Source organism: Brienomyrus brachyistius, chromosome 23 (assembly GCF_023856365.1).
Source record: "Brienomyrus brachyistius isolate T26 chromosome 23, BBRACH_0.4, whole genome shotgun sequence".
Taxonomy (NCBI): domain Eukaryota; kingdom Metazoa; phylum Chordata; class Actinopteri; order Osteoglossiformes; family Mormyridae; genus Brienomyrus; species Brienomyrus brachyistius.
Window position 1 is genome coordinate 6,680,812 of NC_064555.1, and position 246,544 is coordinate 6,927,355.

General features: G+C 45.0%; 4 protein-coding genes, 1 long non-coding RNA gene and 1 other non-coding gene across 16 annotated transcripts; 5 read left to right on the forward strand and 1 right to left on the reverse strand.

Annotated features, from left to right (window-relative positions):
* Nucleotides 1-23,325: 23,325 nt before the first annotated feature.
* trnav-uac (transfer RNA valine (anticodon UAC)) lies at nucleotides 23,326-23,398 on the reverse strand. The gene has a single exon. It is a non-coding gene; the product is annotated as a tRNA-Val (tRNA).
* A 19,142-nt stretch (nucleotides 23,399-42,540) lies between these two features.
* LOC125718612 (sal-like protein 3) lies at nucleotides 42,541-58,515 on the forward strand. 2 transcript variants are annotated; one of them, XM_048992516.1, is made up of 5 exons: nucleotides 42,541-43,664; nucleotides 43,810-43,959; nucleotides 51,414-54,353; nucleotides 54,542-54,882; nucleotides 55,827-58,515. In XM_048992516.1, exons 2-5 carry the CDS (start codon nucleotides 43,884-43,886, stop codon nucleotides 56,256-56,258), a joined length of 3,789 nt encoding a protein of 1,262 aa, XP_048848473.1. In that variant the 5' UTR covers nucleotides 42,541-43,664; nucleotides 43,810-43,883; the 3' UTR covers nucleotides 56,259-58,515. The 2 variants fall into 2 exon arrangements, with proteins under 2 accessions (XP_048848473.1, XP_048848472.1); XM_048992515.1 differs by having other exon boundaries at nucleotides 42,541-43,959.
* Nucleotides 58,516-60,832: 2,317 nt separating this feature from the next.
* On the forward strand, nucleotides 60,833-125,247 carry atp9b (ATPase phospholipid transporting 9B). 4 transcript variants are annotated; one of them, XM_048992517.1, is made up of 30 exons: nucleotides 60,833-60,933; nucleotides 65,899-66,072; nucleotides 68,719-68,869; nucleotides 71,365-71,478; nucleotides 73,046-73,154; nucleotides 74,369-74,427; nucleotides 75,065-75,116; nucleotides 79,548-79,642; nucleotides 83,297-83,377; nucleotides 86,528-86,603; nucleotides 89,132-89,208; nucleotides 96,384-96,544; nucleotides 96,919-97,061; nucleotides 99,738-99,850; nucleotides 101,263-101,496; nucleotides 106,795-106,956; nucleotides 107,512-107,604; nucleotides 109,289-109,372; nucleotides 109,468-109,638; nucleotides 109,961-110,059; nucleotides 110,907-110,996; nucleotides 111,502-111,646; nucleotides 112,004-112,068; nucleotides 113,066-113,221; nucleotides 113,707-113,771; nucleotides 113,872-113,980; nucleotides 114,066-114,123; nucleotides 114,739-114,942; nucleotides 124,151-124,183; nucleotides 124,579-125,247. In XM_048992517.1, exons 1-30 carry the CDS (start codon nucleotides 60,854-60,856, stop codon nucleotides 124,713-124,715), a joined length of 3,390 nt encoding a protein of 1,129 aa, XP_048848474.1. In that variant the 5' UTR covers nucleotides 60,833-60,853; the 3' UTR covers nucleotides 124,716-125,247. The 4 variants fall into 4 exon arrangements, with proteins under 4 accessions (XP_048848474.1, XP_048848476.1, XP_048848475.1 ...); XM_048992519.1 differs by having other exon boundaries at nucleotides 68,752-68,869; XM_048992520.1 differs by lacking the exon at nucleotides 60,833-60,933 and adding an exon at nucleotides 65,684-65,774.
* A 12,832-nt stretch (nucleotides 125,248-138,079) lies between these two features.
* Nucleotides 138,080-191,669, forward strand: nfatc1 (nuclear factor of activated T cells 1). Its single transcript, XM_048993838.1, has 9 exons — nucleotides 138,080-138,548; nucleotides 141,795-142,827; nucleotides 144,046-144,205; nucleotides 152,473-152,675; nucleotides 155,888-156,060; nucleotides 156,403-156,543; nucleotides 164,382-164,437; nucleotides 166,716-166,848; nucleotides 188,354-191,669. Exons 1-9 carry the CDS (start codon nucleotides 138,425-138,427, stop codon nucleotides 188,407-188,409), a joined length of 2,079 nt encoding a protein of 692 aa, XP_048849795.1. The 5' UTR covers nucleotides 138,080-138,424; the 3' UTR covers nucleotides 188,410-191,669.
* A 3,276-nt stretch (nucleotides 191,670-194,945) lies between these two features.
* On the forward strand, nucleotides 194,946-200,109 carry LOC125719220 (uncharacterized). Its single transcript, XR_007385040.1, has 4 exons — nucleotides 194,946-195,377; nucleotides 195,716-195,815; nucleotides 198,754-198,887; nucleotides 199,712-200,109. It is a non-coding gene; the product is annotated as an uncharacterized LOC125719220 (long non-coding RNA).
* Nucleotides 200,110-205,974: 5,865 nt separating this feature from the next.
* On the forward strand, nucleotides 205,975-224,475 carry LOC125719477 (chondroitin sulfate proteoglycan 5-like). 7 transcript variants are annotated; one of them, XM_048994280.1, is made up of 7 exons: nucleotides 205,975-206,420; nucleotides 213,415-214,186; nucleotides 218,338-218,526; nucleotides 219,350-219,425; nucleotides 221,200-221,256; nucleotides 223,106-223,162; nucleotides 223,888-224,475. In XM_048994280.1, exons 1-7 carry the CDS (start codon nucleotides 206,330-206,332, stop codon nucleotides 224,056-224,058), a joined length of 1,413 nt encoding a protein of 470 aa, XP_048850237.1. In that variant the 5' UTR covers nucleotides 205,975-206,329; the 3' UTR covers nucleotides 224,059-224,475. The 7 variants fall into 7 exon arrangements, with proteins under 7 accessions (XP_048850237.1, XP_048850241.1, XP_048850235.1 ...); XM_048994278.1 differs by having other exon boundaries at nucleotides 205,977-206,420; nucleotides 219,347-219,425; XM_048994282.1 differs by lacking the exon at nucleotides 221,200-221,256 and having other exon boundaries at nucleotides 205,977-206,420.
* Nucleotides 224,476-246,544: the final 22,069 nt, after the last annotated feature.

Consider the following 246,544-nt stretch of genomic DNA (forward strand, 5'->3'; position numbering starts at 1 on the left):
GATTTTCACGTTTTGTAGCTGATACTCTTCCCTGATTCTTCAATGACAAACAAACTATATAAACAAAGGCAAGCAAAAGAAAATACACATAAAACCAGCCACTGGGGGTGTCCTTATGACCTCAGTCCTCCGCCACACAGGGTAAGGAAGTGTTGAGTCCCTTGCTTTTGGCTGTTAGCAGCCAGGCTAAGTTACCTGCTGAATCCCAGTGTTCAGTCGAAAGAGGTTAAGGCTGCTGCTCAGTGCTGCACTCATGCTGGATCTTTCATTTCAGTGACTCTCTGTTGCTGTTTCACTTTTAAACTGTCTGCTCATTATTACAGTTTGCAAAGAAAATCTACGATCCAAGGACAGTCTCTTGGTATTCCACCAATCACCCCCATGTGCTTTCGCAATTCATCTGGTCCGGGGTGTAAGATATCCACCCTCCATACAGTAATGATGGTGAGGCTCACTGGGCCAGTCTGACATCAGTGACATTCTGTGTGAGAGTCGCCGTGGAGGAAAACCGTCCCAGCATTCGAGTACTATCCCAGCACACCATCCCAGCACACCATCCCAGCATACCATCCCAGTATGCAACAGGGGCTCATCGGGATTAAGTTACAGACGAGCTCAAGGTGTTTTGTGGCCTTTTTGTTTAAGGACGGAATCTTTACCTCCCTCTCCGGAGACTATACTCGATGAAAGATTTAGGGCAAACTTTCTGGCAGGTGCCACCTTATTTTTTTATTCTAACGTGGCCCTTTTCCCCTCTCCACTCAAGGCAATAAACCCTGCTACTGCCATTAATAATAATAATAATAATAATAATAATAATAATAATAATAATAATAACAATAATAATAATAATAATAACAACAAATAATAATAATAATAATAATAATAATAATAATAATAATAATAATAATAGGGGTGGCATGGTGGTGCAGTGGTTAGCACTGTTGCCTCACACCTCTGGGACCCGGGTTCGAGTCTCCGCGAGTTGGAGTTACTAAACTGGCCGTAGGAGTGCATGTGTGCGTGAATGGCGTGTGAGTGTGCCCTGCGATGGGCTGGCCCCCCATCCTGGGTTGTTCCCTGCCTCGTGCCCATTGCTTCCAGGATAGGCTCCGGACCCCCCGTGACACAGTAGGATAAGCGGTTTGGAAAATGGATGGATGGATGGATGGATAATAATAATAAGCATGTATATGTACCTCACAATGAGGACTGTCATTTCAGCTGTCATTTTATGGCCAAATCAGTACAGCGTCGTTAAAAATGGCAAAGTGACACAGCCAAGATGATGTGTTATTAGCTAAAGCTGACATAGAAGCCACTGAGTTACGTTCTGATTCATGTTTTTAATCATTTATGATGCAGTGAGAGCAGTTACATTCATCCATAATTGCCTACACAATCATACCTATAATTTTCTTTATAATATCTGAGGGTTGATACACGATTAAATGCAGTTAATTTATGGTTTAATGGCTTGCTAAAAAGACCCGCATATTACTGCGTATCCTCTGGGCATACCAGCGTCAAGATTCTGATCTGAATTCCCATCCCACACGTTACAGCAGCTCTGAGAGGTGACGCTATTTCAAAAGCTTTGGTTCCTCTTGTACCGCTAACAGTGTGCACTTCCTGTATGCAAACAGAGAGGGCAATTGAAGGCCCGCAACATAATGGAAACTTATCCATCCATCTCTTTACTGTAACCGCTTGTCCTATTCAGGGTCGCGGGGGGTCCTGAGCCCATCCCGGAGGCTACGGGCATAAGGCAAGGAACAACCCAGGATGGGGCACCAACCCATCGCAGGGCGCGCTCACACACCATTCACTCACACACCACAAAAAAAGGAATCAGATAAAAAGCGAGATGTTGGGGACAGACCCAACATGTTTGTACAGATCTAAAGGCCAAAGTGAACAACCCTGGCATCTGGAACTTGCTGCTTGAACAAAGACAATGATCGACACACGTGCGCGGAAGCTAAGCGGTTTACAATCCAAACCGAGCTCCTTCCCTGACGCCATTCTCAGCTTTGTAGCAAGAGGTTCCTCCAGTCACACGACCAAATACGGCATAAGCAAACCGATATTAAAATGCAACATTTTGCCATAGATATTCCCATTTTTGCATAGACTTGGCTCTAAAAAAAATACTAGAGGAGAAGAGGCTGTGAGCTACGAGGAGATCTTTAAGAATGTTCTGCAAAACAATTAAATAGTCTGGTCAGCCGATAAAACATTTCTCACAAGTGCCGGCAGAGATATTAAACTGGATTCCATTCCTGCCTCTTGCTGGGCCTGTGGGAAGGCTGTGAGACATAAAGACTTTTATTAAACGCCAGCCATTGCAAACGTATTTATTAACGGAAACACAGATCACCTTTGTGCGGTTTCACTCATGTATGTATTACAGATGATCCCTTAACGAGTATCGGCGTAGCGACTGAGGTATTGCTGCTTTTTTCCGGTTGCCGGAGTAACCATCTGAACATAGGAAAGCTATCAATGGATGGGAGCCATGTGGTCCGAACGGGAGGTCGCACTGTAATTAAAGTGTGATATGCATTTCTTGAACTTTCTTTTGGTACTTTGGGAGGAAAAATATCTTCTTCTTGGGGGGATGGTCCCCCTATTCTTTATTTCTTTTCTGCGTTTTACTTTCTGAAGGAAGATTAAATATTTCTGCTTGAGATCCCCCTTTAAAGTCTGAAACCGATTGCTGTCACAGGTCCTGCAGTCATTAATCGTGCACACAGAACCCCCCCCCCCCGCCTCTGCCCCCTCCCTCTCCGTCCTCATCTCCTTTTTAGTCATTGGAAAAACGTGGTGGAAAAAAAAGCCATATAATCCTGTGAAAAGAATTGGAGGGGGGGGCATTCTAGAGGGGATTTTCTGTATGTGGTCCTTTTCCTGGAAGGCACAGAGGAAGCAGCTTCTACTCGGGCACTTCGCACTGTAACCTGACTCGTCGGGGTTCCACTCCGTCACGTAATTAGGCGACGCGGGAGGGGTGGGGGACAAAGGTTCCGTCCGCAGGAATTCCAAACGCACAGGACACAATAACGCATGGCGGCGGACCGTGCTGGGTCACAGGAGCCGCGACCGCCGTAAAATAACAAAGGCTGCGTATCGTTAGGCCTCTTTTTTTATTAGGAATTATGACTTTAGAATTATAAGGACTTTAAAATTCACATCATTTATTCAGGGGTCTTACTTGAGGGCAATGCTTAAATGATTTACAGAACCACATAGTGTGTAAACTTAGATGGTAAACATGTTACCTGAAAATACGTTAAATCATATAAAATCAAAGTAAATGGTACTAAGCATGCCCTGGTTTTTTTTACACAAGACACACTTTAAATTCAGCTTTTGACCAATTTTACTTAACTAGTCAGTCATAAATCCTTGAGTTGAGGTTTAAGAGAGGTTTAACGTCCCCTTACAAAAGAAAGTTAAAACACTGATGCTAGCTTCATTATCAGCCTTAATAAAGAGAAATCAGATTAAGTGACTGTGTCAGAGTGAACTTCAGGAGGTCAGGCCAGGTAAGAGTGTCCAAGACCTCATCATCTTGGCTGCGGGGAGTACACGCCCCAGGATGGCTCCTTTGTACTGTGTCAGGCGGCAGGAGCCACAGGGCCCCCGCAGGCCCCCGCAGGCCCCCGCAGGCCCCATCGGGCTGCCCAGATTACTGCCCGAGCCGCCCCCCGACCCTGAGAAAGGCAGCAGTGTTTCATGCATAATGTATGCTAAGCGCTTCATGAATATTTTTGTTTTCAGGCTCTTCTGCATAAAAATACCGCTGGTGATGCAGGAATTCATATCGTCTTAATTTTGTGACTTTTGTGTATTATAATCATTGACAAATAGCAGAGATGCATAAATTAATATTATGAGAAGCATGATGCGGGTATATATTTTCATAGCATATGGAGACAGCCTTTGGCTTAGGACCCTCAGGTACATTTACGTGAATCGTAATTATATGTGTGGAGATACAGTCCGAAAATGGACATATGATTTGGCCAGAAGGTTACATGTTCAAGTCCTAAAAAAAAAGTCTATAAAAATCGCTACGATAGTGTACATATCGTTTTATAGATGAGCAGTTGCTAAATGCGTAAGTTGCTAAAAAAAATAACTTATTATAACAGGAAGAATACTATGAAGAAGTACTTTAAACTGGCTTAAGAACAGAACATAAAACTAAACATTATAGACCATTTTAAGGTCAGGAGTGTGATATAATCAGGAGTCTGGTAAAATGAAGGTTAATGTTTAAGACATCGTGTAATTATTAATGTCCTATACAAAGACACTCATGGTGGCGAGTTAGCTAAAAAGACATTCTGCTGAATGTAATTTCATATATCATCACTTAATTAAAGTGCGATTAAAGAGTGCCATTAAAGTCTAATATTAGTATGCTGTCTGCAGATCAAAACATTGTATGTAGATTACATGAACAGCTGTCATAATAATGGCAATAATCAAAGTAATTTTTCTCACATAAAATTTTTTTTAGATGTGCATACGCATCACAATTAGACTTTTCCTTCATTGGCTCTTTGGTCTTTTTGTCTCGCTATGTGTCAATCGAGCAGACGAGAGGAATGTCACAGACTGGCAGATCTGTGAAGTGTGTGATTCACACTGACTCTTACAGAGACTTTCCATTATATTAGCACTTTTGTTTTTTCCTGAGGAGTTTGCTCACGAGGAGCCATCCGTAATAACCTCTTTTATTAGGGGAGATTTACAGGTACTGCCCTCAGCAGGGGGGAGGGGGGTCCTCTCTTTCACTTTGATGCAAATCAGGGGGGGTCTACTCCATGGGAACGACGGGGGAGGCGTCTTGGCGATGCTCATTCAGGGGGGAGAACGGCCTGCTGTAAAGCTGTCTGGTCCTTTGTCCCGTGCCTCGGACAGCCGCCGCGAGTCCGTCTCCGGGACGAGGTCGGGGAGGGTGGGAGGGAGCGGCCCACCCCCATGCCTGGCGCTCGGGCTGTCTGCCGCGTCCACGGAAGCCGCACCTTTTCCCTGGTCATGTGACGGGAGCAGGTCCGCCCACTCACAAGAAAAACATCACCCTAATAGATTTATTAAAATTAAATACGCAAAAATATATTCCAGTTTCACAGAGCTTTAATGAAACAAACCGCAAAACAATTCACCAAGACCAGCAAACCTAAATCCAAATTTAATTACAATTAACAATTAACAATGAAGCAGCGTAAATTTCTGCAAGTCATAAGAATTCTCTAACAAAAACTTAAGACAATTACGTGGTCAAAACATGAAACACGGCATCGAAAAGCCTTTGATTCAGAAAGTGGAATGTTTTCCAAATAACAAATTTTAATTTAAAAAATACATAGCTGTCAGAATCCATACATTCTTAAATGACAGCAAATGGGTGCTTCGAGAAACAAACAAACAAAAAATAGCCACATACAAATCAACCAGGAGGATGTGATCTGGGTTGGTGCAGCCTGTGATCCTGTTCTGTTACTTCCACTGTGAACATTGGAGTATTGAAAGTGTGAGAGATGTGGGAAAAAAAAGTGTGTGAATGAAACACACACTGACTCCAGTCCTGACAGGAGAGGGCGTGGCCTCAGCAGGACAAGGGAGACGCTGTACAAAGTATGTGATGCCTGTGAGGGAGAGAGAGAGAGAGAGAGAGAGAGGGAGAGAGAGAGCATGTGTTTTAGTGTTTGGAGGGGTGTGTGTAGAATTAGCCACGTGTTGGGTGGCATGCCCCTTGAAATTGTTCTGACAGCATTCAGTGTTTGTACAACTAAGGCTGGAGAGCAGGACTACCGGCAGGGCAATTAGCCGCTAATCTGCTAAAACGTGTTTGAGTGCGTGGCCTGTTTGCCCCAGCAATTTTCATTCCTACCCCTGACTCCTGGGCATTACAGTGTTCCATCTTTGACTCAAAGGCTGCTGAGAGGGCTTCATGGCCTGGGTTCGGCGCTTAACATCATCTGTGGTGAGCGATGAATAAAGATCAAAAAGATATGTTTACATTCCAGTTTTTTGCCATCCTGTTGATTCAGCTGAGGGGTCCTTAGGGACGGAAATGCAACCTATAGTGTTTCACTTTTCCAAAACTCTGAGGAAAAGAAACGCCAAATATCTTAATTAGTCAGTGCTCTGCTTACAAACTCTGATCTTTGGCCCCGGACCTCTCATGCTTTGGGTCTAATTTAACGTCCAGTTGTATGTCTCTGTTGCACAACTCTGGTAAATTCTTTACACATAAATTTGTCAGATTTTATTTTTCATAAGTAACTATTGTGTCACTCATTAGTAATTAAGCAAAAAAAAATATTAAAGAAAATGGTTTTAGTTAAACAGTGATAAAATTGGAAACTGCTCTCTACCATTATGTTTAATAAAATATTAACGATGCAAGGAAAATGAACAGTTCACAAAGCTATTAATATCTCTTTGCTGTTTTCTTGCTGTAGATTTGATACTGACCGAAAGGCAGGGATCACCGTACTGCGGCGTTGGCGGGACTTGGTGATCACCCATTCGTTCCATCTGTGAATCAATCAGTTTTTGGTTTTACAATGACAGTATGTTGCTTCCCAGACATTTGTATGGAGCTTTGTATGGACTGATTCATGAGAATTCATTAGAAATGTGGCTTTCACTAAATCTGAAGGATTATTTGTTTCACAATTTATTATTATTTTTTATTACCCAAGCAAATATTTTTTTTGGGAAAATAACTCACATCTCTAAAGGCTTCAGTTCTTTTCTAAGTGTTACAATTTGTTTTGGAGTGTGGATGTCTTGTATCAGCATTTAATCAAACCGCTGTTGTGTGCTGAGCAAAACAGGTCGAACTACGGCGACAGTTATTATTAAGTCTAAACAGTATTATTAAGACTAATCATTTTGGCAGTGAAATATTATAATGTGAAATGACAGAATTGTGCAGAATTCAGCGTGGGCAGTCCTTCAGATCTGTGCAACTACGGCAATGTTCTATAATCCATATGCTGTTTTTTCACAAGCATGACAACACAACTGTTTCATTCTCAAGGTGAAATAGCGGCACATTCATCTCCTGGGCTCCGTTGTTTCTCCGGTCATGTTTCGCTCACATAAATGTCACGTATCCCTAATGGCATGTGACAGCAACTGGATCTCTGTCCTTTTCACAGACGTGACTAACACACTGTAGGTAACAAAGCTCAGACACACGCACACACATGCACGCAGACACACACACACACACACACACACACACATCCTAACGCACTTGGGCAAAAAAAAAAAGAAAAAACCTGAGAGGAACTGAAAGTAAGTGATGGAGAAAAGATGGATTACCTGAATTTTCCCCTCCAATCACAGAACAACGCATCGTCTCCAGCGTTGATTGATGAAGTATTTAAGTCGTCAATCCCCCATCACCTGCTTTTTTAAAACACAAGCAGTTGCAAAAAGACCCATGACTGCAGTACTGATGCGAGTCGACTTTATTGCGAAACACAGCAGCTCTCCTCACCAGGCGTTCAGTCATCGCTCTGCTAGATGTTTGTATGTGTGTGACTCAATCAATCAATCAATCAGACTTTATTCATACAGCACTTTCCCTACAAACACAATGAAATACAATAAAAACAATATCAACCCACCCAAACAATGTATAATACAGGGACAATAGACATGAAAGACAATTAAAAATAAACAAGTAAGTAAATAAAAAGATGAATAGGTAAATAATAGGTAAAGAATTTTTCAATTGACATTTACAGCAGAACGGGCATCGTGGTGAATGTCGGATTCTGTGCATTTCCACTAGTCAGGGTTAACATGCAGTACTGCTGGTATTATCAGCAGTGGTATTATGATCTCACAATGGTTGCCCATCATTGTGGGGACAGCACTACAAATGGAGTCAAGATGATCCAGTTATGTAAATGTCAGGGCAGAATGAGCCACTTCCTAACACAATAGCGGAGGCAGTTTTACGGCGAGTCTACTGGAAATCCACGTGGTCAGATGAGTCCTCGGTCATTACGAGGCTTGCTTCTCCTGGGACCGTTGACGGTCCTCCTCAGAACGTCTTTAAGGTACACCACCAGCCAAACGTTTTTGCACACACTGAGATTTCCTACATTTGCATGTCACTCACTTAACGTTTACTTAAAAATACATTCAATATTCTTCGCTCACAAATACATTTACAGTAAGTTCACCATTTGAGTACCTTAATTAACAAGAGAATGTTGTATCTTTGATTCATCAAAGTAAGTTATAATAGAGGGGAAAATTTGAGGCATTCCTTCTGCAAGTGACATTAAATACTGCTGTGTTTTATGGGATGAAACAGTTAACTAATGCATTTAAAGTTAAAGGACAGCCTAGAATCTGACTATGCCATCACCACACGACCAATAGGATGTCAGACATGCTACATACTATTTCCATGTTATAAAGGAGACTTGTTTTATTTGACTTGTGTTTTCATTTATATGTTCAATCTTTCCAGTGCTTAAAAACATACAAGTGATAAAAACCTTCAGGACCATGAGCATAATGCAAGCTGAAAATGGTATAAGAAACGTCAAGGGTGGTGACCAGCCACGAGCAGCTGGTTAGGGCAGTTTGGACAGCAATGTACCGAAGGCCGGCTTTCAAGATATTTTATGAAATAAGCACCTAATTGGGAGGCAGGTCATGATGGAAAAAAGCCACTTATCACCACCTGCATTTGACACAGACTATTAAGAGAGAAGGTGCCGAATAAAGTGAGTTAAAACAACAGATATTATATGAAAAACACACAGAGTCCATGACAGGTGGGTGGAGCTATTAAAACATCTTTTGTGAGATTGCATGGTGTGAGTTTTAAGAAGTGTGTCAAATTAGGCATTCAAATGAGATGCTGTAAGACTGTGGATGATTTGGGGGAGGGGTGAGGTCGGCGGACAAGAGCGTCGCTGCATAAACCTACTTACTGTTTGCTGTTTCTGTGCTGCGGAGAGGGGTGGGGGTGAGGAGGGGGTCTTGGTGTTTCTGCATGGTCCTTAGTCCACATCTGAAAAAAGAATCATCTTCATACTTTGAACTTTAACACACTGTAAGCATTAGGCAGACATGGAGCTGAGGTCACTAACCCTTTTACTTTTCAAGCACTGCTCGGAGTGATGAGCCACGCACAGCTGCTTGGTGTTGGCAGTCTGCTCTGCCGACAACTGAGGTGTGAGCCGACACGTGTAACGAATAATGAAGTGCACTCGCATCCGAACGTACACCCCCCCCTCCCCCCCCGGCCACAGCTGGATACTCAAAGTTATACCATGTTAAATATTTCCCTCAGATCAACTGCTGACTGCCACATCTGGAAGCTCATTAATAACAGAGGACAAAATATTTTCGGAAAATGTATGCAGACATGTTCGAGGGCCGTGAAACATCTGGTCAGCTTTGTAACAACACCGACAAACCTCACGGACAGACAGACTGAGGACTGTCGGCCATCTTGTGCTCAAGATTTTGGGAAATGTAGTTTGATGTTGGGTGACATAATGATACTTGTTCCTAAGACTTTGGTTTGTTACTGGTTCAAGAATGTATGCTAATGCTGTTTTGCGATGCCTTTTTGTTAACTAATACTGCATTCAGTGGCCAAAAAGAATCAGGCAGGATCAGCAGTGGAACAGCTAAGATTTTAACTATGTCATGATTTGGCCAAGCAGGCCAAAACCAGCCACCTTCCTGGGATGTTCCCATGCTACAGTCCTTTAAGGTTACAGAGATGTGATGAAGAAGAAACACCCAGTCAATGGCACTTTTGCAGCCGAACACGAAAACAGAAAATGCTTTGTTAATGAGAGAGGTTAGAGAAGAACTACCCGACTCGTTAAAGTTAACAGAAAGGCCACAAGTGCAAAAATAACAGGCCAGCCCTGCAGTGGTGTGGAGAAAGGCTTCTCTGAACACGCAACTAGTCCACAACTGAGGCAGTTCTGGAGGCAAAAGTCAGTTATTCCTGGTACTAGCTAGGTGTCCCTAATAAATTGAGTCCTACCTGGTACTAGCTAGGTGTCCCTAATAAATTGAGTCCTACCCGGTACTAGCTAGGTGTCTGTAATAAAGTGGGTCCTACCCGGTACTAGCTAGGTGTCCGTAATAAAGTGGGTCCTACCCGGTACTAGCTAGGTGTCCGTAATAAAGTGGGTCCTACCCGGTACTAGCTAGGTGTACCTAATAAAGTGGCCATGGAGTATATCTCACCAGTCATGCCCTTACTTTAGCTTATACTACGGGACCGTTGAATGCTTGAATATGATTGGCTGACGAACGTTCTGAGGTGTGCAATTATTTTCAGATAACCGCACGGCGAACGTAGTTCCAGGTAGCTCTCTTGACCGCATTACAGTTCCATATCACTTCGCATAGTTAACTGTAATAACGGAAATTAGCATACAGTACCTATACAGCATACAGGACTAACAAAAACAACAACATGACAGACGATTTTCCGAAAGTAAATTTTAATAATTACGGTGAATATGAAACTTTCAACAACTGGGCTGCAGCAGTATTAGTTTAGCCTAGTGTACCAACTTAAAGGCTACACATGACATTTCTCACTAGCGAGGTAATAACAGCGCTGCATCTTAAAGCAGACTTACAGTTTAGAGACGGTGCTTCAGAACACTGTTGAGGGACACACAGAGGTAGCCTAATTCATACAAGCTCTCTCTCTCTGTTTCTCTTTCTCTGTCTCTCTCGCTCTCTTTCTAATAACTTCATTATTAACTGCATTAGTCTGCTATCAACGGCTCAAGCCTCCATTGCCAGCTTTAAAATGACGTTTTGGAACTAGCAAAAGAGTCGTTGGATAAGACGCGGAAGAAATAATCCTACTCACAATAGCGATTTAAGTAGAAAAACCGGACGAATCCCTTGAAATATATCATCTGATCGATGTCTTGAGGTGTGGCAACCGTAGTATAAGCGGAATAATTGACTCCGGACCGTTGAATTATTAGAAAATAATGCACACCCGAGGTGTAACGGCCACTCCGCTTCGCGTCGTGGCCGCATTACCACCTCGGGTGTGCATTATTTTCTAATAATTCAACGGCCCGTCGTCAATTATTCCTTACATATACACCCTGAAAATGTATAATAAGTCTTGTAGGAACCGTTTTCAGATTAATGCATAAACAAGGAGTGTTGCTCTTAATACAAGCACAGTGCTGGCGTTCTGTGCCCCCTGACGGTGCAGGCGGCAGGGGGATGGCCACTGTATTCTGCATGCCCCGGGAAATACAGTGACCCTCCCCCCCCCCCCACTCCCCCCCACATTGCTCAGCTAATGCACGACACGGCACTCAGTGAGGGAGGGGCTTGCCCCTTTGTGGCCAGCAGTGCGTTTGACTTGGACATTAATTGGCTATTTTTTTTTTTTGCTGTCGTGCTGCTTCTAAGTAAATGGTTCCTCTTGGGCCCTTGTGGTCGCTTCCTGCCCTTTCATGTGCCTTCGCTCGCGGGCGGCTCTCATGGCTGCTTCAGCAGGGAATGGAATGCTATTGGGTAATTGACTGTCCATTTAGGATGAAGACAACACACAAGTCTTTTCCGTTTCATATCATATCTGCTATTTCTTCCTGCCCCCCCCCCCCCACACACACACGTTAGCTCCTATTTTTCCCCAAGTCCTCTCTCTCTCATTAGCAGACAAGAGAGGTATGGACCAGAAACACTTTCTCATCTATTCATTCATGCTCCTCATATTCTTATACGAAACGCTAGACGATCAGCATATCTAAACAAACTAAACTAGACAAAAAAAAACTAAATATTATCTCGTGAAATAACTATAATCATAATAATTCTGTGTGATTAATATCACCCTTTTATTTACAGTATCTGTATAGCATTTTTGCGCACTCTTTGACAGGATTATATTCCAGCACAGACACAAATAGTTTATTTTCTTATTTAGGCAGATCCAGCAAACTTGTGACATTCATGTCCCAAAATCTAAAAACATATTTTTATTTTCATATCATTTCTATCACGTTTTAACTGCAGGTCGTAGATTGTACAGCTCTCCTTCACGGTGTTTTTCAGGGGCCCATTGTGCGTTGTGTGCTTAAATGCATCATCTCTCCGTAACGACGTCCTTCAGCAGGCACCGGCGGGCAGAGGTGAAACGGAGAAGCCCACAACTCGCAGCGGTCGCGGCGAAAAGCGCAGCCGTTAACGGCGAGCGTCGAGCGGCTTGTGGCGAAACACCGCAGCCCCCGCAAATACTAACATCCCTGCTCTACCATCTGGAAATAACGAAAAAAGAAAATACTGCCATTAATGATGGCACAAAAGAAGCAAACTGCATCAAAGAGAAAGCACACCGCGAAACGTACCCCCACTGTGGAATTTCAATTTCATATATCTAATTATATCTGTCAGGTGGATGAACTAACAGATAGCAGTCTTTGTTCTTTCAATATGCTGCTCGCATCTCTCAATTAATCCTCAGGGAAGCTGTGGATTGCACAAACTCCCTGACCAGAGCTCGGGCTCTGAGAGAACGTTAATTTAGGGCCACAAAAATTTTCGGAGCCGCTCAGGCAAAAATGATACTTGAACACAATAGACCCATAATGCCCTCATTTAAGGACCCAATTAACTGGACCGGTGACGACTCACCATAGATGCTGCAGAGAATCCGTTTAAGGGAGAGAGACGCTATGGTGTGGAGCTCTATGTTATGGCTGCCTTTTCTGAGAAAGCATTATAATTCTTGCATACCTCAGGATGACAGGGCTGATCTTGGTAGGGAAATAATAGCATCGCGTTGGTAACAAATTGCAGAGATTTGCCCATCGTTACTGGCTGCTGAAAATGTCCAGTGGCTCTCTATCTAATTACCGTGACATCAAGCTTCTCCCAGAGCACAGGGCAGAAGGTATGTCAGGTTAATGCAGGGCTCTCCCAGACAGGAGCACATTCAGGGGCACAGACCCCCAGTTCAGTCACATCGTCACACGCTCCAGGCGGGTCAGGGGTAGCCGCTCATCTGCATCAGACCTGAGGGTGGAGGCCGGGGCATTTGCAGGTGAGTCACACTGACAAGCGGAGGTTGCGGGGAGCACAGATGGGGCAGATTTGGACCTGCGACCTGAGAGAAGAGGGGCAACAAGTAGCTTACTGACCCGACACCAGAGCAAGGGCCAAAAGTTTGCTATGAAATTTGTGGCCTGAACTTAAATTCTAGACAAGGCCCATTGTCTGAGCATTTTGTGGGCCATGAAACTTAAGTGGAACGACGGGTACCACACATGCAGGGAGAGACACACAACAGTGACAGACAGACACACACAGACAGGCAGACAGACACACACAGACACACACACCAACAGACAGGGCACAGCAATGCAACCACAAAACAAGAATGATGCATATTTTAATCATACAAGAAAACTAACACCAATAAATTAAACATGACCAAATGAATGCAACAAAAAAATGTTTTAATGCTTTTATTAGCTATTTTAATACTTTATGCAAAGCATATATTTGGGTTGGGTGGGCCAATATTGTGTCGGAATTCCCAAAATATGGGAACGTCATCACCACACCTTAAACTGTAAACTGTGAACTGATGTGCCTTTCTGAGGAGCAGTGACGGGGGGAGGGGGGCAGCGTGGTTACGGAAGGAGACTGAAACATCCCCCGCCCCCCACCCCATCTACGGGCCAGTCTCAGCGTGCATGAGATGCCCCCCAGTCCACAGCCAACTTGGGCCCCATGAATCAGACAGATAAAAGTGTCAAGTGCAAGAAAACAAAGAAAAATACTGTGCATTCCTGTTACTGACATTCTTTCCCAGGAGCCGCTTGTCCGGTTGCCATGGCAGGCGCTGATGAGTTTTCATAATTTTCTCTCCCGCTCTGCCATGTGTTGGTGCGAGAATGGGGATGGAATCGGCGCGCGCTCTGTTCCGGTGCCCCTCTAGCCGGCTGAGCAAACAGAGTGCGCCCAAAAGCCATCAATAATGGGCAGCCTCTATAAACGCAGCACCTGCTCCGTTCACAAGCAGACAGAGGACCGCCGCAATTATAATATCTGGGCAAATCCCCCATTTTATTCACTATTTTGTTCGTTTATTCCCAAGAACCTGGACCAATTAGGCTACAGTAGCCGCCAGCGTTAGCGTGCGTGACTCTGCTGTCTCTCTGTTTCATATGGACAGTTTCCAACGCGGCATGAAACTAATTCATAGGACCTGTTGACATCACTGTCAGAGTTTTTGTTCATGGTTTTGTTAATTTATTTGGACACTCTGGGTGTCTTGGACAGGGACGTAGGAACTAGGGCGATGGAGGGGCCTGGTACCGCCCAGTATTTAATTTGGCTTCATCTCCTCCCCCCAGCCCCCCTTTGCCTTTGAATTATTAAGTTGTGTCCCCCCCATATCAAACGCTCTCCCATACCGTTGACCTTGGCTTAAAGAGGAAATCTCCATAGCTGTAATTTCACTTCAAAAAATAAAAAAAAAAAAACATTTTGAAAGTTTTCAAAGTCGTGAATTATTTGAAATAATACCAGCATTTCAATTAACAAAAATCGATAAACAGCCTTTATTAATTGTCCACTGAAGATAGGAAATGGATACGATTGCTGTATATTTAATGTCTTCTTCTATGTAACACAACGTTGTATCTGTTGTGTATTGTTTGGAAATTCCCCATCCGTTTATAATATATATATATATATATATATATATATATATATATATATATATATATATATATATATATAGTTTATTTCCAGAGACGTTTTCCTGAATGCCAAACACGAACTGAAACAAAGGGGAACCGGGGCTCATGTCCGCGAATCCAGCGGAGTGCTGAGCGCTGACAGGGCTGACTTGCAGGCAGACGCTAAGCATTAGCATAACTACAGTCAGGGCGCAAGACAATGCAGATAATAAAACAAGCTCCACGCCTCTCTGTAGGATAGTTTCAAGACAGAGGCTATAAAGTTTTCAATTAACATGTAAACAGTTGGGTTTTTTTTTCTCTGCTCTGTCTCTCTCTTTACAAAAAAAAAAACACTCGATAAATATACATAATGTCTGGCACAAAGGTGCTCTTGTTTGCCTAATGGGCAACTTTTAATGGAGACTTATATTTCCAGGATTATATCTGTATCAATTGCAAATGATTTTTTTTTTTTCGTGTGTGGGGGGGGGGGGGGGGGGGGGCTTTTAATACTCTGCTTCAGCCTATGAATAATGGTATCATTTGAATGCGGTAGACACCTGGTGCAGCAGGCTGGGCGGGGGGGGGGCCGCAGGGCCACGGGGGCCACACTGCCGACCCGGTAGCCTCGCCAGCTCCGCAGTTTCCCAGCCTGCCCCTATCAGATCCGCTCGGCATCCAGTTTCACTCTCCCAAGGCCAGAACCGGCACACTTGAAACTTTATTCTCCCCTCGGTAAAATTTTTCTCTCTTTTCACAAAAAATAAATAATAAAATAATGAAGAGGGCTAAAAAAAAAAAAAAAAAAAAAAAAAAAAAAAGCATATCGGCCCCTTCTTAGATTCGGTCTGAGTAATTTGGAAGTTGGGTTTAGTGTTTCAGGGAAAACTTCCCATTAAATACTGTAAAAAGATAAAATGACAGTGGACCAGAGGCTGCCTGGGGGCTGCATTGAAACACCCTATTGTTGATTTATATACATTAGCCAGTGGGCCATGCTAGAAGGAGGGTCTCAAAGGTCTATTCGTATGCGGCGGGCATCCCCCGCGCGCACAATCGCGCTCCTGTATGGCGTTTCCCAAATTTATCCAGGATGTTGATTAGAGGGGTTTCCCTGAAAAACTTTTCCAGGCGAGTGTCCTGCTTTCATGAGCGGCAGCGAGTGCGGAGCACAAACAAACCTTTGTTTCGAAAGCACAGATGTACGGCTCAAGCCCCCCACCCCCCACCCCCCATCCCGCTTCCCCAAAGGACTCTGCATTCTTGTTTTGAAGACAACACCGGATTCCGCTAAATACCTCACAAATTAAGTACAATTAGCGCACTTGTCAGGATCCTTGCTCTTATATTCTCTGCCTTTTTCTTTATTTTTTTAAATCATGGCATTCAGATGCAGGATGAATGGGAGACATTTTAGGTTTCCATAGCTTTTCCCCTTGTTGTTTCCCTTCAAGAGACTTAAAGAAAACAGGGGCAGTTTTATTTATTAACGAATCGATAGTGATGAGAAAACAGCTGACGCATGAATACCGACAGCAAAGGTGTATGAAAATACGAGTGACAGGCACACACACCTTGATTCCATCTGAAAGACGCCTTAATATATGAGCAACAGTCGGACGAGGATGCAGGCACATTATTACAATAAACTGAAAACAAAAACAGAGCTGGAGCCATTTTGAAAAAGTGTGATTATAACTTAGAAGATGAGAGGGTGTCTGTCCATCGGAGGCTTCGTAGCCTCGCATATCATGGGGGCTGCCTGTCCATCCAACTGCAGTCAGTCAGAGGACACAGGGAGGGCGTGTAAACTGTACAGACAGAACAGCAGTGGGATTTAAGGGATTTGAAGCCCCCTAATAGCTACCCACTGAGCCACAGTATCACCCCCCCCAAAAAAAAAAAAAAAAAAAAAAAAGTAGATGAAGTAGAAGTAAGAAGCATCTAGACAGAAGCAAAACGCGTGTTGATGTTTGGAGGGGTTGTGTAGTGTGTTCAGTTTAGTGATGTTTTCAATAAGTGACACGTGGGCAAGAGGAGTAAGAATGGCAAGCCAGTGTGTTAATACTTTGACACATTAAGCAGGACCGTCATGCAAACCAGAGCTTCGTGTCACCTGCGGCAGCTGTGTGTTCATTTGGGGGGGGGGGGGGGGGGGGTGTATGTTAAGCAGAATAACTGGTGACCCTTATGATGCAGGCAGTGTAATGAGGTGCAAACAGCCTCATTGACATCGGAAGGCAAGAATTAGCCAGAAATGCTAGTAAATGTGCCTTGGTATCTCCTACAGTATGTAGGACAGAAAGGTGCATATGCAAAGCAGAGGAAAGATCATCGGGGCTGATTATACGTACAGCCTTCGTCTTGCAGCTGCTTAGATCGTTAAATGTTTCCCCGAAAAATTTCGTGCCAGGATAAAGCATGCTTTTTGATACTGGTATATATTTATAAGATGGACAGACATTTGGGTTTTGGAAAACGGAGCCCAACCCAACCAGCTACTCCCGAGAGAGGGACCAGGCCTTCAGATAAGACCAGCAAGGTCTGGGTGTGTCATCCACAGTTCCCCGAAGAGGGAACGCGTTTTCTATTACCAGCGAAATGCTCGTCGCATGAAGGGCACAGTCTTTCTTCTTCGCATGTGAGCTGCGGCCACTCAACATCCCAGAGGGCCGAGCTCTTGACTCTGCTCGTGTACCTGTTTGGTATCCCATTCCATAGCTGCAATACAGTCCCAATACTCACTCTCTGGATGTCGTTGTGACCCAGCCCCAAATATCAAGCATGCATCTCTTCCTGCCTAGAACAATCCCATTATTCATTGAGTCCCAAGTTTGTTCTTAGGAGGCAAGTTAGCAAGACCGCTCTTGCCAAAAATACAAGTGCATTCTTTGGGTTCATGGTATTGATAAACACCCACTGTCTGAGGCAATATGTTGTGTGTAAGTTATTTAAATGACAACATTGAAGACCATTTACGGACTCAACCTGTGTGTAGGCCCTTCTGTTGGGGGGGGAGGGCTTATTTTTTTAGAAGCCCCTCTCATATTTCTGGGACACATTTAGTTTGGCACTTTAAATAAAACCTAGAGAAGAACTGTTATTTCTGTTGCTGTTGGCATTACTGTCCTTAGCATTAGCTGATGATGCAAAGCGGTTAGTATGTTAATGTTTTGTTTCAGATGCAATTTAATTTAATGAAGGAATTTATCATTATGTATGTATGTGATGGACTGGCATCATATTCTGGGGGCTTCCCCCACCCCTGAGCATTAAATAAAGCCTGGGGTGAGGCGGAAACACCTTTCATTTTCCACAGAAACAATCCCGTCACATCTGGACAGGAGCACCGGCATCCATAAATAACATGGGGTACCACATTGTACCATGGGGCAGTGACCACAGACAGAGGCCATTGATCCCGCTTCTGCCGCTGCTCCCATTAGATAAGCGTCTGAAGATCGGCAGGATGACTGTTGCATCTCTATTGCGGGCCGAAGAGGCCGCGATGCAGTGGCCTTTGGCGCAATTGATTATATGCATGGCTCCTGATAGATAGTGTCCAGGATATGACAGGGAACGGCCTCTGTAATCACCCAGCCCACGGAGTTATGTTTTACCAACGTTTGACTCTTATCGCTGATTGATAACACTTTACCAAAATAAAAGAGCATATTTAAGTGTTAGGAATGTCAATATTTTGCCCGCGATTCAAGGTGACCCTGCGGCCTCCTTGTTTGCTAAGTGCGCGCAGCGGTTTGTTGCTAAATTTGTTTGGCTGGTTATGGGGGAAGGCTGTTATGGATTTGCTATCTTAGCCTGGAGTGTTTGCTGCTGATTATGTGATTAAATCAATAAGAGTTTCTGTTTGGCTCCTTTGTTCCCTGATTCATCTTCTTGTAGCTGAGTGCAGCGCCTGGGCAAACGTCAAAGCCGAGGAAGAAAAGAAGCCAGATGATCAAAATGGGCACATTCAAGGTGACATGGTGACAAGGGAGCAGAAGCGTCACCAGCCTGTCACAGCATCTTTTATGCTTTGCTTTTTTTCTTAGTATTAAGTGAATATTTTGGTAACCACTATACTTAAAGGAGTCATCATAATACATTTATAGATACCCTCCATAATGCATTACAATGCATTCATAAAGCATTATAAACACCCGCTATAACTATTTTAAAAAGGCGCCAATACATTATAGACATGTGTGTTATGCATTATGAATGCATTATGAATCTCTCATCTATAATGCACTATAGATATGGTAACACTTTACATTCAGTATACCTTCATAGTGCATTTATAATGCATTCATAGAACATTCATAAGCAGCATGCAAGTACACCTTATCCTGATATCCCTTAAAAGTTTTAATATAGTTAAATAACAAACATTACATGGTTATATAATTATAACGTTCGTTATTATTATATAACGTTTGTTATTAATGTATATTACAGCTGTTAAGGGATGTTAGTATGTTAAGGCATCCATACATGATTTATGAATGCTTTATGAATACTTAATGAATACATTATGATGGTGTACTGAACGTTTTATGACTGCAATATAAAAGTATTATGAAGGTGCAGTTAATGTAAAGCTTTACCATAAATTCATAATGCATTATAATGGTCGGTATAAGAATTAAGGATATTTTGTCCTGCATTATGAAGGCATCTATAGTGTATTATAGATGAGTCTTTTAAGTCGTGTCACCAACATTTTTTCAGCATGTCCAGTTCTTCTAGAAGGACTATACAACTGCCTGCTTCGGTGTCATTTTAGCTTTTGTTTTTTGAAGAGCAGCCTACATGTTGTGGGGTTGCAGAGAGCTTGTGGCTTCTCTTAAACACTGCAGACGTCTATTTTTGCTTAACTTTGCATTCATTTCAACCAGTTTACTTCCATTACTACTCCAAAGCATGCACATGCGAATTCCCACCCACTTCGCATGCAAAACTCTTTTTAAACATAGAGGGAGACACGCCCTCCAGAGAAAAAGAGACAGAGAGTGCACAAGAGAGTCGTGATCTTCTGACATTAGGATGTACGGTATCTTAACTATTTCAAGCGGAACATGCCTGAAATATGCAAGTTAATTAACTTAACAACGTTACAGCACAAATTGAGACAATATTTTAGCATTTACAGAAGATACGACCCCTTTCCTCATATGTCACAGCTGAACAGGCAGTTTGAATGACAGAGAGGCAAAGGGAACATTTGGAGATGTTTAGAGACGGCAGAAACACTTCACACTTCACACACTTTACTTTATCCCCCTTTTCCTGCGGTAATGAGGTTTTTTTGAAACGTGCTAGTCAGCGTTCGGGGACTATTGGCATGTTTCATCGTGCCAAATTTTGTCGTTGCGTCTAGACTACAGGAAATGCAAAACTACGTTTTTCTGGCAGTAATTAATAAGGCAAGGAGGTTTGTGGGCAAAGAGTGGCCCCCAGCGAAGGTTGATCTGTTGGGATGTACTGTGTGATTCCTGCCTGCTATATATGTATATATATATATATATATATATATATATATATATATATATATATATATACCCTTTAATTTGCCTCTCTTGTGTGTTCCAAATCTCCACCTGTCATTGGAGAGGTTCTCTAAGTGGGATTTTTGGTGCATTCAGTGCAGGGTGACCACCTACTCCACGTCAGGAGGGAAACTATGAGCTACTTTAGGTTATTCAAACGACTTAAAAGCCAAAAGGCCTCTTGTCCTGTTTCTCATTAACATTAGTGACACATGTATGATTACAGGAGACTGACGAGTCTGCACACAGCAAGAACTCGGTGCTTAAGTGAAATCTGAGTCCTTTTAATTTAAATTGTTGAAATGGTAGTTTATAAAGCCTGTCGTAGCTCATAGTGTCCCTCCTGACACAGATTCGGTGGTCACGCTAATTCAGTGCCTTGCTCACGAGTAAGGCCTTTGTCACAGTGGACTTCAGTTCCCATAAGCCCACTATCACCAAGTTGAAACTGCAGTACACTGATGCTGGATTGATCAGGTACTTGCATTTATTCTTAACACTATCATAAGGCTGTTTGCCACAAGATCCATCTATTATTATTAATTTTTACTATCAATAAAATGTGGCAATATAATAATTAAAAAAATATACAAATTAGCTTGAGACTCAGCTGTTTATGCCCATGCATCAAAAATATGTGAAAAAAACTATTAAAGTATTAAAGGGTTTAGTTTATGTTAACAGTAGCTGCACATGAACAGAGCAGATGTAACGGATTTTAACCGCAGAAACTACCCGCATGTCTTTACAACATTTCCGTGCATCCAGTTTACATTCAAGTATTTCTTTTAAAATTGATTTTAATTAATAGTTTTTATGTCATTTTCTGTGAGATAAATGAAGAAAGTCCTAAAACAACAAATACATTTAACAAAATGAGAGATTTCTTTAGTAATCATTCTAAAACCTATATCAAAGGCTGGAGTTGTTTTTTTTACCGCCTTTCTGCCCACACGAGATTATAGGTGAATGTTTTTCTGTAATTCTGCAGGATGTTCTCTCAATGACATGCCCTAAACTGCTTTCATCCTGTTCACCATGCGAAATTCTGTGTCTCATTTTTGAATCTGAACACTTCCCCAGTATTCAGGTATAGCGTATGAACTTATCCGGAAATATGCCAAGAGATTATTATATATTTTTCTGTTACATGTGGGCTGATAAACGCACACATGTAAGGCTGTACATAATAGGACAATAGTGGCTAATTGTCACAATATTGTCCGTCTTGCTTTCATCTCCACAAACAGACATGGCTACTATGAAATCATTGTTTCTGGAGACAAATGAAGGTGCCAACATGAAAATAAATGATTTAATAAACAAACAGCCAAGCAACAGTTGCTGGATGCATAAAGTCTTATCTTTATGAGTTTCAGTCCTGATATCAATATGCCAGTGTTTTAGGTGTAACAAAGGGGGGTGCCTGTCTTTATTTACAAAGCAAAGTGTCTTAAAAACACCCCCCCTTTGATTAATGCTGCTTATGAATCAGCCATTCCCATGACAACCGGGCTCTGTGTCGTGCCTTTAAAAGGTTGAACTGGGGGGGGGGGCCGCGAAGGGGCAGCACCCGCCGTCCTCATCGCGACATTTCATCATGTCATACTCACTTTATCTCCTTCGAAACACCGTGCTGTTTAATCAGAAGGTTCGAGTCGCCACGTTTTCGCATGTAAGACGTATGGAGCGCAGCCCCTCCTTGCTACTCATTTGCCAGGCCCTGCTGGGAAATGTACGAGCGGCACACGGGCCGTACGGGAAAAGATGAGTGACTCAGTGTGGCCGGGACTGCAACCAGTTGGAAATTCAGTGACGATTTGCTTTGCATGCATACGACGTGCTACAAAGTGTCACCACAGCACACAATTAAAAATATTATATTATAAAAATATTATATCATACAGAGTCAGAGTCTGTTATCCACATTAACATCCACAGCATATGGATATGACATTCAATGGAAGATATTTTTAAGAAATACGTGTCTGTTATATGTTTTACTTTTACACATAAATATAACGTACATATGATCAGACGTGCAGGCTACATACTAGGTGTGTTTTACATATGAATATCCATCCATCCATTTTCCAAACCACTTATCCTACTGGGTTATGGGTGGTCCAGAGCCTATCCCGGAAGCAATGGGCACGAGGCAGGGAACCACCCAGGATTGGGGGCCAGCCCATCACAGGACACAGTCACACATGCACACACGTGACCCAGGCGGAGACTCGAACCCGGGTCCCAGAGGTGTGAGGCAACACTGCTAACCACTGCACCACCATGCCGCCCCAAATACGAGTATATGATTTTCAATATATCTTATATATATTTTTTGCATTTGCATTCAGGGGTGTATTTCTGTGTTTATGTTGTGCTCTTTGCTGCTAGATAGAACAGTTCAGAGATGGATGGATGGATGGATGGATGGATGGATGGATGGATGGATGGATGGATGGATGGATGGATGGATAAATTTTTTAACATAGACCAGCATGGATGGAGGTCTATGTTGCTGCTCTTGTAAACGCAGAACACCACACTTCTTCTGATCTTTTAACCACATTCATTTCCTGCTCAGCCTGCTTACACATCAAACGTGTCACAGTTCTCCTGTGGTCCATTTCACCAAGTAGCACACAAGCCTACATTATAAAAAATGTTTATTAAATTCACCATAATCAGTCCACTGTAATTATCTCTCATGAACCAGGATATAAGTAGATTTTCCCATTAGATGCTCCACAGTAACGTACCTTCAGACGCTGAGTAACAAACAAGTTTAGGTGCTGCCGCTTCTCCAAAAATCTTCTAGAAAGCTGCAGTTATGACTGCTTAAAAGTAACCAGAAATGCATATTGATTGAAGTCTGTGTGGGGCACTTGTGTCACATGACCTGAGGGGGTACAGGCTGCCCATTGGCTGAGGCTAATAGAGCCACTGTCACCAATCTCAATTATATTTAGCAGAAGCTTTTGTCCAATGCGACGTACAAGGTGAGCTAAATAGAACATCAAAAAAAGTGGTTCCACTGGGGCTTGAACCCAGGACCTTCTGCGTGTAAAGCAGACATGATAACCACTACACTATGGAACCACATTCTACCTACATGACGCCATTACCCCAGGCTGCATAGCATAACTTGGCTGAAAGAAAAACACAATGCAGGCATGCTTGACCAAAGCAGAAGTGGGGAGGATGGAGATCCCACCGCTGATGTTCTTGTCTCGTTCCAAATATCAAGGATACAATGGCAACATCCTCGCTGAACAAGACCAATCCCATGATTCATGGCACCTCAAGTTCGTTCCTTGGAGACAAGTTAGCAGAAAAATGCTCTTACCAAGAAGTACAATCATTATGTTCTTAGTACTGAGGAACATCCAAAGTAACATCAGGAAAAGTAGATGCTTAAAATTCAAACTAGCTCATACCATGAGAAGGCTGTCATGGTGTCATGGAGGTAAAATTAAAGGCAACCACAGTTTCAGTGGTTAAAAGCAGTTAAAAACCTTTGACACATCGCATCTCAAAGGTCACCTTGTCTCATCATCCACAGACACGATCCCAAAACGAGGGTGCAGGGCGGAATACCGGTGCTTTTGGCCTAATCCCATATACGTTCTTACTTTACATCTCTCAGACGGCTCCTATCATCTTTATGGACCCATAAACGCCCCCCCCCCCGCACCCACCCTTTTATGTAGCTTTTCATTTGCTTATTTCGTTTCTTTAACATATTGATTTGCTTAAAAACACACGAATCGTTCCTATTCTTCTCTCCTCTTCTCTTCTTCCTTGCTAACTCTGAAGTCACCCTTTTCCCCGACTCACGATTGGCGCATATTCTTGCTGTCTTACGTGGTGATTCAGCCTCTGAATGCAAATCCCGGAAGCCAGGGCTTCCATGAAAGATTCAAGTACCTGCTGATATATGCAATTTTTTTTTTCAAAAGTAATAAAGGGCGAGTCAAAGTTTTTTGTTGCCGTTCTTTATTGAATTATATAAAGGCAACTGTGATTTTATTTCAGAGAATGCGCAATTTTGGACCTGAGACAGTTAGTAATGGCTATGACGGTGAGCCGTCCCCCTTGCACTTAGGACTAATACAATTGTGACACATATGCCAGTCATACAATCCTTAGTTATAACAGCCTGTTTGACTGCAAGTTGCTATGAGATCCTGCTCACGGCCCCTTTCAAGTCCTGAGGGGTGAAGTAACCGAGGAGCTTGGAGAGTGATGGAGAACCAGGGGCTCCACAGCGGTGTGTGTGTGTGTGTGTGTGTGTGTGTGTGTGTGGACTAGGGTTATATGATGATGTGGGGACCAAATGTCCCCCACAATGTAATAGAAACCTGTCTTTTGACGCTGTGGGGACCATTTTTCAGGTCCCCACAAAGATCTGTGAATGCAATCAAGAAAGTAAAAATGCCAAAAGTCTTGTATTTTGTTTGGTTACTTATGGTTAAGGTTAGGGCTGGGTAAAGGTGAAGATTGTAGTGTTGAAATTCGAGTTTTCCCCATGTAAATCAATGGAGAGTCCCCACAAAGATATAATTACAAACCTGAGTGTGTGTGTGTGTGTGATCACACTATTCACAAGTCATACTACCTGGGAACATACCTACCAACACTGAGCTATGAGGCAATCAGTTACTGTTCTTTAATTCACCCAGTTTTATTACTATGTTTCTGTATTTCTGATCTGAATTCATAAACTATGCTCCTTACTTCTCATAAACCATATAACCTTTATCATAAATTCATAATTTATGAATAATGGTTTGCTGCCTTTTTTTCTTGCACATAAATTACACTAAACGGTTTGTTTATTTCACTTAAAATGAGTGAGGAGAGTGTTGTGTCAGCTTCCATCTGTTCCCATCTGTTTTGAGAGTTTTCAAGAGCTTCTCTGAATAGACTGTTGTCTGGCATATATACTATTTAAAGAGCCAGAAAATACCACTGTAACTGCAGTCTTGGCTTATTCAGAAAATGAGCACAATCTACTATACAGCCGCGTTAAATACATCCTTCAGATTTTTGGCTATAAAATGGTATTTACTGCAACATACAAACAAACAGAAAGTCTTGGTGTGCAGGCACACTTTTAAGTGTATTTTAAAGGGCATTGCGTCTGGCATGGAGACCATCTTAGCGAAGCCTGTTCACATGAGCACAAAGGGCTTGAAAATCAGTTTGGTGTTCTAATGTATTCGAATGCGATATATTTGACGAGATAGGTTTTTTTTTTCAATAAGAACTATACAAATACATTCATGTGAGCATGAATCATATTCGAAAGAGTTTTCTTTAAAGTCTGCTGGAGTAAAAAAAAATTAAAGCTGTTGCCCTTTTTAACATGAAGATCAATCTGACAAAGGCGGTAACTGAAACTGAAACTCACTACATCTATCATGTCCTGGGGTGTCGTTAGAGATTTTGGGCCCTATGAAAGCATATCAAACTGGCCCCCCAATTCAGGCCAATCAAATTACAGGTATTTTCTAAATAACTTAGGGCTCCTGGAATCATCCTAACTACCCGCCCCCCCCCCCCCCCCCCCCCCCACACACACACACACACACGCTTTACAGCACCCCTGATTGTATCAGTTCATAACTGAATTCTTAGTTATTTAATCATACTCAATTATGCAAATGTATTATTGTGTTTTATGAACAATTAAGAGATAATTAGCTGTACCCCCCTTTGTGTCTCTTTATTTGTTTCAGAGATGCCAGACTGTCACAGTTCCGCATATACGGATAACTGCCCTCACTGACGATATCAAATTAAATGCCTCACCTCAGTTAAGTGTTCAGTGAAAGCCGACCCTGTCCCATCCCAGGCTAATGAACCTGAAGACTTTTATTTTGTCGAGTCCAAATCCACAACCATGGCAGCACCAATCAGAAGCAGCAGCTATTACAATATTACGGTAAGTTGATTAAAAGAGTGCATTCAAGCCTAGAGGTGTAATTTTATATATTGACTGTCAGGACCTCTGCTGATGTTGATTTACCATCTTCGGTCTCTGTTGAAGTATTTCAGAAGGTCATTGGTTAATGTCAGGACCAAATGTATTGGGATGAACATTTAGACTTTACAAATTTCCGTGTGTTTTTTGTGCCGTGCCTGGTTCACTGGTCATCTTATTTATGACTTTGCGTATGAGATGAGTATCTCATGCAGACCTTAATGGCTAAGCACACAAGGCCTGAGTTCCTGCCCTCTGACTCTAACTATAACAGCTGCGATTCACTGTAGATGATTTGAATCACGAGAAGCATGACTGAATCACCTGCTGGAGACATTAGGTAGGGACTATTATAATGACCTACCACTGTGACCCTGTCCTTGTGTCATTTTAGTGCGTAATTACAGCTCATTTTCTCAGCTTGATATGAAGCTCTAAGTGGATTATCTGCAAATTATAATTATTGTCCTCATACTTTGGTTTAATGGATATCCCCACTGAGATAAAGAAGACACCGTTCTATTCAAAAATGTGTTGCCAGCGGAAAATGATTAAGTGATTTCATAAGGAGGTATGGCAGTATCAAAACAACATCCCAACATTTTTAAAGAAAGTCGTTCAGACAGCCCCCGTGTCCCGGAACGCGCCGGTCCTCTCTCAGGCTGGGGTGATTGTGAATGATTACCACACACCATCAGTAGGAGTGCGGGAATGTGCTGCAGGAGTTTTTTGACATTACACGTGGTGAACAGAGGCGCCAGATGTTGCAGGCAAGTCTGCACGCTGTGACAAATTGCTGCGCGGTGGATGAGGAACACGCACCATCGCAAGGAGAAGATTAGCATGAAGCCGGGTACTGCTCCTGGAAGTCGTGCATCCCCTAATCTGCGTGAGGCACACCTCTGCTGGTCATTCTCATGGTGATTATTCGTAGTCACCAATGGGGGGGGGGGGGTGGGGGGGGGGGGGGGCAAAACTTAATTTCTTAATGAAGCAAGTTTGCAAGACAGAAGTCAGTAAGATGACATGAGCAGTAAGGAGAGAATAGCTACCCCACAATGTGAGTGATTCTGCGTTGTAGAGGTTAACTCTTAAATTCATATTACCTGTCCCTCACTGCTCACAGCTGATAATCAACAAGCCATATTACATAAAGATCAGTGTTTATCAGCAGCAGTGGTTGAATTAGCAGTGGTGGTTTTATCTTTTCAGTTTATATATACAAAGATGGCGAATTAAACTGTTGAAAGTAACACACTAGATAGAGGATCACTGCATGGTGTGGTGGGGGATAGTCTTGACCCCAACCCAGCGCGGTAGGAGGTTCAAACCCATAATTTTACTACGTGGCTACATGCCAGGGTGACTCCTTGCTGCAATATGCAGTGTTAAGGTTACACGCCTCAGCAATTTGCAGCGTTAGGTTTACACACCTCAGCAATATGTAGTGTTAAGGTTTCACGCCTCAGCAATATGCAGTGTTAAGGTTCCAAAGCTCAGCAATGTGCAATGTGTTTAGGTTACATGCTTCACCAATGTGCACTGTTAGGGTTACACACCTCATTACATGCTTCAGCAATATGTAGCGTTAGGGTTACACACTTCAGCAATATGTAGTGTTAGGGTTACACACTTCAGGAATATGTAGTGTTAGGGTTACATGCTTCAGCAATATGTAGCGTTAGGGTTACACACTTCAGCAATATGTAGTGTTAGGGTTACACGCCTCAGCAATATGTAGTGTTAGGATTAGGGCAGCGCATGGACCATTTCAATTTTTTTTTTTTTAATGTACCAAAGGGGATCCCCCCCCCCTGTCTGCAGTTTACCCAGAGGGATCCCCCCCAAATCAATGGAGATGCTCCACCCTGCACAGCAAAATCGACTGAGAAACCGCTGGACCCCCACCAAAATTTATTTATAGCTAGAGGCCTGGAGTGCCCCCAACCCTAACCACTGAATAATACAGCTGGGAGTACTTTACCAAAAAGGGCAATGTCCAATTAACAAATTAAATCAATTAAATTCATTTCTCTGTAGTGGTGGAGAAGCAAGCTGAAGCTAAAGATAACAGACGCAGATAGCAGAAGGTAACGTTACACTGTATTAAAATTGAGCATTAAGGAAGGCTGCAGCATATGTAATTATTTTTTTTCCGGACGATTTGGATTTTTCATGGCTTTGTGGGTTCGCTAAGTTGCTTTGACCGTGGTCTTAATAATACCAAGCTGGTGGGTTCCATCTCTGCACAGGAGAGCACCCTCACCCTGCCACAATCTGCATAATCAGTGTGCAAGATCCGCTCTTTCGAAATCTTTTTTGTCTATCTGTACATCTATTTTTTACTGTCTTGTTTAGATCAAGTTTAATGTTAAACTGTGTCATCTAAACAAAGGCAGCTTAGTACGGGGCTGTTTCCAGTAAGGGTCACCGACAGATCTGTCAAAACGGGCTTCTTCAGTCTACGCTGTATTTGCATCTAGCAGGACCTCCTCCAACCTCCTGACACTGCTGACATCCACGGTCCGCCCCAGGGAGAGATTGGCACTGCGGTCCCAATGTCCCGGAGCTCGCTGAGCGTAAATATCCCCCCAGGTGCCGCCGTGAGAGCCTGATTAGTGCGCCGCGTTGGGGGGCCGGGTACTCAGCGCGGCCCGATAATCGTGAGGCCTGTTGGAGTGCCGTGGTGCGTGTGAACACTGGGCGCTCCATCCCCGCCTGGTCAACATCAGCTGCATCAGGACCAAAAGCCTGCTTGTTTTACGGGTGACACAGTAAATGAGGGAAACCTAAAGGGATTATATTTTTTAATCAAACTCTGAAGGGAACTTCATAATGTAATAGATGTATAGTTGACGTGAAAAAATGTTTTGAAAAATATGTAGAATTATTTACTTTTCCAAGCAGCCACTGAGTCTACAGAAGCATCTGATGCTTGGTTTTCTGTGGCTGAGGTGACTTTGATTAATTCGTTGCGACTGCGTCATACGCGAGGTGCGAATGTGGAAATTGCAGCTGCTTTATTAATTTACTGGGCAGACCCAAGCTGCGTACTCTCATGCATGAATGTCTCTTAAACAAGGTCTGTCCAGGCGTCAGAATAAGCAGCGCAGATCATCAATCATCCAGCATTTAAGTGTGTTGTCAGACGCACAAAATGATGTGGGTCACGGACTTCCATGTAAGCGCTTATTGCAGGCAATGAAGGCGCGTTGGGTTGGTCTTTCTTTGGAGAGCACAGAGCGTGTTCTGCTATTGTTTTTACCAAGTGTTCATGGGAGAGTAGTACCTGGGGATACTGACCAATCATGACCGCTTCAGCAGGGAGATTAAGGCTGGCATTTGAGCTGGCTTTATCAGGAAACAATTCTTTACACTGACTCTCCACTTGGCAATTACCACAGTTCAAGCAATAAAGCAGCCACTAATTGCAGTCTTTACTTGCATGCAACCCGAAAAGGAGAGAAATGAGAATAAAGGTAAAATTTCATTTGGTAAACAGCAAGACTTAAAAAAACACAATAACCCTACTATTTAGAGAAAGAGTGACAGGAGCCGCACATATTCCTTCCATCCATCTTCGTTCCAGTCCATCGCAAAACAGTAGGGGTTTAAATCCCAACCCTGCTCTTTGTATGGCATGTTCCATCCATGTTTCTGACTGTATATCCAGCTCAGAGTTATGGTCCTGTAAACATACTGTATGCACATACTCCACACATAGCTGACGATTGATTCACTTCGCATACAGAATTCAGGATTTAAGATTTTCGTCTGTCCCATGCATGGATGCACAGGTACAGCAGCAGAGAAATTAAATGGATTGTCACCCTCATACAGAAATTTTATTTCTGAGGAAAGTTACCCCATGAGTTTTATCCAGTCACATCAAAGGACTTGAATACGTTTTGACTTCTTTCTTCTTAGGACATATTAAGTGTTTCCCAAACCGGTCCTCAGGGACCCCCAGACGATCCACGTTGATGCTCCCTCTCAGTTCCTGGTAGGGAGCTGGGAAGGAGCAAAAATGTGGACCAGGTTAATTAAGAAACTCTGATATAGAGTAAGCAGAATTTTTTATATCACTCATACTATATATTTTTCTCTACCCCATGTGACCATGAGGCCTAATGGATAAGGCGTCTGACTTTGGCTCAGATGATTGGGGGTTTGAGTCCATTCATGGTCAGCTTTTGAGCAGATAGTGAAGTTCTGGTTTTTAGCAGAATATCATGTGATTATTTGCATTATTTTGTGTGCGAGCCTAATGATGCTCATTATGTTTGATCAGAAGCAATTTCTCCATTGGGCCCCTAAGCAAGGCTTTTCTCCGCTGGTTGCCACGGGGACTGTCTGTCCCTACCTTCTCTGAAACAGGGGAGTTTCTAGCTGGGCTAAGTCGAGGTCACCTGCAGCTTGACTTCTTTCTTTTTGAAGGAAGATTGGCATCGGAGTTAAAATATTTGAGGCTATAGCCCTGATTGATGGGACACCCACGCTGTCAAAAATGTATGTCGCGTTGGATAAAATCTTCAGCAAAAATAAATAAAAATTAAAAGCAAAATCAGAAATAGCATTTAGTTTACTCCACCTTACCTACGTCACTTGCTTTCTGTGGGTTTTGAGATTTGAGAGGTACTACATTACATGATTCACTTGGCAGCAGTACCAACATGACAACACTTCTCCGTACCACTTTGACAGCTGGGTTCCCTAGAGAACATAAAAGAGAGAACAGGAAAACAAAAGATTAGCAACACATTAAATGGATTTCAAAGGAAGTCTGCTTGCAACAGCTTGAGAAATACACACACACACACATAATCCTAGGGTCCAATGGCAGCGATGCATATGTAAGACAACATGAGGCACAGATCATGTGACCTGGACATGCATTGCGAATCATAAACACTGCCTATATGTCAGCTACAACTGAAGACATGAAATATATAAAGTGATCCATCTCTTTAAGGAGAAAACCTGGCCCTTGGCTTTTTTTATTGAAAGCACAAGCATACCAGCCACTGGCAATTCAATTCAATATTCCTGTGTTTCTTCACCGGGATGAGGATCTGTCGACAAGCGGACACAAAATGCTTTTCTGCTTTCTTCGGAAATGCAGTTTTTACACAGGTCAACAGACCACTAATAGTCTGTCAAAGGATGATACATTGATTGTCAGCAAAAATGAGGAGACCGTTTTTTTTCCCCTCCGCTTTTCCTGTAAGCGCAGAGTTTACGGCCCACTCTAGCAAATGACGCTTCTGGTCTCGCGGGCCACAAACCCTCAAACCCTTCATGTCCCTCCTCATCCTTGCCTAACTTCACAGCCTGCTATATCCCCATAGGTCAGCCAGGGAAACATATTCTCCATAATGTGCTGCAGGAGAAGCGCTATTGCTGGCAGATTTGACAACGCTGGCTTGGAGAGCTCGCGATGCTTGAGATTAGACAGGTGCGCAGAACAGTGTTAATGTGATATGGCACGATGCTATTCAACGGGACAATGTTACTGCCAAAAGCCCTGCTTCTTTACCACATATCTCATCTTTAACTCTGCAGACAAAGAAGCATTTGACCTGAGATCCCCACTGAGATCTTACATCAGTCTCTTGCCCTGAAATGCGTCTTAAGGTGATGTTTGTGCTGAGCATTTACCTGAGCTGTGGCATCCGCAGAGATAACTTCTCACAAGTAAAATATCAGGAATATGAATGAATGCAGCTCATTCTTCACGTTGTAATGAAGCCGATTCTTCCCAAAAGCACGTCCAGTCAGAGTCATGTGGGGCCTGGATCCCGGCCCAGATAGCAAAGGGTACCGGGCTAGATAGGATGCCAACCCATTGCAGAGCACATACACTCACACACACAATCGTACACTATGGGTTAGTTATTGGTAGTAAGTAAGCAAAATTATTTATAAAGCACATTTAAGCACAGTTCTCACTGTACAGAGTGCAGAAACAAATCATAAAATACATAGATGCCGGTTATCCTATATATGTGTCATTGGACTGGGGAAGGAAATTGGATCACTAAGAGGGAACCTTTGTGAATGGGCAGAGAGTGTGCAAAAATCCACACAAACAGAGCTGGGGGTGGCATTTGAACCCCCTCAAGCACTGGAGGTGTGAGGCTCTTTGTTTGTGATCAACAGCAGGACAGAAATGTCCAAGTGCAAGAACTTACATAACAAGCACGTGGTCAATACAGTGCTGGATCAGGACAAAGACCTGAAAGCACCTGAAAGTGAAGCACCTGAAAGTTAAGCACCTGAAAGTGAAGAGTCTGAAAATGAAGGACCAGAAATTGAAACACCTGAAAGTGAAGCTTCTGAAAATAGTCTTACAGTGAAGCATCTGAAAGACAATCATCTGAAAGCTAGCCACCTGAAAATGACACACCTGAAAGTAAATCGTTTGAAAGTGAAACACCTGAAAGTGAAGCTTCTGAAAATAGTCTTACAGTGAAGCATCTGAAAGACAATCATCTGAAAATGACACACCTGAAATAAAATCATGTCTAAGAGTAGCATTTGAAAATGAAGGAGCAGGAATTGAAGCATCTGAAAGTGAAGCATCAGAAAGTGGAGCATATGAAGTCCAAGCATGTGAAAGAGAACCGTCTGAAAGTGAAGCATCATAAATTGAAGTATCTGAAAGTGAAGTATCTGAAAGTGAAGGGTCTGAAATTGAATCGTCTGAAAATGAAGAACCTGCAAGAGATGCGTCACAAAGCGCATAGATGGTTGCTATTGCCTTTAAACCTGCATAGCTACCAGACACATCTTTCCTATACGCAGCAGTTCCTCTGTTTCAACTAAACCTCATTGTGTAAAAAAGGCCTAAATATATTTAACATTTTAAAATCTTAACCACATTTTTGTTTAATCTTATTTGGTCATTCTTTATTCAGAATCTGACATCATAAAGGTCTAATGGAATAATATTTTTCTTCTTAAATATTCATGGGGCTGTTAATCAATTATTAATAAATTTGATGAGTCATGGAGAATGTTACTTTCCTTGCTAAATCTAGTAGTGCTTCTTAGAAATCAGTCCTCGAAATAATTTGCTCTAGAACGTGAAACCTGAATTTAGTCACACTTTCGTGCTTCAGCAATTCAAGGCATTTTCTGTTGCATTTGTTAAAGAAAAAAAACTCATAAGAAAGGAAGTTTTTCCTCACATTTAAATCCAAATGTGATAAAAAAAAAAAACTATGTGTTTATAGCCATCATTAATGACAAGATATTTAGAAACATGTAAATACAGAATGCTGAAATTCCTGTTTCTGTGTCTGCCTCATTACCACTTGACTTCCAGTATATCCACACATACTTTGGTCTTGCAGTATAATGTTTTGTGATAACGAGGGGAGCATAAATCCAATTTTTCTGGATGCCATTAACATGCTGCAATTGTATTAAAGGTTTAGGGATGAACTGCTGTAAATCAGTCCGTTGCGCATCATATACATTAACGGTTTGTTGTAATGCACCTTACTTTGGTCGGAAGATTTGCAGGTGATTTGAATGCTTTTTAAGAGGGAAACTGTATTTTAATGAGGACATTCAATGTAGTAACTGTTCTGTATCCATGATAAGAGCACAATCTTAAAAAGATAATAGTTGGATTTTTAAACTGTTTTTAACAAATACATTTTGAATTATCCGTCATTATGTTTTGTATCATGTACTGTAAGATAAAGCAACATAGAAAGTATCACGTTATACTGCACATGTGCTTTGTTATTCGCAGCTCTTTTTAACTTGTTTCCATCGAGCCTCGCTTCCTGACTTCATGCCTGATGTTATTCACTTTGTTTATTGCCCCAGGCAGACCTGACACACTGGACATCATCTGAAACCACAAACGACAGGATGCAATAAGCCAGAGAATAGCAGCAATCTGAGGAAAGGTCTTCACTCGCTTCTCTGCCTAACTCTTTGTCTTCTTATCCAACATAGAAAATAAAAAATCAATACCAGCTCACAGACCTTGATAAAAGCACCGGACAAAAGAGGCAGGCACGCTGGATATAGCAAATTAAAGTGATCAAAATTTTCCAGTCCAGGCAGCCTACACCCTACATGAACTAGAGCAGCCTATCTAGTGGCTGTCTGTCATTCCGCCCAGAGACCCTCTTAACTCTCTCATTCTACACTTTTTTTTCCCTTCCCAAATTGTCTTGCTATAGTTCAGCTTTATTGTCATTTATAAATGACTGGCTCAGGAAGGTATTTATAAACGGACGTATCGCTAACGCAAGCTAATGCAGACACGCACACACGCCCACGTACACACACACACCCTTTTCTATTTCCCGCAAGTCCCACCTGTTAAATCCCCCAGCCCAGGAATGAATAGCAACAGCCATCTATCTTGTAAATATCCTAATCTTCGGATTATTTTTAGTCCATTGTTCACACCGGCCAGTTGATATGGTTTTTTTTAAGGGAAACCTTGAGGGATGTAGACTAATGCATGTGAGTAATTCCTCCTTCCATCCTTAACAATAAGATGACTAACATCAAGCAAGGCTCAGGAGCCTAATTTACAGACACATTCCCTCTGCAAAAGGACCGATTGTCCAAGTAACTGAAAACAATCATGCTGAATCATCATAACACTCCTAAAAAAACACATCTGACAATTTTCTCACTCGGCAGGTTCTCCTGCCTTCCCATAACCTCCGACAGGCATATTTAAAGCAACACGGCAATCCCCACGCCACGGGACAGTGGCATTGCTATATTCGATCTTGGGAAAGCCTGCAGCCATGTTCCACCCCCATACACATTTGTGTGGCCGCTTACGGTATTTTACACAAACCGCAACGAGCCAGCGGAATGATTCACTGTGGCTGGCTTTTGTTTATCAGGTTTAGTCATTTCCTGGATGTATTCCTCGACGCCAGCCTGCGCCCATTCAGACTGCAGGGGCATACAGTCGCATGTACACACACACGCAGACGCATAAACGCGACTTTCCCATAATAACGTTCAGTCAGATTTTAATTGTCAGCTTCTAGTAATACCCATGTGTACAAATATCGTACTCAAGCAAAATTCAAGTTAGCATCTTATTCTAGGGAAGGAATGGGAAGCTGCCAGTGGACCTGCTTCGCATTTTTGAAGCATTTTCGAGTTTTGACATAACTGGACCAGTTCTTTTGATGAACATTTTTTTCCTGAACTCTAATCAAAGGCATTGATTGCAGAAAGGACCTGAGGCATCTTTTGATAATGCCAAAAATACCGGACTCATCTTAAGTGAGTTACAGCTGGTGTATGGGGGGGGGGGGTGGGGGGGTATGCAGCCAGTTTGAAAAGGAGAGGGCTGCCATCCACTCCATTTTACATCACACATCACAGAGTGAGCTGGGGGTGCTTTAATGTACCTAACCTGGGTTTTTGTCACTCTTACATACAGCTGAGCCTCCGGTAAATGAACTCATTTTCTGATTATGTCTTACCACAGTGCGGAAGTAAATATTTGGATTGTAACTCGAAGCCACTTATTTAGGGCCGATCCCCCACAGTCTCGACTAGCATCATGTCCAAGATGTTCTGTGTCCTCTGCTGCCTGAGCCAGCCTCTGTGTTCACTGTGGTCCCATCCTTGATAAGCAGTGTGGATGGATGGAGACGGGGCACGCCACATTGTTCCAAGAGGGCCAGCATGCCTGTATGTCTGTTAAACAGTCAGAACGAGTGCGGATAGCCTGCCACATGCACTGTCTGTGACCTAATGACCTGTCAAAGGTCAAAGGGCAAACGACATCAACAGCCCAATAAGAAATTATACATACCAGCTACAAAACACACCATGCACATTTATATGGATATTGGTACATAAAGATATATGTATATATTTTTTCTGATTTTGTATTATTTCTTAAATTGCAGCGTAACACTCAATAACAATCCCCTTCTCAGCATTCGCACTGTAGACGTCCCAGCATGCCTAGCAGCAGCAGATGGGACAGCTGGAAACACAGACCCCTCCGCACACATTGTCTCAGCCCTGGGTCTCACAGTGCCTGTGAAAACTCCCCGGCTTTTAAATCACCGCCAAGACTGACAGGTTGATGAGCGACACCGGGAACAACTTTTGTAGGCGAACCTGCAGGATCTTTTATCTGGAATAATATTTCTTTCTTAAGAGGCTTCCAATCTGCCGTGTAGTAATTTAAATCTAAATACTAAATATTGATTGATGCGTTATCGGACCAGAACAGTTGTGCACTGCTGAATTGATTTTTGCCATGATTTATTATGATATTTAAGAAAAATAATGTCGCACAATTATACAAGGAACTGGGCTTTGTTGAGGGTATAATTCATGATTATCCCTTTTTGCTGTGTAGAGCAGTAGGCAGCTTTTCACTTGTACCCCCTTACATCTCTCCCTGTGGCTTTTATAGGATCATTCTTTAAGGGGATATGATCAAAAGGTTTCCGCCAAAAGAGCAGAGGTAGTGTTGCATTCGACCCTTTTAAATGGGCAAAGGACTGCAGTCCGTGGTTAGCTTGCAACAGCAGACATTGATTCCATAAATGAAAAGGTCTGCTTGTGTTAACCAGCGTTTATATTTGAAAAACGGTGCAGAGTTCAAGGAGTGAGGGAATTATTCATCTTATAGTAATAAATGCATTATTCTAAGAATGACAACGCAGGAATCATATCAGTGATATGTGCTGTAATGGTGATATGACTATTATAAAAGTCAAATGGAATTTGAAGGAACCTATTTTCAGCAGCATTAAAAATGAGTGCTTCCATTTATTAAGACACTGTCGAATAACAACACAATACAGTGAAAATGCTGCGATGGGCTGGTCCCCCATCCTGGGTTGTTTCCTGTCTCGTGCCCATTGCCTCTGGGATAGGCTCCGGACCCCCTGCGACCCAGTAGGATAAGCGATTTGGAAAATGGATGGATGGATGGATGGATGGATGGATATAGTTAAAATGATGTCACCAGCGAAACAATTAGAACATGCATCTTAAAATCCCTAAAAGCTCATTCATCTAGGAAGGGCTATCAGGTCTGTGTGTGTTTTTACTTATATGAATATTAACATTGCCTAAAGATGTAATGCCTTAAAAATCTTAACTCAATGTCTCTGGTAAAGTGAGACGATGACAACCTGTTCCTCTGGTCACTAAAACACTGATCCCAGGACGGCATGCGGTGCCAGGTCGTGATGATACCACGAATATGACTTAGTTTGATCTTTAATGGTCACTTTCAAAATCTGCTTCTTAAAGCCTCTGTCACTATTAGTGACACATGCTAACCACACAGTCCACGCTGGGGAGGATTTATGTTTCATGCTCTTTGGTTTCCTTCCCCTGCATCCCCCCCCCCCCCCCCCCAATTTCTAATCGATGCTGCCTTGGCTGATCGACTTTTGCAGATTTGGCAGAGAGGATGCGACGTGTCTGCCTCCGTGTTTATCATTGCCAAATAATTGCTCGGTGACTGAGTGATGTCATGCACTGTGCAGGAACAATCAGATCTTTTTTCTCCTTCCGTTTTTACACGGTGGCATGGGTGACGGATGAGGTCATGCACTTTAGAAAACGAGCAATGGAGAAGAAAAAAAAAAAACGTATCTCATTAAGATATTTAAATGTGCCTTTAGTTTAACTTGATGATGTAATCGTGGCGCCCACTCCTGATAAATCCAATCCATCATCTGTTTCTTCTGCTGGTACCCAATCAGCAGACAGGACGGGAAAGGCAGGCAATTTCCTGGGGCCCCCAAGCTGGGCCAATTACATAATATACTGCAACTACGAAATATTTATTTGTGCATTCAGCTTTTTTCCAATGAAGTGCAAATAAAAGAATTGTGTTTAATAAATTCTCTTTCTTGAATTCTTAATTTAGAATTCACGCTAAAATAATAGTCATAAATTTTACCATGTTACCAGCGTTAAAGGGCCCCATGGAGTTTTCCGCCAGGGGCCCCCCAGTCTCCATAGAATGGCCCCTGCCTCTCAGTTTCCTGTGTAGTAGCTTTGATGTTTCTCAGAAGATGCAGCCCTGTGATTCATATGCATACGGACAGTACCAACATGCCACACGTTTTGTGTCTTCGTGTTCTTCTTGGTATAAATGACGTGGAGGCTCTCGGCCAGCAGAGGTGGTTCAGAGGGGTAGACAGATAATCCTTGTCCTGGCCACTATCGTTCGGCGTCTGGAGAGCAGGTTGCTGTGGCAGGGAGACCCAAGCACTTTCATCTTCTGTGTCACTCTACATTTTCCACCTTGGGAGACACTCTGCGTTTCTCCGTACTCCGTCATCACTTCCTCACGTTTGTTTCTCTTAGGAAGGAACCCCAGCAACACACAGAAAAATGTTCCCATTTTATATGAGAACTCGACATCCCAAGAAACACCTTAAATCGCCAAACTTCAAGATCTGACATTATGCAATTTCCACAGAAAAAAAGAAATTTATGCGGTAAATGTGTTAAAATGATAAACAAGATTTCATAAGCAAAGTAATGATGACTTATTATAATGGCCCCTGATTTATAGTTATCAAATATCTGTAACTGCTAAGTGTCGAAATCACTCAGATCCATTCACAACTAATTCGGCTGCTTGAGTGCGCCTCTTGTATTTTCACTGAGGCCCAGATGATCATGAAACCTGCATGTAGTTAATCAATCTTCAAGGAGACTGAGACAGTTTCTGAGGATCTGTCGAATCTGACGATTATTTTTTGCCAATAAGTGCAGTGACACAAGGTAGCCTCTTTAATTACGCTGCCTTAAAAACAGACTTCCTGATCGATATATTTTACTGCTCGTAGGTCGAATGAATTTATTCCTACATACTGTCAGCATTACATAAGTCCGTTGTTCAGTAACCTTATATTCAATTAGATTGAGGATAATTGCATAAAGATTTTTGAACGTTTGAATCCTCTGCATCTCACACCGTGCGTGAATTTAAAATCCTTTTAACGGTGTTTCACTTTAATTTAATTAGAGCTGTATTCCAGACTCTGTTTTTTAGGTGCAGACCTAAAAGCACGTAACAGACAGTCAGCGAAATCCCTGGAAATGACTCTATTTATACACACGGGCCACCGGTAGCAGGTGCCGAAGTCTGCGCGCACCGGACGGCTGTAAGAGGTTCTGCGCTCCGGTCCAACATCCACGTAAGCGTGGCCTCTCTCGGCGCGTATGGCGCTCCATCTGCCCACACCGGCCCGCTCTCTGCGATCCTGCCCAGCTGCTTAAATCTGCTTGGATCGGGTTACAGCAATGGCTTTCCACCTCGTCGTAATTCAAACATAAAAAAATATCAAACCTAGTTAATATATAATACTAATATCAATCAAAACATTTGTTCGTATTTTAACATTTTATATTTAACTCAGCTTTTAGTTTATAAAGGTATCCATCTGTTTAACGTTAATGCCATATTTAATTTATAAACACAAACATTCCATCGTGTTCAAGCTCCTATCTTGCATTATATTGCTAAAATAAAATGAGGAAGCATTTCCCAAGTCTTAAGTGTATTAATGTGTGATTTCCTGTACCCCCACCCGCTACGGGTCGCTTGTCGCATTTTCAAACTGACCAGAAGGACAAGTCACAGCCCAGATGATGTCGTCATCATCGGCTCGGACACCGCGGTACCGGCGCAAGATCTCCAGGGTCTGCTAGCGTTAGTATTGGGGCGTATTTCTAATTGCGGGATATGATTGCGACACATTAAAAATAAATAAACAAATAAACAAACAAATAAATGAATACCTGTTACATATTTACATAGAAGATCGTTGAATAATCAATACTAAGAGTTTAACCATAATTATAATCACTATCCAGATAAATTCGATCACAACCCTTATATTTTGTAACTCAGGTGTATTGCATTCATTTGCACAAAAACTACTGTTTTACTGCTACACCTTTGTGGCGTTATGAAGGAATATTTCAGCAATATTTCACGAAAAACAGAATTTAGGAACCGACAGTTTTATTCAAGACTCCGAACTGTTACCGAGCAACTTGACAAATTATTTGGTATTTTTGTGAAGTTCACGTCGTTATGGTTACTAAACAGTCAAGACGCAATCGAAAATTGCAGCCTTTATGATGAATAAAAGAGTGAAATAATATGTTTTAATTTTGTTTTATACATATGTGTGTGTGTATTTTCTACGTACTATATAGTAAGTACTATATATATATAACACACACACAACATATCTTTTGTGCATCTTTTAAAGAGAATCAGATGAATAAGTAATAAAGCAATTGGAGCATTTCGTGAGATCTTTTTTCAGCGTTTTTGTGATGATATTGATGATGATGACGGCCAACAAGACAGTTTGATTTCTGTGTGCCGAGCTAGTTATAAAGAATCAATATTATATCAAGGGGCGAGTTTCCTGATAAAAGACTTCAGCCACTCTGGCTATTCATCATAAGTCTGTAGCGAGCAGATAGGTCAAAAGAAATTATATTGCACTAAAGAGTGTCTCCTCTTATCTCTGTATACCAGGGGAATAAAGGACATGCCGATCGATACAGTAGCCCCTGCATACTTCTCGCAATTATCAATAGCTGATTTTGTCTTGAATGGGCTGAATCTATTAATACCAAGTAATAACGACCTTTTAGTCTTCGTCCTGTAATGATGAGGGAGGGAAAGTTTTCTTTCAAATACGACGGCTTTTCTTCGTCACGAGCAACAAATAATGACGCAGAAATCTATGCTACTGAAACACGTCAGCTGAGGTTAAAAATAATTCCGTTTTTCAGGAAGGCTTTTACATTGTTTCATTCCATTTTGTAACTCAAATTAACTTTCTCCCTTAAAGGATTGCTTTAAAATATTTGAAGTTGGTATAATCCGCCCAAGGTCTAATCGTCACCAAGTGCTTGAGAATGTTATAATTATGCCGGACCTTTAATTAACCTCAAATTACATCAGTATGTTGATAGTAACAAAAATATCACATAACGCAGGAAAATTAAAAGGACCCAATTTCGGTCTGTTGCATCCAAATAACTGATCGTCTTTGTTAAATGTACCTCGTGGCTAAAAGAAATGCTCATTCATTTTAAGTATATATGAACAACTTTTTGTTGAAGTGGTCACATAAAATGTAGTGACTCTTCCCGAAAAACTGAGCTGAGAAGTAAATGTAAAATGGCAAAAATAGCTGAGTATTTGAATATCTTACCCTTTCAATGACAGCCACGCACTATTATAGACGCAGAGACGCCGCTGGGGGAGGGGTTTAACACTAAGAAAGCCAGGAGCTGATTAAATGAAGGAATCAATTGACTAATGATTGAATGGACGAACAAATAAAGGAATTAACACACACCCAAATTATTTTGCTATTTTTTGTCGAAATTGTGCTGTATTTCTTTGTTTGTTCACTTTTAGATCAATTAATTTGTTGTATATATGTGTGAATATAATACGTGAATACAGCCTTAAACATTCCCCTTCCATCAACATTCATCACAGCAGAAATTAATTTAGTAATACGTTTACCTGTCTTTGTTAGTCTGTACATGAACTTAGAGGACGAGAAAAATCCTGCCCTAATGTTTAGTTTGAAAATTAAGCAAAGTAACAGGTGGCACTATTTCTAAACGAAATGTAATGTAACCTATATCTCAATGTGAACCGAGGCACTGGAAATCGTGGCCTTAAATGTCATTTTGGTGGACTGTCACTGTATAATCTTTTTAAATATAAGTGTGCGTATTTTTAGCTATTGCTATGTTTACATTGTCTGGTATCGTTACGTTTACGCGGCAGTTACTTAAATTACTGCATTGCTTTTCACGTCTGTGGGTAAGTGTTTAAAACTTTGTTGCTTGAGTTCCTTGCGTTTCTGAAACCTGTGAAAAATAAAGCGATTTATTATACTTACAAGACAATGTTATATTTTTAATAGAACAACATTTAGGCAAAACACCAAAATCTCTCTTTTAAAGAAATCGTCTCCTTTTTCTACTCGATTTTATCTATTTATTTATCTTAGTACTATGGTGATTGCTGTACAAATAATAATAATAATAATATCCCAACTATTTTATTCATTTTCCAGGTTTAATTCCATTATGTATGATTCAAATACATACTAGTACGTCTGGGTCAACATGTATGCATAAGTTTCTTGTATGGTATTAAATTCAGAATGATGCGCTGTCATACACAGGCCAGTTCAAATAGTAACGGTGTAGTACATCCTAGCGGTCACACACCGCAACGTGTCCTGCTAAAAGTTGTAGTGCAGAGACTGAGTTTCACACGCTGAGCCGCCTTTCCGCGCACTGGAGCTACAAAGCAGGACATCAGCAACACGAAATGTTTTTTTACAGAACAGTCATCACCTAATGATTAATCATAGCCAACAGTCAAGCGTGTATTGTCGCCCTGCTATTTCTGTGTCTTTGTAAAAGGAATGAAAATACGCAAAAGGACGGCAGCGCATTGTAACTTAAAGATGGTCTTGTTCCGAGTAGACGGAGCAGAAAATTTCAGCGGGGGCTCCAGGTTACTATCCAACGTGGTATTATGCGCTACGCGGATTTAAGGCGTTTTAAACGGTTTCCCGTATAAAAGCAAGACTGGAAAATTTTTTCTTCTTCTTTTTTTTCGTAAATGGTACTTTGAATGAATGATGGCCTCAAGGACGAGTAAGGCTTCGACTCCATAGCAAACTTCCAGTTACAGTTACGATTACTGATTTCTCCAGAGGCTCTGGATTAATAAACCCTAAACATTGTATGACTGCATGGCAAAGAACTGGTGTCTGCGTATATAGTAAAATAATAATACTGATAATAATAATAATAATAACAATAAAAGATAATAACCTACCCCCCACAAATGAACTTATCTAAAGTTATGTCTTAGTGAAAGGAAAAATGTCTTACAAATACTTAAAACGAATCGAATTAATAAACCAACGGAAAACTGTGTCTAGACCTAAGACGCCACAACGTGTAAAAAAGGAATGAAAGTTGACATTTTCACAGCATTAGAAAGAGGGAGTTTTTCAATAAAGCCTTAAAATCGACAAGGAAAAAAAAGTGCTAAGTTCCACGCTTCATTTTCAATAAGTATTAAAGCCAGTGGCAGCGAAGCAGAGAGAGATGGAGTGAAAAAAGAGCTCCGCGAAGGCTGGGCATCGGGTTTCCACAAGCCAGAAGAAGGCAAGACCCGCAAAAAATACCTGACCTTCTCCAAGCGGGACCCCGTGCGGGGCGCAGTGGGCGCAGCCCGGTGCGCAGTTCCAGCAGGAGGACAGTGAACCCGGACAGTCGGAGAGTGAGGCGGCTAATTGCTGAGTCCATCCCTCATTTCCATAGCCAGTGTGTGTCGGCTGGAGTTCAGCCAATCCTTCTCACACAGCACCATTAATCGCGATGCATTATTCACTATCATAATTATATACCGACATGCGCAATCCGCGCAACTGCAACACCGGCTAATTTCTGTACTTTTGCAACTCGGCAGCCCCGGACATTTTCCCTCCGCTCGCCGCTAATGTCTCTGCTAAAGGCAGGAAGAGCAGGCAGTGAAGCAGCAGCATGTCCCGCCGCAAGCAAGCGAACCCCCAGCACCTCAAGTCGGACGAGGAGCCAGCTGATGTAATTTCTGCAAACGGTGAGTCTCCTTAACATATAATTTATCGGTCGCACGGAATAATTTAAAGACGGCACAATACTTTCAGTTATTTTCACAAAGTTTGCTCACTAATAATTATAACTTCCATTCTTGGGTAGTTTTAACGGCAAATATTCCCTTGACTGTTTTTACCTGTGTTGGCTTTATATGGTTAGAAAGGTTTACCTTAATTTGACTGTAGCCAATATTTATCTGGGATCGTTCGAAGAAAGTGTAAACAATATTATCCGAATTATTAAAATGATTATACCAAGATATCGCTATTATTTTGATTATAATCATTATCATTTTTTTTATTTACAAAGCAAAGGGTGAAACTGCGTCTGGGGCGAATCTCATAAAGACTTTTTTTAATAGGCTATACTGCTTTTCCCGTATTCTGAGTAGCGTCCAGAAAAACTGGAAGGCGCCCCCTTTTCCTTTTTATTTCGCCTTATGCTGGGCCCGAATTAAGTGACAGCGTCGCTTTATCCGTGTTTTTGTCCGCTTTCAAAACGAGCAGAAAAACTGAATGGTGGCTATAAAGTTGACTGTGCGGGTCACACGGTCCATCTCGGTGTAAGTGAGAGATGGACGGCAGCAGCAACATTTTCCATTTGATCTCAGTGTGCCGTTATGTGATACTTAATACATCTTTATGTTCCATACAAAGGCAGATGAGCTCACTGTAAAGAACATTTGGCAGAAACGTGGTGGCCTTTTTCATGCACACATCCTTAAGACTCAAATGAATCTTTAATTGTTAAAGCCAGATAAAGCTGCACAAATATCGCTGTCATTTTTAGCTGAATTAAATAGCACCGTTAAGCGGTCTCACAAAATGTATATCTTCTGAAAATAGTGGTGGATAAGGCGTTTCAGTCTGCATGATTACAACCTATTTCTTGTACATCGTGTAAATAAGTGGCTATATCTGGGGGTCTTATGATTTGTCGCTCAGGATTTTCATTCCAGTGTATCATAGGGAATGTTGCTATGGATTTTCTTACTTTAAATCGGAAAAATTTAAATGAGCCATACACGCTTTATGGTATAACGACAGAAAAGAACAAAACAGCACAGTTACTGTTTTTCTAATGATATTGTATTAAACGTGACCGAGATCCAATCACAGTTTTGTACAAATACGTATAATATGAACGATAGTCGTGTGTTCTGCGTGAAATTTCTTTACAGATTTAACTGTGTACATTTTCTCAGACAAAATTATGATTTAAGCATATTTATTTTGACATACAATCTAGACTATTTTCGAGAAGCCTAAGTGAAATAGAAAGTTTTGGCAGTGCTGTTTTTCACTCATTTTTTCCCCCTCCTGCTTTTTCTCACCATTTCAATTGACGAAGTTAAAGAAACGCTTGCATATGCCTGGGTAAATGAAGTTCATCCCATTGTTATGGAAATTTTTTTGTTTACTTCATCACGTAGAATTTCTCACACTTGGTTCGTTTTGTATCGCCTCCAGTGACTGACTACATGATCAGCTGAAAGGGTGTATTTTAATAGCGTGAAAGAGACTTTCTGTGGGAGAACTACATTCAATATCAGTGAATAATTCTGAATAAAACCGTATTTATATAGCATGCAAAAGCTTAGAAGCTGCACCGTGCCTAGAATCACCATAAATACCACAAAGTGATTAAGGATTTTTTTTTCTTCTAAAGAGACAAAACTGAGGATGAGTCACGTTAGAAAATGCCACAGCGATTAATTTAGGTTTAGATAGTTGCATTACACATAAAATCAATGAGCTTTTATTAATAAACAGTGTAGTAAGAATGTGTGTTTATTTCCATTTTCTAGTCCCTGAAGGCCAGAATATCAGTCAACTTTTCAAACTGAAAGTCTATGCACTTTGTGTAAATGGAAAACTTTGATGTATTCAGTATCCAGGAATCATCAGAGTATATATAAATATGAAATTCACTAATAATACAAAATATATAGAGAAACCCTGATAATCCCTTATATTTTATCTGTCAAATAAGAACGCAGAAATCACGCACACCTTGTGCATTTTCTTTTGCGAAACTTGAAATTCCCTGTAGAGTTGGTTAGTTTAATGATAAAAATGATGCTCTTATAAGAGCATAAGCATGAGCTATATAAGAGCTTATGGTGTGTTTCATGCATAACCTTCACTGACAAAATGCACGTTTAAAATCCGTATTCGTTAAGGGTGATATTTATCAGACTTGGTATGTTCAAAGTGACGGTTCTGCTTAGATCCTAAGTCCTCGTCACAGCATCTGTTTGTCTCTGGAGCTGCTTAGTTTTTCATATTTTATTTGCCTGGTACCTGTCAGTGGTTCACAGTCAGTTACACCATTTAATCAGAGTCATGCAGTTCTACAGAATCACTAGGGTTCGGTACATTTCACAGCCTTGGTATACGCTGTTTTATCAGACACCCGGAGAGCTGGAAAGTGTGCAGATTAAGGCCTGTGACAAAATGGCATCCAATCAGGGGAGCATCTCACAAGGGGTGCAACTGCAGAGGGTCGGACTCTCCTGCGCGGGCCCTGTTCAACTTACTGTCATGCAAAGTCGAGAAGCAAGGCAGGCAGCTCCTACTGCTTTGAGAACGATTAAGTTAGAAAAGCAACGCCACAGTCAGGTGATTGGACAGGCGCGCTCGTGAGCAGGTACGAAAATGATTGCTTTCTTCAAAGGTATCGAATGCAGAGTCTTGCCTATTGACATACGCATGTATACAGAGAGAAAATGCACAAAGAATGGGAAGTAGGCGGGGCTTATCTCGTGCACAGGGAAGGGTCACACTCTGCATTTCACCTAGCTACTTTAACAGCTCTCAGGAAGTGCACTCACTCAAACACTCATGAATTAATGTAACACAACGACAGAAGGGAAAACAACAGTGTGTGTTATGCGGGACTCATGTCATCTGTACATGCTGCTGGCTATCAGAATGTTGTGTGTGTGTGTTTATATCGTGTTTCATTGAAAAACAACACAAGCCTCAACGTCACAAATAGTTCTGTTTTGGAAGTTTTTGCATAGTGGCCTACAGTGTTTTTTTTTCCTTCCTTGTAACCATTACATTCCATTATGAAAATGAGCCTTTTTTAACTTTTAATGACGTAACACACTTTTGATACATTTCCATGTAGTGGGATTCCAGAGAGCGCTTCGGTCACGAATGAGTAATTAGTTAATTATTGCATGGTACCTACTCGTGCTGAGTAGGTTTTCAGACCTGTATTAGTCATTTAAAATCAGTCTCTCGATTAAGAGAATCGTAATGACAAGCAGTTTTTAGTTGGGTACAGTTGCCTGCACAACTGAATGTATTCACCCGCAGTAATGTGCTCGTGTTGACCTCTGGTAATTCCTTGCTACAAATCAGGAATTAGCTGAACCAATTTCACAAATGGGTACATTGTATAAATATTTAAAAAAAAGCCACATGTTTGGTACATAGGCAAGTTTACAAATCTGCCTCAGTGGAGTCCGTCATGCTGTGTTTGAACCTGGTTTATTTTTGTAATTTAATGCCCTGGACTAGTAGCATCTTAAGCAAATTAAGATTTGACTTTTTTTCGCCTCTCCTGGGTTGTTTTTAGCTCACAGCATTTTTTTTTTTAAGTTCCTTAACAAAGCTGTGATTACAATGTCTTATTTAAGCTCCTTTGCCCATCTCCTGTCCTAACAGGTGTAGCTTATTATAGTCTTTGCATGTGACATCCCTGAATTTTTGTTGCCCTCCCCCCACGCCCATCCCCTCTAAGAACGGGTGTTTAAGAGTCACTTCCCTACAGCAGCCCGATAGCTCCCATCTTTGCCTGCCTTTTGGGGATCAAACAGTCAGTCCGTCAAACACGTCGGCCCCCCCAGCCACGGCCTCCACCCCCATAAAGCTCTGATTCAGGCTTTTCCTGTCTCTTTCCATTGAACAACATCCCTGCCGCAATCGCTCCCATTCGACTCCTTCCCGTGTACATAACTAGTCGCCTGCCACCATCAAAGTTCACTTCCTACTCTGCGGCAAATTAGCACTTAACGCTGGCGTAGCAAGTAGTTACTAGAATAAACAACAGCAGATATATATTGCACTATTTATGTTGCGGTGAGCATTAATGTTGTATATTAATAACAGATTCGCTCTCCCAGCATTTGATCAGCTCTGGGATTTTTTGCACTCCTCCTTGGATCTTTTCTGCATCCCTGAAAGGCTGGGATAGCACGGCTACTTTGGACGTCTTTCCTGGTGCAGTCTGTGTGCCTGTTGAATTCAGCATTGCCATGTGCAGCTGACATCCAGACCACCTACTTACATCTGCCATGGATGCCCTGGAGAGAAGTTAGGCCTTTTGCACGTCGCAGTCTTTTAATTATGGTTTAACGAATCACAAACACACGAGTACGATTTTAATGCGTGACTGCTACCTTTGGATCTTTACGGTTACGTCGGATAAGGTCTGATTGAGGTTCTGTTTTTAGGGAGATCTTGATGTGTGCGGTAGAGAGTCAGTAAGGATCCGCAGAGACTTCAGCACATCAGTGCCCCCCCCTGACCACAAGCCCCATCAGCAGCTCCTGTGACCACACTGGCCTGGAGAATTCCGGAAAAAGAATAAAATGTAGCCCTGCTTGAAGGGATTGTTCAAGACACACTCTTTTGCAGTTCTGTGCCCTCCGGTACCTGAATAGTCACTGCATTAAGTCAGTGGGGAAAATAGGAATTTTATCAAACTGTCAGTCACAGCTACATTGTTTAAGAGTTTTAAGAGAATTTCTCTTTCCACTTATCAGATTTTACTATCATTTTCTTCAACATTGTAGCCATATTCGCACACATGATGAATGTTCCAAGGTTACATAAGTTAGACAAGTTTGTCTTCGTAAGTATAGTGTTTAATCCAAAATGTGTACCCATGATGTCATGAAATGGCTTTCATGAAAAGAATGCTTTGATTGATGTCGTGCAGTTTTGTAATTCTCCTTGGAGATCTAGTTAACCTTCTCGTAGTACCTCACGCTTGGACCATTCTCACGAGAAAAGAAAGTGTGTCATGGAAATAAGTGTTTGTTCTTGATTTTAATGTGAGAACGATGGTGCGAAAAGTTACTCACTGTTACTCTGTCCTTAAGGCTCAGGTATGAAAAATACATCGGTACAGGATTATTATTTTTTTTATTTTCTGTTCAGTTTGATATGGTAATAGAGCAGAAATCAGTCTAATAACTTGCTTTAAAACAGCTATATATTTTATCCGTATAGTAACATTTGTGTATTTTATTTGACATTACCGTTTTCTTATAAATAAAGTCTCTCAAATTTGGCACATTGTCAGTTAGCTTTTAGAAAGACTTTCTAAAGCATAATATAAGCATTCAGTTTCATGTAAGACGTACCACATACACAATCAAATAACATCAGCTTAAAAGTAAAATTAAATAAAACATCCTCCTAAATAAAAGTGTCCAGTATAGTGTTTGTTTTTATTTTTTCTGCATTAAACGCGCATGTCAATGGCACTTAAATGATTCAGCCAAGGACGTGCTGCCGATGATTAGGAGTGTATCCGTATGGGCACAGAGTGCCGTCTTTTGTAGATGCATTCTGTACAATTTTAAAGGATGTCAAACTTTTACTCTGAAAAGCTCTGACTGAATAACTGATTCCATGGTCTTCATCTTAAATCCCATTAGACAAAATAACATTCTTAAATATAATTCTCGTGCTGTGACACCTTTTTAAATGCAGTATCTAGATTATAAAAAAAATGTTTCATGCACTCACTAACAGTCAGTATGTCCCTGAATATCTGATATATTTGATGTGCATTTCACCTAAAAGTCAACGAAAATAATGTTGCTGTGATTTTAAATATCTTATCGGTATGTAAAATTATATTTAAAAAAAAATAATATAATGCTAGGCTTTGCCTTTTCAATCATTTTAGTAATATTTTGGATGAGGTTTACTGACAGATAGTATTGGTCATCGAAATTAATTATAAAATTGGAAACTTAAAATTGAGGGGCAAACTTAACATAGGTTAGGACAGGTGTTCTCTTAATTAATAATATGGTAAAGAAGATCTGAAGAAGTTCTGTGGTCAGTCCCCCTTTTTGGCAGGAAATCGTAAGATACATTTTCTCACGGATGAATCACTACCAGCCCACAGCTGGGTCTGTTTTTCTCTGAAACGTCAGCGGTACAGCAAGAATATCCCCATCAGAAAAGTGTAGATTAATGACGCTGGAACAGCATTTATTTGCATTCTTAGTTACACATTTGTGTTTCTTTTCAGAAATAATGAATGTCTGCTTGATTTTTCTTCTATTCTATGATTTTTACCTCATATTTTGATTTATATTTCGCATTTAAAATTGATATAAACATTTATTTACATTTAATCAATCTCGATTTCTCATGCAAAGTAACAAATTAAACATCTATTTTTAATGCTTTATGTAAAATGTAGATCCCACCCCCCCCCGACCCAGAAGGATAAGCGGTTTGGAAAAAGAATGGATAGATGGATGGATGGATGTAAAATGTTATATCTTATTAATTTGTATATAAGTTCTTATGCCACTGCTTCATGTACACATATGTTATGTGACACGCATGTGGCTGGTGTCCCATGTTTTTCTCATGCAGTTAGACGTTTGATCCAGTGTGAAGTACAACCATGTTCATTATTTGGCATATGAAGGCGACCCATGGAGAGGAAGCAATTTCCGACAACAGGAAATAAACATGTGGGACTAATTAGTGGCTTTTTGGCTTTGGGCACCAGCATGTCATTTGTTAAATATACTTTTTAATAAGAAAAAGGAAGAAGTAAGTAGGATAGTAACCGACTGCAGTTTTCAAATTTTATTTTTAGAAGAGTTAAAAAAAAACATTGATACTGATGTAGGCAACATACCAAATATTGTTCAGAATAGAAAATAATGTTTGAATAATTATAAGTATCAAAAACTTTGGCATTTAAAGTGGCCAGGTTTTAGTCTGTCGAACACAACTACCGCATATTATTTTCAAAACATTAAGTGCCAAATGATATTTTATATTCTTGTGGAAGTGAGCTTGTCTGATATTGGCAAAGGAGAATCCAGATGAATCAATCACAGCCTTAATTTGTACCACAGTAGATGAGGCAGCTGTGAATTGTATGAATGTATTGGAAATCAATAGCTACTATGGAATTTCATTAAGCAACAGTAGCCACAATTGATAATCCCTCATAATGTGATGGATTGTGCAAAGAAACGGATTAGATGGGAATTAGGAGAGTGAATTCAAAAACTGGGTCTTGATAATTGGTGAAGTAGGGCGATTAGTACAATGAGGCCAATTGATTTTACTGATGTTAAAACAAAAGGAAAACACAGTAGGGAGATTGTATTGTATGGCTTGTGTGCACTCTCTTATTTTTGGTCATTTTTTATTGTTGCAGCACCTCTGAGGGAAGGAGTGGACGATGCAGACAGTGGCAACGAGAGCCGCAGCGGCAGCGAGGAGACGCATGTCTGCGAGAAGTGCTGCGGCGAGTTCTTCAAGTGGGCCGACTTCTGCGAGCACAAGCAGAGCTGCACAGAGAGCGCGCCGGTGCTCGTCATGAGCGAGAGCGAGGCCAAGCTCTCGCCGGCGCCCAGCTGCCCCGCTGACCTGCCTGACTTTGAGGACGCGGAGAGATGCCACTCGCCTGCAGAGGCTGACGTGAGCGAGGACGGGATGAAAAAGGCCGACGGCGAAAAGGACGACGAACCGATGGAAGTGGAACCATCCAGTGAAAAATCCACGGACCCAGAGCAGCCCGAGCCTCCGTCTGAGCCGGCCGCCGAATCTCTACCTCAGATCCCGTCTCCATCTTCTATGACGAGCTACAGCATTCCAAACACCAACGTGACCCTGGAGACTCTACAGAGCACCAGAGTCGCCGTGGCGCAGTTCTCCCAGAGCTTCCGCGCAGGTCTTGGTAGCGGGACGACCACAATGGCCATACCCATGATACTGAATCAGCTGGTGTCACTGCAGCAGCAGCAGATTCACCAACTGCAGCTCATAGAGCAGATTTGGAGCCAGGTGGCTGTGATGAACAAGCAGCCCGTACAGCTAGCCCTGAATGCAGCCACGACCGCGCAAAGCTCGTCTTCAGTGACCAGGGCAGGTCCTCTTCAGGGCTGCGGAGCTCCCCCTGCCCAGGTGCTTCCAGCTGTAATGTCCTGTGCTGTAAACGGACAGGCGTCTCTCTCTTTAGCGTCGGCTGTGGAGAGACCCCTGGTACAAAACTTGCAACCTACATGCGGGAAATCCAGTCCAAGGTCGAGCACCAACACTTCTATTGCTGCGAATACAGATGCGAGCCCCTCCAGTTGCACCATGGTATCTTTGCTGCCCCCATATAATAATAAAGGCAACAGTTGCCCCCAGCCTCTGAACACCTCAAGCCCTGTATCACAGGGACTAAGCAACTTGCGCAGCTCTCCTTCTAACTTACCACTACAACCTCCGAGCTCCTCAAGCAGTGTCATATTCCCCAACCCGCTAGCCAGCATCGCTGCCACAGCAAATGCACTAGATCCACTCTCTGCCCTGGCGAAGCATCGCAAGGGGAAACCACCCAATGTGTCCATCTTTGACACTAAGGCCAGTTCAGAAGATCCCTTCTTCAAGCATAAGTGCCGGTTCTGCGCCAAGGTGTTCGGCAGCGACAGCGCCCTGCAGATTCACCTGCGCTCGCACACCGGGGAGCGGCCATTCAAGTGCAACATCTGCGGCAACCGATTCTCCACCAAGGGGAACCTGAAGGTTCACTTCCAGCGGCACAAAGAGAAGTATCCTCACATCCAGATGAATCCATACCCCGTACCAGAATACCTCGACAATGTGCCTACGAGCTCTGGAATTCCCTATGGAATGTCATTTCCTCCGGAAAAGCCAGGGACCACATGGCTGGACAGTAAACCGGTTTTACCAACAGTTCCCACCTCAGTGGGTCTCCAGCTTCCACCATCACTCCCAAATTTGGGTAGCTACAGCGATTCCCCAAGTTTCACTCCCTTGAATAGGTCTCCGCAGAGGCCTTCCCCTGCATCTAGCGAATGTGCGTCATTGTCTCCCAATCCCAGCACTGAACTTGGTACTCCTGCTGATTCAGAATCTCCACGCCTTCCAATTCGGGATGACTCCTCTACCCCAGACTGCAAATCGGAGGGGATTCACTTGCCCTCAAACTGCATAACCAGACTAGAGAAAACCCCAAGCCCTCAGCTCCTCCCAGCCAGTACCGGTACAACCACATCCACAACCCCACAGGTTATGGAGCCCAACATTCCCACCTCTCCTATCTCCAACCCTGTACCCACATCAGTCGGTGATCAGTTCAAGGCAAAGTTTCCATTTGGGGGACTCCTGGACTCCATGCAGACCTCGGAAACCTCAAAGCTGCAGCAGCTGGTTGAAAACATTGACAAAAAGATGACAGACCCCAACCAGTGTGTGATTTGTCACCGCGTTCTCAGCTGCCAGAGTGCACTGAAGATGCATTACCGCATTCACACTGGGGAGAGGCCCTTCAAGTGTAAAGTCTGTGGCCGGGCGTTCACCACTAAAGGCAACCTGAAGACGCATTTTGGAGTCCATAGAGCAAAGCCTCCACTGCGGGTTCAGCACTCTTGCCCAATTTGCCAAAAAAAGTTCACCAATGCAGTGGTCCTCCAGCAGCATATCCGCATGCACATGGGGGGTCACATCCCAAACACGCCCATGTTCGAAGACTTCCAAGACATGGATACTGAATTCTCTTTTGATGAAAAAGATTTCAGCAACATGAGCAGTTACGATGATGAATTTATGGATGACAACTCTGTAGATGATGATGTAGAACTCAAGGAAGGCAACATAGAGCCTTCTCAAGTGCAGATCAACAATTCTAGTACATCTGCCAGCTTGTCTTCTCTTTCAGTAATTTCCAGCATTGCTGCCCAGGATAATCAAATGAAAGCCATTGACTCCATAGTAAACATGAGCCATTCCTTTGGGGTTAAGTCAATGGAGAATGGGTTTATAGACCAGGATCACTTGACTAATGACTCATCCTCTGCAGTTGGAGACCTTGAGAGCCAGAGCGCAGGAAGCCCTGCAATTTCTGAGTCCTCCAGTTCCATTCAAGCCCTTTCTCCAACCCTCAGCCAGACAGGGATTCCCCCCTCGAAGTCACCAGGCACAAACAATGCTGAAGAGACACCAGAAACGACAGTCAAGTGTGAGAAAGCCGAGTCTCCCTCACCTGCATTTGAGAATGGGGCACTGAACCTGACTACGGACCAGGTCGGCAAGCCTGTCATCAAGCAAGAGGCTCAATTTAACATGCTGTTCTTGAGCAGAGAGCATGGTAAGTTTCAAAGTAGTAAGCGATTTGTGCAAAATTTCCAAACAGCGAAGGTCGATGCTAAGTCAGAGTGGCTTGAGAGAGAGCCGCATAGTTTGTAATGTCTTGGTCACAGGTGGTTTCGAGCAGATCATGCTTTCGCAGATACCGAGGGCTGTCTTTTGAGATGTGTGAACTCCTGTTTGCCGTAGGTCCAAGTCAAAGTGCCCCGAGTCTCGTCACCAGCACAGCACCCAGCATGGTCAAAATCGAAATGAATGGCCACATCAAGCCAATCTCTGCCAGCGAGGGCACGCACTTACCCTTTGGCATGGCCGCAGTTCCCCAGACGGCACTCTGCCCCGGGATTACTACTATGCCAGCGCCTGCAGCGCCTCCTCGCCGCACCCCGAAACAGCACAACTGCCACTCATGCGGAAAGAACTTCTCATCCGCCAGTGCCCTGCAGATACACGAGCGCACGCACACTGGGGAAAAACCATTCGGCTGCTCCGTCTGTGGGAGAGCGTTCACCACGAAAGGGAACCTAAAGGTGAGTGGACTCCGCTTCAGCTTCCTGTTGTGCTCTGGTTAGTCATTTTTAATGCTTTTATTGCTTTGCCAATTAGTTCTGGTTTATTTACCCATATTACAGTATTTGGTAACACGTTACATTAACTGATCCTTCATAACAGCTTTGTAATGCATTCATAGAACATTCATAAGCAGCATGTAAATAAACCATAAAACATTCTAATATACCTTAACATACCTTGCACATTAATATCAAACATTAAATGATAATATCAAACATTATATAACTAATGTATATTAAAGCTGAATGATCTATGAATGCATTATAAAGGTGCACTTAATATAAAGTGTTACCTGTTATTTATATGAAAGTTTTTAGGGAAACACGTTATTTAGTATGACCAATTTGTAATATATCATAATTAGATTAGGAGTGTTTAGTAAAGCCCGTGTTTAGTCTTTTAAAAATGATCTCAGATATAAAAATGTCACTGATATGATGACAGGCAGGACATAATGGCCCAAATTAAAACTGTGAAAGGCTTTTATACAATAGTAGCATTTCTTTTAGGATTTTCATTAAATAATGTGAACAACATAATTCTTAATGTTAGAAATGGAAGTCACAAACCACATAAATTACCATATTTTGAATATGTGCTCTCGTAAATTATTACTTAGGACATCTTGAGAAACCAGCAATTGTTATGATAATTACAGTTTACCCCTTTAAATTTAATGTTTATGTCACATTAAGTCATCCATTAAGAACATATTAATCAGAAAGCTGCTGGCATAATTACCCGATCAAAATATTTCAGATGAATGTTTTCAGAATTTTTAGCTTTAGACCATGTGGTTGCTTCATGTTATATATTTTTCTTCAGCATTTACTGTGTGAGAACATTCACAATCAATATAAAGGTCACAGGTTTTCATGGCTGTTTGGAATCTACCACCTAGGTTCACATGGGCACTCATATGTGGAACAACGCACCAGCCAGAAGGGGGCGACGTCTTTCGGTGGAGAACCCCATGACGCTGCTGGGCAGTGACGCCGTGAAATTCAGCGAGATGTTCCAGAAGGACTTGGCAGTGCGAGCCATGAACGTGGACCCCGGATTCTGGAACCAGTACGCGGCAGCGATCACCAATGGTCTGGCGATGAAGAACAACGAGATCTCCGTCATTCAGAATGGCGGCATCCCCCAACTTCCTGTTGCCCTGGGGGGCAGCGGCATTCCTTCCCTGGGGAGTTTGTCGGGGGGCTTGGACAGAGTGCACAATGGCAAGAGCCCCACCATATTAAGTCTTGAGAAAACGAGCATGGACGTGAGGGGGGTGCACCCCTTCTCCAGGTTCATGGAGGAAAACAAAGAGATTGGGATTAATTAACATAAAAAAATACAAGTCAAATTACAAAAGACAGCTTCAGCCGTTAAGTGTGTTTGAATACTTATGTACTATGTTATGTACAGAAAATGTTTTTCCTTTTGGAATTTTAGTATTTAGCATCTCTTAGAAATTTGTTTGGTTTGTCTTTATCTGGCTCTAATTTTGTTGTATTATTTTTTGCATTCGTTATTCTAAAACTCCATGTTTCAGTTGCACGGTACTCGTTTGGTTCATACTGTTTGTTTGAAATTAATCTGACTTATTTTAGAGAGATCAGCCTCTTGCTAATTTCCTAACACGTCGCTGATATGCTGGCCTCTTATTCCTATGAGTGAAATGACAATGTGATGTGATTGTCATCCGCACAGAGCAAAGCAGGCCTTCATCTGATTAATCTTATTCTGATCACTGTACAAAAAGTGGCCTCAATCTATGAGATTATTTTAGGCCCTAAAGTGAATTGTGTTCTTGTTCGACTGACTTCTCTGTCATCATGTTGAAAACTTGAATTATGTTTGAACTCTTGTAATCTTTACATTTAGTTCTTCACCATTGTGTAATACTAATGTCTTTAGTATTTATAATATAAAACATGCGGGTATAGGAAAATATATTTAATAGTCCTCTTTTAATTTTTTTTTTTCTAATATGTGGAGTACCAATATTAGGCAGATAATGTCAATTCTAATAAAGACAAAAGTGTAATTTTCTTTTAATAAAATGGGGATGTGATGTTTTATTTGTAGATCAAGCACATGTACTTGAACAATCATATATTTGCACAAACTAGTATGATCAGCTGATTTCTAAAAGTTATACAAAGCAGTTTGTTCCAAATAAAATGGTCCAAGAGTCTAAAATGGAAGGCAATTAAGTTACATTAGAATAACGACATATTTGTATGCATATTGGGTAATGCATACAAGAATTAGACAAACCTTGTTGCGAGGCAAAGGTCATGGCAATGTTTTAGCATGTTTTAAAATTAAAGGTTGCTTGGATTCATTCATTAATCCCAGTCTTAGTCATAATCTCTTAATCCTAATACAACACATAATTTCTCCATCTGTGACATATATGAATGTGGCAAGAGATACCTCCTCTATAGTAACTTATTCCACACTGTTGAGATAAATGCACGATGTAAAGAAGCCGCTCTCATGAAACATGCAAAAGAAGACAAAGAGATAGTTAAATGTGTTTCTTTGGACGCCCGTTAATTATGGGTTTCTTTAATGCTGATGGTTGCCATGACTACACATTGGATGAGATCATTATGTTAAAATTAGAAGAAAAAAACAAATAAATGACCCAGGAGTGACAGAACACACGGCGTTAGTTTTACCTATTTCTTTGTTCTTGTGAGAGGAACGTGACAAGGCTGATGGACAGTAAAACCAGCAGATGTTACGAATTACGGTATTTTCTGCAAAAAAAAAAATGAAAATGATAAAATGAAAATACGGTTTTGGCATTTAGTTTTCAAAGTCTATGCAAATATCCTAACAAAATGAAAATTAAAACGAAGTCGCACTTTCTAGTTTTCACTCGTATGAGTCAGATGTGAAAATTTTAAAAATTAACCTAAAAAACCATTTTGTCTCTTCATGTTCAAATTTGACTTTTTAGTTCTTACTTTGCTTTTTATTTTCAAGTTCCCAATGTGCAAATATATGTTAATTGGATCAGGCAGTGGGCGGAGCTACAGATCACTGCCGCGCTTCCTCAGTGTGTTTGTGAAAAATTACACGGGGCGTAAGTTAGCTACTCATTTGCAGCTTCCGATTCATTTAGCTTAATTTAGCTTATTTCATCTTAATTTGCATTTTATTTTTTGCAGAAAATACCTCTAATAGTTACGCAACTCTCAATTTTAACTGAAAAAGGGGACTAACTTTAGGGGACTAAAGGGGACTGACTAACTAAATGAATATTAACTAATTAATATTAACTAAGGAAATATATCCTAATAAATCCCTGTGATTTAACTTTGAGGACACTGAAGTCTTACATAGCAAACATGGCTTATAACAAAACACACAAATGTTTCTATTCTAGATTTTCGATACTGAATTTTTCCCAGAATAAATAACTCTTAAGGAAGGATTTTCAAAAACTGCATTTCTGGATATATATTGACAGGGGGTATAACTATTGGATATGTCCCCTAAATATTTCTTCATTGTTATTGCTTTGTGTTTTGTTGCCTGTTTTCATTCAATGTTGTCCCCAATATAATTTGTAAATATAAATAATTGATGAGTTTCAAATAAGATTGAACTCTTTTTGTATTTTTGCTATCTGCCTGTTTTTTTCTGCCTGGTAAGGATATTATTTTATAATATCATAGAAAGAAAGGTTCGTAACCCTGTATATTCAGCCAGTAGGGAGTGGATTTTTCTCATAGTTCTTTACTTGTGAATAAAATACACAGCATTATGTATCAGTTTTGAAGTTTTCTACTTTTCATCAAAAGTCAAATATTTAAAACAGGATCACTACATCTGTTTCACGCACAATAATTCTCATGCAACCCTAGTGTCTATACATGCATCTCTTTAAAAATACATTAAAAGTTATGCTGTTCACAAAATATTGAAGACTTACTTCTCTAATTAGGCTGACACTCCAGTAAATACTAGGCAAACAAATCTATATGCCCTCCCTCGGAGTCTGACTCAATCGCTTTTACAGCCCCCTTAAAGAGATTGCATCCCCTTTAAGTATTCAGAAATTAGCCAGTCTGATTATTAACTTTTTCCCATTTAGGAAGCAAAAGACAAACTTGGGGTCCATTTGCGTGTACGATGACCTCATGGTGGGCTGCTGTGCGCAGAGAATGACTGTTTTAAAGAGCCGAGCATTGCACTGCTATTTGATCATAACGGGACTTCCTATTTCAAAAGGACCACAGCTGACATTAGAGTAATTGTGCCTAAATTTAGCTGTAGGCAAGCACACTCAATTTCTCTAAATGTTTGCAGACATTTAATAAAATGCTTCATTTCTCAGTTTCTTCTCTGCTGTCTTATAACATTTATTAGGGAAAAATCTAACACTAATTAAGATATCTTTCCCAAAATATTTTATTTACAGTTGTTGTATAATGCAGAGTGCGGATTTAATGACTGAAAATACCGGTCCTTAGAGCTTCTTAATGCATCTTTTTTGTCTTTAGTCTGGTCCTCTCAGTCTTATCTTTATACTGCAATGTGGTGTTATGACAATGAATGAGAGATAATGTGAAATAATGAATTCACTTCCATGCTTTCTCTCTTCAAAAACAATCAATGATAAATGTTTAAAAGGAATATACAAACACAGGCAGTAACATGCACAGTTTCTAGAATCAATCATTACACAAAGTATATGTCAGTAAGTCATGACAGCCCCAAGTAAACAAACAGAAGAGTGTGCACTCACGGAGTGTCCCTGTGACTCAGATGGCGCACGTTTTGGGGGGGGTGGGGGTGACGAGTCCCGTCTGGCACCAGCACCAGTCACAGCTGCGCAGATCGGGCAGCTCTCTGCATAGTCTGCATGCTAAGTCTCATGTTCATGCCTCATTCATGCCAGTGAACTAAAGATCTGGTAACTATTTGCACATCTAATAAAAACTCTTTATCTGTTTAAATGGCTTTTACTTAAAGCTGAAAGGAAGAAAGAAATGGGAAATAAACAACTGAGAAGCAGTTCAGGGATGTGGTCATATGTACCCAGTGATATGTCTTATCTATATATATATACATATATATATATATATATATACACACACACACTGAAACTGAATCTTTTATTCACCAAGTACAGAGAAGTACAAGGATTTTCTTTTGATGGTGACAGCCAATGATCTTCTCATCGCAGTATACGCTGTAGTTTCCTCTTAGAGTGCGATGTTGCAGAGCCAAACCAGACACAGATGGAGGATATGATAATTGATTCTACTGCAGCCGTGTAGAACTTAACCATGAACTTATTTAGCTGATACAAGAAGTATAGGCGCTGTTGAGCCTTCTTAGTGATGGAGATGATGTCTGTGTCCCATTTGAGGTCTTGTTGGATGGTGGTTCCCAGAAATTTGATGGTTCCAGCTCTGATAATGCTAGTGTTTTGTAGACCAAAGGTGGTGTTTTTTTCAGAAGTAATTGATAATTTCCACTGTTGTTTGTAATCAAATCTAATATTTTATGCAAATGTTTATTGCAGTTTAATGCATGATTTTCACTATCTTTAGTGAAAGTGTGTTTTACAGATTTTACACTTTTATAGTTCTTCTCTGGCAGCTGGAATTTATATTTTATGGCTTATAATTATAACACTGCTATATAGAAACTCAACTTTTCCTTCTCTACCTTTTGGTTGTCAGACCTCGAAACACGCTTCCACAAGCTTGTATAAATCAGAGCGACGCTATCCAACCAGACTTGCTTCCTTATAGCAACAAATACTCAACGCATTTAACATCGATTGGTGGTTATAAATCACAGGTTATAAGATGACCAATCGGAAAAGCGTATGTTGAGATTACGTAGCCGGTTAACGGCGACGCCCTCCGCGGCCGACTGTGACGTCACGCTGTGTACAATCCGGCCAAGATGGCTGACAGCATCCAGCTACACCCGGTGCGGAAGAGCTCTAAGAAAAACCTTTACTACAGCGCGGGTAGACATGGCAGGTACTAAACACGCGTCTTCCTCTATGGTATCGCGAAGAAGAGACGACTGCTTGTGACTGACCGTGAGAATGAAGGTGTTTTGGCTATGTGAGGTGCGGTGTTTGCACTGACAGCACCCCCGGAGTTTGGTTATCCCACTGAGGTACGCAGGCCCTTTGGTTGTGTGAGGTGCGGTGGCTGCGTTGACAGCACCCCCGGAGCCCGGCTGTCCCTCTGAGGTACGCGAGCCTTGAGCTACGCCCTTTAAATAATAACTTAATTGGTAAAAGTTTAACACGACGCATCGGGATGTAGCTCATTTTGTAACTTCACCTGTTATCCCGAGTGCAGTTAGAGACTGGACCGGTTGTGGACTGCCAGCCAGCCTAGCCTAGCCTAGCCTAGCCTAGCCGAACCGGGCTCCTTGGAGGAGAGCTGACCTTAGTCGTCCGGTGCGATGTTCCTACCCGGAAGTGGGGTACCGGCAAATACCGGGAAATCGTCTGACACACGACCAGAATACTACTGATAGACAGATCTGGCTGTATGCTGGAAGTTTGCATCCCTCCGAAAATGTGTATGTGTTAAGTACATATGAAACGACAACTGCGGGCAAGTTAGCAAAGAACTAAAGAACTCGTATGCTGTTCAGCCCTTTACGGTGACTATGGTTTTGAGCATTTCTACTGATGACTTTTTCATCTTCATTAAAAGTATAGAATATCTTAATGATGAGTGATTTGAAGTGATAGTGATAGTGCTGCACAAGATATCAAACAGAAAGTTTGGAGATTTGGAGTCAGACATTGTAGAATGAAATGCTTGCTTTGGCTGATGAATCAATAAACACTTTTGGGTTTTCATTTTTTGTTGCATCTCATAGTCATAAGGATGCCACTGCTAAATAATTTCAGGCACAGCCTTGGAATACATACATGGAACGGATGTCCAGGAATTGCTGCAAGCTTACACTATTGTTGGGAATAATCTGTTTGTCAAGGGATAGCAACAGAACTGCGTTCGTTCTAAGCCATTCTTCTGCTTCAAAGCAATTACAGTTGTCCATCCATTCATCCTTACATCCATCTTTCCATGTTACACAGCTGCTTATCCATTACAGGATTACAGGGAACTTGGAGATTATCCCAGAAACAGTAAGACTAGGGTACACCCTGGATCAGATGCTGTTCCATCACGGGGCACACACTCACACACTAAGGGCAGATATGAGGCATGCATTCATCTACTAGGACTGCGGGGGGAAACAGGAGTACCCAAAGGAAACCCACTTGTCTATCAGCTGTCTTTCCAATAGTGACCTTTGCGACCTTCTCAGTTTTTAGCTGAATATTGATTAAGCACCTCAGCTGGTTTCAGGACGGGCAGCTGCAGTCATCTGGTGGCAGGTCACACGTCAATACCAATTTGTCCATCACTTTTAACTATGCTAGTATTTTCAAGCTATAGAGATTAACAGGCTAGCGTTCACTATTAGTATTCACTGTTTATAACAAGCTGCAATTGCACCATAAGTGTGAATGTTAAAACGTTTCTTAAGAAGTACAGGAAAAGAAGCCCTGATTTGGCAATGGTCTAGCTGCAGAAGGGAGACCACTTAAAAGTTTAATGGGACAAATAAGGCGAGGTTTTGCAATAAGAAGAGGCTCTCACTCTAACTGAGTGCTAGCCTGGGCTGTTTGGATGGGAGGTTAACATGATACCCTGTGGGGACTGAGCTTGTCCCGCCGCATTACAGACACTCCACAGTGCGGCATTCGAAAATTTGCCTGCCTATGCAATGACGGGACGAATGCAAATTGCAAAAGTTCTTGAATTTGCCCCTCTCTTTTGTGTGCTCAGTCAAGCGGCGCTCCGTGTCCGGTGACGGAGTGTCCTGAATCCCAGAGAGAGTGTTTGTGAAAGGGACATTATCTGCATGCGGCCGATTGTGCCAGCTTTGTGAATAATGTAGCGAGTCAGGTGTAGCTGGATCCTGTATCAGGTAATGCTTGCATTATTTCTCAGCTGAGGCCTGCTCGTAGCATTCAGGTCCTCGTATATACATTCCCAGTGTAGTTACTGCAGACGTTTTCTTTTCACCTTCTCTGCCCGATTACTTTTAAGAGTAGAAGGAGGAGGCAACTTGTGCTGTCGATGTAGACCCAGGTGGAATGGTGAAGTTAAGCTGAAGGCCTTTTCCTCATAGCAGGAGTGCCAGAGGGAAATGCACTCTGAAAAGTGCTATTGGGTGCAGGTTTCAGCCTCGTTAAGAGCTCTGAATTCCACGTGTTGACTTGCAGTTTTAATTTGCTACATTTTATTACTGTTGGACATCTAGATACAGAATATGGGTGGGTATATTGTAAACACTTGGATATAACAATGCATCACTAAAAGACATGAGTATCCATTTTATGTATTAAAAATCTATATATACACACACACACACACAAATATATATATATATAGTATACTTGTGTTTTATAGCCAAATTACTGATTCATCTATTTTGCATGATTGTTTTAAATACAAGCATTTTTTTGTCTTACCAGCAGCTTTGGATTTTGTTACATCAGCTGGTTGCAACTAGCTCTTGGCAACAGTTTCAATTCTGTTAGATATTTATGTGTTACTCTTGACTTTCGCGTCTAAGATTGCCGTTTCATGGCTGTCTTTGTTCATTTTGAAGTGCAGTAACGTGCCTGACTGTTCCCTGTAAGCGTGAAGATGTGTGCTGTCATCAGTCAGCTGAAAAGGCACATTCATCTTTAGCGTGATCGATGTGGGGGTCACCGTCAGACTCCTGAGATGATCTGCTGGGTTTCCCTCAGCTTGGCCTTGTTCCGGCCTTGTAAAGAGTGCCAATAGCAGGTTGTTTATTCTGTACCATGCTGCGGTTCTGAACATTCCTGCAACCTGTGCTGGAAGTTTCTCCCTCCAGGGCTGAATGTGCGACCTGCCGTTTTACACAATAGTGAAGCTCATAGGAAATTCATTTGGTTTTTATCCAAGTTACCTGTCATCTACTTAAAAAATGCCTGATTTAGGTTGACTTTTAGACTGTGCTCCAGAGTTGTAAAAACTCAGTACTGTGAGTAGATGAATGGGTCTTGCCAAATAGAACTGTAGTACATTCGTCCATCTGTTCATCCTCAAACTGCTTCCCTTGGTGAGGGTCATGGTGGCAGCATGCCTAGTAGGTCAGATCAGACCTCTCTCTGCAAGGCCACAAACTCCAGCTCGTACTGGGGGATTCCCGGGCGTTCCCCAGCCAACTTGGAGGTATAATCCCTCCAGAATGTCCTGGGTCGCCCACAGAGCCTCCACCCAGTGGGATGTATCCAGAACAGCCCCCTTGGTAGCCAGCTGGGTTGCATCCCAGGTATAAGTGTAGGTGTTTTTATTGTTTCAGAAGTAGTTCCACCATGATATTCAGTACTGTTCTTAGGTAGTCAAGGAAAACATTTAATGCTGGGTATGTATGTGTGTTAAATTGTGTGTATGTCATTTAACAAATTTACAACAGCGCGTATGCAAATTAACAGTGACACAATAAAAAAATGTAAGATTTTTTCTCTAAAACGTTACTGAAATCTTTTTGGCTGGCTAGATGAACATCGCTTCTGTTCCCAAACCTCTCCTCAGGGTCGCCAGCCATTCCATGTATTTGTTACATTTCTAAAGCAGCTCAATGTATACATTTTTTGATTAACTGAGTTGATTAATCAATTAGTTAAGTCACTGAAGTATTGATTAGGCTAGCAAGGTGTGCTAGTGGTCGAATAAAAAAAAAAATGCACGTTAGATGGTTATTGGGGTGACTTTAGGACAGGTTTTGAAATGGATGGCTAATGTTGGCTTTTCCAATGGTATATAGGAACCAGGCTGTACCCAACCTGTACCAAGAAGAGACACTAGTTACAGCACGGTTCCAGCTTGCTTCGACTTTTCACTGCAGAAGGGTCAGCTCAGTAAAGGCGTTGCTAGTCAACGTGAGTGTGGGTTAGGGTTAGGGTATAAAGGAAAACTGTCTCTTTGCAGTTTGGATCAGGCATGGCTCTGCACAGTACTGTATGCAAGAGGATTTCACCCTGCACTTCACTTTGAAGGAGTACACAAATCCAGTCCATCATAACGCATTTATATTTTCAGCCGTCAAAGGATAGAGGCAAACTGTGTAGCCGTTGATGAAGGATAGGTGCTGAAGCATTGGTCTACAGGCAAATGTCAGGCCCTTAAAGCCTTCTGGGAGCTTTAGCTTGTTGGGTGCAGGAAATGAACTCTCATTAGGGTGAAGGGACTGGAATGGCATGGAACAGAAATTCTGTGTGATCTTTGCTGTCAGAGGATGCTGGGGATCCCTTTCTCCGCTGGAAAAACCCGGTGCCATAAGGCGAACATCCGTCACTGAGAATTTGCTCCTGAAATCTCAAGAGTGCTTTATTTTCCGATGGACCACATTCGCTGGAGTAGAATGACCTGCTGTAAAGATGCCATGCTAGTTCTTCGGGAAGCGGGTGCATTGTAATCTGAGAAGGTTGTGCCCTGTGAACGTGTAGCTAGACTGCCTGTTGCTGTGGTTGTAAGAATGAGAATCTTCTACGTCTCCGTTTAAATTTGCAGTCGGCTTGTCTTTCCTGCTGCCCGATTTCAGCATCACGTTTGGAAACGTGCCTCTTTTGATTGGTGCCCGGAGTCCATGTTGGCTTTGCACCATCAGCTGTGTAAACCTGCAGAACCACAGTCTGTAACGCAGTGATGCGAAGGCCATAAACCGTCGGTCGCCACACCATACTGACTTTGTGTCATTCTCTTTATTTTTTATTTTTTTTACTCATCGAAGTGCCTGAAGACACCATGATGTGAGTTACTGTGTGTTCCCGTGTTTTTCTTATCGCAGCTTGTGCTCTTTTGAAGTGCCGTGTGGTGATTCTGGGCTACCTTCATGCCTGGCTCTGACTCACTTACACCCCCCCCCCCCCACAGGTACCAGGTGGAAGATGAAACATCCCACCTGGATGAGATGCCCCTGATGATGTCGGAGGAGGCTTTCGAGAATGATGAGAGCGACTACCAGACCCTTCCTCGGGCCCGGGTCAACCAGAAGCAGCGTGGCCTGGGCTGGTTCATCCTGGGAGGCTGGAAGACAGTATGCTGCAGGTACAGAGACGCTGTTACTGCGTTTACTGCGGTACCGAGGCCGGACCTCACTTACCGTCCTGTCAGTCCTTAACATCAAAGAACTGACTTCACTTAAGGCAAGTCTGCTATATGCTTTAACTATACATTTGTTCATCTCCTGGTCACCAGAGGACCAAAAAAATATGGGGGGGGGGGGTCGCATTCCACCTTTGGGTTTTTCAGCTTCAGGCCGGAATAGCCGCGCTCACTCGTGACCGCCGCCGTGTTTTTTGGGCCTCGCCGCGTGCCGTACACTAGCCCCTCTTTTTTGGCCACTGGTGTGGGGACAAGGCTCAGTTTGGATTCCCAACGCGTCAGTGGCTTAGCGTGAAGAACACAGGTAAAGCGAGACTGTTTGGTTGACTTGCTCGATGCACATCAGCAGTCTGAAATCAAATCAAACAGCGAAAAAACACCCAGCTAAAAATGAGCCAGTAAGCTAATTTTGCCTAATGATGGAATTGCTTTTAATGTATTTTTTATGTTGGAGTTAAACTCTGGCTAGGAGCCCATTCAGGCTATAATGTTCATTCCTGACTTAACTTTGATATAATTCAGTTTTTATATACTTTTATAGACATATCTTTGCACTTGTGACCAAAATGTTTTTTCCCAGTTGAATTAATAATTTTGTACATTTTAGTCTTTATTGTTATTTGTAATTTAGCTATTGATTGTAAATAAAGTACTGCTTTATTTACTTCTATTTTATTTAAATTACTACTTAGCATGCGGAGAATGTTAATTCGCTGTCCTTTTGACTTTTTATTTTGTGGAATATAAATTTTAATTGTAAAATTGATTGAATGCACAGCTTTCACTTCAGTTTGATTATCAGTGATGCATCTCAATTGCAAACTTAATATTGATCTTTTTTTTCTAATGAACAAATAGGATTTTTCACAGCTGACTAATTTAATGCTTTCCAGTAGTTTTTTGTATGCTTAGTTTTCGGATTATGAAATACGAGTAATTCAAGCAGAATAACTTGGTCGATCCCAATTTTCTGTTATTTAAACAACCCTCATTTGTTCAATGAATCTTTCATATGAGTCAAGAATTAATCAAACTTTGGCTCTAGTAGAGGGGATACACAAGGGCCAACACAAACACTCATTTTTCCAATTTATTTGGAACATGTTCTAATGGAAGTTTCAATCAATATGTCAGTTTACATTATTCGGAAATTTGCTTCCTCTTTTGTCCTGTGACCAAGTCTAAGATAAGCTTTATTGACAGTTTTTTTTTTAGTAGGGGACGGTTGATGTAACAGAGGTAATTTATCTCTGTGCAACATGGAATCATACTATAATCTTTGTAGAATTCAGTATCTCTGAGATTTTGTGGTTCTGTTTCACGTCTACCACGTACACATTTTTCTTCTCCATTACAGGCAGTTCTATAAAGCGTGTTTCTGAAATGCCATTTGTTTCATATGCAGTCAGTAAAAGATAAGTGAAAGATGTCAATATAACACAGATCTCTTGTTGGTTAGTCTGTGATTTCGTGCATTCAGCAGTCATCTTGGTCGGTTAGCCGGCGTCCTTTTGGAAGTGCAACTCTTTAGGGGTGTGATGATAAACTGATTGTGATTTGAAATTGGCAGAATCGTCCACCATGCGGTTGCATCAGTAGAGAACGCCCAGTCAAACTATGGTTTATCAATCGGCCAAAAACCGACACATGAAGCCAAAGTCATAATAGATACAAATGTGGTTTTTTTTTGTATCATGTAATATCATGTAAGAGATACACACCCCTACTCTATCCATCCATACTGGGCTGTACTTTGCTTGGCGTGTTCTGGGCCTGCTTTGCCAGCAGCAGCTTGGGTGGCCACCGCAGTGAGGCCCCTAACCTTTCAGAAGGTTGAAAATGCCGGAAAACCTCATTAGGATGCCATGTCAAAAGGCAGTCCGTCAGCATGATTAACCTCTGCAGAGCTCTGTGTTTAATTAGCTGATGGTTTTTGGGCTCAGCAACGGAGGCAGCCCCACAAAGAAACCACTTCCTGTGACGCAACCGAGCGCACAAACCAGGGCTATTACGCTTAGGCTGCTTCGTACTCTTGTGTTGTGTTTGTGCATCAGTTTTTTTAGGCACATGACACAGATTAAGGAAAAAAAATCACCCTTAGTCTGATACTGCTGCTCTGAATAATTCTGATTTCACCTCTCTTCAAGTCATATAATTCTGCTGTTAATCATTGTTCATTTCCCATAACTGGCAGTGTGTGGGATGTTACTCACAAGAGTAATTCCACAGACAGAGGTGGAAAGTTCAGGTAAAGAAAGTACAGAGCCAGACCAAAGTTTTGTTTCAGTTAACCAGCTGAGTCCTCTGTGACTGTGACTCTTTATACTCAATTGGTTGAAACAAAATCCTGGTCTGGGTTTGTACTTTCTGGACCTGAACTTTCCACCTGTCTGTAATGGGTCGCGTTTTTGAGTAACTTTCCCAACACTGCTGGCAGAGTAATTATGTTGCCATTAGGTCCCCAACTAAAGCCCAGTACACTGAGAATTGGGCCGTAATACTTGCTAAGTGCAGTAGTTGCGGTGGCCGTCTGTTCCCGCTGAGGCTCTGAGGTGTTGGTATTGAGATCCCGCTACCCGCTGTCCTCAGCTGCTGTGAGTGGCTGGCTCACATCTGCCGCAGGAAAAAGGACCTGAAGGCGCGCACCGTGTGGCTGGGCTGCCCGGAGAAATGTGAGGAGAAGTACCCGCGCAACGCCATCAAGAACCAGAAGTACAACGTCTTCACCTTCGTGCCTGGGGTGAGTGTGCGGCATCAGCACAGCGTGGGGACTGGGAGCCGAGGGCGGCAAAGTGATTCCCGTCCTGCACGGGCGACAGCGACAGCCTGCCGCGTTTCGCTGTGAAAGCATAATTTTTGATGCCAAATATATACAGGGGGTCCACAGGTTCACAAACAAGATCGGTTCCCAAAGTCCGTCTTTAATTCGAATGTGAAGTCGGAAAAATAATCATGTAGTACATAATAATAATATTTATGCAGTAATAATAAAAGTAACTAAACAAAATATCATACTGTACCTCAAACTGACAAACTGTTGAAGTCGTGCAACGTTTTCATGAACATCACAATGCCATGCTTGTCTTTGCCATTGTATTTAACGCCAGTTTTTAATGTAATAAGTTTTATGGCAATCAGTTTGTTAATACGAGTTCTCTGTAAGTCATGCATTCTTAATCCGGGGATTATTAAGAAAACGAACGAAAAAACACTGTAGCCCTGGGGTATGTTTGAGTTGGGTTTGAATAGCTGTGCAATTCACTAGCTCTCAGTGAACCCAAGCTGACCCGATAAAATCCTGCAGGTGAAGGCCCCTCTGACTCGTAAATAGATGTAACATAAGGATCATGCCTCGGCGCAGTGTGCCTCAGCCAGATACTGGGTGTGTTAGGGTGTATCACTAAAAACGATAAGACCAAAAGAGTTCGTCAGTGTTCATTCAGTAAGCTATTATTATTCGAGGAAGGTATTATCGCATAACACCCTGATACTTTGATTCCTTTATCCATGTTCATTGGGGCCTGCGTGAGCAGCGCAAATACTGAAATTGAAAACTAGCTGCATTTACGCATGAAGTGCCGAGAAAACTTGGGTTTTCTCTGACTAATAAGAGGAAAAGGTAAAGCAGCGAAGCCAGTTAGTGTCTGAATGATTATGGTATTTCCACATTTCTGCTGTAATCTGAAAACTTTGCATCAAATTATGCTCACCGAGCAAAGCAGGTTTTTGATGTTTATCATGTTGCTGGTTTTTGTACATTTCGAAGGAGGTATGTTACTTAGTGAGTATTCTTCATATATATATATATATATATATATATATATATATATATATATATATATATAAATAATAATCTTGAAATGTGTCACTAGTGAATGTTTCATTTGTGATCCGTTGCTACATTCTTGGGCTCTGTGCTTCTTGTATTTTGTTAGTGAGACACCTGCTGTATGACGTACACTGGATATCATTTAAAACATTGCAGCGTGTCATTCCTGGAGCCCCCCCCCCCCCACAAATCAGAAATGTGACATGTTTGAAGGCCTCTGTCAGATCTAAAGTGATGTAGTGATGTAGATGTATGCGGCCTTAGAACTGCCTTATTATCGTACCAAACGCGGTGTTCAGTTATCTGTGGCTCTGGGCTCATGCCGTGTTCCACCTTCTCAGACCAGCTTATGGCCCAGGTTTTGCTTAAGTGACCAATCCAGGGTCAGCCTGGTCCTGTTCCTCCCATTAGTGCAGTTCTGGGGGGAAAAGTGTGATCTATTATATCTCTTTATTAAAACGCACAAAAACTAATGGCTACATAATTAAGAGACTTATCTCTTGTCAGTGCAATAAAATGTCAACTGTCTGTCGAAGAAATAAATATTCCCATCTTTATTGAGCTAGGACTTTAATTTCGTCCTTGGTTTAAATTATTAAATGCACAGAAATTGGTTAAGCAGTGTGCATTTTCCTGAAGGTCACAAAGTTCATTAGCCACAGAGTGTTATTGATTGCAGATCCCCTTAAAGCCTCAGTGTAGACTGTCTGCTCTGATTATTATTCAATCTAAACCTTTCATTGGGCCGCAGAGGGAAGGAGAGAGATGCCTGTTGAATTTTTCTGACGCTTAGCGTTTGCCCTCCTTACACGGCACTGCTGTGCCAGTCCTGTTTCTATATTCCGTTTGATCCTAGTCTCCTGGCATTCCTGTGTGGAGCAGGAACTTGACAGAGTGGCTTGTTCGTACCTGCGTTTTTATGCAAGCCGCCTGTAAACCATATAGCGTTAGATAACTGCGGATGGGCTGAAGGTTCTGCTCTCTGATCAGTTTGTTGTGCACCGTGTCGTCGTGTTATAATAAGCCTTTCTGTACTTCAGACAGCATGTGCTAATAGTAAGTCCAGCAGAAGCCTGTTCCGTATAGCCCTGTAGCAAATGAGGAGCAGTTCTGACCCAGTTCCCTGCTTGGGCAGATTCCGGCAGGCCCACCTTCTCCCACTAAGTCAGGATCTACATTGCAGAACCTGTACGGATTTCCCTGCCCAAGAGTCTGGCATGCTGTGTACCTACATTTAAAGCAGTGTTTCCCAGTCCGGGAGCAACAGACAGTGCACGTTTTTGCTCCCTCCCAGCTCCCTACCTTTAGAGAGCAGGGAGGAAGCAAAAATGTGGAGGGAGTTTGTGCTCGGGCCGAGTTCGCTGGCAGTGCCCCATTCCCTCTGACACCCTCTCCTCTCCTTTCAGGTGCTGTACCAGCAGTTCAAGTTTTTCTTGAACCTCTACTTCCTGGTGGTGGCCTGCTCGCAGTTCGTCCCAGCTCTGAAAATCGGATACCTTTATACCTATTGGGGCCCCCTGGTAAACACGAGTTCATCCCTTGCCTACAGATTCAATGATTCCTATGTCCACATCATCGTTTCTGAATTGTTCCCCGTGCTGTCATTGCATAACGTTATAACCCAGTTTGTATAACTTCCAATTACGGTTTTCTCTTTGCCATCTCTGGAAATGTCGTCCCTTTGTTGTTTTTGTAGGACGTCGTCGGTTATGTGCCGTGATATTTATTTATTTCTGAAGTTGGCTGAGGCAGTCCAGTTGAAATGATTCAGGAATGTGCAGCAACATAATCTGTGTGATGAATTTATTAAGGAAGTGCTCACATTTCTGTGTCATAAATAAATGATCGTAACTTTATATTTCTATGACCGTCTTCAACTGGTGTTCAGTTGCATATCATGGACAAAATACCGTTGACATTTTTTTTTAACCTTGTTATATAAAAGCCCGTATTTTGTGCTGAATATTGGCCCACGGAGACGATTTTAAACATAAAAAAAAAAAATTTTAAGTAACATTTTAAATATTCTGATGCTTCGGAAGTATGCATGTGAGAAAAGTGAATCTCGAAGTAATAATATAACGTCGCTTATTATTGCACCTAATGCAGTCCTACACCTCAGTGGGAAAGTTCTTCAGATATAATTGCTGTTTCTAAAACGATGAGATTTATAACGTAATTGTATCCTGCCGGGAAGTCTCTCAAGGTGTATAATTTTCCACACTTCACATTAGCAAACAATAATTATGTTGAAGTTTTCAATTACGATACTTCTATTGTAGGTTCCTGAGTAAAATCATATACCTTTGTTAGACTAGATCAGCGTTTCCCACTCCAGTCCTCAGGGACCCGCAGTCGGTCCTTGTTTTTGCTCCCATCCCAGCTCCCTGCCAGACAGTCCAAACGCATGGACTGGATTGGGAAACATTGGACTATATAATATAATGTTGCCATTAATTACTATTCGCTGTAACCTCATTGTGGACTGTTCTGTGCTTAGTGATGCGTGAGTACATCTTCAACACGTGTTTCGTGGTTGGGGAGTATATGCCTTCCCATCATTTACGCAACAAGTCCTCGATCTTTTAAATGTTGCTTGTTGCGTCGATTAGAATTTTGTCAATGAAATAAAGAGTTTGCTATATGCAGAGTAAAATTTAATAGGCCTACTCCTGCTTTTGTAGGTTTTAACGGTAGTCTTTGGAACCATAAAACAGTTAGAATACCTTGCTCTGTCTAACTAAACCTATTAACCTAGATGCCACTGTAATGTTCGGAATGTAGCGCAAAGCACCTGACTGTTTGCATCTGTAGAGCCACTTCACATTGAATTACAGGGGACGTTCGGGGTGTGAGGTAAATGTTAGCTTCCATTGCTGCGTGTTTGCGGCCCAGGGATGTTCTGCTGCTGTCGTACCCCAGAGAAACACACTTATAATGAATAGCTCTGTTAAAATGCCCAGCGCCATGAAAGAGTGTCTCAGAAAAAATAAGTAGCTTCGGAAATCCGTATCAGAAACATTTGTTTGATACGACTCTTCAGTCATGAAAAATTGTAAGACCAGGCCCCTGCTCCTGCTCCTACAGGGCTTCGTGTTGGCGGTGACGATGGTGCGCGAAGCCGTGGATGAGGTACGTCGATACCGGAGGGACAAGGAGATGAACTCGATGCTGTACGGCAAGCTGACAGTGCGAGGTATGCCTCTCCGCTGGCTGTGCGTCCGCAGGAGTCAGCCCCCAACCCCCAGAGAACACAAAATGAAAACCTGGGAAGCTGTTCATCTTTAGAAGTGCAACTATCCTGAATGTATAAAAATGGGAGAATGTGTGATTCTGCGGTGCATTGATGTGTAAGATTCAAAAAATAACCACAAGCTCCTACCAGTAGCACCATTGATATTAAATACTTTCTGCTGTCCGATACTGTAATTACTATAGTCTTCAAATAATGTATTAAGTTATTAAATTATCCTGAATTAATCAAATTTCCTTCATGTTTAAGATCTGGGTTATTTTTAATTATAAGCAGTATTCTGTAGTTTATCTGAAGTGAGGCTATGCGGATGTTTGACGTTTTGTCCGTTTTGCTTTTCTGGGTCTTTCTGGAAAGATCTTGCTAACTAAAATAAACCCCAATCCTGCAAGCTTACTGGGAGATTGAAATAAATATTTTAACATTCCCCAGTTCGTTTTCCATTGTGAAACGGCTAGCTAGAGATTCTTGGAGCCCATGAGAGCGTATCATATTAGGCCCCCAACCCAGACCAATCCAGCTTTGTTCCGCATTTTTTAGGGAATTGCCCTAACTCCGCCCACTGTATGGCGCCTCTCTACCTACTCTTCAGTCCATAGATATAATTGTAGATCATTTGGAAAGACAACAAAAGCAACCCAAAGTTACGTATTTTCACATTAATTTCACATTAATCGTCTATATTATTTTTAGCTTCCTCAGGCATGTTGCTTCCCGATATCCAACAACAAATACATTGTACTTCTTTCTAATTAGACCAGTTTAATTCCCATAAGGCTCCTCCTTAACACACATGGCACATTCTGCAGTGTCTGTGTCTGTGTCTGTGTCTGTCTGTCTGTCTGTCTGTCTGTCTGTCTGTCTGTCTGTCTGTCTGACTGACTGACTGACTGACTGACTGACTGACTGACTGACTGACTGACTGACGTGGGCACAGAGGGAGCCGGTGGATGTGGCTGCTGGATGAATGTGATTGGCAGTGGCCAGTTGTGTCTTTTAGCTTCTTCTGGGCTCCACACCCAGTTACTCTCACAGGGAGAAGTGCAAGGCCAGGAAGACCAGGAGACAGGCTATAAGCTTTTCTTGATTGTTCAGTGCTTCAGGTTCGCTGCTTCAGGCAACTCCTGACTGACTTTCCCTCCGGTTTTGCTGCTTAGGTAAAGTGCAGGTAAAGAGCTCCGACATACAAGTGGGCGACCTGATCATCGTGGATAAGGTTGGTCTCACGCCGCCGCTGCCGCTCGCCTTTTCGCCAGCTTGTTGTTCCCAGGGCGCGTCCTCCAATCACGTTTCCCGTCAGCCCCGTGCTAATGATTTGTCGCAGTAAAGCCTGGAATTCGACATCAGTTGAGTTTATGGGGGGGGGGTTGATGTGGTCATCACCAACGTGTAAGTTGGACTTGTGTGATTTCTGACTGCCACTGCAGAAAAGGGCCCTTTTTGATCTTGATGACTCCTAGTTGGCCAATATCATAACCCACTGAATACAAACCCACTGTACGGATTATGATCTGTATGATAGTGGGCGCCTCACTTTCTTATTAGCTTGAGTGCTTTTAGTCTGTTAGGGAGCTGCTTTCTGAGGAGCCAGATGCTCTGTAGACCTTCAGAAGAGTAGGGGAGAGCATCTGTGCTTCCATCAGCGTTGATCTGCAGAGGTCAGGACCTTTGATGGGGTCTTTTGGCTGATGGCGGTCTTAGCTTAATTAACACTAGTTTTTCTTTCTAAGTTTGAGGGTAGGGGGTTCAGTTGGGTCTTTAAGAACACTGTTTGCTTTGGCTTACTGTGTATATAGTCTTTTGATCTGCTTTTAATGCTGTGGATTGTTTGTTTTTCTATCATTTTGTCGCAGAACCAGAGGATACCCGCTGACATGATTTTTCTCAGGACATCGGAGAAAAGCGGTATGTGGAATTTGTGGCCAGCACAGAATTGCTCAAAAGCTTGTGGAAGTTGTCATTATCCTTAAAAATGAAATGGTGTCCCTCCGTTATTACTGTAATGTGCAGCACAACCATATACTTCCTTTGAGGGTTATGACATTATTCAGTTATCCCTGTTTTAATGTCCACAAAGTCTTACTGGACTCTCGTACAAGCGGCTGTCATTAGGAAAGCTGAAGCCGGGACTCCATCCTCTATTGGTTGATGTGTTCAGATTAAAATGCACCTGAAAGTTGCCATTTCGCATCTTAGGAGGAATCAGGTCTTTGATCAGAGCCCCAAGTCTGATTTTGTTGCAGTGAAATGAACAGCCATGTACAATATTTTAAGCAGATGCCTTTTATCCAAAGTGTTGCAAAATTGAAAACAGTGTCACTGGAACAGTTGGGGATTAAGGGGCTTACTTTAGGGCCCAATGGTGAAATCACTAGGGGATTTAAACTGATGACCTTCCAATCACAGCCACAGCATCCAGACTTAGTGAGCCACACACCATCTGTAACTGGGTAATTGTGTGGCTTTAAATAAAAGAACTGAATAGTTCTATTGGTAATTATATATATTATCAGTGGTCTCAAAAACCCAAAAATCACCTGCAAACCCAAAGTGTGCCACATTGCTAGGCTCTCACCCTCCTGTATTTCACAAGTTAGACTCCACTTCCTACCTCGGATTTGGAAAATCAGGACCAGGCAAAGTGTGCATATAGTTACACTTTTGTCAGCAAATCGGTTACAGAAAAAAAAATGCTTTTATTCCATGCCAGTCCTGTGATATGAGCAGTAGATTTCAGGAAATGTGCAAAATGTATAGTTTCCTGACTCTGAGGGCACCCCCAGGTAGGAGTTTGAGGAAGCGGGGACAACTTCAGGGAATGTCAGACGGCCAAAGGCGTACGTTAAGTTAAGTTCACCCATGTTGTAAAACATGTCCCCTTAACCCCAGAAATCCCCTTTCACTTTTAGGAATTTGATTTAAGTGAGTCTGAAAAAACCCCCGACAGTGCCTCAAACTCGGCACGCGTTAATTCTGCAGTTGGTGGGGCGTCTCTGTGCGTTGGAACAGTGAACGCGCAGCTCCTTTTAAACGTCTGACGAAGAGGCCAGTGGTGAAAGGTTTTATTGAGAAATAATCCATCAGTTTGATTTGATGAAGTGAATGTATTATTCATTCCTGGGTACATAATAAGTGCCTTATTAAATGTCACAGATATGTGATCTGCGAAGGATGATAAGCCTTCCCCAGTAGCGTGTGCTCACATTGCTCTTCCCTACACATCTCCACCCCCCCTCCTCCCTCCCCCGGACAACTTCATTACCCCGATGCACTCTCTCTCCGCCCAATCACACACAATCTGCAAACACCGCTGGTACTTTCTGATGGAATGACAAGGATGTGAAATGTCTTCAGCAAAACTTTTAGCGCCGAAGAATGTCATTGTCTCAAAGACCTGTTAGAAGGGGGGGGGGGGGGTGCTTTGCGGGTCATTTCCTAAGTTTTAGCTCTACAGTGATTTTGACATCTTTTTGTGGAGCAAAACAAACTCCCAGAGAAATGATGTCCCGACAAAGCAAGTCTTGTGTTTTCTTGCCTTTGTAATGCTGTTTGTTTGTCTGGTTGTGGATTATGCATTAATTAATGTCCATGGCTTACATAGACAGAAATGCAGTGTGTGTGTGTGTGTGTGCGTGTGTGCGTGTGTGTGTGTGTGTGTGTGTGTGTGTGTGTGTGTGTGTGTGTGTGTGTGTGTGTGTGTGTGTGTGTGTGCATAGCACAAGCTTCTGGGTTTGTGGGGAGCTGCACTCACTTCCTGACACGCTTCTGATGCGCAGACATCACTGGCCAGAAGTGGGTACAGTATTACCAGTGTCTGAAAGAGATGAAGGTAATTTGAGAATAATCACCTTATGCAGAATTTACCGCATTGAACAGGATCTGCGCATCCAACCACGTCAGTTAAGAGGGCGTCAGTGTGGAATGTTCTCATCTGAAGAGATACTTTCGTGGTTTCCGGAAAACCGTGAAATTTTAACGTGCCGCAGAGTAGCCCCATGCATAATTGCGAGCGCGTATTAATCGCCAACTGTAATCATTCAAAACGGGAGTGACGCAATGTCAACTCCAGTGTCTGATGGAGTCCCTCCTGATTAATCGATGGCTTCATCAGTGTTCTAACTCTGGTTGAATGTCACCTGGGACCTCCCACTGGACGCGTTACCTGGACAGAAAAGGCCTGTAAAGTAATTTCTATCTATACATGTGAATATAAGAGAGAAGTAGCCTTTAAACATGCCCTCATTGCCAGTGACTGACATTATGGCGAAGCTTGGAAACTTCTCATATGCTCTCTGTCTGCCAGATGACTTCTGTTATAGTAACAGGAGTTTATAGAAAATTATACAGGACAATCAAATCCAAAAGAAACAGCGGTTTTTACCTCTGTAACCCCTCCATTACCCAAGACTGATAATATTCATTGTTGCCCTATATTCTGTATTTTAGTATGTAAGTATTTTAGTTGTATTTTTATATTCTCTATTTTTATAATTTACATACATTTTGAATATTATGCTTCCTTGGAGAAAGTTCCAAACAAAATTTTGTTGTTTCATTTACTATGACAGTTTCACTATGACAAGATTATCTATCTATCTATCTATCTATCTATCTATCTATCTATCTATCTATCTATCTATCTATCTATCTATCTATCTATCTATCTATCTATCTATCTATCTATCTATCTATCTATCTGTCTATCTATCTATCTGTCTATCTATCTATCTGTCTGTCTCTCTGTCTGTCTGCCTGTCTGTCTCTCTGCCTGTCTGTCTCTCTGCCTGTCTGTCTCTCTGCCTGTCTGTCTCTGTATCTATTGGTCTGCCTGTCTGTCTGTCTATATGTATCTATTGGTCTCTCTTTATGTCTGTCTATATGTATCTGTTGGTCTGTCTGTATGCCTGTCTGTCTGTATGCCTGTCTGTCTGTATGCCTGTCTGTCTCTCTGCCTGTCTGTCTCTCTGTATCTATTGGTCTGCCTGTCTGTCTGTCTATATGTATCTATTTATCTCTCTTTATGTCTGTCTATATGTATCTGTTGGTCTGTCTATCTGCCGGTCTGTCTGTCTAATTGCTGGCAGTTTTAGCTGCTGCATGTACCTTTGATGTGATGTACATGCTGATTGCCATCATCCTGAGTGTTTTTGAGCCTCCCACCCGCTCCCATAATTTATGCAGTAGCTTTTGCGGCACGTTTTTTGTGAGTGCCGTCTATATCAGGGTGTCTGCTTTGTTTTCCCCCTTTATAATTACCCAGCGTCTTGACTAAGCTCTATGTAAATACGCCTGAGACACGGAACCAGCTTAACGCAGCGCAGGTGTTCACGCCGCCATGGACTGACCTGATGCGATCTGCTCTGACAGCTGATAGATGTGCTGATTCCAAAGCTTGCCGCCCTCTCTCCTTAACAGCCCATGTCAATTATACAAAATAAAAGGCCGGCTTTCATAAGTGTAGTGTAACAGGATATCAGCTGACCGCACTAAATAATTCAGCTATGGTTAGGCTTAGCTCCCACTGGTTATAACTAATGGCTGCCTCTCTCAAAATAATTGCAGTCATATTAGCTGCAAATTAAAAGCTTGTTCAGCGAGTGCCCGACCATTTTAGAAAAGTGTAATTTCATTTATTATTTGGTTTCTGCAGTTTCATTCATCAATGTTTCAGTAAAGGCAATTGCGCTTTGTGTCAGGTCTTCTCCATGTATTATCCCTAATGAGTGTCTTTGAAATGGGCTCTAATCTTGCTGAACATTCAGTGGTGCGGTGTGGACGTGCACTTCGCTGCACTTTGATTATGAGTTAAGTGGGATATTTTCATGGGGCCCACGTCAAAATGTAAACTGGTTTCAGTGTCTTCACATAACTAAGTGCTTCTGTTGAAGAGGAATTGGATTTGAATTGTTGGACTTGCGGCATGGTGACACTGTGATTTTATCCTTATTTTTCCTTAAATTTAAAAAGTGTTGACTGTCTGGCCGGGAGCTGGATGGGAGCAAAAACATGGACCGTCCAGGGACCCCGAGGACCAGATTGGGAAACACTGTCTTAACCCGACTCTTAACATACGGGTCTTGGGCACATTTTGCTCCAGCACGGTTGCTCCTTTCTACCTACCAGTAACCGTTTTTTCGGTCACGGCAACCATCTCCGTGGTTACTGCCTCTTTCAGCTCCTGATGAACCTTCCGTTGAAGCGGAGAACCTGTCGTATCTGTGTTTAACCTGTTTGACGCGGTGAAGGCTTTTCATGTAGCAGTGTGGAAGAGTCTGATGCAGATGGTGGTGGGAGCTGGTGAGTAACACATCTGCTCTCTGCCTCTCTCTGCCTCAGGAGCGTGTTTCATCCGTACGGATCAGCTGGATGGAGAGACGGACTGGAAGCTGAAAGTCGCCGTGGCCTGCACACAGAGGCTTCCCGCGCTGGGGGTGCGTTTCCTCGGTCATTATTATCTGATTTAACATGCATATAATTCAGTGAAACAAAAAATAATTATACTAGCATGAGTAGGGTAGTAATACAGGTGAACTAGGACTGGGCAATTAAGATTTGATTTGGATTGGAGTTACCAAAAAGCCAGTAGGTGTGCGTGTGTGTATGTGAATGGTGTGCGCCTGTGAGTGAATGGTGTGCGCCTGTGAGTGAATGGTGTGCGCCTGTGAGTGAATGGTGTGCGCCTGTGAGTGAATGGTGTGCGCCTGTGAGTGAATGGTGTGCGCCTGTGAGTGAATGGTGTGCGCCTGTGAGTGAATGGTGTGCGCCTGTGAGTGAATGGTGTGCGCCTGTGAGTGAATGGTGTGCGCCTGTGAGTGAATGGTGTGCGTGTGCCCTGTGATGGGTTGGCATCTCTTTGTTACCTGCTTTGCCCCAATAGGCTCAGGACCTCCCCCCCCCCGTGACCCCGAATAAGACAAGCAGTTAAAGAAAATGGACGGATGGATGAATGGATGAAGTCCACTGCTAAAAAGACAAGCACAATAAATACATGATATTTCCAAAATCAATGAGTAAAATCCTGATTCTGATTTTCCCCATAATCAAGCGGCCCTGCATGTAACACAGTGGGACTGTAGCAGTCATGTAGCAGTACATCGATTGGTATCATGACATTCCAGTTAACCGTCATCCGTCCGACAGCCATGAATCACCTGGGTCATATATCGACAGACGGGGGATGTGGACCTTTTTTCCCCAGAAATACATTTGAGTTCAGTTTACAGTTTTTAGCATCAGGTTTAACCCATACTAGCGCACGTCAACATACACATGATGTACTTTGCGTTGCATTGTGGTTGATTCTGTGGTGATATAAAAAAATCTGTTTGCCCATTAAGCCTCGTTGCCGAAGTAGGAAAATCACTGACCTTTGGTGGAGAAGAGCCTCTGCTGTAACTGGGTTGTATCTCTCTCCGTAAGATTCAGATGAACTGCCTCAGCGGCACCAGATCAGTTTACCCAGTTGTGTTTTTTTTTGTCTTTAGTTGCAGTTCGGTCTAATCAGGCAAGTACATCTTGTACCTGTTTGGGTTTTTTTATGCGTTAAATGAAGTTTGTTAATGTGATGATTATCGCTCAGAGATTGTGCAGTTTTTGGCTGGGATTAAAGCAGCAATTGTAATGCACAGGAACGCATGCCAGAGTTGTCAATAAATGAAACAGATCTTAATTTTTTAAATGTGAAAGAAGATATTAGGAGAGTATCGGTTTTCACCGAGTGAACCTCTGCTGGTCAGAAATGCCTTTTTTCTCAACGTAGGCCAGCATCACTGTGAGAGCCTCTGCTCTTCACCATTATCAGTCATGACTGTGATTTCTGCATGTATCTGATGCTGTGGGCCGTGGGTATAGAGACCTGCCATCACCCCCATCATCTTCAGGGGCCACCACGACAGCCTGAATAAGTCAAAACCACAAGACCTCTCGAAGCCATGCTTCAGTGGGAGATCATACAGCCTGAGGTCATCCGTTCGGATTTTGTCGTCTTCTCCAAACCACTTACCGTGATCAGATAGTTAAAATTTCAACAAGTCGTTTAATGATGACTTGTTGAAATGAGACACCCAGCTTGGGTTTCCAGTGGCTTGCGAGTCACATCTTTCCTTCCCTTCGTTTGAAATCTGCTCACTACATTCCACTTTCTCAGTTTGGCATGATCAAGTGGATTTATTACCAGCTTGCGGCCCTCATAATATTGAATAATTGGAAACCTCCTGATTTATTCTCAAAGATCCATACACTGGGGGTTCATCGCTGTTTAATTATCCCTCCTGCTCTCTGCTCCCTCCTTGCTGTAATTTCTGATTTTTTTGGGGGGCATTATGCAATGATCGTTAAGGGAACTCTACAAATGTTACCCCTCTACTGAAATCTTATTTAATTTTATTTCTGGACAGCTGGAACATTATGAAACAGAGAAGGAAATCATAAGGGCATTTTAAGAATAAATAACATGATCCTCGGTGAACCTAGTGACTAATCTTATGAGTTTGGTGATCCAGTTGATCCCAATCCTCAGGTGACCATCTCAATGTCAAAGGGCCCAGGAAGGTGGCCTACCTGCGTTTTGCCTCAAAACAACTTCGAAACATGACTGACGAAACTGGCTTTGCGATAGCAGCCAGGCTGAGCAATTCAGCTTTTCAACCATTTATGCGACTTTGGCCAAGCTCACAGTCACACCATGTGAGCACCGACGGATCTCTCCGGTTCACCGTGTGTCAGTGGTGACACACATTAATAGATACAGTGAATTTTCTTTAAATAGTAAAAGTGTTACGTGACTCTTGTAGCCCAGTGGCACTGTTCCATGCACCGCCCACAGCCTACCATTAGTTTATTTTTACCCTCATTCTTTCATCTAAGTACTGTGATCTTCTTTTTGGGTAGCTTACCCAGAAATGGCCTCCACTTTGTAGTAAGATGTTCTCAACACTGTGGTGGGGAAAAAAGTTATTTAAGATGCTTCGTCTTTGAAAGGTTTTTTTTTTAATAGGCAGACTTACTGTTAGCCTGATTATACAAAAGCAGCCCTGAGTGGTGAAGCGGAGTTTCATTTTCCTGTCCAGTTCATGGGCTGGTTGAAGATCAAGTCTGGTGCCCCAATCCTGTCCTGTTCATGGTTCCCTAGCAATTGCGAGGATATCGTGAGCTTTTACCAGATAGTCTGTCTTTGTGTCTGTCCTGTTGAGTTAGGCAGCACTGCAGGGTGACTGTTGTATTGCTCTGCACAGTAACCAGGCTCATCTTAATCATCGGTGATAACGGACAGGCGAGAATGATACAGATATAAGACACCAACTTGTGGATGGACATCATAAATTATTTGTTCTTGTGAACTGTTGACTGGCAGGTTCTCGGCTATTAACAGCTGGCATGTAAAGGACATTGAGTAATTGCTGGGGGCCACAGGGATGTTAGCGCGTGCCTGTTTATTATTTGGATGTGACTGCTCTAGTTAGGGGGCAAACTTATTGGTGAATGTTCAGATTTTGTGTTCTACACACTTTGGATCTTGCTGCTCTTTGTATAATTAGCAAATCCAGTTCAGTCTGCAAAACCCAAATCACGAGGGGCTCTTCCTGTCCCTCACTGCCACTTCCTCTTTGACTGGCAGTATTTGAGCAGGATCGATGCCCCTCTTTGCTAACGCTTAGGAATGAAAAGCTGCCACTTGGGTGCCTGGGTTGATCAGCCAAAACACCGGGAGATGAGCTCCGGGTTTCTACAGATTCCTTGAAGAAGCTCTCACTGCTTTAACCCAGAATGTTCTCCGATTCTGGCGTTCGCCTTTTGCTGGCCGTCAGGTTGCCGCGCGTTGGGGATCAGCGCTGGGCCGAGAAACAGGGGAGGGTTCCGGAAGGACTTACGGGAGTGGTACAGCACGTACAGTGAGCTCGCTGTTCCCGGCCACATCTCTGCAGTACCGGATGACGTTCTCATGGGCCGAAAGTCACCAATACTTCCTGAACATCTGTTTCCTGATCAAAGCTGTTGGGGTTCTAAGCCTGATATGCTGCCGCAGGGCTGTAGTTAAAGGTTAGCCCTGTATGCCTTGCTTATTTTTGTGTTTGATTCCTTCACAGGACCTCTTCTCAATCAGTGCCTATGTCTATGCCCAGAAGCCTCAGCTGGATATTCATAGTTTTGAGGGTAATTTCACAAGGGTAAGTATTCACTGTGGGTATTACAGAGGAACACTGCCCTCAAATACTGATTCAGATCATTGTTATTTAATTAGAGGCCACTTGTGGCTTGTGTCGAACTGCAAATCAGATGTGAAAGCTTCCTGTGTGAGTGCACACGTGGCAGACCCGATTGAGCATCACCGGGATGCCGAGGAAGGGGCGGGGCCGCTTGGCATGATGTCAGAAGTGCAGTGGGCTCGTGCCGGTCGGGATGTTGATGGGCCGTACCCCCTGACGACATCAGCAGGCCAATGGCATCTCCCAGCTGCCTTATTAATAGCAGATCAGAGCACACAGCACACCCGGCCACAAAGAGGACCTTTGTCTGTCTGCTCTATTCTTGGCCACACTCTAGAATGAGTGAGAGTAAACCCCCTCGCCCTATTCTTCCCACAGCTCTGCGTTATCCAACCCCTTGTCCTATTTTTAAAAGAAGGCCCCAGTCTTCACATCATGCTTTGCACCATACACCGCTAAACTTCGTAAGAATGTGTGAGATTGTGCCACTTCATTAAGTCTCACACAATCACTGCATAGTAGGGAATAGGTGTCATAACTATCCTATCATAAAAGGCTGGGAGCGTGAACTGAACGCAAATCAAATCACTTTTATTGTCACGTCACATGTCACCAGTGCACAGGTACAATATGTGTGAGTGAAATGCTTGCGTGCGAAGCCTCTCGAAGCACTTGTAGTATGACACAGATTAACATGCGATTGAAATATAAGTATAAATATATAAAACATAAAACAATTGACAAATCTATGTATGTACAAAACTGTATGCAGTTGTGCAATAAGAATGTAAAGTTAAATAATGTACAGAAGAGCATCATATGCAGTGTGTGGTAAGTGGCTGAGTGTCGGAGCCCATTGTTAATGGTCACAGTTCAGCAGTCTGATGTCCTGCTGGAAGAAACGGACCCTCAGTCTGCTGGCCCAAGCCCGTTCTTTTCCAGGTTCCTCACTCTGCCAGTCTCATTGGGGTTTGTCCGTTTTCCTGCTAAAGCAGGGGATCCCAACCTTTTGATGTCCGTGGGCTAGTTTGAGGCGTAGGAAAATGTCACGGACCAGTAAAGCTCCGAGGGTGTGGGTGGGGCTGTTCCAGTGGAGGGGTCAGAGATTTCACTGAAAATGTTTCTATTTTTTTAAGATGTGGACAGAACATAAGGGGTTGTAAAAATTTGAAAATTTTGAAAATACTTTATTTTTGGAAATTAACCAAACCCTCCAACAAACTCCTCAGTGTTCTGCAGCCTGTGGAATACTGGCTATGAACCAGTACTGGGTTTGGGACCTAAGCTGAAGTGGTCACATTCTGCCTCCCACATCCCCCCCGCCCACCCAGCCACGGGATCACAGTTGCTAATGGCATTGCTGGCATGGACACCACTGTGTGCTTACATAGTGTGAAGGAGCCTTAGGCCTTCACAGGCCCGCCATTGGCCAAGCTCTCTTCTGTGTGTTTGTGAAAGAGAGAGAGGCAGAGGCAGAGTTAGACAGTGAGAAATAAAGGCAGTGATAGAGAAAAGCAGAGTGGCAGAGGCAGAGTGAAACAGGCAGTGATAGACAAGAGCAGAGAGTGGTAGAGGTAGAAAGAGAGGCAGAGATGGGCAAACGCAAAGGGACACAGAGAGAAATAGAGGCAGTGATAGAGAAAAGCAGAGTGGCAGAGGCAGAGAAACAGGCGGTGATGGACAAAATCAGAGAGAGAAATAGAGGCAGTGACAGACAAAAGCAGAGAGAAATAGAGGCAGTGACAGACAAAAGCAGAGAGAAATAGAGGCAGTGACAGACAAAAGCAGAGAGAAATAGAGGCAGTGACAGACAAAAGCAGAGAGAAATAGAGGCAGTGACAGACAAAAGCAGAGAGAAATAGAGGCAGTGACAGACAAAAGCAGAGAGAAATAGAGGCAGTGACAGACAAAAGCAGAGAGAAATAATAGCAGTGATAGAGAAAAGCAGAGTGGCAGAGGCAGAGAGAAACAGGCGGTGATGGATAGAGGCAGAGAGAAGCATAGGGAGAGGAAAGAGAGTAAGAGAGAGAGGCAGAGATAAGCAAATGCAGAGAGAGGGAGGCAGAGAAAGCGGCAGATGCAGGTCTCCCCAGCCGGGCTGCAGCCTTACCCTAACCCTAACCCAGTCAGGGGAATGGAGGAGTGCGCTGGCCGGCACATGCTCACCATGCCTCGGCGGGGCGCCGCTATATGTGGGCCGTGCCGGATCAGGCCAGCCTCTCTGTGTGTGGCCCCACTCGTTATTCCCCTGCTGAAGTTTTGTTTAGGCATCATCTGTAACAAGCTAACCACAGCTCGCTGTCTGGAAAGCAGCATGCAGGGAAAATAAACTGCTATTTCTCTGGCGTCTGAGAGCAAAGGAGAGGGATTAATCCTGCGTTTTCACACTGCCTTATGGTGGTTTATGATCTCTCTGACTCCCCCTTTTTGCTGGGTAACATTCCTGATCGCTAGCCTGGGCAAATTACAAATTAGACATTGCTATTTGCGTTAATGAGAATTGAGTCTTTACGGTAAAGCGATGCAGAGCTAGCAGGCCTTCCCTTCCCTAATCCTTTGAGTTCAACAAGGATTTATAGCCAATTAGTTGGCTGCCATTGTCAGCTGTTTAGGAACCGATACTCATCCATCTATGTGAGTCCCAGCAGCAGCACATGGCGTGGGTACACCCTGGACGGGATGGGAGTCCTTCACAGGGCACCCGGCCGGGACACATCCTGGACGGGATGCCAGTGCCAATACTTTTCTTTTCAAATTATTATTAATTAATTTTGTGCTGCTTATTGCACTTGCCTTTAATTATTAGTGATTGGTTTAATTGGATGGTATTCATCTTTCTGTCATTCTAGGCCCCCCTTTTTCAGGATCTGTTCAGCCTTTGCTCTCTCTCTTTCTTTCTCTCTCTCTCTCTCTCTCTCTCCCACTCTCACTCTGGTGGTCGTTTAGCAAGGCGTCCACACACACTGGCTAGCAGCTAAACCACAATCACCATTTGAAATATGTGCAAAGCACTGCCGTGATGTTATCTCATGTTTTCCCGCCTCTTATGTGGTACATGTGCTGCATTTGCCTTTTCTTGGCTGCACGCTCATCGCATGCCTCTATTTGCAGGAGGACTGCGAACCCGCCATCCACGAGAGCCTGAGCATCGAAAACACGCTATGGGCCAGCACCGTCGTGGCCTCGGGTGAGAGCCTCAGCCCCCCTCCCATCCTGTCAGCCCCTGGCCCCCGATGAGGAACGACAGGAATCCTTACTTTAGGAGAGTCTCCTAGTTTTCTAGTTTTCTGGGCCTGCACATGTGATGTCATGGGGGGGTGCTTTCGTCTGACCACCGACTGGAGTGAAGGTTGGCTTTTTCGCACACGACACGCGGTGTAGAAACGTGATGCTGTGTCTAGGTCGTGCGGCAGGCAGCCCCCAGCCGTGCACCCAGGGCCTGCTTTGTTTGTAAATGAGGACCTTCCACCTGAGCCGCTGTCCTCTGAGGGAACGCGCAGCTGAGACAGAGGATGACTTGCTAATGGGAGGACTTAACAGCCCCATCTTATGTAACCCCCATCCCCCCCTCCCGGATTACCCAATCCCTCGCAAGCCGCGGCCGCGGCTTGTCCGTGCCGTTAGTGATCTCCATGCCATCGATCTGCGGGCAGGCTCAGCTCTCAAGCAACTGGAGCCGACGCGATGGGGGAGCAGGTCCGCAGGAGTTTCTCCATGCCACCTCCTGCACACACCTTCCCTCACCCAGACCTCATGGCCTGACCTTGACCAGAACACTTTCCCTGTGGGCCAGCGCCTGACGTCACTACAGGGGCATGGCGTCCACTCGGGGCTCAGTGTCCCGCCCGTTAGCGAAACCATCGTAACGCTCAAATTATATACACTAATGGCCAAATTTATGGAAATCCTTCTCATTTTTAGTGGTTGCAGAACTTTACTTAATCGTCCAATGTATGATTTTTGTAACATTCTTTGTTTATAAATATTACCGCCAGTATTTTTGTAGTAATTTTTAAAGCGTAATGCTAGTGTATATTGGATATTTCTCAGAGCCCTGCTGGTTCCTCAGATAGGCACAGGTGGGGTTTTCAGCTTAGATATTTACCAGATTTCACATCAGAAACAGGGTTTGGTTTTTGCTGTTGTGTTGCCATCTTCAGCCCTGGTCGCCGTCGTTCAGCTCTAGCCGTTTGCTGATTGGCCGATTAATCCCCTTCTTTACGTCTTACTTCCAAGACAACTCCCTGGACTTGAGGAATGACTTCTGCTTTTTCTCCCTTCCTCTTCTCAAGGAGCTCTGATGACTCAGAGAATGTTTGAGGGTGTGTTTAAGTATATAAGTGGCCTTCGTCTCCCATTATGTTCATTTAATATTAATAGCACATTTGTCTTTTGAACAAGGTCACTATAATGAATTGGCCAATGACGATGGGAGAATATTGATCACTTTTTTCTTAATGACTGCATTCTTTATTTAATGTGCTGGATGTCACGGGACATTATTTATTTATTTGCGTAACCTCGCGGGACTGGGGGCCAGGTTACAGGCCTGCATGCTTAATCATCACACTCCCGAGTTAATCCGCAGAACGGGGAATTTCAGCCGCTATCTTATACAAGTCTGGGGCTCTGCCCTCTTTCCAGTATGTAATTAGCTTTATTTTGAATTATATCTTGAAATATCACCTCGATTAAACTTATGTCTTTATTTTCTAGTCTGTTGAGTGCTTTTCTGAATAGAGGACAGCTTCCATGACTCTAAATCATGCCGGCAGGAAGTCGACATGAAACAGTAACGGCAGAGTTGTTTATGAAAGCAGGAAGTAAGCAAACACACAGAAACGCAAAATAACTGCAGGGACAAGGAAGAGCAGTTTGTGGAGATGATGGAGAGACGCGGGCTCTGTGTGTGGTGGTCGTCTCCATCTGCGTCTCCTTTTTTAAGACTTTGCAGGATTTGTTCGCAATAAACAGGGATGTTGAAAAATTGCTCTCTTGCAGAAACAAAGCAGTAATTATTAAGGAAAATGCTGCAAGCTTATTCAATGTAATTATTAACCAAGTGAATGTGATAGTGTTTTCAGCTTTTTTTGTTTGTGTGTGTGTGTGTGTGTGTGTGTGTGTGTGTGTGTGTGGATTATGTTTATATTACATTGTGGGGCCCGAATGTTCACCCCCAAAATGTAATAAAAACTTGTTATTTTGACATTGTGGGAATCATTTTTCAGCTCCCCACAAAGATCTGTGAATGCAATCAAAAAACTAAAAATACCAAAAGTGTCATGTTTTGTTTGGTTACTTATGGTTTAAGGTTAGGGCTGGGTAGGGCTTAAGGTCACCATGTTGGGATTAGAGTTTTCCCCATAGGAATGAATGGAGAGTCCCCACAAAGATATAATTACAAACCTATGTGTGTGTGCGTGTGTGTGTGTATACACGCAAACAAATAAAACGTTAATATAGTTCAAGATAGTACTGTGCAAAAGTCTGAGGTAATGAATGAAAATGTTTAAAGCTGTTTATTTCGGTAGTAAGTGTTTATTTGCTCAGGAAAAAATTTATCGCTAGAACATTTGCAAATTAAGCATAATACAATAAAATCTAACAAGAATTATATGTGCATACACACACACACACACACACACACACACACACACACACACAATCATCACCAAAAGTGTAAGTATAGATATTATTTTTTTCCTTTCTCTGCAGGCACAGTGATCGGGGTGGTGATCTACACAGGCAAAGAGACCCGGAGCGTGCTGAACACCTCCCACGCCAAGAACAAGGTAAATTTTTGTTTTATTTGTATGACGTCTCCCTGTTGACCACCAAAGATATCCAAAGACCTCCTGCCGATCTCGCCTGTAACATCACTAGCATCCTCTGTGCACTGGCTTTCTGTCGGACCCTGGTATGGCTGTATTCAGTCCTGTTCTCCCTTCTTAAAAGCAGATGACTTTCTCGGCAGTGCTTTATAAAATGGGTTAGCTCTCTCTTGCATTGCAGACTAGCAGTCAAAAGTTTTGGGGAGTTTTCTACATTTGCATGTTGCTTAATATTTACTAGAAACACACTCGATAATCTTTGCTAGAAAATAAATGTACAATATATTCACCATTTGAGTACCTTTATTAGCAAGAAAATGCCATATCTTTGATTCATCAAAGTAACCTCCTCCTGCAGCAGTTGTAACAGCAGAGAAATTCTGACGCATTTGATCTGCAAGGGACATTAACATACTGCTCTGTTTCATGGGATGAAACAGTTAAATAGTGCATTTAAAGTTAAAGGACAGCCTAGAATCTGACTATGCCATCACAACAAAACTAGTTAATAGGATGTCAGACATGCACTGTTACATATTATTTCCATATCATAAAGGAAACTTGTTTTATTTGAGTTGTGTTTCCTTTTATCTTTGTTCGCTCAACTTTACAACGTTAAGAATAAAAAATCTGCAGTTTATGAATGAAATGGAAAAGTGGTAAAAACCAGTGGTGGGCAAAAACTTTGGACTGGTGGTGTACATGTCTCTGCTGGCCGGCGTCGGTGGTCTTTAGCAGCGGCAACACAGTGCTGCGTTCCGAGCCCTCGGATCGGAGAGGACGGGCAGAGGGATTGGGGAAGTCAGCTGAGACAGGAGGCAGCTTCCCTGACATTCATCGTAATACGTTATTCAAAGTGTGAAAAGCACCAGCTGCTCACAGCGTTTTACGTCAGTCTCGCCGTGTATCGATTTCTGGTACAAAAAAGGCTTCATATCCCCAGATGAGAGGGAGCGATCTGCATCTATATGAGACCTGCTCACGCTGTCCTCATTAGGCTTGCTGTGACCCTTTCTTCCTTCACACCTGGGCTTTGGGGTCGTATCACTTTCTCTTCCTTTCTGCCTGAGCCCCGTTCATGTCTCCTGTCCTCCTACTGCCTTTTCTTCCAGCCCATTGCTCTGACTCAACTTCTCGGGGGGAACCTCTCAGTATCCGTATCTGAGGGACACTTCATGGTCTCCACGTCCGCCTCCTCCTCTGCCCTCTCATCTTCTCCTCTCGCTGTGTGTTTTTCATCCTTACTTAAAATCAAAAATCCAGAGAGAGCAGTTGCACCGAACCAGTTGTTTTCCATGTAAACCATAATGCCTCACGGATGGCTATTTGAAGGGTGGCAGCTGATTCTCAGTGGTAGTTCTAAGGGTGGAAATTTGCGACATATATATCTCACAGTTTCTTGATGAGAAAAATAGCTTGTTGGATCAGGTTTCTGCTCCAGATGTCGGTTAAACTCTTAGCTAGTTAATTTCCCTCTTGGTTAATTAACATGTTGAACTGACCTTTCTGCATTGACAGGTCCAACTTCATCTAGGAAGCCAAGCTTAAAAAAAAAATAACAAGATCGATTACTGATTAACGGCATCAGCATGGTCTGTGATATTTTAAGGTTTGGAAGCTCTGCTGTGTAATTCCGCCTTATTTAGCATGATTAATGATTGCCGAGTTGCTGGAATTTACCTCACGTTGTATGCATAGGGTAATATTTTCCAGGGCACCTGTATATCATACTGTATGTTGGCACAGAAGCGTGCAGTAGAACTACGTGATTGACTGCAAATGATATATGCTGTAGCTGTGTCATGCTGGATGAATGTAGCCCTGACATTTCCAGTGGACGGTAACACAGTTTAATAATAAAAAACTTTAACGCATCGTGCTAGCATGCAGTCCGCAGTGCAAGATGCAGCCAAACGAATGAGTTGGTCGTTTAAATAATACATATCAGGCATTCTTGAAAGATCAGCTGGACGGTAAGCGCCACATCTGCCCAGTGGAAACCCCGCTCCGCCGCCTAGCCGCGCAGGCTTTCTGGGAATTGGGCCTCGCAGATTGCGACGCCGATGGAAGCAGCGTGTGGCGAGCGCAGAATCTGATATCCACGCAACATCGAGTTCTCGAGCGCCTGAGCATCCCCCCACATCCAAACATGTGAGCCTTCTGGCAACGCAAGCAGGGAGGATGCGCGGCTCATCGTACGGCGCATGCCGCCGCCGCCTCATGCCACCGCCGCATGCCACCGCCGCATGCCGCCGCCGCGCCGTCACAGATGTCCGCGTCGGGCTTGTTATTCCGACGCTTAACTCCTTCCCTTCTCAGAGAGGAGCACACTCTTGTTTATTTATGCTAGCTGTTCCTGGCTGGGGGGTGGGGGCTGGGGGCTGTAATTGTTAGCAGCTGTAATGCCGAAAATCGCATGTTAAGTGGGGGACTCCACCGTCATTCTTCAAAATAAATAGTGACAGGTCCATTTGCTACTGGATCGCCAGATTGCTAGCTGGGCTGTGTGTTTTTTTTAATGCCTATATTTATTGAAACCCAGGGCTGGTTCTTCCTCTGGAAGGAGACATTCTTATCGTATCACCTCGCCCTGTGACGAAGATTAAAATCGTTAAAGTCGATTTCTTATGTTGCGATTGGCTAGGGACATAGTAGTGTGTGTGTCCCCCAGTGCAACAGGTGTGCATCGTCCAGGCCAGGAGTGACCAGTCTGTGAAGGTCTCCGTCCTGAGCTGGCCGCGGTTATATATCTGCTGCTCGCTGAGCGCCATCATATTTATGTGGAAGGAATGCAGCGGGGGGGGGGCATTTAAGGCCTTTCAATAATAATAATTCGGTGAAAGGAGATTATGCCCACGGGATCCTGTAAAAGGAGTCAGCAGTTCTCCATGTGGTGCCATGTTCAGCTAGATGCTCTGAAGGAAACCAGCATTGAGTATGAGGTCACTATATATGAGTCCAAATGAGAAAGACTTGTAGCGCTGACCAGATTTAGGAGGTGAGGTCACTACAGTCCCTTATCCAGGATGAGTTATGTGAGCACGTAATGAACACCCACCTAATCATCTGTCTGTGTTGATTGTATGGAAGAATATATATGTAGCTAAATAATGATAATTTCATGCAGATAAATCTGAAATCTCGTTGCTGTCGGATTTCCAGTTATGCTTGACTCTTCTGACTGTTCTGCATGCTTTAGCGGATTCAGGCCCGTGTCGAGAGAGATCTCACGGGCAGGCGGGGATGTTCTAAATAGGTTGGATGTTTCGGGGCATTTCTGGGGAACAGAATTTGAACCTGAGAGGAGGGAGTGATTGTTGGGAGCAAGCTGGGTGACTGGATTTGCGATGAATAGAGTGGGCATGTCTTCAGCCCCGAGGGGGCACACAGACAAGCTCCCATTTAATTCAGTGCCGCTAATTGCCAGTTGTCCTTATTATTATTGTACTTATTGCAAGGTGCTATGAATCACTTTTTGTCTTTTTCCCCTGCTGAAAATGAATCCGTCGCTAGTGGTTATGTTGGCGGTGGAGCCAGTTATCTCTGCTTGCATTGATTTTATTGTTATTGAATTATTTTATTTAAATGTTTAGTTTACCTGGTTAGTGGGTGTGTAAGTAGCGCAGTTCGGCTGCACCCCCTCGGATGGTACTCCCCCTCCTCATTGACCCTTAAGCGTCATCTGGTCCTGGTTTGAAGTGCCACTTTCATCTGCTGGTAATTAGCGTCACCTGCATGTCGCCGGTGTAAACTCTCTGCCGCAACTCACGGCAGCTGCACAGGAGCCTGCTCGGCCAGGCATCGCCACTCCCGGCAGAGGGAGGCGGTCACAGGGCGTGCTGGGAGGGTGACGGCACTGGCGAGAGGACTGACCTGACATCGAAGCTCGCCGACAGCCTGCTCGCCTGCCGCCTCACCCCCGCCAGACACGCCAGCAAATGCGGCATCTGCTGAGTTCCATTTGCCAGCTTCACAGCTTGATTGGCAGGTGTTTAGTTTGTTTTCTTTTTATTATAACATAATGCCTTGTGCACCAGTGCTTCTGAAGAAGGACAGATGTATTCAGTCGACAGTTGACTGATTCGTTTTAAAGACTTTTTTTTTTTTTTTTTTTGTGAGACATGTCTGTCTGAATGTTAAATGAAAGTTACCGGACGCGCTTGTCACCGCCCTGCGTCGTCTTATCAAACGCATGTTTCCGCATCTTCGTCGCATGCTGGTTTGGGGGGGTCTCACATGCCCCTCTGCTTCCTGCCATCCCAAACTGCTGACCCCTTGGCGCACAGCAAACTCTTCTGGCTCGGTGTGCTAAATCCAGCCTAGTCCGGTGTGTGATGTAGATTGCAGTGGTCGTGAGGCTTCATTTCAGTTTGGCCATTTCTAGAATGAGCTGGAGTTTGGATAGATATGGGCTCAGCTGGAACCAGAAACAGATCGTTCACCTCTCCCTCTGTCTTTCAAGATTATTTTTCAACGAATAAAACAGACTCCGTTCTCCCCTAAAAAGTATTTCCTTTTCAGTTATATTTTCATTCTTCTGAGCTTCTAAGGACGTCCCTCATTGTCCTAAGAGAAACTTTCGGTCTAGCTGTGATATCGTCCGATGACGACAACCTAATGCATCTTTATCTATCTTTCATGTCAAAAAATTCTCGAATAATTGCAAAATAAGTGTATTTACACATGCTTATGCAATATCCTCCTTTGTCGGCTGTCCATTGAAGCAGTGAGACCTGTCCCTAATTGAGGTTGTGTCACTCCAATTAGAAAAGGGACCCTTTTCACTCGGACTGGTGACATCATCTCCTCACCATAGGGCGTCTCTCACGCGGCTTCGTCCGAAAACGCCCCCAGACTCATCGTGTGATGTATCTATGTATATGTAGCAATTCTGCTACTTTGTAGTCTTTTGTTCTGTTATTCTTTGGTAGCTACAGGACGGGAGAGGCAGAAGGAAGAGAACGTTCGGAGATTAGGGCTGTTTTATTGTGTGTTAAAGATTTTACTGTTGTGAGAAAGTAATTAGTTTGCATGCTTGGGTGGTCCGTAGCCCAGGAAGTGAATTTTAAGGTTGAATCATATCCTAGATAAAAATATGAACACCTGTTAAGGGCCAGAGCAGTCTTTGGGCTTTCAGAATGTGTGTGTTGTCACCATGATAAAAAGTATGTTGTAATGATGGGAGCCAATTATAAAAATGACTGCCCTTAACTGTCTTATCATGCGTTTGCCATTAAACCATTATGTCCATGCAGTCTGGGGCCTGACCTGTATCACAGGGTTGGTCAGCTGGCTGGAGTGAGATTTTCAATTCCAGTCAAGTCCGCACACACATGCACACGCATTTACATGTACATAACATGACAATAAAGTTTACTTTGACTTTGACTTTGATAACAGTTTTATTACGTTGAAAATAGCCTGTAGGGTTTGCTCACTACCTCGGCGCTTTTGATCTAGCTAATTTTGGGTTTATAATGAAATAATATAGATTCGCCGTAAGATATCTTGCGTGAGCGTGAAAGGCTGAATGCATGAGTGTCACGTCATGACACTGGCCAACTTTGGTATCTTGAATCTACCAGGGTGCTGTTAGCCAGATGACCCCTCTCTCAGGGCTTTTTCGTGCTTGAAGGCATCAAAAGCTTCTTTCAGTATTTGCTTAAAGCCCAAATGTCAGAGAGTCATCCAGGTTGGCCGGAGACGAGGGCTCCAGTGGAGCTGGAAGATTTACTACACCCTTGCTACACTCTTAAGGAGAGCGATCGGCTCTGAATCAGTGGAAATGCATGTTTTTTTTCTTTTTTTTTCCTATGAGGATGTTTGTGTTGATTCAGCTGTCGGGATGTTTGAGTTGTTAAGTTCAGCCAGCCAGAACCTCTCCCTCAAAGACAATGACGCCTTCTGACACACGTGCTGATACCACACAGCACCGCACCGGCAACGTCTTTGGAAATCTGGGCAGTGTCCCCAATTGTCCCAGCCACGTGCACTGGGCCTCGTGGCCAGAGAGGGTCTCTGTCAAGGTGATGTGGGGTCCAGCTCAACCTCAGACAATTAGATTTATCGTAAATGTTAGAACTAACAAGCATCGCCATCTTGTACTTTTTATTGGTCAAAATAATTATCAATTATAATTAGTTTCTTTTTTCCTTATATTGCTCTGAACCGTCAGGTTAATTTTGGTCTGCTATCACCCAGATTTGAATGGGTAATTCTGTCTTCATCAGACCCTGAACTTGACCTTAGAACTGTCTGGAAGCCCCAGTCAGAAGTCGGCATGCCCTATCTCCTGCTTGCTCCAGCTGCGGGGGCAGTGTGGACAGGGAGACCATGTTCTGCACTGCTTTTATTTGCAGCTGATAAATCAGCAGGTGTCGCCCCCTATCCGCCCCGGGCCAGTGCAGCTTAAGAATGCCTGGACTCCTTTATTTACAGAGACTTAACCGTATGCCTCTTTAATCCACTTTTCACTCAACATCTCCACACGCTTCAGTGACTGAGAGGCAAACTTTAAAACAGAGAATTTTACCACTGTGAACTTTCTTCTCTCCAATTAAAAAACAAAAAATGCACGTATTTATTTATATTAATTTTTGCAATTTTTGTTTTTGATTACATTTAGAATAAATTAATTTTTAAAATACCCTTTTTTTGCAGTAGAATTTGAAAACTAATGTAAAATGGGGTAACTGACAGATTCCACTCGGTCTCTTCTTTGTAAGGAAGCCAGGTTTCCCATCATGCATTGTACACTCGTGGTTATCGTGCACTTTACTTTCTCTACGAACATGCTGATCGTTGTCACGGGAACCCGCCAGACGCAGCTGAATGTCTGACAGTCTGTCGAGCTGCTTGCCGTTGCCTGCACCGAGTGCAGTGTTGTCCCGCTGTTTCTTTGCTTTGCAGGTCTCCATGATGGACTCTACGGCATTTAGCATTTCTCCTCTTCTTTACTAGCAGCTCCCTGAAATGTTCCCAAAGTGCATTTTTTTTCCCAAAGAGCCTTGGGTGTTCATCAGCTTGCGTACCTGACGGCTCTTGTGTTCTCGTCACGAATGACCAGAATGACCTTTCCCAAGCATTGCCTTGAGTTCCCTGCCAATGGCTGTCCTGTCCCTCTGTCGCCTCTGCAGGTGGGGCTGCTGGATCTGGAGTTGAACCGGCTCACCAAGGCCCTCTTTTTAGCCCAGGTGGTACTGTCCGTCGTCATGGTAGCACTGCAGGGCTTTGTGGGCCCTTGGTTCCGTAACCTCTTCCGCTTCACGGTGCTCTTCTCCTACATAATCCCAATCAGGTATTCAGCATATCACTATTCATATTAGCATATCAGTATTTGTTGGTCTATTACCAGAATGTTCTTTTGGTGACCCAGCATTCATTTTCCGCCAGCTTAGGCACATTTGAGATAAATTGTTTCCAGTGTTATGAATATTTTCCAAGCTGAAATTATATTTTTACTAGAGGTTTGTAGACACACATTACTGCAATTTAGTGATTAACTTGCTAATGCCAATTACCATCAATGTCAGTTAATTCACCGACACCAAATCCGTATGGCGAAACTAGTATTTCCTTTGGTGGGTGATATTCGGATGATTGTATGGATGTTAAACCATTGTTTCTGTGCCTTTTCTGACCCATAACCCCCTTCTTCTTCTCCGCCTCTAGCTTGCGGGTCAATCTAGACATGGGCAAAGCTGCCTATGGGTGGATGATCATGAAAGACGAGCACATTCCTGGCACCGTGGTTCGAACCAGCACTATCCCTGAGGAGCTCGGCAGGCTGGTCTACTTGCTAACGGACAAAACAGGTAGGCTTTCCTTCGCTGCCATTGGATGAATTTGAATCATTGAGTCGTCATTCAGTCATTTTTCAGTCATTAATCAGGGACCGTTACTGGATATGCAGCTAACAATTTGTGATTCTGCAAATGTTTACCAAGATGTTACGATTAAGCTATAGAAACATTCAATGTGTCCAGTTCTCTTGATTTTCCCAGATCCCAGTACTACAACTAAGATAGATATCAAGCAAAGGGTTTGGTAGGGCAGCAGTTCACACTGTCGCTTTACAGTACACCTCAAAGGTCATGGCTTCAAGGCTGCACTGCAAATTTGCAGTATATGCATGTGCATTTTTATGTTTATGATGTTCAGACAATAATGTTATCAGGCCCAATGACAGAACCATTGTCCCATGTTGTAAAACATGAACATAACATTCCGTTAATGTTACAGTAGGAACATTCTGAAGTTCTCAAAAACTTTGAGAAGGCCTTCATATAACTTTTGGGAATGTTGTCTGTTAGCTGGGATGCCTACATACTGTATGATGCATTTTTAACAGACAATCATTAGGTGAGAGTCAGGAAATTGAGTCACAGTGGCTGGGGCCCAATCCCTAACTGAAACATCATTGTCCCTTGACGGTAAATGGGTTTGCGTTTTGTCAATAAACATCCTGCGCACTCCCCGTTGCCGCCCCTACAGTATCTGAGACAAATCATCTCATAAATTGCATTACGGTTTCCTTACTGTTGAGCGAGAAAGCTAAACGTCTTAATAAGGTTTCATTGGTGATGGTACTTCCAGTAAGATTTGAAGCAGTGTTGCCATAGAGACTCACCGGTGGGCACCAGCATGCGAGGCAATCATCGTACAATAGAAGATTGATAGAATAACAGATAAAATCTGTTGCCTGCTCGCTCGCGGTGCGTTCTGACACTGAGCAGAAATGCGAGACGTTGCGTGACGAATTAACAAATGGTGCTTGAAGCAAACAGGGGCGTCTGATTCGCTTTCAATCTGTTGCGAGGATGTTGATATTTCCAGCCGTCGAACGGCGGCCGGTGTGTGAGGGAGCAGTTTGAAAGTTTCGCTGCAGCCTCCTGCCCTGATCTCTCCCTGGCATTACGGGGGTGTCCCCAGAGTAAGAATGGCAGGTCAACTGGGTCGTACGTCTCACACGAACACACCTGCCTAATCCTTCGTTTTAGTAAATTGTAGCATACGTTGTTGTAACGTTCTAAAAAGTCTTGTGTATTTATAAATGTGTATATAATGCCAGTGTACTTCCATCCATCCATCCATTTTCCAAATCGCTTATCCTTCTGGGTCGCGGGGGGTCCAGAGCCTATCCTGGAAGCAATGGGCACAAGGCAGGGAACAACCCAGGATGGGGGGCCAGCCCATCGCAGGGCACACACTCACACACCATTCACACACACATGCACTCGTATGGGCAATTTAGAAAGTCCAGTTAGCCTCAGCATGTCGTTGGACTGTGGGGGAAAACCGGAGTATCCGGAGGAAACCCCACAACGACATGGGGAGAACATGCAAACTCCACACACATGTGACCCAGGCGGAGACTCGAACCCGGGTCCCAGAGGTGTGAGGCAACAGTGCTAACCACTGTAACCACTGCACCACCATGCCGCCCCCGCCAGTATACTTACAAATCAGCTCGTCACCTAAACCAAAGCTGCAGGAAGGGGATGTGCTATCTTTTCTACTTGAAGTGGCAAGAAACCCAGAAGGAAATGTGTGCCGATGATGACAAGGGCCTTTTGGATTCTCACAGCTCCCTGGATGCATGTGGCTGTATGTCCAGGAATAACACAAACATAATGTAATTGTTTTTTTTTACATTCCTCCTGAGATTGAGTTTTTGTGTGTGTGTGTGTGTGGGCCTCTGATGTATTTACACTGCAGGCAGTTGTATGATGACTTAACAAACCATACAAGCCCTTACTTATTTACATGAGTAGATTCGCATGCAGTAGTTTATAGTGGTGTATTTGCACTGTGAAATGAATAGTCATTAAGGCATTATGATCGCGTATTCATCATGTACAGACTGCACTTAACAGACTGCTACAATCTGGCCTTTTTACTGAAGTTTAGTAAACATCAAACTGGGTCTGTTTTTCTTTCCTGTTTACTATGGGAAAAGGTTTTTTTTTTATGTGACAGAAGACGTTAAGATTTTCTACCAGGATGTTGGTCGCTCATCCCTTTCGTGCGAAGCATTTCTTTATAGGATGCGGATGGAAATACATGACTCACTTAGGAAAAGATTAGCGAAGCTGATGCATCAGGGAGCAGAGTACATCTCTCTCCGTGCGACCGCCCGAACAAAGAGGCACGTGTGTGGCCACCCAGACCACAGGGCTGGGGCATCCTGCGACACTTCCCCGCCATATCCATCCGCATTTTCCTGCAGCACGTTCAATGCCTCAGTGTTTAACATCTGGTCGCTGCCCTGCTCCCAGAGAGCTCAGCTCAGCCTTAAAGGGGAAGCCTGCTCGCTCCTGCTGCACTTTTTATACAGCTCTGAACTGGCACGACACACGTGATTTTAGCATCGTACATGTACGCCATATTGTAACGTCACCTTTAAGCGTTCCGATTTCTGCTCATTAGAAGAGAGGGGGCGATCATGAGTGATTCTAAATCCTAACCCTAACCCTAACCCTAACCTGCAGGCACTCTGACGCAGAACGAGATGATTTTCAAACGCCTCCACTTGGGGACTGTATCCTACGGCACGGACACGATGGACGAGATCCAGAGCCACATCATACAGTCGTACGGCCAGGTAACCTGCACCAAAAAGACCGAAGGGAAGGATGAGCCCGGGTCTCCGCCCTGCATCGAGGTCCGCCACCGCGTGCAGCTAAAGGGGAGGACAAGACGAGAAAATGATTGTGCCTCAGCCTGTCAGGAGAGCAGTTCATTTCAGTTGGGATCTGAGCTGCTGTCTCTGTTAAGGGCAGTCAGTCTCTCAGTAGAGTTCGATGGCTGCCCATCAGCTCAATCGATCTTTATATGCGGTGCATCCCTCAGTATTATTAAGATGACAATAGCCTTGTAGGTCCCCTGTAATCCACCCTGTAAATCTATTACAACCTGATTATATTAACCTCCTGAACGCATTTTGTGACAGGGGGCATAATCCTTAATGGAATTTGTGCAAAATTGAATTATACAGACATCGATAAACATAACATAATTCAGAAAAGCAAATTGGCTTAATTTATTTGACACGGTAATGGTAGCGCCGCTCGCGGAACGCGGACGTGTCGCACCAGCCGCGGGAGGCGGGGTCTGGCGTTTGGTGGCTCGGCCGGTGACGCCCACCTACAGGGGCCGAGGGAGACAGCTGCGAGGGGGGGGCCGTCCGCAGCGTGGCACGGGGGTGAGAGCTCCGGGAGGGGGCCCGCGGACTGGGGAAGCTTGTCATTTCACATGTTAACCTTCAAGGGGCTTTTTTAACGCTAGACAGTTACTAATCAGAAATGATGTGCTCCACTAGAGCAGATAAATTGTGTCAAATACAGCTGGGACACTGTTGTGCCAACCAGCCCACTGCCGTGCGAAATTGATGGGTGCAGTGAGTCGAAAGGGGGAGACATGAGAGAGGAGGGGCGGGGGAGGGAGGGGGGGGGACACTCCTGATCTATTGTATGACAGACTTGATGGTTTTTTTCTATCTCTATCTTGTGTAAATGTGATAGTTCTCGGAAAAAACGTGGTAACTAATATAAGAAATGCAATATGGCATAATGTTTATGCAGCTTGTGAATTATTATCAAAACTGACATATTACTGTATGTTTAATGCCTTACTTATGCATATATATATATGGTTTGAATAGTACAATTGAAAATAGCATTTAGGGTGACTCATATGGGGCACATTCTTTTAGCCCGGGGCTATGACTCCACTGGCCTCTGTTGACCCTGTGGTCCCTTCTATAGACCCAGTGGGCCCCTCTATAGATCCTGGGGGTTCCTCTGTAGGCCCTGTGGGGCCCCCTATAGACCCTGTGGCCTATCTGCAGACCCTTTGGTCCCTTCTGTAGACCCTCTGGCCCCTTCTGTAGCCCCTCTATAGCCCCCCTACTGTATAGCCCCTCTATAGCCCCCTTGACCCATATGTCAACCATCTGGTCCCTTGTGTAGACCCTGTGGCTCATAAGCAGACCCTGCCCCACCCCTGCCCGCACAGGTCAGCTCCAACGGTAGCAGCACCAGCTCCACACCCTCCCGCAAGCCGCAGCCAGCCCCGCCGAAGGTGCGCAAGAGCGTCAGCAGCCGCATCCACGAGGCCGTCAAGGCCATCGCCCTGTGCCACAACGTCACGCCCGTGTACGAGTCACACTCCGGGGAGACCGAGTCCGTGGAAGCCGACCAGGACTTCAGCGACGAGAACCGCACCTACCAGGCCTCCAGCCCCGACGAGGTCAGCAGACGCGCTCGCTCTCCTTCTCTCACTCACTCACTCTTTTAATTTACCGTGGTGTTACACCGGGGAGAAAGGGGAGTTAAACCACTGCAAGGACATGTGACACGGTTGATGTACAGCTTATTCTAACTGGTTTTATTCAGTTCCTTATATACGTTACTTAAAAAGCTGTGGTTTCATTACTAATTGCGATATATTTAAATCCAGGCATTATCGTAACCGCTTAATCCCCACTGGGGTCGCGGGGGGCCTGGAGCCTAATCCCGGGAACAACGGGCGCAGGCGGGAACCAACCCTGGGCAGGCGCCAACACACCACAAATAATATTTAAATGTATATAAGAATAGATCTGTTTCACCACACAAACCCGTGTGAGACATACAGTGTGGGGTGCCTCTCCGTTAGTGAGCCATGTGCAGGTGTGTCATCATGAAACTGTATCATTCTCACTGGTGGGTGAGTAGCGATCCCCGTGTTTACAGTCCCTCTCCAGATTTACAGCCCTTGGAGCAGCCAACGTAAGCTGTGTGTTATCGGGGGAAGCGAACCATAAATATCCACAGATATGGGCGGGTCAGTAAGGGTCATCGTGGCGGAAGCTGCCTGTCGTCATTTGTTATTAGTATATTGTTATTGGAATACGGAAGCTTCCTGCGTTCCTGCGAAGTGGTGAATCTTATCGCCCTTTAAAGATTCCATTTTTTTTTTTTAAAAGAACAAATAAAAACACTTCGCTAACATTTAGCGAAAATTGTGTAACGTGAAAATGTTTTACTCACCTTTCAGACTAGTTTTGCTTAAGTTTCTGCCACTCGCCAGTTCTGCTTGTGATTCTGCGATGCCTGCTGCCTGTTTGCATTCTGATGGTGAGCCGGTCTTTCCTGTGCTGGTTACATCAGTCCCCCTGATACAGAGCAGCGTTTGTAGGTCACCTGTGTTTTTTTGTTTTTTGTTTTGTTTGTTGCGTTCAGTCGGGACGGCTCATATCAGTATAGAAATTGTCGCAGACCTACACTTCGCATAACACACCGTATATATGCATGACATGAAAGAGCATGTAAGATACAACATGTGAAGCACAGATTCAGCCGCAGCCAGATTTTTGTGATTACAATAAATGGCCCTTGATGGTGTTATTAACCATCCCCCCCCCCCCCACAAGGGCTTGAAAGGCAGATAAAATGCCAGCACTCTGTCATGTCACAGCTTAAAAAAAACGGGGCTCAACATTCCGGGGCCGGCGTTGGCTGTTGTAGCATTTTCTGCCTGTATTGTTATTAATTGTTTTGTGGGCTGCTGCTTTTTCTGAATCGCGGTGTGTGCCCCCCCATTTGAGTTCACATTAAATGCTCTCAGTGTGCATGCGGTGCCCGCACCGGCGGGGGGGGGGGGGGGGGGCGCCCTGATTGAATTTGCTTCCTGTTATTTATTCGCCTGCTCCTCGCAGCTCCATTCAGGGCGCGGAGGCCTGAGCAGAAGCGGTCACAGAATTCCGGGCCCCTCCCACCCCCACCGGAATTAGCTGCCCGCTCCCCTGGTGATGTGTATATTTATTTATTTCTTTTAATACTCATCTTTATCTCCCTCATTGTTTCTGGGCACAGATCAATATTTAATTTTCTCTGAGAGCCTGGGAGGGGCGCCATGGGCCGGGGGGGGGGGGGGGGGGCGGGGGGGGGGCGGGGGGTTGAGGGTGGCGTTTCAGGCTAAGGCAGCATCAGTACCTCCGTCCAGCCCGAAGCAACAGCCCCCTTGGTGACGGAAAGGGCAAAAAGGTACTGACCAACAAAAGCATGCCCCCCCCCCCCCCCCCGAAGAATACCGGTGAGCCTAATGTAATGAGGGATCGTAAACGGAGGGTGCCTCGCGTTCAGGGGTCGTGAACTAACCAATCAACTCTGCCGTAAACAAGGTGTTTCTCGAGACCTCTAGCCCTCTGGGGGGGGGGGTGTTTGGGGGGGAGGGGGCTCTTGGCCACAGCCTCTAATGACTGCAGGGTATCATGAGCTAACTATTTCTTTTCTCCATGTTGTAACAAGGCCCTCTCACCTTGCCGTGACATCACCGGCAGTATCAGCAGGCCCTGTGTTTTGAAGACAGGAGTTGAGGATGACATCATAGGGTGTCCAGCTCGCAAAGTTTCTCTTATGGTTCATTTTGTCTGACCAAGCCTCAGTGATCTATGCCTGTCACGAAAAAAAAAAAAAAAAGCTGTACTATTAAACCCAGCTTGGGCTTCTGACTGTGTGTTCTGATCTTTATGGGGCATAAAGATCCTGTTGTCTGCCTCTTCATCACTCCATCTCAGTCAGCAGCGAGCCTGACCAGAACGATCCGCCACCTTTCAGGACCGGTGCTGTATGTGTGTTTGGCTGTTTGACGAATGTGCGGGCGAATGCTTGCTCAGGTCCACTAATCTTGCCACAACTGTCGATGTATTTCTGAAGAGCGCATTATAATCAGTGACATAAACCGTCAGAGACCGTGACCTCGCAGACTCGAGCGGGATAAATAACCCATAGATTATCCTTAAAATTGACAAGCGTTTTCCTGTGTAATTATGCTTTTTTGTTTTAGGGGACATTTCATGCCATCTTGCAGGGGCTAAAAGTTCAGCCTCGTGATGTATGTAACTGATGATACGTCGTCCTGTAAAAAAAAAGATCGAGTTTATGCCAGCGGAGACTTTTCTGCTAGACTCGTTCTTCACGAGAATACAATAAGGTCTCACCGGAAGAATTTACGAGCTGCAGGCTGGATTGCCTTTCATAAGGAATGTAAAGTGGGACGTATCTCCAGTAGGCCGGCATCACCTTCAAAGCGGCCGCTCCGTTACTATTTCGGGCCTTATCAGTCCAAGATGGACGCCAAGAGAGGGGTTTATTTTTCGTCCCAGCCATATATGGGGCGCTGGGCTCCGCGTACCGTGGCTCCTTTCATTATCGTACTTGAAAATTGCACATAATAAGCTCAGGAATGCCCTGCACGCTTGTCACGGGTTGTTTCCAACCTCGTTCTGGTATCCTTTGGTATGCCGCGAGCACCGTGATCGCACTGATCTCAGTGCCGAGTTACAGTAACAGCGATAGCATCTGCGCTATCTTAGCATGGATCGCCGCCTTCTTTTTCTTTGATTCGGGCCAGAACAATCCCGCCCCGGATAATCATTCTGTCCGGCTGTGCCTCGCAGGTGTCCCGGTCCAGGTGTTTGTCATTAGGCCTTTGAGCACCTGTTTCTGCGGCTGATATGCGTCTGTGAGTGTTTTTCTTTTGAAACCTTTGAGTTGCACTTTGCTCATTAAGTTTGAACTGCGGCGAAGCTAATAGTGCCACTGAATTCTTAGTAAAGGAATGAATGTTTTTTTTTTCCCCTCGTGATTTTTGTGATTTAATAAAGACAAATTATTATGACTGTTATTGTTGCCAGTTACATCAAGTGAAACATTAGCTATGTTGACAGTGTCAGTTTTTATTTCTGAAATAGATTAATAGATGAATCGACTGTCCTTTTATGGGTAGAATATCATCGCTCTGGGTCTTAAAGTTGTTGCGTTAAGTTGATGTTCAACACTGAGCCTTTTGAGAGAGGTCAGTGTCCTGCACTGGGGCTCCAGCAGTGCGGCTCGCGGTCTCCGCGGTCTGCAGGATTCACATTCACCTTCGGCGAGTCCCTGAACCAGGCAGGCCGCAGAGCCGAGCGTGATCTAATGACAAGCAGACAGGCCTCCCCAAATATAGCAGCACTGACGTCCCAACTACAGAGGGCCGCAAAATTAAATTACAGGATATTAACGGCGGGATACAATTTGCAGGTCAGAATGTAATAGCAGCCTTTCACTGTGTGTTTTGAAAGTTAACCTTTGGAGTATTGACTCATTTGCAGCTGAATTTGGAGAGATTGAGCGGGGGGTGGGGGGAGGTGCAATAGAGTGGCATAAAGGCACAGTTGTGTGTATGATGACATAACAGTCATATTTATCACCCACTAGCTGCCGGCGAATTAAATAACGTCAATAAAGGTAATTATTATATTATATTATCAGAACCCACCCCCCCAGTTACCATTATTGCCCTAAGGGCTCTGAACGCGTATATAAATACCAAACCGTCTCATGTCATTTTAATTTGGTCTCAGCATGGATTACAGCATTATTAAATTATATAGCAGAAAATGGTTTAATATTAATCGCATCATGTTTGCCCGCTATCAGCGGGAAAAAAAAAAAAAACACACATCTTGATGGGCGGAGACGAGTGGCCCATTCGTTATGCTAATCTCATTTGTTAAGATCTGTTAAGTAGAGAGCAGCTTTAATGCATGCTTTTCAGTTTTAATTATGGACCATAAATTAGTTTTAGTACATTAGTACCGCAAGTGAATTGCCATGTTTAAATAGATTATGGGGCAAAAACATTATCCAAATGTACATATTGAACTAATCTTGCATCTTAAGGATATTAATGGCGACATTACTGTAATTTGTGATTTCCCGTTTAACCTCGTGCCCTTCGCCGGCACGTCCGAGAGGCTGGGGGTTTTAGGCCGGTGCTGTCTTTATCTGATGGCGGACGCAGTCACACATGTGCGTGAAAGATCAGCGTGCGTTGCACGCGCAGCATCCACCCCCCAGCTGTACGTCTGGGAACGACATGCTTTGTGTTTTTAATGGACTCATTATTTTAATAGCTCGAGACTGCATTTTTCTCATATATGTTTTGGTCTGAGAGTCATTCTGCCTTGCCTGTCAGTAAAACGTATGCGCCGAGACGCTTTAAGCAGAACGGTGGAGAGCATGTTGATTAAAGTCTCATTTTGGGGCCACGCTCTGGCAGCTTCCTGCGATGTTCACCGGTTGCCGCTACTGCTGACAGACAGCCGACATTCCCTCAGCTACACAATCAGTGTGTTGAAGGGAGTTTTTCCCCTCTGACTTTAAACTAGGCTGTTTATGGGCAGACGTGTCTCTCTCTGTATGATAACTGTTTATCGTTTTATGGCTTTGCTCTATGAATGTCCTTCTCTTTTCCCTGATAGGAACAGAAGTGTTTGACAAATATGTTGCTTAATTTTTTTGCATTTTAGTCTTTGTTCCCTTTACGTTATGCATCTCCCAGGGGCTCAGCCTTTCTCCTTTAGTTACTCTCATAACTGTCTTGCGGAGGAGGGCTGATTTCACGGCTCGCATCCTGTACTTTCATGTATCAAGAATCGGTTTGTTTGAGAGATTAGAGAGCATGCGTGTCATGGACGGTGACCTCCGACCTGCGTGACCCCTGACCCTTGCTGCTCCTCAGGTGGCCCTGGTGCACTGGACGGAGAGCGTGGGCCTGACGCTGGTGAGCAGGGACTTGACCTCCATGCAGCTGAAGACTCCTGGCGGACACATCCTGACCTTTCACATCCTGCAGATATTCCCCTTCACGTCGGAGAGCAAGAGAATGGGCATCATTGTTCGAGTGAGGCTGACGTTTAAGCGTGTGTTTAATCAGAATCGAGGCAGCTCACTGGGAGACGCCGGAGGCTGGTTGTGACACACTTAAAAACACATACTTTTATCAGTGTTTCCCAACCCAGTCCTCGGGGAACCCCAGATGATCCACATTTTTGCTTCCTGCCAGACAGTTCACATTTTTGCTCCCTCACAGCTCCTTACCTGCCTGGGAGTCCCCGAGGACCAGATTGGGAAATCGCTATTTTAAAATAACAATTAAATTTGCTACTGTTGCTGTTTTTATCTTGTAGTCTGCAAGAGCCAGTATTACAAGGCTGTATCCTTTATTTTTGTTTGCTTTATTTTGGATATTTTCACGCTCTGCTGTTTAATCCTGCACAGCAATTTCCCTCGGAAGGAATAAAATTAAAGTTATCTTACCTTAAACATAGGTTCAATTTATCTGTTAATTTTATGTTAACCGGCCTGCATTAGCTTTAGAGTAGCCCCCCCTCGCAGCTTTGCTGTATGTCATGCCCGGTTCCTGATCTAGCCTCACCCCGATGACTGTCCTTTTCAGGAGGAGGCCACGGGTGACATCACTTTCTACATGAAGGGGGCTGACGTCGCCATGGCAAGCATCGTGCAGTACAACGATTGGCTGGAGGAGGAGGTAGGCCGGCTGGCCCGCCGTTGGCCCCTGCAGCTCGGGGCCCCGTTAGCCACACCCATACGGACACATGACCTACAGTAGCGTTCACTGCAGTGACTCCTTACTATCAAATATCCTTTTAAAATGCTTTTAACTTAATTACAAGGCACCCCAAAACATTGTTTTATAAATGATGCAAAGGCCATGCTAATGAATACATTATGATTTATGTCTTAAAATGATTACCTTCTCAGAGTGCTGAGAGAATCCCAATTGGAAAACACATAGGATTTACAATATCTATGTACGTATTCATAATGTCATCAATGATATAGACATATGAACACAACTCTCTATGTTTAATATATATGCATATCTATTAAGAGACATATATATTCAGATATATATTCACATACAGTGTAGTCAGTGTGTGTGTATATATATGTGCTTTTACTTTTATTTTTTCAAAATATTAAATATAGCAGTGTATAAAACACTTAGGGGCTTTGTGTATGTATGCTTATCATTGTATTGGCATTATTTGGGAGTCAGTAAGTGCCGTGGGGCGATTTATTTTAATTAGTGTCCCAAATAAGGCTGATCATGTGACATGTCATAATGTCAGTTAACACCATTGCTGACAGTTAACAGCATCGCTGACATCATGGCATGTCACATGGTCACCCGGGGATCAGTCTTATTTGGGACACTAATTATGATCCTCCTGCAGCCCGTCGCGATGTCCTGGCATCCCAGGGCCCGGGGGCTGCATCCTCGAGCCTCTTTCTCGTCGCTCCTTCCTTTCCTTGTCCGTTCCCCTGTTTATCCGTGTGCCCAGTGTGTGCCCCCGGCCCAGTCTCCTCATCGATCCCTGTCTCAGTACACAGCACCATTTCACTCCTAGAGGCGGCAGTTAAGTGTCTCTCTGAATGGGCAGCGCTCACTGCGTAGGTCATACATTTCTTCTGGGTGATTTATAGCTGTCGTTTTTTGGGATAATTTATGGCGCCGTTGTGTGTGGAAAAACCCGCTTTTTTAAAGCCCTTAGCTGTGTTCCGTTTTACTGCAGTAGATGACAGCATTTGTTCCTCAGATCGTATCGCCGGGGTAAACCTGTCCTTCAGGGAGGAAGTGTGTTTGGGTTGCTGCCCTATTTCTGGAGCACGTGCTGTAGGTGGAGTGGTCAGGGGCTGATGTGAAGGCCGCTTGTTTGTGCAGATGAAGGTCCTCACACATTTATCTGATTTATAGGAAGACAGGGATTAGCCTGCCCATCCCTGCAAACTGGCAAAAACAGGGATTGTTTGGGATTCATTTCCCTGCCAGTGTCCCTACCCAAACCCCCCCCCCCCCCCCACACACTCAAGTGCATACACACAGGTTTTTAATTATATCTTTGTGACTTTCCATTCATGTCTATGGGAAAACCCCTAATCCCAACAATGATAACTTTAACCCCCACCCAGCCCTGACCTTAACCATGAGTAACAAAACAAGGACTCCTGGCATTTTTAGAATCTCTAATTGCAGTCACAGATTTTCTTTATAAAACTGAGTTTCTCCAGGAAGGTCCCCACATGGTTAAGGGTTTTTATCACACTATGGAGAAATCTGGTCCCCACAATGTAATTACAAACACACACACAGTTTTTTTTTTTTCTTCCCCTAACACATGTTTTCTCCGCCCCCCCCCCCCCCCCCCCAGTGTGGGAACATGGCCAGAGAAGGACTCCGCACTCTGGTGGTGGCCAAGAAGTCCCTGTCAGACGAGCAGTACCAGGATTTTGAGGTGCGGCCCGCACTGGACCTCTCCCCCCCCTCCTTCCTTTCCGCTGCCGTATCCCTGGCCTGTTCCCACGCCTCCCCCTCTCTCTATCCCTCCAGAACCGGTACAACCAGGCCAAGCTGAGCATCCACGACCGGGGTTTGAAGGTGGCGGCCGTGGTGGAAAGCCTAGAGAGGGAAATGGAGCTGCTGTGCCTGACCGGCGTGGAGGACCAGCTGCAGGCCGACGTCCGGCCCACCCTGGAGATGCTGAGGAACGCAGGCATTAAGGTCCGTGCTGGCCACGCCCCCTGATACTTGGCCCCACCCACTGACATTCTCTAACTCTCTAATTCCCACTAACACTCACTCATGCTGTCAAACTGCATTGTTCATTTTCATTTGCGTGGATTAGTAAGGAATACGAGTAATTATTATCCAGAGTACTGGATAAGTACGGTTAGGGTGAATGACCTCTGATATGAAAGCTTTTTGTACAGCCTTCCATCCCACAGTGGGGTTTATGTTTGGGTTGTCTACAGATCTCCCCTCATGCGCAGCTATGCTCATTCTGTCTGCCTTATTTATTTTATTTTCTTTCCTTTCACCTCAGATATGGATGCTAACTGGGGACAAACTGGAAACGGCGACCTGCATCGCAAAAAGCTCGCACCTGGTCTCCCGCAGCCAGAACATCCACGTCTTTAAGCCTGTATGTATAACCGCTATACCCACACGCAGCAGTTCGTCCCCATCCTGCCTGCGCGCATCATCAAGTCAGATATGACAGTGACAGTTTCCAGCATGTCTGGAAATGAGCACCATCGTTTAAGGTGTCCGCGTCAGCCATGTTTGTGTGGACATCAGATCACTCATTTTGCTCTGCTCTCCTGCAGTTCTGCCTGTCGCGTGCTGACCTGCTGCCGTGGGACCTGTTTCTGTGTCTCCTTCACACTGCGCTGAACTGCACTCTGGTGTATCCAGCTACATAGGCTTTATACGTGCGCGTGTGTAAATGTTTGAGCTGTGCGTGTATTAATTACGCTGTGCGTAACCTATGCAGCAGTGAGTCACACGCTGGCCGGTGCAGTGAAATGTGAACGGCACGTGGTCCGCCATTCTGTCCTCCAGTGTGGAGGACGCCCCCCCACATTCTGCAGAGTGACACTGCAATGTCAGGTGTCTGCATCTCTCAGGTGGCTTTTGTGTGCGTATTCACTGAACTGCAGGAAAATTTCATCACCAGTTCGCTCCCAGCCAGAAGGTTCCAATCACACTGAAGTTTGCCAATATTGCCGGGCAACTCATCCGGACCTGGGTGATGCCAAAAAGTTTGTTGCCCCTAAGCAGCACTGGTCAGCAACATTACCTGGCAGTATTGCTCAAAATGTATCTCCACCCTTAGAGGCAACTGCGGGGATGGAATCTTAGAGCCCATAAATGCACCTGAGAAGGAGGAGAAACAGAAAATGGTCGCATCGATCCATGTGTGTGAGAATACGTGACCCCTGTGCACTTTTTTTAAGGGGCTCGCTGATGCCGGGTTCTCCCTGCCCCAGGTCACCAGCCGAGGGGAGGCCCACCTGGAGTTGAACGCCTTCAGGAGGAAGCACGACTGCGCCCTGGTCATCTCCGGAGACTCCCTGGAGGTGCGATGAGCGGGCGGGCAGGCAGGGGGCGCTCAGGTGCTGCTGTTGGCCTGCAGTATCAGTATGACTTCGAAGCCGCTTTGGTGTTTCGTTCGGTCGCTATCATAAGTCACTCTGGTGAAACGTAGCAGACGGTAAATAAATCGGTCTGGTGAAAAGGATAATGGAGAGCGGATTAAGCAGCTTTATTTTAGGGTTAGGGTTTCCTGATGGGTATAATTAAGCACTTAATTTCTCTTTTAGCAATTTTTTTTTTGTGTTGTCGTTTAACCCTCTGTGGTTATGCACAGCAAAGCTTCATGTTCTAACCATGGAATGTTTCTCCTGTTAGTTTTAATTATATTAAATAACTTCAGCAATAAATATCGAAAGAGGTTTAAAAACGCAGCTTTTCGGGGGGTGCTTTGGGAAATGTTGCCATGTATACACTGAGTATACGTATTCTGTTTGATTGGCTGCCATTGTCCTGGGATCGATGCCGATTGGCTGATGCCCCGCCCCTTAGGTGTGTCTGCGTTACTACGAGCATGAGTTTGTGGAGCTGGCGTGCCAGTGCCCCGCTGTGGTGTGCTGCCGCTGCTCGCCCACGCAGAAGGCGCAGATTGTCACACTGCTGCAGCAGAACACGGAGAATCGCACTTGTGCCATCGGTGAGTTCTGGGGTGGGGTGAGGAAGCCAAGGAGCCGCCCACTTCCTGCGGCAGTCTGTGGCAGCTCTGAGCCAAGTGCTTCTCAGCTGATCTCCATTCATTTAGCTCAAAATCCATGTGACAGTGGTCAGTCACAGCTGGTGGAGCTAAATGATGAGGAATGACGTCGTCAGTCAGAGGAATCCCAGAATTTCCTCCTTGTCCTTGTACTGTTTATTTTTTTTTGTATGTGTGTGACTTCAAATGCAGCCGCAGGTTACGCTGGGGGCCTTTTGGTGCTTTGGGGGACAGCCACAAGGTGGCGCTCATCTCACACCTCACGCCCCCCCCCCCCACACCATCTTCTCTGTTGCTCAGGTGATGGAGGCAATGATGTCAGCATGATCCAGGCAGCTGACTGTGGCATTGGCATCGAGGGCAAGGTAAAGAAACGGGGGGGGGGGGGGGGGGGGGCAGTAAGGCCCACGTCATTCCCTTCAAATGCTCCCTAAGTATATCCCACGAGGGCTGAGCCCATGATACGTGTACTTATCTGTCAGGAGGGCGCCTCCTACTGGGCCGATCGGGTGTTGACGGATGTGCCCCCTCATTACCGCTTTGCGCTGCTTCATGGAGCCCAGCCTGCGGCTGACACAGCGAGTGTTAATGATGCACTTTCAGCGTGCGACAGGCTCGTCTCCTCCAGCAGTTACCAAAGGGCGGCCCCCAGCGGGATAATTACACGCATTAATAACCATCCTCACAGTCCTCCGCATTTGCACATGAATCACAGATAACTGTGCGGTTCCCGGCAGGTCTGCTGTATATTACAAACAGCCTGCAAGTGGGTCAGAACCAGGACTCTCCCATCCGAAAAGGGGATGAGAGTCTTCCCTTGGGAGGACAGGAGAATATCCATACCATTCACACCACAAGAAATCATTTTAGATTACAGCCTCTTCCCGGGATACGATGGGGTTACATTCTGACAAAGCTATCATAAGGCAAAAATGCATTTCAATAGAGTACACTTAACCTAACCTGACATCATAGCCTAAGCTAGCCTATGTTAAATATGCTCAGTACACTGGCATTAGCCTACAGCTGGGCAAAGTCATTAACACAAACCTAATTTATAAAATTTGAACATCTCATGTAATTTATTGGATAATGTACTGAAAGTTAAAATCATTTACCCTTTGTAAAGTCGAAATATCGTAACCTGGGAATCATCTGCATTTTTCTCTATGAAGAATGAAAATAATTTAAGACTGTTATCGGAAGTGTGTGTGTATAAATCACCCTTCTCCTGGCCAGTTCAGTCTATCTCAGGGGCTTTGGGGTGCCCCGGAATCCCCTCGCAGTTCCGTGTGTGTATGCAGTCCGCCATACGCCCGTGCCAACTCACCCCATCTCACACGGTCTCCCCTCTTCACACAGGAGGGCAAGCAGGCCTCCCTGGCTGCCGACTTCTCCATCACGCAGTTCAAGCACATCGGCCGACTCCTCATGGTCCACGGCCGGAACAGCTACAAGCGTTCGGCCGCCCTGGGCCAGTTCGTCATGCACAGGGGCCTTATCATCTCCACAATGCAGGTTAGTGGAGATGGGGACCAGGCAGGTGTGAGAGTTAAACCTTGGCTGGCTCTGGTCACCTGTACCAGGCAGGTGTGAGAGCTGAACCTGGGCTGGCTCTGGTCACCTGTACCAGGCTGGTGTAAGAGCTGAACCTGGGCTGGTTCTGGTCACCTGTACCAGGCTGGTGTGAGAGTTAAATCTTGGCTGGCTCTGGTCACCTGTACCAGGCAGGTGTAAGAGTTAAACCTTGGCTGGCTCTGGTCACCTGTACCAGGCAGGTGTAAGAGCTGAACCTGGGCTGGTTCTGGTCACCTGTACCAGGCTGGTGTGAGAGTTAAATCTTGGCTGGCTCTGGTCACCTGTACCAGGCAGGTGTGAGAGTTAAACCGGGGCTGGTTCTGGTCACCTGTACCAGGCGGGTGTGAGAGCTGAACCTGGGCTAGGCCTGGTCACCTGGGTACTCTTCTGCTCCAGATAATTGTTTGCCATATCTCTCGTTTCAGGCTGTGTTTTCCTCCATTTTCTACTTCGCGTCGGTGCCCCTATACCAGGGTTTCCTCATGGTGGGGTATGTCTCAGTGTCCACCGTGTGTTGCCCTTTTTATCTGTATGGGGGAGTTACTCTGCTACCTCTGTGCTCAGCCCCCTTGTTCTGTCACTCTGCCCAGGTATGCCACCATCTACACCATGTTCCCTGTCTTCTCCCTGGTCCTGGACCAGGACGTGAAGCCGGACATGGCGCTGCTTTACCCCGAGCTCTACAAGGACCTCACCAAGGTGTGGCCAGGACAGCTCTGACCCCCCCCTCCCGCCCCCCCCGCATGACACTGAGCCCCACATGACACTGTCTCCTTCGTTTCAGGGGCGCTCCTTGTCCTTTAAGACGTTCCTTATTTGGGTCTTAATAAGTGTCTACCAAGGTGAGAGATTCATTCCATCATTTATCCATCTTTGCAGTTCTGTGTGTGTGTGTGTGTGTGTGTGTGTGTGTGTGTGTGTGTGTGTGTGTGTGTGTGTGTGTGTGGGGGGGGGGGGGGGGGGTTATGTATATATTACATTGCGTGGACCAAATTTAAATAGCGCTCTTATGTGTACTATACATTTGTAACATTAAGGTTACACGCATTTTTAACCACTGTGCCACCCAGTGCCTATATTTACAGCAGCATTCATCCTTTTTTAATTAAATTACAACACTAAAACACTCAATGAAGGTGTAAAGTATATTTTCTGCAGGACTGACATGCATGCCTACAGAGGGCTCAGTTTAGTGCTGGGGGTGCAGGTCTTGAGTGTTTGAGTGTTTCTGCTCTGTGCCTATTTACCCAGCATTCCCTGTACATCTGTCTCTTCAGCAGCGTGTAGTGTTAATCCTGGCGCTCATCAAGTAACAGGCAGTACTGTTTGCTGAGTCCGAACACCGTCGTATAAACTGTTGTTGTTTAACGGTAAAAAAGTACAGGTAAACGCAATGATATTGCGTATTTCGTACGTAATTCTATACACTAAAGCACACTACTCTCCGACTGCCACAGGGGGCATCCTGATGTATGGGGCACTGCTGCTCTTCGAGTCGGAGTTTGTGCATGTGGTGGCCATCTCCTTCACGGCACTCATCCTCACCGAGCTGCTCATGGTGGCCCTCACCATCCGGACCTGGCACTGGCTCATGGTAGTGGCCGAGGCCGTCAGTCTCGGCTGCTATTTGGCCTCCCTCGCTTTCCTGAATGAGTATTTCGGTGAGCGCCCTCTGCTGCCAGTCCTCCTGTTGACAGAGATCCCTGTATAGTTGTTTGATCAGGGTGGTTAGCAGGGTGTCCACTAGGCGGTGCTGTACAGCCTTTCAGATAACCTTCATTAGTCACCTTGCATGTTTTTTATACAGATAAGACTTTAACAATTAATATAACTTTGTCTATAATTTTATAACTGATCATCAGCCAGTTTTAACAGTCTGAATACAGTATGCATTTTGTGTGGTTTGGTATGGCCATACAACATGTTCATTTTTATTTTTATTTAACTCCTGAGGTTTTAATTATAATAAAATGAGTCAGTGAAAAGATTTCACAAATACAGCTATGTGAGTGTGTGTGTGGCCTAAATTCTAGCATAAATATTGCCTTCTGCCATGTCTCACCTTCTACCTTTGTGTGGCTTTCCCACACCTTACAAACTCTCACTCTTCGTTTATGAGACTTTCCCACACCTGTTACAAACTCTCACTCTTCGCTTATGAGACTTTCCCACACCTGTTACAAACTCTCACTCTTCGCTTATGAGACTTTCCCACACCTGTTACACACTCTCACTCTTTGCTTATGAGACTTTCCCACACCTTACAAACTCTCACTCTTCGCTTATGAGACTTTCCCACACCTTACAAACTCTCACTCTTCGCTTATGAGACTTTCCCACACCTGTTACAAACTCTCACTCTTCGTTTATGAGACTTGCCCACACCTGTTACAAACTCTCACTCTTCGCTTATGAGACTTTCCCACACCTGTTACAAACTCTCACTCTTCGCTTATGAGACTTTCCCACACCTGTTACACACTCTCACTCTTCGCTTATGAGACTTGCCCACACCTGTTACAAACTCTCACTCTTCGCTTATGAGACTTGCCCACACCTGTTACACACTCTCACTCTTCGCTTATGAGACTTGCCCACACCTGTTACAAACTCTCACTCTTTGCTTATGAGACTTGCCCACACCTGTTACAAACTCTCACTCTTCGCTTATGAGACTTGCCCACACCTGTTACAAACTCTCACTCTTCGCTTATGAGACTTTCCCACACCTGTTACAAACTCTCACTCTTTGCTTATGAGACTTGCCCACACCTGTTACAAACTCTCACTCTTCGCTTATGAGACTTTCCCACACCTGTTACAAACTCTCACTCTTCGTTTATGAGACTTGCCCACACCTGTTACAAACTCTCACTCTTTGCTTATGAGACTTGCCCACACCTGTTACAAACTCTCACTCTTCGCTTATGAGACTTTCCCACACCTGTTACAAACTCTCACTCTTTGCTTATGAGACTTGCCCACACCTGTTACAAACTCTCACTCTTCGCTTATGAGACTTTCCCACACCTGTTACAAACTCTCACTCTTCGTTTATGAGACTTTCCCACACCTGTTACACACTCTCACTCTTTGCTTATGAGACTTGCCCACACCTGTTACAAACTCTCACTCTTCGCTTATGAGACTTTCCCACACCTGTTACAAACTCTCACTCTTCGCTTATGAGACTTTCCCACACCTGTTACAAACTCTCACTCTTCGCTTATGAGACTTTCCCACACCTGTTACAAACTCTCACTCTTTGCTTATGAGACTTGCCCACACCTGTTACAAACTCTCACTCTTTGCTTATGAGACTTGCCCACACCTGTTACAAACTCTCACTCTTCGCTTATGAGACTTGCCCACACCTGTTACAAACTCTCACTCTTCGCTTATGAGACTTGCCCACACCTGTTACAAACTCTCACTCTTCGCTTATGAGACTTTCCCACACCTGTTACAAACTCTCACTCTTCGCTTATGAGACTTTCCCACACCTGTTACAAACTCTCACTCTTCGCTTATGAGACTTTCCCACACCTGTTACAAACTCTCACTCTTCGCTTATGAGACTTTCCCACACCTGTTACAAACTCTCACTCTTTGCTTATGAGACTTGCCCACACCTGTTACAAACTCTCACTCTTCGCTTATGAGACTTGCCCACACCTGTTACACACTCTCACTCTTCGCTTATGAGACTTGCCCACACCTGTTACAAACTCTCACTCTTCGCTTATGAGACTTGCCCACACCTGTTACAAACTCTCACTCTTCGCTTATGAGACTTGCCCACACCTGTTACAAACTCTCACTCTTCGCTTATGAGACTTGCCCACACCTGTTACAAACTCTCACTCTTCGCTTATGAGACTTTCCCACACCTGTTACAAACTCTCACTCTTCGCTTATGAGACTTGCCCACACCTGTTACAAACTCTCACTCTTCACTTATGAGACTTTCCCACACCTGTTACAAACTCTCACTCTTTGCTTATGAGACTTGCCCACACCTGTTACAAACTCTCACTCTTCGTTTATGAGACTTTCCCACACCTGTTACAAACTCTCACTCTTTGCTTATGAGACTTGCCCACACCTGTTACAAACTCTCACTCTTCGTTTATGAGACTTTCCCACACCTGTTACACACTCTCACTCTTCGCTTATGAGACTTTCCCACACCTGTTACAAACTCTCACTCTTTGCTTATGAGACTTGCCCACACCTGTTACACACTCTCACTCTTCACTCATGAGACTTGCCCACACCTGTTACAAACTCTCACTCTTCGCTTATGAGACTTGCCCACACCTGTTACAAACTCTCACTCTTTGCTTATGAGACTTGCCCACACCTGTTACAAACTCTCACTCTTCACTTATGAGACTTTCCCACACCTGTTACAAACTCTCACTCTTCGCTTATGAGACTTGCCCACACCTGTTACAAACTCTCACTCTTTGCTTATGAGACTTGCCCACACCTGTTACAAACTCTCACTCTTCGCTTATGAGACTTTCCCACACCTGTTACACACTCTCACTCTTCGCTTATGAGACTTTTCCACACCTGTTACAAACTCTCACTCTTCGTTTATGAGACTTGCCCACACCTGTTACAAACTCTCACTCTTTGCTTATGAGACTTGCCCACACCTGTTACAAACTCTCACTCTTCGCTTATGAGACTTTCCCACACCTGTTACACACTCTCACTCTTCGCTTATGAGACTTTCCCACACCTGTTACAAACTCTCACTCTTCGTTTATGAGACTTTCCCACACCTGTTACAAACTCTCACTCTTCGCTTATGAGACTTTCCCACACCTTACAAACTCTCACTCTTCGTTTATGAGACTTTTCCACACCTGTTACAAACTCTCACTCTTCGTTTATGAGACTTGCCCACACCTGTTACAAACTCTCACTCTTTGCTTATGAGACTTGCCCACACCTGTTACAAACTCTCACTCTTCGCTTATGAGACTTTCCCACACCTGTTACACACTCTCACTCTTCGCTTATGAGACTTTCCCACACCTGTTACAAACTCTCACTCTTCGCTTATGAGACTTTCCCACACCTGTTACAAACTCTCACTCTTCGCTTATGAGACTTTCCCACACCTGTTACACACTCTCACTCTTCGCTTATGAGACTTGCCCACACCTGTTACAAACTCTCACTCTTCGCTTATGAGACTTGCCCACACCTGTTACAAACTCTCACTCTTCGCTTATGAGACTTGCCCACACCTGTTACAAACTCTCACTCTTCACTTATGAGACTTTCCCACACCTGTTACAAACTCTCACTCTTTGCTTATGAGACTTGCCCACACCTGTTACAAACTCTCACTCTTCGCTTATGAGACTTGCCCACACCTGTTACAAACTCTCACTCTTCGCTTATGAGACTTGCCCACACCTGTTACAAACTCTCACTCTTCGCTTATGAGACTTGCCCACACCTGTTACAAACTCTCACTCTTTGCTTATGAGACTTGCCCACACCTGTTACAAACTCTCACTCTTCGTTTATGAGACTTGCCCACACCTGTTACAAACTCTCACTCTTTGCTTATGAGACTTGCCCACACCTGTTACAAACTCTCACTCTTCGCTTATGAGACTTTCCCACACCTGTTACACACTCTCACTCTTCGCTTATGAGACTTTTCCACACCTGTTACAAACTCTCACTCTTCGTTTATGAGACTTGCCCACACCTGTTACAAACTCTCACTCTTTGCTTATGAGACTTGCCCACACCTGTTACAAACTCTCACTCTTCGCTTATGAGACTTTCCCACACCTGTTACACACTCTCACTCTTCGCTTATGAGACTTTCCCACACCTGTTACAAACTCTCACTCTTCGTTTATGAGACTTTCCCACACCTGTTACAAACTCTCACTCTTCGCTTATGAGACTTTCCCACACCTTACAAACTCTCACTCTTCGCTTATGAGACTTTCCCACACCTGTTACAAACTCTCACTCTTCGCTTATGAGACTTTCCCACACCTTACAAACTCTCACTCTTCGCTTATGAGACTTTCCCACACCTGTTACAAACTCTCACTCTTCGCTTATGAGACTTTCCCACACCTGTTACAAACTCTCACTCTTCGCTTATGAGACTTTCCCACACCTGTTACACACTCTCACTCTTCGCTTATGAGACTTGCCCACACCTGTTACGAACTCTCACTCTTCGCTTATGAGACTTGCCCACACCTGTTACAAACTCTCACTCTTCGCTTATGAGACTTGCCCACACCTGTTACAAACTCTCACTCTTCGCTTATGAGACTTTCCCACACCTGTTACAAACTCTCACTCTTCGCTTATGAGACTTTCCCACACCTGTTACACACTCTCACTCTTCGCTTATGAGACTTGCCCACACCTGTTACAAACTCTCACTCTTCGCTTATGAGACTTGCCCACACCTGTTACAAACTCTCACTCTTCGCTTATGAGACTTGCCCACACCTGTTACAAACTCTCACTCTTTGCTTATGAGACTTTCCCACACCTGTTACAAACTCTCACTCTTCACTTATGAGACTTTCCCACACCTGTTACAAACTCTCACTCTTCGCTTATGAGACTTGCCCACACCTGTTACAAACTCTCACTCTTTGCTTATGAGACTTGCCCACACCTGTTACAAACTCTCACTCTTCGTTTATGAGACTTTCCCACACCTGTTACAAACTCTCACTCTTTGCTTATGAGACTTGCCCACACCTGTTACAAACTCTCACTCTTCGTTTATGAGACTTTCCCACACCTGTTACAAACTCTCACTCTTCGCTTATGAGACTTTCCCACACCTGTTACAAACTCTCACTCTTTGCTTATGAGACTTTCCCACACCTGTTACAAACTCTCACTCTTTGCTTATGAGACTTGCCCACACCTGTTACAAACTCTCACTCTTCGTTCATGAGACTTTCCCACACCTGTTACAAACTCTCACTCTTCGCTTATGAGACTTTCCCACACCTGTTACAAACTCTCACTCTTCGCTTATGAGACTTTCCCACACCTGTTACACACTCTCACTCTTCGCTTATGAGACTTTTCCACACCTGTTACAAATTCTCACTCTTCGCTTATGAGACTTTCCCACACCTGTTACACACTCTCACTCTTCGCTTATGAGACTTTTCCACACCTGTTACAAACTCTCACTCTTTGCTTATGAGACTTTCCCACACCTGTTACAAACTCTCACTCTTTGCTTATGAGACTTGCCCACACCTGTTACAAACTCTCACTCTTTGCTTATGAGACTTGCCCACACCTGTTACAAACTCTCACTCTTTGCTTATGAGACTTTCCCACACCTGTTACAAACTCTCACTCTTCGCTTATGAGACTTGCCCACACCTGTTACAAACTCTCACTCTTCGCTTATGAGACTTTCCCACACCTGTTACACACTCTCACTCTTCGCTTATGAGACTTGCCCACACCTGTTACAAACTCTCACTCTTCGCTTATGAGACTTTCCCACACCTGTTACACACTCTCACTCTTCGCTTATGAGACTTGCCCACACCTGTTACAAACTCTCACTCTTCGCTTATGAGACTTGCCCACACCTGTTACAAACTCTCACTCTTCGCTTATGAGACTTGCCCACACCTGTTACAAACTCTCACTCTTCACTTATGAGACTTTCCCACACCTGTTACAAACTCTCACTCTTTGCTTATGAGACTTGCCCACACCTGTTACAAACTCTCACTCTTTGCTTATGAGACTTGCCCACACCTGTTACAAACTCTCACTCTTCGTTTATGAGACTTGCCCACACCTGTTACAAACTCTCACTCTTCGCTTATGAGACTTGCCCACACCTGTTACAAACTCTCACTCTTCGCTTATGAGACTTGCCCACACCTGTTACAAACTCTCACTCTTCGCTTATGAGACTTGCCCACACCTGTTACAAACTCTCACTCTTTGCTTATGAGACTTGCCCACACCTGTTACAAACTCTCACTCTTCGTTTATGAGACTTGCCCACACCTGTTACAAACTCTCACTCTTTGCTTATGAGACTTGCCCACACCTGTTACAAACTCTCACTCTTCGCTTATGAGACTTTCCCACACCTGTTACACACTCTCACTCTTCGCTTATGAGACTTTTCCACACCTGTTACAAACTCTCACTCTTCGTTTATGAGACTTGCCCACACCTGTTACAAACTCTCACTCTTTGCTTATGAGACTTGCCCACACCTGTTACAAACTCTCACTCTTCGCTTATGAGACTTTCCCACACCTGTTACACACTCTCACTCTTCGCTTATGAGACTTTCCCACACCTGTTACAAACTCTCACTCTTCGTTTATGAGACTTTCCCACACCTGTTACAAACTCTCACTCTTCGCTTATGAGACTTTCCCACACCTTACAAACTCTCACTCTTCGCTTATGAGACTTTCCCACACCTGTTACAAACTCTCACTCTTCGCTTATGAGACTTTCCCACACCTTACAAACTCTCACTCTTCGCTTATGAGACTTTCCCACACCTGTTACAAACTCTCACTCTTCGCTTATGAGACTTTCCCACACCTGTTACACACTCTCACTCTTCGCTTATGAGACTTGCCCACACCTGTTACGAACTCTCACTCTTCGCTTATGAGACTTGCCCACACCTGTTACAAACTCTCACTCTTCGCTTATGAGACTTGCCCACACCTGTTACAAACTCTCACTCTTCGCTTATGAGACTTTCCCACACCTGTTACAAACTCTCACTCTTCGCTTATGAGACTTTCCCACACCTGTTACACACTCTCACTCTTCGCTTATGAGACTTGCCCACACCTGTTACAAACTCTCACTCTTCGCTTATGAGACTTGCCCACACCTGTTACAAACTCTCACTCTTCGCTTATGAGACTTGCCCACACCTGTTACAAACTCTCACTCTTTGCTTATGAGACTTTCCCACACCTGTTACAAACTCTCACTCTTCACTTATGAGACTTTCCCACACCTGTTACAAACTCTCACTCTTCGCTTATGAGACTTGCCCACACCTGTTACAAACTCTCACTCTTTGCTTATGAGACTTGCCCACACCTGTTACAAACTCTCACTCTTCGTTTATGAGACTTTCCCACACCTGTTACAAACTCTCACTCTTTGCTTATGAGACTTGCCCACACCTGTTACAAACTCTCACTCTTCGTTTATGAGACTTTCCCACACCTGTTACAAACTCTCACTCTTCGCTTATGAGACTTTCCCACACCTGTTACAAACTCTCACTCTTTGCTTATGAGACTTTCCCACACCTGTTACAAACTCTCACTCTTTGCTTATGAGACTTGCCCACACCTGTTACAAACTCTCACTCTTCGTTTATGAGACTTTCCCACACCTGTTACAAACTCTCACTCTTCGCTTATGAGACTTTCCCACACCTGTTACAAACTCTCACTCTTCGCTTATGAGACTTTCCCACACCTGTTACACACTCTCACTCTTCGCTTATGAGACTTTTCCACACCTGTTACAAACTCTCACTCTTCGCTTATGAGACTTTCCCACACCTGTTACACACTCTCACTCTTCGCTTATGAGACTTTTCCACACCTGTTACAAACTCTCACTCTTTGCTTATGAGACTTTCCCACACCTGTTACAAACTCTCACTCTTTGCTTATGAGACTTGCCCACACCTGTTACAAACTCTCACTCTTTGCTTATGAGACTTGCCCACACCTGTTACAAACTCTCACTCTTTGCTTATGAGACTTTCCCACACCTGTTACAAACTCTCACTCTTCGCTTATGAGACTTGCCCACACCTGTTACAAACTCTCACTCTTCGCTTATGAGACTTTCCCACACCTGTTACACACTCTCACTCTTCGCTTATGAGACTTGCCCACACCTGTTACAAACTCTCACTCTTCGCTTATGAGACTTTCCCACACCTGTTACACACTCTCACTCTTCGCTTATGAGACTTGCCCACACCTGTTACAAACTCTCACTCTTCGCTTATGAGACTTTCCCACACCTGTTACACACTCTCACTCTTTGCTTATGAGACTTGCCCACACCTGTTACAAACTCTCACTCTTCGCTTATGAGACTTTCCCACACCTGTTACACACTCTCACTCTTTGCTTATGAGACTTGCCCACACCTGTTACAAACTCTCACTCTTTGCTTATGAGACTTTCCCACACCTGTTACAAACTCTCACTCTTCGCTTATGAGACTTTCCCACACCTGTTACACACTCTCACTCTTCGCTTATGAGACTTTCCCACACCTGTTACACACTCTCACTCTTCGCTTATGAGACTTGCCCACACCTGTTACAAACTCTCACTCTTCGCTTATGAGACTTTCCCACACCTGTTACAAACTCTCACTCTTCGCTTATGAGACTTTCCCACACCTGTTACACACTCTCACTCTTCGCTTATGAGACTTGCCCACACCTGTTACAAACTCTCACTCTTCGCTTATGAGACTTTCCCACACCTGTTACACACTCTCACTCTTTGCTTATGAGACTTGCCCACACCTGTTACAAACTCTCACTCTTCGTTTATGAGACTTGCCCACACCTGTTACACACTCTCACTCTTCACTTATGAGACTTTCCCACACCTGTTACAAACTCTCACTCTTCGCTTATGAGACTTTCCCACACCTGTTACAAACTCTCACTCTTCGCTTGTGAGGTGTTTCCCCACCATGTAACACACTCTTTCATGTGTCTCCTGTGAGGCGTTCTCCTTCTTGTTCCGCACTCTCACTCCTGTCCTGTCCTGTCTCTCTCCTCCCACCACGTCTCCTGAGCAGGCATAGGCAGACTGTCCCTCGGAGCTTTCCTAGGTAGGTGCTGCACCTTAGGCTTGCCTACTGCTCCTTCCTCTTCCCTCTCTCTCTCTCTCTGTCCCTTTCTTCCCCTTCCTTCTCCCCCTCTTCCCTCTCCTCTCTCCTCTCCCTCTCATCTTTCCTGTCTTCCCTCTCTCCCTCCTTCCTCTTCCCTCTCTCTGCATGTCGCTCTGCACGCGTGGTAGCTTGTGTTCCCCTGTAAACCTGCAGCGGTTCCTTGTGTCTCTGAGCACAGTCTTCTGCGAGACGTTTGTGTTAACATCACTAAAGGGCAGGATCCCACACCCCCTACCCCCCTGCCTCATCAGTCAGTGACATCACTGTTGTCTTGTGTTCTGACAATACTTGGGCAGTCCGGCAGCCATATTGTCTTTCTTGTCTTTTCTCTACAGATCTTGCCTTTATCACCACTGCAGCCTTCCTCTGGAAAGTCTTAGTGATAACAGTCATCAGCTGTCTTCCTCTCTACATCATCAAATACTTGAAGCGCAAATTCTCCCCGCCGAGCTACTCCAAGCTTACCTCATGAGTGATTTTTATTTTTTTTTTTGGTGGGGGGGGGGTCTCCTGTTTTTTGGTCCTTTTTTTTTGTTCTTCCCCCATCCTGTGGTCCCTGGCAGCCCGATTACTGCAGACCTCACCCCCACCCCCCCTTACAGACAGAGCCCTAGGGGGCGCTTGAGACAAAGAGAATGTGACGCCGGAATTACTTGAAACAGATCAGCACAAGGCGAGACGGACATGAGACTGAGTGGGACGATTCCGATCACAGGACCGCAGGAGGCCCCCATGGCGTCTGCTTTCAGCTCTGCTTCCGAGCAATCCTCTATTGTCCCTCAGCTGCTTCCTTTCTACGCCTACAGAACTGGATTTTAAACGTTTTTTAGTGTGTGAATACCTGCAAGACGAAGACCTGTCGGTTTACTTTGGAATTATTATTATTATTGTTATTAGTATTATTACTCTGACGTTTTTGTGATTGTTTTGCACTGTCAGCAAGGGTCAGTTGGTGCACAATGGAACCCTTGTAATCAAATGATGTTTCATTAGGTGGTGGGGGTGGGGGGTGGGTGGGGGTAACTGCCTCTGACTGGTGATCCTGTTTGTGAAAAGAAAAAAGAAAACAATTACTGTACACACATGGAGTATGAGTGCAGCGTGAAACCCTCCCTTCCCAGTTATCTGTTCTGGGAACAATTTACCCTCTTATTCATTTTATTTATTTTTTTGCCATTAGCTGGTATCGTTCGCATCGTCATAAGCCAAACCACACACAGCATTTAATGTCCGGTGTCGGTAGACATTCATCTAGCGTTCTCAGCATTCCTTCTCCGCTCATGATCACCAACTCTTCAAAGGGGTTTTGAGCTCAAAATACTGGTGAAGGAGCTTTGACTGATGAAAGGACTTTGACGAAGGAAGTAAAGATGGCTGAGTTATTTGTTTTGAGTCTATGTTCTGGAACGTTCAGTGTAATGACTGTATGGGTACCATGCCTCGCTGCAGATTTATTAGACAGTAGCTGCACTCCAGAATGGAACAAATCACTTGTGTCATTTTGAGCTCACCATTGGGTATTGCTTAGTTTCACACATGTGAATGTATTTGTGTTGAGTATTCAACTGAAGCCAGACACTGTGCTTTTCTGTAGTATTTGCATTGGCTGAATTTCTAAGCCTTGGAATCCTGTTTTAGGTGTACTCAGGTAAATAACGTCTTATCCCAAACTACTGAGGTGAAGCGTGCTTCTTTGTACAGCTTATGTTCTTGTTGCGAGCAGTTAAAGCCTTTTGGTTTTTTTTTCAACTCTAAGAGAGAGGAATTGAACTCGTTTGACTGTGTTTAACACTTAATGGGATTTGAGTGTTTTTTAACACTGGACTGGAAATTGAGAATCCGTTGTTTTATCGCCGCGTCCTGATGGTTAGGTTCATTAGGGTGTTCAGCTTGCTTATAATGAAGTGTGTGCTGTAGATATTTGTGATTTCAATATAAAATGCTTTTCATGTTATTAACAGCACATTTCTAACATTCTGATTTTTCTTGTTTAAAGAGCAATAAATTTAATTTTTACCAAGAAAGTGGTAATCTTGAAGTGCTCTCACGTGACCACACGGTTTACGGGGTGACGCCGAGTGAGACTTTTCCTTCACAGACTGCGGCGTGAACCTTCGGCTGTTCCTACTTTGAACAGTGGGTCCCATACACCTGACGCATCCATATTGGCGGTTTTGCCGAGGGTTCGTCTGCTCCATGTGCTGTTTACCTGTGTGACCAGCAGGTGGCAGCAGAAACCAGAAATTTGTCTACCACCATGTTAATATTCTACATTGTTTCAGTGGATTAGTAATGGGTAACTGGACATAACATTTATCTAATCATCTTCATAATCACAACTGTAGTGAAGCACATTCATTCTCTGTGAGCAGTAGTTGTGCATTGTGGATCGCTTTCAATGGGCGAATCTCTTAGCGTTAAAACACTGTTTGCTAGGATTTACGTTAACTCTAGATGAATCGATTTGACTGCATCACTCCCGGCTCTTCAGCACCAGCTCAGGGCAGCCTTAGGAATGGAGGCTGGAGCCGCACACACACACAGGATACTTTGGAGTCTGTCCCGGATGCATATTTAACCCTGGATGCAGATGTGGAACAGCCTAAGTAACAATTAAAAGTACGGTATAGTAAACACATAAACCAGTAACATATAGTTGTTTGTTATCATTATTGAGTATTATACACTGTACATAATTGTATGTGCTATACTTTTATACGGCTGGCAGCACAGTAGGTTCGGTTACACCAGCATCACCACAAACGTGTGACTGATGCGTCACGCTATAATGTCACTAAGCGATAGGAACTTTTCAGCCCCATTATAATCTTATGGGACCACCGTCCCCCATCCGGCCCGTCATTGAGCACCATGTTATGCGGTGCAGGCCTAATGTATGAATAAGGACAAAATAAAGTGAACAACATGCCCACTGACTGTACTTTATATATTATATATAGTTTTATTTCACAATATAAATTTCAGTGAAAGGAAACGTCCTCTTATCCTGCGTTGGGTTTCCTTGGGCCGAGAGGCGGTGCTACCCTCACGCCGCTCTCCGCTTCAGGGTGTGGGCCCCCGTCAGCCTTCACGGCTCTATCTGCTCACCCGCAGCGCAATATTCACAGGACGGGGGAGAGCTATTTCTCTCCTACTCGTGTTACTTTCTTGCCTTCCATAAAACAGCCAGCCGAGATTCACCACCTCACTTTATTAAGCTCATATTTAAGATGCCCCCTGACGTGTACATTCTCAGTTTCTTCTTCTTTTTGTATGTTCAAGCACTAGAAGAGGGCATGTTATAGTGATTTTTAAAAGCAGCCTGGAAGGTTCGCTTTTCACTGAGACTCCATGGCATCGCACACAGTCCAAAGAGACACGATGAAGACGTCTGTGTGATCGAATTCAGGAAATGCTTTCACCAAAACAGTTGCGCATCCTAAAAAGCCCTTTACGAGCCTGAGTGTAAACACTAGACGGCCGGTAATGTGCTCTGACACCCAGTCGGTAAAGAGACCCAAATCTGAAATACCTTTACTCTTAGAAAATTACATCAGCTTCCTGGAAGAGCAGAAAGGGAACCAGCGAGACTCCTCCATCGCTGTTCATCTGCACGGCCTGCCCTCTCTGGTTTTGAAAGTTATCTCATAGTGTCTGAGTTTGTTTATACCATCAGCCCCCTCACTGGTAATGGAGGGGTGGTAGGGGGGCTGTTTTTTTAACTGTTATATGTATATCTGGGGGCGTGTGCTGGATTTTGACCACTATGCCCTTCCTAAGCCCACCATCTTCCGTGGTTAGGGAGCGAGCCGCTGAAGAACTGTGGGCATTCAGGTTTGTGAGAGAGCTGTGCGTGGGCTGCAGGTGAGCTGACAGACGGGCTTCCCCTCCCCAGACACGTGGGTGATTAAGGCTCCGTGGGGGGGGGGGTATAGCTTTCCCAGAAGTCCACGACAATGCAAACCACAGCGTGACGCATCGCCGCGGTGAGCAACGTGCACACATGGCCAGGCGTGGGGGAGAAGCTGACTTAACACAGCCTGAGCTGTAGCTTCCAGCCAGATGCAAAAGGTGCTGGAGAGACACGGTGGGATTCTATTAAGAGCAAAAAAAGTCTGTGTCGGTGTGTGCAAAGTGTGTAGCTCTGGTGAGCTACTTCAGGGTGGCCTCCTGTGTTATACTTTCTAATTGCTAAAAGTGAAATCTTTGTTTTATCTCTCCAGGATTTTTTGCGGGTGAAGTTTAGTGATGTTCCTCTTTCATGCCCACTTATCCAGTACAGGCAAGCCTAGAGTCTATCCATACTTCGCCTAACACTCATACGCGATGGCTGATTCAGAGACTATACTTCACTTGACACACTCTCACCGATGGTTGATTCAGAGAGTATACTTCGCCCAACATACTCACAGTGAAGTCGAATCAGAGAGTATACTTCACATAGCACGCTCACAGGAATGGTTGATTCAGAGACTATACTTCACCTAACACATTCGCACACGGTAGCCGATTTAGAGAGCATGTTTCACCAAACACTTTTACCGCGATGGTTGATGTACAGAGTTTACTAGGAGTGGGACGATGGGGATCGTCACCTTAGTGCTTTTTTTCTTTCAATTCTTGCACTTTCTGTTTGATATCAGCAATAGAGCATAATGAAGTGTCCCTGATGTGATGCCTTATCAGAATGTGATGAGCGTAGGTTAGATCTTCTGGCCTGACTAGTCACCCAGCAGTGGTGTTATTTTCTTCCTTACAGCTGTTGGCTCATTAAGTGTTACATTCATAAGGGCACTGGTAGACCCCAAGTAATCTTTGCTAAATGTGTCCTTAGGTTTCAGTCACCAGATTTTTGTTGATTTAGTCTTCAAGTGTCTTTAATTGTCCATGACTTTTTAAAGATTTATTACCATAGTGCATGTACCGAGGAACAACACTTAAATATACGACATTTGCAAGAGCCCGGGCTGGCTTTATGGGCATAAATCCTGCTATTTGCTGATTTCTGTGGATTTGCCGAACACATAATTATGTTGAATTCATGTTAGGCCAGAGATGAAAATTCCCACTTTGAGGTCTTTCGAATTGTTGAACAAACCTCGCTTCGAGCCATATGCACCCATTTTTACGGTTATCTGCTTTATCCAAGGGCTCGCCGGTTCCCCTTGTGTGGAAAACAAGAGGAGAAAAATAGAACAGTTATTAAACAGAAAGTAAGTATGCAAGCCGTCTGGAACTTTTTCTGAGTCAAAACTTTCCCCCATTTTGCTGCAGAAGGGACCACAATTATGTTATTATACTATTTGGTTACTACAGGAGTAAACCCCTTCTCCACTCAGTTGGACTGACTGCAGACTCACTATAGAGCACCCTGTTCAAATTAAAGTGAAAGAAGCCAACATAGATGGAATTACCAGCAATTATGGGCCAGGTCTTGGCAGTGGGGGGGAGGGGGCTGAGCCTGCATGGGTGTTTTTCCCCTCAGCCGGGCTCGGAGGTCCTCTTCTGCTGCCCAGAGGGGCTGCCCAGCAAGTCGGGCGTCTTGTAAATCCTGGGAGGACACAAAAGCACGCAGTGTGGGTTCTGTGTTTACGGTTGGTTCTTCTCCCCTCTGCCCCTCTGTCATTTTGCACTACTGCATTTCTTTTTCGTGAGGCGATGCAGCACGGCCCTGGGACCTGATCTCCTTCACGCATACGTGAGATTCTGAGGAAACATTTGAGACACATCTTCAGTCGAGCCTCTCCGCGTACGTCATGCATGTTCGTCAGAAGGGAATGACGTTCTTGAAAGGCTTCTTCACTGAGGGATTATCTCCGTAAGATGTCCAATATAGGGTAGGAGGAAAACATCCATATGATGTAACCAGGCCCTGAGGCCTTTGTCTGATGTGAATGAAAATGCAAGTGAAGTTAGAGCCTCATTTTCAGATGTCATTTTACTGTTTGTTTCTTATCTACCTACCACAAACCCTACAGCACAGACAATCGCTGCCCCTAGAATTATGTGAGCTCATTATTGGCTGAAAGAACCTTTAGAAGCAATTCTTTTTTTAGCCCAGGGGTTTCTGGGTAAATTGCCCACCAATTTTAAGGGACATTGGAGGTGTCATTCAGAAACACCTTTGCCCTGACAATTTCACTAGAACAGCTTGGGAGAAAAAATTGATTGTAGAGGAGGTGGGTCCAAGCAGTCAGGGGAGGCGGGATCAAGACATCTGATTGGTAGTTGCTTGAACCTGCCCCCTACACAATCTGATTGGTTATCTCTCTGTACCAACCATTTTTCGTTCTGCTATTTTGTGTAAGAAGAACTCTCACAATCCCTTTAATTAATGGTGTCTGTGATGGAATAATATGCTGCTATTGTCTGAGACATTCATGTCTTTAGAATATGTGATCCATCCATAAGGAAGGGGCCATGTCTGTCAATCAGAGCGAAGTGTTAGCGACGAGCAGACACAGTGAGTTTCAGCAGGTGTCCAACTGCCGTGAAAACCGCCGCAGTTTCAGTCATTCGCACTTAGCACTGTAAGCTGTGAGTCTACCCCATGTGATGCCTTCTCCAAATCCACAATAACCTAAATAGGTTTATCACAGCTGTCATAAGCTCCTACAGCTAAGGATGTAACCAGTGATTTGAGATCTGATACAAATGTGTGTAGCTTAATTGCATTATCACTGGCTACCTGCATTTATCAGCCCTTTAGCTGTGTGAACAAAATGCATCTGAGAACTTCGATGTGGAAGATATCCTTCATATCTGGTCTGCCAGTCGTGAAAAACAGGAATGAATCATAGAGAGAGGCAAATCAGGACCAAAGAAAAGGCTAATTGCTCTGTCAGAAAGCACCCCCCCCCCCCTCCCCCCCAGGCAAAGTCACATCTGGGCCTCCCGAATGGTGAGGGAAGTTCTCCAGAAGACAGCCTAGGGAATCGAAGCTTCAGAAAACTCCCTCCGACTTGGGAGCCCGCCACGGTATCCAGGCAACGGCTTTAAACACCAGGAAACAGAGTGGGGATTCCGTCACAGTGCCAGGGCAAAAGGGAAGCATTGACGTGGGACAGGAAAGGGGAGCAGAGAGAGAGAGAGAGAGAGAAAAAAACCAGCCCCCTCCTTCCGATCCCTGTCCCCGGCCGGCCCCATCCCATCCCCCCCCTCCACTGACAAAATATGCAAATATTCTTCTTCACTGGGCAGGCTGCAGTCCATTCCTCTCTCATTAGGAGCATGCTGTCCAGCGCCTGGCGTAGTACAATCTATCACTGGAAAATATGCCATGGCTATTTATAAGGTTTTTATGGCACGACAGCTAGAAACAGATCATAAAATGGTAGTCAGAGTTTGGGTTCTGCTCGCTGTGGAAAAAGGCCTTCATATAAACACTCTGCCCCACCTCCGACATGCCACCTCCCAAGCCACACGTGATTCAGCAGTCGGGTGCAAATTTATAACCGTGCGCTTATTTTAAAAAGCATGTCACCGTGTCGCCGGGGGGCGAGGGCGTCCCATCGCCGCTTGCTGTCATCGTCCTTTGCTGTCAGGTGTTGCATCTTCTCGATCCAGCTGTTGCATAACCGGGGTCAAGTAGCCGGCTGTTTTTGTCAGCTGTCAAACAGCTGGCTGTACGTCCACGCAGCGACCTGAAGGACGAAATCGCCATTCTGTGTTTGTCTGTCAGTGTCGTCTGAATGTCAAGGAGGCTCGGTAGCGCAGAGCGCACCCCCCCTCCCCCCAGGGCCAAACCCCAGCTACACTCGTCCCCGCGTCTTTGCAAACAGCTGGAGTAGCTTTCTGCCGAGTCGACACAAAGAGCAGATGTGAGGTCTTCGCGGCTTCCAGCGTGCCGATGATGGAGGACGACATAGGTGACCCAAGGTCAACACCAACTATCCCATTAGCTACGTCGTAGTTAAGCAGTTTACACACAGACAAATGCAGCAAATCGGTACACAGTGCCATAGAGAGAAATTCTGTTGTGAGCATCAAGCAATACCTTCAACAAGGCCCTTCACTCAGAATGACAGAAAACATCATATATGTTGAATCAGCTCACTGTCCATGTACTGCTAGATCACGCTTTAAACAAATGATGTTACGATCTTCATGGGCAGAAGTATGTTCTGATATCTGTCTGATATCTTTCTTTTAGTGAACTAGTAGAGATGTGAAGCTGATTACCGATTTTGATGCATTTTGTTTTTTGTTTGTGAAGTATATTTGTAGTTTATGAAAGATGTGTATATACAGATCAATGGTGTCCCGTGCTAGCAGGGGCTCAGCTTGACAGGAATGACACTGGCAGCCTTGCAGACCAGTGCTGCTTCCTCACCATGACTAACGCCCAGACTGAGCCACAGTTCCCCTTATTTTGTGGCAATATGTCCAAACGTAGTCTGCGGTGTGATCCACTGCGGCAGGGTGTTTAAAACAGGCTCTGCCGTGTTTATGGTATGTAAGAATCGATTCACCCCTTACAAATCTCATGCATCCAGCATGTGCCGAAAAGCAGCTTCTCTCCTGCTGGGTGATCTACAGTTAGGCAGTTTATCCAGAATTAATAATCTCATTAGTCAAACCGAATCAAAAACAGCCTTATGCATCTAGTGTCCTTTCCCCACAGGGTATTTTTGGTGCATCTTACCATGCAATGGCATGCATTCGCTGTGGGCTTATTGTGTGGAATCTATGCAGCGGCACCAAGAAAGAAAAAAAAATGTCAGAGAAGGACTGAAATCGGGGCTGGTTTTCATAATGGAGCTGTGGAAACACAAGACAACAGCTGCCAATTCGGGCGGCTTTCTGGTGAAGTACATCCCGACACAAAATATTTAACACCTGCAGCACAATTCTGGGAAACCACTTCAGAATAGTTCAAAAATAACCCGCCAGCACCCAGGATTCACAAGTGATAAATGAAGACAGGACACCAGGCAAACTCCAGATGTATTTATATTCATTGTGACACTGCTTACAATAAACAAAAAAGCATTATTTAAAATACCCACCCAGGGCATCTTCTATGAGTGTTTTTCCTGTTGCTTTCCGAGACTGCATAAAGGCATTTTACAACACCATATTTACAGAGTCTTGGCAATAAAAAGTACTTGGCTTATACCATAGTTTAAATCATTATAATGGACCTTGATGTGACAATTCAGGAAAATAGAGCTGTTTGGTTTCATAAGATGGGACTGAGACAATAGGGAACTAATAAGTTTTTCGAGAAAGTTAAATATAAATCCTCTGAAATGAGGGACTGCCACCCTGCTGGGCAGACCGCTCTGCGTTGAGGAAGACTCCCTTTGCCCCTCCTCCTCACGCCAGTGGAAAATATTTCCTCCCCAGGGAACGGACACAGACGGGGAGTATGTTATTTGTCAGTGTTTTTTCCCTCCATAATAAAATGCACGCATGCTCTGTTTGTCTATAACCTGACCCTTTAACCTAGACAGAAAACAAGCGATGGGAGACGGTGACTGAGACCGCCTTCCGGTGTGACCCTGTAAGTCACGTTAGCGCTAGTATAGTGAGCTGAAATCTCACATTCCTGCTCTGAGATCAAATCGGGGCCACCATCTGCAAACACAGAGGCAAAAATATTAATATGTATCTGACTTCATCTGACTCTCATGTTTCAGAGCACTTCAGTTCGGTCCTTTCCAATAAGCCTGAAGCAGACCGAAGGCTACTGTACATCTGCTGCACAGTGGGGCACATATATTTACACCTGAAATTTCATTCTCAGAAGCAGTTTAGACTTATTTACCGGCTCTACTTCCATACAGCGTCAAGCCTTGGCATAACCACAGCACAATGATTTTGAAATGCATAGGCTGCGATGTCAGCTCTCAATTAACGACTGCGGAGCTGTTTATTAGCTGGAGTGAGCGGAGCTGGAGTGAGCGGAGCTGTTTACTGCGCGGCCGATCTCAGTTTCACATAGCTGGTGGGCAGCGATACCCTTGAAGGTCGGCTGGGCTCCCTGCCATTGGGTAAGAGATTTCCATGAGGTCAAAGGAATAGATGTGATGGCATTTCATTGGCCGGAAGCATGTCCACATTGGTCTCAATGGTGAGGCAGATGTTTTGAAATTTGTAGTTGCACTCATGCGTTGAACTTTTGAGCTGGATATGAGGTTAATTTGGGCAAAAACCACGCTGACTGCATGTTGTTGGATGTGTGAAATACTGTCTGATTTTCACTTTTATCCAAGATCCCTGCTGTAGCTTGGAGTTTATGCCTCACCAGCCCACGCAGCTGTTTTTACTGAAGCAATTGAAGTGAAACGTTTCCCTTTAATTCACAGCCGTGAAGCTTCTCCAGTGCTCGTGAACCGTGGTCACATGCCATCCTGCATTAACATTAAGTTACATGGATTTTTGAGTTTCCTCCTTGGCTACTGACAGAAATTATGATTTGGAATCGCAAGATTTCATCTCAAATTGAAACAATTTATATTTATTGTTGCCTAAATTTCACTCAAAAAAATCAAGGAAATCAATAGTGGTCTCGCACAAAAGTTTAAATGAGAGTGATAAATGTGTCTGGTCAAGATTTTGTGCATTTTCACGGCTCGTTCGCATTCCTTTTGCACCGTGGCAAGTCTGTGCTCAGGTGACTAAACAGCACCGACACAAATGTCCATGAATGGCAGACGGACGGATGCCGGTACTTCGTGACTTCATCTTCTATCATTGTTTCCGTCTGATTTTTAAGCCACAGAACCAGGGACCGAGCACCACTGCGTGCTGGTATCTAACGGCTGTACGCTCAGGCACTTCCCGTTTTAACAGATTTGAGGTCTCTTAGTAAGTGTCCACGTGGGGACTGTCATAGTCCAGATGTTCGTCTACCACAGCACTGCCCGGGGTTTAAAATAAAGATATTCTGAGGTGTCCAGACATGCCTAAGATAGCTCCAAGCGACTCTTCATTGTGAGCGTTGATTCTGTTAAATACGCGCCACTATAAATAACGGTCCATGGAAAAAGAAGAAGTCTGAATTTCCACGCTAAGACTCGCTGCTGAGCCAGTGGCTACTGCAGTCCCTCTTCCGGGCCAGCTTGGCGTTTATTTTCATCTCACCCCTTTCAGCACCACGATATTTACGTCTCCACCAGCCTGTCGACTTGACCGCTGGCCCCTCTCTGATTAAAGCGGCAGTCTTGTGTACATAGCTAAGAGAAAAGAATGCAATTTTACGACTATCATAAATTTAGTATAGTCACCCAACTTGTCAATGAAATGGCTCAAATTCTAACCCACAGTACCAATCAAAAGTTTGGACCTGCCTACCCATAGAAAGATTTATTTGTACTATTTGCTACGTTTTAGCACAATTATATAGACATTAAACTATAAAATAACATATAAGGAAATATGCACTGACCAAAAAAAGTATGCAACAAAAAAATATATTTGTTGGGGGGAGGACTCTATGAGTTGGGACTCGGAAGGTTGCTGGTTCATATCCCTGGGTCACCAGAGTGACCCCACAATTGGGCAAGGTCCTTAACCCCAGTTGCTCCGGGGACTGACTGACCCCACTGTTTACTCTATGCCAGGTCCATGAGGTGGCCTCCTGGGATGCTTTTCTAGCTGAAGGAGGTCCCACAAAGCGCCCATTGGCCCTTTTTCCTTCATTCTCTGGTCAAACTCCTCCTAAACCATCTCTACTGTGTTTAAGTCAGGTGATCGGGTCATGTGACGCAACACAGTCATTTTCCTTTGTAGGCGGTAGGCTGAGTGTGTCCAAACTTTTGACTGGTACCGTACTTCTGAGTACATTCTGCTCTCAGGTTTCCTGTAGTGTGAGCAGAAACATCAGGTCTTATGTTTCCCACGAGTCCTTGGAAACACACATTTTTGAAGCCACTTGAAAGTTGAGATGAAGCCTTCTGATAATACAGTAATCTCAGCATTATGGCCTTCACTTCAACGCTCTCATTATTTGGTACAAAATATAAAGTGAAAAGCTGCGTAATTCATTTGGGTTGGATCCCTCAGGAGTAAGGAGCCCTCTCCTCTTTCTGAAACATTTTTTAAATTTAAACAGATAGGTACTTAGTACAGATAAGACGAAATAATTTTCAGCTCCAATCCGTAGGCTCCCGTTTCTCAACTGCCGCAAGGGGGGGGAGGGGGGGGCTGTGACTATTTCAACCAAATCACATGGAGCATAAATATATGCAGCCTTCAGGAGCAAAGTCGTATGTCCAAACCATGATGAATGTCTTATATTGTACAGTAAAACATTGCTGAAGATTAAGAGTCTCATAAATCTCCACAGATGATTTTCCATATGTTTTCGGTTTAACGCAAGCATGTCATAACACTGCTTTGGCCAAAATGGAGATACCCCCCCCCCCCTCCAAATATTGTATCATTATACTGTATGAAATTGAGGCATTTTCCTTTTGAAGTACACATGTGTTCTATCACTGGTGAATTTGCCCTCGATTTCTGGAGTTTTGAACTCTAATGAATGAGTGGAAAACAATATAGATTCATGGAGGGGGGGGGGGGGGCGGTGTCGTTGTTCAGATTCACTGTCTGGTGAGCAAACATCTGTAAAAACGTTCCTTTCAGTGCCTTGCGAATGTCTGCATCCCCTTCCAGTGCTGCCCCATTCTATAAAACTGTCTGTGTGCTTTTTCCTTTCTTCTTATCCTTCGCTGACGTTTTGAGGAGCCTCCACAGAGGGACTTGCTCGTGGACAGCGGCCTGCAGTCCGTTCCTAACTCCTGGTGTGAGGTGAGCGTCCTGCTTTGCAAACTGGAGGGCCGAGGCTCACTCTCTTAGTGCTCAGGTGTGATTGTCGGCACTCGACGGCAGGCCTGGCCTCTCGCTGTGGATCCCACAGTCTCAACCACTGCACTTTACAACTGATTTGCCTGAAGTTTTTTCAGACGGATTTAGAGATGCAGGGTCTGAATAAACATGTTTGTCAAATCTTCACTGTTACCGTAATTGCAACCATGTACAGTACAGCAAGCTATTCTATATATATATATATTTGTTTCCATTTGGAGTATAAGGAAATGCTTCCAGTACTAGATTGGATCTCAGTGTTCAAAGGAAGGCTGCGAATGTGATGGTACTGACGGGAAGCATAAAAGCTGGTTATTGGAACTATTTCATTGATTATTGTCAGATGTCTTCTGGGATTAACTTTCAGGATGTCTGGATGTCAATATCACAAGTGCGCCCACACTATTATTTAATTTCAGATGTATAGATATTAAATGTTTCTCCTGACATTCCTCCCAACCGCATTAATAAATAATCAGACTTGATTGAGCTGGTCATTTAAAAACCCAGTGGTCTGTTGTTAAGGAAAACCTTGCTCAGACTATCAAAAAATAATAGTAATGGTAATAAAAAGCTTTAATATGAACATGTGACCACTATAACACTGAATGTGTAATAGCATATTTATCATTGTCAGTCGTGAGAACAGTAAATAGTATCGGTACTCCGTCATTTATAGTAATCCAAAACAACCACAAAACAGTTTATAAATGAATCTTATTAATCTCTCTTTATGTATCTGTGTTATAAATGTATGCACAAAATATATGACTTTTCTTTTAACGCAAGTAATTTCCCGGCGTTACACAGCAAATACGATAAGTGCTCCAAACCTACGGCAGAGCGCTGGAGTCACTGCCGAGCCCCACATGCGCGCTTTGGAAAGGGGCGCGATCTCAGCCCCCTGAGCGGCCGGTCGGCAGGGGGTGATCGCGTCACCGCCGAGGGGCGTAGCGCCGCGCGGGAGGTGTTTTCCAGCTTTATAAAGGCGGCTGTCCGCAATCCTGACAGCCTGTGCGTCACTTACACCCAGGGTAGCCGGAGGGATCGCGCGTAGAAAACCATCCCATGTCTGTCTGCCTGCCTTTTACATAAACTTCGCTTCTATTGAAAAGCTCCCGATATAAGCTTTTTATCTTACTGTCACTTGGATTCTGTCTTTCTGTATCTAATCGGTACGCGTTTTATTAATCACTCAAAATAGTATCTTGGTTTTGAAAACCTACTTTTTAATTTTTATTTTCTTTACTTTTCCGCTCCATAAATACCAGTAAGGGGATTTGGTCCTGCGCGTTTGTTCCCCAGAAAGAGGACAGCTTGATATTATCAGTATTGCTTCATATAAAAAGGAGACTTGCTGCTTGTTGAATGCAGGAGGATAGGTGCCTGGGAATCTCTCCGAAGTCGGACTTGCTGCCGCACGTTTTCCCTGCTGTGGGGAGAAAAGCGCTGGGATTGCATTTATACCACAACATGAAATCCGCTGAAGAAGGTATGCTTATTTTACGCTTGTCCTTAATGCCGCTCCTCGCTTTATTAATATAATTTATGCAGTGTGTATATCTATGTGTGTCTCTAAAAAGTTTTTATTTAATTTTTTTTTGGAATTCATTGAATTCATAACACTGGTATGCCCACCCTCCCTTCCCACTCTCTCAGGATGCTTTGGTCTCAGGAAAGTATTCTTCAGGTGGTAATTGTTCTCCACATGTGGCTAACTTTAGATCCGCACTGGGGCAGTAAACTACATCCGTGCTTTATCCTTTTTTAGTTATGACGAACGTTATCGTTATTGTTGTTCTTTATTAAGCAGCAGCAACAACAACAACAATAATAATAATAATTGGGGGTGTTGTATATGATGCAGGGAGGGATTCCTGTCTAAATAAACTGGACTGATCTTGATCTTGGTCCTGGTCCTGGTCCCAGTTCTGGTTCTGGTCCCAGTTCTGGTCCTGGTCTTTGCTGACCCATTCTTTGCTGGTTCTGGTTCCACACAACCTCTTAAGCATTTAGACCTGATTGACCTGACAGTTTGAAATTGATTTTCATTATAAAAAGCCAGAAGTTGCAGGTTTTTGAAAGAATACACAAAAGTGCTAAAAGTCAGATGGACTTTATCTATGTCTCTTAAACTCCTGTATTTAACCAGGTTACAACATGAATCAAAGTCTTGTTAATTACTTAATTGATTAATGTCTTGGAACAAATCTGTACTATAGCTAACACTTTCTAAATATGTGAGCGAATTGTACAGGCACAGATGTTAAACAGTTTCCCTGTTATTATTATTGATGGATTACCAGCAAAATGTTCGCCAATGTCTTCCAAGCTTTCCGAGCCTCATCGCTGAGCTCCATCTCAATCATCAGCTCATCTGAGCACAGTTACGCAGCAGCCCAGCTGGGGAAGCACAGGTCTCCATGACCAGCGCAGGGCAAACCCTGGAATAAATGACGTCACGAAGGGGGGGCCGAGCCAGTGTACTGCTTCCCATATGCTGTTGGCTTCCTGTATAAGTGGTCCAAACGTGCAAGGGCATGTTTCAGATATTTATTTTTTATTAATTTACGTTATCAATTTTATAAAAAGCAGTGAACATAGGAAAATGAATTATTATCGTGGTATTCCACAATCTCGGCCAAAAAGGATGGAGTGATAGATGGATGTTATATTTTACCAGCTGGTTTATTAGCATTTAATTTGGGAGACTCGAGGCATATCCTAATCAGTCATTTCAAATCATAAAAAAACATTTGAAAATGTTTCGAAATGTGTGCTTGTGTCTCTTAATTTGACACTTAATTTTGCTTCCTCAAACTGTTATTTCTAGTCAGTGGAAGGGAAGCCGAGGTGGATCTTGTGTGGTTTGGATGTCTCTTGGATGATGCGTGCTCCGTAAGTGATATCATGTGTGAATGTAGCGGGGCGCTTGCTGCCGTAGCGCTACATGGGATCTCTAACTTCTGTGCTGATGTCATGGGCTTTGTGGCTCTGCTGCATGCCTATTGGTTCCTATAATTAATTCTGGTCTTGGTGAATGTTGACTCGTAAGTTTGGTAATGGGTTGCAGACAGGAGTCCAGGCGGCTGGGGGGCCGCTTGGGCTGAAGGAGGCGAGTCGCTGCTCCACGTTTAGCACGATTGCTGGACTGCCCCCTCCCCTCCCATTCCCCCCTAGCTCTCTGTGGTGCAGTCTGCCAGCTCCATGACCAGATTGGCGTGGCCGGCCGCCTCCTCTGGCGTGTGTGCGTGCGGTGCGAGCTCACTGGCTCCGGGGCTCTCGGATCCTGTTGCGCCGAAAATCTAATGGTGTCCTCAGACACGCAGAGTCAACCCAGAGCTTCCCTCACGGTCTAGTGTTTCTGGAATGGTTATTCTCAAGACCCACTGTGCAGTTTCCCGTTACAGCCTGCGTGTGGCATTAGAGACAACAGATATATGATAAAACACTACCGGAAATGATAATACGGTGGCATCAGGCCGCAGTGACCCAGAGACATGTGGTCAAGATGAACAAATGGCTCTATTTCCCTTGGGGAGTGGTTGTGTTCTCATGCAGTCCTGGAGTAGTTAGGCGTTTCATTGAGGATGCTCCGCCTTAAACCTTGTGTTTCCCAGGTTACGTTATGGTCCAGTGGCAGCCTAATAGGGTAAGTGGCTGTTGAAATTTGCTCGTTGATTATGTATTAACGATACTTGGAGGGAATATCTGGAGACGGTTCAGTGTGGTCTGCTCAGCAACCGTGAAACTGCTGCCTTGTCTCTAAGGGATATGAACTATTTAACATCTAGCATGAACCATTAGCGTAACGCCTCTGTAAACACTACAACACATGACTCTTTAGGACTCTGAAGTGTGTACAATGTGCGTTTCGGTATATATAACTGAGGGACGTTTTTACCGGTTGTACAGATTCCTTCTCAGCCGGTATCCTCAGAATTTCTGATCTGAATTTCTGACTTTTCACTTTTAATCGTGCAGTCATTGATATCTAAATACTCGTAAGTCCTTAGAGGAATCCGTCTGTCCATCACTTACAAGCATCGCTATCTCAGCCACTGTACCCTGATATATATTAATCAGTCTTGTGTGGTAGTTGAGGATCTAGGAAACTTGTTACCCTTTGAGCAGAAATAAACTGACAAGGAAAAACTGCATATTTTGCACTTACGCTGCTGATAACTATTAATGAACAGATGGCAGACAATTCGGAAAAGATCTTTACAGCTAAAGGGTACAGAGTAAATGGTCTTTGCTACACTCAGCATGGTCTGAATGAATGGGATGTATCTTACTAGTACTTTACACAGCAATAGGAATGAGCATTGTGTGCCTTGAGGAAAAGGTGTATGAATGGTCCCCATGAATGGATTTATGATGTTTTATCAGCTTTTAATCTGGTAAGTCTCCTATCGGTGTGCCGAGGAGCTCAGGCGTGAGGTCCCGTGTGTTATTGCCGTAGTGAGGCGTCTGCCAGGCCCAGATAATACAACGTCCTGCAGACTTCCAGCAGGGAAAAACGGACGCAACTCCGTGAAATATGAAGTGCCATCGACATCCTTATCTGCGGAAACAGGGGACGTATGTGTGCTGGCTGGTGACAGAGTGTTCCGGGGGGGTTTGGCTGGCTGCTCACCGCGTGGAGAGCCGTAAGACCTGTGTGGAAGTGTAAAATGATTATTTTTATGGGACGGTCTTTTTATCCCCTGACACGTCTGTTCCCTTTGCTTTTCAGATGCTTATAACTGTGCTCCGAATGCCAATATTTCGCTGCCGTTCGGTGTCGGCAGTTTCCTGCCCACACACAGCCTGCAGTATCACAGCCTGCAGACCAGTCCCGTCATCTCCATGCCGTCAGGCCACCAGACGGGCTACGGCATCAGCGAAGATGGCGTGCCCTCGGGGTACTACCTGTCCCCTGCCACCCGTCCCAACGGAGCCCCAACCCTGGAGAGCCCCCGCATCGAGATCACGGCCTACGGTCAGTTCACCGAGGACGAGTCCGAGGAGAACGACGTCCCCGTGGGAAAGCGGCTGAACTCGGTGGTGACGCTCACGCTGCCCAGCGCCGACGGCTACCGCGACCCCACCTGCCTGAGCCCCGCAAGCAGCCTGTCGTCCCGGAGCTGCCACTCCGAAGCCTCGTCCTACGAATCGGGCTTCTCTTACAACTACGACAACTCGCCGGCCACCTCGCCCTGGCAGTCACCCTGCGTGTCTCCCAAAGGCTCCTCCTCGCTGCCCTCCTGCGCCCAGCTGGGATCTCCGCAGGCCTCGCCCTGCACCTCCCCTCGCGCCAGCGTCACCGACGACAGCTGGATGGGCCTGCGCGGCTCGCGGCCGACCTCCCCCTGCGGCGGCAAGCGGAAGTACAGCTTCAGCGAGCGGCCGGCGCCATACTCGCCCAACCGCTCCGCCACGCCCTCGCCGCGGACCTCGCCCCGCGTCAGTGTGACGGACGACTCGTGGCTCCCCAACACCAACCAGTACACCAACTCGGCCATCGTGGCGGCCATCAACGCCCTGACCACGGACAGCGCCGTGGATCTGAGCGAGGGCATTCCGGTGAAGTCACGCCGTACCAGCCAGGAGCTCTGTGCTGGCATGAGTCTGAAGGTGGAACCGGGAGAACAGGAGCTCGGCCTGGGAGAGCCTGTCCAGGATGATAGCTCCGGGCCCCGCGCACCTTTCAAGAAGGAGAGCTACTGTGGAGGATTCCTGGACGTGCCTAACCCTTACTCCTGGTCCAAACCCAAGCCTTACATCAGGTAAAAAAATCCAGCTCTGTTATTGACATAGTAGGAATGCTGATATAGCAAGTATCCCTCTGCATGCTGGGAAAGACTCCAGGTTCACTGTGACCGTATCCTGGATTAACGCTCACAGAAGATGCATGGGCGGTCTTAGTCATGGCAGAGGACAGGCACCGAAGACCGCCAGCAAAGTATCGCTTTTTGAAAGGGTCGGTTTCTGTGTTGTGTCTGTTCGCCGTGGATCTTGAAGTCGTTTCAGAAAAGCGAATGTCCAGCCAGGCAAAATGAGATCGATGCCACGGGAGAAGCTTTTCTCATTAACGTGACGGGACTGGCTGGCCCTGTGAGCAGCGGGTGTTACAGGCACTGATTACCAAAATATAAAAATGAAATAGGTATGCATTCAGGGGATTATTCTTAACAGAAAATGTCTTATAATTATAATACATTAAATGCTAGTACAAATTCTACTTCTGAATATTTCAGGAATCTGGAATTATTATTAGTCAGAAGCCCATGTTAGTTATTGAAAACTTCTAAAAAAAATGGTTCTCTGGAAATCATAACATATAATCAATATTTAATGGAGGACTATAGCGTTACATGGAGGTGTTATGGGACTGCGGCAAAGATGCACACATGCGCTTCCTTTTATGAAACGTTTCTGTTTACAGTACCTTTTGACGGCCATTATCTTGACACATCCTATTGTCTCCCTTTGGCCCGTCATCCTGGGAAAATGAAACTCCCGATGATGACAGGGTGAGGCAGGAAGTGGGGGTGAGCGGCGGACAGGCGGAGTAGGTCGGCGGGGTGTCCGCATCACCCAGGGATCTGTGACCCGGCCCATTCCGCTGGACTCTTAATGCCACAGAATTCTCAGGCAGGAGATGGAAAAAAATAGAAGTATTTCGTCTAGTCAGCAAATTCACAAAGGATATTAATTTTATTTATCATCTGACAGCATTTTTATGCTCAACAACTATACATTACTGTACAACTATGAAGTTACTGTACGCTCTCCTATTATACTGGTCATATTTTTCTTGGATATTTCCTTGGTTAAATATCCAGGGTGTGGGATTGTGTTTTGCTGTAGCAAAGAGAGACATTTTCTGTTTTTTTTTGTCCTGTCCGATGTGCTTTGTCCTCACTTACTCTTCCTGGCTGCTCACGTTGCTCTTCCTCCTCATCCTCACTGGTGTCCTCTTCTCCACCTCCCCCCCCCCGCAGCCCGAGCCTCCCAGCCCTTGACTGGCAGCTGCCTTCATGCTCAGGCCCCTACAGCCTCCAGATCGAAGTGCAGCCGAAATCGCACCATCGCGCCCACTATGAGACGGAGGGTAGTCGCGGGGCGGTAAAGGCAGTGGCCGGGGGCCACCCCGTGGTGCAGGTACTCGCCGCCCCCCCACGTCTCGCTTCACACCTCAGCCTTTTTGACCAGGCCGACTCACGACTGCACCACCGACCTAAGAACTACTAAAGTTCCCGTCTCATTATGTTTACGACATGTCGCTAATGCTAAGCTTTACGTCAGGCTGGTAGATCTCGTCTGGGAAGCCCCCATGTTGTTTGGGACAGTCCAGATGCTCCTCATACCTTCTCAGGCACATGCAGCACTGACATCCTTCTGTATTGTGCTTGGCAGCCATTAATCAGCCCCGCTTGTTTAAACGAATACCGATATCCATCTGAATGCTATAAAAATAGACAGAAAACATTGATATAAAAGCTGTATGAAGGCACGATACATTTAGCAGGTTAACTTTGCACTTGAGAGGGGCTTCATTGCTTGGATGTGTAGTTTATACGGTCAATGGCATCGTCATTTTTAACATTTATATCGTAAGCTCCTGATTGGCTGGTGGGACAGCTCAGCGTGTGTGTGAGTGTTCTGTCAGTCACATGGCGCATAACCACGCCGCCTACTGTTCAAGACAAAGACCCCCAGACCCCGGCGAGGTGCTGTCTACGTGTCTCTGGCGTGTGGAGGCTTAGCTGGTGAAGTGCGCAGAGTTGCTGGCCTCTACACTGCGCTCGTCAGTCTGGGGGGGGGGGGGGCTCGGCAGTCTGGGGGGGGCTTCTGGGGGGGCTCTCCGCAGAAACGGGGGGAAGAGATTAGCCTGATGGCGGGAGAGCGACTGAGACTTGTCATGCCGCCAACTCAAGATAAATCAAGTGTCCTCTCCCACGGACGGTTTGAATTATGCTCCTACTAAGTGGCGTTACAGCAGCCCTTCTGTGGGATAAGTGTCGCGCTGTGTAGACTGGAGTGTGTCTGCGCCGGATAATCAGCGTCTGATTACGAGCCCAAGCGGTGACGTTTCCGTTCCTCTGATTCTGTGCCTTCTCTTGCGTAAATTGTCATCAGAGTGATTCGGTCTTTTAAATCAGCACAATACTGATTCCAGAATGTTACATTTTCGGGGGACAGGGAATTGCACAGTGGCAACAGCTTTTGATTGTCCGTCGAGCGGCCGGCCACCCCAATCGGAGGCTGCCTGGCTTCCGCACCACATCGAAACCTGGAAGTGGAGATGTGTCGTTGTTCTGTGATTGACCTTATTCGTGAATTAATGAGCTAGTGAAGGAAGGTGGAAGGCAGACAGGGAACCGATGAGTTATTGCAGCGTTGTTGCGAGAGCAGGCCGTCGTGCCAAGCGATTTGGAAGCCGTTCTGAATGATTATGGGATGCCATCAGCTTGCCTTTGTGTCATACTCAACAGTCTGCGCCGAGTTTTAAGTGTGTTGGACGATAATGAGCTCCAGGCCTGTAGAAGTCAGCTGGAGGAGATGCTAAGTAGGGAGTGAGGGTGTGGAGGAGCAGCCGGCTCGTGGAAGGAGAAATGGGCCTATGGATGGTACCAAGCAGGGAACCCCTGGAAGGATCAGTGGGCCCCTTGAAGGAGAAATGGGCCCCTGGATGGTACTGAGCAGAGAGCATCTGGAAGGAGAAGCGGGCCCCTGGATGGTAAAGAGCAGGAGGCCCCTTGATGGTACAGAGCAAAGAGCTCCTGGAAGGAGCAACGATCCTCTGGAAGAAGCAAGGGGGTCCTGGAAGGAGAAGCAGGCCCTTGGATGGTATGGAGTAGGGACGGCTCTGTCACCTGAGGCTCGACATCCTGAGGTTCCCCTACTCACTCCCACCAGGGCTCGCACCGGTTAAGTTCTTCACAGTGTGCCTCCATTGATTTCAGGGATAAAAGAGGCTGCTTCTTTACGGGAAGGTGCCTTTGAGAGAGGCTGCCAAAAAAGACCTTCCTGAGGAGGTTCCTGCTGGATAATCGAGCGCATCGAAACTCAGAATCTGCAAGTTCGGTAGGGGCTTCTCCCTGCCCGCGTGCTCCTTTGTACCAGCAGCCCCCACCTACATAAAGAAGTTCATTTCTGAACACCCTAATTGTCCAGCGAGGTCTCCTCTCTGCCGATGACATCATAGCTGGCGGCATCCTATCGAAGTCTGAACCGCACGTGTCCCTGGCGAGGCGGGCGAGGAGATGTTGGAGGCGGCCCGGAACAAGCCACAAAATCATGGAAGGCTCCGGATCACAAGGCAGGCCTCGCGGCAGACACTCAGAAACCGCGCCCTCCCTAGCACCCGCCAAGCTAACCCCTAGACTTCCATCGTCCATGGATGCACCTCCCTCGCGCTGTAAGGCTTAGCTCCTCTTTTATAGCGCAGCCCAGCGTACCGCAAAATCATCATGGCAATGGGAGACGCGGTACCCACACTGGGGATGAAGTAATCTCCTCCTACCACAGTTATGTTCAGTGTCTATGCTCTGGTTTCAGCCTTCCTCGGCAGAAGAAATGTCCTTTCCTGGGGATTCTGCTTCACGCCAGAAAGGTTTTCTTCTCCCTTCATGACGGCGACGGACCCATGATGTGGCGAATTGGCTATTACTTTATAGTAATAATTATAGCAATTAGAAAAATAAAAGAGGAGTGCAGTCAGAGGACCGAATCTATATATGGAACAGGACGTTCTTCGGGGGGCCTGTTTAAGGCTGAAATTTGAGTCTTTTTTCATTTGTCTGAATTGGCACTTGCGTGATTTCATGTGTAAAATTACACATGGAAAATGCACCAGTACAACAATGGACCTTGTCGGTGCAGAGAAAGACGTCCAGCACAGATTATCGAAGTTGAGGGAAGTGGCTGTGGGATTTTCAGCGGTACACTAAGCGAGGTCGATCAAAATGAGAAACCCCTCAGGTAGTCCTAGTTTCAAAAGCCTGCTTTTAAAAAAAGCTGATGAATATTGGATGCAGATGTATTTTTTTTAAGCTGATTTCTACAGGAAGGGTTTGGAGATCAGCAGGAACTGCTGGTCATTATGCACAAAACTCATTTCCGTCAGGGTCGTTCGCGTTGGCTCTTTTCTATGTTAGACACATAATGTGGGATTGAGGCAGGACTTTGCAGAAGGATGACAGGAGCCCAGGACAGGCAGAAGGTGCCATGAGGACAGGCTGGGGAGGCTCACGGTTTCTTTTTGGTAACCACTGTGCCCTGTCAGCATTTGTGGGAACATGTGATAGGCAGAAAGGCTTAAGCGGGGTGAACAACACTCCCTCCCCCACCATGTCAAAACCCTGCCATGTGGAACCAGGAATCCACACATTCCTCTACATAGTGATAAAATGGGCAGGGCGGAGGGTGGGTGGTGGGGGGCTGGGGGAGTACCCTCCCAGCACCAACCCAGCTAACCATTTTTGGTTCCCAGAACTTTCCGGGAACATTATTTTTTGGTTATGGGAACATTTCCCGAAGGCTTGTTACATCGTCCTATGGAAAGTGTTTTCTTTAACGTACCTAAAACGTTTTGGTTGCATATTTCGTTTATGGATCATTCCCCTGACGTTTGTAATGTTGGAACCTTTGAATAACCTTTGGACAATGTTTCTGTTTGGTTGTATTAACGTTCCCCTAACCACTGCAATACAAGATACCTTTGGAAAACCTTATCACAACATTCCAGTTAGATTGTCTAGGAACGTTCATGTAACGTTAGAGTTTTTAGGTCCTGAAACATTTGGGGATCCTTCTGATGCTTAATATTCTGGATCACACTTTTAGTAAATCTTAGGAGAAGGTCTTAGCCGAAATAACCATAGGAAAACCATTGGCTAACGTTAGCTGAATGTTCCATGTTTGCTGCCTGCACAATTTTTAGTAAACCATAGGACAAGCGTTGGCCTACAGTAAATGGAAATGCAGTTTGATGATTCTGAAGAGCACCGTAATGAGGAACACGGGAAGCTGACCACCGACTGGGGTACGTCACCACTAAACGGGAGAGACGCTTTCCGCTAGTGAGAAATGTCAGTTATTGTACTATATAGCCAATCTTTCATCTAGAATGTTCTGCTGGGTCTTCAACTTGGATCCAGTAGCAGGACCCTCCCCTCCTCCTCATCCCTATGAAGAAGAGTGATAAATCTGGATCATTGTTAGTCAGGAAATGCAAGACAGGACCGCATGCGTCGGACTGGTGGAACTGGCTGTTATTCATATGGAATGTAAAAGTTTTCAGCCGTTCAAACTTTTAAAATGACACTGATAGGAAACGTAGTTAATAATATAGAATAATGTTCAAAGTAGCTATTATTCCTGAGGCCTCAGAACACTCATACGTACGATGTGGGCATGTGTGTGTGTGTGTGTGTGTGTGTGTTTGTATTGTATTGTGCTGTACTGCTGACTGCTATGTGGGGCTGGAGGGGTGGCCATTGTTGCTTTTAGATGTGGACGTAGATATGATGTCTTCATGACTTCAGGAGTTGTTGGTTTGTGGTTTGGTGTTAAGAGGGCTGTGCAGTTCAGGCCGCTGACCTCACTGGGTATGAAGCCACATGTGATGTGTTGGGTAAGTGGAGGAGACCGACAGACTTATCATGCAGCCTTTTTTAGTTTTATTGTTCACAGAGACTTTTATTGCTGACAGAGACAAGCTTTAGGTACCTTTTCACGGTACGGACCCTGTGATGTACATTTTTATATTTCACTTGTATGACTGTCAGATTTTATTAGTTCATATTAGGGAGTAAATTTTAAAAGGTAGCTGAACCCATATTTCTTTTTGCATTCACATTTAAAACGTGGTGAAAATTCATTACCCGAGTGAACATTTTAAAGAAGATGTGGTGTGATATATACAATATACTCAGCAAACTTTAGCCCCGCCTCCCACCAAAACAAGTTAAATGTTCATTAATTACATCACTAGTTGCATGTGGTTTGTGTTGCATGACTCATTTTGTTAAATGAATACAGTATTTTTACTTTTTTTTGATAGACACCCTGTTTGAATTAGTCACAAATGTAGCTTTCTTATACTGTCGCTTTAAAAATACACGCATATTCAGACTTAATTGAGTGTAATTTGTGGGATATGATTCAGAAATAACCGCCTCTTTTTTCACAACAATCTCACATGTGGTCAAAGGTTCCCTTTGTTCACCACCCAAAATGTCGTTCTTGGTCCAAGGCTGAGTTTACATTCAACTTGCGTGTTTAATGGGTCTTATTTACCCCCAATTTTCTTAATGTTTTGGCTTAGAGTGCATTTCCAACGGTTCTCACATATGTGAACAAATTTAGAATCTGAGGATAATTACTGTGAACCACGTTGCTCTTCCTAGATACATTTTGCTAGAAGCTTCCTGCATCTTCCCAGGTCACTTAGCAATCACCACACAGGTGTCTGACACCGCGGCTCCAGAAGAAAGTTTAGCCAAATAATCCCCATCTTTCCTCATGTCGTACTGCCTTCAGACAGAATCTAAAATGTTTTAAACTTGCTGAATCATTCTCAAGCAGTAGTTGTAACTTTTTTTTTTTCTTGTCATGGCTTAAAGACTGCTACCCACGATGACCTTTATATTCTGTGACACCACTGGATGGCTAAAACCAGTCCCTGGCATGAACTAGACGCTGCCATGAAAGAGGGACTCTGGGGCGTTGTGGTCAGGGAAACAGAGCAGAGCACGGATTTGAAACCAGCAGAAAGAAACGTCTCAAAAAGAGTTATGTGTCCCTGTTATCATCCATTCTTAAATCTCTGTCATGGGACCAAGAGATCTATGAAGAGGGGATTATGGGATTTCTCATACAAATGGATTTGGAAGAAAAGAAAATAAGTAACCCGTAATTACGGCATTTTATATTTAATGTTCATTCCCACATAGTAGACGGTCCTTGGCATAGAAGGGAAAAAAATGATGAAACAGAATCATGGAGAGGGGCCCTGATCCACAAAAGGCCCGTTCTGTCCCTTTAAAAGGAGGATCAGGTCCAAGGACGCTTTTATAGTGGTTCCAGTGTCATCAGCGGGCATGATACTTGAGCGAGACTTTGCGATTCTTCACATCATACGTGGCACATGTGAGGTAGGATTGTATGTTAACCTTTCAGAATTTTGGTTGTGTTAATGTTCCCCTAACCACTGCAATATAAGGAACCTGTGTCGAAACATTGTACAAACATTCATGTAACATTTCAGGGGGCGGCATGGTGGTGCAGTGGTTAGCACTGTTGCCTCACACCTCTGGGACCCTCTGGGACTCTGGGACTGGGTTACATGTGTGTGGAGTTTGCATGTTCTCCCCATGTCGCCGTGGGGTTTACAGTCCAAAAACATGCTGAGGCTAATTGGACTTGCTAAATTGCCCGTAGTAGTGCATGTGTGAGTGAGTGGTGTGTGAGTGTGCCCTGCGATGGGCTGGCCCCCCTCCTGGGTTGTTCCCTGCCTCATGCCCATTGCTTCCGGGATAGGCTCCAGACCCCCCGCGGTTTGGAAAATGGATGGATGAATGGATGGATGTAACATTTGAGGATCCTTCTGATGCAGGATAACCTGCAGCAACCTATGCTTCTCCATCAATCTGTACAGCACTGAGTTGGCTTTCTTGGTCCTTGTGGAAAGGGCCGATCGGTGTGTAGGACACGCATTGAAAAGAGGCTGCCTTCATTTAGGAACGGATGACTGAGCGTACGTGGCGAGTGATGCAGCACAAACTTACGAGGTTAAACGCTGCCAGCGCGTCAGCAGCAAGCCCGCTCTTCAAAGTCAGTGCAGTAAAATAAATGGATCTTCTTCAGTCGGCGTGAAGGCTGTTTTTCTATATGCCACTAGATTAACACCAGCCTTGCCCTACTTTCCCAGCTTTTGGCTCAGAAGCCTCGGGAGAACGCGAGCTCGCATCCGCGTGTTTATTCAATTATTGGCGTCGTTTTCCAGCCAGAGCAGAAGAACGCCAGCGCTGAGCTACACAGCAGGCAGCTAGCGGAGGCCGTGCACTTTGTCAGCAGATATTATAGGTACCTGCGTATTTGCTGATACCCATCGACATCACCATACGAGTTTTATATTCTTCAGTCTGCCAATTTGCCATCCTCTGTAAGTTGCGGACTGACTCAGCGCTGAATGGTGCGTCCTCCCCACTTTGAACGTCACCCACACGGCCAGCTGAAGCACATAACTGTGTTTCCTCTGTGCCACACTCCTTGCTCACACATTTCCAAATCCCGTGTAACTCTGTGCAGCGGCTGTGTATATTAGTCCTCTGAACTTCATATTTTGTTTCATTATATCCTTTTTTCATATTTGAATGTCATAACCATAACGCTATTCTTCATGTCATCTGTACGTTCCTATATATAACCCCAGAAACAATATTATGTACTGCAATTCTGTTCATTTTATTATGAAACCTCATTTGCCGTATATACAGTTTTGAAAGTTTTGAAATGAATAGGGCTGTTTATCTGAGCCAATATTAAACAAACGCCCATGATTTTGACTAGTTCCTTCTCACAGTAGCTGCCTATAACGCTACAGAGTCTTAGTTTAGCCACATCTGGTTGTACTCTGGTCAGTCCCCCATGTGAATGTGTTGGGCAGCGTTTATTGTATGTTGATAAGCCATATTTCCCACGTTTCCTCCTGTAATTGGAGGTAGCAGTAGCTGTTAAAGCTGATGTATCAAAGGAAATCGCACCTGCTTTTAAACTGGTGCCTTTTATCTCAGTATGACATGTTGCCTGGCTCCTGGCCAGTGCTTTCATCATACATATTCTTTATGATGTCATAATGAAGCAGGTACAGCTTTCTGGGAAGCACAGGCGAGTGTTTCACATGCACTTTGTATGCAGTGTGGCCTGCAGAAGGTCTCCGTAAATTACCTTCAAATAAACAGCTGATTTAAGCAGGCAGAACGGAATATCCTATAACGTTAAAACATGTATGTTTCTATTATGTGATATTTCCTTGCAAAGGAGGTGTGACACGGCCAGTCCATCATTCGTCTGAGCTCATTCAGAAAATTAAGATGATATTTCGGTGCACGTCTGTGAATAGAATAGAAAAGGCAGCCTGAAATATCATCAGATGCTGTAAGGAAAGTCAGGAACTAAGTGTGGAAATATTGCACTGAATAACTTGCTAAACGATTTCTTGAAATCATTCCTAATAAATGCAGTCCTCCTTCAACTTTCCATTGCATACTTTATTCTGTAATATTCGGACTCCCATATGTTCAAAAATCACACTTATTAAAATGAATAAACCATACGGCATGTGGGTATGAAATAACCTTCATCTTACATAGGTGTAAAGATCACAGATCCTCATCCTGACCGGTCCTGTCTGTCCTCAGCTGCACGGCTGCATGGAGAGCGAGCCCCTGACGCTGCAGCTGTTCATTGGCACGGCGGACGATCGCCTCCTGCGGCCCCATGCATTCTACCAGGTGCACCGCATCACCGGCAAGACCGTGTCCACCGCCAGCCATGAGGTCATGCAGTGCAACACGAAGGTGCTGGAGATTCCCCTGTTACCGGAGAACAGCATGCGCGCCATGTAAGTGTCCGGGCCCACTTCCTGTCTCCTACCTGCTCCGATCCCATTCTGTCCAGTGTCCACCAGAAGGGATGATTTGTGAGGACACAGAGCTACAGTACTGTGCAAAAGTCTTAGGCAGGCAAAGAAAGTGATGTCTAGATTATCCTCGTGTCGGTGTAAAACTATGATATTATGCCTGTCAAAGTGTGTCAGCTTAGCCATTTCAGAACCTCTGCTAAAATCATCCTAGTATTTGCAGCGACCGTCCAGTGCAGCCATGTATTTTTTGACTTGGCCACTAGCACAACTCATACAGCTAGTCGATCTGTCACTGACTTTTTAAACCAATATATTTAATTATTTAAGTGAGCCGTTGGTGAAATTAAGCAAAATCATGGAACAGCTGAGGTGCCCCTGAGGAGAAGTTTGGGAACTGAAGCGGTGTTCATCTAGCCATCCAACTAGATATCAGTAACTTTTTAGAAATTATTACTAGTTTTTATTGTGTTACTCTTAATTTGCACATGTTCTAATGTTAAATTCTGTTTCTTGTTCTAAGCCAAAGTACACTTGCTACCTATATAAACAGCTTTAAACATTTCTTGGATTGCCTAAGACTTTTGCACAGTACTGTATGAGACGTGTGCTTATTACCAAGGGCCAGCAGGTGGCCTAGTGGTTAAGGATTTCTAATCTGAAATTTGTCTGCTCAAATTCCTGGATGGTCCTAGTACCTCAGCGTTGAGAAATGAACACACCCTCATTACTGTCCATCCCTCATCCATGCTTCCATCTTCATAACTGCTTGTCCAATACTCCGCTGCTTCAAGATTATAGAGAATGGTGCGATGCACAGAAAGCCCCCAGTTAAAGAAGAATGGCCAGACTCGTTAAAGCTAACAGCAAGGCCACAAGTGCAGAAATAACAGCTCAGTACAACAGTACTCGGCAATCCTTGAGGTGGTCCTCAAGCCAAAAGTGGCTCCTGGAGAAGTACCCAATAAAACGGCCACTGAGTGTATTTTCTATTTCAGCTGTGTAATTATACTTGGCCAGAAGTCTATGTCTATGTCCTATTTAAGGAGGACCATCGTTAATCACTCTAGATAGATAATGGGTTAAAAATACTTTTTGACTATGAGCTGTTTATTATCTCAAGTGGGATTTTACAGATGCACAACTAATCAGCCTCGGGTGAACTTTTTCCATCTCCATGACAATTAATCTTCTGTTATATCTGGCATATCTGTTACCATAGATACCATGCCTTCCCACGTGGCTGCAGTAATAGCCGTCAGGAACACAGATAAGAGCAGACAGCACGTTAAACAGCTTTTGCGGAATCTAAACTTCGGGCAGAAGTTTTGTTGGCCGTCGTTGCGCTCTCATCAGTCCCATTCTGCCGGATCGGTCTTGGCGTCGCTCACTAGGGACCAAATGTGCAAAGCCTAGCTGAAGCTATCTGATTGTTTCACGAAAGCATTTCATTCACTTATTCAGACAATACTGTAGCGTCCAATAGAAATGCATCACGACAAGAATTTCCCGTTTATATTTCAGAATTCTTGCCTTCGTACATAAATACAGAAGTGAACTTTTGGGGTCTCGTGGTTCGAGATTCAGTTCTTAATTGTCATTGTACACGACAGACAAACAAAACACAAGACAGGACAAGTAACATTTATTAGTATGTGCAAAATACGAAACCGTCAATAAATATGTGCACATGGATAGGCTGTATAGGGTGGGGCGGCATGTGGGGGTCCTTAGTGGGAGTCCTTCAATGCCTGGTCCAGCCTGGTTACTACACTGAGGTAAAAACCACTCTGGTGGTGTGGGGTTGATGTGAAGGGTGTGATGCACAATCAAAAATGTCTGTGGCTCTGCAAAGACAACTGGAGTTTAGTTATGGAGAGTTACGGATGACTTGCACACAAGGTAGCAGTCATCATAATAATTGAGATAACTGAAACCTATATATATAATAGTGGTAATATTCTTGTGTTCATTTCCATGAAGATCAGTGAGCAATAGTTAGTTCGCTCTTTGTGTCCAACTGTAACGTAAAGTTAAGGAAAGTTGCACTGGTGCAGGAAACGTGATCTGGTGGCTACAGATGAGCAGGAGGTTTTCTCTCGTTTCCTCTTCATTTGTTCCTTCCCCATTTTGCTTGATCTCCAGGTTTTCAGCTTTTTAGAAAGAAGAGTCCGTCTGACATTTTTTATTGCTTAAAATGCCTGAAATATATAATGGCATAAGCTTAGAATTATTTCTACATCAATACTTGAATGAAATTAGTAAACTTGGTTCTTATCTATGTAATGTAATACATATGTGATATATAATATTATGCAAAAAATACAATATTGTTCATTTAATAATGCAGCTCGGTGACTGGGGTGAGCACTGTAGGCTTGCATGTGAGGGTTTTGGGTTCAAATCCCACTTGTGGTACATGTGCATGGAGTTTGTGTGTTCACCCTGTGTACTCATGAGTTGCAGTCCACAAACATACATGTGGCTGGGTTTTTGGCTCTAAATTTGACATAGTGTGAGTATATGCCATGCAATAGACTTGGATCCTGCTTCCACTGCTTCCTGTGACGAGCCCCAGGCTCACGCTGACCCTGAACTGGTAAAAAGTCATGGGAAATGGATAGACAAATTAGGCAAAGCACAGTTAGTAGGAGAAACCGAACTTACTGAAAATAAATGATACTCTCATCGTTATCTTTCGTTGAATGAACATAAAGAAGAGTATGAACATCCCAAGGTGGCACAATGCAATAAAAGCAATGCATTCTTTGTTTCTGCAGATTTTCACGGGCCACTGTATTAAATATTCTTCATAAATCTCAGAGTGAAACAGTCTGCAAGCCAAAGTGAGCAGTTTTCCAACCAGAAAACTCAGAGATGTATGAAGGGGTCTTGGTGAGGACGTTAACAAAGTGTTTAATGACCAGCAGAGCTGGGTGTAAAAAGGACATTGAGAGCCAAGGAATAGAAAAATCCATAGAAAGAATGAAATTACTAGTCCTGTAGGAGAGATCTTTCTCAGAAGTGCATAATATGTAGCATATTAATCTATTGCTGTGGATGGAGCCTTGAGGCACCCCGAGAGAATGCAACGTCTGTGGGATTGGAGGATTTACACAGAGTTCAGTGCAAAGATCAGGCCTCACTGGAGCTCCAGCAGCCAAGAGCGTGACACGGCCTGACTCCCACTGCAGAATCGACTGTGCCGGGATCCTGAAGCTGCGCAACTCGGACATCGAGCTCCGGAAGGGCGAGACGGACATCGGCCGCAAGAACACTCGCGTGAGGATGGTGTTCCGCGTGCACATCGAGCAGCCTGGTGGCAGAACCGTGTCACTGCAGGTCGCTTCCAACCCCATCGAGTGCTGTGAGTGCTGCCTGCTATCTCGTGTGGGTTACAGTACCCCGTCAGTAGTCAGTGTCTGTGCCGTTTTAGCTATCTCAAAGCCATTGTACTTAGCTAGTCACTTGTTAATGGCTGAATATATAATCACTATATTTGCTAGCAATAAGAACATTGTTACTCAGTGGTTGGGGCTTGCATATGGCTTCAGTGGTCTGATATTTCCCAGTGAAAGTCCCCTGCTTCTATAACCTAGCGTGTAAATAATAGCAGCTTTATACTGTACCTCCACGCTCTTCAGAGCAGCGGTGTCTGGCACGAAGCTGAAAGGGATCACAAACCTGCCATCTGCCTTTCCTTCCACAGCCCAACGCTCAGCACAGGAGCTGCCGCTGGTGGAGAAGCAGAGCTTGGACAGCTGTCCCACCTCTGGAGGCAAGAATATGCTCCTGAGCGGACACAACTTCCAGGCCGACTCGAAAGTGGTGTTTGTGGAGAAGGCCCAAGGTAGGCCGCTGGAGTTGGTGCAGGCCAGCCGCGCGCGGGTGTCTGCTAAGCCCGGTCAGAGGGAACACCCTCACTTGCTGCCTCGCAGTCCTCTGTCAAAACACTTATCGTCGTGCTACAGAGACACACATGGAGAGCATTAGGCCCCTGTATTTTTAACCGAATGTATTTACATTTTGCAGAGTTTCCACTGCCCGCCACAAGTTAAAGGATGAGTCACACACAGGGCATGTGCTGTTTCACGTGCGCCAAAATATTTATTTTGATTTTTTTTTCTCCCTTTTTGCCCTTTGCTGCCTTTCAATGGGAAGGAGGAGCTGCTCCAAGATGTTGATATTAAAGGTTTACAAACAGCAATTTCCTTGATTCAGTTTGGGGAGGAAACTTGGGCCTAGCCTCAGTTGTGGAAATACATACAATTGCCTTCATCGCATGGCTGAAAGAGACAGGGAGAGCGATAGATCATTCTGGAGGAGTTGGTGGTAAATTAGATCCAAGTGTGACTTTCAGAAGCCTACGAAACCTCAATAGGCTTATATACGAATAGTACGGATGCTTATGGATGAATTTGGAGGAAAAAAAATATAACGAATTAGATTGAGATCTCTTCACCTGAACCAGATCTGCGGTTTGTTAACCACGGTCACGCTTTCACAGTAGAAATAAACACAAATGCGAATTGCAAGACCTTCACTGTCAGATCACTGCAGTTTCAAATTGCTCATAAATGATTTTCTTTGAAAATACTATGACTTGTGACTTCCAGATATGCATTCTGATTTTGCGGTGGAATAGATTACCGGAGGCGTTTTTTTAGAGGCGTTAGAGGCGTTACGGAAATGATCGGTTTGTCGGTGTGGCTGCTGGTTCAAGGGGTTAAAGTTTCATGCTCAGCCGTACGCGTGACTGTGTGACAGTAAGAAGCTTGTCCTCGCCCTCCTACTGGAGAGGGGAAGTCGCCTTCCCCACGTCCATTAGAGAAGCCTAGATTTAACGGGCCGTCTAAGGGCCCGAGCCGCACGCTGGCCTGGCCTGGCCTTGATTTGTATGCTCCCTTGTTTCTGAAGAGGGTTTCCCTGCATTTGGCACCGGCTTTGGATTCCTTGGCCAGGCTGCCATGGAAACGCCCTCCAGGCTCCTCCTCCCGCCCCGCCGGACTCTCCCTCCCGGCCTCGCTCACTCTGACCGGCTTGGCGAGTCCTCGAAATGCTCCGGTACCTCAGCGTCCCAAACTAATTAGCCATCAGTGTTGCAGATCTCTAGGGGATGGGAGGGTGCGCACAGTACTGCCTTCCGGTGCCCCGGCCTTGTTATTGCACTGGGGGGCTCGATGCTGATGGATTCCGGCTGAGGGGAATCCCCCCCCCCTGTATCCTCCCCCTCCCTCCCTGCCTCTATTTTCCCGCTTTCTCCGCCAGCTGCCGACCTGCTAAACAGATTAGAGGAGCGCAGTTCGGAGAGCCTTAGGGAGCCCACCCCCCCCCCCGCTCCCTGCTTGCACCCCCCCCCCCCCTTGCCCCACCGGGTCTTTCACAGCTTGTTTGCCATCCCTGTGCCCTGAGAGACATGTAGCTTCCTCATGCAGAGTGTGGTCTGCAGCCGGCCACAGTTTGTCGCGGTTGGACCCCATGTGGAGGGGAGCAGCCAATCACACCAGTCGCATGCCCCCCCCCCCCCCCAAATGTTGTTTTTGTGGTACAATTACAAGATTGGATCCCCTTCGAATTTGCTTCTACAAAATGGTATTTCCCCCTAATCAGATATATCTAGTGAGGGGGATACCCCCCCCCCCCCTTTGGTCGGTGAAATCTACTGAGAGGGACCAAAGTGTGCTGCCGGACTCCCCCCACAAAATGTATTTCTGGCCGAGGGCCTGGAAACAACCTGTGGATGCTCATCTGAGCGAAAGGAGTCGACACCTGGGGTTTCGCTTGAGAACCACATGTCGAGCCGCAAGCCAAACCCCTCACTCTCAGACACTCTCATATTTGCTGTTTCGTAAATATCTTGCAATTTGTCGCCCTGTCTTTTCAGTTGTTGCATATTATTTCAGCTTCGTTTATTAAATGTGTTGGAATACTTTTGAAAATTTCCCATATTCTTCTTTTCCAGTTTCGTAATCCGAAAACAATTGTGATCGCTTCGTGATGCACAACACTATATAAAAACCATTATCGAATATCATTCGCTGTCATAAATATGGAATAATTTAATCTTGGAAAGTTGAATAATACCAATAAATTGTACCTATCCTGTATAAATCATTGTAATTATAGCCTTCTGGACTGCAGACAGCCATTACTAGCCCTACAATCAATGTAAGCATGCTCTTTTTTTTCCAGGATGTTTTCCAGTAAACACCTTCCAGAAGTTTCCCAATTCTAAAGTAGTAACAGTCTCCTTTTCTCAGTTTTATGTAGACATGAGGATATAAACTCCATCTATAGCAGGGCTCTCAGTGTACCAGCCTGCAATCTGTATTCCTGTCCTCATAAAATCTAAAAGAAATGACTCAGTAAGTTTCGAGAGATCTTCACCTCACCCCCCACCACCAAATTTTACCACACACATCACCTGCCTCCCATCCCCCCCCCCCCCCCCCGCATCAGATTATATGTGCATCCTTTAAAAAAAAATAAAAAGTGGCCCATCTATGAGGCGACATGGGATTTCAGGGCACCAAGGAAATGCTAGAAGGTTGTGACGTTTCAGTCCCTCTTGACAATACGTATGAATCTATACCTACAATATATGGACAAAAGTACTGGGACACTCCTCTTAATCATTGAACTCGGGTGTTTCATTCAGACACATTGCCAGAGGTGTATGAAATGGAGCCCCCAGCCATGCAGTCAGGTTTACAAACATTTGTGAAAGAATGGGTCATTCTGAAGAGCTCAGTGTATTCAAGCGTGGTTCTGTCAAAGGACGCTACCTTTGTCACTTGAAATTTCTTCCCTGCTGCATATTCTGCTGTCAACTATAAGTGGTATTTTCGCAAAGCAGAAGCGTTTAGGAAGAACAGAAGATCAGCCACAGAGTGGCAGACCACATAAAGTAAGAGAGCGTGGTCGCCGAATGGTGCAGAACGTGTAAAACGCTCTGTTGACTCAGTAACTGTTCCAAACTTGCTCTGACATTAACCCCAGCACAAGAACTGTGCACCGGGAGCTGCGTCAGATGCATGTTCATGGCTGAGCAGTTGCAAGCAAGCCTCACATCACCAAGTCCGATGCTAGGCCTCGGATAGGGTGGTGTAAAGTAGACCACCACTGGACTCAGGAGCAGTGGAAACGTGTGCTGTGGAGTGACAAATCACACCTCTCTGTCTGGCAGTTTGATGGGTTTGTTGGAAGCCAGAAGAATGTTGCCTTTCTGACTGCACTGTGCCAACTGTAAAGTTTGGTGGAGGAGGGATAATGGTATGGGTTTGTTTGTCAGGGGTTGGGCTCGGCCCCTTAGGTCCATTGAAAGGAACCATTAATGCTTTAGCATACCAAGATGTTTTGGGCTATTCTCTGTTTCCATCTTTCTGGGAACAGTTTGGGGAAGGAAGGACCTTTTCTGTTCCAGCATGACGGTGCCCCAGAACACAAAGTAAGGTCCATAAAGACACGGCTGGCTGAGTTTGGTGTGGAAGAATTTAACTGGCCCGTACAGAGCCCTGACCTCAACCCCATCAAACACTTTTTGGATGAACTAGTACAGAGATCGCAGGCCAGGCCTTCACGTCCAACATCAGTACCTGACCTGACAAATGCTGTTCTGGGTGAATGGGCAAAAATTCCCACAGACACACTTTGAAATCCTGTGGAAAGGCTTCCCAGAAGAGTGGCAGCTGTTATAGCTGCAAAGGGCAGGAGGGGCAACTCCATATTGAAGCCTTTGGATTTAGAATGGGATGTCATGAAAGCTCCTGTAGGTGTAATGGCAGGTGTCCCTGTGCTTTTGTCCATATAGTTTATATTTCACTTTGAAGTTCCTCACCAGTCACTCTGATGCCATTGATGTGTGAGGATGTCCGTTTAGTGCAAGGGACTGTAGGAGACACGCTGCTCTATTCATGGACAAGTTTGCCAGAGACATATATGGAAAATTGAGGGAATTTACTATTTAATAAGTCAATTTGTAGAAGAGGGTGAATGACTCAAAGCCACAAGCAGGAAAAAGCCCACGGGATTCAATCCCACAACCTTCCAGACATGATTCTCTAACCTGCTGAGCTTCACACCACGTCGACTGCTGTGCTCCACAGTTATGTGTTGATTCAGGTGTACTTTTAGATTCAGTTTAGTAATAATTAATAGCATTGAAATGGGAGTGAGTGAAATGTGTGCATGTGTACACCCAAGCATGTGCGTCTCAGACAGTGACTCATCGCGAAGGGAATCCCTGCTGACCGACTGCTCTAATGCTTAGCTGTCATTTACAGTTGCCCTAATTTCGACCTCAATATAAATTCCCTTTAAACACAGCTGCACTCTCCAGCAGTATCGCACATTTGCTGGTCCATTGGTCCTTTGGCTACACGCTGTACCGCTATAGTATGATAGCACTGGATATCCCATTTTATAGCTACTTTCAGAGGATTATGCTAATCCATTAGCATTGAAATCGGAGCACTGATAAATCATTCTTTGAAACCTCCTTCACTTAAAATGTTGGATGGTCTGTTGGCCTCGTAGAGAAATTACACAAACAAAATGACGCGCTTTAGCTTCGTGATTTAAATCATTGAGAAGGTCGCAGGGATTTCACTATTTTCAGGAAGTCTGAACGTACATAATTACATAATTACCAATCATTTTAGTGAACATCAGCTACTATTCTGTGGTCGACAGTAATTAGAGTATAGGTTTATGAGCTTAACAGTCCTCGAAGCTAACCTGTAAAAACCATTGTCAGCCCTGTCGCTATGGACGGAGAGCTGAGCTGAGAAGATCTCTAAACCATAAGTTCAGCCTTAGTGAACTATTGTGTTAAGGTATTTCCACAGACCCCCTCGATTTTGTTTATAACTTGTACTTTATTGAGAACTAGAACTCTCCAAGGGATTGGCCTTGCCGCAGGAGGTATGGAGCTTTGTGTCTCTCCACGCACCAAACTGTGTGCATTGGGATGGCGTGTGGGAGGAAGCAGTGGGTGGGAGTGGTGCTTGGGGTGGGTGAGGGGGGGGTGTCTTTTCGGTGAATCAGACGAAGAGGAATTCCCTCATGAATGAGAGCGCTTTCGCAGCCGGGCGTGTTGGACGTCTGCCGGGACTTCTGGAGGACACATAAAGAGTAGAGCGTCCTCACATCGCACACGGCAACAGATCCCCTGGAGCTCACGTCCCTCCGCAATCCTCCGCATGTGTCCCCCCCCCCCACCCCCTTGCCACATCCAGAGACGGAGGTGAGGTGGCTCTCTTGAAGAGATGGACGCGTCAAACCCAGACGCTGAGGATTATTCTTGGCTGAGGGGTCTGTCTAGCATGACTTCCAAGTGTAATTTTCAGATTTTCGTGGTGAAGACTTGCAGCTGAATGTACACATATGTCCATAAATATATATTTAGTTTAATAAAATTTAATAGAAGAGATGGTTAAAGGTTCACTGGAAGCAAAAGATGAAGTTAAGCTACGTGTTTCTCTGATGATGAGAGGATAATCAGCGTTGCTGTTGCTAAGCATTAGGTCCAGAAAACCTTCTTGGTCGGTTTACTGGTCATCCGTAGGGTTAGCCGTGTGCCCTGGGCTCGCTTGTCATTGTTGGTGGTTCACTTGTTGGGTGTGTTAGTTGCAGACGCTGAACCATGGTGTCCACACAGCCGAAGAGGGAGGCTGTGTGACTGACGCCAGGACAATGGCCGTCTTCAAGAGAGCATCCTGTGAGAATCTCTGCCGAAGTGCATTTAGCTGAAATTCCATGTCGTCTTAATGTAAAATATAAACATATGTTGGAGAGGACCGACGAAAGCACATTTTGTCTCAGAAGCGTTAGGGGAGAAAGGTTCGTTTTTTTAAACTAAATGCCGAGGTTATTCTTCAACCAGTGCCAGTTCTATGCACACGCAGCAGTGAATAAATTCAGGAACGTGTGTATATTTGATCATATTTCAGTTTGGCTCGGGCTGATTGCACGGGGCTCTCCGAGCCGGGGCCCGGTCTGCCATCTTCCCAGAGGCCTTTGCGAAGCTCCAGCAGGCAGTCATCTATATGGAGGCTTCACACACAAACACACAGACGCGCACTTTCCCGGTGCTCACTGCGCCCCCCCCTGCAGTTTCTCTGCCCTGCTTAGCCGCACAGGTAGCTGCTTTATTTTCCCCGCCGTGCCGAATGACGAAATCCGCCGTCTGGTCGTCTGGCCGCCATTATAGGCCCAAGCCGCAGCTCGTCTCCAGCTACCTTGTGTTATGTCTATGAAGCTCATTATTTTGCTTTTCAGCCTGGCTGGAGGGAAAAAAAAATAAAATAACAGCCCAGATCTGATTGAAAAAATCTGGGAAGACGGCGGGGGGGTGGCTAGTGGGAGTGCGGGAGGCGGGGGTGCCGGTGATTTCAGAATCCGGAGCGTTCGGCAGATGTTGCCGAGAGCCAATGGAACAATTTGTGGTTATCGGCTCTCCGGCTCACTCGGACACGAGAAAGTATCTCCCATATGTGGCCTCGGTGTAGCTCATCTGGAAGGAAGAGGAAACTCTGCTTTATGAGTTCAGTCCCAAAAAGCAATTTCCCTGCCTGACAGGGCCCCTGAAATCACTACCTTCTCATTTCTGCCGCTGTTAGTTAGTAGTGTGCATTGATTAAACTGCCAGATGCATAAATGCCGTATAGAACTCAAGAGGTGTGTGTATTTTCAGGGGGGGGGGGGGACAGCCAGATCCCCCCTCTAGGTGCTACAGATGGAACAGTGCCATTTCACGGCCAGAGAACAACAGGCACCAGCCGTCACTGTCAGCCGGGGGGGGGGGGCACTTTTCAGTCTGCACATCCTGGTCATCCCCTCGCCTTCAATATTTTACTAACCGTGAAATCACTCTGCCGGATTTAAACCGGGGACCGTCTGACCATAAGGTCTAAATTACAGTATGTCTGTGTAGCTTTGTGCATGTATGCAAAGCTAAAAAGTTGCTTATAAAATCTATTAATTATGTTGTGATGTCTGACTGTTCCAGTGAGTGACTCTGTTAGGTAATATCCACTCTTCCCCGATCGCTTTGTTTCTCTCGACAAGTTAAGGGAGAATGTTCATGGAATCAAATAAATAGTTTAACGGTCCTTTCATGGGCGTAATAAAGGCTGCATGAAGTTTAAAATGCAGAATGTCACTTAATGACGTCCTGGCTGTTTATCACTTTGGGATTTTGGCAGCATTCGTGAGAGTTAAACACGGGCACTTTATGAACAGCTGATTGCGTGACAGAGGTAGCGATCTTCCTTTGGCCGCGAGATGTTGCCCAGACCTTTAGTCAGATCCATATGTTTGGGGGTCCGCCCCCCCCACGCCAGCAAGTCAGACGAAGTCAAGAACGTGGCAGGAAATGAGCTCAGAGCAGTCCTGCCCCCCCCCAGGCTGAGGGACCTGTGACAGCACAGTGACGTAATCTCATTTTCTCTTTCATTTTTAGACGATGATGTAAGAAAGCAGCTCATTGAGTACCTTCTGCTTATAATTCGCTTCTCTCTCTCTCTCTCTCTCTCAGCTTCTCTCTGAGAGATTCAGTGCCTCTGTAGAGGTTTTCTATAAAAGATTGGCTCTTTTTGTGTATTTTATGAAACCGTAAATTTAAGATGCTTTGAGAAGTTCGCCCGTCCTTTTCACTTGTCTCATCTCTGTGTTTTGTTTTGTTTTTAGATGGTCACCACATATGGGAAACTGAGGCCAAAGTTGAGAAGGATTCCATCAAATCGGTCAGTCAAATGAAAATTGATAATAAATCCTCTCAGTTATGTATATTCACGTTAATCCAACTTTTATTTACCAGTAGAAATACATTCCGGGCGTTGATTAATACTTAGTTTGCTTTTCAGAAGCTCATGGGAGTTTTACTTACACAAAAATGTTCTGAAGGCAGAACGAAATATGATTGGTTCAGAAAGATAACCAATCATATTGTAGAGGAGATGGGTCCAAGCCAATAGATGATGCAGGACCAACCAATCAGACGTCTTAATGTTGCCTCCTGTAGCTGCTTGGATGCACCTCCTCTACAGTCTGATTCTCGGTTATATCTCTAAACCAATCATTTTTTGTTCTGCCCTTAGAGCATTTTTGTGTAAGTAAAACTCTCATGAGCTTTTCAAATGCCTAGATATATTATTTGTGACTGTCAAATGCGGTTGTTGAGGTTTATAGAGGTGCGAATTACAGTACAATCCCCTTATAACGGACTTTAAGGGATCTGGGACAACAGCCTGTTATACTGCTGTCTGCCCAGAACAGAACTACAGGACACTGTTCACTCATGCCACACCCCAGCAGACACACTTGTGGTGTAGATTATTACATTGTACATGCAGTAATCCAACTTTACCTGACTGTTGGAAGTATATATGGCCTATAAGTGGTTATACATGTTTGGTACAGTAGTCACCTCGACCTCATTGCTTACTGCATCCCTCCAGCTGCGAGCGTCGTCTGCCGACGCACAGCGTGCCTGGTGATGGACAGCCATACAGACCAATCAGTGTTGCCTGCTGTTATGTCATGCCTATTTATAAAGCGTGATTATTAATAATCCCGGCTACGCATCTGTGCTGGATATCACCGGCACGCCACGCGCCTTGTAGGCGGAGCCTGCATGTCCGTTATAGCCGAACAAAACTACAGCTAAAAGCGGCCCTGGGGACCAAACTGTTTGTCCGTTATAAACGAAATTCCGCGATATGTCAGTCCGCTATATCCGATGCTTTTTCTGCATGTTCTTAAAGGCGCACGGCCGGGACCAGCGGACCTCGTCCGTTATAGACGATACTCCTATATAAGTGAGTCCACTATAATGGGATTTTGCTGTAGTTTTTATTTGTGCGTAATTAAATGAGAAACTGCCTTCCTAAGCTTTCATGCACGCACTCAGAGGAGTCCCTCAAAATCGAGTAGCTCCATCATGTGGTGCTATATGGGGGGGGTGAGGTAGCTCTCAGGAGCAGAGGCAGTGCTGGTGAGTGTCCGTGTCTGGGGGTCCTGGGATCGTATGTTTTTTCTTCGAAGGCCTGGGGGCATTTTTGGGCGCCCGGTCCCCTCCTGTCATGGCAGTCTGCTGGGTCACTCACCACCCTATATGGCGCCAGGCAGATTCCCTGAAAACCCACCCCTCTGTGACACGTGACTCCTCCACCTCCACCTCCACCCGGAGAGCCTTCAGCAGACGATCCCCTGTGCAGTCTGCCCTTTAATGTGCCATTTCATATTGTGTGTAGCATTTTAATGTAATCCATTTTCTCCACAGTCTGGTAGAACTGACGGTAATTCAAGCTGCTGCCACCTCATTAATTTTCACCTAAACTGGGTATTATTCTTATAAGAAAGGAGAGTCTTACGGCTCACTTTCCGAGGGCTGTTTTTATTTTGGGAATGATCCTCCTACTCATCTTTCATGAAGAGGAGATTCTCAGGCCTTCTATGAAGCAGAGAGACACTTTATTGTTGCGTGCGGCCCACAGCCATCTGTGAGGCAGAACAATCAGCGCTTTTAGGCTTGTCGCGAAGCTGCGGCTCCCTGCTCCTCATTACTTACTCACTTTATTCGTTTATTTTTTCTTTTCCTCTTTTTTTTCCTTTTTATGAATCGGGAAGTGCACAGCGCACGTACAGAGAACGTCTTTGCTCACTGCAGATGCCTTGACTAGAGTGTTAAGGTTATGGTGAGGCTGTGAAAGGGTTAGGGTTAAGGTTAGGCTAAGAGTAGGTTAGGGTTAGCCTGTGAAAATAAGAAGCCTCTAGAAGAGTTTGTGGTGGGCTAAGGACTGAGCACACATGTGGCACTGTTCGTTGCCTAACCCTTTGACAGATACGTCCTTACGGTGGCCGAGAGCCGATCAAAAAGGCACCGGCCAGGGTGCACACTGTGTACATCTCACACAGCCAGCTGAGTGGCCAAAGAAAGGAAGGGTTAATTTAAAGCTATAGTACATGCCGCTCTGCGTTTCCTGTGTGTATTCAGAATGGCATCCTTTCATCTCGTTGCAGAATGTGATGCTGGTTGAACTCCCGCCATACCGAAATCAGAGGATATCCAGTCCTGTGCAGGTGAACTTCTACGTCTGCAATGGCAAACGGAAGAGGAGTCAGTTCCAGCGATTTACATACCTGCCCACCAATGGTAATGTATTCATTAGGGCAACGTTTCATCTAAATATCACAACAATTACATATGGAGGTCAATATAGAAAGGGGCTGGGCGATCTTATCCCCAAAGGGCCAGTGTGGATGCAGGTTTTAGGGGTAACCTTTAGGTCAGCTGTTCAAACCCAGGTGTGAGGATTCTTCAGCCAATCAGTCCTCTAATTAGCAATCTAATTAAAGATTTCCAGCAAATATCCACACAAGCAATGGCCCTTTCTGGATAAGACTGCTCACCCCCGATATACAGAAGATAGAGTTATTTCTTTAAATTCTTTAAGCATATTTATCAGTCTCATGTAAGCAGTTCAATCTAAGGTAAGATGAATTGTCACATTGGTCTATATTGGCGACCTAGATCTGAGACATGTGGTGACCTATGTTTTTCTATAAGGGTTCTATGCTAGTAGGCAGTAGCATGTGTTCTGCCATGTGTGGCTTAGTGGGCTAAGCCTGTGTAAGGTTGCCAGTTCAAACCCAACCTCAGCATGTCTGTGGATCCTTGAGCGAGGCCCTTAACCCCCAGCTCCCTGGGCGCCTCAACAGGTAGCTGCCCTTCGCAGACATCTTACTCTACAAAGAGCAACTTGAGGGAGGCGTAAAGATAATTTCCCCAAGGGGATCAATAAAGTATCGATTATTATTATTACAACACGCTTCACATGCTGTCGACCGTATCGCGTCAACCGCATTGTCACGATCGTCCCCTTCAGAGTCGCTAAGGCTCAAGTGTGTGTACGGTGTGTTGTAGAACGGAACAAAATTTGCATTCAGGTTTTCCCCAGTAGGGAAGTTATCAGCAGCTGCTCGCGGGGGCACTGATGTGGGGTTAGCAGTCAGGTGATCTGGTGATCTCGCAGGGCCCCGTAACAGCCAACAGCCGCACTGGCAGGATGCTTAAAGTGATATGCCTTGTCCGTGTTTGCATCCTGGGACTGATTCGCTTTAGCGTCAATTTAGCTACGCACTACAGATCCGAGCAATTTCGCGTGCCAGTTTGTTTGTCGTACTTTCCTATGCGGCCAAAGAGTAAATGCAAAGAATGGATTTTAAAAGACATGGCGAGGAAGGTGGAGACATGTTAATTACAGCTTTTAAGCCTCCTTACTAATGAATATGTAACAGAAAATGGCATTAACATATACGCAGAAAATCAGACGGGGTCTCATCAAAACTACTGACCGTCTCTTCCGACATTATTTTTGAGCTGTATAACGCACCAGCTGCCGCTGTCGCCGTCTCTGTTACCCGTTTTGTGCTGTCAATCCACGGGGAAAGCGAGTGGAGGTTTGCGGCAGCTGCTTATGTTGCTGTCCTCATTGGTTTTCGGTTTTAGTACATATCCGTCAGTGTCTCAGGGATCTGTGTTTGATTTGCGGTCGGCGCTTGCAAATGGTCTGCCGACTGCTCTCGGCATGTAGACTGCCGTGTTACTGTCACGTCGACTGCTCGATCATAGTTTTATTAGTTTTATTAAATAATATGGTTTTTTTATGATTGCAAAATCTGCTGAACATAGTAAATAAAATGTATGTGCCAGTGATATCCATTGTATCTTCCAGTTTTATATGCACCATTAGAAACCATATGTTTTTTGAATGGATACTTAACTTGATGTTTACCAATTAAAAAAAGATATTGCCTTCCCTTTGGTTTGGCAGTTGGTCACGAATTTTGCAATTTCATCGTTTTTTTTTTCACTGATGAATTGGAGAGTTTTGGTGCTGGAAGCGGAGGATTCTGTTTCCAAAGCTGATTTTCAGATCATTCATTTAACCATAAATCAGCTATTGGGGGATTATTTGCATTTTCTGTTAGAACAACGAAATAAAGGGAAAACAAAAGTTTTTATTCTTGATCTGCACTTGGCTTTTCCAGCCTGTTTCCAGTAACTGCCGGGTGAATAAAATTGTGACGCGGCGTTCTCTTCGTTTATTTGAAATTAGAAAAAAAACACAACCGCAAAAGACACATCTAAGGGTGCCTGGCGGCGCAGGCACCAGCCGCGCCGATTCTGGGAAGGCCTCGGCCTTTGCAGATGGCATCCCTCATGAAGGTGAAGGGAACAGAAACAGAGAAAGCCCACCGTCTGTCGGGAACCCCAAACGGAGGATGTGTTACTCGTCAGGTTCTCGTGCTGCCTTGGCTGCAGGGTAGGAGTGAGAAGGAGTGTTTGCTACACAAAGGGCCGGAGGAACTTAGGTTTTAGATGAAACGACAGAGAGGCCCGGAACAACACTGGCGGTCCAGGGTCCATTGCAGTGCTTGTCTCTCAGTCACCATGTTATGCAAGTGACTTAACTAACAATAATTGCTCCCTTTTTCTGTATTATTAATTTAATAATAATAATTATTATTAATAATATTAATACTGTAATAATAAAAGTACCTACATACGGTACAGTATTGTATCTTAAGCCAACGAACCACTGGCTTGCAACGTTTTTACAAGCATCACAAAGTTGCGTTTGTTATTACGAACCACTGTATTTAGCCCAAATGTTTTATGTAATAGGTTCTATGGCAGTCCATTCATTAGTGTGAGTTGTCAGTAAGTTGGATATTCTTAGCCTAAATTATTACTATTATGATTATTATATAGCAGATCTGATTAATTTATTAGCTCATTGTTCTGATACATCACTCACTCAGGGTAAAATATTTACAGTGTTCTCTGTGTATTAGCTTACTACTGTTCTTCCCACAGTGATACGTGTCTGTAGCATTAGCTTCCCTCTGTAGCATTAGCTCCCCTCAGTAGCATTAGTTCCCCTCTGTAGCATTAGCTCCCCTCAGTAGCATTAGTTCCCCTCTGTAGCATTAGCTCCCCTCTGTAGCATTAGCTCCCCTCAGTAGCATTAGTTCCCCTCTGTAGCATTAGCTCCCCTCAGTAGCATTAGTTCCCCTCTGTAGCATTAGCTTGCCTCAGTAGCATTAACTCCCCTCTGTAACATTAGCTCCCCACTGTAGCATTAGCTCCCCGCTGTAGCATTAGTTCCCCTCTGTAGCATTAGTTCCCCTCTGTAGCATTAGTTCCCCTCTGTAGCATTAATTCCCCTCTGTAACATTAGCTCCCCGCTGTAGCATTAGTTCCCTCTGTAGCATTAATTCCCCTCTGTAGAATTAGCTCCCCTCTGTAGAATTAGCTCCCCTCAGTAGCATTAGCTCCCCTCTGTAACATTAGCTCCCCGCTGTAGCATTAGTTCCCTCTGTAGCATTAATTCCCTTCTGTAGAATTAGCTCCCCTCAGTAGTATTAGCTCCCCTCTGTAACATTAGCTCCCCGCTGTAGCATTAGCTGCCCTCTATTTTTAGTTAATTTCACTGTTGCCTCATTGCTGGGAACATGTTAGCAAATTTATAAAAGGAATTTGGGTTGTGAGGTGAGGTGTTTTTGGACTTCTTTTCTGGTTTGTGAGGGCTTCACACAGCTTCTTAGAAACTTGTGCTGTCTCCGAAGACCATGTGGCTGCGTGCATAAAGGTGGGGGAAGGGGGTTGCTCTGGGCTAGTTGGTCTGGCAGGCAGTGGTTCCTGTAGCACTTATAGCCAGGAAGTTCCCTCAGCACTGGAGCCTGGGGAGCCACGTGGGCTCTTACCTCACTCAGACCGATTAGCTGACATTCCTCCCAGCTGAGCCCCTTTACAATGGGGCAGCGTACGTCCCAGACTGCTTTTGCGGTGATCAAAAAGGGAACAGTCATTAGGCAGCATTGACTAAAAGAGCCTTTTGATCCAATTCAAAAGATACTTGTCACACTTCTGTCCAACTACATATCAGATGTTGAAGCGAGAAATGAAAGCTTCTCGGTTGAAGTTGAGTCAGTAAAGCTGTAAGCTGGCAAGAACCTTGCGTGAACCTGTAAACCCCCAAAAGAGATGCACACCTGGCACTCGCCACCCGGGGCATTTACAGAAGTCCTTCCTCTATCATAACATCCGTCTTCCCCCCTTGTTCCAGGCCCACCCAGTGCAGCTTTCAGTGCTATTAGCGGCCCCAAAACACGCCAGCAGGTCCTACGGGAGCGATGGCACTCTCTGACTTAGTCATCTCTGTCGTCGTTCGAGGGTGCTTCACGCGCCGATAGACACACTTCCTCTATCTGAACACTAAAATAGATGAACACGTGCTATTTTAATGCTCCGGTTGCTGGGACTTGCCTCACTGCGGTCGGCATCTCAACGCTGGATGCGTCAAGTGACTGAACACTGTTGTTCAAGAACTTCACGGACTGATCAGTGCACTCTAATGAGGCAACTAGCGGGAGGAGCAAATTCTTCACATTGTCTCATTGATCCTGACGCTTTAGCGACTATGGCTGCAGTTTAAGGCCGTCGAATGAGAAACGCATTAAGCTATCAACAGCATAGCTAGAGTACCAACCAAGTAGCTAGTTCCTTATATAGATAGTTATTGTGCATAATTGACATAACTATACTGTTTCATAGCTATAATGTTTTAATTCATAGCTGTCCAGCTAGAGTCAGTACCAGTTGCAAGGGAGGATCTGTTTCGTAAATAAATGGTTTTACGATCTGGGGGCATCACGGATATCCTTTCTATTTTCCGTTACACTTTTTCATTTAGCCCAATTGCCTGGACGTTGATTCAGATTAAATTTGGGTTGTAGCAGAGGGAGGCAAACCAGGCACTGTTTGAATGCAGGGCGGCCCTGGGTGAGTCAGTAACTTGACACACCCACTGTAAATGGAACGCACAGTCGCACAGAACACTAACCCCTCTGTCTGGGCTGTGTTGGCCAGAGGCGTTCTGGGATGCCCTTGGCAGCGGTAAGAAAACAGCCACAGCAGAACGTTTTAAAGGTCAGGGAGGAGGTGAAGAACAGCGGCTATCAAAGAAAATGCTCTCCGTTAATGGACGCGCAGTGAATTCACACAGCGGTACCGCAAATTAAGCCCGAAAGCAGGAGCTGCGGAGCGAGCATGGTAGGAAGCTGAAGCGCAGCCAAGAGTTCGGCTTCTAGATTAGTAGTAATGTGTCAGTGTAATCACATGCTGCACGGCTGTAGAGATCTGAAACGTTTGTAAGTTGCCCATTCATAAATATCATGTCAGACATGGGCTGTGTCGTCTATCCATACATTTTCTGTAATTACTTGTCCTATTCAGGGTCACAGAACTTTTCCCAGAATCTACGGGCACAAGGCAGAGAACCACCCAGGATGGGGTGCCATTGCACAGCTCAGTCACACAGGCTATTTTGTTAACCCCAATTATCCTCAGCATGTTTTTAGACTGTGGGGGGGAACCCAAATACCTGGAGGAAACCCCACGACGACAACATGCAAACTCCACACACATAAAAATCACGATAAGCATTTTAAAGTCACGTGATTTCAATTTGGAAAGATCCGGACTCCATAAATTTAAGGGCTAAGACCTCAATGTGATTGGCTCACTCGTCCCTGTAGCCCCGCCCATAGCATTACCAGGGAACAAAGCCGTGGATTATATGGCCTTTTATTGATTTGGAAGCTGGCCAAGGCTGGAGTTTTGATCAATGGCCAGGCAATCTGTGTTGACAAAAACTGGGGAGCAGGAGAGTAGGGAGGGTCTGGGTGGTCTTGAGTTCGACTGGAGCCTCCGCTGGGCTAATTTATGTAGCCCTGTGTGCTGCTGTGCCCACCCAGGTCTGTCAGTGTAGCGTATCCAGACTTGGCTTGCGACCAAACTCAGGATAAAGGCCCATTACTCTGATTTTTAGGTGGATCCTTGCGAATGATACCAGGCTTTGAGGACTGACCCTGTTTTGGTATCATAAGCCTAGTAAGAAGCATTACTGTGAACTTGCCTATTCTTTAACGTTTGTTTTTTTTATTCGACGTTTTTGTGGGACCTACTTATAGCCACTAGCAGTAAGTGTCAGCTGAGTGAGAGAGACGTATCTTTTCTACACTGCCGACTCAAATGCATACAGTTGTTCATTAAACTTTTCAGTCAAGACCTTGACCAAGGCAGGTCACAAAATTCTTATATTTATTTCTGTACTGCAGAGGCTATACTTTAAGTAAACTGATATCACCTATTTCTGGCACTTAACTGCACTGGGTTACTGGCCATACAGGCTTCTTCAGTTCCATTCAGCCCCTATTCAGTCTTATAAAGTCCCTTTTCCTGCACAGTTCTCCCAACTTACTTGCATCTTAGTTGGGAATAAAATTTGTGGGACATCAATCCTGTCTGACCTCCCCCCCCCCCCCTCCATGAGCTACTACCGCTATCACTCACTGGTAGCCAGCATGCAACATTTTATCCTAGCGAGCAGTAATTTGTTTCAAAAAGTGGAACCCTTAGGTCGAGATCTCCCGCATAAGAATATTTTATAATTCTCTTTAATAGAATATTAAAGCTGGGGAATAATCCAAGGATAATAGGCTTTTTCAGTATTAGAAGCAGCTGTGATCCTCTTGCGCTGATGACTCATCCGTTTTTCTTTTTTTTCTGGCGTTTTCCGCAGGGTGGGTGAGCCCAGCCTCCGACACAGACTCTCATTCAGAGGCTGTTTATTTGGCTGAGGGTATCCTAGCCACACACCCACTTAGTCAGTCACATGAAATCAGGACGTGTGTTTGTTCACTTTTCTTCTCCTCCTTCTTCTTCTTCTTCTTCTTCTTCTTCTTCTTTTTTAGTACCAGTAATAAAAACGGAGCCGAATGATGACTATGAGCCCACGCTGTGCAGTCAGGGGGAGCTCAGACTTCCGGTGACTCCGAAGGCCTTCTATAGCCCCCCAGTGGCCCCTTCGGCGGTAGCGGGGGAGCCCCGGTCCGGGCTGGGCGGGTACATGCCCTGCGCCCAGCGCCACGTGACCGTGCCCACGTCCCCCAGCTCCAGCCCCAGGCTGCATGACCTGTCCGCAGCCCCTTACCCCAAATGCCTCCCCGCCGGGCCGCCCCAACCACCAGGGCTCCAGCCTTCTGCCCCAGGTGTGTCCACTGGTGCCAGTCCGGGGACCCATTGCCCCCTAGTCTTGCTGCAGCCCCAGGCCACTTCCCAGCTCTCTGGGTCCGCAAGCGGCCGCTCTTACGGTAATCGGCGCTCCGCCATTTACCCGGACAACAGCCCCGCCTCCTCCCCCACCTCCCACCCCCCCCACCCCTAGCACGGCGCCAGAGGTTCCGTTCGGTGTGGCCTACAGCCCGTCCCGGCCACCTAGCGCAGACGACCCTGTCACCCCCCCAGCTGGAAACGGCTCCTCTGCCCTGATGCAGGGGGCCGATCGCCCCCCCCGCCCTGCCCGTCAGCGTCAAGCAGGAGCCCCAAGATCTCGACCAGATGTACTTAGATGATGGTGAGTGACAGAGAACATCCGCCGTCTGAACCCACTCACGTTTCCAAACATAGATCCTTTGCGCCACTGGCTAATTGCTCTGGGGTGTGTCCGAAACCCTAAGCCTGACCTAGTAACTTCATACTTAAAGAGTCGTACATGGATGTTTCTCCATCCAGATCCGTGCAAACAGAAGTCAAAACATGTTAAAGATATAGGGCTTTAGGCGTTTGAAACAGAAATGGAGGGATTCATTTCTTGAAAAAAGAAACAAGTATGGTCTTCGTATTATACTGCTCTGCAAAGGGGGAGCGCAGTGACTGCGCTAAGACTGGGCAAAAGGGCTTTGGAGTTTTTTCACTGTCCATCCGTCTGCATAGCAGGTAAGTAACTGATGGCGTTTTCTTCAAAACTGGGCACAGTCCAGCAGTGTAGGATTGGAAGTATATGAACTTGCAGTGAAAAGGTGAATCTGACGTGCAGTGCAGATTGTTAATCTTCATTTCTGCGAATATTACTATGTAGATAAAGTATTAAGACCAAATAAAGTAAAGTAGTATGATCTTTTTTCAGATGCTTCTTGCTCATAAGAGCTGCGCCCACTGAAATCGCCAGCCTCTGCTCTCTTGCGTTGTTCCCAGGTTATTTTTCCGTTGTCATTAGTATTGAGTGATTTCAGACTTCAGGCCCCTTTCAGCCAGTGAAGAGTCTGCTCTGGTTTGTTTCAGGGTAACATAGTTTCATCATCTCTCTCTCCGCTCTTTTGTACTTATCCACAGTTTGCAGTGTGCGGCACAGCGCTAGTAATCCCCCCGTCAAACAGTAGGTGGCGATGCCCTAACACCCGCACTCTCCGGCCTGATTTCAGTGGCACATGTTATACTGTTTTTCTTCATCTTTTATTTTTCTGGCATCAGCTGCGGTTGTTTTTCCTGGCAGACCTGGCTGTTACTGATTGCACACGCATTCCGCTGCTTTCGCTCTTGTCCAAGGGGTTCCCGGCTGTGGATTTGACTATGCACACTTTCTGTGCAAAAGTTCTGACTGAATTCCTTCTTTCTGGGTCCAAATTACCCGCTTTCCTTTCACAGCCATATTTCTGGCCCTCCGGCTGGTTTATGTCTGACTCGAAAGGCAGGAGCCAAGGTTAGACCCGCGTTCACGTTTGTGACTGCTTTCAGTGCGTGACTGATGTCCGCTCATATGAAACACCTGCCCGCCAAGTGTCCCAATCCTTATTCTCACCTAATTTGGCACCACTGAATAGAGAAAGTGACATTATTCCAAAACGGTTAAGCATAGTCTTTATAATACGTATTATTTATGATCTGCTTTCTGCCTTCCATCCATCTTTAAATCACAAATCCAAACTGCTTGATTATTCAGCAGAAATAACAAGCGAGGTCTCAGTGTCCCAATTCCTCCCTAAGGTACTGCTGGCCGTCGTAAGCTCTGTGAAGAGCATGAAATACAATGGCGCACAGGAAGTGCAGTCCACTCATACGAAACAGATAAAGGGCTAATAGGCTTCTAGGCTGCCTTTTGCTTTTCAAGATGGGAGATTAACCGACAGCATTCGAGAGACGGGCCATTCTGAATTTTTTGGCTTGCTGTGGAGCTGAAAATCAGATTTCCGGGTCAAAGGTGGCCCTGGGTTTCAGCCAGAGAGAATTCAGCGCCATTCTGACCGCCATACCCTATTCCAGCCCTCATTCCAGGACATCAGAATCGTTTATATGCTTACATAAGACACCTATAATTTGTATGTGCATATATTAAATGTATACCATTCATATATAGCACTGTTGCCTCATATGTTCAAGGTTGTGGATCCAAACCCCATGCCTGCTCTGTGTGCATGTGGGCTTCGCATGCTGTGTCCCGTTCGCTTGGTTGTCCTTCCACAGTCTTGAGACACGCAGTCAGGCTATAGTCCTGCGATGGACTGGCATCCCATCCAGGGTGTTCCCCAGCCTGAAAGAAAGACATTGTTATATATTAAGGTATAATACAATCATCTCACCTAACAGATGTTTAAACAGAGCAGACATCTTTGATCCACTAGACAGTTGTATTCATTGTACAAATAATGGATGCATGAAGAACTGTCTGGAATGCAAGCAGGGGACAGCAAGTGAATACGCAGCTCTGTGGTTATTCTGAGAATTGTGAGGGTCACACAAACTTTAAAGGCACTTCTGAGGAAAACGGAGGGCAGTGTGCGCGTGTGCACTTCTGTGTGGGTGGGTGTGTGTGTGTATGTGTGTGTGCGTGTGTTCATTTGTGTGTGGGTGTGAGTGCATGTGTGTATGTGTATGCAAGTATGTGCATGTGATTGTGTGTGCATGTGTGTGTTTACGCAAGTATGCATATGTGTACATTTCTGTGCTTTTGTGTGTTCATAAGAGTGTTTGCACATGCATGCATGTGCATGTGTATCTATGCATGTGCATGTGTGTCCGTGTGTGTCCATGTGTGTCTGTGTGTGTGTTTGTGTGTGTGTGTGTGTGTGTGTGTGTGTGCACGCACATGAATGCAATTATTACATTTTGGGGAGAGGATTTCCCCACATTGTGATAAAAACCTGTAACTTTTTACCATGGAGGGACATTTAAAAAAAATAAAAATTGATAAAAATCTGTGAATGCAATAAAAAAAGTAAAAATGGCAAAAGTCTTGTATTCTGCTTAGTTACTTATGGGTAAGGTCGGGGTTCAGGTTGCCGTTGTTGGGATTAGGGTTTTTCCCATATCAATACATGGAGAGTCCCTAAAAAGATATGAATATGTGGACTTTGCATGTGCATAGCATGTGTGTGTGCGTGTGTGTGCGTCTGTGCGCATGTGTGTGCGTGTATGTGCATGTGTGTGTGTGTTGAGTGTATGTGCGTGTGTGTGCATTTGTGCGTGTGTATGTGTGTGTGCATGCATTGCGTGTGTGTGCGTGTGTGTGCATGTGTGCTTGCATGAGCAGCCTTCCTTGTGGTTCCAGGTCCCTGTACTGAATGAAGGGATCTTCGGAAATGCAATTATATGAGCTCACTGCTCTGTGATTTAACGCTCACCGCTAAGAGTCCCGGCCGGCTGCACACGGGCCGCCAGAGTGAGCAGGACACACGAGCCTCCCCTGAGCCAGACGGTAGCAATTGGCTCCATATTTCACCAGAAGGAAACCGCTTTTAAAAGGCCGCATGCGTGTGCAGCACCAAGCACCTTCCTGGTCTGCTGAAGCAGGAGTGTTTTCCTAAGGCTCCGCAGAGATTTGCTCCCTCGTTCCGGAGCTCCGCCACGTTGCTTCGCCCTTCCTGCTCTTACCTCGGGCCCCGCTGACACTGGGTCGGCCCGTGACGCCTTACTGTTTTTAAAATGTCTTTGGGGGGATGTCGACGAGCAGATTTATATTCCTTCTGATGCGTGTTTCTCGCCCAATATAGAGGCAGTTATACGACGTCAGGCACTGCGGCTGTCAGCCGCTTCAGTGCCGCGATTCAGAATCTCTGCTGTGTGCTTAATGGATCTGCTTTGACACTGAGGACCAGGGGCTTAAAAGACAGGCTTTCTATTATTTTTAATAATCCAGACATATATTCTTAGACGGTTTTATCCTGCACCCTCACATACTTATATATCTCAATGGACTGCTGATAAAAAAATGCTAAACTAAAATACAGAACCCCCCCCCCCCCCAAAGCCCTTCTGGTATCGCCTGTGAATGTATTTTTCTTGTTTTTATGATTTATATAGTGATTCCAGCAGTGCTCAGATGAATAGATGTTTAAATAAACTGTTGTGTTCCTATCACGAGAAACGAGGAATCAACATAATTACCTCCCAACCTGTAACTAAAGCAATGACCAACTAAACTACATTTTCTCTAGATTGTCAGCAATATTTCTTTATCAAGACTGTGTCTTTGAACACATGATAATGCTTAACACATTGTTTGACGTGTTCACTTGCCGCAGATCCATTTGTAATGAGGCCCTCTGCTTGCTACTCTAGCTCCTGCTGTGTTTATACAGGTATCTTTTCATATGTGTTCCTTATGTCCATTATACACATTTGTTTAAAATTAGTCATCTACGTTACATTGACCTATGCTGAGAACTTTACTGTTTATACATACAGTAAATGTGAACTTAGTCCAAGCGAAGCAGTTGGGCGATTTGGGGAGCTTGTGGTCACTTAAAGCCGTCTAGACCAGTGTTTTCCAATCCAGGCCATAGGGAGCGTCAGCTGGTCCACATTTTTGCTCCGGGAGCTGGGAGGGAGCAAAAACTTGGACCGGCTGTATGTCCCCAAGGACCAGATCGGGAGACATTAGTATAGACACATGTTTTGAAAAGTGCCAACTCTCTCGTCAAACTCCACATCCATCCATCCATCCATCCATCCATCCATCCATCCATCCATCCATCCATCCATCCATCCATCCATCTCCTAGCCACTTATCCTGGTCAAGGACCCTGGTTCTTCTAATTCAGGCTTCTGAAATGTCTCCAGCAGCCCTTTGGCAGAAGCGAAAGCCATGGAAAGTTTTACGAATGCTGGCCTCCTGCCGAATGCGCCTGAGAAGCCCAGTGATGATGTGATGAGTCTATCGCCGGGGTGGGGGGCTCTTTGCATTGAGGCAAACGGGGGCTCTATTTACCGGCTTATTGTGGCGGGCGAGTCGCTGACAGCAGCCTCTCAAGCAATTTGCCTTTGCTCTCTTTTGGCTCCTATTTTTGTTTCAGACATTAAGTTGCATTTGCAGAGCTCAAAATTTCACAGTCAGATCGGTGCTTTGGAAAAAACAGAAAAGTAACTCATTGATAAAAATGGCCTCACTCCACCTCCTTATATTACAGTGTGATTTTGTTATTTCATATGTTATGAACCTGGTGTAATGCGGACCATGTGAAATCCTTTCAAAGCTTACGCTGTTTACCGCGTTGCTAGAGTTAGCAGATTTCCACAATTCTGAAGGCACAAAATTTCCAATCACTTGCCCATAAATTGTGCGTCTCCTGTTTTTAATTTTTTTTTTTGTTGTTGGTGTTTTTGTTACGTCATTTTTCCCTGGGTTGAGCAACACTTGTGAAACTTCATTTAACAGACAAAAACGGCACGAAGGAAGTGAAATTTCGCTGGGGCTTTTAGTTATTAATAGAGGTAAATGATAAATCTGTGTTTTTCGCATGTGACTGTTGAACTAAATTTAAACCGCGGGCAGATTGGGTAAAAGTCACAAGACTCTGTGTCACGCGGGGGCACGGAGAGTACCGCTGGATGCAGGAACACCTGTCACCTGTGCGTCGTTCCATTTCGTCTTCTGGTACACAGACACTTCTTCTGGTGAGATGTGTGCCGGTAATTGCGTTTAACGTGGTTTGGTGGGTTAGTATTTAAGATATCTGTGTCTCATGAGATTACAGCAGAAGTCCATGAACGTGACACATTTTCACATTTTAAAGAGCTGATACACGTAAACGAAATATAGAAATCTAAGCGTGCTTGTGTCATTCATGTAAAATACGTTCCTTTTATCCATTGACACTTCCATCTTCTCAGAATCTTAGAGGGGTGTGATACAGAAAGGCAGAAGGTTAGGGACACCCTGGATGGGATGCTCGTCCATTACGGGGGGGGCACACATTCCAGTCCCTTCTGGAATGCTGTATGCAAATACTGACAACATCTAGATTTCAGTTTTCATCCCTCTGAAATCCATCCATATTCCATAACTGCTGATCCAGTGCAGGGTCACTGGGACACTGGAGGTAGCTGCTCCATAGAGGCATGCGTGATAGCACCTGCACTGGTTTTAAGATTAAATTACGATACTTTTATAAAGATTTCCTGTCTTCTTTGGAAATATACACTATCGTAACATAGTAAAATGTATTATCTTCAGTCTTTTTAGTCGCCTGCTGAGTGTCACCCGGATAAGACGGTATTAAATTGATCATATTCAGATGGAAATAAAATTGGAATGACCGAGCAGCACAGTGAGTAGCAGTAGGTATGATATCGACATTGTGGGGACCATTTTCTCTGTCCCCAGAAGGGGGAACTCAAGTTTATAAAAATCTGTGAGTGCAATCAAATATAACAAGACCTGTATTTTTGTTTTGTTAGTTGTGGTTAAGGTCAGGGCTGAGTAGGGGTTAAGGTCGTCATTGATGGGATTAGGGTTTTTCCCAAAGAAATGAATGGAGAGTCCCCACAAAGATATAATTACAAACCTGTGTGCGTGTGCGTGCGTGTTCTCCCCGTGTCTGTCCTGGTTAACTCTTACACGTGCAGTCTAGCCTGAGTGCTGTCTCCAGAATGCTGATATCCCATACGAAGGTGAGCCCTGTGTTCCCTGGGATGGGCCCCCGGTCTCACCATGATCCTATGCTGGATAAGCGATTTATGGATAATGGGCGGAAAATATGATAGCATTCAGTGGCTCTCAAATGAATTTCCTGCTTCCTGTGATGCTCCATTTTTATCAAACCGCAGTTAAAAATGTCAGTTTTTTTCTGGTCTGAAATCCCACTGTTCGGTATTTCGTGGGAGCACCTTGGACAGTAGGGATGCTGTTGATAGGTTACGCATCGTGCTGAGTCTGTATGAACTGCGTCATTTAGCCCTTCCGAGCCTATCGCTGTCTCTGCAGGTCCACTGCTCCAGGTGGCCACCTAATCCACATTTAATCATACATAGTGAGAGGTGGGATTGTCTCCTAAGGTTCCTATATACTTATTTGCTCGGCCAGTTTGTGGGAATGACGTGATCAGGGTGGTTTCTGGTTTCTGTAGTGGTGCACAAAGGAAGGCTGCGGTCCAAAGCAAAAGGCCTGAGCTTCACTGGGGTTTGGACGTCCTTGAATGGTCCATTGAAATGCTGTCACAAGTCCTAGGGAGAACCTGCAGGAAGATCTCTCCTTACGCAGATGTGCCAAAGAGACCGGGGTGGGGGGGGGGGGGGGGAGTGGTAGCTTTAGTTGCTGCCAAAAGTGCTTTCACCAAATATTGAGCTTAGAGTTTTTGAATATTTATGCAATCGACATATTTCACTTCCCCTCTTAAGTTACATGCAATTCCAGCCAGAATCACAGAAAAAAATAAATCGTGATAGTGTGTGCATCATTTTGTAATTTCACGAAATGGAACGCCGTAACAAATAAGACGTCCAACTAAATCATTTTTCAGACAGAGAAATGGACGGTTGCCAGGTGAAACAAGACTGTAATCGATGCCGCTGGTCTGTTATTGCGATAAGAGTTTATTGAATTAGACACTCAGCCAGCTGAGCCCTGTGATTATCAGTGGGGGCACTTAGTTTTTCTCATGAAGTCAGATGGACGATTTGACTTCAATCAAAGTCAGTGACAAGAATACCACCCTGTCTAAACAGACTTCATTTAACGTGATCCATTCAGGATATCAGTAAAGTCATTGAATTTGTGCCCAGTCTCACTAGCAAACTTCCTGCAATTCCCTCTATCCCGTGAGGTTAAAGATCTCCAGTTTCTGCCTGTAGGTGGTTCCACTTCAGGCTGGATTAGGGTCAGGCTTTCAAGTACCCCTAGGCCTCAAGTGGTTGATACAGTCATCTGGAATGTTTGTCATGATGATGACAGAAATGTCTGTTCCATGTTCCCTTCGGCCTCCAGCGAGCAATTCTGTCAACACCGTGCGGTTACTTAAAAAATAATGTGAGACTTTTCTCCCAAAAATTGCAGTTTCTTGCCCTTTCACTTGGTTTTTCGAGAAGTTAGTCACAGATAAAACCGTACATAACCACGCGTCTATGTCATTCGTTGATAGTTCTTTTTTGTCTGCCTTGCCCTTTGTCCTGGTCTTAGGAGACCTGAAATCAAACATCTCCTTCAGCGATATCAGACTAGTGCAGCCGCTGATCTTCCTGGCTGGGTCAGACATAGCCCCCCCGAGTTTAAAATGTTAGTAGGCTCACCTTTGGCTTCTTCATTTCCCCATTACTTTGTCAAGTTTCTATTTTAAGGGGAAAATAGAGTGACTTCTAATACAAGCTTTAAATATTGCTGTCAGGCAGCGACGATGCAGTTGTTTTGATGCAGGGCTGCGTTGTTTGTTTGTGAAATTCTTCATTCTTTACTAAGTGTTTATCTCGAATGTTTTTTTTATGGACTTGCGCCCACCCCCCCCCCCCCCCCCAGCAGATCGAATTGTGAGAGATTTAATGACACCAAAGCCGGTTCCCCTAAATGTCTGTGTAATGTGTTCAGTGTGAAATGCAACAAGTCTGTTTTTGTGTGTTGAGGGTGCAGATCAGGAGATGTCCATAAACATGAAGATCAACGGTCGTATTTTCAATTATAGTTGCCGTATGAAATGTGTTAGTACCATGAAACGTGTCCCTTGGCGACAGATGTCAGGGACAATATTTGGTGGGGCAGATTAGGAACGGTTCTGTGTATTTCTGCCCCTGGTCAGTTGCTCGCCCTGCCCTTACTGGGAAAAATAAGTCCACCTTGTGCTGTTGGCTGGTAAACTATGCTTAGCATTCGCATATAAATGCACGATTCTGCTAAAGCCATTACTGACCACCCCCCCCCCCCCCACACATCAAGACTAAAACCAAATTCTTGGTGGAAGTGAACGTTTTCAATCTCTCCGTCATCCTTATTTTCTCTAATCGCCATCTCACTCCAATTACCAGGGCCCCCCACTCTCCTCTTTGTTGACGTTGGCGGGATGCAGTATTTTACGTAACAAAGTAGGCTGCTGGGATAGTGCTGTAATTTACCGGGCTTGGGTGTGGGATTTGGGGCTGGGGCCAAATCGTCAGCACATCTCTGGTCCACCTATGAGCCAAGACAGTTTCATGGCAAATGTGGGAGCACTGAAATGCAAGGTGAGGCTTCAGTGAATACCACCCCCCCCCCCCCCACACACACACACACACACCAATGCGTTGGTGTTGCTGAAGTCAGTACCATAAAAATAACAGCGGGAAATACTTTTTGAAGTAGAGGTTTTCTTTGTATTAAACACCCTCCTGATCATGAACGAGTAATTATGGGGCCCCGAGGACTTAACATTTAATGAGGATTCATAACCTTTCACCATTTTACTATCCAGCAGTGATTCCAAGCCATGTAAACTGTAAATAAGAGGGTCCCTGGCCTAATAAAAGTGTCAGTTTGCCTGAAGTTCCAGTACATCTTATGTTGCCACTAGTGTCCAGTAGAGCCAGAAAACGCCATTGTCTGTAGCTGAAGATGAAGTGTACCAGGCAGACCAAGTCATTTCAGTGACTAATGGTCGATTCTTTGGAAATAATTCAGATAGATGTGAGCCCCCTGTATAAATAACACTTTTTCACTTAAAAAGTCACCATTTTCAACTGCCCTTGTAACATACATGCTGAATATATCTGTTAGACAGATTTATTAGAAACGTGTGCAAATACCTTTCTGCCAAATGAATATTATGCTTTTCATTCCTTTTCAGCATTGGTCGAACCCGGATCAATTTAGAAATGTGTAGCCTTTCGAATTCGTGAGACAGATATACCATAATGTATGCAGGTGACACAATGAAGTTTGTCTAGCTTAGTCAATGGTCCTGACTGATCGATTAAATTATGGTGTGTCTGTGTCTGTGTGGGTATCTGAAATTTGGTAAGAAAGACATTCTTTTAGGCTGCAGCATTAAGATAGCGAGCGGCCGTTTCAGAAGTGTTGGATGAGAGGATGGGAGCTAGATAAGGAGAGATGTGCACTTCACTATCCCTTAGTGGAGCCACAGATGGAGACGGGTGGCATCCACCAGGAAGGGGATGTGAGACGCCAGTAGGAAAAGGGCTGAATCTGTTGTGTAAAGCAGCTGGGGCCAGTTTGAGAACCGCTCTGCGGAAGCGGTTTGATTTAAACCGGGACTAATCGTTCGATGTACATATTTGCAATAGCTGACTACTGCAAAAGAGTGGAAAAGCTGCCCATTCTTCTGTGTGAAACACACAAGTCCTCCTGGTCACTTTTCTATCTAATAGTGGGAGCACGAAGGACAGCAGGTCCAGTTTTCAGCGTCCAAAGCCTTTATTTCCCTTTATGAGCAAGAAGAACAATCGCTGCCAGTTTTGGAGGGAAAATGGTCGATGATTGTCTGCCTCTATCTCGCTGTCTCCAAAACTCTCGCTTTCAGATTCCCTTATCAAGATGTCAGTGACGCATTCATTAGGCGCTGTGAGACACAGCAAACGTCTCCTCTTTTCTGAAGAATGTTTTTTGGAAGCTTTCTTATGTGACGCTGCCAGTAAACATTTCGAACAAATGTGGACGTGAAAATATAACATCTGCAGTTGCAGTGTAAGACCTCTGCTCAATATGTCGCTCCCGAATTGGGTAATTATTCCTGATGTTTAATCTGATGGGCTCCAAAAGCACTTTGGTTTGTTGTAGTCTGATACAGTCTAACATATGAAGTACAGTCAGTATTATGAAACATCACAAAAATTCAGGCACTTGTCTGCTTAAATTTCCGATGTGTAGAACAGGGTTCCCCACTTCCGGCCCTGGAGAGCCAGAATGCAACACAGTCTGCAGATTTCCCTGCCCAAGGACACCTACTAAACCTGCTAATTAGCTGATTAAAATGTGTTAGAGCAGGGAACTCTGCAATCTGTGTTGCATTCTGGCCCTCCAGGGTAGGAACTGGGGAACCCTGCTATAGAAGTTCCACAACCAAATGCGGAATGAAGTTGACTTTCTCGCTGTTCCGCAGCAGTAAGATTACAATCTTCTTGGGTCTCTGACACAATCGGTGGACCACTAGCAATATTTCGTGTGAATATAAAAGATGAAGCCTGACCGATTAGGTTCTCACTGTAGCCCCAGTCCTGCAGGGACGTGGGGGTTTTAAGTCTGATGTAAATATATTGTAGGTCGACACACGAGGAAGAAACACAGACACTAAGGTGAGTCATTAGCTATGAAGATGATAGAGATGAGGGAACCGGAAACCCCGGCATTCGTGCCAGTGGCTTGTGTTGCAGATGCAGAAGTGAACAAATGAGAAACATAAATTCTACTGCCAGGATTCATAAAACACTGTTATTTAAAAGAAACCCATTAATATCTATCTGGGTCAAGCTGAAGCCCGTGTACCGATCCAAAAAAACCTAATTTTATGGCTTTTTCTTCTCCCATGACACAAATGTTCCCTCGCAGCAGATGACCGATAAATTCACTATGGCCTAAGACTTTCCTGTAGCAATATCAATAGGTTGTCCATTCTTGTTGCTCCTTAGATGTAAGACATGTTTAATGTCACATATTTTCTTTGTCTTGGCACGACGAGATATTTGTGAAATTACTTGAGTAGTTATTGAACTTGCAGCAGAAGTTTCTTTAGTGTTTGTATATTAGGTGATTGATTGTTATGCGGTCAGAGGACTGAGGCTTGGTTTTGATCCGCCAGGAAAATGTAGGGAAAATTCGGGGTTAAAACCCCGGAGATCTGTATTAGTCCAGAGACTGGCCGACTGGGCCCACCCCAGGCCAAGCTAGCTGGGTATCTGGACTGGGCCGAAACGGGGAGAGTCTGTGCTTGGAATCACCGAGACAAAGGATGGGTTCTTCAGTGCTTCTTCGGGGTGAAATCCAGGCTTTGCAGCGATGAACCAGCGCCTGACTGTGGGAGTTGGGGTCAGGGGGAATTCCTCCATGAGAGCCAAGGCCTTCCCTTGCCAGCGTGGCTCCGTGCTAATTCACCTCCCCCCCCCCCCCCCCATTCTATTGTTTCACTCCTTGGCGCAGTGGGAGTCAACTTGGCCTGCGACTGGCTCAAGGAATAGACTGCAGCTGTGCAGATGGTGGGGGGCGGTAAATCTAGCAGGAGCTGCACCGTTTGCTCAACCCTACACTCCAAACAAATCACACTTTGTTCCCCTGCTTCTCCTACAGGCCAGAGCAGGAGGACTTCCACATGGGTATCACGTTGACGGCTGCTGCATACCTCGCTTCTGCCTCCATCTATTTTTATAGTGTTTGCAGAACGTTCGCTTAGCTGCTCCTCGGTTCATCTGCAGCCTTCTAGCAGCAGTATATAACCGTGTCTTCACCCTGGCTGTTTTCAGAAGAGTCTAACGGTCACCCTACTGTAAACATGAACTCGTACTTTAATGCTCGTATTTAATGCAAAGATGCTATATTTCCACCAACGCAAGTGCCTTACTCAGATTCACTGAGGATCCTGGCCACTTTCTTGACAGTTAGGTCCATCTCACCTTACAAACCGTCCGCAAAGCAAGGCTTTATTTTTACCGGCAAGTGTGGCAGGCCTGATCTACGCTCACACAGCAGATCAGGCCTGATCTACGCTCACACAGCAGATCAGTCCTGATCTGCGCTCACACAGCAGATCAGGCCTGATCTACGCTCACACAGCAGATCAGGCCTGATCTACGCTCACACAGCAGATCAGGCCTGATCTACTCTCACACAGCAGATCAGGCCTGCCACAGAACTATATTGGTGACCACAGATCGCTCGTGAACCATCTATGCCAAAACTTAGAGACTTGAAGGGTCGAAGTTCTAGGAAACAAGAAGCCGTCTGACCTGGGAAGTGTCTTATTTTTCTCATAGATATGCAAGCTGTTGAGACACCATGATCCGTTTGCTTGTTATTGCTTGATTTTTGACTCTTTAAAGGATTAGTGCTTGATGACAGCGTACGGTGTAAAAGTCCCAGAAGAGAGAATCATGCGGCCACGCATTTCCTCTCACGCAATCTTTGCTTATACATGAGTGTCTTTGTGCTTCTCAAATCGCCGGGATGTGTATCTCTCCCTAATCTCTAACCTAAACATATATGTAATAGTATCAGTTAGAAGTAAATAACCGCAGACTGTGATAAAAATCAGTGCTGGTCTGAAACACTGAGACAAACGTTTGTTCTGCATGTTCGTTCATAGAAGCATTATTGATGTCACATACTTAGGTGCATCCTGGTGGAAGGTTGGGGGCTTTTTACGGGCTGCATCTGAAAGTGGTCCTGCCTGATTAGTCTGAACAGGATGGATTTTAAATTATAACGGCGACCTCTGAAGACTTCCTGCATTTCATTCACAGATCTGGGGTAGGTTAGCCTGTGACGCTGCCCAGCATCGCTTGTACTGCTCTTGTAGGTTTTCACACAAGAAGCTGACCTTCTTGCAGCTAGGAGATATCGGAGCCAGTAGCCTGGGTTGTTTTCTTGGATGTCCAGCAGCTGATAAAGAGATTGAATGTGCTTTGTGTGGAGGACGGGGCACTTCCTGTCCTGACATGGCTATGGGCTACTGGTGGATTCCTAGGAGCAGCCTGCTGGACAGCCACACCCTATCTGTCCCTTATCACCATGCTGATAGGTGCACTCGGGTTCCCTTCGAGCCACTCGGCCTCCGCTGGCTCGTCATTTCCATCTCATCTGCCAAAGAACACAGGCGGTAAAGCGGCGATTGGCCTTCTCGAGTGTGGGAACGGTGTGGGCAGGAAAACAGGAAAGACAGGAGCCTTAGGTCCGTTAAAGTGACCTTTCTCACTCGGCTTTGCTATCAGATACAAACTCCGGACATTTTCAGACACCATATCCACTGTCTGCAGATTTTGGCACCTGAGAGTACGACGAGTCTCATGCCGATCGAGATAATATGTGAAAATCAGTTTCTAATACAATGTGTTTCTGATTCACATAGATACAGAAATGTGTTTCAAATCAAATCTCATTGATCAGGAGTTATAAACAGTACTGCCCTACAAAGGAAAAGCAGCATAACTATGCTGACACTGAAACTGAGAAAATTGGCATTTTGCCTCGATTCTAGTGTATGATTTTGTAATTACTGTAATTTTCACACTCCATTTTCTTGAAAACCAAGTGTAATTGACCTACGATAATTTATCGCGAGGTTTTGGTAAAAAATGCAGCAGTATATTTTTCCTTCACAATGCAGAGTAACTTACTAAAGTAACTGCTCCAAAGATATAGGTGACAGTTGTTTTCTTTCTTTTTAACTGTAGTGCATGTGTGATTATCTTTTAAATTCTTGCATTTTCACAGGCTTCAGTACGTATGGTATTCCTGCACTTTCGTAATGGTCGTGTCAAACTCATTCAGCATGTATTTCATCTTCAAAGGTGCATTGACCTCTCCGCGTTGGCCACCATTAACACGTCCGTCTCTCTCTTTCCTCCACAGTCAATGAAATCATAAGGAACGACCTGTCCAGCATATCAGTACATGGGCATGCATAACCACTGCGGGCTCACCAGAGCAGACGCAGACCCAGGAAGGGAAGAAGATGTGATCTGGAAGAGTCAAAAAGTGTGTCTTTGTTGACCCCAAGACAATGGAGGACTGCGTGTGAAGAGACTGTTACGTTCCACGGTAAATAGCGACTGAATCTCCAGTCAAAGAGCAGTTTAGTCTGCGGACCAAGAATCTTCTTTTTTTATTATTTTTGCAAAGTCAATCATTGTGTGAGAAAGAACAGCAGGATTCTGGGTGAACCTACCGAGAGGGTCTCCCAGTGATGCGTGCCTTAGTCTACCAACAAAACAAGGATGCTGAACCTTTTCATTTGCATTAAACTAAAATGTTTCCTCTTTCATCGCCATTCAGATTATTGGGTGTTTACATAAAAACGACAGAATGTCATAAGAAGGGTAGATCATCGATAAGCCAAGGCCTCTGAGGCAAAAGAACCTACAGATTCGCAGAAAAACTGGAAGAATTTTTTAGTGCCTTATTTTTGAACACTTTTGTAACACTGTGATGTATATGGCTTGGTTGTAGTGTTTTTAGCTTGCTTGCTGTATGAAAATGGGATGCTTAAACATTAGACAGCACACAATTCACCTGTTTTAAGTACAGTACCTAACAGTGTTGTAGACGTCCTGTAATGTATACAGAAAAGTAACAGACATTCTGTGGAAAATTACAATCAGCTTAATTCGACATTTTATTTCACAGCATGCAGAATAAACGATTTTTTGTTTTTTTTTTACAAGTTTACAACTGCATATATTTCAGATTAGTTAATGTTTTAATTTTTTATATATATTGAGGCTAAAGTACAGTTTATCCAAAGAATAATCAGCCCCAAATGTATCCTGCCTTTAGAGATATTTACAGGGCTTGAACTGGAGAAGTACACATTCTAGCAAATCAATAAACTGTCTTCATTTAAGCTAATAAATACAGTTTTAGTGTCTAATCCAACAGATCTGCTGAAGTTCAGCAGATTAGCCAGAGAATTTATGTAAAGCAATGTTGGATTCTCGATGATCTACTGCTATCTTAAGCTTTTTACTTTCTTTGCCTTAATCTTTCTATCCAGCAGTTCGTTTGTAAATTTTTACGGTTATTCTTACCATTTACATTATGCACACACACCTATAGTTATTTTTGATCCGCTCTTCACATGCTGGTAAGTTATTCCTGCTTGTACAAAGGGTGCGTGCTCTGTTTGTGAAAGATTTGTTCCCAAAGTAGATCTGAATCACAGAATGTAGCATTTTGAAGCTGACTTATGTAGTTGTAATTCTCGAGGAGCTTAATCTAATGAAGCTAGTCAGTGCTGAGTTACAGCAAAAAAGGAATTCAGGTATCCAACTCTAAAGACTGAGGTGGCATCCAGGTAGCGATCAGGAATTTCCCTGTCTTGGCAGAACTCTGCACTGTAATGGAATCAAATATCCAAATCTGATTAATGCTGCAAACTGACTAATGTTGTTTGAAGAGCAATCAGCAATCATCACATCAAGCAGAAATACTTTTGCGAGTATTTATCACTTCAAAGAAATGGCTTTATTTTGAGGTTAATGCTTTCTTATATTAAATCTACCTGTGACACATTATGTGTAATTTGGTGTTTCACAGAGGAAAATTAGTTATTCAAATCTGATTTTTTTCTCTCCTAAAATGATTGTTTTTCTTTAAAACTCATCGTTTTCTTAAACAAATTATGTGCATTTTCATGTTTTTGTTTGTTTTTTTTCTGTTTGTTTCGGGTGGGGGGGTGCAACAAGATAGCAATAAATAATTTGCTCGCAACCAAAGGTTTTTTCCTTTGGGAAGGAAATAATTGTTCAAGCTTTAATTTCTAGCTGTTCTAACCATTAGCAGTAGCTATAATGCCTTTTAAACTATGTACGCACTTTAAATATTGATAGTAAACTGTCGTTCCTGCATCCGATCAAATGAATTTTGTCAAAAGAAACACAGAACATTTGACAAAAGTTAACCACAAATTTTCTTCTTGTAGAAGATCAAAGATCTTCAGCATATTATAAAATTGTGTGTATCTCCTTGCCGCATATAGAATCCAACCCTTTTCTATTATTATCTTTCTGTAATGGCTGATTATATACAGTGTATCCAGGCTGAATAGATGCCTGATAATCATATATTGTGCCTTATCCTTCATTGTCTGTTTGTCAGGAGTGTTATTAGCTTTGCTTGTTCAGGCATATGGTGAAATTACGCCTCCTTAAATATGAAATATTTATGGGGATTCAAGAAGTATTCTACAGGTCTTACGCTCCATAACATTAGCATATACAACGGCACGTAAGCCATATTGTCGATGTCTGCTAATGTACTGTGAAATCGTAACCAAACCGTGAGGGAAGATTTAACAAAACAATCTGACACATTGTTGCCGTTACAACTGGTGCATGACATCAAAAGAAGCAAACTCAGCATGGTTTTGGTGCAAATGATTGACAGGAAAATGTTTTATTGATCTAATGTCCTCCCAGTTATGTCCTGGATAATGTAATAAATAAAATATACAATTTAAAAAATGAAACAAAGACATTTGATTTATTTAAAGTGCTTAATATATTCACATTGCATCAGTCTATTTTCCATTCCAGCGACAAACTAAACAACCACTTAAAACTTTGTGAAAACTACTCCTTAAAATTCATAGATAATGAGCATTACAAAAAATAAATAGCAAGTTTCATACTTGACTTGCTTGCCATTGTCACGCAGCGATTTCCCTTCCAAAGCAGTAACTCCTGTTTATTCTCAGCTAGCCAGGGTGTTTTTCTTTGTTCTTAGTTCACCTACTTAACTTATCCTGTCTTAATATCCCTAATTTTAACTGAGCCTTCTGCTATTCTGGAATGATTTTGCTAAGAATTTGACCACCACTGGTCAGAGGGAACCACGAGGACGGGGAGGGGGTGTCATGGGAGGGGTGTCGGGCTGCTGTCGGCACACGCCGGGCTCCTGTTTGACACCTGCCAGGACCTGCCCACCTTTTCCGCCACCGTGAGCGGTACTGAGTGAGGACAGTGAAGGCAGGGCTGGTCCTGGCTTTTCAAACCGCCCAAAAATAGCCCTTCTATTCCGAGCTGCAGTCACGCCTAGTCGTTTTTCATGACTTCTTTGTCTGTCCCTCCCTTTTTATTCAGAATAATGTTTAAATGCGATGGTTACCTCTGTTACAGATATGTTTCCAAATATGTTTTTGGCAATACAATAAAAAAAATCTGAAAAACAAGCCGCATGTTTCATATTTATGATATTAGTATGGTTGGTGTTTTTTAGCAGTTTAGTAGAGCTTTGGTGGAAACCAATTAAACATCACTACTCCCTTTCAAAAACGGAACAGCTGTAGTAATGTCTTCCAATCTGTGTAATAATTGTTTTTATATTTCATCAGAAACGCTACAGAAAGATGTGATGTACAGCACAAAGCTATTTTTTGAAGTGTGAATGAATTATTTCCCTAATTTTAGAGTTCCCTCTGCAGTCACTGGCATGTCTTTATTTATTCTGAAATTATCACAATAATACCTTCATACTTCACTTTCATGATCACTAATTGTTAACAATAATGTAAAATATAGAATGTTCCCTAACAGTCGTAAAAAATGATGACCTCAGAATCCCAACCAATAAAAACCTGTAGTAATTTTTTTAGTCGGAGTAGTTATGCACGGCATTATGGGAGGAAGGGCTCAGGGTGCAGCCAGAGGGTCAAGCCGGCCAATGAGCAGCGTGACAAAGCTGATCTGAGCTGAAAGTGAAAAGCGTGAACTAACCCAAGTGAATCCTCACAACCACGCAGCTGTAGTCATCCGTCTTTCAAGCGCTTATCCTGGTCAGGGTTGCAGGGATGGACTGTAATGAAACATTTAATGCAATATTTTGCTCAGGAAGAACAAGGAAATCAACTGTTTTCCTAAAAGCAGAATGGCTTTTCACTGCCGGTAATGCATCCTTAATGGTGATAAAGAGCATAAGCATGTTTTTTTTATTTATTATGTCAGTACCGACGTCCCGTCTGGGGAGTACCCCTGCCTTCTACTTTTCTCTATTTAGAATGGGTTCCAGCCCCCCCCCCCCACTTTGCAACTCTGCAGTGGATAAGTACTTGGAAGATGAGTCGATGGATGGATTTTTTTACATATAAACATTTTTTGAAACTGCGTATACTACATAACACATGTTGTTCAATTTGTTACATTCACCTGCTAATGCTAGTTAAGGCCTTGAAGGGCACTGACCCTATTCCAGGTGGCAATGGGCAGTGTTTCTGCACCCAGTCCTCGGGGACCCCCAGACAGTCCACATTTTTGCTCCCTCCTAGCTCCCCCCAGACAGTCCACATTTTTGCTCCCTCCCAGCTCCCCCCCAGACAGTCCACATTTTTGCTCCCTCCCAGCTCCCCCCCCCAGACAGTCCACATTTTTGCTCCCTCCCAGCTCCCCCCCCCAGACAGTCCACATTTTTGCTCCCTCTCAGCTCCCAGCGCACCTGTACCAGGTATGGTAGGGAACCCACACACATTCTATGGGCAAATTAGAGATACCAGTTAGTCTTTGGATTGCAGAAGGACCTATGTATTTCCACAGACATGCCATACATCACAAAGAGAACAAGCACTCCACACACACACATAGATTCTGAAGGCGAGGCAAGTGTCATCCACTGAGCCACATAAACTGTTGCAATATTATTATTATTGTTATATTTTAAATACAATTTTCCATGTAAATGTACATGACACCATAGCATACCTGAGTATAGTATAGTAAGCCTGTCAGCATGAATGGAAGATTAGCCAGCAGTCTTTAGTGTCACCTAGTGGTAATTTGGTAGTCATGCAGGATATTTTTATTGAAACATTTTCAAGATGGTATGTTGGCTAATTAAAAAAGCAGCAAAAGATGTTTGTGCTTTCACAATCAAATTAAGCCAATTATCTCAATGAAATTTTATGACAGACATGTCTGTATTGGAGAATGATTATAAAAATGGACACTAAAACCAAGTGTATTTCATATGTGTCTTGCTTATTTCATATGTATCTAGGGAAACCTTCCGTCTGCAACTATATTGTCAAATTTGATTTGCGCACATTTATTGTGAATCTTTGCTAAAGCTTTTTTTTATTTTTCTGTAGGGTATCACGGTCGTTTCTGACCAGGTATCGGTACTGTACAGATGTGCCCAGAATTTGCTAAATCCTAGAGGGGACATCATTCGCCTAGCTGAGAGTGAGACGTCAATTTCTTGTCATAGTGGTGTAATAGTGCAATTATTACATTTACTGTAATGGTACTGTATTATTGTTACTGCATTTATGCAGTTGTGACCAGAAATTACCCAGCATTTTAACCTTTATACCATGAATAAAACATGCATTAGCTACGGTAGTGTTGGATTTCAGGGCTACAGCTAGGATAAGATTTAAGAGATTTATGGTTAATGCTAGAGTTAGAGTTAACCCTAACCCTAACCTTAAAAGGAAGCCCAACCCTGCTTGTGCAAGATCTCATTGAAAACCCAAGGAGATTAATAAGAAGACGGTCTGCCCATTGTTGCTATGACAGCCAGTACCCATCCAGTGCGGCTATGCATTAGATACGGGAACATGGCTGATGAGACCTGCTGCCATTCAGGTTGGTTTTGCTGTCTGTTCCGTCTGGCTGTCAGCTCAGAGTCGATTTCGGCAAGCAGTCCTCTGAGCTGATACCATAATGTAGGTTCATGCAGACGTGTGCCTCCGGTCCTTTCCCACGTTCTCCTCTACTTCTGTACCCGTAACCAGACACTCACTGGTACCGTTTCCTTCCTATTTTGGCTCAACAAAACCAGAAACCACAGCATTTACCTACTTTTTAAGTATTAGTCCCCAGTATGGAGATATCAGCTGTCTTCAGTGTAAGGCCTCCTACAAAAGAGCACATCTTCCACATCACATACTGTATGCATCAAGTGGTACAAGCAGGAGAAGAGGGATAAAGCCAAGTAAACCTGCGTGTCTACATATATATGTATTATCTGTTTGGTGAGGTTTTGAAACCACATCTTCCCATAAAGTGAATATCATTTGCAAATAAGTTGGCAGACCCAGATTTTTTGCATTGTGTTATCATTTTAATTAATTCACGTTCTCGTAGCCTTTATTTATTTGTGTATTTAAGTGTCAGGCATAATGGCTGTAGGCGACAAGAGACGGCAACAAGTTTGCACCCCCTCGCTCAGTTCGCTCAAAAGCATTCCCATTGCCCGGCTGCAAGCACGTTTGTCTTTATTTCCTCACTGATCCCCACAAAAAAATTCTTATTTCAACTAGTTCTCACACACAGTGCCGCTGAAGTGAAAATATTTTTGTGAGGCATAAATTTAATATACATAATGTCTGCAGTTTGGTTAGCCTACATTTTGGATAACATTGAAATTGATATTAACATGTACATTTGTAATAGTATCCATTCAATCTTAATTCAACCTGGTCCGGCTGGTGGTCCTCATCCAGGCTGCCTGCTATAACATCGGAAATCCACCAGATGTCGCTGTTTAATCTATCGAAATAGAAACACATTTCCCGAGACATTTCCGTCGTTGGCAAGTCGTTGGTAGATGTATTGAAATGGCTCGCGGGGACACTCAGAATTTTTGAATGAACTGTGCTGGGAACAGTAACAAATAAAGCTAAAAAATAATGTAAGCTTTTTTCAGTAAATTAAAAGAAGTCTTGCCTTCATGGTGTCTCGCACGGTTTCCCATTTTTGTCTTAACTTCCGAAACAGTGCCCCTCCCACAGCGACACGTACACAGTGACGTCATCGTTCTACCCTTTCGGCACTAAGTGCGATGTCAATGCAAGACGGTTTTTGGTGGGACCGATGTGAGCTCCAGGCTCCAGCCGAGCACCAGCACCAGCACCAGCTTCCGGCCAGGGCTGGGCGTGAAAGAGGTATGAGAGAGATGCCCCATGCCGTTCATGAGCAGAGGCAAATTAGGCACGGTACCTCCGCGACTGACATGATTTTATTTGCACTGGGCGGTCTCTTTCAAAATAACTAAACTTAAAATGTCTTACAAATCAAAGTAGTCCAAAGAATCACAGGTTTATTTTAAAGAGTAGGAAAAATGAATTCCATGCCTTCTGCACTGTCCGCCAATGTGATGTAGAGGTGAGCAGCCGAGATGGACGGAAAAGGCTAAAATATCGCATTCACCTACCGACTTATAAGCAATTTACTGTACGATTTTCACCTTAAAAATGATCATTTTTCCCCTTTTTTGTGCCAGGTATTACGGAATCATCCTGTGTGGCAAAATAAAGCTCAGATTTCTGGACTAAACTAGACTTAAACATAGCCCTGCAGTGAACTGTGAACCCAGATCCCAGGTTTGTACCGAACCGTGAACTTGCCGCGTGCTGCCCTTTACTGGCCATACCAGCTCTCTGATCCTCAGATGTGTAACTAGTCTGGCTTCTCTATCCTAAGTACTCCTGTACGGGGCTTGTAACAGCACAGTGGTGCTGCCATGGCTAATTCCCCAGTCAGAGAAAAAGCATCAGCCCCTCCGTTACATGGCGACAGAGAGAGATCATCCTGCGGCTTTGTTGGCACCATTAGGTATATCACTGTGGGCCTACCTCCTGGACCTGGACAATCCAGGTTAGGGTTCATATTAGGGTTAGAGCTTGGGTATAACGAAATGAGGCCAGGGGACATAGCAGACCCAGGTGCAGGAGACTGCGAGGTTTATTAATGAAGCCAAGAAAACAGGATGCAAATTGTGGGGCAAGAATCGTAAACCGGGAAACTGTGCTAAGAGGGTCAGAAGCCAGGAGAATTAGTCCTACAAAGAGTCACAAGACCGGGAGCACCGGGTAGAAAGGGCGAGCAGGGTCTGGTCGGACAGGTACGGGCAGGGCAGGAACAGGTTGGGCGAGTTAAGCAGGAATGGGCAAGCAGGATCAGGTCAGGCAGGTTGAGTAGGAACGGGCAGGGCAGGATCAGATCAGGCAGGAATGGGCAGGACAGGATCAGATCAGGCAGGAATGGGCAGGACAGGATCAGGTTGGGCGAGTTAAGCAGGAATGGACAAGCAGGATCAGGTCAGGCAGGTATAGTAGGAACGGGCAGGATCAGATCAGGCAGGAACGGGCAGGATCAGGCAGGTCGGGCTGGAATGGGCAGGACAGGATCAGATCAGGCAGGAATGGGCAGGACAGGATCAGACCAGGCAGGAACGGGCAGGGCAGGATCAGGCAGATCGGGCAGGAATGGACAGGTAGGATCAGATCAGGCAGGAATGGGCAGGACAGGATCAGGTTGGGCGAGTTAAGCAGCAATGGACAAGCAGGATCAGATCAGGAAGGTTTAGTAGGAACGGGCAGGAATGGGCAGGACAGGATCAGATCAGGCAGGAATGGGCAGGATCGGATCAGGTTGGTCAGGAAAGGGCACCTCAGGATTAGATTAGGCAGATCAGGCAGGAACCGTGTGAAGCCTACTGGCCCAAAAACTGACTGACCTCTTTATTGGAGTTTTTGATACCACTCAGAGATGCTAGTGTGGGTTTGGGGGTGGGGGTCAGGTTGCCTTAACAAGGCTGGATTAGAGTGCCTATGGCAGATGGACCAGCGCTGGGGGGAGACGGGCAGGAACTGGGTCAGTCCTACACCCCTAGATAAGGGGCAGGCACATAGGGAAGGGATACACTAGGGATGGTAAGATTCCCTGATCCGCATCGGTGTATTGGCATAAAACTTCACGATAGGGCGACCCGCTTAAATATATCTGCACCGGCTATAACTGGGGGATGCATAGTTTCTAATGCCTTTCCATCTGCAAAATGCAGTTTATTAATGCCGAATAGTGAGTTAAACCTTTTAAAAAAATAATGTGGTTTTCACCTCAAATTTATGCTTCCAGACCAGAGGAGGGCAGCCCTTTTATCAGGGTCCTGCTTGTGTTTGTAACCTGTTGTGTGTCTTTTCGTGTCTCGTGTTTGAAAACGCAGGATATGGGCCCTGGCTGGTTCGACTTTTAGGGCAATAAAATTGAGCCATTTGTATGTTTAAATGTGTGTTCAAAGTATGCTTGGTAATGAGCTGGATGACAGATGTTTATTTGGTTAATTTAAAAGATTTTGATTAAATGTAATATGTAATATGCTTTAGAAGTGGCGGTACCCGCTATGAGGAGCTTAATTATCAGTGAGTTAGTTAGCTCTGTATAACTAACCATCCATCCTTCTTCCAAACCGCTTATCCTACTGGGTCACGGGGGGTCCGGAGCCTATCCCGGAAGCAATGGGCATGAGGCAGGGAACAACCCAGGATGGGGGGCCAGCCCATCGCAGGGCACACTCACACACCATTCACTCAAACATGCACACCTACGGACAATTTAGCAACTCCAATTAGCCTCAGCATGTTTTTGGACTGTGGGGGGAAACCGGAGTACCTGGAGGAAACCCCACGACGACATGGGGAGAACATGCAAACTCCACACACATGTGACCCAGGCAGAGACTCGCACCTGGGTCCCAGAGGTGTGAGGTAACAGTGCTAACCACTGCATCACCATGCCGCCCCGGGCATAGTGTATAATATATGAAATATATAATCTCTATACTATTAAAAATGTAAATATTTGTGAGATATATATACAGTATATATATGTGTATGTATATATGTGTGTGTGTGTGTGTGTGTGTGTGTGGGTTGGCATGTTTCACATATGGGGACCAACCCCCCCGCCCCTCAGGGTTCTGCGACTCTGCTTCACTGTTAACAGTAATTCATGTAAACAGGCTGCGTTTCTTCCAGCTCCTTTATATGATCAATAAATTTGTGTAAGAGGATAAACAAGGCAGTAAAATTTAGAGAGCTGCATGACACGTATAGAACCTAATGATGGGAATTATGTCTGGCTGTTACAGTAGCAGAGACTCTATATACAACCAGCGCCTGCTGGCCCCTTTGAAAAGTGGCAGCAATGAAGCTATAAAGCATCTGCACCTCCGATTCATTAATACCACGATTAAAACAGGAATGTTCTATGCATCCATATCTACCTATCTAACCTATCTAAACGCACATATAGGATACAGGAACTCTCTATATGCGCCCCGTCACCATGGATACTCTGCACAAGAACGTGTTTGCGTCAAAAAGACATTTTCCGTCGTTTCTGGGGTCCATACAGTCGTTTTGGTGAAAGATTAGAAACGCGTCAGCATAAAAAGCATTGAAGTACAGCACCGAACCGAGGAGCAGCAGCTAAGAAAAGACCGCTCACTTTAGCGATTAATCCCACCCTCCCGTCCAGGGCTGGGGCAACCGCCTCCATGTCTCCTGGAACACAACCGACGCCGGCTGCTGGAGCCTCATGCCATCTGGACCAAAGCCCACAAAGAGCAGGACAACCTGGAAAGGCTCTGATGGGTCAGCCCCTGCAAATCGGTATGTTTCCCTCAGCCTCAGGAAATTCATAGAGCTTCCAGCCTTTGTGCTTTCTGTAGTGTCGACGTCGGTCTGTTTTCCTCACTTAACTTGAGAGTAAATGGCATCCTGCTGCATTAGGGGTCATTTCAGAAAGGGGACAGGACACTGTGTGTCGACACAGGCATCAAGCTGCACCCTGGGAGGGTCTGTGGAGGGTTGTGAACTTCCTGATGAGGCCATCGTTAAAGCTGATGGGATATTGGCATTTACGTTCCTGCTCTCTGAGCCTCGATCCCTTCGTCTGGATCAGTCCGTCGGATAAATGTTTTCTATGCGTTTCTCCCAACTGTGTTCAGGGAGGCCAGCTCAGACCGGCAGATTTAAATTTATCTGCTTCGTAGTCGAACCTCAGGAATCAAATGTGAAACGCAAACGTAAGCCTCCCTCTCGGAGAGACCAGCCGGCAGACCTGTGGCGTATGGCAGTTGGTGGGGCAGCCTGACAGACGGAGAGGGCCGGGGGGGGCTTGCTGCCGCGACATAGCCACGCTGTGCTAATCAGGCGGAACGCACAAAGAACCAGCTAACCCTTAATTCACTGACATTGGGGTTACCAGGTCCCTCACCCATGGTAATTCACATAGTCCTAATACATATGTGTGGAATTTATGGTTTGCAGTATTGCTCTGATAATCTCTTTGTTTAATCAATTCCCTGTATTCTCACCGAGTTCCGGTTAAATACTGGCAGTCTGATCTTTATTTATTTTTTGTCTTGTCCTGAAATGTACTGAAAAGAACGTGGGCTGAAAATTTGGTGAAGAGTCCCTCTCTGTGGTACCAGGGAAATGGACTGTGTGGCCAGAGGGCTCCCCCTGCAGGCTGGCACCAGACAAGAGGAAACGGACTATTGGCTGCTGATGCGCACGGACCTGCGTGACCCACAGGATTCCCGGGATCTTATAGAGACTCCGTCTGCCAAACCTGCCATCACTTCCTCACCTGCGTGTGGGGCTCATGTCTCTCTCTCTCTCTCTCTCTCTCTCTCTCTCTCTCTCTCTCTCTATTACTCTCTCTCTCCCTCTGTCTCTCTCACTGTTGTTCTTTTCCTTCAGTGATTTTTCTCTTAGATGTGGTCTGTCCTGGACTTTCCACCAAAACTGCCAGGGATCTGGAATGATGAACTTCTAGTACCAGATTGGTATTTTTCTGCTATACCTTTGAGAAAGGTACCCGTTTCAGTTAAAAAAAAAAAAAAAAAAAATATATATATATATATATATATATATATATATATATATATATATATATATATATATATGTATGTATCCATCATCCATTTATCAAAGGGGGAAATTTGAGGTCCAAAGAGTATAAATCCAGACCAATATTTTGTTTCAACCAACCAGTACTCTGTGACTGTGACTCTTTCTACTCAACTGGTTGGTCTGGTCTGGATTTGTACTCTCTGGACCTGGAATCTCCACCTCTGATCGCTATAACCTTCTTAACGATACCAGCAGCCTCCATTCACATTATTATACAGTCAGGTTCACATTTCTGAAGATGAGATGACCAATTTGGCTCGACAGCAACTTGTGATCATAACAAAAATATGACTCATAATCTGGAAAGATTGCATACATGATATTCTGCTGGACGTGCCAAAGAACGCGCTTAGGGTGGTCCTGCAGTAAGCTTGTATTCCGCTTCCCATCAGCAGATGGCAGACAATTAGAAATAACATAAGCCTGCCACGTCTCTGTCTTCATCCGCCCTCCCTGCTTCGTCTTGTTGGCCAAACGGACATCATTCAGAGAGACTTCAATGGATCATTTTAATCCCCGAAGCCCACTTGTATTTAGTCCCTCATTTACATTCTCGTGGTATGCCTTTATCTGTGCACCTCAAGTAAAGCTGAAGTTCAAGAGGATTATCCCCCCCAGTGTGGGCAGCCAGCAGTGCTCAGACGTGCCTGGCTATCCATCCTGTCTCTCTCTCTGTTTTCCGGTGGTATGCTGGTGTTAAGCTCGTCCTGCATATCTGAGCGGTCAGAAGACCTTTAGCCCAACCACTCACCAGAATTGGAGTGAAACCGTTCCACGGCATTCAGATGAATTCATGTTAGAACACGGGAGATAATTCAAAGGAGAGTCAATCATCCCACCCTACATGATGGATATTTATTATATGAATGGCGATAAGCCTGGCATCTTGAAGAAACCCTAATCTATCGTGTGATGAAATGGCTAGTTTCCGTTTGTGGTCACTTAATCTTTAATCGACAGCGGGCAAAGTAACCAAGATTCACGCTGTTCCCCATAATACACCAGCTCTGTGAGTGTAATGAGTGAGACGGAAATGGTACATTGATCATCACGTTACATTACAATAGACAGACAGACAGACAGACATACATACATTTGCATGGCCCTTCTCCCAATATGAAACTGTCTCCTATGCCTTATGGTGAATGGATGGATGGATGGATGGATGGATAGTTGTTCTGTCCTCGAAGAGCTTATGCTGAGGTTCTTTATTTAATGCCAGACAACTGTAATTAAGCTAATGATACTGGCTAGTAATTAGAATTTAAGTTCAAACTAATGAGAGTGATACTGGCAAGCAGGCGGTGTGCTGATATACACAGTAACAGAGAGGATGCTGTAGATCTATGTGGGGGATGGGAGTTTGGGGGGAGCGCGGGCCGGGAGGGGGCTGCCTGGGCACAAACTGTTTAGTTCTGCTCTGGTTGGCAGCAGCTCCTGCTGCATTTTCCCCATGTAGCATCAGGAATAGCAGCGGCGTGCTAATGGCATTTAATCAAGGCTAGTGGAAGTGAACGGTGGGGGGGGGGGGGGGGTGGGCTGGGGGAGAAAGAGGGGCTAATTTACTGATTAGTCCGGTCTCCAACGGGGGACGGGCACGATTTAGGTTAACTGCACTGGACGTTTTTGCAAAGTGTAGTATAGGGATGGAGAAGGCTGTCGAAATCGGGGGAGGCCCAAAGATGGGTCAAAACAGCCACCCCCCCGCCTAGTGGTGCTGTTCATAGTAGGTGATGCCTTCGGGGCTGGGGTGGGGGGCTTTAAGGCACGGTTCTCTGCCCTCGGAGGGCTGTGTCTCCATCGGTTTCTGCTCCAAACGTTTCTCCCAACTGTGTTCAGTGAGGCCAGCTCTGAACATCAGAATGAGCTCAGGACACCAGCACAGTCTCTCAAGCTAATGATGGCCACAGTCAGTCAGGCGGGGCGACACGGCCTCACACGGCCTCACACGCGAGACGGGCGACCCTCACGCCTGGCTGATGCAGGTGAGGTCTATAAAATAAAGCAATATGTCGATGTGTCACGTGTCATGGTCACCAAGGAAACGGGAAAGCAGTGCGATAAGAGTTTTGGCCAGATGACGATATCTGTGAGGACTCTACAGACTCAGTAGGTCACTGAGCCATTAGAGGCTGAAGCAGACGAATCACAGACCCAGCCGGGTCGGGATAACTGACACGAAACTGGACCAGTCAATAAATCGCAGTCCACTCCAGTTGAATTAAAGCTGCTGCCTGCACTCTTTTAACACAAAATGGCCTTGTGATGTGGATGGGGGGGGGGGGGGGGGGGGGGGGGGGGGGGGGGAATGGGGGGGGTGAGTCCACTGGCTGGCAATGAGTATAATTAATGGCAATGGGGACAGGATGACCCCAGTAGCACTACAAAGAGTGAGCTCTATCGTATATCGCCGGGCTCACTGACATATGTGGGGTTCAGTCAATAGAGTAGTAAGCTTTGGCTATTTTTGTTCTGAATTATATCATTTTGATCATTAAAGGTAGAAAAAGCTAATTTATTCAAATCTGATCGGTGTATCATGGGCCCCCGCCCCTGACCCCCCCAACCAGCACCTAACCATTCAAAATATTTCTGTCTGCCTCCACAGAGCGGGACACTGTCCGAACCTTGGCACTTGAAACCACAGGGCTGCATCCAAGAAGACAGATTTTTAGCAAAAAAGGGACTTAAACGACCTAATTGTATCTCATTAGGTTTTTTTTTTTACTCTCATTAGAATTCAAACCCTGCGGCCAAATGGTCCATTATTCTGCAAAGCGTGTTGTAGAAGCTGCCTTTGGATTTGGATATAGGGCCCTGAAACAGTCATGTCACGTTTATGTAAAATAAATTCATATCCTTTCCATTCCCAGCCGATAGCTGAAGCAAATTAAATGTACGTCATATTCATTCGGTCTACGTTTCGAATTTATCGTCGCTTTGCATCTTTCGCGGACGGGCTGGAGATGGATTCTCATATCCTCAGCATGCACACTGCCGAAAAAACAGAAAATCAGCATGTGAGCAGATAATACAGGTCATAATTAGCAGCCTATTTCACGTGTCCGTGGGGGGAGCGCACACAGCAGGCTGTCGCTGTGTTCCTGCTGCCTTCACCCCAAGTCACATGACGTCTCATTATATTTGCATAACAAGTCGTCATTGGGGCTGGGGGCACAGTGCCAGGTACAGTCACTAGAGGGCTCCACTTTCCCACTTCTATATTGCTGTAGAACTTAAAATATCTTAGCAGCTGAGAGATGAGTGTGTTCTCAGTCACCCCCAACCCCCCCCTTCCCCCTCCCCACCCAAGGGACTTCCCAACCCCTAAATGAAAATATCCACACTTTGTCAACACGTGCCGTCAGTGGCTGAGGACACATCAGGGACATATAGATCAAAGTCACAACATTCTCTCAATGTTGTTGCAACCTTGAGGCAGCTCTCTTCTCCTCGGCAATTAAAATTATATTTGACAAGCACAATGTGACAGAAAGTGCCGTCTGTATTATGGGCTGGACATACCCTGCACGCCAAACCTTCCAGTGCTTCTGCTCGTCTGGTGGTCGGAGTGGTGGGGGGGCAGGGTGTATCTTTACAAAGTTTTTCACCCGTGAGCAGACCGTCACGGAAGTGACCGGAAACGCAGATCGGCATTGACAGGTCGCCGGCCTGCGCGAGTGTCACTGTGGCAACCAGACGGGCGCCACCAGCACGCCTCTCGGCGCTGGTATTTATGGGAGCCCTCGTGGACACCCCATCCGAAGGTTCTGCGCTTCTCACGCTGGACAATCTCCGCTCCATTCAACAATCATCTCAGTATAGCCACCCCCCCCCCCCAACTCCTGAGCCAAGGCGCGGTATCGGCGCAGACGCTCTGTGTGTGCGCGCGTGTTCGTGCCTGTGAGGTCATCTCTTATTTCTTTTTTCTGAGAGCAGGGACCCTCCCCTGTGCCATGAATGATGATGAGAGGGTCCTATTCAAGGTTTGGGGGCGTCAGTCTGGCATTGGGGGACACGGTGCGTTTTGGCAGTGTTGTCACGGATCTGCACAGCCCCCCCCCACACACATACACACTCTCATGCCCTAGAGGGCTGAAATAAGTCCCTTTCTGTGTGAAGACTACAGGGGGAGAGTTGAGGGGTGTCTTTGAAAAGCTCAATAGAACCCTAAGCTCTGGTTCCCAGTGAGCTCGATTTGAGAAAAGCACTTCACCAAGGCTCCACTGCTGGGGAGGGAGGGGGGTCACTTCCTATTTCCTCTTGGGGTCGTCCTGGAGACACACAGAATTATCTGTGTTGCACATGAGCCGCTAGGTGATTGACAACCTTTGTCGGGACAAATCAGGTGACCAATCAGGTGACCGGTCAGGTGACCAATCAGTGATGGGACTGTGTGCTGGGAAGTGGAAAATTCCAAGAGACACATAATGTCTGCAGGACTGCCACTGAGCTGTCATGTGTGTACCGTCTACAGGGATGTATGTCCCTCATCGGGACTGTGGCATCTACGGGGAAAAACTCACGAGTGACGCTACGCCTTGTACAACACAATTAGCCTGGAAGACACTACAACCAGCTCACCGTTTTAAACAGAGACCTCGTCTCCTCTAACACACAAGAACACCAGCCATCCATACTGACAAAAAGGAGTTAAATGTTGTTTAAAAGGTTTTCTTTTTTTATAGAACTGTACCAGGGAACCTTTCCTATTAGCGCAGGGACCAGATGTGGGCTGTCTCAACACATGTGTTTTTCAGCAGGCTATAAAGAAATGGAGCGAACAAATCGTCACTGTAGCTTTAAAACGAACCAACGGCGTTACAAGAACCAGGCAGTTTAACCCCAGTGTGTTGTTTTCAAGCCCAGAGGGTGGAACGCCAAATGTTACACCTAATTTGATTTAAAAAATAGTCGAAATGAGACTGTGAGCCAGTCTTATTGTTCTACATAAAATCTCTACCCCCCCTCCCTCAGTGCATTGAGGTGGTGGAGTAATTTGGCCACCTGCTATTTGTCTGGGTTTAAGAGCTTTAGCTCTAAAAAAGAGAATGAGTGTCATGGCTCTTAGGATCTTTAAATGACCGATCCAGCACAGGACTCCCACTCAGGGTTTGAGACCACTGACACCATAGCCTAAATGGTCATCAATGGACACATTAACATTGTGTACGGTCTCTACAAACCACAGGGCCTGCATGACTTGTATACAGACTACTACTGTGAATGAGTATAATTTTGTGATATGCATTTGCACTGATGCTTAGTGGATAGTAAGGACACCACTGTTTGGTGGACAACGGCGAATACATCACTGGAGTGGAGAGCACTGGGGATTCTGGGTAATGCTGCTCTCCTGTTATAGTGGGGGAGGGGCTATGCTAAGGTTTCACATAGCTGAAGTACAGGGCCGCCTGCAGGTGCAAAACATTTTAGGTGCAAAGGAAGCTTCCATATTCACTGGAAAGGAATAAGTAATCTGCTGAAGAATTTTACTCAATAATCTGCTGCTTCATGCTGGAAAATGTGTTAAAGGACAATTACAGGCATTGTATACTTTAAATTAGTACATTACTGGTACAGTTTAAAAAGGAAATTTGGGGTCTGAGTTACATGTTATGTCCATCACCACACACTGGCACCATTTTTAAGACGGAACATCGTCCTATGGCTCCCTGAAATGCGTTAAAATGAGGGCGAGCCTATTGATTCAATGGCACTATTCTGCAACTCAGGGGAGGGGGGGGGGCGTTGGACGGTGGAGAGTGAGAGCAGGAGCAGCACCCCCTCCCCTCCTGGAAAGGCGCACATACACCACCGGTCTCCCTAGCGAAGCGTCGAAGAGGCGGGCGGCGCTTGTCGGGCTCTCGCAGCGCTGGGTCGTCCTTCCCTGCGTGTCTTCACACCCGTTCCTGCGGCCATGGCACCTTGGCGAAGCGGGCCGATGTGAGCGCACCGCGGAGGGCACAGCGGAGCACTGCAATGCACGGCAGACGAGCGCTGATGGGGATGCCCCGAAAAGATTAGTGACTTATAAAGAAAAGGACTCGCATCTATACAGCCTGTGCTTAACACACGGTACTTTAGATTAAGAGGGATCATACTTTTCTTGTTCTGTTTTAATACACCACTGAATGCAAGAATGGGCAGCGGGGAAAACACGGTTTTCTTTAGGATGTTGGGCACTGTCCTTAGTCCTGTGCTTGATCCCATTGTGTGCACACGGTAAGTAAACGCTTTACTTTGATTATTGGAAACGGTGAGTAGTTTGCACAGTATAAGTAATGACGGCTCTTTCAGTGACTCCGCTGATCGGGATGCAGCGGCAAAACGTGAGTTAAACCTGCTGCGGGCATTTAAACATCACCTTTTGGTTTACAGTCTCTGGTTTTAATTCCCCATTTGCCGCGGGGGTGGAGAATAATATCACGCCACGCGCTTTGATGCAAGGAGCGTATTAATTAAATGCTTTTATTGCATTTGTTAAGTGGGAAGGCAAGATTCTGCACGGCTTTTGCCGTTCAAATTGGCGTATTTTGCCAGTTTTGACATCGGTGACACCATGCAGGGTTGGGGGGATTTGTTTGCCTTATCTCCCGCGGTGTGTTCTGCTGGGGGTCCACTGTATATCCGCACCGACATGCGCCCGCATTCCTGCACAGGCTCACACGGTGCCACAGGCGGCTTTGCTGGGGACATCTGGATGTCACCGACACGCTGCGGTCCCTTCTCACCTCCAAACGGAACACGATTTCCTCCCACCTATTCCACCTATGCATCTTCTTCCGTCAGGCGTTTCACTTGCATATTCACCGTTCGCGGTACTTAATGTAATTGCGGGCAATTATATTACATGCCTTCGTGCCCCGTGCAAATAAAGGTGTTTTTAAATATATTGTAACGCTATTAAGCAGGTGCAGTCAGATACCGTGGGAAACACAAGCGGGGGTGGCGGGGATCTTATTTGTAGTATCGTGGAGCCCCATTTTCTGCCAGGTAGCCCGACAGCTCAGCCCACTTTCGATCAGCCGGTTAATATTCAATTTGAGGCGGATCGCCGGCTTGCAGCCCCGGGTTGGCGGGCTGCCGTCCAACCGGCGGGAATCTGCGCCGCTTACGCACCGCCGCCCAGCAACAGGACGCTGGATGAGGAGGCGCTGCTTCGCACCTGCGCTGAACGCTCTTCATCCATCAGATGAAATGTCAGTATGAGCAGGATCCCAGACGGTGCCCAGCCGAGGGTGCGGCTCCAGTGTGTCGCAGAGCATGTTAAGTGAAGCGTCGAGCGACACACCAGTAGAAGCCAACACCTCAACCTTCATCTCCATCTTTGTACTGAACCTCAGTGTTCATTTTCCTTATTATTTTCAAGGCATCATTCACATCTGCATAAAGGCAGGAATAATATCAGCATCTAATGTCAAGTGTAAATGGTTACCAGCTGAATCCTGGCAGCACAAGAACAAAACTGTCCAATTGCTCGCCGACTTACAACTCGTAATTCCGATATTTAATTGCTAGCAGACTGTAAGGCAATATGGAGAGTCTTGCTAGAGGGTTTTGGGCACGGTGACAGATTGAGGGCAGAAGATAGACACTGTCTTAGCCTCTGTGAAAATGTAATGAGCTGGGGATGAGTGAGGGGTTATATTCGTGTCAGTTAGCATTGTGTCACTTTGGTGATTAGGGGAGACCCAAAGGAGGGGTGTTCACTGGTTATGTCACCTTCCTGGGGACTGGTACATGTCTGCAGGGTGTCTGTGTGCCTGCTTCTATCCGCCAAGGCGGTACCTGTGTGTGGGACTCTGGCACCAGGGAGAGTGGGGTGTGCCAGTGCAGCACAGAGGCTCGATGGAGTGTGACATGGCACCCCCGTTGGGCCCATGAAAATGGTTCAGTCCTCTTCCTAGGATGGGCGATATGAGCGCAACTATGAACACATGAACCGTCAAATGAATGCAAACTCCAGGCGAATGTGGGTGTTTTTAGCATTCCTTTTTACCTTTATATTTAAATGTAGTTTACAGTTTTTTTTCCCCACTGTTTACAATGGATATTTTACTGGAACAATTCGGATTCAGCCAACCGAGCGACGGTACCACAGCTAGTTTCCTCCTTGGATTCAAAGGAACAGCCTTTGTGTCATGATTTCATTTGCAGATATCACCAATATTTAGCTGACAAACCTTGATTTTTATGTCTGTTTGCATCAAAAACGAAAGTAGAGTTGAAGGGGTATGAACGGTGGAATGTGGCACAAGCTGGTTTTCGTGCCGGTGTTTTGCTCTGGCTCATGGCCATGAAGCTCACAAGAGTGAAACACTGGGGAAGATGGTGCATGTTGTTTGCACGTTTCCTTATTAGGTATGTGAGCTGTTACAGCAGCCCTCCACACATATACAGTCTACATTTGACATAGTCCAGTTCAGTCACCTTAGACCAAAGTTAACATTCCTTAGGTGTTGATAATTACAACAAACTGCAGATAAGAACGTATTTCATGTTTCTCAAGACTTTTGTGAAGCTGAGAACATCAACAAATCGAACAAGGTCTAGCGATGTGATTGTGGTGAGGCTGACTGATATACAGATTGAGCTGTCTATAAGGAGACCTCTTTCACAATTTAGTCCACATGCATGTTCTGACTTGACTATTGTTCCTAATTTAGTATTTGCTGTTGTTTCATTGCCTCTAGGGTTAGGTTCATGTCCGATGTCCCACACTGAAATGCGATATCATAAGCTGCCTGTGTGTTACTGCAAGAACACCCCATCATCTGTGACTATCCTCAAGTGGTTGATTAGGCAGGAAATGGCTAATCCTTAAGAGTCTAACTGCAAACATGACCACGCAAGTGGTTTGCTTCTTTGTAAGGAAATACTGGTGTATCTCTTCCCAATATGCTCACCAGAAATTAATATGTCACACAAAGCTCCTTTAAACTCTGAAATGTCCACCAGAGTGCTGCGGGAGGGTAAAGGGTGAGTTCTTAGTTAATTCTTACTCTAATCGTTCTACATAAATGATCCCATATATGCAGAATGAATGAGAAGATCCTTGCCTTGAAATAGCTGTTGAATCGATGGTCCTCGGACTATTTGGAGGAAAACAAACTTGATATTTAAAGAAGCTTCATCAGTGGAGACCTCTTCCAAGTAAGTGATGTCAGGACATTGGCTGCGATTCTGGCGCACAGACGCGCCCTTGCATTCCTTATGTCCGCTCCCAGGATGTAGTTCTATCCTGGCACAGACGTCTTCCACAGTCCCACGGAGATGCCCTCACGCCGACTGCCTGCTGCGAGCAGCGCACCACAAAGGAAACCCCGACACACCCTGGCAGCATCTCTGACTCCTCAGTAGCCGGTCCAAGATCACTCATGCCAGTTCTGTATGTGCCCCCCCTGCTTGGCTGGCATCTGCCATTGAGCCGAACCATGTACCCACCCCCTCTGCAGGGAACACCACAAGAGCAAACCACAAAGCCAAGAGCCCGGAGTTTACAATCTCAGATGCTGTATCCAAACTGTGTTATCCTATTGTTCTTATTTGAAAGCCCTCTTTCATCTTCTCCTTTTCTGATTTTGAGACCCCTCCCCCCACCCCATACACCGCTATAAAAAAGTGGCAGAGCTTATTGGAGCAGAAATGGGACCCAGCAGCCTTTATCTTGTCGTTTGTGCAAATCCCTACCACTTTAACCTGTGTCTCTCGTGGGACAACTTAATGCGTGGCACTACCACAAAACAACCCTGTAACTCTATCGCTATACCATAGATAATAATATGATGATAATTTACTGTGACCACTTGTAATTCCATGATAAGCATTTAAGAGTCACAGCACGAATCGCCATACAGCACCACCAAACACCATAATTATAATGACACAGGATGCCTGTGTGTTTGGAGGTTGTGACAATACTACAACAAAAATAGGCTGATGTGAAACAGAGTGTAACATCTTAGTGCTGTCTGTATATCTCACATCATTTTCAATCATCTGTCTTTGTGGATCTCAACTTGAACTGAACTTAATCTTAGCTGACTTGGTTAAAAAAAAAAAAAAAACTATAAAAAAATTTACTTTTGGACTGCTAAAAGTATTGCCTTTGTGTCAAGCAATAAACAACATGTGGTCCATAGGTGGGTCAGCCTCGTTTTCGAATACACAGAGTGTACTAAGGCTGGAGGAAATCATTGACAAGGGACAAATCATTAAGGCCACACTGCATTTCCGAAACAGCAAGGATTGTGGGGTGCTCTCTGTCGGCTGTGATGCGTGTCCATTCACCACGGCTGACCATGAGTACCCCACAAGCTTTGCCATTTTGGGGATGATTTGTCCACAATGATTTGCCCCTTGTCAAAGTCACTCAGATTTTTATCCTTACCCATTTCCTCTGCATTCCACGTTTCGGCTATGAGCTCCGAATGTTAGTTCACCATCCACAAGCACCATTTTTACGAGATAGTCAGCACCGTTTACTTCATATGGGAGTAATCGTAATGATTTGGCTTGTCACTGAACATTCCAATTTGGTTTCTTTCTAAACAATCAAGCACAAAGACGTGATCGTGATTCTAACCAAAACTGATCACCTATAACGCTCGATCCAAATCACTCTTGTATAAAACTAGACAAAGGTAGACTAAATGAGTAACTCAGCATTAGTTTTTTTTTGGCGGTTGTAGTTTTTAATCACATAAGTGAGTTACCAATGTGGTTTTTCTGTGAATTATGGGTGAAGGATTATGGGTCCTGCTTCTCCTGACACCAGGAAGAATCCTGATTGGTTAATGATGCCAGTTAAGGAAATTTACAGCCATTCTGCACCGCCCCCCGCGTGTAACGTATTCACATGCATTCTGACACTTAAAAGGCTGATCGATTGTGCTGAGTAGGTAATAAACTCCCTTTGGAGTGGCAGCTTAATTAGGGTACCCACCTCCTTTTCTCTGTAGCTGTCTACCGCGTAAGACTGTTGCCAATAGATTCTCGGCATTTGGGTGGAAGCCACTGATTTTTTTAGTCTTAAATAAGCTCAAGGATGACAGGCACCTTAATACGGCCTCTGTGGTAACTGTAACAAGCTTTGCAAATTCTGGGAATGGATAGATTTGAAGCAGGCCCTTCGAATCTTCTGTCCCGATCCAAACGTGCCATGTTACCCTCCTGTTTTTTTGGCCGTACTCCCGAAAGTCTTAAAAGCTCTGTTTATCTAGCATGATTCCTCAGCCAGCTAGCCGCATATTTTCCATCACGTACAACCTGAAGGCGAGCAGATGGGTACAATTACGACCCGCGCTCCTCTCGCCCATGCTTAAGGAGGCTTCAGAATGGAGAGCTGAGGTTTGCACTAAGCAATGGGAGGTTAACAAAGACTGGGAGAGGGAGCAACCCCTTTTCGCCCCCGTTCTTTGCAGGCAAGTGATATGACGCAATGAAGCGGTAAGAGGCACTCGTGCGTGGCCTGCACCGATTGTCTTGGTGTAAAGGACGTGGCATTGGCCTATTCCTGCCAGACTAATCGTGGCAGGGGTGCGCTCGATGAATGGGAGGGGGGGTGGCTGAAAGAAACGTCAGAGGGGGGCGTCACACGGCGGACCTCCCGCCAGCACCTCCAGTGGCCTCGTCGACGATGTCATGAGAATGAGCCAAGCAAGCTAAATGAAGGGGAAAGGGGGGGGGGGGTCTCTTCACGACAGGAAGCAGACAGGTGGAGGACGAGGACGAAAGGACACATGATCACAGAAGCAGGGAGCTTGGTGTTTATTAGCACCAGTAGCTGACAGTGGCTTCGCCTACTTTCTCAACAGGTACATCCAAGACGTTTTGTCTTGCCTGTAAGAACATAATAAATGTACAAACGAGAGGAGGCCATTCGGCCCATCAAGCTCATTTGCAGAGAACTAATAGCTCAGAGTTGTTAAAGTCTTATCTAGCTCTGATTTAAAGGACCCCAGGGTTTCAGCTTGCGCTACACTAGCAGGAAGACTGTGGAGGTTTTGACGTTCATGATAATAAGTGGACTGGAATGGTGGCTCCCCTTTAGGATGGAAAAGCCTCTTTCCAGCACATAGTGAAGTGGTGTTAGTTATCAGACGTCATCCTAGACCTGGATGGATCTTTGCTTGCTTGCTCTCACCGGCCAGCCTCTGCCTCTATTGTTTGTTTTACAGCGAGACCGTATGTAGAGGCTCTGAACAGGGATTAGCCCAGAAACAGTCCGCAGAAAGGGTCACTTTGCACCAATTCGACAAAAACAAATGTGATTCCCTCTTTCTTTGAGCTTTTTTTAAAGGGAGACTCAGAATGTAGTTGGGACTCACTTTTCCAGGCTTTCATAAGAGAAGGACACCATATTTAAGGACTGAGAGGTCACACTGGGGTGTGTTTATGTTTCATGCATTTGTTTTCACACTGTGGAAAATTCTTGGGCTGAGTTTGACGTTGACGCTCTTTTGTGTATAAGAGACCTTAGTCACACCAAAGCATGAAGACAGTTTGTACTCTAAACGTCAATGGCAAATGATGCAATATCAGGGAAACTTCTGACTGGTGTTTCATTGCAGAAAATGGTTGAGTGGTGATATATGCTTACCTCATGCTGTGGGATCTCAGGGAAATTTTGACTGAGACCTTCTCCCAAACTTGCCCCCCCTGTGCCAGCAAAGAAACATTAGTAAATTGGCAAAATTAATCCCCCGAAGCAGCTTTGGAGATCAGCAGAGCTGCTCTGGGAACATATTTGAGTGGCGACTAAGGCGATCAGTCCTCTGTCTCCTAATATGTTTTGTCTTGTCTGAGTGGCACAAGTTGGCTGTGGGGCCTGTAGCTTACTTTAAGATGGCCTCCTTAAAAGATCCCAGGTTTAGTCTCAGTATGAAGCCCTGCTACTGGCTGAAGGTGGCTGAGAAGGAGCTGCTTGCAGACAGAGAGAGAACAAGGCACGGAAATGCAGTTTCAAAGCTACAATGATCCTTTGGTCTAAACAACAACAAGCAAAGCATATTTTGTGCTCAAAGTGGGATTTGTTTTTACACCTGATTAAAGCATTTACCTATAATCTGTAAATCTGTAAAATCTGTAAAACCTTCTCAGCTCCCATTTAAAACATTTATTATGGATCGTACCACAATAGTCGTGCTGAGGTATAATATCCTATTGTTTATATGAAAGGCAGGCAGCCTGCTAACCAGAATGGCGTCATTTTCAGGCATCTTGCTTGAGGCCAATGTCACTGAGACGGGAAGCCAGGCGAACTCGTCCCGGGCCGCACGCAGGCCCCGTGGCTGGGAGGAGGCCGGTAGCGGGATGACGGGGGACACCATGGTGGGCCCCGATGGTAGCCCCAACGTGGCCGAAGACGACCACCTGATGTCAGCGGCGACCACCGAGATGCCGCCGTCTCACACCCCGACCGGCATCCTACCCGAGAAGGACGAAGAGTCCATGGTGGATCTGGATGACAGCCTTACCCCGCAGCAGCCTGGCCCCCTGCCCGTGCAGCCCCACCCGGTGATCTTCACCGTGAGCTACACGGACCCCGAGCTGCAACAGAGAGAGCTCCATCCCCCGCCCGCAAAGCCCACCACTCACGAACTACGCGGAGTAGAACCCAAGTCCTGGCTGACTAACATCTACGGCTACTTGGATAACTACTCCACCACCAGGGCCTACGGCGAAGACGACTCCGCGTCCACCACCGACATGATGGACGAAAACCTCCTGCACTCCACTCCGCCATCGGTGCCCGTGTACCCCCGTGGTCCACGCCCCATCTCTCCCGTTGACACTCTATCCAGTGGGTCCGGAAGGAATGAGGATGCTCGGCTCCCTCCGGGCAGCACCAGCAGCAGCGGGTCAGACTGCCGGCTCGGTTACGTGAGAAGCAACGGCACCTGCCGCTCGCCGTGCGACCTCTTCCCTAGCTACTGCTTCAACGGTGGCCAGTGCTATCTGGTGGAGGGCATGGGCGTCTTCTGCAGGTAAGGGCTTCAAGGTCTTTCACTGGCTTTGCGACGGATCGGTCAGGAAGGGGTTTTGCAGTGCCAAACTGCAGAATGACAGCGCATGAGCTTCATGGTGCGGACTGACTTCCGCATTCTTTAGCTTCTAAGAAACTTGCCCCACCTATCTGAACTCTGCAAAAAAAAAATAAGGAATTAAAGTCTAGCAGGGACCTCATGCAGGGACTGAATCTGAGTGGGCAAATAGGATTTCACTGCACTGAGCCAAACAGGGTAGACAGCAATGCACTGACTCGTGTCCTGAGGTCACGTCTCGGTGGAGAGCTCGTCTAATATGGGGCACAGGATTGGATTAGACAAGATTCTATCATCTGTAGGAGTGGGTTTTGGGTCTCCCATTTCCTCTGGAAAAGCCAGATTGCATTTGAGCCCCCCCACGCACCCCAATGCAGGCACACACACACACACACACACACACACACTGGCCTGTAACCCAAAGGTTGCTGGTTCAAGTTTTCTTGTGGGAATTTGCTGTCCTGCTCCCAATTAAGGTTTGTCTGGTGGTAAAGATGAGTATGATGGTAAGTTGGTCTTGATAACACTCTCAGTTGTATCACTAATTAATGGTCAGGAAGGAATTATGTGACAACCCGTGTCTCCCCCTACTACCACCATCGCACTCCTGCACATTCGGTGACAAATCATTTCCTGTCATTTCCTGGTAAGAACATGACTGAGGGACACTGATGGTCATACCGGCAATCTGTGTGTATGTGTGTGACTGAGGGCTGGATAGAAGGTGAACAGTGGTAGGCTTCTCTGTCTGTTTTTCCCAAGAAGAGTCTGCAGTGGTTGGAGGTAACCTGAGTGGGTTTCCATGGAGACGATGGGAAGGGGGGATTACTGCATGCAGTCTGAGAACTTGTGTGTCAAATCACTGGCCAGAGAAACGGCTCTGCCTAGGAAGGTTTCAGCTCCTGTCAGTCCACCGCGTCTGTGCTGATAAGGTCATCTGTGTGCCCTCTGTCCGTACTGATGGAGTAGCATAGCATGCTCACACTGTCAAGCCACGGAGTCGCCTTCCGTCAGTGATCTGATGTGCTGACTGGTGCTACAGTCAGAAGATCCCCAATCTGAGATCTGTGGCAGGATTATGAGATGAGCTTGCAGCTGCCAGCTGTTTCTTGTACAGCATTTTAGGAGCCTGACACCCCCCACCCACCCCGCCCCGCCCCATGCTGCACTGCCTCTGTGACATAAAGGTCTTCAGGCACCTGTAAGTTTCAGTAATTCTCCACAAACCTCATAATTAATCACGCGCACAGTTCATTTACATTTACCGAGCTGTTACTTACAATCCCAGAGAGAATTCGTAGAGGAAATGTAGAACAGGAGAGAACATGTCTGATTGACATACAGAACACACACACACACACACACACACACACACACACACATAGAACAGGAGTTCCGGTCAGAGCTTGGGGCTCAGAAGCACACGGCCCCCTTTAGCCACTGTCACCTTGGGCCCCCCGTAAGTGGCTGGGATTAGATTATGTTCTTACCGACAGACCGTGGATTAGTTTCATAATATAGTTAATAATGGATTATGCAGGAATGGGGAGTGGCTGTTGTGGAGGGGGGGGGGGGGCAGTTCCCGTCACCTGGGGTTATCCTCCATGCTCCATCAACCCTGTCAACAATGTTACTACAAATTTCCATCTACTCATTAGACATAAAAACCGGTGGGAGTATGACCGCCAGATTGCCACACGATCTTTTCAGGTGCCTCAGGGTGACTCAGTTGTGAAAGGTGCTATATCGAGATAAACTGAATTTAATTGAGCAATGAGTATTTAATTGAGTATTTAATTTAATTAAGTCCTGATGAAACTGCTGTTCACTGCATTGGTTAAACGTTGTGGTATCGGCGCCAATCCAGGCCTATTTGACGGATTGGGGATTGGCCATGTGTGACCGATCCACGAACAATACTTAGGTTTTGCTAGTCTCTAAAAAGATAGCGCTGATGTCCTGTAAAATCTATTTGCACAATCACTCGCACGACATTCCAGATGTGACTTCGTGACACTCGAGCTCAACACTAACGCTGCCACTCGCAGTGATGCAACAGGCTTTTTGCTGCTCAGTGGGTGCGAGCGCAGTGACTTCCGCCTGCTGTGACGTCACGCGCATTCCCTTTGCAGTGCAAGGAGCGTAAGAAGATCACATAAGAGAGTGACGTTCTGGGGGGTATTATACGCTTTTAACAGCAACTAGTAGCAGAGCAATCTTTGTAAAAACACAGTTTTGAGAGGTGGCAGTAGCGTTTAGTGGGAAACGCCCACTAAACAAAGTGCACGCAATTGTGCAAGTGATATGAAAGAAGAAAGGGGTGGTTTGGGCGGCGCCAGCGTGGACTGTTCTGCGCACGAGGGCTGCGATCGCAGCGAAGTGTAAGTGAGGATGTTGCCAGTGGGATAAAAATTGTGGGGCATTTTAAGCATTCGCCACTTACATATATTTACTTGGGAGATCAAACTGAACTGAAAATGCCTCAAAAACAATTAAAACTAGATGTACAAACAAGGTGTAACCGTACGATATGGATGTTTCTAGTAGCATAATTAATGAATTTATCTGTATTTATTACTTGAAGAGTATTATTAATATATGAAATATAAATATGTGATATATATTCATTATATTAAAATATTAAAGTAAAAAGAGCTCTTGTATCAGAAACTGTACTTGTACCGACTGTTGTGTATAATAATTGGATTGGAACCGAAAATATGTGGATGGGTCCGTCCCTAATGGAAACATTGTAAGATGGACCGGACTCCAATCCAGTGAAGTCACTGGGATCTTGAGGCAGGTGCCTCCATGCTCCATCAACCCTGTCAACAATGTTACTACAAATTTCCATCTACTCATTAGACATAAAAACCGGTGGGAGTATGACCGCCAGATTGCCACACGATCTTTTCAGGTGCCTCAGGGTGACTCAGTTGTGAAAGGTGCTATATCGAGATAAACTGAATTTAATTGAGCAATGAGTATTTAATTGAGTATTTAATTTAATTAAGTCCTGATGAAACTGCTGTTCACTGCATTGGTTAAACGTTGTGGTATCGGCGCCAATCCAGGCCTATTTGACGGATTGGGGATTGGCCATGTGTGACCGATCCACGAACAATACTTAGGTTTTGCTAGTCTCTAAAAAGATAGCGCTGATGTCCTGTAAAATCTATTTGCACAATCACTCGCACGACATTCCAGATGTGACTTCGTGACACTCGAGCTCAACACTAACGCTGCCACTCGCAGTGATGCAACAGGCTTTTTGCTGCTCAGTGGGTGCGAGCGCAGTGACTTCCGCCTGCTGTGACGTCACGCGCATTCCCTTTGCAGTGCAAGGAGCGTAAGAAGATCACATAAGAGAGTGACGTTCTGGGGGGTATTATACGCTTTTAACAGCAACTAGTAGCAGAGCAATCTTTGTAAAAACACAGTTTTGAGAGGTGGCAGTAGCGTTTAGTGGGAAACGCCCACTAAACAAAGTGCACGCAATTGTGCAAGTGATATGAAAGAAGAAAGGGGTGGTTTGGGCGGCGCCAGCGTGGACTGTTCTGCGCACGAGGGCTGCGATCGCAGCGAAGTGTAAGTGAGGATGTTGCCAGTGGGATAAAAATTGTGGGGCATTTTAAGCATTCGCCACTTACATATATTTACTTGGGAGATCAAACTGAACTGAAAATGCCTCAAAAACAATTAAAACTAGATGTACAAACAAGGTGTAACCGTACGATATGGATGTTTCTAGTAGCATAATTAATGAATTTATCTGTATTTATTACTTGAAGAGTATTATTAATATATGAAATATAAATATGTGATATATATTCATTATATTAAAATATTAAAGTAAAAAGAGCTCTTGTATCAGAAACTGTACTTGTACCGACTGTTGTGTATAATAATTGGATTGGAACCGAAAATATGTGGATGGGTCCGTCCCTAATGGAAACATTGTAAGATGGACCGGACTCCAATCCAGTGAAGTCACTGGGATCTTGAGGCAGGTGCCAGGACGCGGAGAAGTTCCTCTTGGTGTTGCTTGATTTCTTGTATCCCTCCTTCTCCCCCCCCCCCCCGCCCACCCCCAGGTGCAATGTGCAGGACTACATCTGGCACAAGGGGTCGCGCTGCGAGTCGGTGATCACGGAGTTCCAGGTGATGTGCATCGCCGTGGGAACAGCTGCCCTGCTGGTGCTGCTGCTCCTCATGATCACCGTCTTCTTTGGCAAGAAGCTGCACCTGCTGAAGACCGAGAACCACCGGCTGCGCAGACGCAGGTGCGACTGGGGGGCGGGCCCATGCCTGTGTGGGGGGCGGGGCCAGGTGGGGCGGGGCCAGGCGGGGGCGGGGAACGCAGGGGCTGAGGAGGGCTAGGTGGAGGAAAGGTGAGGTATAGGAGAGAAGTACAATGCAGAAACTGGAGGAAATGTGTGAAGCAGGAGCCTCAAATGGCTAAAAGGTAAGTCAGGATGATGATGATGATGAAGATGATGATGATGGAAGAATGAAGATGCCCTCTGATGTGAACACAGAGCTCATAACTCCAGGTGTAAGTAAGAGAGCCTGGCATCAGAGGTATGTGTGTGTGTGTGTGTGTGTGTGTGTGTGTGTGTGTGTGTGTGTGTTTGTGGAAGATAACCTAGATATGGCTCTGTGTCTCTTGGAGGTCAGGTCTGAGGGAGCCGTTCAGGGATAGAGAGATGCATGCTGCATGTAGGAGGCTTATGCATGTGGATACATACATGTTTTTTACATGCATTCACATGCTCATCACTGCATGCCTTGCAGACTACAGAATGAGTGACAATAATGGACAAAGACCCAGGGGCTGTTTGAAAAGGCTGCACTTTGAGGCGAACTCAAAAAAAAAAAAAAAAAAAAAAAAATATATATATATATATATAAAGAGTTAATTTAAACGAGGCCATCTCCCTGCGCACGACCCACAGATCCACTGACTCTGTTTCACATTTTTCCCCGCTGCCCGTCCCCCCGTCTCTCTCTCTCTGTCTCTCTCTCTCTCTGTCTCTCTCTCTCTCTCTCTGTCTCTCTCTCTCTCTCTCTCTCTCTCTCTCTCTCTCTCTCTCTCGCCTGCAGCAGTAAGCACCGCCCCACATCGGAGCAGCACAATGATAATTTCTCGCTGTCCACCATCGCTGAGGGCTCCCACCCAAATGTAAGGAAACTGTGTTCCTCCCCCTCCTCCGCCATTCCCCATGCTCGCGCTTTGGCTTACTATGATAACATTACCTGTCAGGTAACGTGCCTCTCGCCTCTGTTTCTCTCTCTCTCCCTCTCTCTCTCTCTCTCTCGCCCTCCGTGCGGGCTTGCATGTCCTCCCTGGAGTTCTCTCTCCCTCTCCGGGGCAAGCCCGCCCCCTAACACGGGTATGGGTACAGGGCTGGACGTACTGCCTCCCCTGTGCCACTAGCTATAACGCCATTCGCCAAACGGGCCTCGTTCCAAGCTCCCGTCATTACTGATGCTGGCGTGTCCCCGGCCCGCCGCAGCTAGACTGGTTGGTGGGACCGAACACCGGAACCATCCCAGGTTCTGGTATTCCCAGTTGGATGTTGCTGGCGTGCTGCCCGGATGCCCATCCCATTCCTAGATTAGATGCAGTTTGCTGAAACTGCGTTGATGTAGGGCTAATGCTACATCAACCTGGCACATGGCCATGCATCCGAGTTTCATTGGCAGCCTGGAAGGGCCATTTTAGCCCCCCCAGGGCTGTGGAAACTCACACCCATTGGTCACCCAAGCAGTAGAAACCGGCGATATTCCCCTCATCTCAGTGTGTGCCAGCCTGCCCCTGGAGAGTCACCCCGCCCCCTTTGCATGTGACGCTATCCTACTCGTGTGATTGGTCGCCCAGGGTCCCTCCTTCACCCGCTGGCCCCGGGGCGCACTGCTATCTCGCTTGTGTCACCACCGCCACCAGCATGCCCGTCCGTCTGTCTCACCAGTTGTTCCCGATCTTTGCTTGATCGTGGGTTGATGGCTGGGACTCGATAATGAGGGCGGTTTGGGGCGGGACACTGGGGGGAGGCATCACATGCTTCTGTCATCCAGCAGCGTATCCAAGGTGCTGCGCCACACCATGCCCCCTCCCTTCTCCCCCAGACTAAAAAAGAGATTCTAACGGTCGACAGAAAGGGCGCTGTAGAGGAGCCTCACCAGACCTAACACAAATGTAGTTCCCTGCCTGGTCTGGTACTGTTCCTCCGGGCCCCGGGGTCCAGGTCGGCATTGTCTGTTCTGGATGTGTGTCCCATACCTCGGTCCACTGCACTTCTGCTGGCAATAAGGTACCAGGTTCTACCGGTTATGACCATGCTGTGAACCGTGGATCAGGAGGACAGACCAAAACGGATCAGCCAGCTTCTCAAACAGCAGGCGGACAGCCCCGAGGCCTAGTCCTGACCATCAGGGGCCCAAAAGCAGGACAGCACCAGGTCTGCGAGGGGTACCGAGATGGCGCCAGGCGGGGGTGTGAGACACAGACCATGTCACATAAAATGAATTCTCCAGAGGAACCTGAAGAATGCCATTAAATGCAGCAAAACACTACTGACATATGGTTTGTTACTCAATGAGTAACAAATACACACAGCCGACTTAACAGCTGGGGGGGGGGCACATGTTTGCAGATGACCTAGCAAAAAAAACTGCAAGGTTCTTGCCTTGGTACCTAAGGACAGCAGTCGTGTTCAGTCCAAAAGACGTGTTGTACAGGATTTGGCGGAGTCAGGCCCCGTGTGCACAGACAGACACAGACACACACCCACAGACACACACACCCACAGACACACAAACGTACACCGACACGCACACAAAAGCTGTGGACGACCCCCTGTCTTGGATTCCTTTCCTCTATCTCCCCGTTTCTCTCTGAATGATGTTATTTATTCTCGGGGAATTATAACCCTGTCCCAAATGCCCACCCCCAGAAAACTATGAACAGATACACCTGGGAGTTTAAGACCAAAGAGGAGCCCACCGACGAGGTAAGACACCCCCCCCCCATTCTTCAAACCCTCACCTTAGGCCTGGATGGCCATTTCTGTTCATTGTTCCGTTACCGTGGAGACCTTGAGCAGCCCCTCGACCCTGAGTGTGAGTCTGTCGGATCATCGTAACCCTGTTGGAAAAATCGAGCCAATCAGCAGTCCCCCACCACCCGCCTCCCAACATGACCCCCCCCGTGGTCCCCTTCAGGTTTATAAACCTTGTAGCTAAGATTTAGGACATTCTGAAAAGACCTAACCTAAAAGATTGATGTACCAATGGGATATATTTCTTTAAAATTTTAAGCATATAAGTAACGTAGAATGGAGAAGGTAGAATGGAACACAACGTAACTTTTGTATCCCATCCGGTTCATGAACGTTACTTTGTATCCCTGACAGTGGGAACTTGTTCAGGATGGTGAAGCTTCACAGAATCATCTACTGACTGCTCCGCATTACATATAACGCGGCCCTTTTAGCCTTTAGCTTAGCTTCGGCCTAGGAGACAGCAGCCAGACCTTGAATGGGTTTACCAGCACCTCACTGGTAACACTCACACAGAGAGAGCAGGTTTCACTGGTACCCTTAAAGGACTCCGGTCCCACCCTGAGCAGTTGTGGTGTTTCCCTTCCGGTGTTACTTTCAGGGAGCAGATTGTCTTGATTGGCACAGATCAATATGGTGCCAGAAGGCAAGGAAAAAAACATGAATCTGTGCTAGACTCCAGTCCCCAGCGACCTTCACACACCCTGTTCTGCGTAGCTGGTCGATATCAGGCACTGTGCCCCCCCACGCTTTGCGCAACAACTCCAACCCAGTTTGCAGGGCTGGTAAAGGGCTGATCCAAGTACCAGACTTGGAGACCACTGGGTCCTGGTTGCCTGGAGCATGAACTATTTTGCTCTGGGGTGGTCTGTGATTGGGGGTATATGTAGACCTATCTATAATCTGGGGGGGGGGGCTGGACCCCAGCTTTCTCCTGGCTGTTTGAGTTTCTGTTGTGCCAGAATAGCAACCGTCGAAGTTCACGAAAACCCATTATGGAGAACGTCACTGCTATGGTGGGAGATGACTGGTGTGAGGGTATCAGAACAGGGTTAGGATCTTGTAATACCTGCTCCCAAGAGAAGCACCAGCCGGATGCAGACCATTCATGTAAGAACTTGAACCAGGATGGTGAGATCCAGCCGTCTAAAGCTAAGGAAACCGGCTGGCAGCAGGTCCAACCATGGACTGTTTTCTGCTCTAAGTACTCCTTCGCAGGACACCACTGGTGAGAACCAATCACTCTTGAGTCCAAAATAAGTCATAAACTTTGAAATGGGTCAAATTCACATAAAGCTTATGGAATGTTCCACATCCGCTCTCTACATTCCTGGGTTGTTGCTGGAATTATGTGATTTGACCAGTTTAAACAATTGACCGGCTTCATAGATTTTAGTCGGCATTTTTTTTTTTGGTTTCTCCCCCAATAATCCAGCACCTAATTGGGCGTCTTTATCAACCCAGCACACCATCTCCGATTATGACCCCCCCACACCCCATGTGTGGGGATCACTTATTTACACCCACTTTCCCCCAACCTCCTGTTGACACCAGAATGCATGATGTTTTCTCATCAGCCAAATTCCAGCCATTGTGCTTGAATTAGTCATCCCAGTGAAACCTACCTCAAACCTGAAATCTGAGCTTCCCAGTCCAAACTCTCCCCCGGTATCCCAGTAGCAGTGTAGGCCAGTGAACTGAAGTGCATGAAGGTACTAGACCCTCGCTTCACCCACATCCTCCGTGAAGCTCTGATACGACGGCATCCCAAAGGGCTTGTCTCATGTTATCTCTCCACCAGACGAACGGGAAGATCGTGGAGACCAACACTAAAGCTTCAGAGCTTCCCAGCATTTCGGCAAGTGTCGGGGGGGGCGGGAGGGGGGTGGGCAGATTCACTGGAGGCTCTACCTCAGAATTGAGAGTTTTCATGAAAGGTAGCTGCTTCCTTTAACAGGAAGTATGAAGCCGTCAGACTGCACTGCCACTAAATGTGCAGGACACACTTACATTTATTTTATATGCTCTTGTTTTTGGGCTTTTATGCCGATGTTAACGGCTGTTATTAATCTGCAGCATTCTGATATCACTTGTGGTCACTCTGGGTACTGAATAATCACACATGTCTCTTATCTGGGTATGAAGGTAATTTCAGGCATGAGTCAGGGGCAGATTTCAGGGATGGGGCTGCATGGGGAGACAGGGGGTTTCAAGCCGGGTTCCTGCATGCATGAGCATGACTGCACGTGTATTTTGGGGATTGTGGGCGGGGCATTTTTGGGTGGGTGGGGCTGTGGGTAGCATCTTACAGTTTAGCTTTCCACACATCTTGTACCCTCCATAAGTGTCTGTAAACAAATCAGAGGTCACACTGCTTTTACCAAATCAATCAATCAATAAAACAAAAAAATTGTATTTAATATATAACTTTTTTACAGTTTTTTATGTTTGTTTGTCAGCAATATTGGCTATATTTCTAACCAAAGCCCATAGGAGATTTGGATTATGATGTTGCGGCAACTTTGGTGTGACTGGGGAAGGTATGCAAGCAGGGCTAATTGGGGGGGGGGTGTCGTCCCACAGGACGATCCTAATGCCCAGAACAAACTGGAGGACCCCGTGAAAGCCCCCCCGCCTAAGGAGGATGAGCCCCTCAACATCCAGAATTCGCTCACCCCCAAACATGAGAACAACAAGGTGGCTGCTGAGGAGAACTCGTCTGACGTGAACTCACTGCAGAACAACATGATGTAGTGCCCCTGCCCCACCACAAGGTGGCATGTTCACCCTAATTCCCCCATCTCACCCTGTCAAGAGCAGGCAGTCCATGTGCCCACCCCCCCCCCCCCCCTTACCCTACTGCATTACAGCATGCGTTGGTATTTTTTGTACAGATAAAAAGAAACAGATTTACGAAGCAAAAACATAGAAAGAAGACAAAAGTTTTAAATCTGCAAGGTTTTAATGTCTGACTAATTCGTTGAGTACGTATAAATATATAAGAAAACAATGTGGATTCGTATAAGAGAACATGATGTGGTTTTTTTTCATTGACGTGTTTCTAATCCTTTGATGTATTTGCAGTTTTTTTTTGTACTTTTTTTGGGAATACAGACTCCGTCAGAAAAAACAAGTTTGGACAGTTGTTGAATAAACCTTTTTAACATTGAAGATCAGCTTCCCTGACTCGTCCTTTGCTGCTCTTTCTGGGTTTTGGCAGCTGCCAGCTGTGCATGGCTTCAGTGCCCCTCACCTCACCCCTGGGGGGGGACACGTTCAGTCATTTCCTACCCTGTAGTCTGGGCACACACACAAACACGCTGCTCACTCACGCCCTGGTAGCAGTGGTAAAGTTCATAAACCTTGTGTGGGCGTGGCCATGGTTTATTTGGGGGAAGGGGGGGGGGGGGCACGGATTTGGGGGCCCCCTGTTGGCCACAAACAGGTACTATACTAGGGGACGCTGGAGCGCCCAAACTGATTTTTTGATTGTGGGAGCCCGAAAAGAACAAACCCCACCCTGGGTCTACATAACATACAAAAGCTAATTTGCTTCTCACTCAACTTACATTCACCAACATGAAGTTAAAATGGGCGGATTATGACTTACACGGGTCCGGTGTTTTATAGCAGATGTTTTATGTTTTCTCAGGGGGAAAAAGGGGGCATGAAGAACGATGAAAATGTCTACATTTGCGAGGATGGCAGCTGCCTCAACCCCCCCCCTCCAATAATCAGGCATTAACCCCCCCCCCCCCCCCCCCCCCCCCCCCCCCCATAATCAGGCATTAACTAAAGACATACTTGCAGGATTCACAATTGTCAGGCATCATATGTATTAAACGCTGCGAATGGCCAGGAAGGTTTGCATCATGTCTCCGTTCTCGGCCCCCCCACACCCCCTCTTTGGTGTGTCGCATGTGCGCAGTCATCAGCCTCACCACGGTGGGCTGCGGTAGCTGCTTTTCATTCGCCCGTCGCTGACATGCCTGCACACCCACCCGCCAGCCTGCTGGCTGTCTCCCTCCGATCCGTGATGTGCCGGCAGACAGGAAACCACGCACTGATTCCTTATTATTTCCGATGCCATGGTAACAGTGGCCGTGGAACGTTGACGTCCTGGAAGAAAACACACAGACACACAAACGTTAGAGCGACACGGCTTTCCCGTCCCCGAGTCTCTGCGACCATTTTGAGAAGCCTATGATAGCTGGATCTGCTTCTAACTGGGATTGGTGACTAACTGGGATCATCCTTAAATAGACTTCCTTAGAATGCTACTATTCCTAAGGTATGGATGGGTGACACATCTAAAATGATGTAGGATTTCTGCTGCAGTATGAGGGAAGATGTTTTGACTTCCTTGTGACGCTGAAGCTCCTTGTGTTCTGGCTGTTAGAAAAATGATTGAGCTATGAGAGCTTGTTCGTGTTCGTGTTCGTGTTCGTGTTCCCATCTCCCCTCCGCTTTGGCTCCGGAGAGTGCTGCCTTTAACAGCAAGCAACCCACCATCCACATAACCCTCTCTTCCTCTTACCGATCAACAGCTCACTGAGCAAACATTTATCTGACCGCTCCCAATCCCACATTCATTAGACAAAGCTGCTCAGCCATATCACCCAATCCAGGTGGAAGGGAAGATCATGTGATCCACCTTGCCCAGCCCCCCACCTCTTGTCCAGGTTTAACGTCTCCGGGTGCACAAACGAGAGATGTGATTGGTGAGACCTGAATCCAGGTTTTCTCGGATCAGCTCTGATTGGTTGGATTTGCCGCAGGACATTGTTAGAGGACGTCATTGTCTCGTCCGCAGGGAGATGTGATCGTCGACTTGGAGCTACTTTTCCTTAAGGAGGCGAACCTAAGACCTGCATCCAGCCCCCTAACATTACAGCATCTACCTCTACAGATACTTGACGGAACTGCGGAGGGCAAGGGGCCACACCACCACTGTCTCACCTTATCCAGGCTATGGCAGGACCCACTCAGTGCCACTCTTGTCCCCGGCATCTGAGAGGGCTGCACCACTGCTGGACAAGGCGTGTACCTCCTGACATCTGCTGGACACACCTTACCTTCCTGATGGGTATGCAGTATAATACAAAAGGCACATAATTACAGTCATCACCAAAGACACTGACACACCATATAATACAAAAGGCACATCATTACAGTCATCACCAAACACACTGACACACCATATAATACAAAAGGCACATCATTAGTCATCACCAAACACACTGACACACCATATAATACAAAAGGCACATCATTACAGTCATCACCAAAGACACTGACACACCATATAATACAAAAGGCACATCATTACAGTCATCACCAAAGACACTGACACACCATATAATACAAAAGGCACATCATTACAGTCATCACCAAAGACACTGACACACCATATAATACAAAAGGCACATCATTACAGTCTTCACCAAACACACTGACACACCATATAACACAAAAGGCACATCATTACAGTCATCACCAAAGACACTGACACACCATATAACACAAAACGCACATCATTAGTCATCACCAAACACACTGGACCACATCATTTAATACAAAGGCACTCACAATCATTACAGTCATCACCAGGCATGCTGACAAACAGAATAACAGCTGCACATTCACTTTCATACTGACATATGTCCACAGCATCACTCACACATATCAGCAGCACAGAGCAGCAGCTGCCTATGGCTTGGGCTGGGCGACAGCTGCAGGGTATTGGCTGCACGATGGAGCTGTTGGGGCAGAAGCCAATCAGATTTGCAAAAATACAGGAGGACACAACTAGACACTTTATATCCACATGATTTTTTTGCATGGGTGAGCAATGAACCTTCGGGAATCAAATTCACTGCTCTTGTCAGGGTGAGCTTGGGAAAGGGAAATAATTTCCCGACTACTTAGATCCAAAACAAATTAAAATTTTTCTTATCGCATAATATTATAAATACCAGACTATTTTAATCACTGTCTTTCTTGTTTCTCCTCTGTAAGGCACTAGCTATGATGTGTGTAAGCAATGAACACACACACAGACACACAGACACACACAGGATTGTAATTAATTTGTGTGGACTCTGTATTCATTTCTGTGGGGAAAACTCTAATCCCAACATCCATCCATCCATCCATTTTCCAAACCGCTTATCCTACTCGGTTGTGGGGGGTCCGGAGCCTATCCCAGAAGCAATGGGCATGAGACAGGGAACAACCCAGGATGGCGGGCCAGCCCATCGCAGGGCACACTCACACACCAGTCACTCACACACACATTTCTACAGGCAACTTAGAAGTCCAATTAGCCTCAGCATGTTTTGGATTGTGCGGGGAATAAGTCCCCATAAGGATAGATATACCCGCTCGCACACACACACATACACACACACAGACACACACACATACACACCACACTCACCCCATGCCCAGCTCCCATTACTACTCCTATCCAGTTCTAACCCCCCAGTTGTAGCCATCCTCTCCTAAGTGAGAGACAGGATTTGGGGGGCAAGTTACCTCGGGCCTCAAAAGGTCTATACAGGCCCGGGGGGACTGCCTTTGGCACACGGTCCTCTCTAAAGGGAAATTAAATCATTCCGCCCCATTAGGAGCCACAAGACACAAAGGCTTAGAAGACCATGGGGAGAAAGGGTGCCTGAGGGGGACCAACCCACCCCAGATGACCCGGGCTGGAGAGGCTGTCAGCCAAGGTTGGACATTTACGTATGGACTTGACCCTATACCAATATTGTGGGAGTACCATGCATGTTTAGGGAGGTTCAGGACTGATTTGGTGTCTACAAATTTTAAAAGCCCCCACCCTCAGAAGCCCCAACACACACATTCCGAGGTCCTGCTGGAGATTAGCTAAGCTGCTAGCAGATGATGGTGAAGAAATTATGTACATACGACAGAATCTACCTACAACAGATCATTCTGCCCACCCAGACTTTTTATGTGGTAAACATCAGTAATTAAAAAAAAAATATTGTAATCATTACTTTATACCTGGACGATTCTAGGCTTTGATCTTAGGGGGCTCAGCCCCCTGAAGAAATATGGCATCCTCACAAATACATTTGTTGAGTGTTTGGTATGAAAGGAATTCAAAATTACAGGACAAATCGCTAAATGGATTTTAGAAAAAAAAAATTTCAGGGGAGCTGAGACCAAAAATAGAGGGGCTACACCCCCCTAAATAGGGTCTAGAACCAACTATGTTTTATACCTTGTGTTGGGAACATAAGCAGTTCTAAAGTGCCCCCTACTGGTAAAACAAGGCAAACAATAATTTGTATTGCAGTTTAAATTAAAGTTACGTAATGGAGTTTAAAGATAGATAGATAGATAGATAGATAGATAGATAGATAGATAGATAGATAGATAGATAGATAGATAGATAGATAGATAGATAGATAGATAGAACTTTATTAATCCCTCGGGAAGGTTCCTCTGGAAATTCTAGTCTAAATCAACTGTTCGAAAAGTTTTCTTAAAAAAAGATTTGCATAAATGGATAGGCTGATTTTATAATGTTCTTGTATGTAGGAACTAATGCAGCAAAAGACCCTCTCAGGATATGTATCTATAACATATACTGCCTGGCCAAAAAAAGTCATTTAAATCAGAAAGTACTGCCAGTGATCGGATCATTATTACAGCTCAGCAGCATTTCGCAGCAATAAAGTGAAGTCAGCTGAGCACCTGAATCTACCGAACGCCCAGGTTACCCCCATCAATGGATGTTTTTCTTTCCTAATGGCACGGGCATATTCCAGGACGATAATGCCAAGATTCCTCGTTGCTGGAATTGTGAGAGAGTGGTTCAGGGAGCATGAGGAATCATTTCCACCACACAGTCTTGACCCTAACCCCGTAGTAAAGTCTTTGAGATCTGCTGAAGAAGACTTTACGGAGTGGGTGCAGCTCACCTTTCGTCAATACAAGATATCAATGAGAAATGAATGCAGATCTGGCTGGGAAAACATGTTGCATAAGCACGTGGAAACAATGCATTGACGGATGTGCACCGTAATCAAAGCTAAAGGCGGTGCAACAAAATATTATAGTGTTTGACATTATTATTGGCCTGGTAGGTGAAATTCAGTGCGTAAACAGATGTGTGAGCCAGAGGCGGATGGATTAGCAAGGTGGAGAGGCCATGTAGGCGGCACACAAAGAGCAGGGGGGGGGTCTAAACCATCATCTTTGGAGGTTTGAGGCTACAGTATCACCCACTGAACACTATGCCAGTGGTCCAGTGTGTGTGTGACATGACATAAGCGTGTGGGGGACAGCAGGAGGCGTAGAGGCTAAAGGCTAACAATATAAACGTGCCTGTTGTTACCCCAGGAGACGTTTGGCTATACTGGTGTAGTTCCAGGTAAAATATGCAGCTGTGTAAATGGGAGAGGAAGTTCAAGCTGAATGATAGTATAACTCGGGTAGTTAAATGTCATTATGAACCACCTGAGGCAGACAGATGACCCACAGTACACAGAGAAATGAAGAGTGGCAGGGAGATGGTCTGCTCCATCGCCTGTTTTATGCTTTCTGTGTGCATATCACTGATCAGGCACCTTTGTGTCAGGTACTGAACCTGCAACCTTACCATATGTTCCAGGGAGATCCAAACAACATTTACAATGTAATATCAGATGTGGGATGACTCACTCCTGGACCCACGTGTTCCCAGTTGCCCCACTTTCTTCCAGCCTTTCTGTCTCCCTAGACGGTCAGCTTGTGCTCTTAATACAGTCAGTGACATACCTGTATGTAGTTGTTCACCACCACCAGCAGAGGGCGAGACTGAGGCCAAAGTATTTTTGCCCAAGAGCAGACTTTTACGTAAAGAACCTCAAACTTAATAAACATGCTTGGTATCAACATCACACCAAAACAAGCTTTTATGATAAAAGGAACTTCCGGCCGGGTGTGTGTGTTTCCGAGAGCGGTGAAGTGAATTTGGCATTTGCAAGGCGCCACATTTTGGCCACTGGATGGCAGTAAGGATCTTTTTTGAGCTCACGCTTTACCGTCGTCGTAATTGGTGTCTCCTTCCACCTGAGTATACTTCAATCAAACTGTGATCAAAACAAATGAGACTGTGACTGCCCATTACACTCACAGACATTCATACACGAACACAGCTCACACACATAGCAGTCATACACTGCAACTTACAGTCTACGATTTGTCTGTGTGTTACTGTGATGGGACATCGTGAGGCCTGGAGGAAACCCTCATGACACAGGGAGAACACATCAACTCCACGAATATGGGGGACTGCAAAGGTCCCCCCAAAGGGACCCCACAGGAACCCCGAACTAAGGGCAGAGAGCCACCGGTCACTGTGCACCTGCACCCCAAAGTCCTCTGTTATGAAGGAAGCCACTGTGATGTCATATTTTTCATTTCACTTTGCTTCCTGTTTGCTGTGACCTCTGGTGACACGTTGATGAATGACTGTCCCTTTTGTGAGGGATAAATGTCATCAGTGCAGACAGATCTGTAACCTGGAGAAGAGTGAATTCACACACAGACAAACACATACACGCACACTCACACACACACACACACAGGACCTGTACTCATATCTTTGTGGGGACCGTCCATTCATTTCTAAGGGCAAAACCCTAATCTCAACAATGACAACCTTAACCCCTCCCGGCCCTGACCTTAACCATAAGTAAACAAACAAAACTAAAAGATTTTTGGCATATTTATTCTCTTATTGCAGTTTGTATACAATTGAATTTCCCCTTGTAATGCACCGAAAAAAAAATTGTCAAAATAAACAGATTTTTATCACATTGTTGGTACATTCGGTACCCACAATGTAATGTACATCTGACACACACACACACACACACACACCCCAACACAAACACACATACATCACTCAGACACAGACACCTTTGCATTGCTGTCTTTAAGGCAGGATTTTTCACTGGCTCTATTTCACTGTATTAATCATCCAAAAGCCAGATCTGCTTACTTCACACAGACACAAAGCTTATTCTTCAAAATTACAGCACGGTGCAAAAGGTCTAGGCACTCAAAAGAAATGTTTAACGCTGTTTATCTGGGTAGTAAGTGTACATTTTCTTAGGACAAAAAAAATATAATTTAACATAAGAACATATGAAAGTTACGAGTAACACAATAAAAACTAGTAAAAATGCCTTCTGTTGTCCAAAAAGTTACTGATATCTACATGGATGGCTAGATGAACACCACTTCAGTTCCCAAACTTCTCCTCAGTGGCACCCGAACCAATTCTATGTATTTATTAAATTTCACCACCAGCTGGCTTAATTAATTAACTTAATTAGTCAAAAAATGTGAACGAGAGATATTGAATAGATGTATGAGGTGGGCTAGTGGTCAGGTCAAAAAAATACATGGGTGTGTTGTATGGTTGCTGGAAATAACAGGGTTATTTTAGCAGAGGTTTTGAAATGGCGAAGCTGACACACTTTGCATGACACACCAACATGACAGTGATTTAAACATATATTTTTTTTGGCTGCCGAAGACTTTTGCACAGTACTGTATAATCATCTTTTCACACAGACATTGCACATCCCCTGTTTCCGAGAGGCCGGCCCGCTCCAGACCTACTCGGGCCACGTTCCGGCTGTGTCACCATAAGGAGCTTCAGTCGCGGTGACATGTGTCAGTGGTCTCAGCTACTCCCCGCTTCGTAGCCCCATGCTAATGCGAGCCGTCACTTCTGGGCCTCGGCTTTTAGCGGCAGCAGACATGGCGATGGGGCAGCTGCTAGCTTAGGCCAGGATTTTCGCTGCATCGTATCTCAGAAAAAGTCTTACCGAACTGCAAAACTCAGTACATTAAAGCTATCCAGCACTGAATGCTGGTGAACTTTTAATTCTCAAAGTACCAGAGCGCTTGTTTAACTTCACTCTATGACCCCCTTTATACAAGCATTACGCTAATAGTTGCGACATTTGGCTAACATGCCCCACCAGACTAACATTAAGATAACATCTGGGACTTCATGCTAACATTGCGTTAGCATCTTTGACATTAGGCTGTCATTAAATTCGGACCTAGGAGATTAAGTTAATACTTAAGACATTAAGCAAAGATCTAGGACCTCATGCTAAACCAAACTTAGTACTGAGAATTGCTCCATTTAAAGGGTTTGTTCATGTTTTTTGTTTAATCGCCTTCTAATCATACCTAATCAACGACATGGCAGAATACTGTGTTCTTAGCGCAAACTGAGAGCTTGGCTCCCGAGAACTTAGGAGTCAGTGGAAATACTGCTGACGGTCCTACCAGGGATCTGACCGACCTGTATCGGCATTGATTTTATAATACCTGCCCTTCACAATGGTGTCCCTCTTACTGCACAGAAAGCAATAATCAAATTCATCCGGCTAATGCATCACTCAAAATGGAGTCTGTAGAAATAGATACAGCAGGAAAGACATCAGGTGCTAAACCAGCTTCACTCACAGCTCTTTACTCACAGCTCTTTACTCACAGCTCTTCACTCACAGCTCTTCACTCACAGCTCACCATTTTAATTACTTCAAAATGTCTGATTTCTGGACGCTTTGCGGATCTGAATTCGGCCACCGTGAGATAAAAAATGCAGCGGTTCCACCTACAGCCCATAGTTAACACGGCCGACAATCAAGTTGTTAATTACGAGCGTCATGCGGCTCTATGCTCCGAGCTCCTCTTCCCCTGGACCGTCTGCTTATGCCTCCGTGGTCTCTCATAGATTCTCTGCTTTCTACTTAATCTCTGCTCCCCCATCCCCCAGAAAACCCCAAAGACCTCATAGGGTCAACAGCTGTGGGGGGGGGGGGGGGGGGTTGTCGCCTTTACTGCAGTGGAGAGAAGTTCATTCGCAGCTTCACGCTCATCTTTGTTTCTCCCCGGCTGACTGATACGTTTCCAGCTGACATTAAATAATTACTGGTGCCGTGTGTTGGGTGTGAATGTTGGGTGCGAGAGCCGGGGGAGATGTTCTGAGAACCGGGCTGGACGTGACGGGGGGGGGTGTCATGATAAAGATTAGGCAAGCGGAAGTGGTGGGGGGGGGGTGGTCTTTAGCTGTGATGGGGTCATTCGGAAAAAGGTGTGTGGGGTCATGTTATTATGCCGAATATTAGAAGTCAAGGATACAGCGCAGGGGGAACGGACTGCCTGCACAGGCTGAAGGGAGCGCAGACAGCAGGCATCGAGCCGCCCTTAATATTAATGCATGCTAATACATCCTTATGGAAGGCAGTGCATGCTGGGAAGCAGCGGGGCCCGTGGGAGCCCGCTCTGGCTCGCGGTGACTCCTCTCCGCACGCCTATTTCCGGATTAGACCACTGCACAGAGAGACGGAGGGCACGCCATCAATTATTCATGGCAGGGTTTTCAATGATTGATGATTTTTTATCACCACGATTGCTTTGGCACGCTGATAATCCGACGCTGCCGGTTCTCAGACCCCAGATGATGACTGTAATGGCTGTAACTAATTATGTTTTACACAGGGGAAGATTTTCGGAGATGTAACAATAATTAGGTGCAACTCCAAAATGATCCCATTGGCCCTCCTACGTACTTTGTAATCTGATTCAGGACAAAGAGGATTGTGGGGTGGAGGGGAAGGTGACCAGTAGGTGTGGAGTGGTCACACCTTCCTTCATCATCATTATCATCATCATCATCATCTTAATCACAGTTTTCCGGCAGCCACATTCAGAGCTTCATAAAATAATCATTAAGGAAAAGTCACCTCAATAAGCTCCATAGTGATCTTCAGTCTCAAGAGACATTTAGGAATAATGAAATGAATCTAGTGAACCTGACTGACACGTCGTCTTTTGTCTGTATCGGAAGTTGCTTCAAGCCCGGCGCTCATCCCAAGGGCCCGTCACGTGACCACGGTCTCGTGTTTCTCTGCTGTTAGGTTAGCTCAACGCCTGCTCCGTGTCGTACACACCGTACAGAGCTGAAGATTTCCCTCAGGGATGGCTGGCCTTTCATTTTGAACGTATCTGAGGTGTTTCCCGTTAATTAGCCGTCTGTCACGGCATAATTAACTCGCCCTCTGGCTGCCTGCTCCCGCTGCTGAGCGTTTGGTCTCAGCCCGAAAGGTCACACCTCTGTCTTCCGAGTGCAACACCGGTAATCTAGAATTTTCCGGCAGGTTTTCTCCTTCCGGGGAGCTTGGCATGGGAACCACACACTGCTGTCCAAAGCCAGAGGTGGGAAGGAGCAGCTGGTGGGGGACTGGGGGGCTTATATTCATTTCTTTGGGATCTTAGATACCACATCAGAAGCCTTTCAGGAGACAATCACGAACATTAAAAAGTGACATATAATGTTGGAATTGGTTTTCCTGGTTTGCTAAACCTGTCAGCACTTCATTCATTTTTTGACAAAAAATATATCACATTAGAAACAATCTGTAGTTTTAAGTGGAATATCCATTCATTCATTTGAAGTAGCAATAAACTAAAACCCAAATGAAAGTTCTAGAATGGCTGTCAAAAACTTAATTGATAAGCTGCTTCATTGGGTACTTTGTTCTTAGTAGCACCTGTGCAATAACATAAAACACCAAACACTTGTGTTTAGTCTCCCTTTGGGAGCCAATGACTACAATTGCAATTATTAATGAGGTGCTGAGAACGGAACTGAATGAGTCAGTCGAAAAAAAAGTACGAAAAGTACGATGTCTGTGTGGAAGATATGTGCAGAGATGTTAATCATTGATCGTCAGTGGACTTTTGATGAAGGCAATATATTCGCAACATTTTTACAGAATTAAGCAAGCATCCCAAGACTTTCTGTGAGCGCTGTATATTCTCAGTGCCCTCAATTGTTGTAACTGTGACATTTCTCCCGGGGTCAGAATGACCCTTGGCTGCTTCACATTTGCTATGCCAGTGTCTGTCAACTTGGTCCTCGTGGAACCTCAGACGGCCCACATTTTGACTCCCTCCCAGCTCCCAGCTCCGCCTATACCAGGTATTCAGTGTTCCTGATTGAGTGCAACCTGGGAAGGAGCAAAAATGTGAACTGCCTGGGGGTCCCTAAGGACCGGGTCGAAAAACACTGTGCTATGGGATGCACTTGACAACATCCCATAAAATCATTCTTGGCGCGAGCAAAAGCGATGACACACATTGACTTAACCTTACTCAGTACCTGGCATTACTTTAAGCAGCATGTCAGAATTTGAATAAATCACAGCCCAGCTCAATTCGCACAGCTAACGATTTCCACCTGCGGAAGTTTCCAGACCACGCGAGCCGCTTCCCCGAAAGGGCCCTTTGTCAGAATCGCTGTGTTTACTTCCGGTGAATCCAGCACGCCCTGCAAGTTTTAACGATGGCCAGAATCTGATTTAATGAGGGCACATTTTTGTTAATGATCTTACCGCTTTCAGAAACAGGCATTGTAGGTGGTTACATATTTGGATTAAATGATTTTGGACTAAGGGTTTTTTTTAAAGAGAAATGCTTTGAATTACAAAGTTTTAAACTGGAAGGTCGCCCATTTGACTGGTTTCTTGTATAGGGTACTAAAAAAATATAAAACTCCAGCTCTGTAAACTGGGCCTTGAAATGCTTTTAGCAGTTTTGTTGCTTTGAATAAAAACATCTGAAGGAACTGAGCGAAGTCGCTACAGCTCAAACTCTAGGTTTGCGGTTGATCATTAAGGCCTTGGTGTGGAGCTGCTCCGGTCCATCCATACCTGTCCTTAGGGGTGAATTAACTTCTCTGGGGCTCTTAGGCTGACTTGGCTAGGATGTTCCACAAGTGGGCTAAGTAGGCAGTTTTTTGTGATGCAACAGTCAATAATGCACAGGATGCGGGTGAGGGAGCACTGCCAGGTCGACTGGCCATTTTATAGATTTTAGAGCCAGTGTGGGACTCAACTTTTTTGCTGGGGCCTTGAATAAGACGTGCATTAATCCACCCCTCCCTCGCCATCCGGTCCTCAAGGACCCAGAGACTATGTTTCTGCTTGGGAGCTCGGAGGGAGCAAAAACATGGACTGACGGTGTGTCCCTGAGGACCGGATTGGGAATCACTGCTACACACGATTGGCTAATATTGCTTGACATCCAACGCTGCATTCTGGCACCTCCATTACGTTATTGTGGACAGGGTCAATCCCCCGATTTTTCCATCACTAGAGTAAGTTATGTACTAAAAATATTCAGGGCTGGGGGCTCTACCAAAGACCTACCATAGACATAGATATCCTGTCCAGAGTATGTCAGCCCCATGTTCAGATCTACCTGAATAAGAAAATGAATGGATGGATGGATGGATGATGGAAATGCATGTATTTCAACAGAAATTGAAGACAGAAGCTCCCCATTTGAACTTTCCAAAGCCCCCACATTGCCACACCACCAGCAGGGGGCGAACCAGCTGAACCAGGGCAAGAGCACACATTGCACATCCTGGGTGGTCTTTGATGGTGTCGCGTCACTGCTGCAGGGATGTCCAATGGTGATGTGAGTTTGAAGGCTCATGCCACGAGGCTGATGAGAACTATATGATTGGAACAACGATGTATGAAACTGATTTTTGTGAAACTGAGCTCGTTAAATGAGGACGACACTCCCATTGCGTGGATGCAGAAAGGACTCAAGGATATGGGGGCCGGCGGTGATCGAACTGCACATGTGGAACGCGCTAATCAGGCAAATGGTCGCCTATCGATTTTGACTGTCATTGGTGGCAGACACCCACTTGCCTCTCACTCTCATGAGCAGAAAGCCTGATTCGGTGGCATGTTCTGATATACATACTTATGCACGGACGATCTGGCTCATTACGGAGCGGATTTCCGAGGATAAACATACATATATGTTCACACAGGAGTTAGCAGTTAGCAGAGTGTTGGGGGCTCCAGGGCTTACACTGATAGTCACTGTTCTGATGCGCTGGCAGAGTCAAGACGTCATGCTAGCAGTTAGCAGGGTGTTAGCATATCCAGTGCTCACAATGTTAGTCGCTGCTCTGACGCGATGGCAGACTCTGGAAGTCATGCTAGCAGTTAGCAGGGTGTTAGCTGATCCAGGGTTCACGCCGTTAACAGCTATCAGCGTGTTAGCACTGCCAAGACACACTGACACACTCTCTGCCTTGCAAGCTCTTAGTTCATGGCGACTCACGATGACCCAACTCCTACAAGGCACTTGCCAAACTGTCCCCGTGAACTTTACAGTCAGCGCTTGACTCCTCTGGCTCACACTGTGTCAGTAACAAGGAGGCCTGTAGAGCAAGGAGACTGAGCCAGACCGTGCCCGGCTGAAAATATTCACTGAAATGGTCATAAGTGACATTTACCATACAAACAGTGATGTCCTGATCCGATACCGAAGATTCAAATATACCACAGCCTGACCCAAAACCCCATCTATTTCATTTCCTGCATCCGGCAGATTTCCATCAGTTGACATACTGTATGTCACGCTAAGTTCGAGGCACGTGACTTGAAACTTCAAACTATCGAGCTGTCAGCTGCATGGACATTCTTTAAATCGGAAAGCCAAAGTAGCCCAACATCTAGCTGCAATGCCATTCCTTTGAGAGGAAGTAGCAACAGAGTGTTGTTTAATACAACAAATCTAATTGGGTGCTTGCAGAAACATCATAAGGAAGAATACTGGCAAATCGCGAGGCTTACTCAGATGAAGAATTCACCGATGCCTACTGTATGTGTACATGTTTAAATATTTATTGAAAGATCGGATCAGGACTCGGAATTGGCATACATAAATGCTGAGTAGATCGGACTGGGTACCAATACTGTATTCATTAGAGACATCCCTATATATAAATAAAAAAATTGAAATAAATAGCTAGCACGTTTGTATTTGCCACATTCCTCACTCAGGTCTGGGACAGGAGCATGTTTAGCACTTAAATCAAGTCTAGACTCAATCAATCAATCAATCATTAAGTCATTCAACCAGATTTGTATATATGGCTGCTGCATTTATGTTAAAACCTCACTGGACATCTTTAACTAGATGTACATTACAGCATCTTTAATGGGGGAATAATGAGGGGAAAATCCCCAGTGTGCCACCCTGCTGCAGAGGCACTGGGTGCATACCTGCAGTGTGCTATACTATCTGTATTTGCAGCACTAGCCGTCCCCAGAACTGGGGGCGTTTTTGATTGGTGGTTACCAGCACTAGACCCAATCAGACTGGATATCTGTAGTACAACCCGCCTCCACGCCAACACAGCTAGGGGTATAAGTCAATATCATTAGGTGAATTTTTAGGCATATCTACATTTTTCAGACATTGTGTTCCTTTATTAAGATTCGTCTGCTAGATCTCCATCAGATGTAGCACTGAGGTCTTCTACCAAACTCTCTGTACCAGTATTTCCCAATCCGGCTCTCGGCGGCCCACCGACAGTCCACATTTTTGCTCCCTCTCAGCCAAAACAGTGGGTCCCCAAAGGCCGGACTGAGGGATCCCTGCTCTGTATTGACAAGAATCCAGTTTCATTTTATGGTCTGAGCGACATAGCAGCGAATAATGTCATTTATAATGTGATTAGAACAAGACAAGGTTGCGTGTCACCCAATCCCTAATAATACCTCAGCTAACTAACCCACTGCTTCAGAAATGGAGTGTAGACCAGTTAAGCTTCTGAATGCTCTTTGGAGGCTCTCCTTGCTGCTGTTTGCGCTCAACTAGACGGACAAGTTGGAGACCACATTTCAATTTGGGAGGAATATTGACAGAGCTGGTAGAGTGGATCCAATTTTCACAGACTTAACGGGACCACCAAAGCTCAGCCCATTACTTTCAGCTAACTCCAACATCCATTTCAACAAATCCCCTGCCTCATTTTAAGTAAATTAAAAACCTATTCAGTCATCTACTGGAGATTCAGGGCACTCCACAGACTGAACACCTGAGGGTGTTGTTATAAAGGAACATACAGCAGGAAATTATACGGCGTGGGAATTAAAGTGAGAACACGTAACTCTCAGTAAGGGTTGTTGTTTTCAATCACATTTCCCATAATCCTCCAAACAGCAAGTACGTGGGTTTTTTTTTTCCCTCTGGCTCAATCACCTTAAAAGTTGGAGTAAAAGACAAAGTCAGCCACATTGGACTCCACAGAAGTCCAAATATTTCATTTTTTTAAAGGAAAAAGAAAGGTTTTTCTGGAAGTGAAGGAGATCGAAAATCCACTAATGAACCGTGGCCGTGTGTCACGGAGGAGGCAGCTTGCTAACTGCTGTGATGAGATGAGTAACAGCAAAGGGGAGGGTCCTCGTGCGAGCTGGGGGCACGCACGGGGGACCTCTTCCGTCAGCAGCTTCAGTGGTATATCCCCGTTAATTAAAATCAACGCTTCCCCATTTCCGGAGAGACGGTCGGAGGGAGCTTATTTCTTTAATTGCGCTCTAGGGTCATTATTGGACTGTCTTAGAGGGCTTATCCTGTAAATTGTTTTTAATTATGCATTCAAGGATTTAAATAACCTGGGACTGCGATTATGTTCAGCGACTGCAAAGGTCGTCGCTTGCATATTCATTTCTGCCCGGCGACGGCAGGGGTGTGTGGGCTGCCCCAGAGCCACGAATCATAAGCATAGTTTCATCAACGCTTGCGCCCTGATCGGCGGCTATTTTCTCATTTCCCAGCACTGGGATCTGTTATTTCTTGGTAACATTTAAAATTGGTCAGCAAGCACAGTTTAAGTGGCAATCTGTTGAAATCCCGGCTTCAATCTGCAGGAACAATCTGTCACTATTGACAGCTAACCAGATTCCTGGCTGACAGAACTGCCGCCAAAGCTGTGCTGTTAGGGCCTGATTACTCAGAGCTTGAGGGACTTTATACAGCACTGAGTGGCTTGAGGAAGGAGATTATAAAGGGGATCCCCACCCCTGATCACATACCAGACCCATCCATCCATCCATCCATAATCCAATCACTTATCCTAGTCAGTGTTGCGGAACGCTTCGAACCCAGGAAGCACAAATGGATGGATTACACCTGGACGGGATTCTGCTACATATTGGACTCAGACAGACAAAAATTCTGTGGATCTGTTCTGCCATGAGGTGTAAGAACTCTCCCAACAAGAGCAAAGCACATTCTGATAAATCCTTTATGTACTATTTGCACCAGTAGATTTTTCTCTTCGCCCATCTAGCTCTCCCAGCCCTGGAGCCGGGGGGTTAGGGGCCTGGCTCAAGGACCCACGGACTCAAGGACTGGCGACCTTCCACTTGCGGGCACAGAGGCTTAGCCCACTGAGCCACTCACCGCTCCTGGCTGCCATCTCCGTGCCAGGATGGCCGTCTCCCCGGAAGGTTTCATTATGATTCTGCCTCACATCAGGAACGGAGCTACGGTACCAGCAGGACCATGTTGGGGACACCGGCTGGGTGCAGCTCTGAGAGCCTCTGAAAGCCAAGCAAGGCCCAGATGTGCCCTAATAAACCGCCGACTCTGCATCAGAGTCGAGGAGAGATTTTAATAAACCACCATGGAGTTTGAAATCTTGCTTATTGTAATTCCCTGAATAACCCCCCCCCCCCCCCCACCCCCAACCCTCGACACTCAGTTCATCAGATTAATCAGCGGAAACCTTTCCCGTGACTCAAGCCTCAAGGTGATGGAAGTCAATGACAATACTCAACATGCTCTTGGATTCACCTACTCAGTGTAACGCTTTCGAGTAAGTATACGCATAAATATAGCTAAGGGCTCTACAATTGAAAATTGGCATTCTTAGTTACATGTCATATGGTCCGGAGAGAAGGGCATCCACCCACCCAGAACCAAAGCACAGTGTCCAACGAAAGGACATTTCTAGAAACCGAAAACAATGAAATGATTGAATTAACACCATGCTCATAAACTGTTACCTTAAACAAACATATTAACAGCTCAACGACTCTTCACCCTGAATCCGCCCAGCTGACTGTAATTAACCATTACAGAGATAAAAGCACACGCACAGCTTGTTTTCATTCTAATTGTGTCATGATTGACGGCAATAACGACGAAAACAAGAGCATTGATCTCCATAGCCTCAGCTGAATGCTTCACATATTGTCTGCAGTATGCTGAAAATGGGGATTGTCATATGCAGAAAATACTGAGGAAAGTTTATTTACGCAGAGCAGTCAGACTCACGTTAAGTCGACTGTTAAATCGACTGCCAGCTGTATGTCATCGCGCTGTGTGTCGTGAACGTGAAGGGATCTTCAGCACCCCTTCCTCTGTGAAGATGCTCAGCAGATGCTACTGTAATTAATCCATGCATATAAACCCGAATCCAATCCCCTCTAAAGGCCAACGGGGGGCACCAGAGAGCTGAGAAGTACGTCTTCAAAACTATTATCACAATTAAATGAAAGCAATAATTCACAAGCGCTTGTTGCCTTTGGCATTTGCATCCACTGTAGATGCCCTCCCACCATCTGTGAAATTCTCCGGGACAAAGAACGTTGTTTATTCTAACCAGTGCCGAGTCATCAAGGCCAGTGCTGACAGCACCTGAGCTCCTGGGCTGGTACCACCTGTATGGCTGTGGTCCAAGAGGACCTGGCAACGTCTCTGCTTCGTGACGGGCTGCCATGACGACCTCCACGCTCGCCCAGCTCAGACCAGGGGTTTCTCCTGCTGTGTCACACTGTTAGCATCACCATCACCAGGAAGGAACTTCTCGAACCAAGACTTCAAGACTTTTATTGTCATTGTACAGTTGCCTGGACAACAAAATTAGCTGACAAGACCACAAAGATGCAAGAAAAGTGACAGTGACCAGGCCTGAACTCTACTGTACCAGTGTTGGAGCTTGGGGCATGTTATCACGTAGCTTTGGGGAGGAACTCTGGAACAGTAAACGTTCTTGTCCAAAATTAATATTGTTTACTCAAGGGCACCACAGCAAACGTTTTACAATCACATCCACACCCTTAACTACTGCGCCCCCTTCTGACGAATCCAAATCAAGGGGATTTAGTAGGTAACACTTTAGTTTAAGGTCTGCTCCTTAACTATTAATAAACTGCTACTAGTCATTTAATAAAATATTAATAGATAGAAAGATTGATTCAAGATTGATTAGAAATGTACTACAATCATATATTTCTCTTGGAATTTACAAAACAGCTTGTAAATTATGTGCAAATATAAAACAGTGGGTAAATAAACATTAAATACAATTCAGGAATGAGTTTTAATTGGGCATTTACAAGCTTTTTAGTAACAGGAGTAAGATAGCTTTGTGAGACATTTATAAATTTGATAGTAAGTGAATCTTTTAATTCACTAATATATGAAATGAGGGCTGCGCAGTGGTTAGCACTGTTGCCTCACCCCTCTGGGACCCGGGTTCGAGTCTCCATCATGGCTCCATGTGTGTGGAGTCTGTATCTTCTCACTGTGTTGTCATGGGGTTTCCTCTGGATTCTCTAGTCTCCCCTGCCCCCCACAGTCCAAAAATACGCTAAGGTTAATTTGAGTTACCAAATTCCCCATAGGTGTGAATGCTGTGTGAGCCAGTGGGCCCAGTGATGGGTTGGCGCCCCATCCAGGGTTGTTCCCTGCCTTACGTCAGCAGCCTCTGGGACAGACTCGGGACCCCCCCCCCCCCCCCCACCCCCCCGTGACCCTGAATAAAACAAGCAGTTACAGAAAAATGGATGGATGGATATTTTCAAATGGCAGTTTATTAATAGCTAAGGAGCAAACCATTAAGCCTCAATTATAACTAATTTCTAAGCATGTGCCCAAATGTGTTGATTTTTAGTTGCAAGTGATTAACAAGCTCTTTAGATGAAATATGGTAAGACATCTTTGTAAGACATTTCTAAATTTGTTTGTAAGCGAATCGTTTTGCTTACTAAAATATTATCAATTGATTAGAAACAGTTGCTTAGTAGCTGTTGTGTTAGCATTTAGTAAGCAGTTTGGGGGATTGCATTACAATTAGCCTGGACTTAGTCCACAATCAGCTTCAGAAGCCAGCTGAGAGCAGAACCAGCCAATGGAGGCCAGATCCTATTAGACACTGGAGTCTGGAGTTGATTTTCACCGCAGGCTAGCTGCAGCAGAGACAGAGGTGAGATATCCCCCTAGAATGCACGAGCCTACACTGGGGGATTGAGGGCAACTGCGTGTCACACGCTCTCTGTTACAGCAAGGGGCTGAAGCTCAGGCACATTAAAGCAGGAGGGTGTGTGTTGAATACACACATGGGTGGCCGCATTAGGAATTCTGGAAGCTTCTACTAAAGGCTTTGGCTGTAGTTTGTGCAGCCTGGGTGTCATTATAAGAGATTGTAAATGAAGTCTCAGACCGCCAGTGTTAAATTCAGCCCACATCATGACATTGCGATGGAAACTAGGAATGTGTTCCATAGCCATTTCTGCCAGGCGGGAGCCCGGCCGAGGTTAATCCAGCCTGTTATTGACTTGCCAGGAAAGAGCCTGATGTCCTAAAAGGTAAGACAGAAAACCTCCACGGTTATGGGATCGGCGGGGCGCTCTGCATGCGAACCGACTCCGCAGCAGCGCATGGGGATAAAAAAAGAGTGTGGATATGGCCATCCTGGGGTTGGGTGTGGGGCGTGGCCATCCTGGGGTTGGGTGTGGGGCGTGGCCATCCTGGGGTGGGGTTTGGGGGCGTGGCCATCCTGGGGTGGGGTTTGGGGCGTGGCCATCCTGGGGTTGGGTGTGGGGCGTGGCCATCCTGGGGTGGGGTTTGGGGCGTGGCCATCCTGGGGTTGGGTGTGGGGCGTGGCCATCCTGGGGTGGGGTTCGGGGGCGTGGCCATCCTGGGGTGGGGTTTGGGGCGTGGCCATCCTGGGGTGGGGGGGGTTGGGGGCGTGGCCATCCTGGGGTGGGGTTTGGGGGCGTGGTTATCCTAGGGCAGGGCAAAGTCAGATGACATCAGTGTCTTATCACTGGCCATTTACAATGAGCTGTTTCTCTCTGCTCTCAGGCTTGTATCCCAATCCCGCATCTCGTCGAAGCCCTTCCCGAATCCCACCCCCGCGTTCACTTTCCCTTGTGCTCAAACTGGAATGCCTGCTTTTCACTTTCACCCCCCTGCACAGTTTTTTCAACCTGGCTCCAATACCTTCTCCGAATAAATTTCCGGTCCCCGTTTCCCGCCCCTCCCCGTCACATACCCCCGGGGGGGGGGGGGGGGGGGGGCGTGGCTTAGTGGCTCCAAAATCGATGGCTTTATCAGTGCACCAGCTGGGGTGGGGATTAAAGGCCAAGGCACCTCTGACAAATCGTCAGCGTCCTACACTTTCTCCTCGGAAAAACAAAGAGTAATGAAGTCACAGTAACAGATAAGGTGGGATCAGAACTATTTCCGGAGATGGAAGCTGGACAGCAGGCAATTACTCACCGGTAATCATTGGTCCTGAAAGCGCTGACGCAGAAGGGAGCCACGCTTCCCCGTCCCTGTCTCTATCCCCGGTCTCCTATCCAAAAGGGAGAATCTTTTCTCCCTGTAATAAATTGCGCATCCTGGGGACTTTGTGTCTCTGTTTCTAGGTCACCTGAAGTTTCATTCCTCTTTTTTTCCCTTTCATGGGGAACCAAGTCCCGCCAGATGTGTCCTGGAGGTGTGGCGGTCACGTCGCCCATCGTTAGCTGGGGGCCACCATGCTGCGGGCGGGGTGGCCGTGTCACGGCATTAAGGCTGACGGGCACGGCAGATGGCACGCTGTCACGGCGAAAGGACAGGATTTATGAGCCAAAATGGTCTTGCACCTGTACCCATGAGAACAAAAATGATTTAGCAAAAAATCTTTGGAAATCTCACAAAGGAATGTATTCTAAGTACAGATGTCTGTCAACCTGCATCCGCATGTGAGACCGGCACCAGTCATAGGGCAATGGTTGTAAACGGACTGAGAGCTTTTGGTTGTGAGGTTGCACAGAATCTCAGAATTCACGGCTAATACCAAACCGTTCGGTTAACGGCGTCTCACAGCAAAGCCGACGGAGAGAAAAGGCCAGGAATCAATGTTACTTGGTTCATATTGTTTTAACATTCTTTTAAAATATCACAATTTGTAATGTTTGTTATATTTTGTCGAAGGCTGGTTTTTATACGCACGTTTAATGTTTGTCAGGCTCTGATTTTATAGGCATTTGCCAAATAGGTCTATATTTATATTTCTATGTGTTTTTGTTCATAAACATTCACTGTCTGTTTTGATAGCAACATCATAGACTCAGGGGAGAAATTGTGTTGGTGGACATAACCATAACGGAACCTTATGTGAGTCACGTTTAAATGAAATTTCATTTTCTGGCAGTGTAATCAAGTTCAAATTATTTATATTAAACAAAGGCAATTCCATTGCAGATTTCATCACAGACATCGCTGCAGAATGCATACAAGAGAAACAGTATCATAACCTGTGTATGTGTGGGGGAGGGGAGGGGCATGTTTTCCTAACATATGGGGTCCCTGGATAAAAAAAAAAAAGATTACGAACCACTGCAGTAGAACACATGCAAATTAAAAGTAACGACGTTAAAAGGAATTTCCTGTGTTCTCCTGAAAGTTACCGATATCTTGTTAGGATGGCTAGATGAACAGCTCTTTGGTTCCCAAACCTCTCCTCAGGGCCTCCACAGCCGTTCCATGTGTTTGTCAAATTTACCACCAGCTCATTTAATTTGTTAATTAATTTAATGCCTTTTGAAAATCGGTGAGGTATTGATTAGCTATACAGGCGTGTGCTGGTGGTTCATTGAAAAAATACATGGGTGTGAGGTAGCAAATGCTGACCTTAGGAGACGTAATATCACAGTTTTACACCAAGGTAAAGATCATTCATCCTTCACTGCTGAAGACTTTTGCACAGGACTTACTGTGTATCATGCAAAACTATACAGCCGCGTCCTTCTTGTCTGTGGTTTTCATTTCATCAGATAATTGAGTTGAATTCCTCAAAGTCTGCACACAGCAGCTGCGGTGTAACGAGCATCTTCACCTGCTACATCTGCACGCCCATGCAGTGCCTGTGGAATCATAATCAGAATGTATTTTAATGGGATTTGTGACATCAATCAACATGGAAGACTCAACAAATCGAAACAGATCAAAAAATTCTGGAAGAGCTTGGTTTTTTTTTTTTTTTATCAGAGCTGGAATTGTAGCGATGACTCTTTCAGATCTAGTCTGTTTTTCCTTCATCCGC

Coding starts and splice junctions, on each gene's coding strand:
- LOC125718612 (XM_048992515.1), top strand. CDS start 43,884: ATGTCCCGCCGCAAGCAAGCGAACCCCCAGCACCTCAAGTCGGACGAG. Junction 43,960..51,413: donor TGATGTAATTTCTGCAAACG/GTGAGTCTCCTT, acceptor TTATTGTTGCAG/CACCTCTGAGGGAAGGAGTG. Junction 54,354..54,541: donor GTTCTTGAGCAGAGAGCATG/GTAAGTTTCAAA, acceptor TGTTTGCCGTAG/GTCCAAGTCAAAGTGCCCCG.
- atp9b (XM_048992517.1), top strand. CDS start 60,854: ATGGCTGACAGCATCCAGCTACACCCGGTGCGGAAGAGCTCTAAGAAA. Junction 79,643..83,296: donor AGAGGCTTCCCGCGCTGGGG/GTGCGTTTCCTC, acceptor ATTCCTTCACAG/GACCTCTTCTCAATCAGTGC. Junction 89,209..96,383: donor CCTCCCACGCCAAGAACAAG/GTAAATTTTTGT, acceptor TCGCCTCTGCAG/GTGGGGCTGCTGGATCTGGA.
- nfatc1 (XM_048993838.1), top strand. CDS start 138,425: ATGCAGGAGGATAGGTGCCTGGGAATCTCTCCGAAGTCGGACTTGCTG. Junction 138,549..141,794: donor CATGAAATCCGCTGAAGAAG/GTATGCTTATTT, acceptor TTTGCTTTTCAG/ATGCTTATAACTGTGCTCCG. Junction 164,438..166,715: donor AGAAGGATTCCATCAAATCG/GTCAGTCAAATG, acceptor ATCTCGTTGCAG/AATGTGATGCTGGTTGAACT.
- LOC125719477 (XM_048994278.1), top strand. CDS start 206,330: ATGCAAGAATGGGCAGCGGGGAAAACACGGTTTTCTTTAGGATGTTGG. Junction 206,421..213,414: donor GATCCCATTGTGTGCACACG/GTAAGTAAACGC, acceptor CGTCATTTTCAG/GCATCTTGCTTGAGGCCAAT. Junction 221,257..223,105: donor AAGAGGAGCCCACCGACGAG/GTAAGACACCCC, acceptor TCTCTCCACCAG/ACGAACGGGAAGATCGTGGA.